This window comes from Dermacentor andersoni, chromosome 1 (assembly GCF_023375885.2).
Source record: "Dermacentor andersoni chromosome 1, qqDerAnde1_hic_scaffold, whole genome shotgun sequence".
NCBI classification, from domain to species: Eukaryota; Metazoa; Arthropoda; class Arachnida; order Ixodida; family Ixodidae; genus Dermacentor; species Dermacentor andersoni.
Window position 1 is genome coordinate 87,113,564 of NC_092814.1, and position 288,358 is coordinate 87,401,921.

General features: G+C 46.1%; 5 protein-coding genes, 2 long non-coding RNA genes and 1 pseudogene across 16 annotated transcripts in view; 4 read left to right on the forward strand and 4 right to left on the reverse strand.

Annotated features, from left to right (window-relative positions):
* Window positions 1-6,765, forward strand: part of LOC126544078 (uncharacterized) — a 7,812-nt gene extending 1,047 nt beyond the window's left edge. The window contains exons 2-3 of the long non-coding RNA XR_007602053.3: window positions 675-767; window positions 6,534-6,765. This is a non-coding gene — a long non-coding RNA (uncharacterized lncRNA). The remainder of the gene's footprint in view (window positions 1-674; window positions 768-6,533) is intronic.
* Window positions 6,766-24,932: 18,167 nt separating this feature from the next.
* Window positions 24,933-113,242, forward strand: LOC126544089 (uncharacterized). The gene is made up of 9 exons (XM_050191291.3): window positions 24,933-27,102; window positions 27,671-27,747; window positions 27,964-28,042; window positions 31,860-31,977; window positions 46,918-47,057; window positions 57,261-57,476; window positions 67,631-68,210; window positions 84,527-84,637; window positions 102,681-113,242. Exons 1-9 carry the CDS (start codon window positions 27,037-27,039, stop codon window positions 103,250-103,252), a joined length of 1,959 nt encoding a protein of 652 aa, XP_050047248.1. The 5' UTR covers window positions 24,933-27,036; the 3' UTR covers window positions 103,253-113,242.
* A 621-nt stretch (window positions 113,243-113,863) lies between these two features.
* On the reverse strand, window positions 113,864-119,504 carry LOC129380518 (uncharacterized). The gene is made up of 2 exons (XR_008608627.2): window positions 117,472-119,504; window positions 113,864-116,410 (listed from the first exon to the last, which is right to left on the reverse strand). It is a non-coding gene; the product is annotated as an uncharacterized lncRNA (long non-coding RNA).
* Window positions 119,505-122,838: 3,334 nt separating this feature from the next.
* Fitm (acyl-coenzyme A diphosphatase Fitm) lies at window positions 122,839-124,934 on the reverse strand. The gene has a single exon (XM_050191307.3). The coding sequence runs from the start codon at window positions 124,910-124,912 to the stop codon at window positions 123,938-123,940; it is 975 nt and encodes a 324-aa protein (XP_050047264.1). The 5' UTR covers window positions 124,913-124,934; the 3' UTR covers window positions 122,839-123,937.
* Window positions 124,935-125,505: 571 nt separating this feature from the next.
* LOC126544098 (uncharacterized) lies at window positions 125,506-143,162 on the forward strand. Of its 3 annotated transcripts, none has more exons than XM_055061696.2 (5): window positions 125,506-125,700; window positions 125,831-126,004; window positions 129,271-129,378; window positions 131,674-131,742; window positions 142,923-143,162. In XM_055061696.2, exons 1-5 carry the CDS (start codon window positions 125,668-125,670, stop codon window positions 143,118-143,120), a joined length of 582 nt encoding a protein of 193 aa, XP_054917671.1. In that variant the 5' UTR covers window positions 125,506-125,667; the 3' UTR covers window positions 143,121-143,162. The 3 variants fall into 3 exon arrangements, with proteins under 3 accessions (XP_054917671.1, XP_054917672.1, XP_054917673.1); XM_055061697.2 differs by lacking the exon at window positions 142,923-143,162 and adding an exon at window positions 136,511-136,607; XM_055061698.2 differs by lacking the exon at window positions 142,923-143,162 and adding an exon at window positions 133,284-133,445.
* Window positions 143,163-183,069: 39,907 nt separating this feature from the next.
* Window positions 183,070-183,251, forward strand: LOC126546367 (U2 spliceosomal RNA; annotated as a pseudogene).
* A 15,507-nt stretch (window positions 183,252-198,758) lies between these two features.
* On the reverse strand, window positions 198,759-213,337 carry LOC126544096 (uncharacterized). Its single transcript, XM_050191309.3, has 4 exons — window positions 212,634-213,337; window positions 204,906-205,097; window positions 204,225-204,458; window positions 198,759-199,705 (listed from the first exon to the last, which is right to left on the reverse strand). Exons 1-4 carry the CDS (start codon window positions 212,730-212,732, stop codon window positions 199,514-199,516), a joined length of 717 nt encoding a protein of 238 aa, XP_050047266.1. The 5' UTR covers window positions 212,733-213,337; the 3' UTR covers window positions 198,759-199,513.
* Window positions 213,338-247,784: 34,447 nt separating this feature from the next.
* The window catches only part of LOC126544093 (uncharacterized), a 263,161-nt gene continuing 222,587 nt past the window's right edge, over window positions 247,785-288,358 (reverse strand). For 2 of the 8 annotated variants that reach the window (XM_050191304.2, XM_055061699.2), the window contains exons 2-3: window positions 287,385-287,495; window positions 247,785-257,489 (exon numbers count right to left, since the gene is read on the reverse strand). In XM_050191304.2, the coding sequence (XP_050047261.1) occupies window positions 256,424-257,489; window positions 287,385-287,392 (1,074 nt within the window). In that variant the 5' untranslated portion in view covers window positions 287,393-287,495 and the 3' untranslated portion in view covers window positions 247,785-256,423. Of the gene's footprint in view, window positions 257,490-258,572; window positions 258,761-267,101; window positions 267,248-271,950; window positions 272,185-276,943; window positions 277,015-287,384; window positions 287,496-288,358 lie in introns of those variants that run through there. The other 6 variants (XM_050191303.2, XM_055061700.1, XM_055061701.2 and 3 more) reach the window with 5 other exon arrangements.

The following is a 288,358-nucleotide window of genomic DNA, read 5'->3' on the forward strand; positions in this document are numbered from 1 at the left end:
ATCGCGACCAAAAGTGTGCAGTGTGACAACCGTATTAAATGTCGCTTATGTACTTGTACTCAATTGTATTATTTTTTGTTTTTTGTCGGAGGTCACGTGATAGGTAATGGCGCAGGTAGCTTGCAATGCAATGCTTGTGCTTTCATGACTAGAACTAATGCAAAACAAAAGAACCACGACCATCCCGGCTATGTACTTATCCTTCGTTTTAAGTTGGGCTCGTTTGTTCTAGAAGCTCTCGTGCTGTTGCAGATGAACGCGTGGTTGCGCTATTTGTTTATAAATTTATCTTTTTGTATAAATAAGTGCTCTGAGGAAGCCAATTTTTTTCTCGTCCTTGAACTCTTGTCTTGGTTTCACGCAGGCATGCTTATTACTACTACTATTTATGTTTTCTTGTTGTGTGACTGAACCCTGCCTAAGGCGTCATGTCAGTGGTCAACAGTATTTTGAAATGAATTGCACTGAACGTCCCACGGTTATTGTACGTTTCACTACCTTATTTTAATGTTTAGTTATAAAGCGTATGGTTATTGTAACTATTCTTGGCCTTTATATATGTATGTATTAAGCTGGTAAATGCTTAATTGTATTTGCAGTTTTGATAGGTTCTTTTATTCAGTGGTCAATCTCGGGTGGCATTAATGGTGGTTTGTTTTCTTGTGCCCATGCAGTTACAGTCAGCATGAAGCAATTGCATGGGAACCGACTGGCTGTCTTGGGCCTACACGTTGCTGAAAAGACAGTGAAGACGTCTGAGCCGACAGGTATACTTTTTTCATCACAATTTTCCTACATATTTTTTCCCACCAGAGGACGAAGACCTCTCCCAGTGAGCTCCAATTACCTCTGTCTTGCGCTAGCTGATTCAAAGTGAAGCCTGGAAATTTTCTGACTTCATGATAGTCTACTTCTCTACCATCCTTGACTACCCTTCTCTTCCCTTGGCATCCATTCTGTAACTTGAATGTGCCACCGGTTATCTGCCCTATGCATTACATGGTTGAAGAAGGCACTTGGGCTAGTTGGTGCTCATTGCAGACTTGAGACATCAATAACTAGCGTGACAAAGACAACATCAAGAAGCGCATAAGACAGAACTCTAGACTTTAACTGAAATTTTTGCTACACAGAATTTCGACAGACAGAAACAACATAGGAGCTATCGGAACAAATTGATGAACAGGTTAATTTCACTTACGAACTTTCTTGGTAAGAGCCAGAGACGGGTGCTTACACACCTATTCCCCACTTTTTTGATGCAAAGTGGTTTGTATATTTCCCTATGTACCTGATTCTGGAGCTGCCTGAGCACACGATTGCTTTGAAACTGCTCGGTGCATGAGCACGTATGGCGATGATTGGCCATGTGGCCACCAGCCATTAAGGCTGCCCTGTGTTTCCTCAAGCCAAACAGGTCGGTGTTTAAACGACCACTTGGGGGAACAAAGATAAGGCAGTTGTCAGTGGCTGGTGGCCATCCGGCCAATCATTGCTGTAGGTGCTCATGCACTGAGAAGTTTCACAGCACTCATCTGCCCAGGCGGCTCTAGAGGCAGGTCGACATGAAAATATTCGAAGCACTTTGCATCAAAAAGCGGGTGATAGGTGTGTAAGCACCCCTTCCTTGGCTCTTGCCAAAAAAGAATGTTCGTATCTCAAAATGAACCTGTCCATCGATTTGCTCCGATACCTCCTGTGTCAGGCCGGGAAAAGGAAGGATGAATGTTGCTTCCATGCGTCATAGTCGCATCCCCTGAATCCTATGTTTCTGTGTAGCCAAAATTTCAGTTGAAGCCTAGAGTTCTGTCCTGTGTGCTTCTAGCTGTCGTCCGTTGTCTTTTTCGCGCTAGTTAATGATGTCTCAAGTCTGCACTACATGGCCTGACCAGCTAGCTCCCTTGTTTACTCTTTATGTCAGCTAGGATATCAGCTCCTTCGTCTACTTTCTGAACCACGCTGCTGTCTTCCTGTTTCTACTGCCATCAGGATAGGAGTGGACACGACAAATGAAACTGAATGTCATTTAGACAGAGGAGCAGTGAGACTACCTGTGCTTTACCTTTTGTTGTTGTACATAACAGTTGAAATTGCATCAACACATATTTTTCCATGTTGTGATTTTCCCATAACTGTGGCAAGTAAATATATAGGCTTTTAAGATACTAGAAATGCAGTTTGCTTAAGAAAAAGAATACTCTTGCACTTAAAGGTAATGTATATGATGCTCTGACTCCTTTGATGCATGTGCCTTGAGTGGTGTTGATGTTGTTCATTTCTTTCTCAGTAAGCTTTACTTGATGGGTCTGACTTTGTACAAACAAATAAGTTCTAAAGAAACCATAATACCTAACAGGCAGAATTGTCGAAGTCGAAAGCAAAGTTTTCTTTCATGACATATTTTTTTCAGGCTGTACTAGTTGATCCATGATGTTCGACAGTGCAGACTTGTACAAAGGACGTCAAAAGGGGCGAGAAATGGAACAAATGCTATCGCCTCTTTCTCCATCCTTTGTCGAGACCACATTGTCTAACGTCATCGACCAATACCAACTAGCCCGTTTGCGTACCTGTGCCAGTTGAGCCATTTATACTATGGTACTCTAAACCAAATGTGATAAATTCAAAATTGGCGCCTTTCCTATCTTTGTACAAATAACTGTTTCATAAAATAGTTTAAAGTCTTATGGTTGATGTCATGTTTCGAAACCACCATAACCATATAAAATATCTTCATGGATGCAAAATGCAAAAGGTGCTTCTTGTGCAAGTTCCGTACTAGCCTGACATGGAGAACAAACCTGGCAGAAGGTTGAGCACATGCTCTTTTGTAAACAAAACCCATGATCGCATTTTCTTGGCAGTTATCGCACTGTTTTCTAATGTTTATCTGCATGGGCATTAATTATCTCAGCTGCTAAAGACACATCACTAGACACTGAGCAGAAAAAGGTATGATTGTGCAGTACTGTTGAAGTCATGCAACATTATGTTTGAGCAAACTGGCAGGGATGCTAGCTGTTAAAAAGAAAAAGCTGATTTCAAGAAAAATTTGCACTCCTATATATGGAATTTAAAAACTATGCTTATAAGCTACAAAAGATTTCCAGGATGATCAGGCTAGTTACACTGGCCATTTGCTGATTCAATAAGGTTCACTGAAGCTTGTTTTTAAATTCACACTGTCTTTATATAGGGTGATGATTTTCAGTTTTGTGAAATTTTTAAATATAGCCCTGTTGCATATAGCATAATTCTAGTCCTTGAGCAGGAATATGCCAACAGGCAGATATATCTTGCCTGGGAAATCAAAACATTAAACTAATTAACAAAAATGTATTCATTATCTTTCGAATGAATTACTTTATGGCTCATATAAACGAAAATAAAGGGGCTTAACCGAGGAACCCGATGTTTATTAATCACATCCTAAGAAGCCAGCAAACACTGACACCAAGGACAAGTTAGGGTAAATTACTTCTGATTAATAAATGAAATAACGAAATGATAAATTGATGGAAAGGAAAGTGGATGAAAAAACAATGTGCCGCAGTTGGGGAACGAACCCACGTCTTCGCATTACGCATGCGACGCTTTACCAATTGAGCTACCGTGGGCGCCGTTTACCCATCCACTTTCTTAGGTATTTATGTTTCCTTGTAGAACCCTGGGAGTGTTTGCCAGTGCCACCACATATATGAGGCACATGTTGTAATTTACGAATCATAGCCAGTGAGATTACAAGGTGTATCCACTTGGAATTGATTTCCAGAATGACGGCAGTTTGGAGGTATGCACCATCAAACTTGCCGTAAAAATGCACTGATGCACAAAAGTAACTGGAACACCCTTGTGTATTGGTCTTTATCAGGAATATATTCCTAAACTGGTGTCAGCCTGGAAGTTCAACTGCATATGTCTTCCAAGCTCATTAGCTACAATTCATAAATTGCAATATGTGCAGTAAAATAATTAGTTACAAAGTTAGTGATTTTTTTTTTGTTTAGTTGAACATGTGTTTCGGTTTCTCATGCTAGTAATGTCCACCTCTTCAAATAATCTAGCTCAAGGACAAGAATTATGCCATCTGCCACAGGACATTTTGTAAAATTCCATAAAACTTAAAAATGATCACCCTGTACAATGCTACTACAGTGCTAAACAGCCAGCAGCCTAATCATCACATTTAAGAATGCCGTAACAACACTGACAAGTGCACTAATGTTTTCTGCGCTTCACAGATGAAAGATGTTGGCCATTAGAATGTTTGATCTCAGTGTAACTCATAACCAGCAAGATCAAGTGAAAGCAGATGACAAACTTGATACATGAAAGGCTTTCACTGTGCTTTGATTAAAATAGCTAAAGTTCTGTTAAGTTTGGATTCACTGTTGTTCCAGTTAAAAGCATCTAAATGATGAGATGCTAAAGTGTTCTTGCTTGGAAGATCATTAGTGAAAAACCTCTGCAATAAAAATACCAGCAGGATTATGTGCTTGCTTAGTGGAGATGGCTATGATGATGTCAGAAGGTGTAGGCAAGGCTTCTTTGTTGCAGAGATGCCGAATAGTTCTGACAGAGGGGCTGTTAGCAGCCACTGTGTAGGTCAGAGATTAAGAAAAAAATAAAGGTCAGCTTAGTGATGCTTAGTATAGTGATGCTTGCATTGTGTGCCTGGGAAATCTGAAGAACAGCATTGTTTGTGCCTCTTGTTGAAGGAGCAAGCTTCTGTGAAAATGCTGATTTCTACTCCTATTAACAATGTATATTCCTGAGGAGGCAGGCAAAACAACAATGCCTTGTGTTATATTAATCGATGAGTGTAAGGTCAGTGTTTTGGCACGTAAACTTTGCGAATTTGTTTTTGCCTTGTGGCCACCACCTCCTGTGAAATAATGGTTGGCATTTAAGCTATTGGTTTTGGGAACAAGGCATTAATGTCAAAGTACCTCTTGATGGTTACCCTGCAATGCATAGCGAAGCATATGGCTGCACCTTATTTTCAATATAACTTGCTTGTAGCGAAAAGTTGCAGTGAGATGATGTGGCTTCTCATTGTAAACTTATTGCATAAGAAAGGATTTATATATTTGTAAGCAATTTATTGGGCTGAACACGAGCACCTTTATTTGTGCACATTCTAAATGGTAGTTTTGGGTCAGATGTCACACACGAAAACAAACTGCTCAGTGTTATTTCTGTATCTTGAGGGCGGTTAAGGAAGTAATGCCTCCAAACACGCTACTGCAAACTGTAGTACTGCAAATATTTTGGCTCTTTATCATTAATGCACTGATGTTTAAGCTATACAATGTCACTTGCCCCATCTTCCTATCTATTCGCGTTCCAAAGTAATCGATCAGTGCATGACATCCAGTGGTGATGTCCGTTTGAAACAGCGGGCTGTAATTGAATTTCTCACTGCGGAAGGTTCTACGCCCTTCAACATTCATTGCCGTCTGAAAGCAGTTTACGGGGATGCCTGTGTTGAAGTCAGCATTGTGCGGAGGTGGGCAAGGACTGTGAAACATCAAAATCCAGCCGCATCAAACATCCAGGATCAGCACCGAACTGGACAGCCCACAACGGTTTCTGATGAGGATCATCATCAGGCAGACGAGTTGAATCGAGTCAATCGCAAGATCAAGCAACACCAGATTGCAACAACACTCGCCATTTCCATTGGTTCAGCGAACTACATAATTAAGAACCTCCTGGGTTACAAGAAGATTTGAACTTGTTGGCTGTGCTTAAACTTTTTCATTTCAGTCGTCAGTTGCCGTGGCACCCAACAAGCGCAAGCCTTCTTGTAACGCAGGTCTTTAATGATGTGGTTCACTGAGCCAATGGAAATGGCGAGTGTTGTTGCAATCTGGTGTTGCTTGATCCTGCGATTGCCCCGAGTCAACTTATCTGCCTGATGTTCATGACCCTCATCAGAAGCCATTGTGGGCCATCCATTTCGGTGCTGATTCTGGAGATTTGATGCGGCAGGATTTTGGTCTTTCACAGTCCTTGCCCACCTCTGCACAGTGCTGACGTCATCACAGGCATCCCCGTAAACTGCAGTCAGATGGCGATGAATGTTAATATGCGCACAACCTTCCACAGTCAGAAATTCAATTACAGCCTGCTGTTTCAACTGGACGTCACCACTCGATGCCATGAATTGCTCGATTACTCTGGAACGAGAAGGTGAGGCGACATTCGATAGCATAAACATAAGTGCATCAATGATAAAGAGTTCAAAATGTTTGCAGTAATATTGGCATAGTAGTGGGCTCGGAGGCAATAATTTCTGAATTGCCCTCATAATTGTGTAGCCTGTCTCTCCTACATTCATGATGTGGCAGAATAAATGCCTTATTCTTTCGAAATAACGATTTCTTGGAAGTAAGCACTATCTGTGCTTGTTTTCATTATCCTGGTTTTCATGTGATCTTGAAATATTAAAGTGAATGATGCAGGGAAGCGCTGCTTGTCATGTTTCGTGTACTTTTCCTGACATTAAATTGCAACAAATCATTTTGCAGGTAGAAAACAAGCAGATGGCTACAGCGATCACTGAAGAAATGGCTTCATCTATGATGGCTCGCCATAGGACATTGGAATGGAGCTACACAAAGGCATCACCAGCCTCGCCTGTGCCCTGGAACATTGGTTTGAATAAGACTGTTCTTCAGTGTAGAACGACCACAAGACTTGTCACCACATACAAGGCATAGTGCAAGCTATAAATATTGTACAGGTGGCTAAAATAAATGACCCTCCATGCAGTCACTCTTCCTGTATCTGTGGTAAATGGGAGCATTTCACGCAGAACACTCACACGTGATTATGTGTTTTCTCTCAAAGTTGCTATGCCATGCATTTGGAAACACATTACGTATTGTATGCACACCGTACATAACATTTTTGTGTGCTAGCGTGACTGTAGACTTACGAAACATACAATGAAGTGCATGTGTACCCGCTACAACATGCCATACTTCAACGCCCTTATAGCAAGGGCTATTATATTGCTTATTACACCCGATAGGTGAAGGGGTAATATATTCCTGATCACACCCTTACACCCCATGGGTCGAAGGGTAATATGTTCTTCAAAACACCCTCAAGGCATAGGGTGTTATTGGAATATAGAATAACCATCATAAGGGTGTAATTGCCTATAAAACCCAGCTTTTTCTAGGGTGCTAGGGGGTTAGTTATAGACACTCAAAAAAACCCTTAGGGGTGTAAATTATTTTACAGTGCGTAGCACTTCAGAAACAAGGCCTAGACATTTCAACTGCTGTAGACCTGCTGAGCTCTCTAGAAGGCTTTGTTAATTCTTTGCAACCTCTCTTTGATACCTTAGAAGAGAGAGAGCACGTACGCTAAGTACCAATCAATGTTATCAGCATGAGGGCAAACGCATTGTTTTGAGTAAGCACCCGGACGGAAAAAGCGATAGTGCGCTACAAGGTAGAAAAAAGTTTATCGTAGAGACCTACGATGTTGTACCTGACAGTCTAAGCTCTGCTTTGCGAGTGCGAAAGGCTGCCTACACTGAACTCTGCGAAAGGTTAGGATTCTTAAAATTGCTGACAGAAGTTGGGAGCGAGTCCTCTCTGGCACAGCAGGCTGAGAAGTGGGTGAAAATCTGCAAAAATGATTTGGAGCCAGCATTTTCCGCTGAAATCGTTCAGTTTGCGAACTTTCTGCACAACTCTATGTGCCAGGACACAAGTCCACTGGAAATAATGAAGTTGCTGCACGAAAGAAAGCTTATTGATGTGTTTCCGAACCTTTCTATTGCTTTGCGAATGTACTTAAGCATATCCGTGACAAACTGTGAGACCGAACGATCGTTTTCCAAGTTGTCGCTGATAAAAAATCGCCTTCGTTCGAGCCTCCTTGACGACAACGTGAACGCGCTTGCTATCATGTCCATTGAAAGTGACCTCCTCCGCGATCTATCCTTCGAACAGACTATATCTGATTTCGCCAAAGCGAAGGCGCGAAAGATGCCATTTTAAAAAAGGACTGTTTGCGCTATACATAAATAGTTCCAATAAGTTCGTTGTGTCGCCTCCCAGCCTCCACGTTGCCAATGAAACGCTGTGCAGTGTAATTCAACATATGCAAATCTTCGTTGTTCGTCTCTTGTTTGTCCTTCTTGTGATATTTAGCGTGCTTATAAAGAACTGTATTTTTGTTGTTTTTGATAGTGCCACGTTTATTTGGTGTAGTCCTTGATTGTCTTACCTTTAACGAAAATATTTTCAAATAATGTTTTTTAATTACAGTTGGTCATTTTCATCTGTATTCTAGTGCATTTTTATGGTGTTTATGTTGCCTTATGTATTGTATATATCTATTGCATATTTATAGAGTAACGTGTATAACGATCACTGCAGTCTGATGCTTCAATTTTTATAAAGAATGTTTTGGATACAATCATGCGTCTCCTCACGGGATTAAATTCGTGATGCAAACAAAGCCTAGCTTCAGAAGGATCGACATCTGAGATGTGTTGTCTTTTCTACGTTCTTGTTCGTCTTAAGTGCACTGAACTTTTCCTTAAAGCCTAGCTTTTGCTGAAAACAGAATGCAGATTAATCACAAAGTGAACATATGTGTTGGTGTTTACAACAGCACGCGTTTCAAGCAAGTTTTGTTGTTTTCCTTATAATAATAAAGATGATAATAATCGCGCTGATCGCACTTCGTTCTTTTTAATTAGGTGGAATTAAAATGAAACATGGCATACTTCCAGTAGCGTAGCAGGCGGCAGGGGGGGGGGGGGGTTCAGTATAGGGAAAGGCGCCCTGCATGCGCATTAGCCCAGGGCCCCCATTTTTCTTAATCCGGCCCTGCTCATATATCGCCAAGAGTTCATTCCCCAGGTGGATTCTCTTAAATACCTGGCAATCACGTATGATGTGACATTAAACTGGAAAACCCATATTGAAAAAGTCGCGTCTAAGGCAACTCGTGCCGTGGGATTATTGCGTAAGATCAGCAACCGACGATATGGGTTGCGAAGACGTACATTAATTATAATATATAAAATGTATGTCCGACCCATCATGGAATTTGGGTGTGTCTTGTTTTCCGGCACCCAGCTTTTAAAATGCAGCCTCTGGCTTTATTAGAAAGAGAAGCTCTGAGATTGTGCCTTAGACTCCCTAAGTTTGTTGCAAACACCGTCCTGTATATGGAAGCGCGAATACCATGTTTAAAAAGTAGATTCAGGATCCTCACAGTCCAAACGTACCTAAAAATTTACGATTCTGCTCAAAGAAAATCAATGTATGTTTTCATTAATGAACCTAGTTCATTTTTTTAATAATCAGTGGCCGCGACTACGCACACCTCAGATCGTATTTGCACAGGCACAGCTAAAACTATTGAATGTACAAATTGAATGTATTCAACCAACAAATTAATCCAACCAAGTCTCCAGATAGAATTTGACGATATTTTTCCCTGAAATACTAAACTATATCATGCCATACCAATATTTAAATGACCAATTACTAGATTACCTTTCTCACCTAGAAACAAGCAATGTAATAGCTACTGATGCTTCACTGTCTGAAGAGAAGGCCTGGCATAGGCATTTTCTCTCCTTCTCTCTGTTGGTCCTTTTCTATACGCCTTCCAGACTACACGCCTATTTTCATAGCAGAATTATTGGCTATTTTCTAGCGCTGCGCAAGCTTCCCGCTAATCAATCGTCAGCTGTTGTAGTTACAGATTCTCTGTCGGTATGTGTGTCGCTTTCGACGGGAACGAATACAGCTATCTTAAGTAGTTTCCAAAGTTTAGTCCCTACAACTTTACAAACAATATAATTTGCTGTGGGTTCCTGGCCACCGCGGTTTATACTTTAATTAAATGGCGGATGTATTAGCCAGAAAGTCTTAAGTGGACCTTTGATTCCTGTTTTACCGGATGCAGCTTACATCACTGCATCCAGATACAGAAAACTTTGTTTGCAAAATGATGTTAGTAAATTATCGCTGATACAATCTCCAGGCTTTCAGCATCTCGGTTTTTGCTGGAATAAACAGTGGTGTCCTTCTCGGAAAATGGAAGTTATATACACCAGACTATGCTGTCGCATCCCGTAATTGAATTTTTATTTACATAGAGCCGGTCTGACGATGCCCCCTCTACGCAACAATTGTAAGGAAATTGAATCAATAGACCACTTTTTATCATATAGACGATATTCATATCAGAGAAAATTATTACTCGAAGCTCCACCCTGCAAAACTGGATTAGGGTTAAGTGTACCAGTATTATTATCATTTGGGGCCTCTACACTAGGCTATAGTCACAGAAACGTTTGTTCTGCAGTATTTAATTATTTTACTGAAACAAAACTATTGTCCTGCTAATTATTGTGTCTTTATTCTAGATATCAAAGCTGCATTCGTTTCACCTAAATTGGTTTCTCAAAATTCTTCATTAACATTCATTTCTCCTTGATTGTACCCTCCTTTAACATTCACCTTTAAGTTAGTCTCACTACTCACTCGCATACTAGTCTAGTTATTGCATCATCTCCTTTTTTTTGTATTTATATTACTTTACGTTTATCGTCTTCAAATAACAATTTCCTTTAGCTACCTCCTGCCGCCCGATTCTTGGCCTATGCCCCTTAGTGGGTGCGAGCCATGACAGAGGTTCATCATCATCATCAGCAGCAGCAGCATCTTGCCGCGTTCGAACGTTCCTCTGATCCGTCTGTGGCTCCTGTTACTTGGCCAGGTTTTGGGAGGTATTAGGCTTTTCTCCTAATTATTCTTGCGCTGCTTCGTCCTATGCTGATGTCCAAAAACTCCCCCGGCAGGGTTTTTCCCCCTTGGAAAGCACCTATATCGACAGGTGAATTACCTTTGGATTTGTTTACCCACCGTGGCGTGAGCAGCATCCCGGTGGCTCTGGTTCTTTCCAATGGAGGCTCTATATGGCTGACCAACCCCCAGGCTATCCACAAACCTCTACGTGCTGTTACCTTTGCATACCAGACCATCACAGAAGTGAGACAGTTCGGCCGTGGAGGTATCGTGTGCAGATCACCAGAACAGACCCTTGTCACGAATTTGCTTAAGTGTTCATCATTCGCGTCACTGCCGGTGAGTGCCTTGATCCCTGCTCACCTCTCATGCACTAAGGGAATAGTTAGAGGTGTCGATGCTGATCTATATCCATCAGTAACATTAGAGAAATTGCCTGGGACTGGAGTAATTGCTTTCTATAGCTGCAATCGAGTGGTAGACAATAAGAGTGCCCCAACAGAATTGGTGATTGCAACATTCGCAGGAACTTCCTGTCCATCAGAACTAATAGTGTGGCCCCTTTTGTTCAGAGTTGAACCTCTGGCACCGCGCCCGCTACGATGTCCTAATTGCTGGCGATACGGCCATGGTAGTGCAGGGTGCAGGTCAAGTCAGCGTTGTTGCACATGGGGGAAGAGCACAATCAAAGTGATTGTAGTGGCCAAGATGAGCGATGCCGCCTCTGTGGTGGAAGTCACCCAGCCAATTATTCTGACTGCTCTGTTAGGGCTCAAGAATTGCAGGTGGTAGAAATGATACGACGTTGCTCTAGGAAGGAGGCGATAAGCATTGTGAAAGAAAGGGCGCTTGGCTATGCGGGTGTTAGAGGTAGATAAACTCTTACCTCGGACGCATCGCTAACAGCAACTATAGAGGCCGCTGTGGAAAAGGCAGTTACAAAAGCTATGGAACGACTGGAAATGAGCCTCGGGGAATGTATATCGCAGGCCATCTCAAGTCATTTATCTCATTTGATGCAAGCTAACTGTATAAGTCCTGCAACGACCCAAACAGCTGATCCTAAGCCACAAACTAGTGATAGAAGCTCAGGTACCCATCCTTCTAATGACGGTATCGAACCTTCGAACCTCCGTGGGACCTGCCAATGGTAATCTGGTTAACACAGATTTGGACATGACATGTGGAACAAAAAGCTCGAGTGTATAAAAGAACAATGTCATCAATCAATGATTCCTCATCCGGCCCTCACTCAAACGCCATGAAAAGTCAGCCCAGCGCTATACCAAAAGCAAGCATTCTACAGAAGGCAGTTTCGGCTGCGGCACTTTCTAAACAATAGGGTCGCTGAAAATGCTTCAGTGGAACTGTCGCTGTTTATATTCTGCTTTAGTAGATTTATCTTGTCTAACTACTCAACTTAACCCTGATTTAATTCTTTTACAAGAAACTTGGTTAAATTCTGCAAAATGTCTTAAAATAAAATTTTACAGATCATTTCGTCTAGACCATCCTACTAAAGGTGGTGAATTAATTACATTTATTTCGTGTCAAATTTGCCATAAAGCCAAAATTTTATTTCAGCTTTCCACTCCTGAGTGTGAAATCCTAGCGATATAGCTGAACCTGTCTGGATGTTGCTCCCTTTACACTTGCAAATGTATATTTTCCTTTTGACGTACAGGACACACGCACACTGGATATGGTTCTTACTTCTTGTGGATGGGGCATCCTACTGTCCGGTGACTTCAATTTTTACCGTATATGATAGGGATTAAAAACAGATTTGTGCGGCACCAGATTATGGAACTGGTCATTGGACAATGGGCTAACGTGTGTAAACTCCGAATCTATTACGTTTATGCGGGGTCAATCTTACTCTGCAATATATCTTAGATTCTGTGGCCAAAATCTCTCCGTCTTGGTTGACTGTTGAGCACGCGACAAGCAGTGATCACCTTCCACTGATTTTTGAAGTAGCACACCCTGTAACGCTTATGAGAGTGATCAGGTGCCAACTTTCATTAATTCATCATCATCATCATCATCATCATCAACATCATCATCAGCCTAGTTACGCCCACTGCAGGGCAAAGGCCTTTCCCATACTTCTCCAACTACCCCGGTCGTGTACTAATTGTGGCCATGTTGTCCCTGCAAACGTGTTAATGTCATCCGCCCACCTAACTTTCTGCCGCCTCCTGCTACACTTCCCTTTCCTTGGAATCCAGTCCGTAACCCTTAATGACCATCGGTTATCTTCCCTCCTCATTACATGTCCGGCCCATGCCCATTTCTTTTTCTTGATTTCAACTAAGATGTCATTTACCCGCGTTTGTTCCCTCACCCAATCTGCTCTTTTCTTATCCCTTAACGTTACATCCATCATTCTTCTTTCCATAGCTCGTTGCGTCGTCCTCAATTTCAACAGAACCCTTTTCATAAGCCTCCAGGTTTCTGCCCCGTAGGTGAGTACTGGTAAGACACAGCTGTTATACACTTTCCTCTTGAGGGATAGTGGCAACCTGCTGTTCATGATTTGAGAATGCCTGCCAAACTCACCCCAGCCCATTCTTATTCTTCTGGTTATTTCAGTCTCATGATCCGGATCCGTGGTCACTACCTGCCCTAAGTAGATGTATTCCCTTACCACTTCCAGTGCCTCGCTACCTATCGTAAACTGCTGTTCTCTTCCGAGACTGTTAAACATTACTTTAGTTTTCTGTAGATTAATTTTCAGACCCACCCTTCTGCTTTGCCTCTCCAGGTCAGTGAACATGCATTGCAATTGGTCTCCTGAGTTACTATAAGCAAGGCAATATCATCAGCGAATCGCAAGTTGCTAAGGTATTCTCCATCAACTTTTATCCCCAATTCTTCCCACTCCAGGTCTCTGAATACCTCCTGTAAACATGCTGTGAATAGCATTGGAGAGATCGTATCTCCCTCTCTGACGCCTTTCTTTATTGGGATTTTGTTGCTTTCTTTCTGGAGGACTACGGTGGCCGTGGAGCCGCTATAGATATCTTCCAGTATCTTTACATATGGCTCATCTACACCCTGATTCCGTAATGCCTTCATGACTGCTGAGGTTTCGACTGAATCAAACGCTTTTTCGTTATCAATGAAGGCTATATATAAGGGTTGGTTATATTCCGCACATTTCTCTATCACCTGATTGATAGTGTGAATATGGTCTATTGTTGAGTAGCCTTTACGGAATCCTGCCTGGTCCTTTGGTTGACAGAAGTCTAAGGTATTCCTGATTCTATTTGCGATTACCTTAGTAAATACTTTGTAGGCAACGGACGGTAAGCTTATCGGTCTATAATTTTTCAAGTCTTTGGCGTCCCCTTTCTTATGGATTAGGATTATGTTAGCGTTCTTCCAAGATTCTGGTACGTTCGAGGTCATGAGGCATTGTGTATATAGGGCGGCCAATCTTTCTTGGACAGTGTTCCCACCATCCTTCAACAAATCTGCTGTTACCTGATCTTCCCCAGCTGCCTTCCCCCTTTGCATAGCTCCCAAGGCGTTCTTTACCTCTTCCGGCGGTACTTGTGGGATTTCAAGTTCCCCTAGACTATTCTCTCTCACCTTATCGTCGTGGGTGTTACTGGTACTGTATAAATCTGTATAGAACTCCTCAGCCACTTGAACTATCTCATCCATATTAGTAACGATATTGCCGGCTTTGTCTCTTAACGCACACATCTGATTCTTGCCTATTCCTAGTTTCTTCTTCACTGCTTTTAGGCTTCCTCCGTTCCTGAGAGCCTATTCAATTCTATCCATATTATAGTTCCTTATGTCCGCTGTCTTACGCTTGTTGATTAACTTAGAAAGTTCTGCCAGTTCTATTCTAGCTGTAGGGTTGGAGGCTTTCATGCATTGGCGTTTCTTGATTAGATCTTTCGTCTCCTGCGAAAGCTTACTGGTTTCCTGTCTAACGGCGTTACCACCGACTTCTATTGCGCACTCCTTAATGATGCCCATAAGATTGTCGTTCATTGCTTCAACACTAAGGTCCTCTTTCTGAGTTAAAGCCGAATACCTCTTCTGTAGCTTGATCCGGAATTCCTCTAGTTTCCCTCTTACCGCTAACTCATTGATTGGCTTCTTATGTACCAGTTTCTTCCGTTCCCTCCTCAAGTCAAGGCTAATTCGAGTTCTTACCATCCTATGGTCACTGCAGCGCACCTTGCCGAGCACGTCTACATCTTGTATGATGCCAGGGTTCGCGGAGAGTATGAAGTCGATTTCATTTCTAGTCTCACCATTCGGGCTCCTCCACGTCCACTTTCGTCTAACCCGCTTGCGGAAAAAGGTATTCATTATCCGCATATTATTCTGTTCTGCAAACTCTACTAATAACTCTCCTCTGCTATTCCTAGAGCCTATGCCATATTCCCCCACTGACTTGTCTCCAGCCTGCTTCTTGCCTACCCTGGCATTGAAGTCGCCCATCAGTATAGTGTATTTTATTTTGACTTTACTCATCGCTGATTCCACGTCTTCATAAAAGCTTTCGACTTCCTGGTCATCATGACTGGATGTAGGGGCGTAGACTTGTACTACCTTCAATTTGTACCTCTTATTAAGTTTCACAACAAGACCTGCCACCCTCTCGTTAACGCTATAGAATTCCTGTATGTTACCAGCTATTTCCTTATTAATCAGGAATCCGACACCTAGTTCTCGTCTCTCCGCTAAGCCCCGGTAGCACAGTACGTGCCCGCTTTTTAGCACTCTATATACTTCTTTTGTCCTCCTAACCTCACTGAGCCCTATTATATCCCATTTACTACCCTCTAATTCCTCCAATAACACTGCTAGACTCGCCTCACTAGATAACGTTCTAACGTTAAACGTTGCCAGGTTCAGATTCCAATGGCGGCCTGTCCGGAGCCAGGTATTCTTAGCACCCTCTGCTGCGTCACAGATCTGACCGCCGCCGTGGTCAGTTGCTTCGCGGCTGCTGGAGACTGAGGGCCGGGGTTTGATTGTTGTATTACAATATTTAAAAAAAAATCCTCCTTCTGATGCGTACACTGAGCAAAAAAACCACGATTATCTGTTGCGCTATGGAAAGTTCTTGCAGAAAGTCTGAATTTGAGATTCATCTAAATAACAGAAATTCATACATCCCTTGGTGGAATAAAGAATGCGCTCGTGATAACAGAAAGAGAAAAGCCGTTTGGAAAAAAATAACACATAATCAGAGTCCCACAAATTGGAGCGATTATAAATTTTTGCGAGCAGTCTTTAAACATACAGTATCAAAAGGCAAAGACGAATACGACTGCAAGCATCTTGACTTCTCATCTAACAATAAAGATAAACGTGCGCTGTTTAGTTTTCTCTGCAGTAGGAAAGTTCTTCCGCTTCCAATTAATATTGACTCTATAGTCTTAAGTAGTAATGTAATGAACCAATCACTATAGAAGAAGTCGCGAAGGGATTAGAAATTAGATTTTCTTCAGCTTTGCCAAATTGTTCTAGCTTACGAAGGGCATCAGAAGATTTTGCAGAAATTACCATGTTAGAATTGGCTGAAATCGTGGAGCGAGTGCCAAATTCAGCTCCCGGGGCAGATGGGGTAACCTCTGCCATGATCAACATTTTAGTTAAAAAAGCTCCTGATGACCTTTTAGCTATTCTAAATCACTCAATGAGATTTTTATGGATTCCGTCTGCATGAAAAATTGCTAAAATATTTCCAGTTCTTAAAAATCACGGAGATAGAAATACAATAAATAACATTAGACCAATCACACTAACCTCAAATTTGGCGAAATTAATTTAAAGAATCATATGTGCCCGTATGATTAAATTTGTAGAGAACAATTAAAGGCTTGCTTAATCCCTGCCAAATTGGATTCCGACTATCATGTTCAATCTGGCATGCTCACGTGGACTTAGAAAGTAGAATAAAATTAGCACGGCGCCAAAGACAGATAGGGGTTATTGTGACACTAGACATCTCCATAGCCTACAATAGTGTAGAATATGTGAATATGAATTTTTAAATGGGAGGAAATTCTACTGCTCTCTAAGAGGCTTTTCTTCGAGCATACATAATCAATCACGAGGTGTTCCTCAAGGAGCTGTCACTTCTCCATTATTATTCGTACTCCGTTTTTCTACTCTCTTAATGGTTCGAAATTAGTTTCCGTCATTCCTACAAATATCTTGGTGTCCACATTTCTAATGACATAACACGGCATGAGCATATTCATTATGTAATTAACAGTGCAAACCGCATACTTGGTTTTTTGCGCCGCAACTTCTCTTCAGCCACCGTCTCACTGAAACTAACGCTCTACAAAACATTAGTTAAGTTCAAAGTAGAAGTGCTCATTTCCTACCTTGAGGCTATCCAGAACCGTTCAGCTCGTTTTTTTATCTATTACAATTATTCTCGTACTTCCAGCGTGTCTGCAATGAAGTCTTCTCTTAACCTTCCTGATCTATCTTGCAGAAGAGCAGTTGACCGCCTCTGTCTTTTTCATAGAATATTTTTCACTGACCATGATCTCGAAAACGCTCTCTTTACCGCGCCTTTCTACATCTCATCACGTGTTGACCATCGTTTTAAAGTTGAAGTGCCAAGCTGCCGCACCAACTTGTACTTTCATTCATTCGTGCCAAAGACGTCATCGGAATGAAATCACGTGCCTTCCGCTTCCATCGCTAGCAACACTGATCAATCTTCATTCAAGACGTACATCTGCAATAATGTACCACAACTGTAACACTCCTCTCTGTAACGCCGCAATGGCATTGAGAGTATATGATAAATAAATAGATAGATAAATAAACAAATAAATAAATAAATAAATAAATAAATAAATAAATAAATAAACGTTTTGCTGAGTTCCCTTCCTCGGCGTCCAAATGTACAAACATGAGTATACGTAGACGATATTGCTTTCTTTGCATCAGACAGTTATATTCACTCCCTATATTTTCGACTACAGAACTATCTCGACTCCATAGAAACCTTGTAAACAAGATTCGCCTTTCACTTAACGTGAGAAGGTGCTCGATATTGGTTTTCCCCCTTAATAATCCCGTTAACACATCGCTATCCTACCGTCTCGAGACTATACCTCAAGTGGAGTCGGTTAAGTACTTAGTTGTAGTCTATGACGGTTCCCTGAGATGGCTTGGCCATACTGACAATATAGTTTAAAAAAGGAGTGAGAGCAGTTGGCATGCTACGTAAACTACGCAACAGTCTGTCGGGAATTCGGAGAGACCCACTACTAATGGTACATAAAATGTATGTGCTGCCCATTTTAGAATTTGAATGTGTGCAATTTTCTAATGCGCAAGCTTATAAATTACGCCCCCTTGTTCTGCTTGAGTGGAAGCCCTGCGATTGAGCTGCGGATTACCGAAATTTGTGGCTAATAACGTATTACACCAAGAAGTCAGGTTGCCCTCAATATTGCGCAAATTTTGTTTGCTGACGGTACAAGCATTCTTCAATATGTACGAATCCCCTACTGGAAGATCAGAAAACATGTTCATCTCCCAGCCTGCATTATTCTTCGGAGTACACTGGCCCCGGTTTCGTCTACACAGCAGGTGGTCTTTGTACAAACAATGATTAACCCTTTAAATGTACGTAATTGGGAGGTGCCACCCGTTTGTGATGTGCGAGAGAGTCTACAATTCACCTATTATGACACCTACCTAAACAATGCAAAACTTCTCTCTCATAAAATATTAAATGGACTACTACAAGATCATTTATTGGGATTAGATATACATGCGGTCATTGCAACAGATGTCTCACAGTGTGGAGAAAAATCTGGAATTGGCATTTTCGCTCCTGCTCTAGACTGGTCATTCTCAATCAGGATTCCGGACTACTTATCCGTATTTCTGGCTGAATTTCTAGCTGTAGTGTTATCCTTACGTAAACTAAATTCATCAATATCGACGGTAGTCATAATAACGGATTCTTTATGTACATCGCTCACAACATATAGTGCTACTAGCCTTTTACGTACACTTCATTTTCTAGTGCCTGCCCACATAAATTTAATTAGATTACTTTAAGTGCCTGGTCATAAGGGATTATACATGAACGAAATGGCTGACAGTCTCGCGAGAGCGGCCCTCAATGGCCCTGTACTATCCTTACTTCCCGTATCAGCTTGCCTAACTACTATTAGGTTCAGGAGGTATGCAATTGCTCAAGACTTTTTGAACCAAGCGATAGCAAAATTTTCAGAATATCGACACCTCCTATTCCCTTGGCACAAAAATTATTTTCACACCAGAAAAACCGAAGTAATTTTTATCCGGTTACGCTGTCGAACACCAGTATTAAACTTTTATCGTCACAGGGCCGGTCTGGCACCCTACCTTCTGTGCCCAAGCTAAGCAGAAGATGAGACCATAGATATTTTTTTCTTACTCAGCCGCCGTTTTTCTTCTTTAAGCAAAAAGCATTTTAGAACCAGTGTTCAGGCAACTTGGTTTATTTTTTCCATTTTAAATGTCCTTTCTCTGGAAACCTCCTCTCTTGGAAACTGCCACAGTGATGTTTGCTCAGCGTGGAGGAATTTATACTTGTTTCAAGGCGATTCTGCAAAAAGAATTTCGAACTAAATTCCGAACCACGAATACGCAACCGCTCTTCTGCCACCAAAGTTGCTCATACCTTGTCATTCATTCTTTACAAAGTTATTCCTCGGAATATTGAGAACGGCAGCCCACAAACAAATGTAATGGGAAAAGAACACCGACAGCACATATCTTTTATGTTAGCTCTTCTCAGACAAAAGTGCGAAACAATAGCAATAGATCGAACCACGCAAGAGGCCACGTTTCTACCAGAAAGCTTGCCTTCGTGCATAGCGTTCGCACCCAGCGTTTCCCAGTAAACGTTATGGTTACATAAGCTGCAGTTGCCGAGAAGCATGAAAAGCAGTCAGGGGTCTTTGAATGCTATCGCGTTCCACTCTTAAAGGCGAAGCTTAAGCGTCCTACAAATTTTCATCCATTTCCACCTGATACTTTTACCATCTTTTGCAATACCAACATCTTCCTAGTACTATCCAAATCCAATCCCCAGCAGTTGGCACGCGCCATCGAAGAAGGATATCCTATATCATAGGCTATCATTCGGAGAGAAGCCGGCGATCAAACCAGATCGTGAAAGACGCGTCGGGAGAAGGAAGATGGCGTCCGGGGCGCTGGCGTAACGGCAACTGGAGCTCTCACCTGTGGTCGCAACAGGCTCCCACCAGGGCGCAAGCACCTCATCTAGTTCCTCCCGAAGCCTGCAGCTGGCGAACGCCGTAAGGGTGTCCAGCAGGTCCTGTCCGGCGTCTCCGATACTTGGTCAAGCTCCTGCCGGTGAACGTCAACAGGACGTCCGGCCACTGCCAACATACACAAGGATCGACACTGTGCCGAGCTCCATCCCCAGGACGTGCTCCAATCTGCTCTTCGCGCGCTCATCGCCTAGTCTGTACATCGTACCCACTTCACGAGTGAACGCTCTTCGTGTACCTTGAACACTTGCATGAACTTCAGCTCTCTTGTATGTGTTTTCTGTTTGCTTGCCCTGTGTGCTTTAAATATAGCTTGTTTGTTGTGCGCCTTTACAAGTGGCTTCGTCGTTTCCGATTATTTTTATCATCGTGTTTTACTCGAAATGAAAGAGCGAACGCGGTACTTAGTGGGGGATGAAAGACGCGAGGAGGAAAGCGGAGGAGAAGGGTGCAGCGGAACCATGAAGCGAAAGCGTGAGAAGCATAGTGCGGCGACGATGGCTGCGCGATGGCACCAGAGTAGCACGCGTCGTCTGGGAGGTCTGTCTGCGGCGGCTGCTGTGAATTGCACCCACGCGTCACCTACGCGTTGCCTCTCGCAAAGTCGCGCCGCACTTTTCGCTCCGTTTTCAATGTGCCGCACGAGACAGATTGTTCGCGCCAGCCAATATATCGCGAACTGAAAATTTCGCATTAGGAAGCATCGTAATCGTCGGTGAATTTTCTTTTATTTCTGTACATAAGCTTAACTCGAAGCTGCACAGCTTCGTCACAATACTGTAGGTGCAGGCTGCCATTGCTGCGCTTGGTGTGGCTGAGCACGACCGCGCGCCCGATCTTGGAGGTAATCTTTGGTGGGTATTATAAGCCCAGGCGAGCCGAGATGGCTTGTGGCTTCGTGCGCGCTTCGTTCTCGCGCGTCTAGTGGTGGAGGTTGCGTAAACTGAAGTTTCGGGGACGCGCTGCAGCTAGAGGCAGCACGAAGCATTCGCTCGCCGCTGCTAACGCTCTTCATCATGCCAGCGTTCTAACAGCGAGTGTGGCTAGCCTCTCTAGTGTGGCCAGTGTCCGCGGTATGAACTCCACGTCCGCGATCATGGTGCGAGGACTGTTCACGTTTGCCTGTGCGCACGTGACACCATGCTTGTGTGCAATTTATACGGCTATAAAAGTACTAACTTTACTTCGTATAGCTGTCTAATAATTTGCTATCGCACTCAATTATTTGCCTTTAGGGCGAAACTGCGAATTTTTTATAACGTAAATTAGCTTTCTTTTTTTTAATTCGAAAGCGTGCCCTTGGGCATAATACAAAGGATGCTAAAAATACACGAACAGATTCGACTCGTGCAAAAAATCTAGGAGTGAACGATGTGGTCCATGAATCCAATGTTCAAGGTCGGGTGGGCGGCCAGGCCGAAGGCCTGTTGCCCGGAGGTGGCGGAGACGGCTTAGACGAAGTCCTGGGCATGTCCATAATAGGTGTGTCACTGTCACATTTTGGATTTCTGTGTTGCAAAATGGGCACGATGAGCCGTAAGGACCATGGTACTGTTGTGGCCAGAGAGCGGTCACAGACGGGGTGAGCGCGACCCCGACACGTAGCCTCCTTAACGTAACCTCCTTTCGGCGGGTTAACCCACCAGGGAGGTCTGACCCACACGGAGGTATGAGAGCTCGTGTGGTACGTCGGAGGTTTTCCTTTTCCCGGATCAGTCGTCCACAGGCGTCTTCAGGAGAATGTGGAAGTGGGTATGTTATAATCTGTGGGTGGGTTGCCATATCTGCTCAAGGAGACCCGACAGGGCTGCTCGAGGCACCCACTGGACGCGTATGAGGATATTCCTAGTGGCAGCAAGACGGTGAATGCTATCTGAGAATAGAGTGGACCGAGATACCCTACGTATGTCGTGGATGGTTGGAGTAGAGCCTGTGCGAATGATGAGTTGAGAGTATCGAGCAGCTTGAACAGTAGGTAGCAACGCGTCCAAGCCGTCTCGTATGGCAGCAAGCTCGGCAAGGTAGGCCGGTGGTGCAGGATCGGCAACATACGAGCACGTCTGGCCTGCCTCTGGTATCAATGAACACACGAGAGCTGTATGAATCATGATGCCATTAACACTGGCATATGTGTATGCTACAAGAGTCGCATCGTCTTGATTATCATCGGCGCGACGAAGGCGGGAAACTTGGGCATTCGCCTGACGATTAACCGGGCTATACAGACGACCAAGAGGCTTATTTTATTTTTTTATTGTCACTTAATTATAACCTTTTCCACGGAGCTACATCGGGTCTCGTAGATGCTGGATTGCCTATTTCGTGTCCCATGTACCGGGCCAGTGAAGCAGCCGAGCAGAAATATGATGACTTTAGGGCGCGCACGCATCGACGTTGGTGTACGAGTTCGTCGATAGTGTTGAGTTGGGACTCGGCCTGTAGGGTTGGCAACGGTGTGAGACGTGGTAGTCCCGTTATGGCCCGCATGGCCTCGTTATTAATGGCCTCAAGGCGAGCCCATTGTGCCTTTGTGAGAGAAACTGGGCTCTGTAGACGAGTCGTGGTTGCAATACAGAACGGACAAGAAGGCGAGCCATGTTGGTGCTCGCTCCGCCAGATTTCTTCGCAATCCGACGTATCAACTGTATCGTTTCTGCGGCCTGTTGCTTTGCATTCTTGACCCATGGTCCCGCAGATCCGGAGGAATTCATTTCAAGGCCGAGTACACGGAGAGTTGAAGCCTCGTGTAATGGTTGCTGATCCAGAGTCAACTGAAGAGGCCGGAGTGCCAGTAGACGGCGCCCATACTTTTTCGCTACTGACATGTACGTCGTCTTGTCCTTGGAAATGTCAAGGCCTATCTGAGCACACCAGTTGTGCGTCAGGTTTAGGGCCTCTTGGAGCGCTTGTTCTTGGTGGCAGATTTCAGGATCAACTGACCAGACAGTGATGTCATCTGCGTACTTTATGTACTGTGCGTTATGTATCGTGGCTAGCTTCCAAGCTAGTGTAAGGAGAGCAATATTGAAAAGGACTGGTGCGAGCACAGATCCTTGTGGGACACCCCGATGTGCGACGAACTGACCTGCTGCTTGACCAGCCAGGCGAATGGAGAAGGAGCGAGCGCACAGGAAGTCTTCGACGAATGTGCAGACATGGCTAGGGAACTTAAGCCAATGGAGAATTCCGATAATTGCTTCGTGACTCCCATGGTCGTACGCTTTACGAATATCCATTGCCAGAATCGTGCGAATTTTTCGGGAGCGGCCTCCGATGAGAACCATAGAAGATAGGTACGCAAGGCCATCCTCTGCGCCTAGATGAGCACGGAAACCGATTTGGCCAGGATGATACCATGAGTACCGCTCGAGCCACCATGTAATACGTGTCGCGAGCATACGCTCCATCAGCTTGCCTAAGGTTGAGGTTAGTGCTATTGGGCGCATATGAGCGATATTATCTTGGGGTTTTCCGGGTTTGGGAATAGAGACCATTTCTGCATGCCGCCAAGAATCGGGAATGACTCCTGTAGCCCAAGCTTCGTTTATGGCCCCCAACAGCACTTCGAGAACCTTGCCTTCCGTGTTTTTATAAAGTTCATACGGTGTGCCATCCGGTCCTGGTGCCTTGCATGGCTTCGACAGGTCTATTGCTGCTAAAAACTCTGCCATAGTGAAGGCAGCTTGTATACCCTCGATGTCGGAGAGCGTATAGGCGGCGTGCCTGCGTCCGCGGGAAGGCAGTTTTGAACAACGAAGGGAGGCGGTGTTGTGTCCAAAGCCGGAAAGAAGGTGTGGGCGACAGTTTCTGCGAATACTGCTGGTGTCTGGCCTGATGCTAACAGGGCGCAGGCTGCGGGTTCTGGAGGGCGCCAACCACGTTCCATTACTCGGAAGGTGCGCCAAATAGAGGCATTGGAGGGCGAAGGTCCGAGAAAAGGGCACCAGCCCATCCAGCGGCCACGTTCTAAGCGGTGTTCATGGCGCCGAGCTACTGCTGTAAGGCGTTGGGCCTCTCAGAGAAGGGTATTTGATGCAGGGTCACGTTCTGATGCAAGTTCTGCTTGGCGGCGCGACGCCCAGAGACGCAGAAGTTGCAAATCAGGAGCGGTTCGCGATTCATCAACCCACGACGTACGTGTCGCCTCAACTAATGCCGCCTTAAGACAATGGGACGGGTCCAGCATGGAGTTAGATACATTGATTTCTGATACCTCCCCGTATCGATCCCAGTCCACCACTTGACATAGTCGGCGGAGGCGGCCTGTTCCGCCCGAAGATAAACCAAGGTGAATCGGATGATGGTCGCTACCCCAGCAGTCGGGTTCACATGACCAGGAGACGGTCGCCCTTCCTAGCCACCAAGATAAGTCCGGTGAGTGTGGCGGCGCACGAGGGTGGTCACGACGACGAGTAGGCACTGACACATTATTAAGCAAAGTGAATTGGGCGTCCATAAATGTGTCCAGCACACACGTGCCACGCGCACTGGAAAGAGCGTATCCCCATGTGATGTGGGGCGCATTAAAATCTCCTGCTACCATAATGGGGCAACCAGGATGTTTCTGTCGTAGGTGCGCCAACCAGCCGAGACACAACCGAGCCGCACGACCGCTGTAGGGGCGGGCATAGTACGAAACGATGATAACGTTCGTGCGTTGGAGACGAACCAATACGGCCACGACTTCTTGCCATAAAGTACTCCACCGTGAAAGGTCAACGCGAGTCTGATGAAGAGTGCATCTTACATACGCTGCAGCCTTTCCTGGAAGGACATCGGGCGTAGCACTCCTACGTTCCAACATTGAAGGCGATGAGTATGCCACAAATCCTGAAATGAGTGGCAGGCCAAACACGCAGCTTCCCATATCTGAGACGCTGACGCAGCTCTCCGACCTTACCCGCGATGCCGCGACAGTTCCACTGTAAGATGCCTTCTGGCACACTTGAAGAGGTAGCAGCCATCATAGATTAAGATTGGCCAGTAGAACCGAGGTGAGATGCTGGAGCTGTTTCTTGGGGTGCAAGAGTTCTTGGGGTGAAAGAGGTTTCGACACAGATGCCGGGTTAGCCATATGAGCAGGACTAGACGTCGACGACGAATGCGACGGCCGCGCTCCGTCATGACGACGTCGGAGCACTGTACGGCGTTCCTTGAGACGTTGGATTTCCTTTTCAAGGGTGGCCAGGCGAGCGTCGATCTCGAACTCTTCGTCTGCCAAAGGAAGCGGCGTGTCTTCCATCGATTGTGATGCCCGTTGCAGTCGTGAAGTGGACGACCTAACAGCTGCGCTATATACAGTAGTGGCCGCATCACTTGTCGCTGTACTTGCTATTGTCACCTGGCTAGCGTCCTCTTCCAGCGAGGCCAGAACGGCGTAACGGTTGTACACAGGGGCTTGTTTCATTGATGGATCTCGAGGGGTCCTTGCTGGCTGTCGAGAATGGCGTTGTCGAGCCTTCTTAGTGGCCTTCAACTTCGTAGGATCACGTCGTGGAAGTGATGTCATGATCGTTTGTTTGGCATAGGCCGCATCTAAACGATGCTGACGGTTCAGGCTCCATGGTGTCGTCCTTGGGTGGGTAGGGGCAGGATGATTTCATGTGTCCCTGTCTAAAGCAAGAATAGCAGTACACAACGGAAGGCTTGAACGGACGCGGGCGCAGTACGCAGCCGTAATTTAGGAGGGGAATTAGGCCCTTGAAGCGTGATTAGGCACGTACGACCGCTGCCTAGGTAGCGAGCAGCCACGACCTTGTGTGTGGGACACGATATAGTTCCTGCAGGAGCCTCTAGGGTTCTTCGTCAAGGTCAACGCCATTAACCACGTAGCGTCTTAAATCGGTACCACTGGCGAGGTACGCCTGGACTGGAAGGACACATTCTTCCGAGACTTGTATTTGTTGCAGTTCTTCGAGTTTATAAACTAGTGTCATAGCAGACGCCCATACTATGACCGTATTAGTGGGTTTGTGTAGAGCAAAACCTTGAAATCGGGAAGTCTCGAGGCAGGCGTTCAGGGCCGCTTGAATGATACGGTTGTGCAGAGTGGACATGAAATATCTAGCACGAGGCTTGATAACCGTTTTGTACCACGATGTCGTTGGCGACTGCGCAGACGTGCGTGTCGGTCGTGCGGGCAGGCCTTGTGATGAGCGAGGTCCTTTCGGGGCTGCTGGAGCTACATTTTCATCCGATGGAAGGCCAGTAGCTTCCTTCGTTCTCTTGGCCGAGGTGTGCGCCACGACAGCAGGGCTGTTCTGCTCCATGTTGGTGGTATCCATCCTCAGAGTACCGCCTTCGCACGTTGCACTTGTCACCAAGAAGGAGGCGCTCCTGACTTGGATGGCAGTTGCATCGGTAATGTTCCGCTCTTTCGACGCAGCGGACAACAGCTTTGATGCTCCGCGCCGACGCGGCAAGTGCCGCGGGGGCACTCGCACTCGCGAAGCCGAGAGTTGCCGAAGAACTCGAGTTGGACGACGCAGCAGGAGGGTGCAGATGACGACGGACCTTGTAGATAGGCGCCAGTAGTAATTACGAACCGCCAAAGCGGTCCATAAACAACAGAGTTCCAGTAGCGGGGGAAAAAAAAAACCAGCAAACGGGGCGAAACTCCGGAGCTACCGTAAAGTATTTCAAACCGGCTTGAATAGTTTTTGCTAAACGGGAATGGAAACCGGAAGGAAAAAACTTTAGTTCGACACTGTGCCAGCAGCATCTCTAAAATATATCGCGGCAACACTGGATTCCCGGTATTCGTGCACTTGGCGTCTAGGCACACTGTGTATCCGCGCTTCCTTTCGCGTAACCATTGTTTGGCTTCGCCGTACCGTCGATGTAGGCAAGTCATCGTTTTTGCATTTTCGCGCTCAGACCGTACACTAATTGGTACTGCTGAGCACAATACCCCACAGGCTCTGCCTCCAAGACACATCAAGCCAAGTGACATGTCGGTCGCCTTCGCACAACAACAGAAAGGGCGGCATAACCCAAGTCCAGCTCAGATACAAAAGGTTGGTATTTTCTTGCGGTATTCAGGTTGCTAAGACTTATAAAATATGTTAAGCAGTGCCTCAACTTCAACGTAAAGTGCTAGAATCATGCTAGCGGCTTGTATTTCTTGAAAGACAGTTAGTTGGCGTAGCATTTTGCAAGCGCATTCATTATGTGCATAGTGTTCTGACAGGCACGTTATGCGGTTCTTTTAAACGACCATAAAGTGCATAGTGTAATTGTTCGTTCTGTTTCTATTAAGTGCCGCTGTGTGCGTGTTTAGTAAAGAGTTTCGGTACTAGAAGGCATGTGCTGTCACGCCTTAAGTGCCTGAGGTTTGAAACCAATATGGCAACAACACATGGGGACAGATAATTCCTCAAACTTCAACACTTTTCGGTAACTGTGCAAGTATTGCTCTGTGCATGACCAGTAAAAAACTGCGGTACCAGAAGACATGCGTTGTCAACCCTGAAGTGCTTCTGATTTAAAACCAGTGTAGCAACAACACATCATGAGAAAATGCGCTCCGCTTCTGTGCTTTTCAATAATTCCCCCTCTTCCTTCTTTTTTTTTTTTTTGCTGTAGATGCTGGATGAAAATAGCCAGTTAATACAAGCCATTGTCGACTATCAAAACAAAGGGAAGGCTTCGGAATGTCTGCAGTGAGTATGCATTTTCACGCAATGCTTTCGTGTTGCAAATGTGTCGCATGTGTTCAAGGCGCACCACTGTTCTAATGTTGAACGCACTTGTTTTCTCTGTTCTGCAAATGTGCCGCGTGTGTACAAGGAACACCAATATTCTAATGTTTAACGCACTTCTCTGTTTTGCAGTTGGGTCTTTAAAAAAAAATATGTGGTTTGCTTTCTGCCTTGTAGGTATCAGCAAATATTGCACAGAAATCTAGTCTACTTGGCATCAGTGGCAGACGCTGGTCCTGTGGTGCAGGCATCTATTGTAAGTATCGTTTTTGGGCACTCTAGGGACCATATTTATTTATTTATTTATTTTGTGATACTGTCAATCCCATCCGGGATTTTTACTGGAGTGGGTTAGAAGGGTCTGTAGACATTGTAGTACAGGCATTTACATAAAGAATACAAAAGAGTACTTAGTGGGTGTAAAGGATAATGGACCTATGTTAACAGCAATAAGTATGACAAAAACATAACGCACAATCAACTTATTTCAATTACAGATGATGTTTTGTAAAAAGAGAAAAAATCGATGGCATCATCTGTAATTTCACATCACAGATTTCCAAAAACACTTGGTAATTAAAACAGCGATAAACACAATGTTAACATCACTTATTCGTGGCTGACAGTACTGTTCGTGGCCAGCAAACAACAAATTTTGTCAACAGTGGGCTGTGCGACTACTGTCTGGGCTAAAGCATACCAGTCGGAAACAGCTCGTGGGAAGAACGAAAAGCTAAATGTATCGTTAGTGCAAGAACATTCTTGGAGTGTAAGGTAATGCTTGTGACGGGTTTCTCTGGATGTGTTATAGGAAATATACGTGTTAGAATCCACATGAACCTTATTATGCAGGATGAGATACAAAAATTTGAGTACAGCATTGCACAACTGCTTAGTGTATGAAGGCTGATCTTGGATAGCATCTGAGTAGGCGAGTCGGTGCGCCTATATCGGTTACAGATAAAATGTGCGGCTTCTCGCTGGACAGCCTCAAGAGTAGCTATTTGATTATGGGCAAAGGGAAACCACGCCACGTTCGCATATTCTAAGACAGGACGTATGATTGTCACGTAGGCCAAGAGCTTAGCTTCCTTCGTAGAGTATCGCAGGGCCCGGTTTAAGAACATAAGCTTTCACATCGCTTTGCTTGCTACATGCTCTACATGAGCCAACCATCCTAAGTCTGATGGCATGATAACGCCCAAGTACTTATACTGAGTGACCGTGTTAAGTATAGTGTTATCACAGGCGTATGTAACAGTAAGCTTGGATTTCTTTTTTGTTACTGACATTGAAACTGTTTTATCGAAGTTGAAGGCCATTTGCCAATTTTCACACCATTAGGCTATCAAAGAAAAATCCTTATTAAGACTAGCTTGGTCTTGTCGGTTTAGTACTTCTCTATACAGTACGCAGTCGTCTGCAAAAAACCTAATCTTGAATTCAACCTGATTAGTTATGTCATTTATGAATAAAAGGAAAAGGATAGGGCGAAAACAGAACCCTGGGGTACACCAGAAAGTACTGGCACAGTTTCAGAAGTGTGGGAGCCTAACTGAACAAACTGGCGGCGGTCAAATAAGTAATTGCTAATCCAACGAAAAATTGGCCCATTTCCTAGTATATGTTTAAGCTTTAGAAGTAGTTTAGCATGGCAGACATGATCAAAGGCCTTTGAGAAGTCTAGGTAAATTACATCTATTTGTTTCTGGTCGTTAATTGCTTTGGCGAAATCGTGTAGGATCTCAACAAGTTGAGTAACGGTAGACAGACCAGTCCTGAAGCCATGTTGGCAGGGATGGAGGACATTGTTTGCCTCAATGAACTCTGTAACGGATTTTAAGATATGTTCCAAGATTCTACAGCATGTACATGTGAAAGAAATAGGCCTATAATTTGACTGACAAGAAATATCACCTGATTTGTAGACGGTCACTGTTTTAGCAACTTTCCATTCTGCTGGAATATAAATCTGTGCTTCTGCTGAGATGCCATGACAACACCAGATTGTATTTCATGTTAAGTTTGTTCTTGAGGCCTGCGTCATTAAGGTTATGCAATATTGTCCATTATGGAGCCTTGTATATGAATAAAAGGTGTTGCTGTATGTTTCATTTTAATACCAGCAATAAAGCTGCAGTGGACCGTAAAGTTAGTGTTCTTGTATGTTGTATTGGTGCAGTGCACTTGTGCTGGTTGCACTGAGCTGCTCTGATGTTCCCAGTCACAAGCATTTAAACTGTGGCAGCACCAAGGTACGCCCTATCACAAAAGCTTTTTACAGCACTTCACAGAATCTTGAGAAAATGCAACATTTGGTTGTAACTAATGCATTGATCCTCGAATCAAAAAATCCAGTGCATGATTTTTGTACCAGTACTACATTTCTAATCTATATTCCAGGTTGAGGGGTGAAGTCTCAAAGCAGTTTAACTTATCATGCGTGAAATAATATCTGAGTGTTCCGTTATTTACTGACCGCTGCAAGATAGCCAGACAGCCCATTTCACAAAATTTACCACCACAATCAACATCTTCATTCTCTCTTTATAGTTCCACCGGTGTTTGTACCACAGCAGCTTGACGATGCACACAAACCTCATATTCGCCTTTGTAAAACAGTGAAGCATTTTAATTCATCTTTACCAAAGATTTGCCATGTATAGAATGACCTTCCAAGTGACATCGTAAGCATCACTGATTTATCCAAGTTTAAGGAAACTAAAATATTTTTAGTTTTGCGTAGCAATAGTGTTATTGTGGTTTCCAGTGGTTGCTATTAACAATTCATGATTAAGCACTTTTGTTGATCTGTGCTTATTCTTTTGTTTCCTGTTTCAAACAGTTGCAACCTCCCATTATTTCTGATTATGCCTTTTGGTTTCCCTTGGTTTTGTAATTGTACTCTTTTCTTGAACTTTTGTTCTGTTCTTTCTTATTTCAAAAGTTTGTACCTGTTGTATGTACTGATTTGTATTTGTAGCTTGCCTGCCCCCCCCCTCTGTAATGCTGTAAGGCCCTGAGGGTATAATAAATGAAATGATATGAAATTAGACTTCTGAAATGTAGGACAGCTTGCTATGCATGAAATGCCCAGGTGGCTTTCCTGTACTAAGTGTTACAACCTGGATTCACCGATTTTCACTTACCTTCGTGAAGCTGGGGGATGGAACATATTTATCAAATTAAGCAAACCACAGTTGGTCAGAGGCAGGAATCCAAAATGTCCCTACAAACAGTCCGTAGCAGTTATCACTGAAACTGGCAAAGGCTATTGCTGGTGGTTGGTTCATACTTGTAGAAAATGCTGGGCCTATGCAGAATTTTCGAAGCAGCATAAAAACTTTCTGTGTCCATTCGGCAAGCTAAAATTTGTTATATACTTATACATACTCGGTTTTGTCTATTTTCTATGGCAGTTCTTGCCTGAACTTTTTTAGTTAACCTTGCTCAGTCTTTTTTTTTTTTTTTTACGTTTATGTAGTGGTCGTTTGCCGAGTTTTATTCATTTGAAACTTTTTTGTAATGTGTCAGCATTTGGAAATAATTTCACTATTTCGAGCAAGATGTCTAGTTCTTGTGCAGGCTTGCTTTTCCTGCTTCTGTCTGACCTCCTGTGAGAGCCATAGCCACTTACGAAGCCACTGCTACTTTTTGGTTACCCGTGCAGGCAAGACTTCATTGCTGAAAGCCAATAAACCTGAAAATGCACAGTATATTAGTTTAGTCTGGAAAGCTGGTAGCGCACCCGCCGCGGTGGCTTGGTGGCTATTGTGTTCTGCTGCTGAGCATGAGGTCGCAGGTTTGATCCTTGGCCACATATTGATGGAGGTGAAGTACAGAAGCACTTTTACACAGATTTATGTGCTCATTGAAAACTCCAGCTGGTCAAAATTAATCCGAAGCCGCCCACTACAGCATCTCTTGTAACCCTCTGTGCAGTTTTGGGACATTAAACCTCACAATTAGATTTTTTAAACTAGTAGGGCTCCTCAAGCTGAAAACTTTAGAGCTTCATGGTAGAGAGAAATTACGGCAAGATCAGGCTGCTTCTTGCTGTTTATCTGTCGCAGCCACCACCATGTGGACCAGGAGGTCCTGATCAAGGAGGCAGCCCTGCACCAGGTGGTCTCATGCCTGGCCAACAGTCATATGGCCCATCTATGCAGTCACAGCAGCAAACAGCTCCAGGTAGTTGTCGCATAAATTAAGCTTGCTATGTAGCCCTGTGTCCCCAACTGCTTTTCACTTTCTTGAGCAATGTATATGTCAAGCCTTTCGGCATGTTGTATGCATTGCTGGAAAGATTGTTAGAGGTCTATTGTCTAGAATGTGTGATGTGGGCTGTTTTATATTTAATGACTTTGTGTGACCAGAGGTAGTGTAGGCAGTATGCTTTAGTTCTTTTTTTTTTTTTTTTTTTTTGTCTGGCATAGCTTCTTTTTTGTAACTTCAGTGAAGCAGACAAATTTTTTATCTACCTCAAAATAGCACGAAGCTACAAAGGAAGCCCATACGGGTTTCTCAGAAAGCGTTGTTGAAGAAAAATTCGTCCTGGTCTGAAGATGGAGGGTAATTTTTTACTTCCATGAAACTTGCTCAACCTTGTGAATTTCCACAGAACTTGTTTGCAGTATTCTTTGTACCAACATTGGAATCGTTAATTCATCCTTACTCTGCGACCTGGTTAGCTGCCATAGTAGAGTGACTGCTCCCGAAAGGCATTGGTCTCGGGTTCAATTCCCTCCTTTCTTTCCGTGTAACCAATATAGATTTCTTTAAATTTGTGCTACTCTGAGCTGAATGACAAATTTTTTCTTATCGTGAAGCTTTCCCAAGATTTAGGATTTCCACAGAACTGATTTTCCACATTCAGTATCCTTGCGCTTTGAGTTGTCGATTTCAGCCTTACCTCCTAGTTAGCTCGGGTGGTAAAGCCACCGCAGTGGAAAAGCGTTGGTCTTAGGTTTGATCCCACAACCAGGATGAATTTTTTTAACATTTTACAGCATGGTGTATCATTGAAGTCCTCAGTTTTCTGGTTTTATAGCTTTTCAATTTCAGGAGGTAAAAAATTGGCAAGTTTTAAAAACAAGAACTGGGTAAAAATCTGAGGTTTTGCATTCTGGCACGAAAACTGGGGAGAAATCGGTGGTTTTGTTTTCTTGCAGACCAAAACTTGGAATTTGTCTGGTGACTTTTACTAATTACAAATTTTTCTGTCCATGCTTATTCCCATTGATAGTCCGCTATTGACGGTTGCAAATTTGTATTTTGCCACTTTCCTAGCACTCTGAGACAGCTAGTGCCATTTATTGGGTTATATTTAGGAAATATTTAGTCAGTATCAGTTTTCATTTTCCGCCATGCGCGGATTTTTAAAGCGCCTCTGAAAAAGGGGCATCGTCGGCGCTAGTGGCACTCTTAGTTTCCCAGATCGCGTAAGCACCATGCATCTGCGTGCAAGTTTTTGGGTTTTGAAAGCAGCACTGATGCAGAAGGCTACTTTGGTTTGTCGTATTTCACAGCAGAGTATCGCTTTTTCGCCGAACTGTTTCAAAGCTGTCGTGTGCTGATACAAAGATATCCTGCGTGTTCTAAAGGTCGCAGTTCTTATCTGCAGGGTCTTAACATACTTCCGTCGGGATAATTTGCTGGCCACCGTACAGGGAGATTGCACGAAAAGACAGCGGGCAGTCGACCTCGGTATCGCGCGTCACTAGAGTTAATGGTTTCTTTTATATCTCAAGAAATTTTTTACATAGAAAGATGATAATTGCTGGAGTATTGCACTGGTCCTTTGCATTTCAATTGCGTATTCTGAAATTTTTAAGGTCTTTCTGTGCAAAGCAACAATGATGTTACTGTATATTTTTTTCTACAAAATATTAATTTAGATATCTTGTTTTCTTTTTGAAGTTCTTTATAATAAAATTATTATTTAGGATTACTAGTGCCTTTTGGAAAGAGGATTTCTTCCTCTTCAATTTGATACCATACACTTTGGTATCAAGCTTGCTCTGTGATAGAAAGAAAAGTATTTACGAGGCTACCCAAAAACTGCTGCTTTTCCCATGGGCAGGAAAGTGTTAACACGAACAGTGGTCTACTTTTGGACACAATCGTTTTATTTAAACAAGCCAAATCGCTCGCAGGAACCTTTAATGGCAAAGAGCTGCTCGCAAATAACGTGACAAACTCATCTCCATAAGTCCTCGTCAGGTATTATTAATATATTCAAAAGAAACCACATAACTAATAACTGCAAATATAGAGAAGGGTTTGGCCATATGTTCCTTACTTTGTTCTCTGCACTTTTTGACTAAGAAAAGTGTAGTACAAAAGGTATTGCACATGGCCAGGCATGCTTCGCAGGAGATGTGATGCTTTTCCTTATCTTACAAGCCCTTGTTGACATACATGTGTTTTGGGAGTGTTCCTGTGTTGATCCTAGACTTGTCAGTCCTTTCTTCCTTGTCTGTTGTGATCTTTTGAAAATCAATGGAATACCAACAAGACAAATCAGCCACCCTTCTTTGAACGCAATATAGTTGGGCAAACATCCTTTCAATGCCATAGCTGCCATTCGCTATGCATTCGCTATTCTCTTGCGCATTACCACAGTTTACATGTGTGTGACATGTGGGAAATAGCACACTGCAATGTGCCATTGCTATATTTATAGAAATGCTGCTACTAAAAAAGCAACAAGCTTTTGTTCACTCAACGCCGGTAGGCACTGAATATATTAAGTTTCTATAACTGTCGGTATTTTGCTGGGCGTTAGCGCAAACGAGGGCATATACAATATTCATATTCTAAAGGCATTTATTAGTTACTGGCGTTTGAGACTGACCGTTAGAGCAAGGCATGGACTCCCAGCATGGACTCCCCACTAGAAAGTGCTGGAGAGGTTGGCCCACTGTAGCGTACTTCTTCTTTGCTACAGTTGCTCCTGGGAACGAAAATGGAGCCATCCGGTGACCTAATAGCTCCTCACTATGAGTGAATCATAGTACGGCTCGAGGCGCTCGATGTTCACGTCTCGTTCATGACAGCACGTGTCCAAAGACGATTCAATGGATTCGATCACGTAGTTGACGGGGGATGTGCATTTCACAACATGGTAGGGCACTTCATACTTGGGTAGTAGTTTTGAAGAGGGCCCAGATGCAGCAGAAGGAGCCAAGAGCCACACAAGCGCTCCAGGAAGGAAGGTGGGCGCAGAAGTGATGTCAAGTGCTCTTCTGGCGCTCTTGGTCATTGGAGGTAAAGGCCCGAGCGAGATCGCGGCACTCTTCAGCATGTCTTCCAGTGGCAGAAATGGGCGCACATTCAGATGTATCCGGCTGGTATGGTAGAATTGTATTGATGGTGTGTGACGGGTACCAATCGTAGAGTAAGAGAAAGGGTGAAAAGCCGGTGGTGCTCTGAGTAGCGGCGTTTTACACGTAGTTCATGAAGGGCAGAATGACGTTCCTATTTGTGTGGTTGGAGGCGACGTACATGGCAAGCATGTCACCGAGCTTACGGTTGAAGCGTTTCATAAGGCCATTGGTTTGAGGATGGTATGCCGTAATTGTACGATGAACAACATGGCCCTGTTTAAGAATGGCTTAAACTACTTTGGACAGGAAGACACCTCTGCGATCACTGAGCAGTTCCTGAGGGGGCCCATGACGCAGGATGAATCGACAAAGCAGGAAGGAGGCAACATCGCGTGCTGTAGCTGCTGGGAGGGCGACAGTTTCGGCGTATGGCGTGAGGTAGTCAACCGCCACAATGGCCCAGCGGTTTCCAAACAATGTCAGTGGAAGGGGCCCATACAAATCAATGCCAATGTGCCCAAACGGCCAGGTAGGGCAAGGTAAAGGTTGCAGACCGGCTGGCAAGAGGAGGGGTGGAGATTTCCAGCACTGACAATTGGGGCACGAGCAAACGAACTTCTGAACGCAGCTGTAGGTCCCTCGTCAGTAGTACCGCTGTAGAAGGCGCGGGTTTGTTTTGAAAACTACCGAGTGTGCACACTGTGGATCAGCGTGGATAGCTGCACATTTCTCGGAACGCAGACTGCGAGCTACTACCAACAACCACTGGCGTCCGTCGCGGTTATAATTGCATCGATGAGGCAGGTTGTCGTGAATGCAGAAATGGCAAGCTTGACAACGCAACGTGCGAGTGGTTGGTTGTGCTGATGAACCAGAAAGCAAGTCTATAAGGGAGGCAATCCAACTGCCCTTGCGCTGCTCAGAAGCGATGGTGGTAAGGTCGAGCGAAGAAACGGTAAACTGGGATAGTAAGCAGCAGGCATTGTCATCAGGTACGGGAGAGCACGAGAGGGCTTCGGCGTCAGAATGCTGGCGTCCGCTGCGGTACAGCACACGGATATCGCAGTCTTGCAGGCGAAGTGCCCATCGGGCAAGATGGCCCGAGGGATCTTTCAAGGACGACAGCCAACATAGTGCATGGTGGTCTATGACTACATCGAATTTTCGGCCATACAAATGAGGCCGGAACTTAGTAAGAGTCCAGATGATTGCCAGGCATTCTTTTTCTGTCACAGTGTAATTGATCCCAGGTTTCATAAGTGTACGACTTGCATAAGCCACGACAAACTCTGGAAACCCTAGTTTGCGCTGGGCAAGCACAGCGCCGAGGCCAACACCGCTGGCATCTGTGTGCACCTCAGTAGGGGCTGTCTGGTTGTAATCGCGCAAAATTGGCGGAGACATTGGCAAACAACGGAGCTTTGTGAAGGCCTCATCGCACTCGGATGACCATGAAGTGAGGGGTTCATTGCTTCCAAGTAGCTTCTTCCGGGACGATATGATGGCGGTGAAATTGCGAATGAAGCGTAGAAGTAAAAGCAGAGACCTATGAAACAGCACAATTCTTTGACGGACATTGGCTTAGGATATTCGGCGATGGCCCGCAGTTTGGCTGGATCGGGTAGTATTCCAGCCTTGGATACAACGTTGCCTAGAATTGTCAGCTGCTGAGTTGCGAATCGGCACTTCTTTAGGTTTAGTTGTGCCACTTCTTTAGGTTTAGTTGTAGGCCAGCGTTTGTTAAACACGTCAAAACACACCGGAGTCGTTGAAGGTGCGTGGTAAAGTCGGGAGCAAAAGCTACAACGTTGTCAAGATAGCACAAGCATGTGTGCCACTTCAAGCCGTGTAGAACTGGGTCCATCATGCGCTCGAATGTTGTCGGTGCATTACGAAGTCCAAAAGGCATTGCGTCAAATTCGTATACGCTGTCGGGTGTGACAAAAGCTGTCTTCAGCCAATCGGCATTTGCCATGGGTACTTGCCAATACCCTGAGTGCGAATCTAGAGAAAAAAGGAATTCTGCGCCTTGAAGACTGTCAGTTACTTCGTCTAGCGCGGAAGAGGGTAGGCGCACCTGCGAGTGATCATGTTGAGGCGCCGGTAGTCCGCACAGAACCATCTTTCTTCGTAACAAGGACGACGGGGGATGCCCATGGACTATTAGAAGGTCGTATCACCTTGCAGCGAAGCATGGCGTCGACTTGGGCCTGTATTCTGAAACGTTCGCCTTCCGCAAAACTATCGCCTTGGCCACGCTTCTGCCAATGGCGTGCGCTGATTGGCAGTTTTAGCAAAACCGAAAAATAAACAGCGCCATCTAGTAGTTCCGGCCTATGTTATTTTAACGTCATGGTGTTGATGGGTGCTCTTGACATACCTATATTGAATTAATGAACACGTCTTTTGGTGTTCGGTTGGTGGTGGAGTGTAGTAGAGATAAGGTAGGTGGTAGTTTATAGTAGCCTTATATGGGTGCCTTACACGCATTGTTTCGCGGCGATATTTGTTGATTCATTTAAAATAAAACATTTCACAGTTTATTCAATTTATTTTACCTAAAGCAGCTGCAACCAACCGTAGTCAGTCTGCAGAACCCGTACTATGGCCACTACACTCGAAAATAACACACCTGAGCTGCTCTGCACTCGCACGGTGCGCTCTCTCATGCGATGTGAAGCGTTCGACAGCGCGTATCGGTAGTGCACGCCGACGTCATGGGCAAACAGTCACTTTATTTATTGAATGTGACTATCGCGGAAGGCGAATGTTTGAGAATACAGCCCTTGTTCGTTGATTATATGATGTTCTACAGGAGATACACGATACAGACATTGCCACAATAACGGTTGCGAGCCAGTGTCAATCCAATGAGTAAAAGTTGACATCCTGCCTAGGGAAGATTGCCCTACATCGAAAGAACGAAATTCTTCTAAGAGACACAAAAGACACAAAAGACAGAACCGAACACATCGCTGGGTGATAGGTCACACGTAGAAACAGCACTCAGCGCACTGGAACTAGTACAGTAATGGTCATCAGGCATGTCCATAACTTGCATGTCCTCGATCGCTTCTACATTGCCAAGACATTCCCCTCGGAGCAGCATCACGGTGTATGGCAGTGGGTTGCAAGCGAAAATGGTGCTGGAGCCCTGTGTGATTTCCACTGTCGCAAAAGGTAGCAGCAGACCTTTCCGAGTGAGAAAACGGTCAGATGGAGACAGTAGTGCAACAGCATCTGAGATTCCGCTGCAGTACAGGAACACGACCATTGATGCGTTCGAAGGAACGTGGGAGTCAGCTTGTACAAGTAGTCTCCTGAAAAGCGAAGAAATGTCGGTGAGCGGCAAATATAACAGCAGCGAGAGTTCCATTTCAGCCCGTGTGCAATAGATAATGGCATTGTGGTGCAATCGTCGGTTTGCTGGAATGAGTCTTCAGGCATGGTCGAGCATACGGTACAGGATCAAAGTTCCAGGATGGACACTGTAGGCTGAAGTACCCTCCACCACTTGCAGAGGCGTTTATTAGTCGGTGGCATTTGGGACTGATCGTTAGAGCAGGGCACGAACTCTCAGCATGAGCAGCATTCCCAGAGCAAAAGCACTACAGATTGACCCACTAGAAAGTGCAGGAGAGGATGGCCCACTATAGCATCCCTCTTCGCTACAATACCGTATTTACACGATTGTAAGTCCACTCGAATGCAAGTTGACCCTCCCCTCATATCGTGCGACAGGGAAAAAGAGAGCGTACCCGAGGGAGCATTCAATAACGAAAATTTATTAATAGCTGACATGGTCACTGGACTACTCATCTTCACTAGTGCTGCCATCGTCATCGTTGCTACAGTCCCACAGCACGTCGTCGTTCCGTGAAATTTCACATTTGGCAAACGACCGCACCACGACATCTTGTGGAACCGCAGCCCACGCCGAATGCACCCAACCACACGCAGCCGTCAGGGAGGCTCTTTTGACAGGTCCGGTTGGCGTAATTTCGCGGTTTCTGCCGCCAGCCACTCGTACTCACGGCGGAGCAAGTCCTTAAAAGGCGAAGATCCGGGCTTGTTTCATGACCATGTCGCACTTCACTGGCAGGGACCGATTGCGCATTTCAGCGACGTATGCCGCAAGCTTAGCCTACAGCTCCGGAAAGCATCCAGACTTTGGCACGTCGGAAATTCCTCACTTGCCGTCACAGGTGAAAATTTCGCTTCGCTGCAGTCGCCACTCTCGCACCACCCGTTCAGAAACATAGAACTTGCGGCCCGCTGCGCAGCGATTTGTTTCTTCGGCGTAAAGGATGGCAGCCCTCTTGAACGCTGGTGTGAACGAGTGCCGAATGATTAGTGGGCCTGGAGCACTCATGACGACTGAGGAAGCATAGAAGTAGCACGTAGCCGGCAGTCAAGTGGAACGCGCCAAACCAATGCCTTTCGTCAAGAAAGCTAAGCGCATCAGGCAAAGAGAAACCCGCGAGCGGTGTCTGCTCTTCCATGAACTACCGATGCTCCCCGCAAGCGCCGCCATTCTGAGGGTGCCGCCGCAAATGGAACAGCGGCGCTTCCATCAACTATCGGCAACCTCTCATTAGTGTTGTGTGCACTGTAAAACTCTCAAAAATGTTGAAAAACTCTTCTGAAAAGCGAACAAACACACGGGATAGCAAAAAGCTATGGGTGGGGCCATAGAGCAAACATAAAATTGTAACTATGTTGTAGCTCCCGTTGGTCTTGCTTTTTTGGCGGTGCCATGTTTCGGTTTCGATTGCTCGTCGACCCCCCACTTCAGATTTTCAAATTTTAAAAAAGTGATCGACTTACAATCGTGTAAATATGGTATATCATTATTATTATAATTACGATTATCTTAACCAATTGCTCACAAGACGTAGCTAGCATTAATTCATTTTGTAACACTTGCATTTATTATCTTTTATGAAAGGGCAAACTTCGGGGAGCAATTCGGTTTAATCCGATTTTCATAAATTCTGTTCAGGGTGCAAACATCTGGAATTAACTAGTTTTAACCAAAAACAAAGGACACTGTGTATCATGTGTAATATGCACAGAACAAAACTTCTAGTATAACAGAATGGAGAAGTAAGAAAATTCTGCATATTTACTCGGAATTTCCCTTTCTAGCAATGAAAGACATAGTGAATTTAGAACTTGTAGAAATTCGAGTAATTTTTCTTTTAAGGGGGGAGGCTACCCTGGAGACCGAACTTTTTTATTTTTTAAGATATCCAGATGAAACTTTCAGGGTACATTCACACCACTGAACTATGAGGAACTGCAAAGTTTCATGAAGATATGTTTATTAGTTCCAGAGTTATTGAGGTCTAACTAGGTGATTCATGTGTATGCCTGAGGAAGAGCCTGGAGAAATGCCAGGACATCGTAGGAAGCTGAAATTCACTGTGATGATCCCTTGATGGATATCAAGGGATCATCACAGGATTACAGAACAGGTAGTTTGAGACATACAACCCAAAAATATGGTTTTTCAAAAATCTACTTTTTCGCTATTTTTCGGTTTTCAAGGGCTGCGTCCCCCCTTAAAATGTACGGTGGCAGCGTGAGAAAGGTTTGCTAATAAACAGGTTGTTTCCACAATTTATAGACTTCCGATAGGCATATAAAAATATTGGGGTGTTTATTTACTGTTTATTAGCCTACTTCGATGTTTTTATAAAGAAATACATTCTGGTGGATCTTAGAGACAATTATTAATTGCTGTATCATGCATGACACAGCATGCAGTAATGGGTTGTTTTGTGGATGAAAGTAGAGATTGGTTGCCTCATTTGGTGCCAAAATATGAAGTTCGTACAGGTTATACTCTTTCTTAGCATCATTATTGGTGTAGAATAAGTAAGAAAATGAAAATGCCAGCAGGGTTTATGATGAAGGTAGCGTGGGGCCTGTCACATTCCGAGAGCTAAAAACAGCAGCAGCAACAAATAATTCTTGGAAGAGAAGGAAGGTTTTCTTCTGGCTTGTATCTAACTCCTAAAGACTCTGCAAACCAAAAATTAACATAGAATCAAGGTCTATGAATGTTCGAATGGTGATATTGAAGCTATCGTTTAGTCATTCAAGGAAGACATAATCAAATTTAATGAAACCTGTGCAAGCTAGAGCTGTGCAATATGCACTCCATTTCTGAAGGAGACTCTAAAATGTTTTCAATGGTTCTGATGTTTTTTGCAAGTTTTCTTCAATTAAGATATCTTTCTGCACGGTCAGAAAATATACCCATAACTGCATGGTGTATTGTATATGATACGTGACAATTTTGGCTTATAACATTGCTATCAAGTGTGTGTTTTTTAAATTGAGGTTGGTTTAGGTGTATCTGGCCTGAAGAAAGGCTTGTTGAATCTTTTCACAAGAAAATAAAAGCTCATGATTCATGGTCCTTTGTAACTTTGTGTTACTATGAGGTAGATGACATATTCCCTTTCATAAAACTTGCTCCACCTTGACGATTTCTACGGAACTTGTTTGCTATATTCAGCAATTTCACTGAGCTTTGGATTTAAATAAGTGAGAGGCGTTGAATAGTTTTGGTGGCAGTTTTAGCCTGTTGTCATTGGCTTCTAAGACAAAAGCAAGAAGTAGAACTCTTGGAGGCTGCCCACAGTGGTAACTGCATCATTCCTCTTTCTTTACAGTTGTTGGAAGAGTTCTTTGCAATCATTTTTGAACTGTGCCAAATCAAGGGTTCTCAAATGGGGTTCTGCAGACGACATTCTGGGGTTCTTTGGGTGGCTAAATTGAGCTCAAATGATGCTTCTAATGCTTTTTCTTCTTTTTAATCTAGAGGGGCACTTTTGCACAGCAGATAACACAAATGAGTAGTGGGCCCGTGTTGACACCTCTGCCGTGCACATTTTGTTCATGCACAATGTTGGAGTCTGCAAAATATGTGTGACAATAGGCTCAAGGCTCTTCAAGCAAACAGCTACAGCTGAACTAAGTAGTCTCTGTCTGGTTGGCTGTTGTTGCTGATGGACAATTATCTAGGTTTAAACAAACGTGGGGCACATTTGCATATGATTTGCACTCTGTGGGCACTAGTGGCAATGCTGCTTAAATGGTACCAATCCGCACCAGTTTGTTGAAGCTACTACATTCATACTGCAAATGAGAAACTGCACCAAGAGGAGTTGGGGTCAACGCAGGTGATGGGGGCTACTACCTTATTTGCAAGGGATGTTGTCGTCATAGGTCGGCAAACTTGCTCGTGAGTCGACTCACTCACTCTTTCCGACCCTGAAGTCCGAGTACGAGTGAGCCCAGCTGAATAGAAATTTGGTGAATCTGAATCAGAGCTCTGTTTATTTTGCTGACCTTAAAAAACATGCTAAAGTAGCAGTGATGGCAGCAGTAAAATGCTGTGCACAGCTTATATCGTACGAGTTCACAAATATAGGAAAGATGAAGCACAGGAATGCGTTGTCATTTGGTTCTGCACTGCACCTGCATCCCCCACTCTCCTGTACACGCACTGCCAGTTTTACACCTGTCCTTAATGCAGCACCAGTAATACAAGTTGGCACTGCTAAGTGCACACTAATGGCACCACGCTTCTGCTCCCCCCCTCCCCGCCCTCCATTTATCTCCTTGCTTTGCATTTGCCTACTAGTTGCGCGTGCCTCCATGGCACACTCGAGGCAGCTTCAGAACGCAAGCAGGGGAAGACTTGCTCCAAAGCATAAAACATCCGGGCACATATGAGTTGTGTATGTTGTGTAAGCTTTCCCTTTTAGCCTTGCGGCCAAGGTCGAACAAAGTCTCACTATGGTGCTGTGGGCTGCATTGTTGCGAGAAGCGAGCAATATTGACGCCGTCCGAGATTCTCAAGCTTGATAGGTTTGGTCGGCGACCCCTCCGCTGTTGTGTCTGTACTGCTTCTGCATTCGTGAGGAAGCCGTGATGGCTGGCGTTCAGTGTGACTAATTACTGGCATCATGGCACTGCTCATTTGCTGGTCGTGCTGTAATCGGCGAGAACAACAAAGTGAACTGGACTTTCAGCAGTGCTCTCATGAATCGTAGTTCAATTGAAACTTGACGATGTAGCTTACGCGTGGACACTCGTAGCCAAACAGCTAGCCTAGGCTAGCCTCTGAGTCCGCCCTACCACTTTCTTTCCAGGGCCTGTCCGCATGATGACTCCATAGAATAAGGAGTGACTGTTGGGGAGTAAAGCCCTCCATGGTTGCAGAGCTTTTTCAAGATACTGTTTGGTACACAGTGGTGGCGGCCCTGTCATAATCAACCTTTGTCACGCGCCCTCAGTTAGATTAAGCGTTGATGAAATGAAGCTTTTGCCATCAACATCACCACTAATTTTTGTCACTCAAAGCAACCAGCACAGAAAGTTTCGCTTATATAGAATCGCACAGTGCATTGGATCTGCATAATTTTCTTTGATGTTTAATCCTTTCTTTGTTAGGAAAAAATGGCCCTTTTGAAGGCTTTAGTAAAGGTTTTTCTTTGAATACATCAACAGGGCAACGATAACAAGCTACATATCAAGATATAAAGCTAAAGAAATATATATCTTTAATATATAAATTTTGAAGACCCATGTTTGGGTCTAATATGTAACATAATTTGTGAAAAACTAACTATACAAGAAAGTACAAGAAATGTTTACAATGTTGTGCTGACAGCATAAAAAGAATAAACCAGAATATATTTCTAAATATACTGTAATGAAGAATGCTTGAACGTAGGCAGCAGGATTGCCAACAGCATCGCATGCCACAGAAGCTCGAGCTTAGAGACTGTGCTCGGTGAAGCGCTCTACCCGTCATTGGCTTGTCGTGTCATAAACCTCCTTTATAATTGGTGGAGGTGCTGGGTCCCTTTCAACTCTACCATCCTGGAACTCCGCACTCAGACCCTACCTTCCACCATGCCAGACACCGACCAGCAGACGCTCCCGTTGCCACCTGTTCTCTGCGCTGGCGCTATTCGCCAGTGGGATCCTACCATCTTCAGCAGGAAAGCGGCTATGACGTTGAAGATTAGCTTGCGTCCTACGAGCGGGTGAGCGCTCATAACAAATGGGATGACTCGACCAAGCTAACCGTCGTTTTCTATCTCGCGGACGTGGCCAACATCTGGTTCAAGAACCACGAGGCGGATTTCCAAACATGGGCTACGTTCAAGGTGGCTTTTGCAGCAGTATTTAATCGTCCCGCCGTCTGCAAACTCCAAGCCGGGCAGCGTTTGCGCGCACACGCACAGGACACGGGTGAAATATTCATCAGTTACATAGAGGACGTTTGTCGATTTATGTAAATGCGTCAATGCCACCATGTCTGAAGCGGACTGGATAAAGCACATAGTGAAAGGAATTGATGATGATGCCTTCCAAATGCTACTGGCCAAGAACCCGAACACTGTTGCCGACGTTATCACCCTCTGTCAGAGCAACGACGAGCTATGCAAACGGCGAGCTTTGACGCGGCCTCCTCCTACAACCGACGCGTCAATCTCCAGCCTGGCCATTGGTTCCGACCAAGCGTCGCTGATCACGCAGATCAAGGCCTTTGTCCGCAAAGAAGTCTCACGACAGTTGTCTCAGGTACCCTTCTCCCAGGTGCCTGCTTGTCCTTTGCCATCTGCTCTGTGCAACGTCATTCAAGGAGAAATTGCTGACACACCACCGGTTGCTCCCCAGCAGCCTCTTGTGGCCACTCCGCTAACTTATGCTGCGGTAGCTGCGGTAGCTGCCAGGCCATGCCAAGAGCCAGTACAACTCTTTCAGCAGCTTGTGCACTGCCCTTCTCATCCCATCTCCTGGGCCGGCCCTCCTATTGGCAACCCGTGGCGCACGCCACGCCTGTGCCAATCTGCCTGTGCTTTGCATGCAGGTATCCCGGAAACGTTGCAAGGTTCTGCCGCCGGGTGCAAACAATCGGCAGTGATCTCCGGGCACCTTGTTATCCGGTCGACTCCAATGTAAACTACACTCCATCCGACCCACCGCCATCTCGTACTCTGACTGATCGATGTAAAGGACGTTTATTACATGATGGGCCGATGACGGGTAGAGCGTCAGACAGTTATATGAGGATGCATCAGAATTAAGAGACCAATGTTGTCCACGCAAGGGCTCAGTGCTCAACTGCCAGAGTGCTTGCTGTCTTGGTAGTCACTGAGTGCACATCTCTGTACGCTTGCTGAAAATAGACTCCGAAGGGCGAGAAGTTAAACTACTCATAAAACTTAAGTCCACTCCTTATTGGGTGCAAGGACACATGTGGTGCCAACTTCTGGAAATGCGCTGATGACATGGTGTGCGGGATAACGCATGGCGGGCTCCTCATAGTTTGGTGCCGGCTCTCAAATGAGCCACCACATAGCCACCATCATGTACAAGTGCCTATGATATAAAGGAAGTTGGTAACTGTGAAATAACTTGTCCTGGGCAAACTGCAAACACAGAACATGCCGTATCTTTATAAAATACAATATGTAGCCACAGTGTGTGGTTGTTGCGAAGAAGTGTGCCACGCCAATTTTTCTTGCATGACAGAAGCAAAATATATTCGTACTGTACAACTTTCTGTAAAACAGCAGCCAATGCCATCTCAGTGCAGTGATTGTACAGATTTTCAATTAGTGTTCTCACATAGGCATCAATCCTATTGACGTATTTCCATACTCTGAATGGTACCGCTTGTGTGCTTAGTATTTTTCTTGTTTTCTTTAGTTGGAACACATTTTTTCTAGATCACCTGTGCAAGATAACACAACTGTTTGTTCAGGTGAAATATATAAAGAGGCAAACATCACTTGCACGATAAATTGAAATGGCCATGTAGCTAATTAAAATATGCACTAATAAGCATTTTGAATGATCCACTCGTTCAAATTTCAAAATTTAAACTGATATGCTGTGAGGTCATATTTGCCTAAGAGAGATCCTGAGAGTAGCATCACTTTCAAGACATTCGTCCCCAAAATGTGCTAAAATATGTGTCGATGTTGCAGCTAATACTGTCCTGAACTATTACCTATTAAAAGGAACACCAGTATATTTTGTACCATTTTTGAGATGCATGTCAAAATTGGTGCTAGTCTTGGGACCTTGTTAAGCAGGTATGACTTCCCAACTGTTCAATTTCACAATTTCAGCATGTAACATAAAATGAGCAATTAAAAAGTAAATTAATGAATATTTTAAATTATACCTACCTGGAATTCCAATTTGCCATGCAAATGTCTGCACCTTCCTATAACTTCTAAACAAGCTGAATTGAACTTTTGAGGTGATTAAAAATAATTGTCTCCAACAAAAAGATGAATGAGTGAATGAATAAATAAATAAATAAATAAATAAATAAACCCCATATATTGCGCCTAAATTTATATACTTGATATACGACTTCATGGCAGAAAAATGAGAGCGGACAGGACAAGGTGCGCAACGTACAGTTTTTGTGCTATTTTTCTTGCCCTTTTTTTTTCATGAATTCATTGCGATGTTCGGGGAGAAGCAGTGGATGAGCACGTCGCATGAGGAGATAGGGAGCGTTCCTCTGCACTATATGAAGGTTGGTTGGGTTCTCCATTAGCCAGAAAGATTGACCACCCTCGTTTTAGGTAAAAGTTGTGATTTATAGAATTTTGGCCTTGAAGCTATGTGGAATGTTGCACAGACTGGCTGCTGCAGTTTATTATGCAGTCTCCGGTGATGACTTGCTTGATTAGGCAGTTGTAGTGTTCACCCTGTGTAGTATGGTAGTTGGGCTGCAGTTGTCAGTCTTTTCAAGGCGGGCCTGGAGCTGGACAGCAGCCTCCCATGGGGGGCCATGGGATGTCGGGCTATGGGCGATCTGGGCCCCCTCCACCATCCTCCGGTATGGTCAGTCAGCAGCAGCCTATGCCAGCACAGCAGCCGCACCACCAATCGGTGAGGCTTTTATTTATTTGGACGCCAAGCATATTTTGCTTCATACCAGGCACTTTGTGTTATGGCTCTGTCTCACCTCATTTTGGGCTCTTCAACAACAAAACGCAGGAAATGCTGGGATAATGGTCTACCTTATTACTGCATTTCATGTGCATCATGTCGCATAACAACAGGTTTCATATAAAAGGCAAGATCATGCCAATTTTTTGAGATCGTGCCAGGGTGAGATGGCCACCATTGCTCACCCCCCTTGGGACCGCCACTGTTAATGCATGCCAAGAGGAAACATTGCCAAAGTATGTACAGACAGTGCTACAAACTAAGCATGGGATGAGTGGCATATAGTCTCTGCAAGCAATGCGATTGGTAGCGAGATGAGTGACCTGATTCAATACCTTGGCAGTGCAAGGCCTAGCAGCATGAGCAACTTGAAAATAAAGGATGCTTCTCAGGCTTACAAGAAATTGCTGAGGCTGGTATAATGAGTAGTGCGCATCTAATGAACCGATCCTCAATGTGCAAGCTTAAAGGGAAACAGAAAGTCGAGTTGTTTTGTAATTGGAAGATCTGACAGTATAATTTCACCTCGTGAAATTAGTATCTTGAATTCTCAATTGTGCATTTTGAAGCGCAGCAATCGCAGACTAAGTTTGTCGTAGCTCCAACCCCATTGTACACTGAGCATAGTGGAAAAAGATTATGCAAAAGGACGCCACCTTAAGTGGCATCAACATAAGGTTCAAGCCTTCTACCTAGTTCGCCATTTGAAAGCATCAAGGCAATAGGCTGTCCTGCACATTTTTTTAATCTTCCTCTAGCGATTTTCACAAAAAATGCGCTTAATAATCATGCATATTTTTCAGGTATTGAACACTGTTGCTTGCATAGAAAGATTATGCTGTCTGTTTTGCGCAGTGTACTTCTGTGCGATTACTGGTAATTACTGGATTACTGGTAAAGCTCCTTGAGCATGTCATACACAGCCAGATCATTAATCATCTCAAAGATCACAGCATCATATTTAAATATCAACACTGTTTTTGCAAGGGATTTTCTTGTGACACACAGCTTGCTGGATTTACTAACAACTTATTTACTTTAATAGACACTAGGATTCAAGTTGACACTTCGTTTCTTGATGTTTCCTAGGCATTTGATGGGGTTCCCCCACCATAGACTACTACCAAAGTTATCTCAATATTCGCCCTCAAGTTCTAGCACGGATTATAAAGGGACACTAAAGGCAAATACTAAGTCAACGGGGACTGTTTACATGCCATACCAGAAACCTTGCAATGCTTGTTTCGTGCCAAGAAAAGACGTGGTTTACGAGAAAATTGCATCTGAACAATCCGAATACCTTTTTCGAAATTCAAATCTCCTTCCACCCAACCGGGGTAGTGGTGACGTTGCATACGCTATCACTACCCTTTGCTGCCGTCGGTGAGTAAAACGCTGTCCGACAGATGGCGGTACCGAACCAAGACAGATAGTTGAATTCTCGGCTACTTGCAGTTTGTGCGATTTTCGCTAGCCCACAAAACCAGTGCAGTGTCATGCAAAAACGAAACCTTTAGACTGCCTGCGTCGTTTTCAAGGGTAATTTAATGGGTTCATTTTTCTAAAGATGAGATAGAACTGGACAAGTAGCATTTTATTTCACCTTATTATACAATACAAGGATGTTTTTTGCAACGAGTAGTTGAGTACTAATGACACAATTTAACTGAGGAATGTTTTCGTCATTGGGCAAGTGCTTGAAATGTCCCGGGGGAGTCTCTAATCATGTCCTGCATTTACCTCAATTGCATAATTATTAAGGCTCTGTTCGCGATAATGTTGACACCTTAGAGATTTTCGGGTATTAGGGAACCAATCTATCACTTTAGCTTGCCATAGTATTTGCCTTTAGTGTCCCTTTAAAGACTTCCTCTCATCCTGCATTCAGTTCGCATCTGTCAAAGTTCTAACTCTTCAATGGCTCAAGTCACATCTGGTGTACTGCAGGGAAGCGTGCTTGGTCCCGTGCTCTTTCTAATATTTATTAATGATTTACCCATTTGTGTATCTTCCCAAATTAGACAGTTTGCTGACAACTGTGTTGTGTACCGAGCCATTAAAAGTGACACTGACCACCAGTCGTTACGAAATGACCTTGATTCAATTAACACTCGGTGTTCATCATGGCTAATGACCCTAAACCACTCTAAGACAAATGTCTCCTTTACAAGGAATTCTTACCACATCCTAACCACATACACTCTTAATGACAAAACAGTTGAGACAGCTTCCACTTACAAATATTTAGTTCACCTTCAGTCTGACTTAACCTGGAACTATCACATTGATTTGGTTCTAGCAGCTGCTAACCGTTCTCTTGAACTCTTATATCGTAACCTCGACATGCTCCTGTGCAGGTGTGTAAACTTGCTTATATTACCTTAATCCAGCCTAAAATCGAGTACGCTTCAGCCATATGGGACCTGGATCAAGCCTACATCATCAACATTGAATCCCTGCAGAACTGTGCTGCTCGTTTCATTTCTTCAGATACATAACTCTCATTTCATTAGCGTTGCTGCGTTAAAAGCTTGTGCGCATCTTGATAACCTTTCCCATCGTCGCAGACTTGCTTGCTTAACTCTTTTTCACAAAATGTACCATCATACGTTGCTTCAGGACGATTTCTTTCACTCACCCTCAGCCGTTTTTCCGTGCCGCGACCATCCGTTCAAGATGCATCACATGTCACACTTCAAATTTTGCCAAATCGTTCATGCCCAAAACCATTATTGAGTGGAACTGGCTGCATCCTGCAATCGCAACTAAAATAAGTGAGACTAATTTTCATGAACTTTAATAAAAAAAAGTGATGCTTAGTTTTTCTTCTAGTTCTGCTCTGTTCACCACTATGTGTTTGTCTTTTTTTTGCTGTTTACCGTATTTACTCGCATAATGATCGCACTTTTTTGTCAGAAAAAATTGACGCAAATTCAGGGGTGCGATCATTACGCGGGTTAAATTTCCTGCGAAAAAAAAAATTTTTCGGCCCTCGTTTGCTGCGGGATGCAGGTGCGGGACACCCGCATCCGCATGGCGGATGCGGGTGTTGATGTTGATGTGACTTCACGCGCAAACGCAAAATGGCGGCCAGCTGAGCAAGCCGAAAGCGCCGAACGCGATTTTTTTTCTTCTCGTGAGTACATTACATGCATTGAAACAGTTTTTTCCGTATCAGTAATGAATAATATCGTTAATATCGGCAAGTTTGCGGCAATAACGTAGCCATGTCCACTTTGAGGGGGCAGAAACAGATGGGCGCGCTTAGCTGCCAGTGACATAGAAACACATGGCGGGCATGCTGCGAAAACTGCGGCATCTGTCTTCACTACTATCCTAATACCGCACGTTTGCGCTAAGGGTGGGTGAATATCTTAGCTGTGTTACAAGCGTTGGCGTATGAATAAGGTACACTTTTAACGTATCAGTGTGAACGTGGCTACTATCGTTGCCGCTTGCGATTTGTTGCTTGCCCACGAGTGCAGATGAGAAGAATCGAAAGGCGCCTTTTTTGTTGTTGACCACAACCATTATAAAGCCTACACATAACAAAGGAAAGTTTGGTTGTACCTCTTTTTGTCATGGAAGTGCAGAAAGTGATGAAAGTAATGAAATGAGGCATCTACTTAATCGTTAGCGTAGCATTCAACAGATGGTAAGCGCAATCATTATTAGCTAGACTTGGCACACGACATATCGCTGCGGCAAGTTCGGGGTGCGATCATTACGCGGGAAATAAAAAAAATTGAATTTTGACGACAAAATTCAGGGGTGCAATCATTATGCGAGTAAATACGGTATGTTGCGTTATTTCAATATGGTTGATTGAGTGTTGTACCGCGACATTCTGATTCTTGTTGACTGTTGATTTATCATGCTTCTGTAGTTTTTCAAGTAATTTTTCCACTTTCCTATGTAATACCCTCATTGTGAGAGTCTTTAGGTGTTTCTTGAAATGAATAAATTTGCAATGCTGCAGTTTCTAACAAGCATAACTTTCATAGTTGTCAGTGGGGTGATAATTAGAGAATTTATTTAAAACAATACACGTATTGGCTTGTTCGAAACACTTCCTCGGCTGCTATTACCATCAAACCCCATTGCTCATGCATATAAAATGAGCACCACTGAAACTTGACCGGTTAATACAGTGAAACCTCGTTAAACCGTAGTTGGCCGGAGCTCGGAAAAAGTACATACTAAACCGTAGTACTGTAACTGAAATAGCATGAGATAGCCCACTTACCTGTCGTAAACGGAACTCGGCGAGAGTGCGATGAAAGGGGAAAAAACATGCAGTATTTATTCACATCGCTCGACAAAAGTGTTATTTTTGTTTGATGCCGTGGCAGCCTAGCACGACAACAGCGGCCTCAAACTTACTGAAGCCGCGTGCCAGCTTTTCAACCAACCCCCTCGGCAAACACTCGCATGGCAGATTCCTCGTTGGCGTTACGTATTCTCCGTGCACGCGCGCGGCAATGCTGCAGAAGTACCGGGGCGCCTTTTTCGTTGCCGGGTGCCGAAGTTCGGAATACTTTTCGTTTCCAATAGAGTTACGTTATCGCGCCCCTGTTCTCGTCGCGACGATTGCATTCATGAGGCTGACGTAACACGCAGCATCTGCCACTGTCGGGCCTGAATCGCCTGTGCTGTCGCTTTCCGTGTCATCCTCGTCACTGTCGCTAGTCGATACTTCGGCAACAACAGCAGCAATGATGGCGAAAAGTCGAACCTCGTAGCCGACATGTCTTCGCAGTCGCAGCAGCGCTGCCGAGCAACTTCTTCGAATTCCAAATGCCACACACCGCAGTAAACAGCAGATCCCTATCGCGTGCCAGCGCCGACTTCTTCGTGTCACGTTCGATAGCACGGACGATGTATAATTTTTCTTCTATGCCGAGCACCTGGCGTCTTCTTTATCCGAGCATCGCCATGACGTGAGTGCTCGCTTGCATGACGCCATCACGCTCTCTGGCACGGCGTCGAAATGATGTTGATGTGACTTCACGCGCAAACGCACAGGGTGCTTGGAGGCCGTTGTTCCGATCTCTGAGGCTTGTTGTTCTGCCGGGCCGCCCGATGGAGATGACGCACCGCCGTGTTTGCGCGACGAAAAGTGGAAACGCTATGTTTTAACAGATGCGTACGCAATAAGCTGGTACGGTTTATGCGGATACAAAACACATTATGTTCAATGGCCGCTGAGTCGGGGATTTGACTTTACTACTTTTAAAACGAAACTACTGTTTAAGCGGGTACGGTTTAACGAGGTTTTACTGTATACAGTAGAACCCCGCTGTTACGTTCCTCACTGCTGTGTTTTTCCGGCTGCTACGTCGTTTTCATCCGGTCCTGGCATAGCTTCCATAGGATCCAATGTATAAGGAACCCCGCTGTTACGTAGTAGCTGCGAAAACGTTCCCGCATGATGCGTCGCAACCCGAACCCGCCTGGGCTAAAGGCAACGCACTCCAACCGCCATTTTGGCTTTTGACGAGTTTTGACCGGGCTTGGCCGGGCTTGGCTATGGAACTGGCTGCAAAAAGCCGCACGCCAGTTCGAGAGGCCGCCACTAGGTGGCCATTCGTGAAAAATGCTCTCACTATCATCACTGTGATTACAGTCACCGGATGGTTTGTTGGATGCACGGAGTCGACTCACGGAGGAAGGAAACTCGGGAGAGGCCCTGACGTCACTCTTTGTGAAGCTATAGTTAAAGGGAAGCCGGAAGTTGGCGTTGCTCACGGCGTTGCTCCGCCTATCGGGCCAGCTCTCCTCTCTTGTTTACATTTCTCGCGAAACCACGCCGCGCTGCGCTTGGCTGCGCGCAACCGGGCTGCTCGGACACGCGCGCTCCGTAGCAATACTAAACAATCGTTAGCACATTAGCATGATTACGCCAAAGAGGGCAACATTTCCCGCGGATATTCCTTCGTCTGTTGCCATTGCCGTGGCGCGGTGACCACGAGGAGCACGAGCCGCATGATGCCGGGGAGTTGCCAAATCCTAGCTTTGGAGAAGCCGTCGCGGCTCTGGACCTCCTCCGCAGGTACGTCACACCTCACAGCGACGCTGACAGCAATGCGGCCTTCCAGGCTATTGAGAAGCGTGTGGTGATTTCTAGCAAGCGAAAGAAACGGCAAGCCACCATTGTAGACTTTTTTGTGGAAATAGTCTATAGTGGAAGCTGCACTTTTTTCATTCATTTTCGGAGCTTTCCTCACTGTTGCGTTTTCCCGGCTGTTACGTTTTTTTTCCTCGGTCCAGTGAAAAACGTATGAACGGGGTTTCACTGTAAATGGAGCCAGTGGAAGCGGCCAAAAGAGCTCTATGTTCACCTTGCAGGTTTACATCAAATTTGATCGCAGTAACAAACCTTAGCACAGAGTTACCCTTTACCATTACTACAATGGTAACATGCAAACCATTGCTGCAACGGTAATACTTGGAACACACTAAATACATGTCAGGGTGTCTACCAACCGGGAAAACTGGGAATTCTCAGGGATTTTGAGTAGTCTGGAAAAACTTGGGGAAAACTCAGGGAATTTGTGCCTCTATCAGGGAAAATTAGCTGTAATTGTATTGAAAGGGTTGAAAGTCGCGGTAATGCTGGCTCGAGTAACAAAGAGGAATCGTAACGAATCTATTCTGACGCCCTGTCGTTGGCTGGAGGAGTTGCCAGTGTAGTCACCGACCGACTTTCCGGATTCCCGATGATTTGGACAGCTTCGCGGCACCACCGCGTACCCCATAGAGTCAATGTATCAGAACATCTGAAATTTCGGACGCAAGAACTCTTCGCCGTCCGATTTTCCGGACGTTTTGCTGTGACCGCAGGTCCGAAACGGCATTAATCAAAGCCACCACCGCTGCCATTTTGATTACTTCGCAGCCTCGAACCGGCGCTCTCGCACGCAGATCCGCTGGCAGCCGTAGCCACCACAGCGGCAACGCTAGGCCTAGCTGCTTTGACGTTCGCTATGACGCTTCTTGCCATTGGGTGCCATGCTTTTTATTGAAAGAATTCGCTGCTGTCAGCAATGGCATGGACTCTGCCTTTGTGGTCCTCGCGATTGGCTTAGAAGCTTGGAAAGCACGGTGCATTGCATAATGCCGGTTCCCGAAAGTCAGCTTCGCCTTTGCACAGAAATGCTACTTGGTGAATCATACGCAAAAGTATTGCAGTGAAGCATAACAAGCGTGCGAAGGGTCTATTGCCACGGGACACATTATGTATTCCTTAATTATGCACGCGTGCACCTGGCATTTTCTGTCACATTACGAGCACCGATATGCCTAATTAGTGTACCGACATGCCTTCAGAGCGCTTTCGAATGTGCCTGTGGCGGTTTGAGCCCTTAAGGGCAGTAAATGACATGCATTTATTTTTTCCAACTGGCCGATTTTTTGGACGTTTTCGTGGCCCCTTGGGAGTTCGAAATATTGGACGTGGACTGTGCGACTGACCAAGAAGATGCTTCAAATGATCCGTGGGGCGAACGAGTGGTAGAAGGAGGACAAGAACAGAAAGGACCTACGCATTGAGGAATGAACGGGAAAGGAAGCGTGCTGCTGCCGTTTTGAAGGAGCTTGAGCTCAAAAAACAGTGTTGGCTGATGCTGAGATCCAGGTGTCCCTCATCCAAACCAAAATAAACTCTTTAAAGCAGTGAAACACACCACTGAGGCGTCGTGCGCGGGCTGAGAGTATGTCAGGACAGTCGAGATTGAGGCTTACAAGCTGTTGAGAGAGAATCTCAATTGTGACAAAGTTCGGGCCTCAGACCACTGAGCTCGCTATCAGTTGATAGAAATAGCTCATATTTGAAAATATTTGCTTCTGTATGCATCTCCTTTTTATTCGTATTTGAGAATGTCCGACTTGATATGCAATTTTTTTCGAAGACATTTTATTTGCTGTGCATTTTACTAACCCCTCCCTTCTATTCTCTTTTTGAATTACATAAACACTACTCCTTAGTATTAAAATTAGGTTGTCTTTTTTTTTTTTTCATATGCATACTAGAGTGACAGCATCGGGCAATATGGTTTCAACCCTTCTTGACATAAAACATAGTTCTGCATCACTCAGGGAAAACCTGGAAAGCTCAGGGAATTTGGAAATGTCAACTTGGTAGACACCTTGCATGTACGTGTTGTTGATTACTGGACAAAACATATGTTTTGGCAAGCTTGGGTGCCAAGAACACGTGACTGAAAAATTTTTGTAGTCTCAAATATGCTGCTGCCACAGTGTGGATAAAAGGTTCATTAAGGTTTCTTTCATTGAGCCTTAAGTCACATTTGTTTGATTCAGTTCTCAATTTAAGAACAATTATAACTGCAATGAAAGCATGCGTACTTGGCAGTTTTGTCACAAGATTTTGCATGCAGTGAGCTGTTGAGCCGGCGCACAGTAACTCCAGTTACCTCTCCATGCAGACGTTTGTGACCTAGCTTCTCTCCACCAGTACACACATGGCCCACTTGAGGCTCAACAAAATAGTGGCAATCGGCATTCTTGGAATGCAAATTACTGTATTTACTCGCATAATGATCGCACTCGCGCAATGATCGCACTCGCGCAATGATCGCACTCGCGTAATGATCGCACCCTGCACTTGTCGCAGCGATATGTCGTGTGCCAAGTCTAGCTAATGATGATCGCGCTTACCATCTGTCGAATGCTACGCGAATGACTCTTGAAGACATACCAAGTGGTCTGCACGCACCCAACATTCTTAAGCAGATGTCCCGTTTCATTCCTTTCATCACTTTCCGCACTTCCATGAAAAAAAAATACGCTACAACGAAACTTGTCTCGACTTTATTTGTAGGCTTCATAATGGTTTTGGTCAACAACAACAACATAAAGGGTGCCTTTCGATTCTTCTCGCCTGCACTCGTGGGCGCACAATAAATCGCAATCGGCAACGATAGTGGCCACGTTTATACTGATACTTTAGAATTGTACCCTATTCATGCGCCAATGCTTGTAACGTAGCTAAGATATTCGTTCACCCTTAGCGGAAACGTGCCGCATTTTTCAGCAGCAACGTTCAGTACATCGCCAAACTGCGATCATAAATGTTTTCCGGCCGCTATATCCAATGTAAAGTACAAAATGCGAGTTACACACGATCGAGAATATCTGCTGCCCGGCGCGCACTCAGTTGCTCAGTTCAATACCAGAAAATCTTCTCTGGGGTCGTTGCACGCAGAATTCACAGCTATCACTATCAATCCTATTGCCGTAAGCATCTTCACATATGTTTCACGGTGCGCGGTGCCGCCGGAAGCGTAGCGCACACTTTTGGTAGGCGATAACAAACACTCCGCCTTTCCCTGCTGCAGACTGCAATCTTATACATTTTCCGGCTGCTAGATCCCACGTGAAAAAGAAAAGGTGCGAGGTGCGCGCAATCGAGAACAGCTTATAGCCGCCCATCTGGTTAAAACGACAGCGTGCAGTAGTTTCTTATTCCGGTACCAGCAAATCTCCGCCTGGGTCGTCGCATGCCGCATTCACAGCTATCGCTGCTAAACCTATTATGATAAGCATCTTCACCTATCTGTTTTGCAGCGCTTGGTTCGTAGTGCCATTGGTAGCTTACTGCACGCCTTTAGTAGGCGATAATCCAAATGTGCCGCCATACCCTGCTGCAGGCGGCACGATGTGGTCATCACATTTTGCTTTGGTGGCATCCAGCATCGCCTATTAGCTCGATTTCGTGTCGGTTTCCCCGTTGCCCTCTGAAAACACCATGCTGTAGGAAAACAACAAAACGCATCTCTGGCTGCCGGGGCACCACCATCTCGACACGCAACGCTTTGCATTACGTAGATGTCAACAATAGTTGAATGTCAAATTTTTTTATTACTTCAGATCGTACGTTTTCTCTGTTAGTATGTTTTCCCTCTTGTTTTCTTTTTTTTTTCCCCAAAATGTATGAACGAGGTTCTACTGTATTTGTTTTGAGTAAATTTAAGAGCTTCACGAATGATACAATCACCAAGTCTTCTTCATTCTCCTGATATAGGTTGTAGAAAAATTCAAATGTTGGCCTTGTGGCACTTTCATTCATTGTTCGGTCTGCTGATAGTGCTTGACTGTTGTGTATTCTGGGGGCCATTGCAGCCAATGCAACACCAGCCATCTTCACAGCAGCACCCTGCTATGAACCAGCATGGCCAACAACCACACATGGGCCAACAACCAGGTGGCCAGCACATGCCGCAGCCGCCCTCGCACCCATCAGCCATGCAGCCTGGCATGGGCTCAGCACACCAGCCCAGCCAAGGCCACCAAATGCCTCAGCATGCCGCCAGTCCGCAGGGACCTGTTCAGCAGCAGGTACTGCCATTTATTGGCTCTAAACATGCACTGGCAGTTACAAATGTTCTCGAGTGAACTTGCTCAAACTCAGTGTGGGCGTAAAGTCATGCAGTGGTGCTGCTATCGTAGGCGCTACTCTGTTTTGTGAGTGAGCAACTTCTGGAAGCCAGGGCTCATTTATTGAAATGCATTTACCCCAAGTAATGTTCCATTGGTGGGAATGAGTAAAGGAATGTGAACTGTAGTACCCATACCATGTGCATCTCTTGGTGTCTAGCTCACTGTCCTGTACTGCTGCTCACCATAATTGCGGCTGACATAGTTGATTTTCTCAAGCTAGAAACATTGCCATAGCACAAGCATTTCTTGTGTACAAACCCACATGAGAGCTATGATGACGAGCGTCTGCCTGCTTTGCACCTGTGTGCAGCTGCAGGCCATTGGGCATGTAGTTGCTTGTCATCATAGCTCAAGGGTGCGATAAGAACATCTTGTGCAGCAGTGTTGCTTCTGCCTTAAGAGAAATGGCCAGTCCAACAGGTTGCCACTGTTGCTGTCTCTTCTGAAGTGTAAATATGGTTGTGTGTTTTTGGTTGAAACCAAAAAAATGTCCACCAGTTAAATTCTTGCCAATTGGGATATACGGACACCGAACGATAATTCGTGCTCAACGGCGACCTCCAAAATGTCTGCATGATCGGGAGTCCGAAATACCAGACTCAGCAGAAAATAAGTTACTTTATTCCACAAGTGGTAAAAAAAAATGTGTGCCATATTCTTGTATTCTTACTTTGGCACCTTCAATAGACGATATGCAAAACCTACAAGTGCACTTCTCCACACACCTTTGACTCCCCCTCACGCTAGAATCTTTGAAGTATCAGAATGCGGGTCAGTGACGTTATTCCTGCCGCCATCCGTTCCCCACACCGTCCAAGGTTTCAAGACGTGTCTCAGCTTTAATTGCGGTAGGGAAAGTTACGTTAGGGAAAGTAGCTCTGTGGAAAACTCTTTCTGAATTTTGCATATTGTCTATTGCACATGACTAGTGCAAGACACATTGGCGCCTACAAGTGATGGCATTCTTGGTACAGAGTCAAGCATAGTAATATCACAGTACCAGAAACGTTGTCACCGGTTGATTCATTTGGTGCTAATCATGCAAAATACCGCAACAGTATCTTTGAAAGTGATCGCCCAAGAATATGGCCTAAGTGTGTCAACATGTTGCTGCATGCACATATGCTTGCTTCCGACCTATACAGCCTGTGACTGCAATTCTGTCGCAATGCCTTTTCATGGTTTTTTTTTTCCAAGTTTTTCATGTTTTTCAGTGAATGAGCTTATCACTGGGATTAGCCACGTGAACAATGGATGATGCCAGAAGGCATCGCTATGAAATCATGGCCAGTCTCTCCACCATTGTGGCGCTGTTGCTTATGAGGAGACGAAAGTCCAGTAAATGCATCTACCAAATCTTCAACCCCTGGCACATTAACAAAGGTCGACTGTACTGTGCTAGCTGAATGATCACATTCAGCTAGCACAGTACATTCATTGTAACATTCATTGTTCAGCACTTACCTCTCCGCCCTCGTCAGCACAAACATAAAGGGTGGAGCTTGAGCCTCTTGGAACTGCTCGAAAAAGTTCCCCAAGACTGTCTCGATTTAATAGCCATGTTTTACAAAAACATTTTAATGTGATTTGTATCTGAAGACCTTTGCATTTCATGTCATCACTCGGGTGCTGCACGGGCATTTCTGTGTCATTAGAGGAAAACGATTTCTGCAATACAACGAATTCGGCATTTCATTCGAATGTATTTCTCTGAATGAGTACTCTCACCAAAGAGTGGCCGCCAGCAAATAAAATAATAAAGAAGTAGGCAATACAATATAGGATGTAAAATGCCTCCATTTTTAGATGCTTTGTGATTTTCGGAAAGCTCTACTTATTTTTCCCCAAAAGTTTATGTACTACAGTCGACTCCCGTTAACCCTTTCGCTGTCACGGACGTACCGGTACATCATCGCGCTTCCCCCCCACGGTGTCACTGACGTACCGGTACGTTCTCTATCGTGCGTTCAAAATTTCGCGCCTGAGCGCGAAGCTGGCGCTCCTGAATTGGCCACGCCATCTGTTGACTCTTTCTACAAGTTCGTATATTCTCCCCGACCTGTGTTAACCCATGTATTGAAGAGTACGGTGCGACTGCCACTCCCCACTTTCTCTTTGCTGAGTGGCGCGGTGGCTCCGCGTTCGCTGGATCATGCGTCGTGCGCGTGTGGTTATGGGTTCAAGGGTTGTTCTGCCATCTCCGCTGGTTTGAAGGTTTTTATTTTTCTTCTGTTCGTGTGTCTGCTACGCCGCGTCAAGTTCAGGCGCACGTGCCGTTGCCTCTCCGAAAAGAGTGACTCGATTGCTGCTTTCGCTCTCTCGCCGAACCCTCGCTTCCGACTTGCAGCATTAAGAGGAATCTTTAGCTCGGGCCCAACTCCGACGCGGCCTATTCAAATACATGTCAAAACGCAAAAACGTTTTTCTGAGATAACCCCTGGACCGATTTTAATGAAATTTGTTGCATTTGAGAGAGAAAGTTAAATTCTAGTGACTGTTGGAAGCGGAATTTTGATTTAGGGCTTGAATTTTGTTAAAAGGATTTTCAAAAATCCAGACGTTTGAAAAAAATAGAAGCACGAAGTTTACAAGCTAATAGCTCTGCATCAAGAACAAATATCGCGATTCTGTAAATGGCATCCATTAGACCATTCAAAGCGGACAAATTTGATATGTCAGTTTACATCTTACGTGAATTTGTTACGTTGTTTACAAAGGTTCAGCAAAAGGTGTAATTACACAATACTCCAATTTTTGAGGTTCATGTGTAACATATCAATTTTGTCCGCTTTAGATGTGCTATCAGGTACAATTCACAGAATTGCGATATCATTTTTCCTTGCTGAGATACAGAGTTGTAAACTTGATAGTTTCGTTTTCTGAAAATTTGCGATTTTCGCTAAATTTTTATAAAAATTTGACGACCTAAATCGAAAATTCAAAACCAACAGTCACTAGATTTTAAGCTTTTCTTTTAAATGCAGCAAACCCCGTCAAATTTGGTGCAGTGGTTGCCGAGGAAAACGAATTCTCCTTTTACATGTATTTAGATAGGAGCACCCGAGCTAAAGCTTCCTCTTAAGCGTAAAGCCCTTCGAACTTTGTTTAGCCTTTTTCCATCTCCCTCTGTCTTCTTGATCACGCAACGTCCCATTTCTCTCCGTTGTGCGGGCGACTGAAAGCGCATCCTCCCAGCGCGCGGTTACTTTCGGATGGCTGAGCGCGCGGGACCTTTGTCTGCTCATTGGTGCGGTGGCTCAATTCCGATTTAGAATACGAGCCGAGCTCGGATTCGGACTCGGACAGAGTCGCATTCGAGGAAGAGGGTTCCGCATCGTCAGATTCGCATGTTGAACGGATTTTATAGTCAGGCTGATGATGATGATGATGTTTACTAACAGCAGCTGCAGAACACTGAAATGTGCATATAGCATTGACTACGTTATTTGTATACCAATCATAATCAAAAATAAATTGCGATGTTCATTCCCTGTTATGCTCGTTCCCTGAAACCAAGCCGACACTGGGAGTGCGTCACGGCCAGAAAGGTCCGACAGCGAAAGGGTTAATACGAAGTTCACGGGGACCGCAAAAACTTCGAATTAAACGAACTTCCAATTAAGCACAGAGCACAAAAACAGCACTTTGTTGCTAGCGAAATCGAGTATTTTCCCTAAGAAAAACAGTCGGTCATCTTGCTCTGTTTCTTCTTGCCCAATCGCGCTGCTGAAAGCAAGTTCTGCAGGCTGTAGATGTGGCGGAACGCTTCTTCCGCGTTACCTTCAGCGGCAAGGAAGCGCTCCGCGAGAGCAAGGCCCGCAGCTGCATCGGCAGCCTTAGGTGGCACTTCAACGTCATAGTCGCTTTCCTGGGGACAAATAATCTCCACAATCTCTTTATCCGTTAGTGCACCGCACGTTTCAACCGCCTTGTCTACGGCGACGTAATCTTCAAAATTGACGTCCCCGAGAGCATCACCAAAATCAGTGCTGTCAAGCTCGCTTGTTGATGCTTCCTCCGATGAAATTGCAGAGGCATCCTCCGAAGAAGCTGTCACAAAACTGCAAGCCCTGAAGCAGTTTGCGATTGTTTCTTGCTTCACACGATCCCATGCTCGCGCTAACATGTGAATGGCACTGAGCAGGCTCACCTCGTATTTTGCGGAATTATTCATGCACAAAATCATGCGCTCGAAGCGGTGCCGCCTGTACAGTACCTTAACATTCTTGATGATGCCTTGGTCCATTGGCTGCAAAACAGCTGTTGTGTTTGCAGGCACAAATGCGAGGTGTATTGCACTTAAGGCTGGCACATTCACGTGAGCACTGCAGTGATCCACAGGGAACAACACCTTGCGGTTCGAAGAAGCAAACTTGCGGTCCAATTTCGTTATTCAGCTCTTTAAGGTTTCGGCCGTCATCCACGCTTTCTTGTTCGACTCATAGTCCACAGGCAGCGTCTTTATGCCTTTAAAACACCTCGGCTTGGCAGCTTTCCCGATCACAAGTAAGTGACATCGTTCCGTGCCAGTCATGTTTGCTGGATCAGCACCAACACCCTCTACTTGCTGCGTTTGCCCCCAGCACAGTCGTCGTCCTTGAATGTCAGGGTATTCTCTGGTAGAAGCCGATAGAAGAGTGCAGTCTCATCTGCATTGAAGATGTCTTCCGGTCTGTATTCGCCGAGATATTCACGCAGCTTTCCGTCCTTCCACATGGCGCATGTTTCCTGGTTAACGGACGCTTTTTCACCACAGACGCTCTTAAAGACCAGGTCATGGCATCTTTAAAGTGCGTCAGCCATCCATCTGACGAAACGAAGTCATCGATCCCCAATATTGTTCCAAGCGTTCGGGCTTTCATCGCAACGATGTCTCCGCTGAGAGGAAGTTTGTTGCTCCGGGCCTCCCTAATCCAAACCAGCAGAGCCTTCTCCAACTCTGGGTAACCGCCGGTGCGTATTCGCTTCCGATACATCTTGAACTTGCCGTTCTCAAATGCATTCATTATTGTGCGCTTGTTCTTGATGTAGTTTGAGAGTGTGTTCGGCTTGATCCCGTACTTCCGCGCTATGTCTTGTTTAGCGGCACCTCCCTTCTCAACTTCCTTCAAAACCTCGACTTTTGTTGCCAGGTCAAGCGTGCGATAAGAGCCACGGTTTGCCATGGCTATCAACTGTGCGACTATGTACAGTCAATTCCGAAGCGTAGGATCACCCACGGAACAACCTAGCCAACGAGCGACATGCACAAAGGCCCTTGACCAACACACGCCACAGCACACGCCTCAACATACGCTGCGCGCGCCGCACGCTGCAAGCCTAATCTCGCACAATCTTGCCACTGCCAGTATGCAGCGCTGCGTGCACCTATGGCATCCGCGTGGCCTCCGCGATCAGCTCCGGCGACACGCAGCAGCCGCTTCACCGCTGGAGCTGATCGCAGAGGCTACGGCAGCCGTAGCAATGAATAATCGCGCCGCTCCAAGAAGGGCGGCCTTGCGGACGGCTGCGGTGGCGATGACACCAACGCGGAACATGGAGCTGTTGCAGCACTTGAAAAAAATGCACATTCTACCAAGGAATGACGGTCACCTCGAGGATCCCGGCTGAAAATTAACTTCCAATTAAACAATATTACTGGATGAGGACTTCGAATTATCGAGCGATTCCTTCCATAGGATTACGTGCAAAACTGACGGGACCAGTACTTCACTTCTAATTAACCAAAAATTCCAATTAAGCGGCTTCGAATTATCGGGAGTAGACTGTATCTTCGTTCCCAGAGAAGTTGTTGAGAGCCTTGTCGGCCATGTTTAGGCTCAGTACAGAAACTGTAGCGAAGCGCCATAGCAAAAGTGCAGTGAAGGTGAGCACGACTGATTGTTGCAATGGCCTTAGCTCGGCCTGCACCCAAGCTCTCAACAAAAAGGAACAGGATACAGTTATGCTTAGCATCTAATGCAAATCAATGAGTTGTGGAATTCACATGTATGTTCAAGGACAGAACGCCACACAACGCTGAGAAGTGTCTCATCTGCTGTGAGCAGCACCACAACAAAGAGGTAGCATTGTTCACTGAACAAGCAAGGCTGGGTGATCTCTGAACGTGTTGCATCATGCTGTTTTGTGGCTATAAGTAAAATGCATTGTTCGAAGCAGCACTCATTTCGCTGGAAACTCCGTTCCCAATAAACATGGATGTTGCTACAGTTGTGAAAGCATTGGCTTGCGGCTGCTCTTTAATATCCCTCAGCTCACTTGCCTGGGTGTTTGTTTTAATATCTAGCAGTCTGTCTCCATTGGTGCATCTTGCATACTTGCAGATATAGGCAACAACGATGCTTCATATCTGGTCGGTGAGAAAGTGCATTTCAATAGCTTCGTCCTGCTCTGCCATGTTGGCTATGGTGCCTGTTGACCAATTACTAGATTCCTAGTGGGAAAGTCCCTCTTGGCTATTCACATAACCGTAGTGTAGGATATTCAGATAAATACCATCAGGCTCAAAAATAATTCTAATAAAAAATGGATATGTTAAGGCATATTTTCGACATACACTGTCATTATTCCCATGCCTTGTAGTCTTCCAACACATCGCAATGGCTTCCATCTGCAAATGACATTACAGTAAAAGCTCATTAAACCGCACCCACTTAAACAGTAGTTTCCTTTTAAGCGGCGAACCGCGTGGTGGTTCAGTACGTTACCTCACTGATATAACACAGACTCGACTGCTTCACACACTTGAATTCCTTCACTCAACCACGGTGTGCGTTTTCCACACCAACTATGTGCGCATATTCCAAAACCCCTGCAACAGACTCAAAGTGAGTTGACTAAAGCTACCGCTTGCCTATCATGTGAGGGCCTATATCCCATCATCCTATTCCTCAATTTTTTATGACTAGGCTTCAAAATTGTCACGTGACCCGCCCTCTTTGTATTTTCCTTGCTTCAAGCATATCCACCACTTCGGCAACGCTAGGCCTAGCTGCTTCGACGTTTGCTATTAAACTTCTTGCTTTTCGGTGCCATGTTTTTCAGTAAATCAATTCGCTGCAGTCACCAATGGCACCGACTCCACCTTCGTAATCTTCGCGGTTGGCTTCGAAGCTCTGAAAGCACGACATATTGCATAATGCCGGTTCCCGAAAGTCAACTTCGCCTCAATACAAAGATGTTACGTAATGAAGCATACATGAAGTATTGCAGTGAAGCTTAAGCGTGTGAAGGGGCAATTGTCACCGGATACAGTATGTATTCCCTAATTATACATGCGTGCATACGAATCTCCTGTCGCAGTACGAGCACCGATATGCCTAATAAGTGTACTGGCAGGCCTTCAGAGCTTTTTCGGATGTGACTGTGGCGATTTGAGCCATTAAGGGCAGTAAAAGACATGCATTGATTTTTTTCTGACATTTTCGTGGCCCCTAGGGAGTCTGGAAAATTGTACGTTGACGGTACAACAGACCAAGAGGATGCTTCAAATGGTCTGCAGAGCGAACGCATGGCGGAAGGAGGGCGAGGACACAAAGGACGAATTGAGGAATTAATGGAAAAGGAGGTCTGCCACCACTTCCTTGAAGGAACTTGAGCTCAAAAAACAAAGTATTGGCTGACAGCAAGATGCAGGTGTCGCTCATCCAAACCAAAATAAACTCTTTAAAGCAGTGAAATGCAACAGTGAGGCGTTGTGGGCGGGCTGAGAGTATGTCGGGACAGTTGAGATTGACTTTTCAACTGCGGAGAGAGCATCTCACATGTGATTACTCCTTGGTATTCAAACTGGATTAAGTCTTTTTTTTTTTTTAATTTTTTAACATGCTTGTCAGCCCGCTGTCTTGACATAAAACAAAGTTCTATGTCACTCGTGAATTTTGCAAAGGCATTCAGGGAAAACCTGGAAAACTCGGGGAATTTGGAAATTCAACTTGGTAGACACCCTGAAATCACATATGCAGCCTTTGTGATTAGTGGCTCAGCTTGCTCAGCAGTTTGGGCACAGTGGTGACCACTATAGATGACTAGGCTTCGCTATAAGTTTCAAAGAAACTGTGCAGAGACATAGCCAACAATCATGCTGACCATACATCCATACATCAAAACCCCCCATAAATATTGCTCATGGTCATGCAGTTGGAGTCCAAATTAATGCATGGCGCACTGTTAGTTGTTCGAAATTTCGTTGGTCCTTAAACGTTAGGGCCATGTGGTCCATGGTGGGGCCAAGGAGCTGTCCAAATAATCAAACATTTCCAAATTATCAGTCGGCAACTCTATACAAAAATCTTGGCAAAAAGTTGGCACATGGCACCACTAGGGCAAACTTCTTAACCCTTTGGGTGCAGGGTGTTTTTGTTTAGTGCAACAAATTCAATTTCTGTCTAAGTACTCATCAGCAAGCTTTAAATTAAATGTCATTTGTTGGCGATATGTCGCTGAACTTTTTACGAATATGAAAATCTGAAAATTCAAACAGAAATTGGCTTTTGCTAAGTAATGATTTAATTGGGATAATCAGTATCCCTCGGGCAGCATGGCCTCTTTGTCACTGTCATTGTTCCTTGACAACTTGGAATTAGCATCAAGATCCTCTGAATCAGGGTTCACAAGTTTTTACATTTCTTCATTGTTCAGAGTTGAATTTCTGGATGTTTCACATTCGTGAATTATCTTGGGCATGGTCAGAAGTGTGCTTCGCAGCCAGACGAGTATATTCAGGCAGGGCACTTAAGGGTTAAGGCATATATAGACTGGTCATTTAACATCAAGCTGCACATTTATTAATGGCTATAGAAAACCCTCATGAGGTCGCTAGCACAAAATCTTGCATGGTGGACTGTTGCTGCAATTACAGTGGAATCTCGATAAACGGAAATCACTTAAAGGGGCTCTCAAGCACTTTTTATCGAAGTGGAGAAAGGCATTTGAGGTGAAAATAGGCTATTTCAGAAATACTTTGCTGCAAGAAGTACTTCAATGCGTTCAGCAGAAGCGGAGTTATTGAGACAAACACGGCCTTCACTGTGCTCCCATTCCTTCTTCAATGCCTTGCACTGCGAAGGCTACGACGAAGTGGGGTGTGCCCACAATGCTCTGCCTTCTAAATGTCACCGTGGTGAACAGTTCAAATTTAATTTTTGATGTTAACATAGGTGCCACGGTTCCGCTTTTGGTGCCTACGATGTGCTAAACATCAGCCAAACGCGGTTGTCCTCTGCAAGCAGCAGTGCACTTAGCCAGTGGACTCGTGGCGGCACCCCGCAGCGGCCGCGGTATTTATGTAAACGACCGCAGCTTGATCTCGGCTGTCGGCCAGTAGCAGCCATCTAAGAGAATGATAAAATAGTGCGTCTACAAGAGAGTGAAGATGGGAACTTCCGTTGAGAAAAGGGCATTTGAGCGAAAGGTGACTTTGCGATCCACTTGCGAGCTCCACTCACCGCGTACAACAGCAAAACTTGGCTGAACTGTTCACCGCAGTGTGTGCTACCCCACGGACCATGTTATTTCACCAAGCCCAAGGGATGGTTCAGGGCCCCTTTAAACGGAACACCATTCTCATGGTTGGTTGGTTTTGTATTCATGCAAATGTATTCAACTCTGTCTTTCAGTAAATGGAACTCCTGTTAAACAGAACCAATTTCCCTGGTCCCTTCAGTTTCACTTTAAAGAGAGTCCACTGTAATTGCAGTACAATTTATGTGATGAATTATTTTGGTTTAGTGCAATAGTAGAAATTTTGCAAACCTGTTCTTGCTTTGCTTTATGCAATAAGAATTTAATTCTGCAATTGAGACATGGCAATGAAACTTGAAATTTTGTTCAAAACTGCCACATGAAGCATTATGTTAGGCCCTTGAATACCGTCAACTGGGCCTTAAAATTTTTCCTAAAATGCATTTTTGTTCTTTGAAAGCTGTATAAAGCCAGACTAACAAACAAGTTGGTCAATAACTGCCCACAAATTGCTTAAGTAGCTACCTCCCATTAGAGTGTTCCCAGTCTACCAGGGTTTGCAAAAGAATTGGGATGTTGCTATTCCTTAGATGCAGGCTGCACAACAGCATCCATCACAACACGGTGGGCAACACCAGGGTCAGCATCCAGGGCAGCACCCTGGTCAGCACCCTGGTCAGCACCCGGGTCAGCATCCTGGCCAGCATCCTGGCCAGCATCCCAGTCAGCAGCATCCTGGCCAACACCCTGTCCAGCATCCAGTTCAGCACCCCAGTCAGCATCCTGTCCAGCATCCCGGCCAACACCCCAGCCAACACCCAGGACAGCACCCGGGTCCACATCCCAGCCAACACCCTGGTCAGCAGCAGCCACATCCTGGCCAGCCACACCCAGGACAGCACCCAAGCCAGCCACACGCCTCTCAGGCCCAAAGTCAGCATCTTGGCCAGCACCCATCGCAACACCCAGTACCCCACCCAGCGCCACACGCAGCACAACACCAGGCGCAGCATTCCAACCAGGCACAGCAGCCACAGCAGCAACCCCAACAGCAGCAGCAACAGCATTCCTCGCCACCTCCAGTGTCTTCGCCACCCAGTGGCCCAGGCACACCACAGCAGCAGGGGCCTTCACCTCCTTCCCAGCATCACCCGCCATATGGCAGCCAGGGTGAGATACTGCTGGCTTACCTACTTGCAGCATGTACTCAGTTCTGCCTTTTTGGTTCTGATAAAACTCGGGACACTACAGTAAAACCTCAATAAACCATATCCGCTTAAACAGTAGTTTCGTTTTACAAGTAGTAAAGTCAAATCCCTGACTCAGCGGCCATTGAACATAATGCGTTTTGTATCAGCATAAACCGTAATAGCACATTGCATACGTATCGGTTAACAGGTAGTGTTTGCTCACGTTTCCACTCTTCGTCGCGCAATCACGGCAGTGCGTCATCCCCGTCGGACGGCTTGGCAGAACAACAAGCCATAGAGATCAGAACAACTGCCTCCAAGCACCCTGTGTGTTTATGCATGAAGCCACATCAACATCATTTCATCGCCGTGCCAGAGAGCGTTGTGGCGTCGTGCTAGCTAGGACTCGCATCATGCCAAAGCTCATATAAAAAAAGGCCAGGTGCTCAGCATAGAAGAAAAATTGGACGTCGTTTGTGCTATTGAATGTGACACAAAGAAGTCGGCGCTGGCACTCGACAGGGATCTATCGTTGACTGTGGTGTGTGACATTTGGAATGTGAAGTGTCTCGGCAGCGCTGCTGCAACCACGAAGAAATGTCTGCTATGAGGTTAGACTTATCGCCATCATTGCCTCTGTTGTTGCCGAACTGTCACCTAATGACAGTGATGAGGGCAACACGGAAAGTGACAGCACGGGTGATTCAGGCCCGACAGTGGCAGAAGCTGTGCCTTAAGTCAGCCTGATGAATGCAATCGTCGCGACGAGAACAGCACCCGGCAATGAAAAAGGCGCCCCGCGACTTCTGCAGCGTTACCGCGCGTGTGCACGGAGAATATGCAACGCAATGAGGAATCTGCCATGCGAGTGTTTGCCAAGACGGTGCTGGCTGAAGAGCTGGCTCACAGCTTTGAGTTTGAGGCCGTTGTCACTGCTAGGCCACTGCGGCATCGCGACACTTGAATAAATAGTGAATAAATACTACATGTTATTGCCCTTTCATCACACTCTCTCCGAGTTCAGTTTTTGACAGATAAGTTGGCAATCTCTTGCTATTTCGGTTACGCAGTACTACTGTTTAGTACGTACTCTTTCCGAGCTTCGACCAACTACGGTTTAACGAGGTTTCACTGTATTTGTAGTTTGTAGGAGCAGATGTAGTGGCATGTTTAATGACTCTCATTCGCCTTATGTTAGAACTCAAAGTAGTGTGCGTATAGCTTATAGTGCAGCTGTGTGAGATGAAATACCGTTTGCAATGCCGCTGCTAGAAAATCCGACAGACAAGTGAGGCAGCAGGCGTGCTTCTCAACAGGTTACACTGGTCGTAGAGGTGAGAATTAGTGAAGGAGGGCATGTTGCGCAAACGAACTAGGACTAGAAAAAAAGAAACAGCTCATATGCTGCATTGAGGTATGATTTGTATGGTATAAGATGCTTTGCGGAAGCATGGCAGAAGCTGCAGATGCACAGGGGCTGCCTATAAGACTGAGAAGCCTGTGCATCTTGGCTCATGGTCTCTGAGCTGTGCACGCCACCCAATTTTTGGAGGCCATATTCATTTCTAGCCGCTTGTCAGCAGTGTGCACTCCACATCATACTTTGCATCGAACCCATGTGTGATGGTGTTCTTCAGCTTTTCAGTCTGTGTGTGCAAAGTAAATACAGTATAGTAGAACCGCTATACGTCTTGGAAAAGAATCCGAGAAAAAACCTACCAATCGAGAAAATGTTCAATTGAAAGTCTGAAAATTTTGACAGACTCAACTTTAGTTGGCATTCATGTAATGTGAAGCATTGCCCATATCATTGCAGCACGAGATGCCAATGCGCACTGTGTCGGTGGGGCCTGAGCAGTACCGAAATGCTTGTCATTTTTGCAGCTTCGGCACGCTTACGTTTGTGCTCCTTGAATTTAGCTTGGGTCAGCAGTGTATTTGAGCAAGGTGTTTTGGAAGTTTTGACGTGCCAACTTGGCGATAATTGTTGCGGCAAAAGACTCACCTTTAGAGCACAGCTCTTAGGCGCCCGTTCCTGCGGTAAGCGGCGGCGGCGTAACGAAGCAAAAAAGCAGACTAAAAATGAGAGCTAACGCAGAGCGGGAGATGAAAGACTCGAGCCACAACAGTGGCGAACAGTGAGAGTAGCCCCATCAGTAACGTGCGCATGGGAAACTGGTATCGTGCGGACCCGCCTGACCGCTCGTATTCGTACTATCATCTTGCTCGTGTCAGCTCTCACTCGCGCTTGTTTGGTTTTGCTTGGTTTGGCATTGCACGCTTGTTTCGATTGTCATGGTTTGCGATTTTTGTAATCCGATTGTATGTATGACGGGAATTGTTTAATACTTTCTGGAAGCCACGCGGGCACCAGCAATTGCACTTGAACTTTCGGCGACTCATTAATAAAATGCAACGCGCTTCGCCCGCAGATCAGATTTTCGCCAATCGCCAACTCTGTTTGCTGCTATCGTTGTGCTTGAGTGTTGCTGTATTTACACGATTGTAAGTTGACTCGAATGTAAGTTGACCCCGCATGTCGCATGACAGGGGAAAAAAGGAGAGCATACCCGAGGGCGCATTCGATAATGAAAATTTATTAGTAGCTGACATGGTCACTGGACTACCCGTCTTCACTAGTGCTGCCATCGTCATCGTTGCTACGGTTCCAAAGCACATCGTCGTCCAGCGAAATTTCACATTTGGCAAATGACCGCACCACGACATTTTGTGGAACAGCAGCCCACGCCGAATGCACCCAACCACACGCAGCCGTCAGGGAGGCTCTTTTGACAGGTCCAGTTTTTCATAATTGCGCGGTCTTGTGCCACCAGCCACTCATACTCACGGCGGAGCAGGTCCTTCAAAGGCAAAGATCCGGGCTTGTTTCATGACCATGTCGCACTTCACGGACACAGACCGATCACACATTTCGGCGACGTACACCGCAAGCTTAGCGTACAGGTCCGGATAGCGTCCAGACTTCGGCACGTGGAAATTTCTCACTTTCTGTCACGGCGAAAATTTCTCTTCGCTGCAGTCGCCACTCTCGCACCACCCGTTCAGAAACATCGAACTTGCGGCCCGCTGTGCAGTGATGTTTCTTCGGCGTAAAGGATGGCAGCCCTCTTGAACGCTACTGTGAACGAGTGCCGAATGATTAGTGGGCCTGGTGCACTCATGACGACTGAGGAAGCATAGAAGTAGCACGCAGCAGGCAGTCGATTGGAACACGTCAAACCAATGCCTTTCGTCAAACTATAGAGAAAGTTAAGCTCAACAGGGAAAGAGAAACCCGTGAGCGGTGTCTGCTCTTCCATTAACCACCGATACTCCCCGTAAGCGCTGCCATTCTGAGGGTGCTGCCGTGAATGGAACAGCAGCGCTTCCATCAACTATCGACCCCCCCCCCCCCCCCCATGAGTGTTGCGTGCACTCTAAAACACTCAAAAATATTGAAAAACCCTTCCGAAACGCGAGCAAAAAGCTACAAGTAGGGCCATAGTGCTAATATAAAATTGTAACTACGTTGTAGCTCCCGTTGGTCGCGCTGTTTTGGCAGTGCCATGTTTTGGTTTCGATTGTAAGTCGACCCCCCCCTTCAGATTTTCACATTTAAAAAAAGTGGTCGACTTACAATCGTGTAAATACTGTACTTGTTTTTCTGGGCACAAGTTCGCCCAATAACGAGTTAACTTTGTAACTCAGTTTTGCCACTGTCATTCTTCACTGTCACTATCACGGGACAGTATAATCATAATACAGCCGAATCTTGGTAATTTGAACTCGAAGGGGCCCAAAAATTTGTTCAAATTAAAAGAAAGACTTGTTCTTGAAGTACTCGTGCACCATAGCACGATGCACAAACAGTGCGAGTCGTGAAATATCGTGGTGCGCAAGCACATAGCGGGAGAGGACCACAAAACGGCCCACGCTGGCCAACACTTGCTTCCCGATAACAGCAGAAAACGAAACTTCAAGGAGTAAGCTGGCGCTGGGCCAGCGGGGTTGGCGGCACTGGTGCGGAGGTGAGTGCACGGGGAGACCGTTAAAGCTGAGGGCACTGAGAAGGAGGGTGAGGGGAGCTTAGTTGCGAGGAAGGATGGGAAAGAAGCGAATTTGCTTTCCTGCCACCTAAGATTGCCACCTAAGCAATGGAGTTGCCGAGGCCAGACTGGGCCTTTGCTGCTGCTTCACTCTGCATGATGGCATGCTTTTGTAGCGTAAAGTTACACTTACGCGGGCTGGACCCGAGGTTCGCATGCTTCTGCACCTGCCATACTGCGCATGCGCGAGAGCCGCGTGATGTCGCGAGAGGTGCAGCTGCGTCACCCTCGCTGCCGCCATGGCCGCAGCCAGCGCGTGCTTCTCGCTGCCACCGACTGCGGCGCGTTCCAGAGGTGTGACGTTGCAGTCTCCACAGACGCGCCGGCACCGCTCGGCACTGCGCAAGGAGGGCGCACTGTGCATATAAATGCACAGGAGAGACAGTTGGTGCAGCGCACTCGACATGGAGGTTAAGGAGAGTCGAGCTGCTGCCAGTGGCGCAAAAGACTGGAAAACCTAAATTCTTCAGACCCCAAGGTTGTCGCTTGGCAGTTGGCTGTCGAGCGTCGAAAGAACGAGCATACCAAGGCAAAACTTGCGGTCGAGACACCGGAGCAACGTGAAGAACGCCTAGCAAAAAGACCTCGCCAAGAAGCTCAACGACGTGCTATGGCCTCCCAACAACAGCGGCAGGATCAAGAGAGTCACAGATGATCCCAAGACTCGTCGGTGCACTGAACATGCTATGAAACTCGGTGAAAGTGCTAGTGCGTCTACACTCTTCCTCTCGGACTTTGTGAACAATCCGTTTGGACACATTTGTGACGTATGTGAAAGGCTGTGGCATTTGAATTACAAGGCCATAGCCGGATAAGCTAAGGTTAGCAAGCAAGGCAAGAGATTAACCAAGCATAACCGTACCTTTACGCTACGTGTATCCTGGCATAGCTGAGCTAAGCCACTGCAAATTTTTTTTCCTTCGTCTGCTGATACTAGATCAGCGCTGTATTTATGTTCTTTTTCCTGCATTCTTAATGCGAGTAATGTCTTATCAAAATGACGAAGTCGTTTCCACTGATCATAATCATGTTGGTGTGCTCCCTTCTGTTGTGGTGTCAGTGCATTCGGAAAACAAAGAAAATGAGGTACTGGGTGTCACCTTCGTGTCCTTGTATTCAGGGTCTGTGTTGTCATTCAGAATTGGATATGGCACACAGTCTCCAACAACCTTTTCATCGGGATGTCTCAGTTTAGACTTACCATTGTGGGAAAAATGGGCGCGAATGAGACCAAACCAAGTCAACCAAAACAAGTGCGAGCAAGAGCTGACATAAGCCGACAATAGAGCAAAACAAGTGGCCCAGCTGAACCAGACGCGAGCACAAATAAAGCTGTCGGGTGCTTCTGCATGACACCAGTTTCCTGCACATACGTCACTTTAGGGGCCACTCTTATTGGTTTCCTTCGCTCGCGGCTCGCTTGCCGCCGCGGCAAACAATAAAAAATCGGCTCAGGACCAATCTCTCCTGCAGCGTGCGCTTTGCTGCTAGTGTGACTGGGGCATTATGGCACGACGCAGAAATGGCGATCTTGCCATTTGAGAGGATAAAATTTCCACTGTTTTTTTACTTCACGCGCGGCGTTGAGGGGTCTCTCCTAAGCTTTTCCTCTATGGCGAGGTAAGAGCAATGCTGGTCAGAGGCGCCACCGCGTGATTTGGCATGCTGCTGAGAACATTGTCGTGTACTTAGATTTAGGTGCAAGTTAAAGAATACCAGGTGGCCCAAATTTACAGCTGTGCCTCATAATCGAACTGTAGCTTTTGGCACATAAAACTCCATAATTATTTTTTTTAAGAATTAAATTGCCTGAGGGCACTACATCAACAGTGTTCATTGTACCTTGATGGGTGTTGTTTGTGGTGGCTACTGTGAATATTTCTCATTTATTGTGCATGAATAGGTTTATTAGCTAAATTTATTAATTTGTGTAATCTATGAGATGTCAATGAAAAAGTTGTGAATGATGTTGAGAAATGACCTGATAACAGCATTTAAAACAACCTCGGATTCGTGAAGACTTTTCTTAACGGGAAAAAAAGCCTGTGAAACAAATTAAAGAATAAGAACAAGAAAAACCCCACTGTGGCCGTGACAACGCTTCTGCGCATCAGAGATTGCATCAATCTTTACACAAACCTCATCAAATAGGGGCACTGGGATTGAGCGGCCGCGCTTCTTTCTTGTCGCATCAGCAGTTTTTGGCGCGCATCTTCGGTCCCTATCAAAAGCAAAGTAGCGCATCTTCTAGCGGTTTGCTTTCCGAACTGTTACAAGACTGTAGCCCAGGTTTGCATATTTGTAATAATTCACAATGCACCAGTGACAACATTTATGGCTGAGACCACTTATATTACTAGTGCGGGGACTCACCACGTGGATTTTTAAAAAAATGTCGCAGGCTTTTTTTCTTGTTTATTTTAGGCCGGTATATACACTGTTATCGGTCATTTCTCAATGTATTCCAGAACCTTTGCATTGACCCCTTATTGAATAAAAGAAAGGTAATAAATGTTAGTTCATTAAAATTTAATATTACTTGCGTGTTCACCATGCAAAAAAAAAGCTCAACTAGCAGTAACTCAAGCCTATCAACATAGAGTGGGCACTGTTCACGGAAAGCCATTGGTTATTTTTTTCTTGATCACATTTAGTTGGCACATACAATATGTAATTTAATGCTGGTTTCTGAGAAACCTGTTTGGGATTCCTTTGGAGCTTCATGCTACAGTCAAGTGGATGACAATTTTTCCCTGTCATGAATTTACTTGCCTTGCGGGCTTCTGCAGAACTGACCTGCTGTAACATAATAGTGTTCTACAAAGTCAAATAAGGAATACCTTTTCTTCATATGCCTGCATTTCACTCATATTGATGTTGACCAAGCTGCTTCAAAATGCATATTTACTGCTCCAAAACGGACAATTCAAGCTTCAAACCTGCTCCAAAGTGCCAAATTTGCTGCTCCCAGAGCTGCTCCAAAACTTCCTTGGCCACTTTTATCCCTGTATTGGGCACCACAGTTTTACGTCATAGGAGGGTGAAGCATAGCATCCAGAGCCGTGAAATTTCTAATCTAGGGTAACTCTCATTTTTCTTGGTATTCTGAATTTTCTGCACTTGATAGCATGGGTTTGTGCGCTTTGTCATAATTTCTCTGGCTTCTTTGATATTTTATGAAAAGGTCTAGAACAAAAATGGCGGCCTTAAGGAAAGTTTTAGGGCCCATTTAAGTTCCATTACATCACAGCTCTATGGTTGAGCCATCCAGTTGTCTCATCGAATCAAGAAACTTCATCTGGACAATTTTAATTTTGCATCTGCACCTGATCATGTACCATGAGCAAAAACACTTGGATTAGAGTGGGCATTCCTCCCTAAAACTGAGAGGGTATTCACAAATTGGGCAACATGGTGCTGCTTAGCTTGCATTGCTGCACCTCGGAGTAAAATACCGTATAGACTCGCGTAGGGGCCGCACCCATTTTAGGGCTGCACCTCTAACTTGGCAGCCAAAACTTCGGAAAAAGAAATGGCTATCAGAGAAGCAGTCGTGTCCAGTACCCCGACGCGTCGCAGGTGCATCAGCGAATTTTTATGTGCTGCATGCACACTTCCGCTTGCCCTCACTAGATGGTGAGAGCTGCGCATTGTCCTTTGATGGAATGGTACATTCGGGGATCAGAAATGTGCAGTAGTCCCCGGCTGCACTGGCACCATTTTGACCAAAGGTTCAGTCCCGTGTGAGGGCTGCATCTCGTCAAGATTATAAAAAAAGAAGTCTGGCCCTTACAGGAGTCTATATGGTAGTCAAACTTCGGTATGACGAAGTTGCACTTGCAGTGAAAAACATCGTTAAATCGTGAATTTTGTTCAGTCAAGGTTTTAAAGTTTCAGCAGTAAAAATAGGGAAAAAACAGGGAAGGCAGGAGATGGAAATTCAAGACGATGAGCAAAACGAGAAAATAAAAGCAGGAGCCAGGCCCAGTTTCGACAAGTGGACTTGTCGAAACGTTGGCTCCTGCTTTCACCTTGTTCTTGTTTTGCTCAGCAGTAAAAATAATGTGACAGGTTCCCAGAACATTCCTTGCTCTTGTTGACAAGTGCTTATTGTTCTCACTTCCTTTATTCTCTGGTCTGGTCAACATCTGGTCAGTAAGCACTCATAAACAAATTCTCACAGAAAGGTCGGGCCGTAATTACGCAGCTACGAATGGCAGTGCATGCAAGGCAGATCACGCCAAGAGCAACTAACTATGTTTAATGCCCACATTCGTCATCAAATGGTCCCACTAATTAAAAACAAGTGTAAAAAAATTGTTCTCCCTGAAAAAATTTAAAGAAAATCTGTTTCGCTCCGAAAGGCAAAGCATTGATTGCAATTGATAGACAACTACACAAAGTTCATAGTTTTACCGGCCGTACATAAGCAGCATTGCAGTAAGCATTCGCTAGCTAAATAAATTAGCAAGCATGGTGTCACATGCTCACAGGTTAACATGAATAGCTCTCACTCAATACAAACTGCAAACACTCTGTCACAATACTGGCATCACGAAGAGTGCCGGGAACAGAGAGCGAATGCTTCTGGCTACCCCTTGCTTCACTGCATCTTGGAAACGAGATTGCATGACCTAAAACACTAGGTGCACGAAAACACAACGCGCCCTGCAGGGGCGTCTGCGTAAGCAGGCGTTTGGTGTGTTGAGACACCACGCACACGAGGGTTGGACCCTCCCGCATGTAGCCGTGCGCAGCTTAGCCGTGTCCGGGGAAAGGGGGATCCTGGAGGTTGAGCCGATGCCGGGTGTTCGGACCTTTAAGGCCCCCCGGCTGAGGCAACACACCTCTTTGGCCTCTGCTTCACGTAGACGGCACCCCCGGACTGACCCACCAGGGGGTAATCGGTAGTTGCCTTTTCCTGTCTCTCTCTCCCTACAACCTTCGTCTTTCCCTTACTGTCCACCTTTCCTGTCTTCTTCTGGCTTCCCCTTTACTTCCAATTTTTCCAGGCAGCAAGGGTTAACCATGTGTGAATAGCTAACCTAGGTTATTTCATATTTGGTTATAGTGGTAACGTACAACTGGTGTTTGCAGGCTGTGTTTCACGGGTCCTGCAGCGTCCCCTTGTAGGAGTGGCTGGCGTTACTGCCGAAATCTCACATATCTTTATGGATAGCTCCTTTTCCACTCCCTGATCGCCCTCAGAAAAAAGGGCGCACCGATGAAGTTTTCCAGTTTTTCAGACGCCAAGTCCACAACTTCCCACGTTTCCGTAGTTCACTTGGAAAAACCCGGCAAACCAGTGCGCACTATTTCACCGTTCCTTGTATCAAAGACTTTGAATGATGTTTTTGGAGCCGGTTATAAAGCCACCAGGATGGCAAGCGGTGATCTCCTCCTGGAGCTCCGCAATAAGAAGCAATACGAGAAACTGCCTAAGCTAGTGTCATTTGGGGATAACCAACTAACAGTAACCCCGCACCGTACTATGAACACCACCCGTGGCGTTGTGTCGGACGATGACTTGCTGGAGCTTACTGAGGCTGAACTCTTGGAGGGCTTCAGTGAACAGAATGTAATCAATGTCAAAAGAATTAAGATGAGGCGAGATGGCAAAGAAATCCAAACGAAGCACTTGATAATTACCTTCGGTTCAAGTATCCTGCCCGAGTCAATCGATGCAGGGTATATTAAGCTCCGCATTAGGCCATACGTGCCAAACCCCCTGAGATGTTTCAAATGCCAATGTTTCGGCCACAGCTCGCAGAGCTGCCAAGGCCGCCAAACCTTTGCGAAATGCAGTTCCCACGAACACACCTCTGAAGCTTGTGAGAACTCTCTCCACTGCGTGAACTGTGATGGGGAACACGCCGCGTACTCGCAGTCCTGTACATCATGGAAAAAAAGAAAAAGAAATAGTCACAATCAAACTTAAGGAAAACATATCGTTCAAAGAGGCACGCAGGCGGGTAGCATACCTGCCAAAGAAAAGCTTTGCCGAAGTGGTGCGTCAGGGGGCAGCGTCACAACGGCCTCCGGCGGCTGTCCGACCCACAAGCAGTGAGTCGGCAGTTACGCCATCTGCCCCCGTGGTGGTTGCAGCTAGCGCTGCTCTGCCAACCGAGCAGAAGGGACCATCGACCCCAAACGTGGGCGCAGCCGAGGCTGCCCCAACCTCCCCGGCCCCTTCCAGCGCTGGCAACAGTTGGCACAGCCAAATCCCTCAGGGAGCCTCATCGACCTCCGGGCTGGTGGGCGCAGGGGTCTTGCCCTCCAAGGCGGGACTCTCTCTGAAAACTTCTCGCTCGCAAGAGCACGTGTCCGGAGCCTCACTAGAGGCAATGGACACTACACCTGTCCTCAAGGCGCACCAAACGCCTAAGGAGCGGCGAGACTCCCTCGAACGCTCCAGAAAAAGCAAAACCCCCATTACAGGGCCTCGAAAGAGCTCTGTAAACTAAGGCATCACTTCCATTTCCGTAAACACAGCACCAATTTACTTTTAATATGGATACACAAATTATTCAATGGAACGTCAGAGGTCTTCTTGGAAACCTTGATGACGTACAAGAACTCATCCGCAAACACAATCCGCAAGTGCTGTGTTTACAGGAAACACACCTAAAACCAAAATACACAAACTTTCTTCGACAGTATGTTACTTTTCTGAAAGATCGCGATGATGCTCTCGCATCATCGGGCGGTATTGTCATTGTTATTCAGAAAGGCATAGCGTGTCAACGTTTGCAGCTACAAACGCCCCTTGAAGCAGCGGCGGTTCGTGCTGTTCTCCTAAACAAACTTATCACTGTCTGCTCGCTCTACATACCCCCACATTACAAATTAACTAAACATGAATTTCAGTCCTTCATAGATGAATTGCCAGAACCTTACGTTGTCCTTGGGGATTTGAATGTGCACAACTGCCTGTGGGGCGACTCTCGTATAGATGCGCGAGGTCGTCTTGTTGAACAGTTCCTTTTATCTTCTGGTGCGTGTCTGCTGAATAAGAAGGCACCCACATATTCTCTCGCAAACAGAACATTTTCTTCAATTGACCTCAGCCTAGTTTCCCCGTGTATACTGCCTGAACTCGAATGGGAAGTTATCAACAATCCTTACGGAAGTGGCCACTTTCCCATACTGCCAAGAACACCTAAAGAAAACGAATATCCACCACAGGCTCATAGGTGGAAGATTGATACAGCTGACTGGGAGAAATTCCGAGCTCTCACTAGTATCTCATGGGCTGACATGTCTTCGTTAGAAATTGATGCTGCTGTGGAGTATTTTACAGCCTTCATAATAGATGCCGCATCTAAATGCATATCGGAAGTACAGTGAAACCTCGTTAAACCGTAGTTGGCCGGAGCTCGGGAAAGGTACGTACTAAACGGTAGTACTGTTTAACCGAATAGCATGAGATCGCCCACTTACCTGTTGAAAATGGAACTCTGAGAGAGTGCGATGAAAGGGGAAAAAACATGCAGTATTTATTCACTTCGCGCGACAAAAGCGTTATTTTCGTTTGATGCCGCCGCGGCCTAACACGACGACGACAGCGGCCTCAAACTTACTGAAGCTGCGTGCCAGCTTTTCAGCCAGCCCCCTCTTCTCGGCAAACACTCGCATGGCAGATTCCTCGTTGGCGTTACATATTCACTGTGCACGTGCGCAGTACTGCTGCAGAAGTCCCGGGGGCGCCTTTTTCATTGCCGGGTGCCGGAGTTTGGAATAATTTTCATTTGGAATAGTTAGGTTATCGCGCCCCTATGGTCGTCGCGACGATTGTATTCATGAGGCTGACGTAACGCGCAGCTTATGCCACTGTCGGGCCTGAATCGCCCGTGCTATCGCTTTCCGTGTCGTCCTCGTCACTGTCGCTAGTCGACACTTCGGCAATAACACAGGCAATGATGGCAAAAAGTCGAACCTCGTAGCCGACATATCTTCGCAGTCGCAGCAGCGCTGCCGAGCAACTTCTTCGCATTCCAAATGCCACACACTGTAGTAAACAGCAGATCCCTGTTGCGTGTCAGCGCCGACTTCTTCGTGTCACGTTCGATAGCACGGACGATGTCTAATTTTTCTTCTATGCCGAGCACCTGGCGTCTTTTTTATCCAAGCTTCGGAACGACGCGAGTCCTCGCTTGCACGACGCCATAACGCTCTCTGGCACGGCGTCGAAATGATGTTGATGTTGATGTGGCTTCACGCGCAAACGCACAGGGCACTTGGAGGCCGTTGTTCCGATCTCTGAGGCGTGTTGTTCTGCCGGGCCGCCCGATGAAGACGGCGCAGCGCTGTGTTTGCGCGACGAAAAGTTGAAACACTACGTTTTAACCGATGCGTACGCAATAAGCTGGTACGGTTTATGCAGATACGAAACACATTATGTTCAATGGCCGCTGAGTCGGGGATTAGACTTTACTACTTGCAAAACGAAACTACTGTTTAAGCGGGTACGGTTTAACGAGGTTCTACTGTAAATGGTTTGTCGTGTAAACGGCATGTCCCCTGGTGTAACGTCGAATGTAGCATCGCTCGAAAGAAACAGAACAAAGCGTGGGCGTTGCTACGCGCTTCTCCCACTGCAGAGAATCTAGTCAACTTCAAAAAAGTAAAGTCCCAAGGCAGGAGAACCCGCCGTCAGGCCAGAAGAGAAAGCTGGCAGAAGTTTTTATCGAGTATTAACTCGTTTACAGATGAGGCCAAAGTCTGGAACAGGGTAAATAGAATTAGAGGGCGACAAACATATTCACTCCCTCTGGTAAATACACAGGACGATACACTGCAAGATCAGGCAGACTCACTTGCGGAGCACTTTCAGAGCGTGTCAAGTTCAAACCATTATTCGCAATCTTTTCTCAAATATAAACAAATAGAAGAACGTACGCCATTAACAAGAAAAAGTCGAGAGAATGAGCCCCACAACCGTCCTTTTAGTATTGCCGAATTGAGAGCTGCCTTGAGCGCATGCAAGAGCTCCGCACCAGGATCTGATAGAATCATGTATGAAATGCTTAAAAACTTACACAATGATACGCAAGTTACACTACTCACACTTTTCAACACCATCTGGGATGCAGGGTACCTTCCAACCGTATGGAAGGAAGCCATTGTGGTCCCTGTCTTGAAACCAGGCAAAGACCTTCCCTCAGTGGCAAGTTACCGCCCGATAGCCCTCACAAGTTGCATGTGTAAGGTGTTTGAAAAAATTATAAATCGGTGATTCATTCATTTCCTTGAACAGAGCAAAATGCTTGATCCCTATCAGTGTGGCTTCAGAGAAGGGCGCTCCACAACTGATCATTTTGTACATATTAAAGGAAATATCCGGGACGCATTTGTACATAAAGAGTTCTTCTTATCGATATTTCTCGATATGGAAAAGGCGTATGACACAACGTGGCGATACGGGATCTTGCGAGACTTATTGGAAATGGGCATTCGTGGAAATATGTTAAATACACTAGAAAGCTATTTGTCCAAATGTACCTTCCGCGTTAAAATCGGCAATGTATTGTCGAGACCTTTTCTACAGGAAACTGGTGTACCTCAAGGAGGTGTGCTTAGCTGCACGCTCTTCATCGTTAAAATGAACACCCTTCGTGCTTCATTATCGCCAGCCATTTTTTAATCTGTTTACGTAGACGACCTATCCTGCAACCTTGTAGTATGTGAGAGGCAAGTACAACAGGGCTTGAACAAAGTGTCTAAAGGGGCAGAAGAAAACGGATTTAAAGTGAACCCCAACAAGAGTTCTTGTGTGCTTTTCACGAGAAACAAAGGGCTCGTTGCGGATCCCAGTATCGAAATGTATGGTCAGCGAATTCCCGTGAACAAAGAACACAAGTTCTTAGGCATCATACTTTATTCTAAATTAACTTTTATTCCACACATAAAATATCTCAAGGTCAAATGCTTAAAAACAGTGAACTTACTGAAAGTGTTATCCCACACAACATGGGGCAGCGACAGGAAATGTTTAATGAACCTTTACAAGAGCCTCATTCGATCACGGTTGGACTACGGTGCCGTGATCTATCATTCTGCAGCCTCGAGCACGCTAAAGATGCTAGATCCGGTCCACCATCTAGGAATCCGACTGGCCACTGGAGCTTTCAGAACAAGTCCCATTGAAAGTTTATATGCAGAATCAAATGAGTGGTCACTTCATCTGCAGAGAACATACATCAGCCAAACATATTTTTTGAAAGTCCACTCTAATCCTCAACATCCGTGTTGTATTAACCATTAACGATATGACATATGCTACACTCTTTCATAATCGTCCCTCCGTAAGACGGCCTTTCTCGCTGCGTGTGAGGGAGCTTGGTGATGAAATGCATGTCCCACTCCTCAAGCTCCACCTAATGCATCCAGCCAAGCTGATACCTCTCTTGGGAGTGGCAGCTGATACAATGCGATATATCTTTTGTGCAAGTCACAAAGCACGGTTCAGAGATTGAAATCCAAATGCATTTCCGGGAACTCCAGTACAAATACTCCTGCACGGAGTTCTACACAGATGCATCGAAGTCACGAGACGGGGTGTCCTATGCAGCCGTCGGTCCATCCTTCTCGGAATCCGATTTACTACATCCGGAAACTAGTATCTTTACGGCTGAGGCCTACGCACTATTGTCGGCTGATAAATAAATCAAAACTCCAGAAATCAGTTACATATACGGACTCCCTTGGTGTTGTGAAGGCCTTGATGTCATTCTGTAACCACAAAAATCCGGTAATTAATGAACTCTATTCGGTCCTGTGCAAAGCATATATATCTAACCAACATGTGATTATATGCTGGGTGCCTCGACATAGGGGCATCAAGGGTAACATTCTAGCGGACCAGGTGGCCACATCAATTTCAATGCATGCAGTTAATCCTACTGCTTCGGTCTCTGTCACAGACCTGAAGCCTTTCTTAAGAAGAAAACTGCGAAACTACTGGCAACGCTTGTGGGACCTGGAAACAAATTATAAGCTGCATGTAATAAAGCCACAATTAAGTTTCTGGCCTCCTGTAACGAAATCACGCCGGACAGATGTCCTATTCTGTCGTCTAAGAATAGGACACACATTTGGCACACATAACTTTTTACTCACGGGAAACGAACCTCCAACCTGTGGTAGATGCGGGGAGAGGCTGACCATCCTCCACGTCCTACTGGAGTGTCTGGAAGCTGAATTTGAAAGAAAGAAACATTTTCCCTTAGCATACCGGCAGCACATTCCCATTCATCCTGTTATGTTACTTGGTCCAGAACCACTTTTTGACACCAACGCAGTCCTAGGTTTTTTGAAAGATGTTGTGTTGCATGTTATTAGCCCCACACGTTCGTAGCGCCCCCTCTCTTCAGAGGATGCCGCTGTGATAATTATTTTGAATAGCACAAGCCTCTAGGCCCTTGTGTTTCAAGGGCTTTGGCGAGGCAGTAGTGCTCTAAGCAATTTAACATCTCGCATATTTTATATAATGCATCATTCTTTCTTAATGCATTTTAGTGATCATAGTACACGTCATTAATCATTGCCATAATTTTATTACGTGTACATTTTATGCAATTTACACCAACTCTTTTAGGCCTCTCTACAGCCACGTCGCTATAAACTCGCAGAACCCATCAGACCACTGCATATTCATTACCACTAGCATGGCGCTCTTTGGCCATACCTGGCCCTTGCGCCATTAAACCTCAAACATCATCAAAACACACCGCGCATCAAGGCACCAGACACCTCAGCTCACCCTTAGTCTTGGCACCTCCCATAAATTATACCCACAAGGGTATAATTTATACCCACAGCGTCGACGACCTAGTCCCTCTTGTTTTACTAGAGGAATACACAATTGCACCTTCGATTATTTTCAAGCAAGTTATGGGCATTTATAGCCCATCTGTTAGATGTGGCTGACATAATTTAGTATGTTGACCACTGAGAGCATGCAATGAAAAATTTGAATTGATCATTTTGTCTGGGAATGTTGCCCCAACATCTTGGTGCTGGGGTCTGTCTTCAGTAAACTAAGCTTCTCATCCTTGGTTTTGGTTTTTCATCTAATGTTGTCGATTTCCTCGTCAGAAGTTAGTGCACTAGCTTACTCTGCTGGAATATAGCTTTCATGTAGGGAAATTTGTCAAATTTTTTCTCTGTCGCTCTTCAATGCTTCATTCAGGTTCACTGAATCCGCCAAACCGATCCAGTCCAACGCCTAACCAAAGCCCTGCTCCACCGTCAACCCTCTCTACTCAGAACTATGCTCAGCATGCAGCGCATGGACAACAGGGTAAGCAATTCTTGTTTATGCAGACTGTATAACTAATGCATGTGTGGCATTATTCCAGCAAAGATAAAAAACGCTAATGGTTGTACTGGCTGCCGAAATAACCCCTTCATGAGCTGTGTGCACAATCGTGCACATCAATATAGTGCATCAAAGCTAAAGCACCAATAAAAATTATATTTAAAGTGTCTCACATACAGTAAAACCTCGATAATTCAATCTGTTTGTTCAAAATTTGCAGATGTGTAATTTACAATGCACGTTCAGCAATGGCGCTTTTGCTTTTCCATTTCTGGTTTCTCCCATATGTATACCAGCTGTGTAGCATGTCATCACATTTTCTTCATGGTTTTTGCCGCTGCTGTGTGTTGTGTGTGCAAGATTCCAGACTGCATGAAAAGTCTCAGCCACATGCACGTTCCTGTTAGTGTGCTAAGACTGACTGACTAGGCCGACTGGACTTTTACCGACTACTTGAATATAGAAGTAAATGTTCAGACACCGTACACTAACGTGGAAGATGTAGTCACCGACAGGGTGCCAGTAGGTGATGGCAGGGACAAATGAGTTCACTCATGTGCCTGCATTACAGTCGAACCCGACTATATCGAACCCGTTTAGATCGAATTCCATATATCAAACAATTTCTGGACAAGGTATAGTTAAAATGAGTATATATAGCGAAAATTCCGCTTACATCGAACAAAAATAGCAGCGACTCCCGATATATCGAACGTCAAGCTGCGGAAAAATGCCCCCAGAAGTTTGCTTTCCCTCGTGGTGGTGGCGAAACCCGGCGGTGCGGCTCCATCCAACCGCTCTCCCTACCATGACAGCGCTGCGTTGAGCTAGCCTTTGACACCCCCCTGCAAAAAATGATCCTGGCCCACCCGCAGCGCTTGCTCAGACAGCCAATCAGAGGCTCTTGTGCCCTCGTTGTGCAAGATGGCGAAAGTGCGAGTTGTCTCGCTGCTTTTCTGGTTCATTGTGTGTGTGTCTTGTGGGCCTTCTCCCGCACTGTTGCCGTGATGAAGCGCCAGAATTCGCCTTTCGTCGTGAAGCTCAAAATCATAAATCAGGACGAACGCGGTGACAAGTCTGATGTCCCCGCAGCGTGCAAGATTCCGAGGAGCACTCTCAGCACGATCTTGAAGAATAAGGGGAGATTAGGGCTAAAGCAGCCAAACTCGCGACCTGGTGCTCGACGCGTACGCACGGCCATGTACGAGTGGTTCATCCGAAATTGCTTCAGCCATGCCGGCTTCCGCATGCTCTGTGATGGCTGATGAATGCAACGAAGCCGTTGCCGGTGTTGTCGAAGTTTGGAGCGAGCTGTCAGAATTTCCGGAAGCTGTTGACAAATTAATGGTGGACGAGTTCGTGAGTGCAAATGATGCTGTCGCGACCATGGGAGAGCCCGAAAACGAAGACTACATTGCCGACATCGTACCGAGCACAAGTGAAATTGGGCACAATGAGGAAAGCAACGCAACGACTGTCCTTTGCCCACGTCCTCCGAAGGGATTGGTGCACTCGCACTAGTCCGGTGCTTTTGCGCGAATGCGGAAGGTTGCGGCCTCAGCTGCTCCGACTCCTTAGACAATGTGGAGAAGTGCATGCATCAATGGCAGCGAAATTGCCCAAGCAGAAGAAAATGCAGGACTATTTCATGCGAAACTAAGCTAATTCCATCAATAAAGTGATTTTATAAATGGCATGTGCTTTTATGACATCCAATTATTTAGCAGGCTTGTATCGAGTTATGCTCTATATCTAACTGATAGGCGTTTTTTTGCGAGTTCGATATAGCCAGGTTCGACTGTATCAATGGTTAAAGAGTCCATGAACGCCGTCCGCACCTTTATTGAGTGTAGTGGTCGTGACTGAGATGCTGTGCACAGGGTGTCTACCAACCGGGAAAACTGGCATTCTCAGGGATTTTCAATAGTCTGGAAATACTAAGGGAAACTCAGGGAATTTGTGCTTCTACCAGGGAAAAATAGCTGTAATTTTATGGAAAGCGCACGAAAGTCACAATAGTGCTGGCTCGAGTAACAGAGGGATCGTAACGAATCGTATTTTGATGCCATGTCGTCGGCTGGAGAAGTTTCCAGTGTACAATCAAAGACGCGACTTGCCAGACACTCGATAATTCGGACAACTTCGCAGAACCACCACGTACCCCATAGAGTCTTTATGTATAAGAACCTCTGAAATTTCTGACGTATAGATGCTTCGCTGTCCGGCATTCCGGACTTTTTGCCGTGACCGCAGGTTTGAAACAGCATTAAGGGGAGACGCGGGTCGAAAAACGGTGATTTTCATTAAAAAAAGTCAGTTTTATGTTTTCAACTGTTTCAACAAGATTGATCCCTCCTCTTTCATATATAAAGAAATCAGAGCCGTAAATGATCGGTAAATTATAAATAAACTCGGTGACAGCACTCGAGCTGGCAAGAAAAGGTGCAAATCTGGCCCATTTTCCAGCGCGTGATGCGTCAAATCGCGGCGTCGCAAGCCATTGGGCTTGTGCAAGGCAGTAGGCCTACACTTTTTCTCTCCGAGGTCGGCTTTGCCGCGTCACAATCTCCCCGGGAAGTAATAAAAACTTCTCATTTCTCCGCCGAAACCTAAAGCCCCTCCATACACGTTTCCGCCGACCAGGTTAAGTACCGCCAACCTGCCCTCCTCCTCCACGCTCCTCTCCCACTCACCCCCTCAGCTTCCGGCGACAAGCGGAACTTACGTAGCTGCAGCTTCCTGTTTCGAGTGGAAGCGACGCTTTGTTTTTTAGCGTTGTTTACTTTCGCGTCGCTGGAGAGGCTTTAATTGCACGAGCTGCGGTTGAAACTGTGAATGCGATTTTATCCAAGAACCACCGCCTGTTGTAATCAGCGATCTGATCGTGTTCGCTGCTTCGCGTCAACCTGCGACGGGTTGTGGTACGAGCGACAACATACAGTGGAATGTAGTGCCTGGGCGCTTGGAGACCACTGCCGTTTTTCACGCATTTGGAAAACAGCGACCGCGAACTACCATTTCAGCGGAATACAACAGCTTGTCCCCTTTGCATTCTGCTTATGGTTACTGCCACAGCTCTGCTATGCACGCGCGGGCGTCTCACCCACCGTTTATAGATCCTTTTCAGTTCCGCATCTCCTCGCCACGCATGCAGCGAGTATGCGGCCCGCCTCTGCACCCGCCACTGCGGCGCTGCTGTCGAAGCTTGCGCCAAGGAAGCGCATCGTCTGCTATAGGCGCCTAGTGCTCCGTTGTGCTTTCGTACGGCGCTTAACTTCACGCTTCACGGCGTCATTATCTGCGCTGTACAAGCTATAGGAGTTAGCGCACGTATGCGTACAAACGATTAGTGATTTAGAAAAAGGTGGGCATTGGCGATTACATTTCGTTTTCGGCAGAATCGTCGCTTTCGTGAGTGTACATTTCGCGCTTTTGGTTTTTAATCCGTTCAAACGCTTTAAAACTGCTGTAGAAAACTACGTTCTCGAATATATGGCGTATGAATCAGTTTATTGATCAAAACATCTATAAACAATGTTATAAATTGTGTGAATCTAATTGAGCGTCTGTGTATCTCGGCGCTGGCGTTCCATACCTTCCGCATTTGTATGGCGAAATGAGAAGTTCACTTCGCCCTATCTCTTGAAAGGTGATGCTACCTCTCCGCATCAATCACACTGATCGCGAATAATTTTTATTCCTGTTTTCCGAACGCGAAATCGTGCAAGTCAGGATTTACAAAAATTGAAACAACAAAGCTTGAACATTTCCCCCGATTTTATTAAGGACGAGATACACCCTCCAGGGTCGTCTAGAGAAGTTCCATAAAGCGACTCCTTAGTTTTCAAAGCACATATAGAGGGCTACCTGATAAATGGATATCATGCTGACATTGCTCTGCTACCTCTGGTAAATAGTTATAAAATAAAAACATTACAGAGATGTATTTAGTGGACTTGTATTAGCATATTATAGTTTATTAAAACTTTTCACAGACTTTCAGAGACCTTCCTTTTCACTCCATTTACCATTCACACGAGCTTTGCTTTTTTACGTTACCTACGAGCTCTATTGGCACTGTCGTCCTCCTGGCTCTTCTTTCGGGAAAAAAGTGCATTCGTGTGACCAAATAGAAGTGTACAATCTGTGCTGTAAAATCACAGATATGCTCTGGGCAACCGATACAGTTTGTCCCTGTCTTGGCAAGGGCATAAGCTGCCCGTGTAACTAGGGTAAAAGGTCCCAAAGACTTATTTTTGTCATGCTTGCACAATAGTCTCTTCTGTGCTTTTCATGAAGCTAAACAGTTCCCTTGAAGGACAAACAAGGCTGCCAGTCACAAACTCGGGTTCAATCACAAGCATTGCTTCAGGAGGTAGAAAGTCTTGTGAAGCCACTGTATTCCTTTTGCACTTAATGCAGGAGGTCAAGATCGTCATTTTATGTGATTTTAAGTGATAGCCATATCCATGGGGAACGTCGGCACCAGTTTTCCGCGGGCAGATACTACGTAGCTCATGTCCTTGAGAACTACGACATTGTTCAATATTGGGTATACCTCTCCCTCCATTCCTGCCTCATAAAAAACAATCTGTGATCGCTGTCCATTTAGTCTTCAAGAGCTGCCGATCTCCACTGTCGAGGCAACCGCTAAGACGCGCTCTTTTCCACCAACTCATTAACCCTCAAACAGCTGATTTGCACGGGCTCCGGTTGCTCTTGTGTGGTGTCCTCTGCAGCGTCGCTCTGAGTTGCACCTGCGTTTGTTGCGACACCTGCTCTCTTTTTCAGAGATTTTCTCCGTTTACGATTTGAGGATAAGTACTGCGGGAGATTGGGAAATATGGTAGGAACTGCATCATTCCTGAGAGACCATATTCCGCGCTCGATTTTAATCACTTTTCCATTCAACATATGTTTATATGACTTCACAATGTCCCCTGCTTGGAAGTGGGTGTCGCACACTTTGGATGTTTTCCCCAACACTTTGTCTGCGTGGGGTATCGCTCTCTACCACTTTGCAAGAAGAAGCGGATCGGTCGGCGGAGAGAAGTGCCTCTTCTGTGTTGCGCCGGTACCCGCTGGTATATCCCGGTACGAAACACATTGGCATTTGGTTGCCCAGTCCTAACACAATGTGACGAAAATAAATCACATGCACCACCTACCTTCTGACAGCTAAAAATAAAAATCTGGCATTCAAGAACGGCAGCCCACGTTACTTGCATACTTGCAGGTCCCAATTAAGGGCAACATGAGCGCCCACACCGACCACACCATACCATACACCGAAAGCTGCTGAAGCTCATCTTGTGGACTACTCACGATAATGGGCACACACTTACAGGGAAAAAATCAGAACCACTCGACAAGAAAACGCGATGCATATGCTCACGTCTACTGCAGCGTCGGCAGCAACGTTGCTTGCACGGCAGCGTGGCTAGCGTAGCGCAAACTTCGACCGCAGCGCCATCTCAGTGCCTAGGCGCAAAACGCGCCCGCTTTGGGAGGAGCAGTTCCGAAACTAAAAAAGCTTTATAAACGGTGGTCTCACCATCTTCTAACAGCAGTCAAAGCGGAAATTCCCGCAGCGCAACTCCAGGAAGCGGAAACGCCGGAACCGGAAATTTTTAAACCGGAAATGCCGGAACCGGAAATACCGGAACCGGATTTGGTGTGAGGGGAAAAGGCGGCGCACAACAAAGGTTGTCGCTACTTAAAGGGGTTGGGGCACCAAATTTTGAGGCTATAGAAAGCATGTTGTAGGGTGCTTCCATATGCAAGGACACCCAGAACGAGGTATTGGACGCTGCAAACATTTCAAAATTTTAATTCAGCTCCAAAAAGTCATTAAAAACTCCTTCTCGTGGTCGAGACCCATGGCTAGTGCGGCAGTTATGGCGTCACAGAGGAGGAACGAAAATATTGACGTCATAGCACGCTAGCACAAATACGTGACGTATGATGAGTAGCGATGAAATGCCGATTACGGAGCCTGCTGAGCCGAACGCCCGAGCATAGCCTCCAACTATGACCGAGCTACACGCATATAGAAATCCTTTCTTAAAGGGACACTAAAGGTTACTATTAAGTCAACGTGGACTGTTGAAATACCATCACAGAAACCTCGAAACGCTTGTTTCGTGCCAAGGAGAGACTTATTTTAAGAGAAAATGCGTTCTGAAGCGTCCGCGTACCGCTAGCGCAGTTCAAATCGCCCGCCCTCCGATCGAGGAGTACTGACATCATGGTCTCATAGTGACGTTGCGCCAACGCTGAGTAGAACGGCGTCCGCAGACGGCGCTACGGCTTTTCTGCGCAAAACGCAAACGCGCGGCCAGAAACAGAGCCAAGACAGAGCCGACAGCAGAGCGAAAGCGGGAGTATAGTGGCTAGCGGAAGGAGAAACGAATTACGTCCCACATTACGTCCCACGGCACACGGAGAGTCCGTTTTCGTTAAACTATAGGCTGCGGCGAGCTCGCAGCGTGGTCGGCGTGATCTGTGAGAAGTGACGAGCCTTTTCGCACTCGCAACAGGGCATAAAAAAGTGCGAATCGACGCAAAACTCGGCCTAGAAACGTGCTTCGCCACAGCTAAGGCTCAATACGACCCAAGCTGGCGCGACCCAGATGTCGTTTCCCGCACCGCCACCAGGCGCCGCTACTATACCTCAAACTCCAGCGCAAGACTCCCATAAGCTGGTACTTCATTCTATGGCGCAAACTTCGACGCTCGTCGCAATGGACCCTGACACCGACAGATTGGCTCGCGATGGTGGGCTCAACTTCAGCGATTTGAGCACCGACGAGCGCGACCTGCTGCTGAGGGCTCGCACTGCCGGCGTCGTTGCGTACTACGACGGCGGCCTCGACACCGGCTCTCCGGAGCGGGAAAGCAACGAGGGCTTCCCACGACATCACATGGACGTGGCATTCTCGCTGCTTGTTCCAAATGAAAGTGTCGCAAGCCAGCAGAACCCTCGCAGCACGAAGCGATAACGAAAGTACTGAAACTCCAAAGCGTGCGCGGCGCAGAGTCGAGCGCGCAGAGTCGAGCGAAAACGAAACCTTTCGAACACCCATATTACTGAAGGGTAACGTCAAAATGTTATTTTTTCTTAGAGTCGAATAGACGTAGACAAGTAGCATTTTTTTCCGTCTTATAATCGAATGAAATGATATTTTTAATACGAGTAGTTGAGTATTAGTAACACAAATTATGAGGAGTCCTTTCGTCATCGGGCTAGTACCGGAATGTCGCTGGGGGGTCTCAAATCGTGTCATGCATTTACCTCAATTTCTCGGTTACTAAAGCTCTGTTCGCGATTAAATTGACGCCTTAGACGTTCTAGAACATTGCTCTACCACTTTAACTTGAGTTTCTGGTAACCTTTAGTGTCCCTTTAATGCAAAGAAGGGGTAAGGCGTGCAGACACGGACACAAGAGAAGTGGACAACACAAACGCCGCACGGCGGCCCGCGAACGGCAAACTGCGTGTAACACTAGCCGGCCGACTCGTGATGCGGCGTTCGTGATGTCCGCTTCTCTCCTCGCATAGTCGCATAGCTCGGCAGCTCAGAGCGGTCTCTCGTTCGCTTGGCCTTTCTCAATGTGAGGGCCCGTCCACGTTACCGGCACGGAGACTCACCGTACGCCGTTTGCCGTTTGCGGGCCCCCGTGCGACGGCGGTTTTGCTCGCGATCGAACGGCGAGATTTCCTTGCCGTAGAGAGGATGGGCCCAGGACCCATTTGTGCGGCAGCCGTACGGCGAAGCGGCCAATCAACGACCGAGGAGCGGTCACTTACCGAGGAGCGGCAGCCTCTCACCGCCTCTGATCGTTCGGCGCCGCCGATATCGTCGCTAGGCCTTTTCCGGTTCACTTCAAAGCTAAAGCTTACGGCGCATCGGAATGAATCACCGACTCTCACAAGCCGCAATATTTTCTTACCGTTGTTGTCGCTCTTCGCAATAATTATAATAATCGCGACATGTACTTCGAATCGCCAGTTGTTTACCTGTGCTGGGAGAGCACGCGTACGCGTGAGCAGACGACGCAGCATCGTTTTACGTCACTATTTTTTGTGGCCCACGTGACCAAGCCATGTTGCGTTTCCTCCTCTGTGACGTCATAGCATCCCCCCGGAGCCCAGAAACCGAAACCGAAATCGCTCGGTATAATAATGCTATTAAATTATTTATCGGATATATATGAATCCCGCTCTGTGTATCGTGCTCCCTGAAGCATGACTCAACGCTTGAATCAACAAACGCATGAACGAAAATTTCGATGTTTCCACCCCTTCAAGAAAGCGGCGGCGGCGCGTGTATGGAGGGGCTTTACCGAAACCAAGCGCTTTCGCTGGATTTCTAACTCACGTGGTGCGATTCCAGCCACGCCATTGGCTGCTAGCGCGCGGCGCGGCCGCAGGTTGTCTGCTCTTTCTGCGACGCGCCGCTCTCTCGACGTGTTCCCAGGCTTTCAGGCATTTTTCTGCTCCTTGTTTCGATGGATTCCGTGAAGAAATGCAATTTTCGATCTCGAAAGTATCGGTCGAAGCACAAGTTCAAGGGGACTCGCCGCAAAGTCAAGCGGCGTGCAATAAAGACGTCCGCGGCAGCTAAGCCTAACCTAGGTGACGGCGACGCTTTCGACAGTTCAGAGCCGGCCGGCCGCTCAAGTTTCGTTGACAGCACAGACGAATTCGTCAGCGCATCGGAGAAAAAGTAATCTTTGACAATCAAGATAAGAGCGGCGAGGAGACGGCAAGCACCTTTATCTGCGAGATCGGCGTCGGGAACGTGAGCGCCGCGGCATGTCCGGCGTGCGGACGGCGCGACCTTTTTATCCGTGAGTTGGCCAAAAAACGGAAACGACTGGCGTCGTTTTTGGGGTTGTGTTGCAACAATGCAGCGTGTACCACGTCCGTTATCTCGTCAACGTATTCGTCGCGGCGTGCATCTCCGGTAGACGATGCTAACGGTGGAGCGCGCCCTTCGGCCAGCCCAAGAGAGTTTAGCCGTGAATATCAAGGCAGTGGTTGCGGCGCGCGCATTTAGAGCTGGACACAATCAACTCGTCCGATTTTGTGCAGTTCTTGGTTTATCAAAACCGATGCACCATAAATCGTTCACCGCCATAACAAAGAAAGTGCACCTCGCTGCTACAAAAGCAGTGGCTGAACTTGGAGTTGGCTCGGAAAGTAACAGCACAGGAAGTGGGTCAGCATGGTGCTCACGAAGACTCTATGAGAGAACAACATATGGCGCAGGTGAATTCTAAAGTAGTGCACTGGATCTCGATACCCTGGCCTGCATTATGTGCAATTTTTATATAGATTTCAGCGCTACGACACAAATAAAGAACTTTTATAACTTTCAATCGTGTTTTTCTCAGCTTCATATTTTTGGCCAAACATGGGTTTTGTGCACGACATTTGATGTACTTATTGTGGTTCAATCAAGACCAAATTTGGTGTGCATCATCTTTAAGATGTGTAGAACGCACTGATCTAGGTTTTAGTGCAACCATTTTATTTTTAAGAATGGAAATGTTCAATACCCTTGGGTACCAGTCACTGAAAACGAAGCATCAGGTATGAAATTCTTTCAAAATGTTGCCTGTCAAGGGAATTGCATTATCTTGGTTATTAGCACTCACTGGAGTGTTAGGGACAAGAAACGCCATCTTGCACTGCTATATCATGCCAACTGCTAGGTCCAGTAGCTGCACAAACATGCACTGTTTCTCACTTAGGCATGGCACTTAGGACATGAAAGCATCGAGCTATCCTAAAACTAAAAACAGATTTGTAATGAAGATATCAAGCTATATAAGTGGTACAATTTTCATTTGCCTAGCAATAATATTTAAAAAGAAAGGTTTCTGAGGAGCGTCTCCCCTTAAAGCCACCTCTGCCGCCGTTTTGATTACCTTGCCGCATTGAACCGACGTTCTCGCACGCAGATCCACTGGCAGCTGTAGCCACTACTGCGGCAAATGCTAGGCCGGTGCTTCGACGTTCGCGTTTAAGCTTCTTGCCATTCAGCGCCGCCGTGTTTTTCATTGAAAGAATTCACCGCTGTCAGCAATGGCACCGAACTCCGCCTTTGTGGTCCTCGCGATTGGCTTCGAAGCTCAGAAAACATGGCGCGTTGCATAATGCTGGGTCCCGAAAGTCAGCTTCGCCTTAACGCAGCAATGTTACGCGCTGAAGCATACGTGAAAATATTGGGGTGAAGCATAACAAGTGTGGGAAGGGGCAATTGTCACGGGACACAGTATGTATTCCTTAATTATACACGCGTCTACCCGGCATCTCACATCATAGTACGAGCACTGATATGCCTAATAAGTGTACTGGCGGGCCTTTTTGGATGTGCCTGTGGCGTTTTGAGCCCTTAAGGGCAGTAAACGACTCATTCATTTTTTCGAACTGCCCTATTTTTCGCATGTTTTTGCGGCCCATAGGGAGTTAGAAAAATCTGACATTGACTGTATAACTGACCAAGAGGATGCTTCAAATGATCCATGGGGTGAACGCGTGGCAGAAGGAAGATGAAAACAGAAAGGACCTATGCATTGAGGAATGAACAGGAAAGGAAGCGTGTTGCCGCTTCTTTCAAGGAGCTTGAGCTCAAGAAAACAGTGTTGGCTGATGCCAAGATGCAGATGTCCCTCATGCAAACCAAAATAAACTCTTTAAAGCAGTGAAACGCAACACTGAGGCGTTGTGTGGGCTGAGAGTATCTCAGGACAGTTGAGGTTGACCCACCAGCTGTTGGGAGAGAATCTCGCTTGTGACAATGTTTGGGCCTCATACCAATGAGCTTGCTATCAGTTGATAGAAATAGCTCATATTCAAAAATATTTGCTTGTGTATGCATCTCCTTTTCATTCGTATTTGAAAATGTTCGACTCAATTTGGAATGGGTTTTACCATTTTTTTCACCTTGCATTTTATAACACCTTCCTTGTGTTTTCTTTTTAAATAAAATATATTACTCCTTACTGTTCAAACTGGATTAAGTTAATTTTTTGGTTCAACATGCTTACTATAAAGTGACAGGGAATTCAGGGAATTTTGCAAAGGTGCTCAGGGAAAACCTAGAAAACTCAAGGAATTTGGAAATGTCAACTTGGTAGACACCCTGTTGATTGCATTACCACAAGCTCCCTCCTCTCCCCTTCTTTCCCTTTGTTTGCACGGGAAAGCGGCACTCATGATGCCACCATATTTTTTTCTTACCCGCGCACACTTTCACTCGCACCTAAAGCACACAGTGCGCGGAGTGTGGTAGGATCTTATTGCCCTTGGATTTTATACGGAACATGATGCAACTCCACTTCGGCGGTTGCTCTTGCTGCGCGGCACATGATTTTAAAGTTGCGTTTGCAAGCAATCACTTGTAATTAACCATTTGACCATCTGCGTCCGCGGAAGTCTCCATTTATTGTCTCGGCATTCCTTCGCTGTGGTAGTGAAATTTCGTTATATGAAATCGTACACAAACACACTTTGTTATAGTGAGGTTATAAGTACATGGACAAGATGTTATGAAAAGTTAAATGTTTCGTTATATCGAGAATTTCATTATAAATAAGTTCGTTATATCGAGGTTTAACTGTACATTAAAACGTGAGATTTTCAGAGTACATGAGGGACGCAAGTCATGCCGAGCGGGCCTCTCTTGGCATGGTGCCCATGGCAAGGACCGACTGTATGCTTGATTACACCTTTTTCTGCTGAAACGGACACTTTAGACGTCGCACGTATACATCGTACTTCTCTATCCATTGCCCTCTGCTCGTCGCCATCAGTGGCAGACGAGAAGATGATGCACTGCTGTCTACTAGCGCTGCCGAACCATTGGTCATTTAGCTTAAACTGTACATGTGTGCAAGGGTGAATCAGAAAGTCTTTGCCCCGATTTTTTTAGCCAAATTATGGCTGTAAATGCGAAGTCAACATATCCATTCCCAGCAGTGGACCTTTCTTGGACCGGGTTAGGCTTGTCTGCCGGTAGCTTCGCAGCGCTGCTGTCAGTTGTTGAAGATGGCAGCTGGGCTTCACACGTTCGCGACATAAGAGCAACGAAGTGGGATTCATTTTCTATGGAGCAAGGGATGAACGCCTATCAAAATTCACAAAAAAATGCAGTCCACGTGTGCAGAAAGATGTCTCGCTTTGAAAAGTGTGAGGTGATGGACAGCAATTCATGTACAACTATGAAGCCAAGGCAGCACTCCGACGGTGGTTCCATAGTCGCCCGGACAAATTCTGCCGCAGGGGCATCTCGAATTTAGTGCTGAGATGGGACAAATGTCTTAACCGGTGCGGGGACCATGTGGAAAAATAGTGTAAGGTATGTAGAATAGTATGTATATTCGTAATTACCTCTATGTACCTTATTTTGGCTCATAGAAAATAGGCGCAAGGCTTTCTGATTCGCCCTCGTACATATAGAACATACTACATATCGTCTGTATGTACAGTTAAACCTCATTATAACGGGAGTTGGTGCAATCAGTAATTTGCTTCAGTACATTGAAATTCGACCTTCTATGTAAATAAGTACAGTCGCTGATGATTTTTCTTACATGGAAGGGGCCGCAAGGCTTTCCTAATTATCGGATAATTGGAAAACACAAATTTGAATGAGAAAAATTTCATTTTCTTGAATTTGAGAGTCGGTGACGCAATGTACAATTTCATGCCATGTCGACAATATCTTCACACCGGTGGTACGATGCAAAGCCAGCCATGATTTTGCGTCCACTGTACCCCCACGGCTGATACAGTAAACTCAAAGTTGTATGAACGTCGGTTTAACGAATATTTCAGAATAAGAAACTTTTAGAAAATCCCCTGCAGTTTTCCTATGCATTCAATGCAAGAATCTTTCAGTTAAACAATTTCTGAATGCCAAGTATTTCAGTTGAGCAAACTTGATCTGTGGACCTGGGCTCATTTTTTAAATCAGTTCAATGAAATTTTGCACTCTGCAACGCTGGCGTAGTTGATACCCGCCGCCCAAAAATCGCCCCTTCAGCGTCGGCTACGTGCAGTGTGACAGTGAGCTGATTACCTGTGCTGAACCATCAGGTCTGGAACTTGTTTCCAGTGTTCGTCCCAAAGAAGAGTGCGACAAGGAAGATGCAATAGCAGAGGCAAATTCACATCCTTAATTCTAGCCGAGGCTGTATGGAAAGTTGCGACACTTCGTGTCTTGGCAAGAAGCTGTGCTAGAGGAAGTGCACAAAAAAACATTCTCTCTGGAGATTGTTCCTTCTTGTGCTTTAAGGGCACCACTGAAAATTAAAATTGAGATAGCAGCAACATAACTGTTATGCACTTCGTATGTGTTGATCTACATAACTCTATAAATTGCATTTCACACTTTTGACTTGATGTTTGCTGAGCCTTATGCTGTTCCATATTCTGGTGAATATTCAGTTTAGTGAACTTTCAGTTAAATGAAATATTTCCTTGTGTCATCGAAGTTCACTCAAGTGAAAGTTCACTGTAATGTCACCCACAGTGGGACAACGCTATCGTGAAAAGACTCATTCATAGACACCCGCCTATGAATGCGAAATATCCTACGGAGTGTCAAATTTGATTATGACTATCTCGAACGGAAGTGTTCTTGGAGAACCAAACAAAATGAAGTTGTCTTTGAATTGATCTCTCAAGTTTTTAATATAAACATTGGTGCTAATAAATCGTGAAATAACAAAATTTATTTGCCGGCTCTACTTGTTCACAAAGACGGCCTCTGCCAAAAGCACATAAACCACCTATGCAAGCAACAATTTGCGTAGATAACATAAGTTTTGTCAAAATTATTGATACTTCAAGATTAGAGAACTTGTATACAGTCAACTCTCGTTACAACAGACCCTGATAATTTGACAGAAGATGTCCATTTTATCCGAGGTCCATAATATCCGAAACACCCGACTTGTGAAATTTTGGTCGAAATGTGTAATGATGTTATTGGAAAAAGTGAGCGACAAACGCCCAAAGTAAAAAAACAAAAAAAAATCTAAATTTCACCTGAAAGGCAAAGCATCGATTGCGATAGCAATTCACATCTCACTTGAACCGCAGAAAGTCGCTGTCAAAACGTTACGAGTGAGGAAGCACGGTAGCAGTAGCAAGTGAACTGACCTTCGTCCTGTCTCTCGCTCCGACGCAAACTAAACATTGATAGCAAAGCGCATACAAAGCTACCAGCACTGGGTACACTTTGTCCACATTGAAGATTGCTTTGAAGATGAGGGCTGCGCGGGCGCGTACTTTCTCCACATCAGATATACGGCGCCCACGCAGCTGTGCCGTAAGCAGCAATCGCCAGAGTAGAAGGCGCACGCGATATTAAGCCTGTGACGACACAGCAAAAGTACATTTTATGCACCAGATTTTGAAAAACATTGCTGATAATTTTGTCCGCTGTAGCCGATAGTCCATTGTAGCATGGTCCGTTCAAAGCAAACTAAGGTTGAAATATGGTCTGTTATATCCGAAAGTCTGTTGTACGCAGAACCGTTTTAATGATTGTAGACTGTGCTAATCTGGAGATAATGGTGTTGCGTCAGCAACGCAAAGATAAGAAATGATAGGTAAAGGAGGGGAGTGCTTTAGGCTTCACTGTATTATGCAATACATGTCTTTTTTTTTTATTCTGTTTCCCTGATTGCTCCGTTCTAAAGCACACATTTAGAGCTGAAAGGTCACAGCGACGGTTCTCAAAATACCTCCGCGCAACTGCACGTAGCTGGTCCAAATGCTTCCTTCCTTTCCTAAGCCACTGAAGCGCTTTTTTTAAGCACATCTTAGGGCACCACTGCTTTGTTGTGGTATATAGTGAGAACTGCAATGAAGGGGGTGTCATTTTTAGTGTTTGTATTGAGCTTATCAACCAGCGACCACGTACTGCTTTCACGTGGCTTGCCTACTCTAAAAGCTCCATATAGTTCAGATTTGTTTCATTAACGTGCTCCGAAAGAACACTTTACTGCTCCAAAATACATTTTTGTTTGCTTCCTGGGCTGCTCTGAAATGGCACAGGCCAGTAGCATCACTGGGTGGCTGTAAACAGATTTGCCGTCATGTCGACTCCAAACCACAACTTTCGTTGCCAGCTCCTGACAAAGCAGCAGTGGCCTAAAGGCGCGCACACACCTGCAGAAAAATGTGCACAGCGTGCCGCAGGCGGCAAGATGCTCGTAGCAAAAGCTGCCTCATGGCAGCTTTTTCGCGCAGTGGGAGGGATCGGTCCTGGACCAATTTCTCGCGGCTTTCCGCGGCGGCAAGCCAGCCGCAAACGTTGGAGACCAGTGAGATTGATTCCTTGAGTGACTTGTGTGACGCACACTAGTTTCGTGAGGACTCGCCCGACCACTCGATTCGTACTCGCATGTAATGTGAGCCGCAGCATTCGTTTTGTACTATCATCTTGTCGCGTCAGCTCAAACTCATTTTGTGTTCTTGGCTTGGTCTTGTTCGCGCTTGTTTTGATTGTCATGGTTTGCGAGTGTTTTGTACAATGGTGAGTCTAAATCGGGACATCCTGATGGAAAGGTTTTTGGAAACAGTGTGTCATATCCAATTCTGTACAAGATGAACCCTGAATACAAGGGCGCGGAGGCAACACCCTGTACCTCGTTCTCCCTGTGTCTTATAATTACAGCCACAGAGTTCGTCGTGTGAACTAAGTGGGTATAATTTGCATATTGAAATATGTGGTGTAAAATAATTAGAAAATTAATTAGCATAATCATATTCAATTAAGTATTTTTATTTCTCGTAGTAGTAATAGCCACCTCATCGAGTAATATAGATCAAGGGTTAGAATTCAGCTATCTACCATAGGCAATCTTGAACTACATCAACCTTTTGACACAACGTGAGATTACCGAACTCACTGCGAAGCTTAGTCACTTGATAATCTTGGTTTGCTTTCAGATAAAATGCAGGTACTGGCCCCACTGTTTATGTTATGCTTTCTTTTCACTTTCTTAAAATTTGGCTGTGCATTAGCCAGCTAGGTTGTACTACATAAACAACATGCATCCCATGCCCAACTCACTCAAATAACCTGAGTAGAGCTTACAATAGTTCACTGATCATGTACATACTGTGCGAGCTTATATTTTATATAGGTAAAAATAATAAAAATAAACATGCATGTATGATGCTGACAGCATCAAATGGTCTCACGTCGATCATTCTTTTTTGCTGTCGTGGCTGAGAGATGGAGCATGCCTCTAATGGTACTGCTTAATTTTTGTGCACTTTGGTAATGTGTCTTACATTGTTTAAATGCTGAATTAGGTATGTCTAATTAGTAAAGGTGCAACAGATTGGTCACCCAGGCCGACAAGAAAGAATTTATTTGATTTCACTCGAAATAAGTTGTCTTATCAGCAATATAAATTATTTTCTTTCATATAAATATACTCCTTGAAAACATCTGATGATTATATATCTGCATAAGGTCACCGTTATACATACATATTGCTTCTATGCCAGTCATAATCAATTGTACACTCACTGCTTAACCTTCACTTCCTTGATGCATCAAGTTAATCGTCTATGCACAACATTTTTACTCACGGTAAGAACTTCATTCATGGCTAAGCACGTATTTTATTTTTCTGCTTCAGTTCAGGTATTATATTGTTAGGAAAATTTGCAAGCAGCAATCATTCAAATTCTAAAAGGCGTGTTTTATGTCACGCTTCATTTTTAGTGTATTTAAATATGTAAGAAAGGAAAAGGCATTTCGTGCATCTAAGTGTGTTAAGCACACTCTTAAAATTGTCAGAGTAAAAAAAACTACATGAACAAGCAAATGCAAGCAAATCAGCAAGCCGTACTCGAAGCCTCACACACGTGCTCAGTGGTAAAGAGGGGTGACTTGTCGACCTGTGCAGCTGTATTCCAAGACAGTTTTGTGTGTTTCTGCAAGCTGTCGCTAGCACAACTACACAAACTGTGTTATCGTGCCGAACACAACCAAGTATAGATAGCGACATATGGGGATTTGAAGACTAGTCACTTTCAGCTATACTATCACTTTCGTGTGACAGAAGGCGGCATATTGGATGATTCAAGAGGTTTTGCTCAACCAGCCAATGCAGTGTGCACTGAAAGTGATAATCTGAGAAGACTTCCCATGATGCAATTGCAATACATTTTGAAAGCTGGCCTAGGTAAGGTGACTGTGCATTGTTTCGAACAAGGACGACTGTGCCAATGCAACACATGCGACTGCACAACAGAACTTGACAGCCTAGAGTTGCGTTTTCACCGTGACGTGGAAACTTGAACTTGCACCTACAAAAATCTGCCATGTCGTCTGCTGTTAGATATTTGCCAACCTTGAACACCTTGCTCGACCGAATGGTTGCCAGCTGTCAACTAATCACGTCATCTAATCGGAGTGCACGTGCAAGCCGCTCATGCATTCAGCGTGCAGCAAATTTTGTGACATGATCAGCCTTGCGGGTGTCTGTACCGGTCCACATGCAGGTGGTCGTGCGTGTGGATGTGGGCGGGACGGACGGGCAGATTGAGTGAGTTTTGGCCCTAAATGCAGCCAGTGTTCTCCATAAATACCGTACACTGTCAACATGATTAAGCTTCAAGCATGGTTGCCCCTCTCATGCCTGTTGGCACTGATTGACATGACCTGCTGGTAGAGAGGGAGCTCAGGCTTTTTCTTGAGCTTCCTAGCTCCTTACCTTGAGATATTCATATGCAAAAACATTTGGTCTGTATGATACAGTGTAGCTAGTGCGCACATTGCACTTGTCTCCTCAAAATATCCAACCTTCTTTTTGGGGACAAGAGAGTGAAGTGGAGAATGTGTATGTTACTTTCTTGGCACTTTGTATTGCGGTCCTGGTGTGTGAGCAGGTTTGTTAAGCAGGTAGGTTCTTTTACACATTTAGGTTCCATATTATGTATGGCAACTTAAAAGCAAAACTTCAAAAGTTGCCAACAACTTTTTAGGTGCTGCCATGGGATCGCAGCAGCATCAACCTAGTGGAGGGCCTGCCACCAGCCCGTACGGAGGCTACTCGCCACAGGTTGGCCCTTCCCAGACACCACCGCAACAGCGGCCACCTTCTCAGCCTTCCCCTGCCAGCACCCCACACCCGAGCAGCCCGTATCCAGGCCACAAGATGGCAGCCCAGAGTGGCTATCCTGCAACTCCCTACCAGGCAGCTGGGTCACCTGGCTTTCCAGGTGCCCCACCTGCAGGAGCAGCAGGTGCTGCTCCCCCTGCAGCTGCCTACCCAGCTACAACATCCGCTTCTACTGGCTATGCACAATATAGCCAAGGCTACCCACAAGGCTATGGCGTGGCTTACGGCTATGGGCCAAGTGGAGGCTACCCACAGGGAGGTGCTTACATCGGTGCCTACCCACAGGGTGGCACAGCAGCACCGCTGCGCTACTCTGCAGGGTACCCTGGCTATGGTCACTACCGGGCTCCTCAGCCAGCTGGTCAACAGGCTGCTGCTTATGGTGCCTATGAGCAACAGGGTTATCCTCCTGGTGCCTACTCTCAGGCTCAGTGAGCTTGCAGAAGGAGCCATAGTGACATAAAAAAATGGGAAAACCCTCTCTACTCATTGGAATTCTGAGCTCCAATGAGCAGTGTAAGAGCCCCAGTGCTCATTCCAAGAATTACCATGAGACGGGCTGCCACAAACACTTGTCTGTGCATGTAACTCCCAGCAGACATCTAGGTTTTTTTTTTTTTTTTTTCTATCTCCCATTGAACATCGTTTCTTTACATAGCTCATCTGAGTTCGCTGTGTATAGTAGTTTGTTTTACCTGGCTGTTGCATTGTGGCCGTCCATGCACAATCTGTCCTGACTGTGCGACGCATATAAGTGACACACACAGGACTAGAATTCAGCTAAAGAGAGTTCATGTCCATTCTTCAGCGTGTGAAGATGGCAGCTTAGCTATCGTAGAATGTAAAAAAAAAAAATTTGTGCTGAATGTTGGTGCATGTATGACAGTTGTAGCTTTTCCACACAACTTGCAGTCACGCATCACTTATTACGTATGTTGAGAGGTGTGCTTTTGAGCTTAGTGCTCCAACGTAAGTGGACTTTCATTTTTATAATTTTTCATATACAAGGACTGTATTTACCTCACAGTTCGAAAAAGTGGACATTTTATTTAGACTCCTGCTGTTTTTTGGTTGGCGTTTACATTTCTAAATAGTGGACATTTTGAGACGATTGTGACATTCTTGTGGCCTGAAGTATGTGGTCACCTCTTAGTGTATGCAATTCATTTACAACATATTTGCGACTTTTGTTTTGTTCTTGTATGAATAGTGTGATCGACTACATTATGTACACTTGTGCATGTAATATTCTTGTGTATGGGAGCATGTAGGAAGGTTTTTATTGCTTTTATCTAGGAATATTGAAGCAGTGGTGAGCTTAATATTGCTCGTACTATATTGTGTTGCATAGTGGTAAGCAAAGTTTTGGCCACCTGTGTTGATATGTAGGGGTGTGCGAATACGGTGCAGTCCACTTATAACGATATCAAGAACAACAAATCTGGTCGTTATAACCAATCATCGCTATATCTGGACTGCCGTTTAAAAAAAAATGGCTGCTGAACATAACTTCGTAGCTTTGAAACCAAATTTGCCACTTACGATAAAGAATTGACAGAGAAAGAAGCATGTCAAACGTTAGGCGCGCTGAAATAGGCAGAAACCTGCACTTGCTTTCGCAGAAGTTTCAGGTTCACAACTGCGGTGTGCATCGTGTCCAGAGGCTGCATGAACAGTGGCAGCTATAATTTAGCATGCATGAAATCAGTGAGCGACTCTATCGACAACAGTGCACTTTGCGTGAACATTTGGGTCGGTTTCAAAGACGGGCCACCCCCAACCTCGTCGCCTCGTCGGAGATTCTTCGCAGATGAGGCAGCGCCACCTATTTTATCAGCACCTATCGAAGCGTCACCTATTTTATAGCCAGTTGCGACGCGCTCCCACAGTTTAGCAATGTCAGCGGCTGCCACCGTGTTGTTTTCACACATGGGGGTTTCGCCCTAGCGCACAAAGCTCACAGTTTCCGTTCGACACGGTCACTGGTTCTAGCCTTCATGATCGTGGCGCTTGCGGTTTTCATAATCGTCGATATCATCGACTGCGTGAGTCTTGGAAAATTTGCAGCTTCGTCCCGAGCGGCACAGCTTTGCACTTGTCGGCACACCGGCCGCTGCTACTGTGGCGCATTTCCATGCTCCCTGAGGAAGAGACAGAGTGTAGAAAGGAAGTGCAGGCGTGATTTGCTTCTCGGTTTTTTTTTCTCCCTCTCTCTGGACGCTCACCGCAACACGGACGTGAAGCAGCTGGCACCATATTGTGGCACGCCACGCCAACTTGCGATGCTCTGAATCGGCGCGCTCATAGAGTTTCATATTAGTATACCTAGAGGGAAATCTGGTGCTGCGATCATTCAACCATCATGGGAATAATGGGAAGTACAGGCTTCGGATTGGTATTCTATTGACTGGCGAACTAGTCTACAAGTATTTATTTTTGGCAGTTTTGGTTTTGCTCCTAGCGCAATTGCTATAACCTGCAGTGCAACAGTGCAACGCAAAGCTCTCTGCCTTTATGTTGCTCCAAGTGGTGATAGCGCACTGGGCCAGCGACTGGGACGATGTTTGTGTCGCGGTGTGGCATCGAAGCCCCGACGAGAAAGCGACGGCATCGTAAACGTTGAAAGAACATGTTTTGAACATTTGGACCTTGGTTTATTAAATGTGTTAGGTTGGCACTGTAGCGTTACGTGCTTTATGAAACTTCAGAATAAGAAAAAGATGGCACTACTGATACAAGACAGTTGTACTTCTAGTGGCTTGACATTCAAATTTTATTGAGAGCTTCATTATGCATTGCTCGTTTATGTGCTCATTGAAATGCTTTAGGACTTTAATAACACAAACTTACTTGTCGTAGGAAAGGTTGCTGCTTCGTGGCTGTAGTCTAGTGTCGCCAAATGGGTAAGTGCAAAGCTACGGCATAACGCTTCGTAAGCGGTACGTCAATATAAAATATGACGGAATACTCGTAGGAGGCCACTAGCGTCCTAGCTAGCACTGCAGCAGATGTGCTTAAAAGTACTTGAAGACGTTCAGCAATCGTGACAGCCGACGCAGCCTTTCGAAAGAGCGAGAGAGTTCGCAAGTGCCTGTCGTCTGCGAGAAAAGTCACGTGCTTGCAGCGAGCAGGCGTCGTAGCACACAACACTTGTAGCATTCCGCTCAAGGGCGCAACACTTTCTCACAATACAACATTTTTATTTCCAGAAATGCTTGATCAGTATTTTTATATAAGTTCATGCACGGTTGTTATTGCTGTTGCAAAAGTAAATAAATAGTTATTCCTTGGCATTAAATCGGGAACAGAATCGCACAAGTATGTATACCCTGGTGTGTCCTGGTGACAAAACATAGTAAACCATGCTTCCATCTCAAAGTCATACAAAGTTCATGTAATGTGTTGTACGTTATATAACATACTGCAGAAATAAAATTAGATTTTACGCGATAATATTTGAGTACAGCTTCGTTTACTGCGCTGCAAGCAAACGCCACTAGTCTAAAGATCGAAGTCAATCCGAAGCCTGTACTTCCCATCATTCCCATGTAGGTTGAGGCAACGCTCAGGAGAGCCGCCGTAGACACTAGCGCCACATTTCCCTCTAGGGTATTTATTTAGAAACTCTATAGGCGCGCTGCGGGACGCCCTGCACGGTAATGGTGGCAGATACAAATTCGTGTAGGCACTTTTCGCCCCGTCTTGATTAAGGAAAACTTAGCAAAGCAAATTTCGCAATTATTCTGCATGGAAAATGCCACCCAGAAGGCAGAATTTCGATCGTTATATCTGATATGCGGTGAATAACATATCATTTTTTTTATTTTCTTTCTCGTAGCCCTAATGCATTAATTGACTCTGAAGTCAACTCATCGTTATGACCAATACATCATTATATCTGGTATCGTTATAAGTGGACTGCTCTGTAGCAAGTTTTGACAGTCGAAGACTGTTCGAATGAGCAGCCATTTGAATATTCGATTTAAAACTGTGTTCACATCCTAGGATTTTTTCATGTTAGCAAGTTTGTAATTAAACTGCACTTAATGAACTATTGCTTATTTTAAAAAGCACAAGTGTAGCATTAGGAGCAATTAAACAGTGCTTTCACATACACAGGACTCTTCGAAGAGTGTTAATAATCGCTGTAAGGCTGGTCAAGTCTGCCACCCTAAGTGATGTAACCTGCTTCACTATGTAAGTTCTCAAGTTTTATGCCTATACTATTGTAAGAAGCTGCATGGAGATTGTATGAACTGTTCCTCCATATTATTAAACTCCCTCCTCCTCTTTGACCCCCCCGGGCTGGTCTTCGCTCGTTGTTGTCTCGATGCTTTACAACTATCTACATGGGAATTAAAATTGTCATACTTTTGCTCCAATTTTGTTCGATTGCGCACAGTTGAATTATTAAAACATTTTAAAACAATTTGCAAAATATTCCTATTTAGAAATTATTCTACTTGTTATTCAAAAGCTTTGAATATTCGCACACCCCTATTCATATGTCATGATGGTGAGCTTATGAGACACTAGATCTTTAGTAGTAGGACTTTTTTGCATATCCTTGGGCCTTTATCCGGTTCCTATGTTATGATGGTGCTTGTCAGATCTCTGCCATGGTAGGAAGTTTGTTAGTATGATACAATACTCGCACAGTTATATGAGTCGTAAAGCCTTTGTGACATTTCCATTCATGCAGTTATTCAGTGCTGTTGTTCATTCTCCATTGCTTGTTGTTTTAATTTCTCAAAAGAATCCATCGAAATATGCTGCAGCAGTAAGGTAGTGCATTTTGACTGCTGTGGGGAACTGTGTGCCTGTTTCAATCCCCCAACCTCGGGAAAGCATAAAGTATTTAGCAAGTCTTTTTTTCTTGCATTTGCTAAATGGAAACTGCTTGCCACGAGATCTGCCTAAAGGTGGTAGTACCGTTGCCACACTAGTGTGGATGGGTAGTTGATGGCATGCATTTTAACCCTTTCGCTGTCGGACCTTTCTGGCCGTGACGCACCCCCAGTGTCGGCTAGGTTTCAGGGAACGAGCATAACAGGGAATGAACATAGCAATTCATTTTTGAGTATGATTGGTATACAAATAACATAGTCAATGCAATATGCACATTTCAGTGTTCTGCAGCTGTTGTTAGTAAACATCATCATCATCATCAGCCTGACTATAAAATCCGTTCAACATATGAATCTGACAGTGCGGAACCCTCTTCCTCGCATGCGACTCTGTCCGAGTCCAAATCCGAGCTCGGCTAGTATTCTGAATCGGAATTGAGCCACCGCTCCAATGAGCAGACGAAGCTCCCGCGCGCTCAGCCATCCGAAAGTAACCGCGTGCAGGGAGGATGCGCTTTCAGTCGCCCGCACAACGGAGAGAAATGGGACGTTGCGTGATCAAGAAGACAGAGGGAGGTGGAAAAAGGCTAAACAAAGTTCGAAGGGCTTTACGTTTACTGCTGCAAGTCGGAAGCGAGGGTACGGCGAGAGAGTGAAAGCAGCAATCGAGTCACTCTTTTCGGAGAGGCAATGGCACGTGCGCCTGAACTTGACGTGCCGTAGCAGACACGCCAACAGAAGAAAAATAAAAACCTTCAAACCAGCAGAGATGGCAGAACAACCCTTGATCCTATAACCACACGCGCGCGACGCATGATCCAGCGAACGCGGAGCCACCGCGCCACTCATCAAAGAGAAGGTGGGGAGTGGCAGTCGCACCGTACTCTTCAATAGATGGATTAACACAGATCGGGGCGAATATACGAACTTGTAGAAAGAGTCAACAGATGGCGTGGCTAATCCAGGAGCGCCAGCTTTGCGCTCAGGCGCGAAATTTTGAACGCACGATAGAGAACGTACCGGTACGTCTGTGACAGCGAAAGGGTTAATGTACACTAACCTACTTTGCTGTTGTGTTTAAATGTGCTGACTGCAATGAAGTGCTAACATACTGTCCACCAACGTCACGTTTCTGCACAAAATCTTATTATACGTGAAAGTAGTGTGACCTGTCGGGCAACAGGGCACCCGCACTCAATCCCACAGTCTTTATTTTGGCACTTCCTTGGTGCTTCTTGTGTATGCTCAGCTTGTGTTCCGCCTAATCATGTTGCTTAACCAAACTAACGCCGCATTTTCTGTTAATCTTGCATTAGTATACATGACTTTGTATTACTGCACAACAATGTTAAAGGGACACCAAAGAGAAATATATCAGTGTAGACTGACGAAGTATTCTTCCAGAACTCTATTTTTATGTTAATTTTGGGGTAATAAGTTGATTATTAGAAGAGAAAATTCATGCATAAGTTTCGTTTTCTGAATTCAGCACGGAAATTAAAGTGCCAGTGTGTCACGGACGTCACAGATTTAAAGGTGTTACATTTGAGCCGTTGTGGCACAGTAAAGGTTCTTGAAACTTGCCAACTTCAGTCTTTAGCTTCTTTAGAATACGATCTAGTCAATCTTTACTGATAAAAAAATTCGCTAAGCCCAAGTAGATGCCATCAAGATCCATGAAGTCATGGCAAGCTGGTGTGGGAACTTCAAGTTGGTATCACCACCTGTCTTTCGTTTTGGTATTGTAGAAGGAAAACTTAGTAATGCTACTCAAATTTTTTCTCTTTTGTGTCCCATTAAATAGTTAACTTGGGCTCTACTTCACTGCTTACACACATGCATCCACTTTTTTTTTTTTTTTTTTTTCATTTTTCTGTGAAATGCGAACTACAATTGTCAAGTTCAGTTAACCCTTTCATGGACACATGAAGGAAACATCAATTTGTCATCTAAGCATTACGAGGATGTTGTTCATGAAAATTCAAATCCAAAAAGTGGCAAGCATTTTGTATGGGCGGAATAAATGGGGTTTGCGAGTCCCACTAGCCACCTAGGTCATTTTCATCAAGGAGGGCATTGCATGGCCTCGTTTCCTGCTACCTCCTCGTGGCTGCATGTAAAATGATCAGAAGCAGCTTGTGTTCACTGGTTCACTATAATAGCAGTGTGTATGTTTTGCATGTTTTCATTGTTTATTGAGCACCCTTTGTGCGAGCATCCTGTTTGAGCTGCCCAATATCGCAGCAGTTCTTGGAAAACAGATGCTTTTTTGGAAAGCATCAAAGGCCATGTATTTCTCTATAAAGCTGTGATGTGTGCATGAGTCTAATAAATGGATAATCTATATTGGTAATGGGCACGGAAAATTGATGCACCTAACCTGAGCAGGTCCAACGAGTTGGGCTCTATGTATAGCGTAGCTTTGTCTGAATGCGTAAAGAGTCGAAACACAAGTTGGTGTTTATTAAATGTGTTCACAAAGTGACATGGAAGGCTTTATTCGGGCATTTTAGAGAGGCTAATGCAATGCCGTCGCCACTGCCACAAATGCGCGAAGGCTAGCTTTCTGATTACCCCCCCCCATCACGGTCAGCGCCGCAGATGCGAGTGCCATCTGGTGGTGGTGCAAAGAAACCAGCAGTGATTGTTTCCCACTTTGTTTGGTTGGCCTATTTGGTTAGAGAACAGCCAGGCCACAGCACCCACGGTCATGAAACCAGGCAAGGTTCGCAAAAAAGCTTCATTTTAAAACATGTTTAAGTATTTTCTACGAACGAATTGCAGTAAAATGGGCTAAGTACTCCTCTTCTGTTTTTGCTCGAGCGCAAGGAAAAAAATTTTCTCAAGTCTTCATTTAACGTCACTTGAAGAAAGGCGAGCGAAATAACGGCATGAAAAAGGGAGGTAAATAGCCGTTCAACCATTTTGCCTTTATGTATATAAAATTAAACTGAAAATGTCCTGACAAGGTCTTAAGAGATAGACGTACAGGAAAGTTCAGTTTTAGTTATTTTATTTCCCAATATGGCACAGAGAAGTTTCCATGAGAAGTGGGAGGGATAGGTCTCGCTGTCCATTAGAGAAATAAACATGTTAGGTCACTGCGCTCCAGTGAGCTAACAGGATTGCCATGTTGCTTCGCACAGTTATATTTATTTTGCATTAACAGTTAAAAACTTCACTTTTAAGGAAATACAGCTGTCCTTGAGTGCACATAATGGTGTTGAAAAGGCTATCTTAAGGACCATAATGAGTAGGTTGCCTGAGTTTATGAAACTGACGATGCCCACTAACATCCATCAATCTAATAATGCTGCACTCAACAAGAAAAGGAAATTAATAATTACAGGCAACCCAGTGCTGCATGCTACATGGGCTGCTCTGTCACACAAATTGTTCGTGCAGTTGTATTTTTAGACTCCCCTTCGCCCCCCGCCCCCCCCCTTTTTTTGTCTATTCCAGGTATAGTGCTGAAAACTTTTACATATATGTAAATGAGGTCTTGTGAATATTAGGTCCATTTTTGTTTCTATAATTTTCTTCTAATTTTATGCAAGCTTCCATTAATTCATTTTCTGCAGATTTGCAAAATATCACTTCCTCAAGATTTCACCAAACAGGGTATCAGTGGCTTCTGTATGATTCAAGGAATGCTAAAAGACCAACCTTATTGCTGTGCCTACCCTAGAACAAGAGTTGCAAAACTTTGAAGTTGAAACTCAAGGGTCGGTTCTTCTGGAGCTTAACTTGGAAGTCTTGCAATCCTTAAATCATACAGAAGCCATTGATACCCTGTTTAGCTAAAGCTGAGGAACTGATATTTTGCATCTTTGCAGAAAATAATTAACAGCAGCTTGTGTAAAGTTACAACAACAGGAGATAATCAGAAATAGACCTCATATTTGAATTAAGCACATACCATTACATATATTCAAAGTTTTTAGCGTCGTACCTCGAAGACTAAAGATATTTCAGAACTTTTTCTCTAAGGCCCAGCTCTCCCCTTAAGGTTTTTTTATGGCAGAGAGAGATAATACAGAGGTGCCACAAGTTATTTACAAGACAAATTTAACTTTTCATAATGACAACAAAATTGTTTTTCTCGAATTTGACCAAGGAATGCTTCACGCACACCTTAAGGCTGGTCATGTAAAAAATAACCTGTAGTTGTGCAATTATATGCATAAAATCGGACATGTTAGGTAACAAGGTATGAGTGCTTAAGCTTTTATTTCTCATGAGTGATCTTCATGCCACCTGATTCATGTTTTGTGGAATAACAAAGGTTGGAGAATATTGAACATGTCACAAAGAGAGTCTCGTTTCCTGCAGTAACCATTTCATTAATCAAGCACCTTCTATGGTGTGCTTAAAACACAAAGCAGCAGTGGAATTGAATTGGTTGCGGTCAGCGGAGTGAGATCGCGCAGCACACTCATCACATGCCGTAAGTTATCGCAGTGCAAGGCCCAATGCTTCTGTTCATCATCAAAAAATGCACAATTGTGCAATATTTGCTACAAAAAAAAGAGTTCTAGATGATATGCACACCATAACTCGTATGTATGCACCAGGCACAAGCAGATGACATGAGGAGGTAGCCAAACTAGGCTTCGTTCTGCCAGTCAGCGGCACCACTAGTTTTCGCAGCAAATATTCAGAATCGCATCCGTTGTTTTAGGTTTACAGTGAGAAAGTAGAAAAAAAAGTAAAAAGGAGCTTTTATTATTGTTTCTATACTTGCAAGTTTTGTGGAAAACGGGCCAGCTGTATCAGCTGTTCAAAGTAGCTGTCCTTTGCTCACTTCAATGTTCCCATTGTTAGGATGTTTTAGACGTAGAAGTCTACGTCTTTTTTGGAGTAATACTACATCAGGGACTTCTTACTTAATACCTAATGCTGGGTTGTGCTTGCAAGTGTGATTCAAGTGCAGTGCAACTTCATCTAGGTTGGCGGAGCAAATGCTGTGAGAGTATCCCCTCATCCTGCACCCTTCTTCCCTTCTGTCTCTTGCCAGGAATGAAATGAAGTGTTTATTACATGCATAACGTATGAAACCCGGTCGCACACATCCCTCAGTTGTCTCATTTAGGAATGTCTATTGTTGCGGTTTAGTTTATTAGATATTGTAGTTGTGCAACTACATGATGTAAATATTATATACTGACCATAATTCTGTGACTGGTGTTGTGCTTAGCTAGTACTTCGTAATTGTGAGGCTTGCGTTGATGTTTTTATCGCTGTCCTTTGTTGTAGGATAGTGTATTGTGCCGCTGTTCACTAGTATTAGGTCTGTGTAGTGGAAATGCTCCATATTTTCTTTCATAAACAGGATGCAAAGCAATAAATAAATTTTTTTTTTCCTTTTTGTAAATTTAAAGTACTTCTTTTTGGAAGGTCAAATAGGGCTCGTTAGTTACCTGTATTTTGCTAGGGACCTTTTTGGCCATGTATATTTGTTAGCCAAGATATTGGGGGGGCACATTTTTGTTTTTCTTTTCTGTTATTAATATTGTGCTCAATTGTAAACTGTACAAGGTGCATTTTGTTTATTAATAAACCCTGCATTTGAAAAAACCTTTTCTGTTCCTATCCACTGGCTCTTCACAAGTTCCAAAGCATCGCAAGGCATTACTATGCAGTCTCGCTACACGAGGTATTGCATGAATAAACAATACTGGTAGTACAGACGCACATACAAGGTACTTTAGCTATTTTTGCTGTTGGACCTTCTTACAACAAATACAGCTAAAACGAGATTTGTATTTCATTTTCAGGTAATGAAATCCAGATAAATGAATTTCACAACCAAGACAAATTGCGCATTGAAAACTAAATGTGGTTTATAGTCGGGCATTTCTTTAAGGCATTTCTTTCAGGCACCAACTCACTGCAGGAATTTGAAGCTTTATGTTGGTAACGAAATGTACCTTACAGCTTGGATGACACAGAATGGCATCATAAGTGGCAAATGTTTGATGTAATCAAGAGGCCTAATATGCTTGAAGATAGTGGAAAGCAAGCCTTGCATGCACAGGGAGTCGAATGCTGAGGGATAGCAATGACATAGTGCGCTGCTACATGCTGTTACGACTTTGCACCGGTGCCACCACTATTACGACTTTGAGGTGGTCCCGTAGCGCTCGTCACCCGTTTCGTGACCGAGCGTTGGTAGCGAAGACTCCGAGTCAGGCGTCGGTGAGAATAACAAAAGGGACTTTATACACTATATACAGGACATGATCGGATCGGCACTGGGGCCGAGAGCTCACAGCAAACGCGACTGTTCCCGCACGGCGACGTCCGGCGAAAACGCGTGACACATCTCACTCCAGTCGAGAGCGGCACTCGGCTCCCGGTGGGTCGGCGGATCCGGTTTTCCAGGCGGTCGCGTCGCGGCTTATAATGGCCCGAGAAACCATTGTCACTCAAACGGCCCAATACAAAGCCAGCACTCGACGGTCGTCCGAGAGGTCCAACCAGCGACCGCGCTGGCCACCCCGTTCAAAGTTGGCGGGCGCGGTGACCTCCAGGCAAAGGGAGGTACGGCGCCAGGCTGTCTGGCACTTGGTGGCACGTTTGGACATGTCGCTCGCCGACACTTCTCCGCAGGACACCGCTGCCTGACGGCTCAGCATCTTGACTTGTCAAGGGAGAATTAGGGCGCTGTGCCTTTCGGCGCAGCCCCGGGTTTGTCCAAAGGGCGCTCGCAGGATGAATTCTGCATCTTGTAGATTCGGAATCCGGGCTGGTGGTAATGGCACAACAATGCATAGTCATTTCAAAAGCAGATGAGATGTTGCTGTTACTTATGCATCAAATAATATTTTCATCATCATCATTGATTGACCCTTAAAGGCTCCTGTTTAGGTATTACATAAGGGGGTAGCATACATAAGAAAAAAAACGTAGAAACAGTCATGACTGAAGTAAGAAACAATAACATTGAGAAGGGTAAAGAAGGTGTACTGAAATGACTCAAAGTGGTGCCATTTTCCTGGCCAGTCTAGGTCTGAAACCATCTTTCACAGAGTTGCTTTTGCTGCTTAAAGCAGTAATGTCCTAAGTAGCCAAATGTGATTTTGATGCATTAGTAATCGTTTTAAATTGTTCTCATGGGCAGGTTAAAACATATACGAAGGTAAGATTTCACATAGTCAAAGAACTGAGGATGAAATGGGGGAAATTTCAATATCCTGCAGCAATTAGCCCAGACGTTATTGTTAAAAATTGGCCTCTGTAATGTTGCACTGTAGTTGCACTGTAGTGAAGTGCACACACTAAATTGTTCTATTTGATAACTTAAAACAGAGAAGGCAAACGTTTGGCATATACTGTGTCAACAAGAGGGAAACACTAGTCGCAAAATTCCAATCTTGAGATATTTGGCATACTTGCAACTGCTAAAAAGTATAAGATGCCTTTGGCCAAGTGAAGTGTGTTTGTTCAGAGCACTTGAGCACAGCAGTCATTCTCCGTGTTCACCTGCCACTGTAGCTTAGTGGCTACGGCATTGCACTGCCGAGCTCAAGGTCACAGGTTTCATTCCGGGTGTGCCTGCCACATTTCAATGGGAGCGAAATGCAGAAAACGCTCGTGTGCTTATTTAGGTGCATGTGAAGTAACCTCTGGGGGTCAAAATTAATCCACACTGCTTGCTTCATAATTAAATCTTGTTTTGTTTTATTCTCCTTGTTCCTGTTGCAAAGACGGCTCTCCACTGTCTTAGATGTCGAACAACAAAGTGTCGCCATCTTCATCATTGTCATTCAGCAGTCCTTGTAATATATATAATATCTGACTAGTGCCCCCCCTCTGTCAAACTTCTAGCTTACTGCTCCCTAGTTGGGCCTAAACTCTGATATGCATGTGCACTTTGGGATCATTACCACCATAACCACTTTAACATGCTTGAATCCCTGCAGAGCTGCGCAGTACGATTTATTGTTTCTGACTATTGTTTCTTCCGCTTCTGGGCAAATGCGAAAACGTCGCACTTGGAAGCTGCGTCGATTCAGCGTCTGTTCCGAGCAACCAAAAGCACTGTCAAACGCTGGCTGACTACTTGGCGCGGTAACACATGCAGAAGCTCCACCGCCGTAGCTTTCCCTTCGTTGCCACAGAAAGTTGTAAGCAAGTGTAGAAATAAATTGCTTCGTGCAGTAAACGTCTTACAGATGCCAAAGGTGACTGTCTCTTGTTTCTCTCCCTTTTTTTGCAGGTTTAAGATTGCCAGAAAAACCTCTTGCAAAGTTGTATCCTGCTGAATATTATTGTCATGGAACTGTACTGTAGCGTGATTGTTCTGGTCCAGATAGTAGTTTGTTTCCGCCGACTGATACAAATAAACGCCAATTGCGACGAAATTTTAGGCTGTGCAATAAGCCTAGTTTCAGATCAGAGCCATACAGCCCTTGCGCGAAATTTTATATCTGAAATACAATGGATGCGTCACAAATAGCATGCAAAAGTAGAACGTGCAGCTGCTTGGCATGACCTCCAAGATAACATGGCTGTGGATACCCGTAGCATGCTGCAAAACCTCAGAGTTGACATGCTGGGACTTGCATCATATCCTGTAACTACAACGTGCATGCGTCATCTGCTTAGGTGATATTTAAAGGCTGCTAATAAGAAAACTAGACAACCACACTCACCTACACTGCTTTTCCATCATCGTACAAGTTGGTCACTGATGCCCCAAAGTGCAATTCAATGGCTTGCCTGTCAATATCTGTTGAGGTGGCTGTGTGGAGGTCGATTATTTTCATAGCATCAAATGTCCACAGAGGTGCACATTCGTGCTACAGTGCACCAGCTGTGCCAACCATACATTCTTAATGTGTTCAGTGTATCAAGAAATTTCACCAGCATACATGAATACCATGCCATGCAGTCACTCTTGGGATGCAAAAACTTAGCCATGGTGCTACTGCCCAGAATGAGCTTCAGCCAAACTGATTTCCAGAAAAAAGTATTTCCTGTTTGCAACATACTTCCACTGCAATGTACATATATATTGTATCCTATTGAGTATTGTTGTCATGGAATTAAACTTTACTGCAGCATGATTATTCTGGTCCAAACAGTGCTTCGTTTTCACAGATTGATACCATTATATAGGATAACCCTCCCATACTGTGTTGGCATGCTCGCTTGGAAGTAAGGTGTACACAAAAGTGACATTACAATGATTTTGTTCTACTTCTAAAATACAGAGAAGTATTTCAAAACACAACTTTCCTTCATTGTTGTTTGACATCAGTGCAACCTTGTTGGTGTTAGTGGTATTGCAGTCTGCAGCCTTTGAATGAGAGCCGATGTTTGTGAATCGGAACTGAAGATAACATACTGTGGTCATTATATGTAATCTAATAAACTGGAACAAACAAGAAGGGGAATAGAGAGAGGTGGCATGTACCGAGCTTATGCTTTGTTTGTTCGGGCATTCAAAATGTGGGCAAACTTGTTTAAAATAGGAGCATGCGCCAGGAGAAATCAATAGGGAAGTATAGGACACCATGGGCCTATCCTGATTGCAGGTTGTAAGTGTAATAAAGCTAAAGATTAAGTGATAATTCTCACTATGGCACAGTCTGAAATACTAATTGTTGACACATGAAGAGCTCGACGAGCTAAAGAAAGTTGCAGTTTCGCCCGAAAGGCGAAGCATAGATTGCGATAGCAAATTGTTAGATAGCTATATGGTAAGGCTAGGAGTTCTATAAGTTGTAATACTGCTGTAAGTATTCGCTTACTAACCAAATAAGCATGGTGTCACGCGTACACATACAAATATGAACACACCTCGCTCGATGACCGTGGACACTCGCTGTCTGAACGCTTGCGTGGTGAAGAGCGGCAGCAGCGCCAACCGAATTCCCCTTCATACAGCCTCTCGCTTCAACACGAACTAGGCATAGGAGAACACAGCGATCGGCTATATTGGGTCGATTAGCCTTGAAACCTACCGCAGATTACCTTCAAACCCACCGCAGATTACTTCCAAGAGAGGACACGTGCAGCTGCGCTTAGCCACACCATGCGCAACCATGGCTAGAATAGATGCAGTGAACCGTGCCCCCTCTGTACTCCCCCCCCCCACGCATGTAAAAAGTTGCCTCGCACCCTCCCCACCTTCCTCTGTTGCGTGCGTGAGAATACGCTGCCGCACCAAGTCGCCATCCTTAGCTTGCCCTCGTAAGCTTTCCCTCGTATCTACAACATGCGGTGCATGGCTGCGATGTTACTGCATTTGTACTTTATACGGAACATCACTGTGATTCTGACAGCAGAAATTTGACTGTAGTGTGCATATAATTGCTTATCAGAATAAAAATCAGGAAGGATGCAGCCTGTCTCTGTTTATCATAAATTGTCAACAGAATCTTGACTTGCAACAAAGCATGGTTGCATTGCTGAAGGTTTGAGGTGCTTCAACCTCATGTGGATCAAATGTGAGATTAACTCCTGTGGCTGCAAGGCAACGCAAGACAAGGGTGAACCAAGAAGCTAAATATGAAATCCATTGGAGTGAGGAAAGGAAAAAAAGAGGAAACAGATGGAAAAGAAGTGTAGTGACTGGTTGCCGTGTGATTGGGCCATGTGTATGCGTGACATGGACAATTCAGCAGTGACCCCATTTAAAGGCATTCTAACAACTTTGTTTTCTCCACATCAAAGTTATGTTTTGTTTAGCACGACTGAGCATTGTATGAGGGCGAGTTCAACATGTCTTTAAGGTATGTGGAGGAGGAACTTAACTTTTTTGTACGGATGAGCCGAGCTTTTACTTGCTGAAAATACACTTGATGAGCTCTGCTTGCCTAAAGCTTCAGCTTAAAGACAGCTCAAACTTGCTAATCAATCCCTGAGCACTTTTCCATAACACCACTTGGTGGCATAAAGATCCTGTTGAAGGGAAACTTTTTAACATTTAGTTGATGTATATACCATGCCTTGCTTCAGAACAGCACCTTGACTGCAGCATAACCTTATATACAACACTGCTTCTGTATGTTCCAAACACTTCTAAGGACAGAGCAGCTGCAATTGTCATGCTTCTGTCTCAAAAGCCTTCAAAGTTTTTGAGAGACTTAATTATACACGTTTCTTTGTAGTTAGAAGTGTTGAAATTGTTATACCATAAAAAAATGCCAGGTGTTTCACACAACCAAGCAATAAAAAAAAAGTATTATAGATTTGGTGAACTCATCCGAGTAATTTGCACAAATAAAAAGATCCTGTATATTTACAAATTTTTGCCCATCCTTAAAGAATTATATAGATAGTGTGTATTGGAAATGAACTCAGTATTTTGGAGGCAATGCTGTTGTTCTGAACAGTACTAGAGGATGCAAATGCTGTGTACATGTGCAATATATGAAAATTCTAACTGGCAAGGATATATTTTCTGGAAATATTAAGGAACACTAAGCAAAACTAAATTTTTAAAATATTGTTTCTCTCACAATACAGACCAGACCTGGCTGTTGCTCAAGAAAATTGTATGTGTTAGTGTATTACTTCTACAGTTTACTGTTCGTGGCCCAACAGAAATATATTTCCTGCTGTTTTGCAAAATTTTGACATGGTATTAGGAGGCGATTATTGTGATCTCTTACAGCATATATTACTGGTCACTTCAAAATTGCCTTATAGTGTTTCAAAGGTAGTAAAAGACAGCAACTATGCTTTAGGTTTCTTTAAAAAATTACAAGGGCGCACTCTGCTGCTAGTGTCTATGGCAGCTTCAAGTATGTAGGCTCAGCCAGGGTGAGAATGGTGGGCAGCATAGAGGTGGGCACAGTGGCGTAGCTAGCTCGTCTGGCACCCGGGGCCCATAGGTCTTCTGTCACCCCCCCCCCCCCCCGGGTGTAGTTGGCGGAAAGAGGGGTGTCTGCAGACGTATATGACACCCCCCCCTATGGGCCCTTGCACCTGGCGCCCACGGCCCCCCGGCCCCCCCTGTTGCTACGCCACTGGGTGGGCAGTACATGAATTTGCCTAAACTTTGCACTTCTGGTTTCGAAAGGCTTTGTGACTTTGCAAATGAACCATTTTCAACAAAATATTGCATTATAATTGCAACAATCCGTAATAATTACGCATGTGTGGGAGACTAATTGCCTTGCTGTGTTTAGACAACAAGTTCTTGGAAATTTAGAAAAACAAGAATAAGGAATATCACAAGGACATTTAAAGCCACAAGCATGAAGATTATAGACAAATTCATGCGTTATTAACCATCACCCCCATGGTAGTTGAATCACAACAGCGCCAGAGTTGCCTCTAGTAATTTTTGCAGAAAACTCAACGATACTTTACTGCACGCCTTTTAGGCTCTAATGGCAATACTGAAGCCCGATTACCAATACTTGATAGCTTGCTCCCATAATACAGCCTTAAAACTACCTTGTGGTTGTGGAAGCACTATACTGGTGGTGCTTCCAGAGTTTTCTGAAATGACTAGTCAAATATGCCACAACTACAGTAGCAGCAGCATACTTCAGTACTTTTCTTTTGGTTGGGAAACTTCCCCCAGATTTTCATATAGGGACAGAACTGGTGCCGCCAGACACGCCGCCGTCAGTAGGAGTCAGCCGCACTTGGTTGACCAAGGCCGTGCGTTCATGCGAATCTTTCACCAGCAAAAGTGCCTGACACAGTTTCTCACCATGTTTGCATAGTGAACATACAATGGCGAATCTAGACAAACTAATTTGTGTCAACACTAATTTGTGTCAACTGAGAGCCACAACCGCACCTGCACCATGGAAGGCAGCAAAGATGCAGAACATTGAGAATTCCCAATGCAGGGACAGGGAGGAAGGAGAGAGGCAAAGAAGAGAAGCATGGAATGGTGACCTTATATCACTTCTACATGCTTGAAGGCAAGCTGCTTTCATGGATCTTTACAAAATTTAGCAGACAATTTGTTTAATAGGCCAATTCACTGAGTGGTAGCAGTGGCAGCATTTGTGTGATTTTACAACATTCAGTTTATACTTGGCACTGTGTCCATATTCCTTTCTTGCATCAAGTTTTTTTCATGCTGTTTTTGTCTCTAGAAAGGTATATCAATTCACCCAGCAAACCATCCTTCTGAAGTTAATACTATGTCTGCCATCATGATTGACTGGCATCTGCTCTTATGAATAATTTTAGTGCAAGAACTTTTTTTTCAAGTTCAAGCCCTGACATGTACTAGTCAAGCAATACTTTGCAGGATAGTCTGTTCATTTAATAAAAGGGCAAGTTAGTTATCATAAAGCAATTGTCTGATGGCAACTGTAGACTACCATAATGTATATGAACAATATACCATTTCACTGGACAGGACTGTTGCTTCGGCTTGGCATTCAGAAATCCTTAGGATGGAGTCTGCTTTGAACTCAGATCACACACGTAAAAACAATCTATCGCACCAGCGAAAGTGTTTATACGAGTCATGTGAAACCGAGAATTTCTCACCACTGATTTGCTCACTTCTACTTGCCTCTTAGGTGCACGTTGGTAGGGAAGCAAAACAGTTATTTTTGTTGACGCCCTCATAACCGGACAAACATGTAGGCGCACAACAAATGTTAGGCATTGTCGCTGTTGCAAAGAATTGCTGTCACCGCACTGGGCGAGATGTACAGAAATGGAGCACCAAATTGCTATTTGCGCTAACATTGTTCACACACTACAAATGGCAGTCGACCTTTGCACAGTAGTTGGAGTATGTACACATTTATGGCATCCATCCGGTGTCTGCTCCAACACCCTTCTGTCTGCACCAGCGTCATGGCATAACATTACATAACGTAAAAAAAAAAGGCATTGAAGGCCTTTGGTAGCGGCTTAGATTCCTGGTACCCACTTTCTTTTATCAACATAAAGGCAATGGCAGTGCAATATCTGTTGGACACCTCAACTATAGCGTTACATTCTCATTAGAAATAAAGGTCTTCACATTCCTAAACCCATGTTCTGGCTGTGTGAAATTATTAAGGGAAAGTTATAGGCATTCTCTGTTTAGGCAAACAGGATTCACATAGCATTCATTGCAAAGTATCTTGTACTGTTGAATGTTGATGCAACAAGACTGCTACCAAAAGTGTTTATCTTGGGCAGATTTGTCTTTTCATTACACCATGTTTTGTTTCTTCAACCTTACAGCACAGTGCTGCTCTCTGCTTTGTTGTCACCGTCCAATGATCTGCAGCTACTCATGACAGTAAATTTTTTTTTTAAAGTAGCAACTGCACTAAGGCCCTGCTGACAGTTTGTATATGGAATTGTGTGGCTGTGTTTGTACTGAAACCAAATGGTGTACCTGAAAAGGGCGCTTGGATGTGGCTGCACTTGCTGCACCAGTGCTTAACAGCACCAAAAGGTTATGTCATGCAAGGTGCCTTGTTGCACGAGTAAATCAAGAAAAGTGCAACAACAGATGAGCAGTGTCGTCTGCCACAGAGATCTGGATAACCCTTCAGAATGAATATGCACAAAGAAATGCAGTCCGTTTTGATTCCCGCTGTGAACTCCCATCGCAGTAGTGCATGGTGCAACAAAATGGTGATCACTCATGCAACTTGTTTGCCCAAGAAAACAGCATACAAGAAAGTAATCCAGCTGAATAGAACTTAGTGCAATGTAAGCCTTACAAACATGTCCTGATAATCAATCATACAGGCACTATACATACTTGCCCCATTCTGTGCTTTAACTAAGGAGTATTGTGAAACACTCGGGCCTCAATGCAATAAGTCGACAAGCACAGAGTCACGTTGTCTCCCAAAAACAGCTTGCACAAATGCTGGCTTGCACTTCTTAACTAGTGCAGCAAGTGAAGGGAGATGAAAGATACCTATATGCTTCTAAACCCAGAACATAAGGGTTCAAATCTCATGGCTACCACTAAACACTTTTGTACTGATCAGCATCCCATAGCACTTGCTTCAACCCAGTGCAGGCCAGCAATGTAACAACTACAACAGGGAGCACCCAGTTGACAGTCTGGATAAAGGGGCCTTATCGGGGAAAGACAGTGCAAGAGCTCTATATAGTAGGCTTAAAAATGCAGCAAAACTACTGCACTGGGCTACAATGAACATCATTCTCTCTTGTTTTTTTCAGACACTGTTTAATATTGCAAACTACTGATCATCACCTAACAACCAGACCATGTAAAGGGTTTGTCATTCTATATTTCGAAGTGCGCTGATGGGTACATCACATTGAGAACCATATGAGCACCTGTTTCACAGAATGAGATGGCTTTATCGTGGAGAAAATCACAATTGAAAGCATTGCTTACCTTTTCAATCTGTCTCCTGCTTGAGCCACAGCACTAACAACATTGAATGACACCACAGACGTTAGTTTTTAATGGATGTGCATTTTTTTCTTAAATTACACGTCAAACTTTTCTGCCTCCAAATGAAATGCAATTTATGTAAAAACAAATGCTCAATTACTAATGCTCGCTCTGAGTTACGAGAAAGCTGCATACATTTTTTATACTAAGCACAAGTTTGCAAAGACAGCATTAAATTATGATCCAGTAATGACACCACTGCTCCAAGTATGATGTAGTTAACATGACAGCATTAAGTTCAGTTCAGAGAACCAGGACTTCCACATAAAATCCACTGTTCTATACATCTCTATCACTGCCTATTCTCATAGCGAGAATTTGTGCCCGGAATTTTTTAAGGCAGCAGATAGGTGCCCTGAGTGATGGAAGCAGAATTCTCCAAGGCAAGGCACTATGGCCAAGGATCTGCCAATGAATGAAAAGAAGCACACACATCTTCTGTAAACTTCAGCTGTTAAAGCACCAACTTCTGTCATTGTTAAACTACAGCGCACACAAAAAGTACACGGGCAAGTTAACAAACAGGTACTGTAATGGGTGCCTGTTTGTCAATAGGTGTGTATACAAACAGCATATTCTTTTTAAAACATCAAAAGCAAGTTCAACAACACTGAGAAAGTTGACCAGCTGTTGAACTGAATTTTGTTTTGTTTTTTTCCGTTGTTGCAAGATATGTGTGCACAAATACAAGCACTTCCACGTAGCAATGCAACACGCTTCCAATTATCACAGTAACACCTACGGCCGCTTCAGGCTTCCGCGTGTTGTGCATTTCACTGTCTTTCTTGCACAAGCCTACTCGTACTTCCAGATGGTTTGATACTAAATACCGGTCACCAATGATGTCGGTTGATGGAGGCACACCTGATGTAACGAGGGTAAGTCAACGCGTAAACACTAGACAACTGCTCAGTTCCGAGACCCTTGCGTTTTCTTCCTTTGGACGTCACGATACTTGAAAAGTCCTTTTCCAGGAAGGCCCGGAGACCAAGTCATAGTGTACCAGACGCGATACAGCATGTACCACTCCACAATGCCTATTACGCCACCAAGTATTTTCTGGGCCATGCTGTGAAAATATAGCACTGTGCACACAAGCATCAAATCCCAGAGAAGCGAAAGGTACGTCAAAGCCACGAACAGCAGGCGCACAAATGGCGTCAGCCGTGGGTACGCGTCATGCAGCAGGCGCAGCTGCTCGGCTGGCAGCTCCTTCAGAGGGCTGTCATCATCGTACTTCGCATTTCTAAGCAAGTCTCCGATCCTCTCCCAGCCACAGAAACTTCGTGCTTCTTCGGCAATCATTAGGTTGCAGAAAATGAGCAGAAACGCATGGCCCGAAATGTCAAATCCAAACCAACGCTGGCCAGCCCTGAAGCATGCTTCCCTCGTTCCGTGTTTATCAACAGTACAGCGGCCCGTGTACGTTTCAAACACTACAAAAAAATTCGTCGTCAAGAACCACGCAGCCGTGCCGACGGCGAGACGACTCAAATGCCGCCTGACAAGCGCGCGATCACCGCAACAGTATACCCAACTTGAGACGGCTACGAACAGTCCCACCGTGATGAGTGTCCATCCCCAGGCGACCTTGACGAAATACGTATTAAACACGTTGTCCTTGCGCGACAGGTAAGTACGCGGAATGGGGAAGAAGTCGCACATCACGGACCCGATCAGCAATACACCAAGGTACAGGGGCACTTTAACACGCGGTTCAACCACCACCACACGACGGCACAGGTGCAGTCCTACCATTACAAGAACTTGTGGGACAGACATAGGTTCTCCAAGAGGTTTCCGGCCTGTAGATGTTTGTTTTGCAGTAGCAGCATCCCATTTCATAGCACCCGACACTTTCGTGCGCCTTTGATTGCCTGCCATTTTGCACGTTGATTTGGATTGGCTCTGCCAGAGGAGGCGTTGGCTCTGCTAATGATCTATGAGGGATCTAAATGTCTGGATTAATCTAAACGGTAGCTTCCGATCTAGGAGGCTATGTCTAAATTATACCTGTCTAAAATATGGCGGCCATGACGTACTGTGCCGCGCGCCATGCCACGATCAAAAGCATAGCCTTTGGGAATCGTCGTTGGGCGTGAAGGACGGATGAATTTGGACATAAAAAATTGAATTGGACTTACAAGAGTTACAATTTAGTAAAATTTTGAGCTTTTTTGAATAAATACCTACAAAAATTGTTTAGCAAAAATTTTACATAAAGAAAGATAAACGTACATTCCCAGCGCACTAATTTTATGACGCCTTTTGTGATTTGTCACTCCGGAGTGCTTTTAACGCAGTTTTAACGTTACTGTTAGGGTAATGTATGCAATCTATGCGTTCTTGGATCATGGGGAAAAACCATAGAGAAGCTGAAGCTGTATGGAGGAAAGAAATAAACTTTGGCCGTTGGCCCACAGAACACCTATGGTTGGCCTTGACAACCGAGGGCAACCGCGTGTGACGCTAACGATGCTGGCGACTACTAGCGACGATAGAGGCTAAACGGATGAACGGATGTACGCTGTGGTTTGTGGTTGTTACAAGAAATCGTTTGTTTGAGTTCCGATTTTGCGCAGCAGCGTCAACTGTGTTTACTCGGCAGAAGTACAAAGCAGTTTGCAGTGTATTGTACGATGTCCGGTTCTGACGAAGCAGATGTTTATGAGGTAGTACGCTGTCAAATTCGGCGCGCCATTATGTGCGTTCCGTTTGAATTCCCTGTTACAGTGTACATAGCAGACAGCTGTTTTCGCCTGTTATATTGAAATGCCACTTTCTTTTATAAATCTTAAATAGGTGGAGAAGATATTAAAGCACCGGATCCGTGGCCAGGGCAAAAAGAAAATTGAAGAGTATCTTATAAGGTGGAAAAACTTCGGTCCGAGTGAAGATACTTGGGAACCTAGGAAGAACCTGTTGGATTGTGAGGAACTGTTAATAGAATTTGAAAAAAACTTGACCAAGGCAGAGGTAAGTTTCTCTCCTCTGCTAGAGCAGTGTTTCTGATTTGCCCTTATATGAAAAGTTATCACAATGGGCGTCGTACGTGTGCAAGTTATGACCGTCCAGGGATGCATTTTTTTGGAAACGTCTCGTCCACATTAGTTACCAGGCTAGCTATTCGCTGTCCCTGCTGGTTGCTGCATGTTTGCACGGGGCATTACGGCAAGTACACTAGCAAGGGCAGTTCTTGCCGTAATGCCCCGTGCAGCAACCAGCAGGGACAGCGAATGTGCCATGTCATTCTGAATTTGAGATTTGGGAATGCATGAAGTGTTCTGGTTTCAGCGACGTACACGCAACCCTTTAAAATGCTTCGAAACGAGATATTTGTCCTCCTGTCCTTTTTTCTGACAGCCACATTTAGGTTGTTGTGCTGTTCCTTATGAATGAGCATTATGAACGATGTCTTGTCAAACGCCGAGTCTTTCGCCCATTACTACGCGGTCGTATCAGCGTGCGTAGGGAATTCGAGGAGCAACTGCATTGACGACTCCGTATCCAATGGTGGTGCTCTGTAGCCAGTGTTCAGTGTGCTTGAACCTGTCTCAACACCCCAGAGGCAGTCGGACAGCCATAACCATATCGCTGCATCGACACATGGCATGTTGCATGTCATCGGCAACTGAGCTGAGTTCATTTGTTGAAGTGAGTCAGTGGGCACACGGGAAGAAATATAAGAAATATGAGCATTATAATGTTTCCTAGTAGACCATGAAAAGGAACTTACACTTCGTTAACCTACAGTAACCGGACGATTCATGTTATGTAAGACTCATCTTTTTATGAATAATTACGACCTGGCACTTGCATTCTTTTGGAACAGCAAATTTTTTCAGCATGCTTGAGTGCTCTGTTGCCTTTACATGCATCACGCAGTGCCTGAAACCTCCATTTTATGCTTCGTACTCGTTGCATATCGAACAAGTTACAGGAGTGACGAGGTCATTTCCTTTGTCTATTGCGGCAGAAATAGCTCACATACAAAACTTACTGTGAGACAGCAGTCTCAGCAGATTGTGCACAGCCATCTAAATTCCTAGTAGTATCTTTGCATATCCCCGTGGTTTGATCCTATTTGTAAACGTATCTTCAGAACTCCATAATTGTGCTGGATTAAAGCCTACTAGTTATTAGCTTATTTTTGCTCAAACCTTTGTGATATGGATGCTTGATGACTTCACAAACTAAGCATTGTGCCTGTTTCTCTTTTTACACAATATTGATACTACCATGTTTTCCTCTGATAAAAACATGTCACTTCTTATTAACAAGTTAAATACTGATCTAGAAAATATTTTAAGTTGGTGCATTGCTAACCTATTATCTATTAATGCCACCAAGACTAAATTTTCCTCGCATCAACAACATTCGCCATCCTTCCCTTTAACTTTTGGCTCACACTCTATCTCTCCCTGTCCATGCTCATCTTTCCTTGGGATTTCTCTAGACTGCAGCTTGAAATATAAAGATCACATTTCTCAAATAAAAAAGAAAATAGCATACGGTATTCGTGTTCTAATTAAAACTCGTCCCTACTTTACACATAATACATTAATCTCGCTATACCACTCATTCATTCACTCTCATATTAACTACGGCATAATATGCTGGGGTAACACTTATAACACTCACTTGGCATCCCTCCAGGTAATCCAGAACCAATCCATAAGAATTATTACAAGTAGTTCATGCTTTGCAAATGGAAAATGACTACTACATGAAAACAGCATCCTAACCATTTCAGAACTCACCAAATATAATCTAGGGATTTGATTCTACAAATGTGACTAAGGAACTGCCATCGATCTGCTTCTCACGTTGTGACCTGATAGCTCATAGTCACACTAGATTTGCACTCAATAGTAATTTCAGTCTCCTAAGTTCGAACTATGGTAAACAGACTGCGGAATTTTCTTTGATATCGCTTTGGAATACTCTACCACCTAAATCAAAAATGCAAAAATTTATACCAATTTAAAAGAACTAAAAGCATACATAATAAATACTTACTGATATTGTCCATTCTATTTCTAATTTTATTCTGTTTTTTTATATTGTCGTGCTGTAACAAGTGTTCTTATTACTCATATGCCATAAACATGTTTTGATATTACTCTTAGCTCTCATCTGTACTACTGTTGCTTTAAACATTGTATACCATCATAAGTGCCTTTAACAGGAGGTCCTGATACAGTCTTTGACTATGGGACCTCCTTATGTATACTACGCACATGTAATTTTTCTGTATTCTTACAAATAAATTAATTGAAAATTGAAATATAAAATTAAAAGCTTACTGCATTCTGGATTGCAAGGACAGATGCAATACATATTTTTTAAAGGCATTTAATGTGTTGATTTGCTTTCAAAATGCATGTGCATTGCTGAGAACCAACCACAGCCATTCAATAGATAAAAAAAATGTTTTTCTGAAATCGTAAAATTAATTAAATGCATGTTAATCTTTTCCATCTTGTCTCATAAGCTGCTTATTGCAATTAATACACAAAATGTGGTTGGGAAGAAAACTACAAAGCAAACTCTTATTTGATGGGAGAGTGTCATCATTGCAGGAACAGGTTGAGGTTTGAAGGAAACTAATGTGTTCACAAAATAAGGTGTATTCGGGAAGGTTGGTAGGTAGGTAGGTGTGTTCATTCCGCAGAGAAATGCTGGCTTGACTCGTGTAATGTGCTCAGCATTGCACCCCATGCTGGCCGAGGCCGGCAGTCGAAGTGGCAGAAGGCTAGTTTGTGTTTTCACATTGCCATCTTCCCAGAGAAATTTCCTGTGTACATACACTGTGTTCCTCATTGCTCCATTCACCAAACATGATAGGTGTGGCAGGCAGTGTGGAAAGGTGCTCAGGTAAGTGCTTCCTTATTCTAGTTTTGTGTGTAGCATGCCACAAGAATGCCGACAGCTGCATAAGAAAAAGTATTGGCAAGGTTTTCACAGACTACCAAGATTTGGCACATCATGGCCATAAAGACCTAGAATAGTGCAATCACTGCTGCATCATCCATGTAGCTTCAGTGGTGAGTGCAGCACACTCTGCCAGAAGTAGGCAGGCCAACAAGAGATGTGACTAGTTTTATGCACCTGGTGACACAGTTAAAACAGGCCAGGGCTTCATGAAACAGCGCAGCCAATGATGTCAAAAGGCAGTTTCATTTCTTTTTAAAATGATATTGCTGCTGTTGTGCAACATAATTTGTACATTATATTTGCAGAACCTGCCGAAGAATGAAGGGACTGAAGGGACAGAACTGATGCCTACACCACCACCACAAAAGTCGCCAAGACACTTTGACAGTGTTTTGGAGGTGTCCGCTAGCAAGGTATTGTTGCACTTCCATTTTAGCCATGAAATGCATTTTGCAACTGAAAAATTTTTTGCAGAACGCTTTTAAATGACTGATGGAATTGCTGGGTTGCAGTCGCATTGATAAAACCCCGTTAACTCGATGCTGTAAAAACTGCTAGAAATGTTGTGATAAGCAGAGTTTTGAGATAAGCGAAATCATGAACATAGAAGCCCACTGGCTGCCCATAGACCGCATGGAGCCTTTCCGAAATGCCGCCAGTAATATTCTCTGTCACTTTCGCATGCATCAGCATCAGAAAAGTCGGCGTCTACGGGCAATGGTATTACTTGTACTGTGCCGCAATATTTGAAGCCAGTCATCCGAGCATAACCGGTTTCAGGCATCCAAAGAACTTTGTATGGGTAACATCTATTGCTTCAATATTACCTTACTGTATTTTTAGAACAAGCCAAGCAGTAGATGCTTGTGATCAAGTTAATATATGTTGTCAGTTTTATGTGCCTCACTCCTAGCATAGCCTTGGAACACTAAAGTGTGACGAGCACAAAGCTGTGCTAGTGCAAACTGCCGCAGCATTGAAGCAGACTAGCAAAAGCAAGTGTGCAATGCAATGCTTGTGGCAAGCACAATATGTAGTGTCAATGCGACGACAGGCATGGCTCCGAAAGTAAAAGTCATGCACATTTTACACTGCCAGCAAAGTTTTGCCCCGCTGTCCTTGCTTATTTCGCGTCATTTACTGGCTGCAGGGACTGCATTATATATTAATCAAGTGAATATCAGTGTGCCTCTGTTGAGCAGACTTTCGTAGCTGCGCTTTTTCTATAGTATATGTATTCAAAATAGCTGGCATTTCATCTGCATGCAGACATATTGCAATGATATATGATAGCCAAGTTAGTCATGGAAATCTGTTTGATATAGCTGTAGCAAGCAACAAGCAAGCGTAACACCTGCATACTTTGTGTGAAATCTTGTAATCATAAACTTTTACTGAGAGTCTATTTGCCTTAACCAATAGCACTGCACTACCCTAGCTCTCTGGCAGCTGTAGTAGATAATATAAACTTAAAGGAGGTTATAAATGCTAAGCTCATTTCTTCAACTTTTGCAGTATGTCATTTTTGAAAGGGCTGGATAGCAGTTCTCTAAACAAAAAACTGCAATTTTAAATTTCCACATATTTAGCATGCACATGGCAAACCATGTAATGCCAGACAGTTTTTGTTTGCACACATAGTTTAGCTCAGGGTCATCATAAATCAACACGTATAGTAGAGAAAGCAGAAAGCCCAGGTCATTAGCCTAGAGCAATTCTCTGTCATTACCCATCCCTAATCATTTTAAGGTTGAGTTGTAAATAACAGAATACTGATAAGCAGGGTCCCGTTACAAATAAAGTGCAGTGCCAAAACTCTCAGTCCTTATTGAGTCACCACAGTACTAACAAGAACTGTATTGTACTTTTTAGGATGCAGCTATTTTCTTATTTTATTAGAGAAGTCACAAATAGCATGTGTGCTGTCCCATTTGCTGTCTCTACAGCTATTAAGCAAGACAACCTTTCAGTGCGCCACCAGGGCTGTGCCACCATCTCATTGCACACTCCCTGTATAGCCAGAATAGTTAAATTTGTCACTGAGAGGTGGCGCTGTTGTGGTCCTTAGCCAGTCCACTTGTACAATAAGTGTCGGAAGCTTGCTGCTTTTCGAGGCGAGAGCAGGAGCTCTGCATACACTAGTACGACAGAGAGCATTTGATGAAGGGGTGTGTAGTATGTTTTGCCGAGCGTGTCGGAACGCAGAGGAAACAATTGAGCGCATTGTGCTACAATATGATCACGTCAGCACGAACCGTCCTAGGGCATCCCTGCCGGAACACTCGCATTTGATGAAGCCTCAGGCCCTTTGCAGTCGGTGACAATTGCAGTGAAAAAGCGATGCCTTGAACACTGGAAAATGGGGAGACAAGACGTCAAGAACCAGCCACCAGTCAGCAGCCACCACAGGCGTCGTATTCTTTGCTACTGTGACAGTGCTCTCTCTCTCTCCCCCCCCCCCCCCCCCCCCCCGCACACAGTATTGGCTCCACCAGTAAAAACGCAATCAAGGTTTAATTCTCAACTGGATCATAGCCTCTTAAATTCTAACTCCCTTGAGCTTCGCCTTTCAGCGTATGTGCTCAAATGCTTTGTAGATACTGATGTTCAGGTTAAAAAGTATGTTGAATGAAATAGGGCTGGCAGCATTTTTTTAAGCCTTTTGGTAAGTGTGCTGTGCAGGCTTCATTGTGTTTTGTTAATTGCAGACATTGGAGGCAGCTGAAATCATTACTCGGCGACGTCTGCAAATTGGCCAGTGGCAGCAAGAGAAAAATGTAAGTTTCATTTTGCAAAAAAAGAAACAATCGAAGATGCTCATCAGTGTCGGCAGCAGCTTTCTTGTGTGACCTGTTGTATATCTCCATGACATCCACAAAAAACGAAACCTTATGGGCACATAAGCAGACGGACAAAGTGGCAATCTCGCCGCCAAACACAAGGCCAAATAATATGACATAGTACCGTATACAGTGAAACCTCGTTAAACCGTAGTTGGCCGGAGCTCGGAAAAAGTATGTACTAGACGGTAGTACTGCTTAACCGAAATAGCATGAGATCGCCCACTTACCTGTCAAAAACGGAACTCGGAGACAGTGCGATGAAAGGGGAAAAAACATGCAGTATTTATTTACTTCGTGCGACAAAGGTGTTATTTTCGTTTGATGCCGTGGCGGCCTAGCAGCGAAGACAGCGGCCTCAAACTTACTGAAGCTGTAAGCCAGCTTTTCAACCAGCCCCCTCTTCTCGGCGAACACTCGCATTGAAGATTCCTCGTTAGTGTTGCATATTCTCCGTGCGCGGGCGCGGTAGCGTTGCAGAAGTCGTGGGGCACCTTTTCATTGCGTGGTGCTGTTCTCGTCGCGACGATTGCATTCGTGAGGCTGACGTAGCGCGCAGCTTCTGTCACTGTCGGGCCTGAATCGTCCGTGCTGTCGCTTTCCGTGTCGTCCTTATCACTGTCGCTAGGCAACACTTCGGCAACAACAAAGGCAACGATGGTGAGAAGTCGAACCTCGTAGCCGACATCTCTTTGCAGTCGCAGCAGCACTGCCGGATACAAAACACATTATGTTCAATGGCCACTGAGTCGGGGATTTGACTTTACTACTTTTAAAACGAAACTACTGTTTAAGCGGGTACGGTTTAACGAGGTTTTACTGTGTACTTGTATAATGGCCGCAGGTTGTTTCTTTTTCCGTAATTTAGGGTGAAAATCGAGGGTGCGGCCATTACACGAAGAATAGGACACATTTTTTTAAATATATTTTCGGTGGTAGTTGCCTTTACTGAACTACAGTACTGGCTTGTACTGGCTCTGACTATGCTTGGTTATTCCTGGAATAAATAGTGACGCCCCGCAGACCAGCGACGGCAGCATTTCAGAGGCAGCTACTAAATCTCGGAGGCTGTGCTTTAGCTACCTGGAGGTGCTAAAAACTCGGCACAGCTGCCTTGTTTTGCTACCGATTAAAAAAAAAGCTTCCAAATTCTCGCGCCACATAACAGATAACACTGCCAACCTTCTAGAATATCAAGGGTGCGGCTTATACACAGGTAATCTTAAAATATATTTTTGGGGGGATTTTTTTGTCCATTACACGAGTATATATGGTATATCTCATTGCAGTTTAAGCAAACCAGTTGAAACCCTGTAGCAACCCCCTTATTCATAGTATCCTGGCTGCAACTAAGTTGCAATGACCATTCATCAAGCAACTGTGCTCAATGCAAAGATGTCTGTTCTGAATGGAGTGCTATCGATTTAATACATTAATGGCCACATATTCCTCGTGTCTCCTTGGCACATCCATTACAGGGGCTTGACCAAGAATGGGTACATAACAGCGTCATATATACGCGATGCTGAAGTTTCCTGTTTGGGCACATACCAAGTGACCCAAGTTGTCTATTTGGGCACATACCCAGTGGCCCATTTTGTCTGCTCAGTAAGACAGCAGCGAGCCCTAGAGGCCTGAGGCCCAAGTAACTCTCCTCCCATAAAGAGCCAGAAGCATAAAAACTACAAAGTCTCTCTCTCTCTCTCTCTCTCTCTCTGTGTGTGTGTGTGTGTGTGTGTGTGTGTGTGTGTGTGTGTGTGTGTGTGTGTGTGTGTGTGTGTGTGTGTGTGTGTGTGTGTGTGTGTGTGTGTGTGTGTGTGTGTGTGTGTGTGTGTGAGGGAGAAAGTTGCGCTGAGTGCCCAATCCCAATAGATATGGCAGTGTGAATTCGTCTGAGTCAATGATGAAGGGAAGAAAGAATGGAAAATTAAGTGGCTCATTCTGAAATACAGTCCCAGAATGCAAAAAAAAATGTGTTGACTGTGCTTGCAGCTGTTTATCGTGGCTGCTATTAGATGGTGCAGTGTGTACTGAAGTATCCTTCCTTCACGTAGCACAAGCCAGGCGTTCAGCTGTTCTCGTTTCATTTCATGACATTCAAACAAGGTGCAATGTACTGAGTGCACAGAGCACAAGAGAGGTGTGGGGAGTCGGGAGTGTGAGCCAGCTGTGGTGTAGTGTGCATGCACGTGTCACATGGCCACTGACAGTAGTGATCAATAAATCGTCAATCTGAACAAAAAATTTTGTTATATCCATTTAACTGGAATTTTCACATAATAAGAATATTGAAATGGGTTCCTATAGGAATTTCTAGGGCCCAAACAATGAAACATTCCTTTCCTTCGACTGCTTCCTAACGTTACGTGAGGCCTCCTTACAGTGAAGGACTGATGTAGGAAGCAAGCGTACTCTGAAAGCTCCCTTCACCTGTCCTCACGTAAGGAACGGTTGCCGCATGCCTGGGTTCGAGAGGATCTCTTAAAAGCTTTACGCTAACACAATTATTCAATAAATAGATGTTGTATAGTTGCGTAATCTTTAAATGGAAGTGCTAATATAGATCCGCATGCACGCTTTCTTCTCGTTTTGTATACCAAACGTAAAAAAGTACCACATTATAGCGTGACATTCTGAGGGGGCGCCGAGTAGTGCGGACGCGCAAACATCGGATCCTGCTTCTTCAAATGATTTTGGTGAATTTTTTCGCCAAATCCTGGAAAGTTGTGCATCATTCGGCACAGTATGTAGCAAGGGACCAGCCCATACCGAACTCTTGTCGATAGGTGAGCTTTTAGACAATTTGAGAGACTTTGAACTACCGACCACGATGTTTGTCGGCTCACCTTACCGGACTCAGCCTAGCATCCGCGCGGCGTCCGTGGTAAGCCACGGCCTACTCGGCGTTGTGGGGCGAAATGCCTGAAGTTAAGATGGTGGAAGGGGTCGAGATCGACCCTGACGAAGCGAATTGCCCGGGCTGGACCACGGCAGTGGGCAGAAACAAGAAGGCTCGACTGGAGACTCCGAAGTCGACGGCTAGCACGGAGACACGCAATGGCGGGAAAGGTGGCCGCCGCACTGCCACCCGACAGAGCGTGATGAAGCAGCTCATGAACGCCTCAAGACTCTCGAAATTGCCTCCGGACCATATACACATCATCGTCGGACCAAGAGGAGGCCTCAACGTTAAGAAAGTCAGTACGATTCGACTAGCCCAAGCTTTGGCCATGGCGGCGGCCTTAGCTCTGGACGAAGTATGTGAAGACATCATCTGCCCTAATGCTGCTCAGAACATTCTCGTCGTTTCTACACTGGTGAGGAAGAACGCGTGTGCCTATGCGTCCATTCAACAGATACACCTCAGGAAAGGCAAGTACGATGTGGCAGCTTATTTAGCCGCCTCGGACAACACATGCAAGGGAGTCATTCGCGGGGTCAACGCCGACTTCATCGATGCTCAGCTGCGGACAATGATTGTCAACCAACGGAACCCGAAAGCACCCGAGGTGAGACGCATCAAGACTACTACGACGGTGGTGGTGCTCTTCGAAGGTATTAGAGTGCCGAACTACGTCATGTGTGGCGCGGGCATGCTGCCCTGCACGCTAGGCAAAAGACAAGTGGAAGTGTGTTACAAGTGTGGCGATTTGGGACATTGAGCTGATGTGTTCCCGAACCCAACTGGAATAAATGCAGGGAATGCGATGTAGCCTCCCCTGCCGAAGATCATCAGTGCACGCCAAAGTGTTCCATCTGCGGGCGTCCTCACCTCACTGCGGACTGCAAGTGCAAGCAGCGATTCCAGCTGCCCTACATAGTACAACAAAGACGACACCGGCGCAGGCGCGCTAAGAAGTCACAGGCGGCCCAGGAAGTTCATTCACGTGACTCCAGCCTGACAAGCGCGCCTGGACGTACTCGTTCGCTGGCACCAGCGGCTCGTCAATGCAGCCTCTCCAGAGGGCGCCCCCGGTCTCGCTTCAGGGGCCGCTCCCACTCCAGAGGACCTTCCCGCTCCAAGGGGCGTTCCCAATCCCGGGCGCCCATCCAGGAAGGACCCTCATGGGCGGACCGAGTCAACCCCAAGACGGACAAGGCGCCAATAAAGGTAACGCAAATAACATTGCCAGAGCATAGGGAAGACCCCCAAGTAACACAGCCCTTGCAAGAAAACGCTAGCCTAAAGGCAGAAATCCAAAAGATGAAGGCCGATTTCGAGGCCTTTCGGCAAGCAAACCTCCAACAAAGGCAAGAGTCCTCTTCGGCAAACGGAGTAGCGCAGGCGCATACTGCTAAACGTAGGGCCACGTCCTCGCAGGAGGCAGCCGAAGAAACTGCCATGACGGAGCAGCGATGCAACGCTCGCTGGACCGTTTAAAAATTCCGTGAATGAATTGATCAAGGGCAATCAAATGCTGCTCTTTAGAGTCCAAGTTCTAGAAAACGTGCAAACTAAGCGCGCTGAACCATTGAGTATGGAAGTCTCTCCAGCGGCAGCTAGCGAAGCTACAGGTAGCGTCCTAGAGGCCTTCTCAAGCCTAAACAATGGCGGGCCACACTAAAGAATTTATCATATGGCAGTGGAACTGCACCAGTTTTCAGAGGCGAAAGGCCCCACTGCAGCAATTTATTGCGAAACAGTCGAACAAACCACATGTTATCTTACTACAGGAAACTAGAACTGAAATTTCGTCATTTCCAGGTTATCGAGCTATCTCTGCAACCGAAGAGGGCAAACTCGGCCTGGCGGTCCTAGTTGCGAAGAAGTGCTCCTTTCAAGAGCACAAATTGCAGCTGGGCAACACGAGGGCGGAGGTAATGCTTATCGAAATCATTCCCAGCAGCTGCCTTAAAAACAGCGTTTTCATTTTAAACATTTGCAGTTCCCCGAGAGGCCGTCGCCAGGCATTCTTGTCGATTATAGCCAAGGCGGCGGCAAAAGCAAGGGATGCTGCACTTGTGGTAGCTGGATACTTTAACACGGCGCATCAGGCGTGGGGTTATGTGAGACACTCCCTTAAAGGAATAAATCTACTTCAAGCGGTTACAAAATGCTCATTAGAGCTAGTTACGGACCCACAGTTTCCCACGTGCATCGGTAATTCAGTCTCGCGGGACACCATGCCGGATCTGGCCTTCGTTAAGAATGCCATCTCTGTTAGTTGGCACAATAAGCAAGAAAACCTGGGAAGTGACCATTTTATTGTGGAGATTTCTCTGGAAGTGGCAGCAGCCCCCCTTAGGGCGTTTACCGTAGTAGACTGGGACGCCTCCCGTAAACGCTGGGGAGAGGACTTGGAGGAGTACGAGTCCTTCGAAGACCTCATAAAAAGACTCAAAGAGGACGTCAAGGCTGTTACTAAAACAGTCGTAACTGACTTAAAGTCAACAGGATGGATGCGCACCTGGTAGAGGCCAAAAACTCCTTACTCGCCAGATGGCAAACGCAGAGGCTCAATCGGAGGCTGCGTAAGAAAGTAGCGATGTTAAATCGTGAAATCGAAGCGTATTGCCAAGAGTTGAACGAGCAGCAATGGAACGAGGTTTGCTCGGCAGTTGACGGACAGATGCGTACGGGAAGCAAATGGAACCTCTTGAAGCAACTGTTAGCTGACTCACAATCCAAAAGCAATCAGTGCCTAGCTATTGATAGAATAATTCACGATCTTAAAGGAAAGGGGCTAACAGATGTAGACATATTTCAGAGCCTAGCAGACAGGTATCTCCCCGTAGGCCCCACGGGGCACGAGGACTACCCAGAGTATACAGGTGAATCCATAGAGGAGCTTGATGCCCCGGTGACTAAAGCGGAAGTCTGAAAGGTGCTACACGAGCTAAACGGCTGCTCGGCACCCGGGCCGGATGGCATCTCCAACAGACTCCTGCGTAACCTCGATGAGAAATCAATAGAGAAGCTGATATGGAAAACTGGCTGCGTCCCAGAGGACTGGAAAACGGCCTCTGTGGTCCTTATTCTAAAATCAGGTAAAACACTCACACCCGAGAACCTTAGACCAATGTCGCTCACTTCCTGCGTGGGCAAGGTGGCTGAGCACGTCTTCCATGAGAGAGTAACGAGATACATCAAGGAACGAGAACTGTTCCTGTATAACATGGTAGGCTTCAGGCCCTCTCTATCCGCGCAAGATGTCATGCTTCTCATCAAAAGGCAGATAATCGGCGTGAGCACCAGGGATGTCAGAGGCATTTTGGCATTAGATCTCGCCAAAGCCTTTGACACCATCACACACAGATTCATTCTGGAATCCATCTCGCACCTAAACTTAGGGAAACGCTTTCACGCTTTCGTCAGCTCTTTCTTAAGGGACCGTAAAGCCACTATTAAAATTGGTCAACTAAGATCCGACGAGTTCAAGTTAGGGGCTAAGGGCACTCCGCAGCATGCAGTAATCTCACCCCTCCTTTTCAATATAGCGATGAAAGGCCTATCGGAAAGGCTGGCTAGGGCCGAGGGCGTGAATCATGCACTCTATGCAGACAACATCACCGTTTGGAGCGGTGGGGGGTCCGAGGGGGCCGTGGAGCGTGCCCTTCAGGAGGCCTTGGATATTACGGAAGAGTACTTAAAAGGGACGGTACTCTGTCTATCACCATCAAAGTCAGAACTACTGCTTTATAGACTGGATCGCAGGGGCAAGGGACACTCTACCCTCTCGAGCAGATTCCTATTAACCTATACGCAGAATCTGGCCAGATGATCCCTAGAGTCGGATCGGTCAGGATTCTAGGTCTGATCCTAAATGCAAAGGGAAGGAACAATCAAACTGTTGTCTGCATCAAGGCAAACAAGAAACATGCTCCGATTAATCACAAGCATCTTGAACCGCAGAGGCGGCTTCAGTGAGACCAATCTCCTTAGGCTGTATCATGCGTTCCTTATGAGTCATATAAACTACGTAGCATCGGTGCTTAACTGGTCCCGCTCGGAGGAGGCCAAAATTGATGCGCTGATGAGAAAAAGCATCAAACGCATACTGGGAATTCCCACTAGCACCAGCACGCAGAAGCTCCTACAATTAGGGGTTCATAATACCCTGACGGAGGCAATCGAAGCACAAAGAACGGCACAAATCGTCCGCCTCTCATCTTCGAAGTCAGGCAGAAGCATATAATATGTCTGCAGGTCTGGCCCCCTTGGCCGTCGACGAGAATGCCATCATGCTCTAACACCGTTAGGGCAACCTTTCAAGTTAGCCCTTTCCCTCGGAATGTACACCCCCAATATAATGCAGCTAGACGCAAGGCACGAGCCCGCTTTCTCATTGACTTTACGCACAAAAGCCTGCAATTAACTACCTATGTAGATGCTGCCCAGTATGGGCACACAGATTCATTTGTAGCTGTTGTAGCTGATCCTCACGGGAAAATTCTTAATGCAGCCTCGGTAAGACACACCACGGTAGCAGCGGCTGAACAGGCTACCATCATGCTAGCTATGAATGACCCCTCGCGGCCTTACATCTACAGGCTCGAGATCAGCCATACGAGCCTTTCTATCTGGCCTAATCTCGAAAGAGGCGGTGGCTATAATCAAGCAAAGACCGCCTGATGCTGTTCACACTATCGCATGGTTCCCGGTACACATATGGGAACCAATGTACATCCCAGCAAACCCAACCCGAATGAGCTAGTTCATGACCAGGCACGAGAGCTAACATTCCGCAATGGTCCTGATACTCTAAGCAGTCGGGATTGTGAGCATAGCTCTGACCCTCTGCTCTCTTGTAATGAAATAGTTAAACACTATCAGCTTGGGTGCAGGCAATTCCCGCTCCCAAACCCACAGCTAACTAGACCTCAATCTTTCACATTGAGAATGTTACAAATGGGATCTTTCCATTTGAGAGGAAAGTTTAGCCGCTTTGCTCCGGACATCGACCCACACTGCCCTGAGTGCAATGAAGAGTATTACTCGTTAGCACACATGCTCTGGCAATGCTCTGCGTTACAAAACGCATCTCTTAATAAACAAGCGGACTGGGAAGAGGCCCTTAAAGCGGCGATCCCCAGGACCAACTAAGGGCTGTCCAAAGGGCCCACGAACGGACGGAGGACCATGTTCTTCCGGCCGGCCCAACGTGGGAGCGGCCCACAACTACGACTTAGTAGTTCCTTAGCACCTTAATAAAATTTGTTGACTGACTGACATTATAGCGCGAAACTTGATGGGCTCCAGCAGCGCTGGCACTCCGGCGTCATGCAACACCTAGGAACGCTACTCATGCCGAACTTGTGACTGAAATGAACATGCCTGGCAAGACGTACCGTGCTCGCGCCTCTCTGCAGGCAAGCGACAGCGCACATGCGCAAGCAAATGTCACGTGGCTAAGCAGTCGGGTGAAGCGATCTTTCAGAGTCAGGAGGTGGCGTAAGGACGCATGAAGGTAGCTTCGGAGCTACCTTACACTGAGGAAGCAGCAAGGAAACCTTCACTGAGGGCCCCTCAGTAAGGAAGCTTTGAGTGGCATAAGGTGGCCTCACCACAATGAAGGCCTCCTTACTGAGGTAAGGAAGATTTCATTGTTTGGCTCTAGGGGAATTAAAATTACCTCGTCATATGCATTAGTTAATCATAACCCATTTTTGTTATATCAAAGAGTGACTATGCTACTAATAGAATTCGTGACTGATTTCAGGCATGTTTAGCTGTGCTTTTATTGATACCACTGACCAGCATGAGATCCGTGAAGTAATTTTATGGCTGAGATGATGTCCAGCGCATATGTTTTCAAAGCAAAATCTTTGTATGTTATAAGTGTGGCTCTGGACATTTAATGAAATTATATCTATAATCCTCCATACAAATGTTTTCTGGTCAGTTGTAACTTGCATATGTGGCATTAGGCACTGGTAAAAACTTGATATCACACGGACATGAAATATCATAGTAGTACTTTGTTCGTTCAAAGTAGCTGAACATCTTATATCTAAAAAGAAACTTTTTTTTCCTTTTCTTTTTATAGCACCTGAAACGAAAACAGTATTCATGCTTTTTTGCAGAACATGCACTTCTTGGAATAACAGTGTAGATTCCTGACACATATGCCTTACAGTGTCCTAAATTTTTTTCGAGTGTTTTAGTTAGGATCTTCTCTGAGGGAACATTAAGATGCGTAACTTCAAGGTCCCTCTATATAGTAATTTATTGTAAAAACTTGATCAAAGTTGAAGATTGTGTTCTTAAAGGATTCATCCTCAAAAACATTATTTACCTCACAGGCACAGGAAATATTACGGGCTGCTTAAATATGTACAGCTAATGATTTTCTTGCTGGTTCAGAAATGTAAAATTTTGAAAAAACAACTTGACAAATGGAATCAGAGAAATTGAGCAGAACACAAATATTTAGTTTGACACACATGCACACGTATGAAGCATACTGTTTAAATTGGAAGGAATGATAGTACATAGAGAATAAAGGTTCAAGGTTTGAAAAAGGCCTCAATTATAAATTGTCAGTTGTCCAAGTATTGGTAGTCATGATTCTCAAAACTGTCATGTGTTTAAAACAGAATCTTTTGTTTAGTGATGACCTAGTTGATCTGTTTGCATCATAAATGGTTCAAAACATTACTTGCCTTGAAATATTGTACATACTATTTATTATGCATTTCTGCGTTCTATTCAGTGGGGTCTAGGACAATAAAAAAAATTGTGCAAGCAAGTGGCATTAAACATGGGATATTTGTAGCTGTCTCAAGGCACTACTCATATTTCATGTGTATGATACAATGGACATAAAGAAATTACATGTCTAGGTCAGTCTACCACTTTATGTTAATGTTAATCAGCGAGCCTGCTCTTTTTAATTAAAAAGAATTACTTGAAACAGCATTCTTAAAGTCTCGTACTTGAAGAATTGTTAAGCAGTTGTGAATATGGTATAAAGAACCTTCATTTTCAAGCCCCGATGTAAGCGCCCTCTCAGACAAGTCCCCTTCCCAAAACGTTGGCTCCATCTGACGCTTTCCTTGTTTGCCCACTGTTGATCACTGAAGTCGCCATGTCGATGTGAACTGTTTGTCTTTGGATTGCGTTTGCTATGCATTTTCCATGACTGGTGGTGTCAATTTATGGTTAACTTCATTCGACTGGTATGTTTTCCCCTTTCTAATGTAGTGTCATCGCACAGATTTACATTTGCACATGCACAATAAACCTTTAGTTGGGAGTTAGTGCTGTGTCTTGTCTGCATTATGTTGTAATGTTACGCAGCGTTTACATGTTTAACTATACCTCAGCTCAGTAGTTGCTTGGAGCACTGTGGAGGCTGCTTTAGGTTTTATGGGGGCTGTTTTATAGTATGCTCAATTATACTCCAAAGAATAATTTTTTCCCATGTACATTAATAATATTCAGTGTATGCATAGTTGTCTGAGAATAATTTGCGGAGACCATATTGTGATCGATTCGTGTTAAAGATTGCTTTCTTTCACGTGCTGAAATACAAGAACACTGAGAAAATAGTTATGTTTTCTTCATAATTTTAGACAGAACAGCTGGAAAAGCATTTGCCACCTAGCATAGTTCTGTTATGCAGACAGAAAGATTATAATGTGTGACCCTTGTGACATCAAACAGTCAGTAACTTTTATGGAAAAACCTGCAGTAAACAACGAAGGTAGGAGGCTGGGTAGTCCAAACCACCTCGTGCAATATGGCAGCCACAGGGTGTATTGTCGGTGCGAGTGCACACTTTCTCGATGATGTTCGCCTTTTCTGTTGGCCAGCAGCATAACCTCTACAGTGCTGTGGGGAACTGGTGTGAAGAAGTATAATCTCGAGAGCGTGACTGAATGCCTTGAGCATTGCCCAGCTTTTCGCCATTGCAACATAAGTCTTACAATAATTCATTTAAAGTTTAGCAGTGGATTTGTTGGCAAAGCACATATTGTGCTCTGTCACGCAAGTAATCACCACCTCTTCATGTAGTCCAACTGAACTACTATGTTACATCGTTTTTTTTTTTTTTTTTACTCACTATGGTTGAATAAAAAGCATGTTGTATAGCAAAACTTGTATTGATATTTTCAGCCATGCAAGGAGCATATAAGTAATATTCTTTTATGTCTCTTATTGATGTGCTTTGTAGGGAAGCAAAAATACAGCCAAGGTTGCACAAGTGACTCAAGGCAAACCTTCAACAAGGCACTCTAAATGGCTGTATGGGACTGCCTGTCTGGGTCTTTTCATGCTTGTTGGCATGCTCCTTGTATTCTGTAAAGGAGGTGATGTTTCTGCCTTGAAAGAGATGTGGAAACAGTGGCCGTCTCTTGGCATCCTGCAATAACAGTAAAAAAAAATCACAGGAGCTGCCATGCATCTTTACAGAGTTAAGAGCATTGTTATACAACACTGCCTTAAAGGGACCCTCAACGATTTTGACGATTTTGTACAAACGTACTGAGTCGTTAGAGTAAGTTCTTCTGAGCATTAATTGACGCATCTATGTGTTTCGCGTAAAGCGTGTAATTTATTATAAGGTTTTAAAGATGTACATCGCTGCCGATCGCAGCACACTGCTCAGCGGAATTTTCAGCCGCCCATACCCATCTGACATAAATCACCCAATTGACGTCAGTAGGGCGAGCTATCCGATTAGCTACCCAGGGCGCGTCATCGATAATTTTTCCACCTTTATGGTGAACAGATGATCCTCGTAATAGTTGGAATGTTAGGTAATTTGTTTCTATAAAAAGAATGTAACAGGAAGAGAATGCACAAGAAAAATTTCTCACTGCGCTTACGCACTTCCGGCACACAGCAAGCATTGTCTGCTTGTGTTAACGTGCTGCATTTTGACGAGAGCTCCGCGGTCAGAGTCCATCTCAGTCTTTTCGCGAGCACTATGATTCGGCTTTGTTGCGTTGTGGACTGCAAACGTAGCAACTGGCAATATGTCGAGCTGCGACATCGTGTCTCTCTGCACGGCAGCAGACGAGCTGACTGCCTACGTCGCATCGGACCCCCGCTATCTGATCAACACCAGGATTTGCGTATTTGCAGCCATCGCTTTACACCGGAAGATTACTAATGCAAGCGCAAGGGACAGGGCCTGGCCATTTGACCGTGTCGTTTCACGGGATGAGCAGAAGCACAAATGTGAATGGTCTGCATGGTGCAGCCACCTGGTGGCACAGGCCTCAACCACGCACAGTAGCAGCAACGAAATGCTCTCAACGCACGCTGCTTCGGTAGCTCTCGCTTGGTGTCGACTGCCAAGCAGCTGGCGGAGAGTTTGGAGAGGCTTCGTGCGCTCGCTCCTAGAGAACCAGAAGGAGACGACACGACATGTCATCATGACGCAGAGCCAGTGAAGGCGGAGCTTAGCCCCGATCACTCGGCGAACGAGTTGAGAAAATGCATGACTATGGAGGAGGGTAACTTGTGATTGTCCGTAGCTCTCTTACTATGAGACGTTTCACACAAGTTTTGGTGCGAATGATTAAATTTAGCTGTACCCTACACGTCTACAAAATTTGTCCGAACCGTTTCAGGGGCCCTTTAATGACATTAAATAATCATGACTTGCAAAGGTAAAAAGGCAATGTCCCAAGACCAAGATGCAATGTCAAATGGTGATGGTGAAGTATGGTGATGGCGCACATGTTCGTTCATGTAAGGGTCATCCACTATTTGGGGAACAGTTAATTGAGGCAGGTGAGGGGCCATGCCATTTCTGCAGAATCTTTCACAAACTGCCAAAAACAGGGGTCAAAAATGAAATGGACATCCTGAGTAGAACGAGTTGTTGGTAATGGCGCTAACTTTGGTAAGGTCAGGCAGGACCTGTAGCATCGACTAGATGACCAAGTACAGTGATCTCTTAGCTGCCGACACGCCATTAGGCAGAGTTAAGTTGCAGACCTGCATTGCAAAAGACGCGCAGAATAGCCGAGAGTCTCTGTAGATGACTTGAAACGTAGGTGAGAAAATCATAGAGATAGCACAGGCAAGTAGACCACTTGAAGCTGTGAAGAAGGAAGTTTATCATTTGTTCAAATGTTGCTAGGGCATTGCACTAGCCAAATCAATGACTTTGAACTGGTTAAATACTGTTATCCAGAATATATTTACCCTTGTTTTTACCGCATTTTTACTTCTGTTTATCTCAACAATACTTTAAGGAGTAATTTGTGCTCCTTAATGATTTCTCAAAATTTTGCAATGTATGTTATTTTTGGATGGCTTGAGTACGTTTGTTTTGGTTATACAAATTGTGAAACGCCCTTCACATTTGTATTTTTGCATTGTACTTGCACAGGCCTATGAAAGTAGGGCTGTTATCAGTATCACCCAGTAGTTTTCATGTTGCCAGAACATTAAACAGCAGATCAGGGATTTCGGTAACTCGCGTAACAGAGGGAGTGACACGGCTGTTGCCAATAGTAATTGTGTTGCATATCTCACATTTGATCAAAGTGTGTGCCGAAAACATTTTATATACTTAATACCTTGTTTCTGTGTACTCGCAGCCTGGTGACGTTCAACAATTGAACAATGCCTTTAAATTTTTGTTCCATTTGTTCAAATACATGGACTCTTCTAAAATACAGGCCATGTTTGTTTTTTAGTTTGTGTTGTTTTGTAGCTGCACCAAGATTTCAGAATTGTGATGACCTTATTATGATTGGGGTATAAACCTTGTTGATGTTAGTGTCTGTACATTCACATACTAAAGTTACTTTATGTTACTTAGCGACTTTGGAAGGCTGATGCATTTTTGAAGCCTATCCTCGACATTATTTAGGCGTACACTGAAATTTTAATAAAATGATTCACCGTGGGAGCTGCGAAAACAATTATTTCGTATTGGTAGACTCACCGAGACCAAAACTGATGGAGGAAGACTTATTCCCCAGTGTGTTTTAGTCTTGGCAAGTGTGCCTAGATGAAATAACTGTACGGACTGTTCCTGGTGATCAAACTTACTTTAAATTTTTAGAATTTCAACATCCTTCAGTTCTCAAATGCATTGGAATCCAGAATCTATAGGTTATTCTAGTGTAGCATTAGCATTCTGCCTGATACTGCTTCAATGTGCCTATTATGCATGTAACTGCACAAGGTGCCCTTTTGTGAGAAGTATTTCCTATGTATAAAGCCAACTGCAATGTAGTTTTGCCCCATGTAAGAAATCCTGTTTTTGTAGTATGGATACAAAACAGGTTTGGTGAAAAATTTTATGTTCGAAATGCAAATGGTTGCATCAGAAGTGGCCTACATAAATTAAGAGCTTTGGGTGCTGCCAAAAGAATATATACAGGGACTGCCTTGAAACACCCTTTTTCCCATGGGCAGGAAGGAGATAACTTAGTTGTGCTCAGTAGGCCCAAAGGGCATGCATGCTAAACAGCTCATTTATTTCATATACAGTCGACATTCGTTATAACGAGCACTGATATAATCAATTTTCGGATATAAAGAACTAAATGTAAAATTTGGTTGGTCACTGTTTTATTCAGTTGAGTATTCTCCTGCTATAGCAAAATCGAAAATGCGGGATCCAGCATGCATTGGCTATAGCGAAGGAAATTTTTATTGGCACATATTCTGGTAGAAAAAACATTGAACACAGTCACCAACCGATTCTTTGACATCCGATTTTTCAGACTAGCATGATTATTTGTACTTCCCTGCAACATCACTACCTACCCCTCGCACCAATGTATAACGGCGAAAACCTAAATTTCGGACGCTGCTAGGTGTTTTGGGCATGAACTGGGCACACAATTTCGCAAACTAGGCAGCCATCAACAATGTTGCCGCCGTGTCAACTAGGCACGAAACTGCAACTTAGGTTGCCGACTCCCGACGAGGCACTGGTTAGGCCTAGCGACCTAAACAGTGCTGCCAGCGCAGTGGCTGGTCATAAGCCGTAGTAGGATTCCCGCTGTTAATATGTTAGCATTCGTAGATGACAAAGCAGACAGCTAAGTGGACAGTGGCCATCTTAAATCTCGTTCCACTTCTCATGAAAACATCAAAGTAGACAGCTTTGTGAAGACAGCATAGAAACCAAAGACTATGCAGGCTACTTTCCTGTCGAAACAAGATGGCGGCTGAGCAAGACGCTTGGAAACTCGATGGGAAGGTCATCTGCGCACGGAAGTATGTATACACGCTCTCCTTGCCCTTAATGTAAGTCACATAGTGTTTTTCATAGGTTTGCAGGCACAAATACTTAAATATACAGAAATAATGTATATCTTGCTCAGCTATTTTTTGTTGCCGCAAGGTGGCATCATGTTGCTGGAGCATCTCCCATCGTCTTTCAGACCAGTTCGAAATGCGTTCCATTACTTGTCCTCAAAACTGTCTTGGCTGTCTCCTTAACTGTCTTCCTATATGTCTCTGATGCTGGCCAAAATTGGAACACACCCATGATATCCAACGCACTGGCTAGGCTGGCTGTTTTAGTAGTGAAGGACGGGTCCACATGCGGTTTCCTCAGTGTCCGAAAAGTGGCGGCAGCCGCTTGGCTTGGTCAGACCATAGTCAACACACCGACGTGCCAATCTGGCTTGATAACACCGGTCGTGCGGTTGTATCTTCGCGGTGGTGCAGAGCACGTGTTTGTAACTTAGTGTTGTTCCTGTGCCTTGTATCGGCACGGCAAGATGCCACTGGGCCACCAAAATCCAGAGGAGAGCCTTTGCTGTCCCTTTCAGAGATACTCCGCTAGCGTTTCTTAGGCATAGACCTTATCGTATCTTTTTTTCGCTGATATCTGCGTGTATGTTTATAACGAACATCTGATATACTAGAAGTATTTCTGTGGCCAATGCGATTTCATTATAACGAGGTTCGACTGTATTAGATGAAATAATTTTGCACAGCTGTGGATTCAAATTAATGAAAGTGACCATACAAGGAGCTTCATGGAGTACCGGCAGTGATGGGGGTAAAACAGAATTACATAAAGCTAAACTTCCCACCGACATCTTCCACTGGCACTATCTGTTGACCAGGTTTTACATTTTCCGAGTAGCTCAAACACATTCTTGCAACGCAGGTTTTTGGCAGTGAAGGAGCTTGTGCTGCATCAAATGTTGCAACAATTACACTAAGCTACATAATTTGATTAAGGCTGCTAAAATGCTGCACCAAAGTACTATTGAAGAATGACAGCTGCTGCAACCAATGCCTAGTAGGATGAAATAAAAAATAAAATAAATATCAAATTGTGGAGTTTAACATCCCAAAGCAACACATGGGCTATGAGAGAGCTATTAGTGAGGGGCTTAAGATTAATTTTGGCTATCTGGGGTTCTTTAACATGCACTCAAGCGCAGTACGGAATATGAACCCCCACAGTGGAGCATGAACTACAAATGGTTTCGTACGTGTAGAGCATCACTAAAGACTCAGTAGCAATGACTCCCAACAGGACAGCAGCATCACATGCATTAACTCAGAATTCACACTGCATTACCTAGAGTGATTGCGCCACATTGTTCACATTCCTGGTTCTTAATTCCATAGCCATGAATGCATTGGTTATGATTCCTTCAGTTCTCTCACGGCCCATGTGACAGTGCCATAAGTACTACAGTGGAAGTTTTCCGAGCACAAGTGGAGATAAAGATATGTAAAGGAGCCAACATTGGACAATGCTTCAGTGTGGTTTCAAGCTGAGGAGCTTAGCCATAATTGTAGTCAAGTAGTATCAGTGCAAGCTGGAGTGAAAATTGCTGCATGAAGCCTATAGTTGGCTGTTCATTTTGGCACTTCTAAAATTGTAGAGCTACTGTTCGTTGAACTTGAGTTGTATGTAGCATGATGTTTTCTCTCTCAGTGTTATTTTGTTTTGTGTTTTGTGACCTCAACGTATTGTATGATAATTGTTATATAATTTGCGAGTTCTTACAATCGTAATTTCTGTATATACCCCCTTACGTAATGCCCTTCGGCACCTGTAAGATATTTTGAAATATAATTGTTTTAAAATATGTGCATGTAAACACCAATTATAACAGTAGTTTTCGTCACACCTAACAGCTCTTCCTCCTGTTTCTCGAATAGGAACAAAGCAATAAACTCCAAGATAATATCTATTTTTATAATGCAGGCTTCTTTACTTAATTGTGTCATTCATGGTAGCCTGCTCTTTGTCCTGCGTTTTCCTTTATGTGCTAAGTATTTTCTCATTTTTCTGCACTGCTATTCAAACATCTGTATTTTAAAAGCAATAAATCTATTTGCCTGATCTGAGATGAGTACCTGGTACGAATCTGAAGGTATTTGCTGTAAATGGTATTTTGCAATTGCTAAACATGACTACTTGCAACGCTCGGTGGTGAAACTGCTGCGCTAATTGCGCCAAACTGCGCCGAAAGCGGACCTTTGCGTCATCCTGCGCCAAAACGGCATATTACCGGAAAATGGCGCCGAGCCTGCGCCAAAGCTTGCATAAGAGCGAAACCCTCCGTCCGTCGAAGCTTCGCAGCTAGCAAAACTGAAATCAGAACCAGCAGCACGCTATCATCATCATTGTAGAAGGAAGCAGAGGCCCGTCGGAGTCGTCCAGTTCGTCATTTGTGCATTTTTTCTCTGATGGACGTATTATCACCGTCAAATGAAGCGTGAACAGCGGAACGCGTGGCCTAAGCAAGTAATAGTGCGCGCCGTCCAGTCATCACCATTGGCAGGCGCGAACATCCGATTTGGCCGCATGGCGCTCGTTTGGGAGTCAAACTGAAGGGTAAACGGCCAAATGTGCTCGGCACGCCCACGCTGCCAGCGATACCGCGCTGCGCAAGTTTGCCGATTGAAAGAATGAATGTTGCGCACTAGCGGCAAACCACATGAGTGAATCTATCTCTAATGATATCTCTAATAGAGCCGCTGCGATCAGAATTGCACGTGGTGCATCTAGTTCAGAATGGTATTAGCGAACGAGGTACATGGCGAGAGCCGCCACTTCGATGGGTGCCGCCGTGTTCGTTGACGCAAAACTTTAGTGTAGAGTTTGGGTCGCTGCGCTGTTTAGGTGAAAGTGTCGCCGACACAAACGGAAAACCCTACATGCGCAGGGGCGCTGAATTTTTTTTAACGCAATAGCGTTAAGGAGCTCGTGTCGCAGAAAAGTCGGCGTCGTTGGCCATGAGCGAAAAATGGCGGAAGGAAATTCATAAATCAAAACTAGCAAGATGGGCTGGGTGGGAATCGAACCAGGGTCTCCGGAGTGTGAGACGGAGGCGCTACCACTCAGCCATGAGTTCTTTTTTTATTATTATTACCGGCTTGGCAAAAGAAAGTACAATGTGAATATTACATGGCCATAAAAAACAGTCAATGCCGGACCAGTGTGTTGTAATAACGATGTAGGCTAGTAACTTTGTCCAAAGCACTTAGCCAATCAGGAGGATCACTCTGTGCACAGAAAAATTCGCGTAATATATAGCACACTTTCAATGAAGTATTCATGTGCTGGGGCCTGAACAATGCGCTCATGTCTAATATACATGCGCGTTCGCCACGCGCTATGCTTGCACAAGCATTAACAGATCGACAGGCACTCCCTCTGGTTTCGCGCATGGCAGGTAGCGTATCCCGAAAGCGCTTAACGGCAATTCCTTTTTAAAGCTGCGTTTTAGAATATCCCACAAAACACCGAGTCCATCGAGGCGTCAGCCCCATGATCGCGTCCGCCTTCATGGCGCGTCGCGGCCCGGCTGTCCGTGCCGATAACGACGTTTGGCTAGCGTAGATAGTTTCTCCCTCCGAGACACCGAGTTCTTTGGTTCGTTCCGCTTGCTTAGGCGCACGTTTCGTCTTTGTGTGACTCAAGAGCATGCCGAGCGAATGAGTGGGCGGTGCGAACAGGGTGCGATAACGCTGTCGCGTTCCACTCTTGAAGGCGAAGCTTAAGCGTACTCCATTTTTTTTTTTTTTTTTTTTTTGCGGCCCCTATTTGACAATTCCCTAATGTGCATGACATGAGTATATTGCATGATGTCATGTTCAGTGCAGGCACGTGTACTTGATCGGTCTTGCGGGAGCCTTTGCCCACAAGCCGTGACCGTCGCACTCTGTTGAATTCTGGCGTAATAAACACGCGTTAATGATATGCCTGTGGTGTCTGCAACGTATCGACGAGCCCGGCCGTAGCGTCCTTTGTGCATCACGGTGTGGAGGAGTGCCGTGTCCTTTCCTGACCGCACTTGCAGGGTAAGCCTCTCGCAAACCACCCCTGCTCCACAACATATTAGCTATGTCAGTTAAAATTTGCCTGGTATGTGGTATAAGCATGCGTACGTTGGACGCTGCACCAAAAGTGCTTGCTACTGCCAGGACCTGCGCCGAAAGGTGATATGGTTGTACCACTGAACACTGCTGCTGCACTCTCCCTATACTCCCTATCCGCGTGCGTGTGTCATGTTTGTGAGGCACAGCAGTGGGAGTCTGGGCTGTCGCAGCTGTGTTTCAGAAACGGGGGCACTTCAAGCATGCTTTGCAAATATGTGCTCATAGCAGGTTTCGATGAGAGGGTGTTAAAGAACGGCCAGCTGCAGTGCAAGTTTTGCCAACCAGTTGCGACCGCGGGCGTCATCTTTTCCTGGAGCGCCGCCGCAAACCTCTAGCCACGGCGTCACTAAATCGCCATTGTAACTGAATGCGTTCGGCGGGCCAACTATTGTTACCCACGGAGGAAGGAAACTCGGGAGAGGCCCTGACGTCACTCTTTGTGAAGCTAAAGTGAAGCCGGAAGTTGGCGTTGCTCATGGCGTTGCTCCGCCTATCGAGCCAGCTCTCCTCTCTTGTTTAGATTTCTCGCGAAACCACGCCGCGCTGCGCGCAACCGTGGTGCTCGGACGCGCGCGCTCCGCAGCAATACTAAACAATCGTTAGCACGTTAGCATGATTCCGCCAAAGAGGGCAATGTTTCCCGCGGATATTCCCTCGTCCGTTGCCATTGCCGTGGTGCGGTACATTGCGTACAGCGTTGCATGCGCGTTCATTTCACGAACTTTAGTTACTCGTGTCCCACCTGACCACAGCAACATCCGGGAGAGCACGGTCCAGCTAACGCAGCGCAACAAAACACTGAGACCAACGCGAACCTGCCCGCACAGCGCCTTTGCCACGGTACGAAACCTACGGAGCAACACGTGTGAGCGCACAGAACCAAAACAAAGCCGCCATTGTGGCCCGAAAGGCCTAAGGCAGATTTAAATCGGGTGTTATCATTGATGGAAACAATGTCGGAAGGAAGGTGATTCCAGTCTTGTGTAGTTCGAGGTAAAAAAAAGAGTAAAGAAAGGTTTAGTATGACACGGCTCGGTACCAACCTTAAAGCAATGGTCAACACGGTCAGATATATAATGTGGATGAAGAATGAATTCGTCACGGAGGGTCGGGTGATAGTAAAGCCGATGGAAAAAGTTCAAGCGAAAATTTTTTCGGCGGCATGCTAGTGATGGAAGAGAGATATTAAATTTCATAGAAGTTATACTGGCAGTGCGGTTATAACAGGAACAGATGAAGCGAGTAGAGAGATTCTGCACCACCTCTAGTGACGCAACCAAATTGTTAGTGCTTGCATCCCAGACTGGAGTGGCGTATTGTAATTTAGATCGAATGAGTGTTTTATATAACAAGAGCTTTAAGGATGAAAGGGCTGCTGAAAAGTTACGGCGTAAGTAACGTAACATGCGATTAACGTTGTTAATTATCTTCTCAATATGCAAAGACCAACTTAGATAAGATGTGATATGAAGGCCTAAATATAGGATGAAACTGCGGCTAAGGGAGAGTTGTTTAGGTAATATGAAAAAGGACTACTAGATGCACGAGAGACACGCATCACTTAGATATAGAATTTGATCTGACTGGAGAATGTTAGCATCATTATCAGCAGCACCCGCCGTGGTTGCTCAGTGGCTATGGTGTTAGGCTGCTGAGCACGAGGTCGCGGGATTGAATCCCGGCCACGGCGGCCGCATTTCGATGGGGGCGAAATGCGAAAACACCCGTGTACTTAGATTTAGGTGCACGTTAAAGAACCCCAGGTGGTCGAAATTTCCGGAGTCCTCCACTACGGCGTGCCTCATTATCAGAAAGTGGTTTTGGCACGTAAAACACCATAATTAAAAATAATTATCATTATCAGTAACTATTTCACGGAAAATTACGCAGTCGTCATCGAAAAGATGAATATTAGAAGAAACTAAAGAAGGAAGGTCGTTAATAAAAATGACAAGACCTTGACCTACTTAGTGTAGGTCAAGATAAGCCCCCAAAGGGTATAAATATTTTTAAAAGTATATTGACCGTCACTGGGGCCTGCAGTTCAAATTTTATTTCGTATGTTCACATAAACGCCACTACCGATTTTGGCGCCTACGGTACGCCAAGCGTAAAGCTCCCTTATTCTGGAAAGTTTGCCGCCGACCTTCACCCGCGCCGCTGTCCTCGCGCCGGCGCTGATTGGCTACGGCGCGCGAGATCGCCCTATCACTGTTCTTCTTTTAAAGCGAAGCTTTCTTTGCCTCTTCCTTCGACTGCTGCTGCTGCTGCTGTCTGGCACACTGCGTCGGGGATGGTACAGAGCGTGGGTACGTATAGACCTTTTCATCGGTCGAGGAGGAAACGGAGCGCGGCGAGCCTTTGCTCCTCTCTGCCTTAGGCGATCCGGCGCGGCGCTGCTTGAACGTATTGCTGTCACGTGCTGCGAAACGATTTCAAGATGTTTTAGATCGTACTTTGTGAAATTTACGCAATGTCCGTCCATATGAGGTCGTCAGGGAAGCCTTTCGGTGCATCGGTAACTAGAGTACACGGAAATATCTCATGGGGGCGCAAACATGTGACGCACATTACCAGCCACGGTGTGCATATGTGTTTTGAACTATTTTGCGTATATCGGTTTTAATTCAACGAAGGGAAGTGGTGTTTCAGCATGACCAACATGAAATGGTAAATATGCTCACTATCTGATCGCTTGGCATAGGGACTAAAACATAAGGGCGCATGCTCGTGTACGGCCAACCTAAGGCAACCACGAAACATCTGAGCCGTAGGCGCTATCAAGTATTTGTGATACACCGGCATCGTTCTCACGCATTTCAAGTCTAGTAGGCTTGAAACCACTGTGTACGCTAGCCTCCTGCATGAGGCCAATGGCGCTGCTCAACACAGCTGCTCAAGGGCGCGAGAATGCCAGACCTCCCGCGCGAAGACGTGAAGATTGTAATGCGGCCGCGCGGCGGGCTTCAAGTGAGCGATGTGGCCCGGGTCGAAATCAGCCGAGCCATTACTGGGGCAGCCCAAGTCGATGCAATTGCAGCAAGAGAAGATATTATTTGTCCAAACCATCAACAGAACATAATCGTCGTGAGTACCTCGAAGAGGGAGCACGCCGACAAGTACGCCATGGTGAAACGCATCGACATTCGAGGAACGGCCCACGAGGTGAGCACTTACGAATCGGCGCCTCACGGAACAGTTAAAGGAGTGATACGGGGCATCCCGCTAGAGGACACCGCCCAAGAAATTCAAGACCTAGTGGTGCACAAGCACAACCCGACGGCGTTGCAGGCGAAACGGATTGGCAAGACCAGATCCGTGGTGATCGCCTTCGAGGGACCCAAGGTACCCAATTACGTGCGTTACGGGAACCTGCTCGTTGAATGTTCACTGCACCGCAAGCAGATCGACGTCTGCTACCAGTGCGGCCGCGTCGGACACCGAATGGACGTGTGCCCCAATCCCCAAAATCGCATCTGCCGGGGGTGCGGCATCGCCAACCCGGACAAAGAGCATGCGTGCGTGCCTAAGTGCGGCCTGTGCGGCGGCAAGCATCTCACCGCCGACCGGGCCTGTAAGGCAAAATTTAAGACGCCGTACGTGGTGCGGCGCCGGCGCTGGGAGCGGCGCCGGGCCATCGACGACAGCAGCCAAGAAAGAGCTCCTGCAGGCCGACCCCAACGCAGCACCTCTTCGCGGAGCCGTTCGAGAACGCCGGCCCGCAAGGGCAGCCACCAAAGCCGCCAACGATCGAGATCCCGTTCCCGGGATGGCCCGAACAGGGCCGACCAGGCGCCATCAGCCGGCTCCAAGGACGGCCGCCGCTGGGAGACGATGGGGAAAGGAGGCAGTCGTAGCTCGAGCGCAAGACGCCGGGGGTCCCGTTCGAGGTCCCGGACCAGATCAAGAACTCGGGTCGAGTCCAACCAACGAGGGATACTCGCCGAGAAAAAGGTGGGCTGGACCAACAGGTCTTCCGTCGCTCTAGGGAACGACAGAGAGTTCCCACCCCTCAACCCTACCCCACCTCCCCCCTCTAACCAAAACGCCGCAACACGCCAAGAGTGCGGCGAATGTACAGAACTTAAAAGACTAATCGAAAGGCAAAACATCCAGATTCAGGAACAGAATGTGCAGATCAGAGCACTCATGAGTAAAATAGATGCGCTAGTTAGCGGCAACTCAGCAACTAAAATAACCAAAACGAGCACGGTGCCCGAGGACGCCAACGAGAAACGCAAGGTGCCGCGGAGGGACTCCCTCTCACCCCGTGAAGAGCGGAGAGTAGATGCGCAGCCCATGCAACAAGCATTGAATGTTCAAGAAGAGATGGACGCTGAAACCACCGCTGACTGCAAGACGGCAGCAGCGGCACCGCAGACGTCACATCAACAACAGCAACCGCCGCAAGAGGGCAAACTGGCAGCGATACTCGCAGCCATCAATCAAATTAACGAGAATCTCGGCAATATGAATGCCAGGTTAGAGGCCTTCGAGGGTCAAATAAAGATCCTGTCAGTCAAGCACGAACGACTGGCGGCGAAGACAGCGACAATAACCGTGAAGAACAAGTTCGCAGCGCTAAGGAATGAACGCGCCAATAAAGTCAAAGAATCGATCGCGCACAGGCGCGGTCGCATCAAAACGTTAAAGGAAAATGGCGCAGACGCCGAACAGTAGAAAGCAAATCCGCGGGGGGGAAACAACGATCATTTACCAATGGAATTGCAGGGGCATCCGCACCAAGGAAGCCGAGTTACAACTTCACATAGATGGGCTCGACCAGAAACCGGATCTGATCGCGTTACAAGAGACACACGGCAGACCCAGACTCCCGGGTTACGTGACCTACACGGATCCGACGGAAGGCGGGACGGCGTTACTGGTGCGCACCAACATAGCAGCCACCCAGCACCTCACGGCGCAAAAGGGCTGCGAACACACGCTGGTCGAGGTTCACACAAGGACTATTGGCAGTGCCGGAAACCTGTTTGTAATGAGCGCATACTGCAGACCGTCACAAAGGCAGTACGACTTCGAAACAACAGTAAGCCAGGCGAAGAGGTTGGCGGGGAACAGGCCGCTCCTGGTCCTAGGCGACTTCAACGCCCCTCACACTACATGGGGTTACAAATACCAATCTAAACGAGGCAAGGCTCTAGCACAGGCAATGGAGGACCAAGGAATGGCGCTCCTTAATGAACCGGGCGTCGTCACCCGAAAGGGAAACAGCGTCAACAGGGACACCACCCCGGACCTGTCGTGGATGGCGGGCTCCCTAGAAGTGGCCTGGCGGAACGAAGACGTAGACCTGGGCTCCGACCACAGCATCATAAGTGTAACGATCAAGGGACCAAGGTACCGGGCAGCCCTCGGCAAAGCCCGGATCACCGACTGGTACCGAATGCGCAAGCACACGGACGAAGAAAACGAGACCTCCGGAGAAAACGAGAATGAGGACAGACATCAAACGTACGCAGAATGGGCGCGAGAACAAAAGATCGTGCTCGACAGATTTACTCAAGAAGTTGTAACAACGATGCAGACGCCCTTCGTCGACGCCAAACTAGCACACATGTGGGAGGCGCGGCACTCGCTCACGCGAAGATGGAAGCGTCAACGACGAAACAAGAAGCTCGTCAAACGCATCGCGCTCCTCAACAAACAGATCGCTGAATACGCAACCAAGCTGTGCCGAGAGAACTGGATGAGTACGTGCGACGGGCTGCAGGGAAAGCTCTCGGCGCGCAAGACCTGGTGCCTGCTCAGACACCTGATCGACCCGTTGAGCAGCAAGACCGCAACCAACCGCAACCTCGCCAAAGTTCTGAACGCTTACGATGGCAACGGCCAAAGGCTCATTGAAAACCTCAAGGCGATCTATCTCAAGACGGAGAGAGGGCGGTTTCCGATACCGGACGAGTACGGGGGACCGGAAAATCCGGCATTGGATGAACCGTTCACCATCACGGAATTATTAACAGCCATAGACGAGAGTAATAAGAGGAGCGCACCCGGAACGGACGCCATTACATACAAGCTGCTCAATAACATGAGTGATGCGGCGGCACACGGGCTCCTGGGTCACATCAACAGAACCTGGGAAAGCTCGAGGCTGCCCGTAGAATGGAAAGAGGCCGAGGTAAGGTTCATACCTAAACCCGGCAAACCTCTGACGATCGAGAACATGCGCCCTATCTCGCTCACGTCCTGTGTGGGCAAGGTCATGGAACGCATGGTTCTCAGAAGACTTCAAGCACACCTGGACGAGACAAATCAGATGCCAGCGACCATGTATGGATTCCGCCAGCACCTGAGCACCCAAGACGTCCTGATCCAATTACACGAATTAGTGATTAAAAGAGCAACGAGGCACGCGCCCCGGGGTATACTGGCTTTGGACCTGAAAGGGGCCTTCGACAACGTGTCCCACGCCAGCATGCTCGAGAACCTGCGCAAGACGGGTTGTGGCCGCAAGACCTACGGCTATATTAAAGATTTCCTGACCAATAGAACAGCAACTATCCGGATAGGAAATGAACGGTCAGAGCCTGTGGAGCTCGGAGACAGGGGTACCCCACAGGGGTCTGTCCTGTCGCCTCTGCTTTTCAACCTAGCACTCCTGCCCCTGCCCGAACTACTGAATCAGATCGAGGGCGTGGACCACGCGTTCTATGCCGACGATATAACGGTGTGGACGAACCGCGCGGGGTCCGACGCCTGGGTGGAGGAAGCCCTGCAGAGAGCGGCAACGACCGTCCACGAGTATGCCACGACCTGCGGCCTGAGCTGCGCTCCACAGAAATCGGAGCTGCTCATGGTACAGCCCGGAAGACCGAAGAAAGAGCCGCCGCCAAACATAATCATCACCATCGACGGCACAGTGATCAAACCAACGCAGCAGATCCGGATACTGGGCCTTCTGTTGCGCAGCGACGGCAAGGCGCACGCAGCCGTCAACAAAATCAAGACCACATCGGAGCAAGTCCTGAGCATGATCCGGAGAGTCACCAACCGGAACAGAGGAATCAAAGAAGAAGACGCACTGCGCCTGGTGCAGGCATTCGTCGTGTCACGCGTAACGTACTCCGCCCCGTACCTCCAGCTTGCGAAGGTGAACCGCGAGACGCTGAACACGACGATAAGGAAAGCAGTGAAACTCGCGATGGGCATCCCAGTCTACTCGTCAACGCAGAAGCTGCTGGAAATGGGTGCCCACAACACGGTGGAAGAGCTGGTGGAAGCACACCTATCCCACCAGAGTAAGGCTGAGCCGGACAGAGCACGGTCGGGCCGTCCTACGCAAGATAGGATGGCAAATTGAACAGCAACCGACAACGGAGCCACTCCCCACAACGTGGAGAGACATTATTAAGACCAAGCTTCTCCCCCGGAACATGCAGCCGGGGAGGAACGACGAGAGACGCTCTGCGCGGGCCAAGGCAATGGCTCGACAGCTGGAAAAGGACCCAGAGGTTCTCTACGCGGACGCCTCGCTTCCCAAGCACGGAACCAGAGCAACGGCGGTCGTCACCACCATCGATAAACTGGTCACAGGCGCGTCGATACGGACGACAAATATAGCCGAAGCAGAAGAAGTGGCCGTGGCCCTCGCACTCGCACAACCGGGAGTGAGGACCGTGGTCACAGACTCCCAGACCGCCTACGCAAGCTACCGCAAGGCGAACATCTCTCCCGCGGCACTAGCGATCCTCACCAAATGCAAATCACCGGGACGGGCCGTTGAGCTCGTGTGGGTCCCGGCTCACTCGCAAGTGGAAGGCAACGCACTCGCCGACCACTATGCCCGAGAACTGTCAATCCGGGCCGAGGACGAGCCAGAGCTACCGCACCCCGTGACAAGCTACAAAGAAATCACGCAAATGTACAGAAGCGGCAGATGTAGGCTTCCCCGTCCGTATCCGCAACTCAGCCGACAGCAGCAAACGATCCTGCGACGCACGCAAGCGGGGTCGCTAGCGCATCCCGTGCTCTTGCACAAGATGTTCCCAACAGAGCATGACACTTCATGCCCTTTTTGCAGACGGTCAAAAGGCACTCTAGCACACATCATTGCAGAGTGCACTAAGCTCAAGAACCCCCCACCCTCCCCAGCCCCAACCCCCCCGAGCGATGGGAGACCTTGTTGTCCAGCCCCGACCTACCGACCCAGCTCGCGCTGGCGGCTAGGGGCCAGGAACTGCTGGACGCATATGGGACCTGCGAATAAGGTTCCACCCCATCTGGTGCCAGCGCGCACCAACCGCCACTAAGCGCTCAGTTCAAAAGTTGATTCTCTCTCTCTCTCTTCGGTATTGCCTTTTTGCCCTGTAAAGCCATAATATATGAGAGGGATCGCATAAAAAGAATGCGATGGCTATTTTTGAGGACAAAATTTCCATAATTCGTGTGAGTGCGTCGTGAAAAACGGAACGAACACAACCGAAAAAAAATTTAGTTATCTTTATCGAAAAAGCAAGAGAAAACGGGCTAACGCCGCAATACGACCTTGCATAGTCACGCCGCAAAACGTTTGTACATATATAGCCGCTGATGCCGTATGCTTGGACCATGAGCTATATAGAACAGATATCTGTAATCGAGCACCTACCACTGCTTAGGACGTTCGCGCAGTTTGTAAACAGTCCCTTTGCTGGACAATCTTGATTCACACTGTAAGGTGTGCTGTTATTACTAACCAAAACTATCTTATTGATGGGTGGCAACCTCATGCACCGAACCAAGTAGTCACGCAATGTAATCTGCGGCTAACGTTTGAACGCTTGTCAAAGTATAACAGCACAGCTCCTATCGTAGCAAAATGGTACCCACGCTGTTACGACGTCGTTACTATCGTCGTGTATGTTTCATTGCTCCTAAACCACAGCTTAGAACTAGAGGATAATACTGTAATAAGGTCACATTAGTGTATGGGACATTCAGAAATACACAATTGATCTCCGAGGCTGATGGTATATAGGCTCAAATATGCGCGCGCACATCGCGCTGCGTGCTCCGTCCGCCTCAACGCCAGCAGAAAGTCCGGGCATACCGACTTAAACCACTCAGTATGTCTCACAGAAGCGTTTACCACGTACAAGACGCACGTCATACTAAATAGACCGCACGAGCGCGAAAACACGCCAGAAACTACCGCCGAGCGTATACCTGTCATGCAAAACGTAACACTCGCCCAAGCCAGCATGACGACTGCCCATAGATGGCGCCACTGCGTAGCAATATGGTGGCGCCCATGAAAAAAAAAGGTTATACAGACAGGAGCGAGGCGGAGAAGAAAGGCGACGCATGAAACTCGTTTTGACACCACCGCTGGATGGATGGATGGATATTAGCGTCCCCTTTGGAACGGGGCGGTGGGTTGCGCCACCAAGCTCTTGCTACTATACTGCCTAATATCCTACCTTGGTTAAACAATGAAAAAAGAAAAACACTATAAACTACCACGCCCAAATTTTCTGATCCCCTGTTGCGAACTGTGCTTTTGTACGTCTCCGTCTTCTGTCGTTTCCCTACTTTTCTTCCACCAGTCCTCCAGTCGCCTCTTACTAATGTCTATTGCGGACATGTTTGCTTTACCACTGCTCCCTCTGAACCCAAGGGCTTCAAGGAGGCCAGTGGTGCCTAAATCGACCGCTGGGTAGACGTCTTCACATTCTAATAAAACATGCTCCGTAGTTTCCCTACCTTTACCACAGCAAGCACATGCTTTTTCTTCCTGCTTATATCTCGCTTTATAGGTGCGTGTTCTAAGGCATCCCGATCTCGCTTCGAAAAGTAATGAGCTTCCCTTTGAGTTATCATAAATGGTTTCGTTCCTGATTTCGTTTTTTCCTCTTAAGTAGTTACTCATGGCACGTTTCTTTTCCATTGCCGCTACCCATGAGATTAATTCAGCCTCTCTGACTTTCCGCTTGACCTTCTTTGATGCTGTGTTGTCCACGCTACAGGCCGCATACTTGCTGGTAAGCTTCCTAGTTCTTTTCCTCCACTGCGAATCAATGTTTTTCCTGTACATATACCTGAACACTCTCCCAGCCCATTTACTTACTTCCATATTCCTCAGCCGTTCTTCATACTCAATTTTACTGCGAGCTTCCCTCACTTCAAAACTAGTCCAGCCCATATCACCCTGCACAGCTTCATTTGTAGTCTTCCTGTGAGCGCCCAATGCGAGGCGACCCACTGACCTTTGGTTCCCGTCGAGTCCTGATTGTACCCCTGATTTAAGCAAACAACCGCATTTCCAAAAGTAAGTCCTGGAACCATTACACCTTTCCACATACCTCGGAGGACCTCGTACCTATTGTATCCCCATAGCGCTCTGTGCTTCATTATGGCTGCATTTCTCTTCCCCTTTACTGTTATGGTTTTTTCCTGTGTTTCCATATATCCATTGCCTTCGTTTATCCATATACCAAGGTATTTATATTCTGTTACCCGAGGTATTTCTTGGCCCTGTATCTCCACTGTCTGTTCACTGTTTTCATTGAATATCATAACACCTGATTTTCTAACACTAAATTTCAAACCTAAATTGTTGCCTTCCTGTCCACAGATATTAGCCAGACGTTGCAAATCACTTTGCTTGTTAGCTAGCAACACAATGTCGTCCGCATAAAATAAACCTGGGAGTTGCTGCTCTATTACTGTACCCGCCTGTTTGTATGAGAGATTAAACCCGATATTACTTCCTTCTAGCGCCCTCTCCATCCTCGCCATGTACATCATAAACAGCAGCGGGGATAAAGGGCACCCCTGCCTCAGTCCCTTGTTGATATGAACTTTCTCCTCGCTCCTCATCCCTTCCCATTCAACGCAAACGGTATTTTCTAGGTAAATCTCTCTCAAAAGCTGTAGACAATCGTTACCTAAGCCTTCCCCTTCCAGAATATCCCACAAAATGTTGCGGTCTACGTTGTCGTAGGCTCCTGTAATGTCTAAAAAGGCCACATACAACGGTCTGCTTTCTGCTTTTGATATTTCAATACACTGAGTAAGAACAAACAAGTTATCATCCAAACGCCTACCTATTCTGAAGCCATTCTGAAGCTCTCCCAAAATGCCATTATTCTCTGCCCATGCTTGAAGCTTTAATTTGATTGCCTTCATTGCTAGCCTGTAAATTACCGATGTAATGGTCAACGGTCTATACGAGTGAATTCTGTCTTTCTCCCCCTTACCTTTACAAATTAAATTCATTCTACTTTGTCGCCAACTGTCTGGTATTCGTCTATCTTTTACAGTTTTTTCCACTGCTTTCACCAGAGCTTCCCGACTTTTTGGTCCTAGTTCATTTATCAGCCTAACGGGAACCTCGTCTAGCCCTGTGGCTGTGCGCTTAGGAATTTTCTCTTCCGCTTTCTTCCAGTTTAAATCTGTCAGCACCAGCTCCTTTTCCACTTGGGTCTCTTTCATGCTCTTTTTTTCATCAAGTACAACCTCGTCATTGCCTTGGAAAGATTCGGCTGTTACTTTTCGGATGTAATTTATTGCTGCTTCTCCTTCCAGTCTGTTTTCATCTTCGTCTAGGATATGTTGTTGTATTGTTGTTGACTTCCTGCCTAATAATTTTATGTGGTTCCAATATATTCTAGGTGCAGCCTTCTTTTTTTCACGTATTTCTGACAACCAACGTTCACTTTCACCTTTTAATTTTGCTTGCACCAGTATTTGAACCATAGACTTTTTCTTCCGGTACATTTCCCATTTACAGGTTACTTCATCCTGTGGCAACTGCGCCTTCTTTGCGTGCCTGTGCTCTCGATATGCTTTCTGTCGTTCGGCGATCGCTTCTCGTATCTCCTTGTTCCACCAGCTTTTCGGTTTCTTTTTTCCTTTCCAACGAACATGTTGTTTCTCTTTCCGTATTTCTGTCGCTATTACACTTAGAAGCTCACCATATTCCCACTCTTTACTTGGCCATTTGCCAAGTTCTTCCTCAACTCTAGTGACTGTATTTGCTATTTGTTCAGCGTTCAAATTTGGACTGGCCATTTCGCTCTCCTTGCTCTCTTTCCCAACTACATATCCTATTTTCAAAATGATGTGTTTATGGTCACTCCCTATGCTGTTAAACCCTTCCTCATCGATGACCATTTCTCTCAACTTATCATGAATTCCTCCTGTCATCAGACAGTAATCAATGGTCGATTGCCGGTTTCCCACTTCCCACGTGATCTGTCCTTCACACTTAGGCCCTGTATTCACGATCACGAGGTTATGTTGCTCACAAAGGTCCAGCATTGACTTCCCGTTATTGTCGGTATAGCCATCTAAATCCTGCATGGGGGCATTCATGTCACCTAATAGGACAATTTCAGCACCACTCCCGAAACCCTACCGTGTCGAATGTTTACAATGCCCTCTGGAGTTCCCTGGGCGTCGCCACGTTAGCATCTTGACAGCTGTAATTATACGTGACCCCCCCCAAAAGCATTGCAGAAACTGCAGCGCTTCCTTTTCAACATGCGAGTCCAGAGGGGACGTAGATAGAACTGTAAAGAAGAGGGAAGCGAAGAGGCTGTGTAAGATTTGGAGTCGGGCTTGTAGGACGATCGGAGGAACTTGGGGCGACAGGACTAGGCGAGCAGGATTTATTTACATTATTTACAGTTGAACATGGGATACATTTACACAGTCTAGCGTGACTCCCAAATGGAGCCCGCAAGACAAAGCATACAGCAAACGAGCACACAGCTCACGAGTACATTTCCAGCACGACAATGAGCACGACGACGAGCACACTCTAGCAGCCGACAATCGCTGCTTATAAGCAGTCCGTTCGACGTCATCGTTCGACGTCATCGCAGACTACACGCCTTTTTGGAGGAGGAGGGCTCACACACACGTGCCGCACAGGTTGCAGTGCCGCACATGTTTCAGTGCTCTCTCGAGGGCCGACGACCTTTGCAGCGCAGTCATCGTGGTATTCATTGTCCTGCGTCCCCGTAGTCAGAGGGTCACGCCTGAACCCAGACGGCGCCTCTAAATTCCAGAGCGGACGTAGTCCGCAGTTCTCCAAAGGAAGTTCACGGTTGGTTAGCGCTGTCCTCGCTGGTTCTCTGAAGGGCGCCCCCACCCCGGATCGATCGACGCACCTGCAGCGGGCTGAAATAGCTTTGAGGGCAGTGCCCCTGCAGGCCGATCCTAACAGCTGTTCCTATACAAGGGGTGGGGGGAGGTGACGTGAGAAGGCAAGGAAGGGAAACTCGATAAGCTTAAGTTGAGATACCGTACAGTGCGTTCCTGCTATTTCTGAAAAATAAACACCATGCAAGTATGTCAAAAGGACAAATTCCGCAGGGCACGCAGAAGCAGAGCCGCATTAATTAAAGCGCACCGCAGGATCCAGGTGACACTACCGAAGCGGTCGCCCGTCAAATCAACTATTCTTTGCCCGCCGCGCGCTTTGCGGCTTGCGGCTAAGCCATTGCTAAAGGCCGTGGATTTGATCCCAACCACGACAGCCGCTCTTCGACGGTGACGAAATAGAAAACGCACGTGCACTTAGATTTTGGGATATATTACAGAACATCACGGTGTCAGAATTAATCCGGAGTCTGCCACTACGGCGTGCTTCGTAATCCGATTGTGGTATTGGCACGTACAGCCCCATAATCCAAGTTTAATACTTCTGCGACGATGCGATGTGCCATATGAAATAATGACAATGCTCGACCCTCTCAGAGGTTATGAGATATGGCACACAACAACGCCTCAAGCAAACACCTCTCCCTATGTATTATGTGTACTACGCAGACAACCAGCAGTGGTGCACGCAAGGTGACGTTTGACATTAACTCACCACTTTCGTGCTTAAACGTCGAAAAAATTAAACATTCACCGTCATCACCGCTAATTATTGTCAATCAAACCAAACAGCACAGAAAGCTTCACTTACATCAATTCCCACAGTGCACGGGACCTGCATAATTTGTTGTTTTTAATTTCGATTTATAAATTTTTTTACACTCAGTCCTTCCCCTTATGTTTCGCTATTCTTCGCCAGCGTCAGCAGGCAAACCGATCGCACGACAGGTGAGTGCTTCGATCTTCAATGACGCTGGGCTCGCGATGGCAGACTATCCAGTATATCTGGTCATCATCATCATCATCAGCCTATTTTATGTCCACTGCAGGACGAAGGCGTCTCCCTGCGTTGTCCAATTACCCCTCTCCTGCGCCAACCGATTCCAACTAGTGCCCACGAATTTCCTAATTTCATCACCCCACCTAGTCTTCTGCCGTCGTCGACTGCGCTTTCCTTGGCACCCATTCTGTAACCCTAATCGTCCACCGGTTATCTAACCTGCGCATTACATGACCTGCCCAGCTCCATTTTTTCTCGCAATGCCAATTTGAATATCGCTGTACCCGTTTGCTCTTCGATCCGAACCGCTCTCTTTCTGTCTCTTAACGTGATGCCTAGCATTCTTCGTTCCACCGGTCATTGCGCGGTCCTTGACTTGTTATCAAGCTTCTTTGTCAGTCTCACCCGCCGTGGTTGCTCAGTGGCTATGGTGTTGGGCTGCTGAGCATGAGGTCGCGGGATCGAATCCCGGCCACGGCGGCCGCATTTGGTTGGGGGCGAAATGCGAAAACACCCGTATACTTCCATTAATGTGCACGTTAAAGAACCCCAGGTGGTCGAAATTTCCTAAGTCCTCCACTACGGCATGCCTCATAATCAGAAAGTGGTTTTGGTACGTAAAACCCCATAATTAAATTAATTATTTCTTTGTCAGGCTCAAGTTTCTGCCTCATATGTCAGCACCGGTAAAATGCACTGATTGTACACCTTCCTTTTCAATGATAATGGTAATCTTCCAATCAGGAGCTGACAATTTCTGCCGTATGCGCTCCAACCCATTTTTATTCTTCTGTGAATTTCCTTCTCATGGCCAGGGTTCCCTGTGATTAATTGACCTAGGTAAACGTATTCCTTCACAGACTCTAGAGGCTGACTGGCGATCTTGAACTCTTGTTGCCTTGCCCAGCTGTTCGTCATTATCTTTGTCTTCTGCATATTAATCTTCAACTCCACTCTTACACATTCTTTGTTAAGGTCCTCAATCATTTGTTTTAACTCGTCTCCAGTGTTGCTCAACAGAACAATGTCATCTGCAAACCGAAGGTTGCTGAGATATTCGCCGTCGATCCTTACTCCTAAGCCTTCCCAGTTTAAGAGCTTGAATACTTTTTCCAAGGACGCAGTAAATAAATAAATAAATAAATAAATATATATATATATATATATATATAATACTGGAAGTAAGCTAATGGGCCTATAATTGTTCAATTCTTTAACGTCTCCTTTTTTGTAGATTAGTATAATGTTCGCATTCTTCCAGTTTTCTGGTGAGCTCGACTTTCACTTCCTCCAGTGCGCTACATCTCCAGGCTTAGAGTGGCGCCTGACACGGGCAAAAGATGCCGAGAGCGAGTGGGGCTATACTAATCCAGGTACAACCAAATTAGGAAGGCCCACTAAGCTTCAACAAAGACACTCCCGATCACCAGAACAAGAATTGGCCTCCCTGGTGCAGTATTCGGCTACTACCTCCCTCATGATTCCTACAATTAACCCATGGCCCTCAGTCCCCAGCAGCTGCGGAGCATCTGACCAAGGCGGCAGTCAGACCTGTAACGCAGCAGAGGGTGCTAAGAATCTCTAGGTACGGACAGGCCGCCAATGGAAACTGACTCTGTCAACCTTTAACACCCGAACTCTGTCGAGTAAGGCTAGCTTAGCAGTAGTCTGAGGAACTATCATACATTGTTTGGGCTATCATCGACCTTAGTGAGATTAGAACTGGAGAAGCTTATACAGTGCTGACTAACGGCCATATCCTCTGCAATAGAGGTCTCCCAGATAAGCAGTAATGGGCGGTAGGATTGCAAATCCTTAAGGACATAGCGTGCAACATTGACGAATTCTACAGCATTAGTGAGAGGGTAGCAGTAGTCGTAATAAAGCTTAATAAGAGGTATAGGTTAAAAGTAGTACAGGCCTACGCTCCAACATCCACTCACGATGATGATGAAGTAGATCAGTTTTATGAAGATGTTGAATTAGCGATGAGAAAAGTGCAAACTCAGTATACTGTAGTAATGGGCTTTTTCAGTGCAAAAGTGGGGGAAAAGCAGGCTGGTGAACAAGCAATTGGCAACTACGGCGTCGATTCTAGAAACGCTAGAGGAGAGGTTGCTGGTAGAACTCGCAGAAAGCAATAAGCTCCGAATAATGAACACCTTCTTCAGGAAGCGTAGCAACAGAAAGGGGACCTAGAAAAGCTCTAATTGTGAAACAAAAAATGAAATTGATTTCATACTTTTTACCGATCCCAGCGTAGTGCAAGATCTAGAAATGTTATGTAGGGTACAGTGCAGTGATCATAGGTTAGTGAGGGCTAGGGTTCATCTCAATTTGAATAGAGAAATAGTAAAATTGGTCAAGAAGAAACAGGCGAAATTAGATACAGTAAAGGTAAAAGCAGACAAATTCAGGCTAGTACGTGCTTGCAAACAAATATGCCGCCTTAGAACAGAGATGAAGATGACATAGAGATAATGAATGAAACCGTAACTAGGCTAGCTTCATAGGCAGCAATTGAAGTGGGAAACAAGGTACCAAGGCAACCAGTGGGCAAGCTCTCCCAAGTAACAAATGACCTAATAAAGAAGCGACAAATGATGAAAGTGACCAACTCAAGAGATACGATAGAATTCGCGGAACTGTCAAAACTTATCAACAAGTCGAAAATAAGGGGATATTCGAAATTATAACGTGAGAAAGACTGACGAAGCCGTAAAAAAGGGACGCAGCCTGAAATCAGTGAGAAGGAAACTTGGCATAGGACAAACCGAGATGTATGCACTGAAAGATAAGCATGGTATTATCATCAGCAATCTCAAAGGTATAGTAAAAGCAGCGAAAGAATTCTATACTGACCTGTAGAGTACCCAGAGGAGCCACGATACCTCCATTCGAAGCAGCAATGAACAGGTTGCAGATACTCCTATAACTATAGTGATTAGGTCAGAAGGGCCTTGCAGGACATGAAACTGGGAAAAGCGGCAGGAGAAGGTGGAATAACAGTCGGTTTAATCAAAGACTGAGGAGACATGATGATTGAAAAACTGGCGGTTATATCCAGTATATCCAGCATTATGACAGTTCGCACGCACGCTGTTATTTGCGCGCCGGGCCGCTTAAATGCGCTGATGGAGATTGTACAACGAAGTCACGCACTCCCGTGTTCCTGCTAACCGTGAGCAGGACAGTGCTGAAGGACTTGGTTCGCCATTTGACGATCACATGTTCTGTATAGTGTACCGCCAACTCTTACCTTGGGAATAAGGACTTGCTGCCCACGTGACAGTCCCTTGAGCAGTGGGTGGGGATTAACTGCAACTGAAGCGTATACAAGGCCCTTCTGCATTCTCGATCTTCGGTTCTTCAAGAGAGTTCCTCAGGATGCCAGCATTGCATTCTGAAGCGCGGTATCGAGGCGCAGGCAGACTTGGACGCATGCGCGTGCTGCGAGAAGTCGAGTATAGCGTGCACTCGGGAGCGCCCAGTCCACCAGCACACAATTGGCAATCGGATCGGTAACTCTGTGACTGGTTTATTTCGGAACTATATCAGCTACATCTGAGGTAAGTCGCTTGTGGCGAATGCGACAAATCGCACCGGGACGTCCTGCTGCGATGATGATTGGATAAAACGGCTCACGGGCCCGATCGTAGCCCTCTTCACGCGTGACGAGTTTGTCGTCAAAAAAGAGCTTGCAATGAAGGCATGATGATGAAAAACCTTGTAATGATATGACAAATTCTTACTGTGGCTAAAAGCACATTACTGCGCGTGCTCTACTGATGGCAGCGCCAACCCGGACGTGTGCACTCTCATATATAAGGTAACAGTGCAAGCATGATAATTCCTTTTTTTTTTGTGGAGCATAAGGGAACGCTGTCATACATGCTACGACAGGCCTCGACCATAAGGCGCCCTTTATTTCGTGTGTCGATATTCTTGAAACTATCTTCAAGTGTGAATACATTTGTGCTTGCGAAACTGAAATGAAAGATTAAACAGAATTCTCGAGATCTCGTTTACCTACCATTTCCTGTCTTAAAGGAATTATGGGGTTTTACGTGCCAAAACCACGATCTGATTATGAGGCCTGCCGTAGTGGGGTACTCCGGATTAATTTTGACCACCTGGGGTTCTTTAACTTGTACCTAAAATCTAAGTACACGGGTATTTTTGCATTTCACCCCCATCGAAATGCGGCCGCCGTGGCCGGGATTTGATCCCGCGACGTCGTGCTTAGCAGCGCTACACCAAAGCCACTAAGCAACCACGGCGGCTTGGTTTCCTGTCTTATACTACATAACATAAGAGAAAAAAAGAATGGAAGGTGATTCAGCCTCTAGTTGTATTCTAGAGTAAGAGTTGATGTTGAGAATGGGGCTTCGTCACTGCGCACGGCACTCTATCGCGTCACCCCTCCCATGATGGAAGTGGGCGGAGCGTCGGACTGCTTAATTATTTATTTTCTAATGGACTGCCTTTGGGATCGGCCCACATTTTTGGACTGCACTGTCTCCAGGATAGAGCCACGAAAAAGGCTAGAAACCCTCCCGATAGAGAAAGGGGGGAGGGGGGGAAGTGGAGTAACAAAAATTTTACGAAGTATTCCGATATAGCATATCTATAACTTTAGTTACAGTTGGCTGGTTGAACGTTCTTTAGCGCGATCGCGCAACAAATTCTGGAAGACAGCTATTAGAAGAGAGAGAGAGAGATTCTTGATTGGGGGTGAAAGGTGGGGCTAAGTGCAGCGCGGTAACTGTCTCTCAATAGAGGACACCTCAACCGCACTGCACAAGGGGGAAGGGAGCGAGAAGAGAAGCGCAAATTAACCAGTATAGAACAAAGAGAGAGAGAGATAAGACGCTCGTCTGGTCTGTCCTCCACTGCATATGTATGTCAATTAGCGCTTCTCTTCTAATGCTGCCTTTTATAACTTATCATTAACTTATTAACCGATATCGTTGGTGGCCGTCCCACTCGTAAGCTCGTAAGAGGCATAGCAAATGCCTCTTTGCTATGCTTTCTCCCGCTTCTCCGAATGATAGTCATAGCCGCCGCTGTGCTAGCGGCGCTTTTGAGTGACAGCTTTGCGAATGGCCGCATACGTGATCGCTGCCTTCCTGGGCTTCTCTAAATTATACCATTTTCCGGATTAAATATATGTAGTATCGGTTGAACGAGATTGTACTGTATTAATTTTCCTGCTTGTGCATGTTGTAAATGCGCATATGGGGTCGGCGAAGGCTTCTTTTAAAGAATAGAAAGAAAACGCAGTTAGAGATTGCTTTGCCAAATCCAGGAACATGTATAGTATTGAAATAAATAGAGAGAAAGAGAGAAAAAAAAGGATACTCGGAATGGTTACAGGCTTCATTAAACACAAGTTTGACTCGAGGTGGAACATATTACGCCTAGAGTGAGCAGTGGTGCTGTATATATATGTGCTCAAATTTACCGTTTATTTAAACAGAACAGAAAAAGAAATGCATGCAGCTTTTCAAAATGGCACTAAAAATAGCGCACATGCTGCAGATTGACTTAAATGCTTATACATAGGACCAGCCTTCAGGATTATACCCGCACTAATGTGATCAGTACGTGCGGAATTTTGCGGGTGATCATGAGGACACAGTATAGAATATCAGCCGCAGATGCCGCATCATGCAACGAAGCTGGTTTTCTTGGACCTCATAATGTGCGTTGAAGAACTGTGGTCAATATTAATTTGAAGCAGCGCCCGGCATGGGTGTTGAACCGCTGTGACCTCTGGAATACGTATTTGAATGTTCTTTTCTCTCGTGTTGCTTACAAGAGTACATGCGCCTGTGGGCGTTCGTATTGCGCACATTCCTTTTCATTCCCATGTCTCTATCTTTATATTTTTGCGCGCCGTTCTCGTTAACAAAGGATGGACCACTTCTATTGTCCGCTGTCGCATGCTCAAATATGTGCGATCCATTATTAGATTCGTCGGACGATCCTACCGCTGTCAACCAGATATTGGAGTCGTCGGACTATCTCGCCGCTGCCACCATTTGAAGGAGATGAAGGTCGTAGACAGGAACTCGGTGAACAGGATTTATTTACATATTAACAGTTTAAGCAAGATGCATTGGCAGTCTAGCGCGACTCCCATATGGAGCCCGCAACACTAACATACAGCAAACAGCTTACGAGCACACAGCTCACTACTACATTTCGAGCATGACAAAGAGCACTCAGCTCCCGACAACGAGCACGACACGAGCACACTCTAGCAGCCGGCAAACGCTGCTTATAAGCTCTCCGCTTGACGTCATAGTTCGACGTCATCGTTCGGCGTGGACGGAGCACGAATGGTCGGGAATGTTCGTCCAATCATTGTAAACTTGCCGCCGCCCCGCAGTATGGCTCACACACACAAAGGCACACACGTTCGAGCCTACACATACAAAGGCTGACACGTTCGAGGGCCCCGTGGACGGAAATGTTCGTGTTGCACTCACACACAGGTGAAAAGGCCGGACAGTTCTCGGTACCGCCCAGCTTTCAGTGCCGACGTCAGAGGGCTTCGTAGAACTCTGCTTTGTCCCGGATGGCTCGGCCAAGTACCAATTTCCTGAGTTGATCGCGCGCCACGTGGCTGCCGGCTCTTCGCAGTTCTCCGAAGGGCGCCCCGTCTGGTGGCCATGGAACACGTGCAGCGGGCTGAAAGCTGGCACGTTGCCACCCCGTACGGCCATTCTTAACACCATCAAAGGCGAAGTACAACACGGCCCAAGGGTACGGTAGTTCTGGGAACCATTTCATAGACGAGCTTTGCTTTCATGTGAGGCTCAGCGAAATAAATGAGAGAGATGGGTCGCTTCTTAATCAAAATTTTATCAGAAACGCTGTATAAAGAGGTTAATTGGATGGAATGAGAAGGATGATGTCAACACACATACTATCTATCTATCTATCTATCTATCTATCTATCTATCTATCTATCTATCTATATATATATATATATATCTATATATATATATATATATATATATATATATATATATATATATATATATATATATATATGTATGTATGTATATATATAAAGCACGCGTACTCCACTATAGGCCCCATCAGTCTCAGTGGGCCAAGCGGTGTCATTGTGTAATGGTTTGTCTGCTCACTGCATTGCTTTCTTTTGAGCCTCTGTCACCGTCTGCGTTATTTTGCGATGGCGAACGTCAAACAACAACGTCTATGCATCAAGTTTTGTTCTCTAGGGCATTTATCTTTATACTAGAGAACTTAGTAATCTTAACTTTGTACCTCAAGGCTAGATAGTCAACCAACACTTTTACGTTGAAGTGCACAGTCGGTTGCGTGATGCAGCCTATTGATGCAGCTGTGACCTGTGAAACTCGGGCGGCCAGCTTTTGCTCCGCGACAGCGTTCGCTCCCACACAGCACTGAGCGTGTAGCACTTCCCGACAGAAATGAGATGGCAACGCTACCCTGTGTACGAATCCCTGTATCTTGCCCCGTTTTGTTTTAATGCGTTCACATTCTGAGGGTACTTAACGGACTTTCCGGGGGCTATCTATCTATCTATCTATCTATCTATCTATCTATCTATCTATCTATCTATCTATCTATCTATCTATCTATCTATCTATCTATCTATCTATCTATCTATCTATCTATCTATCTATCTATCTATCTATCTATCTTTCTATCTATCTATCTATCTATCTATCTATCTATCTATCTATCTATCTATCTATCTATCTATCTATCTATCTATCTATCTATCTATCTATCTATCTATCTATCTATCTATCTATCTATCTATCTATCTATCTATCTATCTATCTATCTATCTATCTATCTATCTATCTATCTATCTATCTATCTATCTATCTATCTATCTATCTATCTATCTATCTATCTATCTATCTATCTATCTATCTATCTATCTATCTATCTATCTATCTATCTATCTATCTATCTATCTATCTATCTATCTATCTATCTATCTATCTATCTATCTATCTATCTATCTATCTATCTATCTATCTATCTATCTATCTATCTATCTATCTATCTATCTATCTATCTATCTATCTATCTATCTATCTATCTATCTATCTATCTATCTATCTATCTATCTATCTATCTATCTATCTATCTATCTATCTATCTATCTATCTATCTATCTATCTATCTATCTATCTATCTATCTATCTATCTATCTATCTATCTATCTATCTATCTATCTATCTATCTATCTATCTATCTATCTATCTATCTATCTATCTATCTATCTATCTATCTATCTATCTATCTATCTATCTATCTATCTATCTATCTATCTATCTATCTATCTATCTATCTATCTATCTATCTATCTATCTATCTATCTATCTATCTATCTATCTATCTATCTATCTATCTATCTATCTATCTATCTATCTATCTATCTATCTATCTATCTATCTATCTATCTATCTATCTATCTATCTATCTATCTATCTATCTATCTATCTATCTATCTATCTATCTATCTATCTATCTATCTATCTATCTATCTATCTATCTATCTATCTATCTATCTATCTATCTATCTATCTATCTATCTATCTATCTATCTATCTATCTATCTATCTATCTATCTATCTATCTATCTATCTATCTATCTATCTATCTATCTATCTATCTATCTATCTATCTATCTATCTATCTATCTATCTATCTATCTATCTATCTATCTATCTATCTATCTATCTATCTATCTATCTATCTATCTATCTATCTATCTATCTATCTATCTATCTATCTATCTATCTATCTATCTATCTATCTATCTATCTATCTATCTATCTATCTATCTATCTATCTATCTATCTATCTATCTATCTATCTATCTATCTATCTATCTATCTATCTATCTATCTATCTATCTATCTATCTATCTATCTATCTATCTATCTAACCGTTTTCCCGCCAACGGGAATCGCTGTGTAATCCATGGTCGATCGGTGAGAGCACCGGGTGGGCTGTGCTGAGGGAACACTCTTCGAAACCAACCGTCGGACCTACTTATTTAACTCGTTGAGTATGTGGCAATGCGTACGTATACGTGCTGCTCCCCAACAAACCTCTTTCCCGCCGATATGGGTGACTGTAGGTGCGGAACTGGGTATGCACCGCTCTTCAATGAAACTCTGACACTACTTGGAGCACTGGGTGTGTGCCAACCGGCCTGTGCTGTGCAGGCCTGTGCAGTGGATATGTACCAGCATTTATTTATTTATTTACGTTACTCTCAGGGCCCAGAAAGGTGTTACAGAGTTGGTACAATTAAATATACATACGTTCAAACAATTATTTTAGTGCGTTATAGAGTGGTGGGGGGTACAATAAAAAGACGAAAACAGAAAAAGAACACGTTCAAACAATTAGTTTTAGTATTTAAAACGATAAACTAAAATGCAATCAATTATTGCAGTCTTGAAAGATGATGCGTCCTCCATGCAGGCGACAAAGGGGGAGGAGGCGGTTCCACTCGGTATTGGTCTTTGGAAGAAAAGAATCTAACATTTGTGCGACAGAAAGGAATAAAAATGTTAAACCGATTATCAAGACACGACGACGTGTGCGAAGGTTCTGAAATGAATTATTGTTTAAGTGAGGTATTTTGGTAAACCATTTTTTAAAAAGTCAGAGACAAGAAGTCCTTCTTTGAAGCTCTAAATTTATAAGGCCAGGTTCTTATTTCATTAAATAAATGCTAGCTGTGCGGGAATGATTTGAAAGGATGAAACGAGCTGACCTGTTCTGAACTGGCTCAATGGTTTCTGCTAATGTTATTTGACCAGGGTCCCGAACGGATAGCGCATACTCTAGCTTGAGTCTAATTAGTGTTTTGTAGAGTAGTAATTTTAAATGAGGTGAGTATTCAGGGAAATGTTTGCGTATGAAGCCAAGGGATCTGTTTGTATTGTTAGTGATGTGTTCAATGTGCGCATGCCACGAAAGGTTATTGTTTAGTTGGACTCCGATATACTTATAGGAAGTCACGTGCTCAAGGTTGGTTCCGTGGATAATATAGCCAAAAGGAGTAGGTGAGAATGAGCGACGCGAGACAGACGTAATATTGCATATAGTGCGATTTAAAAACAAATGTCATTGTGAGCACCACCAAGACTTGTTATCTAGAGCTGACTGAAGAATAAAGTTATGCTGATTAGTTATGGCACGGTATGGAACGCAGTCGTTCGCAAGTAGTTTAACAGAACTATTAGTAGTAGTCTAACAGAAACTAGGCAAGTCGTTAAAGTAAGAGTAATAACGGGCCCAAAACAGCGCCTTGAGGAACACCTGACTTTACGGCATACTGTGGGGATGCAGAATCGTCAGCTGTTACAAACTGCATACAGTTTGTTGGGAAACATATTCTAACCAGTTAACAATATTAAAGTCAGTATTAAGAGTACTAGGTTTAAGGAGCAGTAAGTGATGAGACACCTTGCTAAATCATTTTGCAAAATCTAGAAATATACAGTCAATGACTTTGCCTTTGTCTAAAGAGGAAGAAATGTTGAGTATAAACGATATTAGTTGCGTTTCTCAGGAGTGAGTCTTGGGAAACCCATGCTCAGATGAAGTGAAGGAAGAATTGCATTCCAGAAATGAGACCAGATGATACGATCTCGACCGGGTGAAGTGGGTCTTCACCACAAGAATCAGGAAACGACAACGAAACCGGGCATCGTGATGATGAAAAAAAAGTAGAAAAGATTGTATTCACTTCATTGGTACATGGTTGTTACTCTTATCTGAGTCTCGAGTGGTTGTAATTAACATGCATATGGGGGCCGGGACGGCCTTGAATAACCCTTTGCGGTCTTGTGGTTGTCGACGTCTTCTTGGAGAGCCTGTGGAAGTATTAGTGCTTTCGTCGGGTTCTGCCGTCGAGCTCCTAGCCTTCGGATTTTCTTCCCTTCGTCCTTCCCTTTGTGTCAACTCGGGGTATAAAAGGGATGACGCTGTTTCAGAAAAAAGGGCAGTTATGTCGTCATGGGGACGCCCGTTGGACGCTTCTCACACTTGACAGGTGGATCATATGGGGGTCAAGACGGCCTTAATTACCCCTTACGGTCTTGTGGTCGTCGACGTCATCTTTGGAAGCCCGTGGAAGTATTATTGCTTTCGTCAGGCTCTGCCATCGACGAGCTCCTGCCCTTCGCATTTTCTTCCCTTCGTCCTTCCCTTTGTGTCAACTCGGGGAATAAAAGGGGTGACGCTGTTTCGGAGAAGAGGGCAATTGTGTCGACATGGGGACGCCCGCTTGAACGCTTCTCACACTTGACAGGTCAATGTTGAGGCTTATCGTAACAGCCTTTTCTGGAGCGAGACAAATCACCTTGTCATGGGAACGTACGCATGAATGTCTCTCACACTTGACAGGTCGATCATAACAGCCCGTCCGCCGCCACAGGAGGTCTCGAAGGGGTTGCAGTATCCAAGGACCTCGAAGAGACCGGTAGACCTCGTACCTCTGCTTCGTTTCGCCGATCGTTCCAAGGCCTGCCTAGCGACACCTTCTGGAAATAAACCACGCCAAGCCCAAAGCACAACAAACAGAGGGCATCCAACTCAGCACGAGAACTGCCAAGCTCACACGGTCTTCACCTAAAACCCTATCAGAATCGTACCCGAAGCCTCGTTCGAGATTCCTGAAAAATAACAAAGGAGAAAACCAGACTTCAGTGCGTATTTCAACCAGCCTAATGCCTAACGTTATTGTGTTTCCTTTTTCCGAGAAAGCCACGGTTGTGGAGAGACCGAGAACGTATTGAAACCCAGCAATGCCGTTAATCAGAAATTCACAACGGACAAACAAAACGCCTTCGAATAAAAGAAAAGAACGAAAAGGGGCCCTATACAACAAGCAAACTTATAGATGCGCCTAATTCGACAATTACTACCTCTTAATGCGCACTCGATTGGATCGCTGTCTGAAGGCCGTCGCGCCTCGCCGAAGGCTACAAAGGGTGCCAGGCGTACGCTGCCCTCGGTCGTCGTCTGCCACTATGTGTGCCTGCGGCTTGCTTTTTCGTCCCTCAAAAGGAGCCCGTAAACGCGCGAAGAATTGCCAGCCTCCCTTTTCCCTCACTCTCTCGGCGCATTCTACTGCAGTGACAGTCTGACTGGTCCTGTTCCTACACGCATATCTCCGCCCGGTTGAACCTTTCAGCCAGACCCCTACTTGCAGAGACGCGTTCAGAGTTGTTAGGGGACGTCTTCGTTTTCTCACCCGCCACAACGAGCCCCTTGAAGTTCTGCGTGATGGCCTGTTCCCTTGTCTTACGGGCTGTCGTGTGGCGACTTTCTCTGTTCTTCGCTGAGCCGAATACTTGGCTCGCTTGATCTTGTGCTGTTTAAACAATTTTTGCCATGTCAGGCAGTCGCCTAATGCAGCTCTGAAGTTCCCGGGCGTTGGGTTCCTGCCCTGCTGGACAGACCTGGCATTCTCCTCTCCTTTTGACGATTCCGGAAAGTCGCCCAAGTGCGGATGCACGAGTTAGTTTTTCAGCGCCTCCTTGAACCTTTTGGGGCTGTTTAAACTGGTCTCATCTCCGCAAGGAACGTCCTCCGCAATAGTCCTTGTTTCTACTTTCGCGACGTAATTTCTCTCTTCTTCCGTCGTGATTCCTTCTTTAACAACCTTCAGTAGGTCTAAAGAGCTTTCCGAATGTGTTAGTACCAAAATAGTCTCTAATTTCTCTTCTAGCCCTTGCTGCGGTATTCTCACTAACCCGGATGCCTCCTCGCTAGCGCTTTTTTCACTGATTTCACTAGCTATGTGCTGTGCTTCTTGAGTGTCTCTGTCATGAGGCATATTTTTGGCTTCTTTGCCGTGATTTATCTCCGCCGCGATCTCTTAATCCTTGGAACGCGTGAGAGCTTGGACTGTATGGTCGCCAAAACTCAGGCCCTTCTTCTTCAACATCATTTCCGAGTGATGTGAAAATAAGTAGGGACAGTGTTTCGACAGATTTGGCGATACTGCTGCTTCAGTCAGCAATAGTCCAAACGGCCTTTCAATCTTTACACCGGCTATGGGCAAGCAAACGCTATTCTTCTCGACTACCTGCCGGATCCACGCATATTCCACGGTGAAATCCTCAGGTTTCACAAACGCAGGGTGGACAATGCTCATTGTCGCAGCTGAGTCCCTAAGTATTTTACACGGCATTCCATTCACTACTAGGTCGCGTAGGTAGGATTCTAAGAGGGTCAAGTTGTCATCGCCGTCTTTCAAGAAAGAAAAAAACAATTCTAGGCTTCCGACAGCCGATCGCAAGGTGCGCAGGCTCCTGGCAACGGAAACAGACTACCGGTTTTCTATCCTCAAACGCTTTTTCTGTTTTTCTTTCGTCTTTTACTGCGGTGTTATTCTCTCCTGAATTATCGGGCTGCACGTCACTTGTCCCTTCTCCAGCCTTTTCGTGGTGAATGGGGCGCCTGTTTTCCTCTTCGCTGAATTTAGTGAATGGCCTGACACGCGTTTTTGCGTATTCGCGCCGTGCTGCGAGTTCATTTGCTAGCACTGCAGCGCGTTCCAAGTCCTTTTCGCCTGACCTATCTTGAATCCACAGGCGCATCTCTTCGCTCAAGGACCCATAGAACTGCTGCAAGCAGATTAACTCAACAACCTTGTCGTGACAACCAAACGCATCTTCCACTTTTAGCCACTCAATTAAATTGGCATTCAGTTTATAAGTGAAATCTTGAAAAGACTCGCCCGGCCTTCTAGCTGTCTCCCAAAAACGACGACGGAAAGCCTCCGCTGAGAGTCGATATTTTCTTAGCAACGCATCTTTTACTTTCTGATAGTCATCTGCGTCGTCTCTCGTTAGCCTTGCAATTATTTCCGTTGCTTCGCCAGGAAGAACGGTCAGAATCTGTTGAGGCCAGCTTTCTAGTGCCAACCCGTTTTTCTCGCAGGTTCGTTCAAAAGTAACGAGAAACGATCCCGTGTCATCGTTTACCTTGTACGACGGCATGAGATGGTATGGTATGGCATGGTAAAATCTTATTGAAGTCCTGCAGATCGCGAGTCATCACGAAGCGGACCGCTCCCACGTGGGAACCGGAAGGGCAAGCCTCTCGGTCGCATCGTGGGCTCTGGTGGACAGCCCAGAGTTGGTAAGCCAGAAGAGGGCTGTGGAGAACCGCTTCCCATCTGGCCGAGCTGTTATCGATGATAGAGCGTGACCGGGCACACCGCCAGAGCATGTGTTCTAACGTGGTTATTTCTACATAATCGCGGCAAGTACCATCGGTGTAAGTATCTGGATAGATTGCATGTAAGAGCGACGGATTGTGATACGTATTCGTTTGTAGTAGACGGAGCTTTAGTGCTTGAGCTCTATTGAGCCGCGGATGAGGAACGAAGCAGGTTCTCCGGCTGAGATAGTAGTGTTTAGTAATCTCGTTGTAGGCGGAGGGCGTGTCCCTGTTCTCTGGGTAATCTGCTTCCGATTGGTCGTGGGTAGCGCGGTGGGCAAGTTCGCGCGCAGTCCCGTGAGCCGATTCGCTGAGGTTGGGAGGAGCACCCTCTATCTGACCCTGATGTGCGGGAAACCAATAAATGAAGTGGTGCGGGATTGCCTTGCCCCCAAGAAGTCTCGGGGCCTGTTTGGAAACGGTGCCTTTTTCAAATGCTCTAACTGCAGACTTTGAATCGCTATAGATGACATCCCGTGAGCTATCCAGCAGGGCTAGTGCAATAGCCATTTGTTCAGCAATTTTCGAGACCCTGGTCCAAACCGAAGCAGCATTGGTGATTCCTTGGCGACCATCGACAGTGACGATGGTGAACGCCCGACGTCCCTTACAAAAAGCGGCATCCACAAAGCTGACCTGTCGCTGATCACTGTGTATTTACCTAAGGAGGTTGGCCGCCCTTGCCCTCGTTCTACCTCGATTATGATCAGGGTGCATGTTCCTAGGTATGGGCGCGACTGTAATGTTCTCACGAATCGACGGAGGAACGTCAGAGAGCTCCTCCGCTACCTTATCGGGGTGACATCCGAGTTCCTGCAAGATGGATCTCCCTGCCTTCGTTGTAGTGAGGCGAGTTAGCTGTGCGCGCTCCTGCGCCTCTGCAATCTCTTCCAGAGTATTGTCAATGCCAAGCTGCATTAAGCGCTCTGTACAAGTGTATACGGGTAACCTGAGAACCTGCTTAGTAACCTTCCTAAGCTGTGCATTCAATTCGTCCCGCTCTTCCCGTTTCCATCGATGCGTGGCTGCCACGTATGTAAGGTGGCACAGAACGAAAGCATGCATTAGTCGAATGAGATTATCCTCCTTCAGACCATGAGGCCGATTTGATACCATCCGAACTAAATGAACGGCACATTCAGTTTTAGCAATTAGCTTGCCTATAGGCTTGCCATTTGTACCCCCTGACTCAACGATCATGCCCAAAATCTTGATTGAATCGACTCCGTGTATGCAGCAACCGTTTCTAGTGTATAGGTTGATGTCTCTGTCTTCTAACGATGTACAGCCCTTGGGCCTTGGACCGCGTTTCTTGGGACTATATAGTAAGAATTCCGACTTCAAAGGGGAGCATCTGAGACCGGTGGGTTCGCAATAGGTTTCGATAGTGTCTATGGCCTTCTGTAAGGCTCCCTCAACCTGACCATCATTGCCTTCTGTCCACCGTATAGTTATGTCATCAGCATACATGATTTGTTTGATGCCTTCAATCTCAAAAGCTTTCTGCTAAGGCCGACCATGGCTATATTGAAAAAAGAGGGGAAAATGACCGCCCCCTGTGACGTGCCCCTTTCGCCAAGTTCCAGCATTTGTGATTCGAGATCGACCACCCGGAAGGTAGCCTTCCTTTCCGGGAGGAACGATCTGACGTAGTTGTAAAATCTTTCACCCAGATTGAGCCGAGATATTGAGGCTAGGATATGTGAATGTAGAACGCTGTCGAAGGCCTTTTCAAGATCAAGCCCCAAAACGGCCCGAGTGTCGCTAGAGTCGTCTATGATTTGATGCTTAATCAGTTTCATAGTATCCTGTGTGGATAGGCCTGCTCTGAATCCTATCATACTATGGGGGTAAATGTCGTTATTCTCCGAGAACTAGGAGAGTCGATTGAGGACCGCGTGCTTCGCCACCTTACCCACACAGGATGTAAGCGAGATGGCCCTCAAGTTGTCAGCACTAGGTGTTTTGCCAGGTTTGGGGATGAATACTGCGAGAGCAGTTTTCCAAGGCAATGGGACGGTTCCATTCCTCCAAATTTCATTAATTTCCTCTGTGAGATCCCTTATTTTTACTCCTGCTTCACCTGAACGTCTTTCATTTATTGAGATGTTATTTGCCGATTGCATGGCAAGATCTCGCTGCACGTCTACTTCTTTTAGATTTAGTTCGTGAGCTCTCTGTCTTTCTTCTGCAGCTTTCTGCTCTTCTCGTTTCTTTATTTCTGCAGCTTCCATTTGATCAGCTCTCTGTCTTTTCTCTGCAGCGTTCTGTTCAGCTTTCTCAGCTCGTTTCTCTATCTATTCCCATGCTTCTGAAATTTAGTCCTCTAGAGCCCCACACTTATCAATCGCCTCAATAAGCTTCGGCCTTCTCTGACTTCTCCCGACCCCAATTCCCAGCTCTTCACAAATTAATAACTGTGGTTTTCTCCATTTGCTTAAATCTATGGTCAATGCCGAACGAGTACTTTCTTACTCTGCTGTGACGTGAGGAAGCTTTCAACAGGAGCCTGCACGTACAGAAAATAATTTGCAGTTTTAGAAAACACACGACGTAAAACTTCGCAAATTTTCAAAGAAAGTCAAGCGCTCACCTTTCTGCTGAAGCCAGGACGAAGAGTGGAGTACGCCATTGCTGCCAACCAGTTGATACGATCTTGACCGAGGGAGGTGGGTCTTCACCGCAAGAATGAGGAAACTATGTCGAAGCCGGGTATCGTGATGATGAAAACAAAAAAAGAAAATTTTGTGTTCAGTTCATTGGTACATGGTTGTGACTCTCATCCGAGTCTCGAGCGGTTCTGATTAACACGGGGGCCAGGACGGCCTTAAATAACCCCTTGCGGTCTTGTAGTCGTCGACGTCTTCTTGGGGAGCCTGTGGAAGTATTAGGGCTTTCGTCAGGTTCTGCCGTCGAGCTCCTGACCTTCGGATTTCTTTCTCTTCGTCCATCCCGTTGTGTCAACTCAGGGAATAAAAGGGGTGGCGCTGTTGCGGAGAAGATGGCAATTATGTCGACATGGGCACGCCTGCTTGAACGCATTTCACACTTGACAGGTCGATGTCCAGGCTTACCGTAACAGCCCTTTTCTAGGACTAGGCAAATCATATTGTCATGAGAACGTTCGCCTGAATGTCTCTCACACTTGAAAGGTCGATCATAAGACAGGTTTGAAAATATGACGTGTTCGAGGATTTTGCAAGGCCAGCTGTTATGTGAAATGGATCTGTAATTGAGAGGAGAATGCGGGTTACATGAGGGCGTATTCTGTATGCGTCCACCTAGTCACGCACCTCACCGCACTCCGAAAGCGCACACTGCTTCACCGTAGCCAAGGCAATCGTGCGTTGGTCGACGTCCCGCAGTGCAGTAATGGTCTTAAGATCACTCGAAAACCACAAGCGGTCACACACAACACAGGCCACGCAAAACTGGTTCCCCACAAACTCCCTCTGAAACCTGGCCGTTGCTCCGGTGACACGTTCAAAGTTTGCGGCTCGCATTTCTTTCTGCCTCGCGTTACTGGCGGGCAGCACGCTTACGGGAGAGCGGAAGGAAAGGAGGTACGCAAGCGCTTGGAATGCCGATAGAGAGAGGGCGATGCGAAAGTACACATGGACAACGCGGCTCAAAGTGTAGTATCCGTTCTTATCAGCTTAATATCGGATACGGGTTGTATTTGGACCTAGGACAAACTTATTTTTTGCAAGTTGGCGGAGTGTTTAAAGCCTGCTTCACCTCCGCCGCCGGTCGGCCCGGTATTGCACTATCTTCGGTATCGACTCACGTATGGGGATAAATTCTCTATCTACACGGCTCGATAGACGCACGCAACTTTTTCCAGAACATACATATAGCCATATGCAGCTTCGCTGTAAAGTAAAAAAAAAAAAAAAGAAGAAGAAAGATTTAAGCACGGTGCAAGGTACATTTATAAAACCTACGGTGTTCTGTTTGCATTTTGGTAGCCGAACACCGTATCTGTTAATATCGTATCTTGCACCGTGCTTTATAAATAACTTTTTTTTTTTCGTTGAACAGCTTAAGCTGGGCTAACGTTAGCTTGGGCACCCTATTGAAGCTTTATGGAAGTGAAAAAGGATATCTAAAGATGTATACAAAATACTAGAATGAAAAACATGTATAGTATACCTGATTAACTCGAGCAGGCTAGGTGACTGTCTGTCACGGCTACGTTTCAAATGGGATGTCAATGAATCATCATCATCATGTAGAAGCGGTGGATACGGCGGCTATATACGCTAGTGCTTGCGGTGCGAAGCGGCTTCGTCATTTGCAAAAAAGACGGGGCTTTTTCGATGTCTGTATTTGAGCAAAACGCGAGACGCAGTCACTGGGCTGATTGCAAAACTACTATTTGAGAAAAATATGTTGTTTTTTTTTTATTTCGTAACAGCAGTATTACTTACCAAACCCGTTTTTCTAAACCGACCTTCCATTCTCCCAACATTCGGTGTACTTTTAGGTTTTATTTCAACCTTAAATTCTTTTATCTTCGGCGAGCTCTCGGGCTGTCACCAAGTTTCTTTTTCAATTATCTTTCTTTCTTCTGTTTTTCTTGCGTCGCGCCTGTATGTTTAGATTTTGTCGGTGAATATTTGTGTCCCTAATTTTGCCGGTGCTGAAACGTGCTGTGTGTATCACGCTATTCGACACTTGATCAAATACACAGAATGACAAATGTCTTCGAGAAACAGACTAGGGGCGCTATAACGTAAAACTATGTTTTTATTCCAATCTCCTGACGTCAAATTTGCATAACCGCCGACGCAAGCATCGGGCGGTGATCCGCAACGTTGCCTGAACAGCCTAATCAAACGCTCTCCTAGTTTATAGGAGATCACTTTGCTTTCAAAATGAATAACATTGCCTACATTGAGCGGTTTTTCGTTTGTAATTGGCTGCCAGGAGGCGAGGAGTACGCTCAAGTGGAGAGGGTTTCGATGGGGCCGAGCCAGCATACTGAAAATCGATAACCGGATGAAGAGGGTGGTGCCGGCGTCTGCCATTGGTCCGCTTTCCCTTATCTTGCGGTGGCTGGTCGAAAATCGCAGCGGCGTACGAGGGAAGGTTAAGAATGCCGCTAAAACGGATCCTCAGCAAATAACAGTTGGCAGAGCGAGGTCGTAAGCGGGCCGAAAGTGTTCGAAAACGTTACACGGCCACGCAAAAAGTTATACGCAAATAAACCTATGCTCTGTGGCATGTGCGAGTAGCCAGTGCCTGAGCAATTGGGGGCAGCCATCTTTTGTTCCTTTCAGAACGGGGCAGCTTGCGGCTATTCAGAAGAAAATTCAGTTTTGTTCGGCATATGAATGTATCTTTAACGCGTACACGTCACTTTGATGCTGTGAGTTTTAGCGGTTTTGTGACGTCGCGTGACAGGCATGTGAAGTGGGTCCAGCCTTAAACTTCTGGCCAATAGCGGAGGACTAACGGCGAAAAGGCGTCGAATCAGAAATAACTATTTTTCTTTTGTTCGGTCCAATCATAGATAATCAGTGTGTACACGTGATATCAGATGGGGAGCTATCGCGGTTTTCGTGACGTTGCGTGACAGGCATGCGAAGCGGGGGTGGTCCAAAAGAAAATTGGCCGATCGCCGAGGGCTGATTGCAGAATTGGAATAGAAAAGTTTGGAAAAGCTTTACGTTATAGCGCCCTCGCAAAGGGACAGTGAGCAATGCAGGGATGTGACGTTGCAGGAATTATAAGTGCATTTTATATTCGAACAGGAATAGATTAATTCTTTATTCGTAACAGTACGCGGGTATAGTGCACCCAAGTATATTGCAGAAAGGACAAGTGGGTACATCAATGACCGGAGCTAGTTGGTGGACGTTCATGATTGTATTGCGCATAGTGTTACACTGACGGAAGAACTGATAGACGAACATAAAGGAACAAGACGTGGACGTATGCCCATCCGTCAGTGTAACACTAGGCGTAATGCAATCATGGACTGGGTAGATACAACACCGCGTAAACATCAGTACATTTGCTCAGTCATTCGGCCATTCACCGCAGTGGGCACAGCCCGATGTCTGTAAGATCCTCTGCGTACTCCCCGTTTCTTGTTTTTTGTCGCGTTGGCTAATAACAGAGACGCAAATAATAATAAAAGGAAGGCTGGCGGGTCCATAGGGATAATCCGTTGCGTTACTTTGATCTCGCCAGGCTCCTTTCAGCGAAGCGCATGTATGTTCGCAGGTGCCAGCCGATCTTGCATGGTTCTCTGCTCAAGTTCAATTCACTGTCCTTTTTACGTGAGAACCGAAACAATAAAAATATTTAAAATGCCGCATAAATTTTTTGGCTTATCTTCCCTGTTTAAATTGAAAATGACCGCGATAGTTTCGACCGCCTTGTATACTATGCCGTAGCAGGAAGAAACGCTTCCAGGAAAGATAAGTTCCTAGGCTTTTGATCAGCATCTTCCGACATGACATCTCCTGCATCTTTGCAGGTGACGCTATTTTAATTCGTTGTCGGCTGCAGAGTCACCTGCGTCTGTAGCCGTATCGTAAGAAGCCAACAAACACTGACACCAAGGACAACATTGGGGAAATCACTTGTGCTTAATAAATGAAATAAAGAAACGATAAATTAATGTAAATGAAAGTGGATGAAAAAACAACTTGCCGCAGGTGGGGAACGATCCCACAACCTTCGAATTTCGCGTGCGATGCTCTACCAAGTGAGCTACCGCGGCGCCGGTTCCCCATCCACTTTCTAGGGTATTTATGTTTCCTAGTAGAACCCTGGGAGTGTTAGCCAGCGCCACCACTCGCAGACCTTGGCGGCGGATGTGGAACATCCTTTCTGCCGCAGGCGTCATGAGAGCGTGATATTGCTACGGAACAGTATTTGCGATGACAAAGAGGCGAGCAGGGTGAAGACGGCGACGACGATTAGAGGCTAGCGCGGGCTGTTGCCTCTTGGCCAAGTGCGGCGTATTGCCTGGTAAATATACTTGTATATAGCTTTTCGTCGGCGTCTTCCTACGTAACAATATTTTTGGGTGAAGGAAACCGGTCAATAAACCCACACATGCTACCTGAAGGCATCAATGTTGCCGGATTGGAGACCCTCGTTATGTAATAAACGAGGAAAAAGGGGGTTGACCGAGGGGCCCTATTTTTATTAGTCATATCATAAGAAGCCAACAAACACGTCTGTAGTGGTAACCTTAACTGGGGCCTTGCGTAGTGGGCAGTTGCGGAATAGCTTTGACCACCTGGTGTTCTTAAACGCGCAACCAAAGAACAGGACATCGAATGTTTTTTGCATTCTGTCCTCATCAGAATGCAGCTGCCGCAGTCGTGGTTCTAACGCGCGACATCGTGCTCAGCTGCGAACGCCGTGGAGACTGAGCCAGCGTGGCTGGCCCCTTCCACTTCCAGTTACAGCTAGGAGCAATGCAGAGCCACTGCCGTCGACGATTTGGCGTTGCTTCTCACTAAATGACTATATGTATACGTTGCAGATAACTGCAAGAATAAAAAAAAGTCGCAGTTTCGCTCGAAAGGCGAAGCATCGATTCTGATAACAAATTAGTGGATAGCTATACGCAGTAAGGATAGTAGTTTTGTCGGCCGTATAAACTTGTAAACATTCGCTTATTAAGCTAACAAACATGGTGTCACGCGTGCAAAAGCAAACATGAACGCGTCTCACGCGATTACCGTGGAAACTTGCTGTCAAAACACTGGAGGGAGGAAGCCCGGCAGCAGCAGCGAGTAAATTGACCTTTGTGGCTGCCTTTCCTGTGAACGCGAGCTAAGCGACGAAAACAAAGCGCACACGAAGCTACCAGCACTCGGAGCGCGCTCTGTCCCATCGCAGATCGCTTTCGAGATAGGGCCCGCGCGGCTGCGCCATACGCAGCAGCTGCTGGAGTATCCCCCTCCCCCCCCCCCCTGGTGTCTCGCGCGCGACGAAAGACGGCGCGCTTCTACCCTTGCGCGCGCGAGATTCAGCCGCTATCGTCGGCTCACCCTTGCACGTTTTGACTAGCACATACGGCGCGCGGCGGCTATGTTATCGCCCTTGGACTTTATACGGAACATCGAGGCGGCGGCATAAAGGCGCCTGGAGCGTCCTAACTGCTATCGCAATAAGAAATCATTGATTAACCCAAAATGATTCGAAACGGAGAAACGCGCTTTCGCGTTGCTTCGCCGGCCGCGCCGTACAGGCCACGCGACTTAACGTAAATGCACGGCGCTCGCTCGCGCCACTACCTTTATGTAGCTCACTGTAATGCTGCAAAATGTGGAGCGGAAGAGAGAAGACGCATACAGTGGTTGGCTGCAAAAGTAGTGACTGGCATTCAAGGAGTGGAATGAATCTGTGTGACTAAGTCCACGGATCGCTGCTACATAAGGACTACCTGTTACCGGCCACCCTTCACGTTGCACGGCTTTCCTCGAGCATAATAAAATTCACTCGATCATCCGCCAGCGTTCTATCACTAAACTTTAATTAAAGTCTACAACCCCAGAACGTCGGCAAGAGGGAGTACCGGTCGTTACACTGTAACAAAGGGACTAGTGCCGCTTCCTGGCGTAGCAAGCTTCTCACATGTTATTAGAGCGCAGCATGACCCGTTCCTGCGGCGAGCGTCCGCATCGGCGGCGGCGGCGTAACCGAGCGAACGAGCACAACAGGGCCGGTATTTTGTAGCGATGCCTTTTCCGATTCTATTCTTTTTCAGACTTTTCGCGCTTGGCCAGTGGTCAGAGCGACGGTCTGCCCACATTATCAACGGGATCAGGCGGCCGTGTGTGGTGGATGATAATAATAGCATAGAATAAGGCATAAGGCATCGCTACAAAATAGCGGCCCAGCAAAAGATGAAAGAACGAACGCGGAGCGGCAGATGAAAGACGCGAGCTGCGAGCACCAATGAGAGCGGCTCGTGACATGCGCACCGGCAACTGGTTTCCTTTTGACCCGCCCGACCGCTCGATGCGTGCTCGTATCTGGTCTCAGTCCGACCGCTAGTTTCTTATTATCGTCTGATCGCGTCAGCTCTCGCTCGTGCTTGTTCGGTTTGCTTGGTTTGGTCTCGTTCGCGCCTGTTTCGATTGTCATGGTTTGCGATTGTTTTGTAACCTGATTGTATGCGCGACGCGAATGGTGTAGTACTTTCTTGAAGCCGAGCGGCACCATTACACTGGAACCTTCGACGAGTCATGTATAAAAGCCGACGCGCTTGACCCGCGGATAAAATTTTCGACGATTGCTGACCCTACTACATGTCTCAAATTCCTTGCCTGAATATAATTGAAAACACGTATGGAGCTGCGATCAAATGTGGCATTAGGGAATATCGTAACCGTCGGTGAATTTTTGCACGCATTTACAGCCAGCCGGACTCTTGACTGGTTAACATTCCTGCGTTCTCTTTATCTCTCACTCACACGCCAAGTTATGCCCACTCTATCGCGAAGGTATCAAGAATAAGCGAATTGGCGCACACTTTATTCAGTGTGCGAAACATATGGATGGCGGCGACTACACCGACAGCACAATAATGTTTGAATTTGAACGTTTCGTGTCGGTCCACAGAGTAAGCGAGGGACTAGCAATAATAGGTGTTTGCTACAAGCTATTGCAAGGAACAGTACATCAACATCCCAATTAATTGGGAGCCTAGATCATCACTGCAACGGATCGGGCATCCCTATGTACTAATACACTCTGTCTTAAGTTCACAGTTATCGTTCACGGTTTCGACATAACATTTACTATTCTTTAATGGCTCGTGCAAGAGAACTTGCCTGACCTGGAGGAGTTATATTCTTGGCCCCGTTATGGTCGCGGAAATATACACAGTATGTGTACTGGCTGGTGCTATTTAGTATTTTGTACGCAGTTCCTGGCGGCGAGCGGCGGCAGCGTAACCGAGTGAACAAGCACAGCGAAAGATGAAAGCGAACGCGGACCGCAGCTGGAGATGAAAGACGCGAAGAGGAAAGTGGCGAGGAGGGTGCTGCGGAACCATGAAGCGGAAAGCGGAGGAGGGTATGGCGAAGGCGTGAGAAGAAAAACGTAGTTTGGCGACGATGGCTACGAGATGGCGCCTGAAGAGCGTGCGTCGTAGGGTGCCTCGATCCGCGCTACTCCGTACAGGGTGGTGACACGTCCGGCAGCACCGCCATATTTTGTCGGAGCACATAGCGGCGCGCTATGGCAGACACCACAAATTTAGGATCTGGGTTTGCTGATTCTAATAAAGTTAGTTTGTTTTGCGGTTTCACGCGTTTGTGTATCATTATATTTACATCTCACCTCAAAAGCAGAGGTGAATTGAACGTTTGTAATAAAGCAAGTGCTAGAGTAAGCTTCGAGCCTCGAAGACCGCGAATTGTTTTCGGTGCATCTTCGCTTATTTTACGAAATGTTTCGAAATAAAGTTCGCGCTTGTGGCCCAAACCGAACGTTTATGGAGCTACCATTCAAAATACGGGCGCAGAAGGACGTAATCACCGAAAGACGTTTTCAACTACGTTGTAGATCAGATAAGTTGTGAATTGCAAGATCAGCAAACAAGGCAAAAAATAGTCATGGCAGCGTTATCGATAACTGATTTCTTTTCCTCTTTTTTTGTGGAGGGAGCCAGCGCGCGTGCGAAATGTACCAACGCAAAATAGCATGTGCGCTATAAATGCAAGGTGTGGTGTACTTTCTTACACACTGACAAATTAATATCAATGCAGCCATCTAGGATAATTCTTGGGTCTCTTAAACAGACTCAGGCGCTCGGCTTGTGATTACTTCCTGCGCGAACGCTAAGCAGTGCAGAATATTTTGCTAGAAAGCACACTTAAATTCTGTTATGACACTCCAAAATGAACCAAGAGCAACGCTGACATATATTTAAAAAAGAAAGGAAAGGTTTATTACCAATGCATAACTGCACAAGACCACAGGAAGACAGCCAGAAAATATATGAAATGACATCCTATATACAGCTCACCAAAGCTTTCATCTGCCTGAAGCCTCATCAGCCACATGCATACAAACGTTGGGTGCATAGACTCAACAGGAGTAAGTTTGTGTGTTTCTAAAGAGATGAAATAATTTCAGTTCAAGTTAACACCTGCAACTGTCTTGCTGCCATTCCCATCCTCCTCATTGCTATTTGGTTGGCTCAGCCAGTGCAAATAAATGCGGAGCCGCAACGTCACAAAACTCTCCAGGAGCTTTTTCATGACATTTGGATGTTCAGCGCATACAACCGATGGTGATAATACATTGTGCTCAAGCAGGCTTCTTAGTGTCTTGATTGGCTGTGTTAGACGGCAAATGTTTTTTTCTTCAGACAATTTTTTGAACACAGCTTCACATGAAGACACAAAGTTTAACACAACATGGCTTATGTATACAAGGTTCTTGCTATCTTTCACGTATTCTTTCATGCTAACAAGAGCATGCTCCTCGGAAATGTCATCAGTTGTGAGGATTTCCACACACGAACGGCAAGCCTTTGGCGTCCTTACAAAATGACGAACCAAAAAGCCTGCCAAGTGGGCCACGATGTCGCTTTCAGCTTCTCTCAAATGTTCTATTTCACCACTGTCATGGCTCGCTACTGAGTCTGCTATTTCGCTTTGTACCTCCTTGATTTCTTTAGCAAAGTCTACCAAGTAGCTGCTATCGTCAATTTCATAGCTTGAATTATGTGAAACCTTCAGAAACTGGCTGACCGACACTATTTTTAGAGCATTTTTCAAGTCGTATGCACTTGGTAGAGGTGAAACCATTCTTACGACTGAAAATAAGTTTTCTAGGCAGTCCTGTGTCAACCTTCTTGTCAAAAAAAAAAAAAAAAAAAAACTTGTAGCCACATTCAAGCAGTAGGACAGAGTGTAGTTTCAGCACCACTGTTGTTGCCATTATTAAGCCTGCTTGACATGGCTTCCACACTTTCTTGACCCCAATTCCCACACTTTCCATTACTCTTACTGTGAGTCGAAGTGTTTCAATGGCTTCTTCATATTTACTCTTATTGGTAAAACTCAAACCGACAACTGGGTGGCGAGATGTCATCAGAGTGTACCATTTAAATATGATCTCGAAAAACCAGGCACTAGTTTCTGCTTCCAATGGTAGCTTTCCAGTCTTGATAAAATATATTATGGCTGATGGGGCTTCTCGGAAAAACTGCACTGCGATTCCTACTTTCATTTTTGTGAAATGTCCATTCGACAGATGCGCACTATTCAGATTTGGAACCACTCGCAGCTGTTCTGTGTCCAACTTCAAAACAGTTTCTAAATGATCTATGGTGACCTCGCTACTGGGCAAACAGAATTCTGAAATGATTTGTTCACTCAGGTGCATAACATCTTTGCGCACAAGGTGGCCTCTGATGTTCTTAAGAATACGGGATGGGTCTGGCATAAAAAACAGTGACTTGCTGCTGTTCTGCGGATGAGGCATACTGCATACTCTGACAGAATGACGAGAAGATGACAAGTTCAGACTCCTCCACATTGCACGATTAGAGCTGCCCATATCACAAGTAACACAAAGCACACGCAAGGAAATGTCCACACAAAGCTTCAGTAAATGAAGAACAAAGTCTTTAAGCTTGTCTCCATTGACAAATGAGCCAGTATAATGGTATGCAATCACCTGCTTCAAACGCGAATTGATGCCACCAACCATAAAAACGAGTGCATGGTTGGCAGGCTGATCACACTCAGGGAGGGTTATCTTGCCAAGGAAGGAGTCACAGCCGCGGTAAAGCTCCACACCTTTTCTAATTTCCATCTCATCCATGAAAAGAACACCTTTTCAATGTCGGTCATTGCTGACAGTTTGGTCTCCATGACACTAAGGTTTTCAGTGAGGACGCCAGGCTTGAAAGAAAAATGCTGTAGTGTCTGCACAGCGTTCGTCGTGAAGGTAATGGGTTGCCTTGTTCCAACAGCAAGTCACCCAGTTGAACCACATGCAAACTTTAGTTGCAGTGCCTTCTTTATGGTCTCACTGTTCCAGATACAACCTTTCCTGTTAGTTTTTTGCAAAGCGGCTTTCTGATCATCATTAAGAAATTTAAGGTTCGCGGTCAATGAAGAAAGGTTCCTCCAGCTTCCTCGCTTTTTTCGAACTCGCCTTCAACTTCCTACTCGCCTGCGTCAGGCTTTCTTTCAGTTCGTTGTTTTTTCTTTCAGCGTCTTGAAGTGCTTTACGCAGTTCACTTGCGGACATAAAGGAGATATTTTTTCCAAAGCTGTAGAGCTTGTGCATATTTTCTTGGGAGGACCACTCTTCTTCGCTGCTCTCTGTAAAACATCTGAGCATCTGGTTCTCCTGTTGAGTGAAGTGGTGATGTGATTTCATTCCCTTGAATTTTAACACCAGCCAAGGGAAGTCGAGGTGCTGGCTTCTTTCTCTGCGTGGGTGCCGCTGTGCAAGACCAAAAAACAGACTGTCAGATGCTAGACGCGGCACTTTAAACTTCATACAAAAAAAGATGGCCTCTGGCGCTATCGCGCTTACGCCTGAAGTCGAAGAGTGTAGGCAGAGCGCTTGATTTAAGAAGCCGACGGCCATCTTGCCGCCTCCCCTCGAACTGGTCGTCATCAATGTGACGCTAAAAGAAAAAAGAAGTGTCTTGAGTAAGAGACTGTAGGTGCGGAAGGATTGCACTGAGGATACGAGAGTCAAACTGCAACCCATTTTTATCCCGCTTATGTTGCCAAGTTGCCTAACTTCACGATAAAATTAAATGTAAGCATGAAGGCCGCTTAAAGCGCGGATCCAATACGTAAATAGAAAGCAAGACACTTACCTCGCAAATTCTTGAATTGTCCGTGGCTTTCCAACAGTCGCGTTTCACTTGAGTTTCCCACTTTTTTCTGCGTTCCGAGTCACGGGGAAACCGAAGGCACCTATGACCCTTCTCTGTTGCGCTGGTGCACAAAGGTACGCAGCAGCCTGGCATGGTAGAGTTTGCTGGCTATTAAACTGTGACACACGCTTCACTGCACATACCGAACCGTACAAGTTACCCCAGCAAATATGACCGCGGCCTTGTGGAAACTGCAAACGCTACACAACGCGACAACACAAGGTGCGCACACGTGCGTCCATGTCAACCGCTCCGACACAATATGGCGGCGGCGCGGCGCGGGGCTGGTCAAAAGGTGTCACCACCCTGTACGGCGGGAGGCGGCGCTGACATCGAGGCACCCTAGCGCGTCGTAAAGTCCCTTGATAATTTGAAAGTAACGCCACTCTTTGAACTCTGGCGCCGCCGCGCGACCTCCTCGCCTCCACCTCGCCGTTGCGAGGAGGTTGTGTTTTACTTGTGTTTTTCTTTTCCGTTTGCGCCATTTTTCTCCTCAGCTGGTCTGGCTCGGCGCTTTAGGTCGACGTAGCCAACGTTGTACGCAGTGTTTCCTGCTCTGTGTGCTAGCGCTATGCCGTGCTGTCGCGCATAAAACTGCAGAAAGAAGCCTGAAGATGGTTATGCCGTTTTTATGATACCACAAGGAAAGCGTGACGCGGCTTGCGCAGGAAGCAGTGGCTGCATAACATTGACCAAAAGAACTTTGTTCCTACAAGGAACAGCGTTGTTTGCGAGCTGAGGCATCTTTCTTATTGCTCGTAGCAAAGTATCCCGTAATGCTGCATTTTTTTTTTATTCTTCCGGCCTGCTCAGCAGCGTTTTTGCTGTGGCAATTTGTACGTTGCATAAAAATGCGGTTGTGCCCAGTATGCTTAATATTCTGCGGCGGCTCCACCTCGCATGTCGCCAACTGTTATTCAGTCGGAAACGCAGCACTATAGATTATTATTTCCGCTGTGAACAAATATGTGCGAAGATACAGCCTCTCGATCGCACTTCTCGCGATTGTTAGCTTCCGCTGCCTGTTTTACTGAAAACTTATATAGCGGCTTGTAGAGGAGCTATTATTTCTAGCTTACGTCGATCTGTGCGACAGTAAGATACAATTAATGCAAGCCCTGAAAAACGTAGTGACAAGTATACCTGTGGTATTGCAGGTGATGAGCGCTAGCTAGTCCACATTGCGTTTTTTTTTTTAAGTTTTAAGGCGAAAGCCTTTAGATCTCTATGCTTCAAGGTGGCGTTGTAAAAAATATCACCTGACCTAAGGAAGGCCAGAGGCGACCCAAAGCGTGTCCACTCCAGCATAAGAGAATGATTAGCCAAATTAACTAATGATTCATTAGTGATTGAATTAAGGTGGATTAGAGCGTATTAAGGAGAATTAAAGTACATGAATAAGGATTAAGGTGTATGAAAGAGGATTAAGGTGGATGAAGTAGGAATACGGCGGATTAGGGTGGATTAAGGTGAATTAGGGTTGATGGAGTATTAAGGCCGATTAGGGTGTTAGGGTACGTGGACAAGGATTAGGGAGGATTAAGGTGGGTGCAGGAGGATTAAGGTCGATTAGGGTACATTAAGGTAAGCTATGGTTGATAAAGGAGGATTAAGACGGATTAAGATGGATAAGGGTAGACTAAGGTGGATTAGGGTGCATTAAGGTGGATAAAGATGTAATATGCAGGCTTAAGATGCATTAATAAGGATTAAGGTGGATGAAGGAGCATTAGGGAGGAATAAGGGGAATTAGGCTTGATGAAGGAGTATTAAGACCGATTAGGGTGGATTAAGAAGGATTAAGGTTGGTGATAGAGGATTAAGGTTGTAAAGCCTACTGTTATAAAATTTATTCCAGCTAATCCGTTATCCACCTTAATCGACATTAATCATCCTTAATGTACCTTAAATCCATCTTCATTCACCGTAATCAACCATTCATCCTCTCATCGACCTTAATCCTCCTTAATTTACCCTAATTCACAATAATTCTCCTTAATGCACTCTAATCCACCTTCATTGACTTTAATCCACCCCGATCCTCCTTATCGCACTTTAATCCTCCTTAATCCACCCTAATACTCCTTCATTCACCTTACCCGCGATAATTCTTAATGCACCGTAATGCACCTTCATCGACTTTAATCCTCCTTTATCGACCCTAATCCTACTTCATTCACTTTAATCCCCCTAGTCCACCATAATCCTCTCTAATGCACCTTTATCCACCTTCATTCACTCTAATTCACCTTCATCGACTTTAATCCACCCTAATAACCTTAATTCATCTTAATCTAATCACTAATCATTACTTGGTTAATCAGTAATCATCTCTTATACAAGGCTGCACATGTTCTGGTTCGCTTCCGGCCTTCCTTCGGTCACGTGATATTTTCTGTAGCTCACAACGCGACCTTGAAACATATCTAAGGCTTTCGCTTAATAAGCCAAACACAAAAGGATGTACCACAAGCAATACTAGATCAGGCGCACAAAGTAAAGCATATCATCATGTGGCAGAAAAGTTGCCTGGAATATAGAACTCGCCTCAAAGCTCCTTTTACATCAGTATAGCCTGTTCATACGACTTTAAGAAAATACCAACCTCCTCATAAACGTGGCGTTCAGCATTGTCGATGCTGTTATGAGCATTTCTCAAAATTTTCAGCACCACTGGGGCCCGCAACTGGCCCAAAATAACACGCCTCCATAGAATGCTGCGGCCCGTCCGCGGGAGCCCAGGAGAAAAAGCGTGCCGTGCGGAGCCGGCGGGTGAGGCGAATTGAGGAGGAAAGCGTCGCGAGGATGAGTGTGTCGCTACTTTCAAATTATCAAGGGGTTTTAGCGCGTCGTCCGGAAGGTGTGTCGGCGGCGGCTGCTGTGAGTCACGCCCACGCGTCACCCACGCGCTGGCTTTCGCGATCTCTCTGTTAGCGACGCAGTCGTGTCACTCTTCGCTCCGTTTGCGACGTGCCGCACGGGACAGATTGTCCGCGCCAGCCAATATATCGCGAAATGAAAACACGTATAGAGCGGCGCTCAAATTTCTCATTAGGGAGCATCGTAATCATTGGTGAATTTTTCATGCGCTATATGCTTTCGGCAAGCGCACCTGTAACGTCCTCGTGTAATTTTTTGTACCTACACTGTCCAGTTCCTCCATATTTGCGTTTTGAGCCAATTAGAGAGGGCGTAGCTAGTCAGTGCACCAACCAGAGCTGACGATATGGCGAGTTCGACAATATGGCGGAATTTGACCGCGTAGCAGTGCGCAAGTTTCTTAGGGCCTCGGGCTCTCTTCGTGCACCACTGCCGCGGAGCGTTTTCCCGCCAAAAATGCGTTGCAGGGTCCTGCGAAAATACCTCGTGCACCGTCTTTGCCACCTCTGCGTGCTACTCCGAGCATTGGCCAAGCCACAGCTGTCACGCTGGCAGTCTTAAAGGCACGGCCGCTGACAATTAGGGCTCGCAAATGGAGATTACGGTTACAAGCGATACGTTAAAAGGTTGATTCGAAGTGTAGCGGGTCTTAAGTGCAAGTGCACAAAGTTTGATGCAGAACTGTTGAGCCGTTCGCTTACAGTAATAATTCTAAAATTTAAATCGCTGCTCGAAGTAACATTTTAAGGCTCCGACGGTAATTTGGAGATTTAATGCTGTACGTCAACGTACATACAACTTCGTTATTTCTCCAGAATATTCCTGTTAATGCACGCTTTATACTCCAACGAAGTTTCCCCTAAGTACGCCCATAGTATAGTTCTAAACAGCAAGCGTTTTAGTCCACGGAAATGAAACGATACATAACTGAAAATTTGTCATTTCTTGCGGCGCCACTAACGAAAGCTGTGACATTTAAATATCTCCAGCTTTTTCTTCAAAATAGCACCTTATTTCTACTCATTTTCAGCTCAATATGTCCTACAGTTCTGAACCAATGCCCTATTAAGGGAGACTGAAGTGAAACGGTAAATCAGTTTACACTGGTAAAGTGTTTTCTCAAACTCTATTTTCACTTGGGCGGGAAAAAGGTTCATTGCTCTCGCACAACAATGGAGATGATTTTTGCCTTTGTTGAATGTCTCGCCAAAACTTTAGCGCTACCCCACAAGTGTCATCTCAAGGATTTCAGTGTATTTTATCTTATTTTGGCACCTATAGCGCGCTAAATGTCCCCAAAACTTGGTAGGCTGAGTCTTCTATTCCTCTAGATAGCAGTGATCCTTCTTCATCGGTAAGAAATAACCAAATCCGAGAAGACACCGTAAAAATCCGTGGCGTCGCGCAGTGCTAGAGCGGCAATCTCAGAGTGGGGTCGCCCCCTGTATTTTGTGTATTGCGTCTTTTCTGGCTTATCAATCTTGCTCTCACGCTACGGGTGGTCGTTTTGCCTATTGTGGGATTTACCAAAAACAACTTGATATTCATATTTAGTGTCCCTTTTTAATCTTTGTAGACCCCCAAATCACTTCAATGAAAATGAAACGTGTATTCTACGAAGCAATGGCAGTTTCGTTACACATTCGCAAATACGAGTCTATAGGTGTACAGTCTTTTATGAATCATAGTTTCAAATCGAAGCAGTGACTGCAATAGAAAGCAGGCGACGCTTGTGCCGCTGCGCCGCATAAACAAAACCCCGGAGGCTGCCAGGCGTGACAGGTTTATCCAGAGTCCTTAAATACTTTTACTTGAAAAAAGTATTAAAAGACTGGTATAGCCGACGCGACAGCGAGAGCGTATCTGGCGAAACTGCTTCGTTTGAACTGCGGTAGCATCACGCACTACCACATTTACTGTATATTCTTATGGGTGTCCAGACTACCGGCTATCTTTTCTACACACTTATTCCGTGATAAAACAAATACGCAAATATTCTCATTTCAACAAATATACGTCATCAACAGCACAACGCCTTTAATAAAGCAAATATTGCTAACCTTTCTATGCCTACTTTCCTAACCAAGAAGTAGGCCCAAAACGGCAAGGCATCGCCATTTCGCGGATTTGCGTGATGATGATTGCGTTACGTACGTACATGGGAAAGATTTTTGGTGGAGCCCGGCATAAAACACTTTCGTGTTAAAAATGCAAACTGCTTGGTTTCTTTTCCTATCATATGCTGTCATAACGCCTTGGCCTGAAAAATCTTGCAACGTACTCCTGATCTCGGAGGTCACATGAGTGGGATAACACGCTGCATGATCCTATTGCATCGGCGTTCAATGTATTCCCACTTCCTCCTACACTCGAAGGAAGTGCGAATATGCACAACGTGTCTGAAACGTGCGAGACACAAGGCTGTCCGCAAGCACACCATTGATACCACTCCGCGCATGGGAAACAATACCGGTCACACTATATTCACTTTCGACAAGGCAAACAGAATGAGAGAGAGAGAAAGAGAGCAATCAATCAAATTTTATTTACAAACGGTTTGCTGTCCGACCTGTCGGCGATGGTGCGCCGCCCCCATCACTTCCTCACTAGTGAGTGAGCTGGACCACTCCACACGAACGCGTCCGCTCCATGCTGTGGCGACTCCTCGCGCGGCACATTCAGCATGCACATCTAGGGAATTTCCCAATCTCAAAGCAACGCATGAAAACAAAATAGATGTTTTCCGTTTTGTAGGATGGAATCGCTGAGTTTCTTGCGCAATGAAGATGGACCGGGCCTTTGACCTCCAAACTAATCATTCATGACAACACGAGCAATAAGGGACACCTTAAGGGGCTCTCTCACCTTGCTCTAATGGTTAAGGATTTTGGAACAACTTATTGTGCCCTATAAGAAACCTTACAAATGAAGTGAGATTGGGGGAAATGTACACTGAAGCGATTAATCCTTGGTGGCTTTCGATAAACCCTAACGATCTCGCTCGCTCATGCGCCCCAGAGTCTGTTCACCGCCAGAGATCACAGACATGAATCACTGCGTTGGGGCGCAGTACGTGCGACGCGGCGTGTTCCTTTCGCCACAGCGCATAGTATGGAAATCACCGTGTATTCTTTTGCTTGCTGTGCATCTCGCAGCGGGTAATGTCGTTAACTCCGGTGGCTGTCAGGATACGTCGGCGCACGGTCGCAGACCGTTAATAGCGTTGAGATGCGTAAAAGAAATGGTCGAAAGCCTCTGCGACTGAGATCCTTGGCTTCTTTTGTTTTTACTTCGGCAGGCACAGCGCCAGATAAGCACTCCCTTCGTACAACGCTTCCTTCACGTTCACAACCTTGCGGTCGTTGAAGTTCAGAGGCACTGTGCACAAGTGGTGGGCCGGGCAGTTACACGTCTTGTACGTGGCGTAGTAGTCCCGCGCGACGTGTCCGCACGGCTCTCCAGGCTTGCACTCACTCAGCTGCGCAGATGGTGCGAAGCCAGTTGCGACATGTGAAAACGGACGACGACGTCCGGTGGCGTGCACCAAGCGTTTTTAAAATACAGAAAAGCACACGGCAAGGAGGGTGCCACCGTTGCAATCGTGCTGTTATAGCTGCGAGAGCCTTAAGAAGATGGCTACTAAAGAACCAGAACTCCCAAAATCTTAGCAAAGCAGCAACACTGTAAACTATGAGGGAAAAAATAGGGGTGAGGAAAATGATGAAGCGCAAACAAGGCAATTCTGTACACTGTAATAATAAACAACGAAACGAGAAAAATGCACGCAAGGACATAGGCGATCCAAGTACATACATGCATACACAATCTGCGTAAAATGTGAATTGATTTAGTCGCGTGGCTTTTGCTTTAGTGAAATCGAACGAAGATAAAGTGGCGATGTAAAGTTAATGGTTCTCTGCCGAAGTCGAGCGATGCTGTTCCAGGCCCGTCGCTGCGACGAACTACACTTCGTCGTTAAGAGGAATCTTCGGGTCGGTCTCGGCTCACCCAATAGAAATGCGCTGGAAACGCAAGAACGTTAGCATTAATGAGCCAATCAACGGAGAGGATTCGAAGTTGTTACACTTGAACAAAAAAAAAAGTGAAATTCTATTGGCAGTGTGGTCGTCGAACTTTGATTTGGTCGTCGAATTTTTCAGATCGGCTCATTAATAGCCGAGATAAAAATATTTCAGTGCCGCGAACCCATTATTTCAGGAGGCGAGCTCCACCGCCAAGCAAGACACTCTCTCGACTTGCCCCGTCTAGCCTCCGCAAGCGAAATTCATTCCCTGTGTTCTCCCATACCGGATTCCGAGGATCGCGCGACGCATACGTCACGGGCCCTAGCTTCATTTTTTGTTCTCCTCACTTTTTTTTTCGGCGCTGCGCACTTCTGCTGACGGCGTCGCGCGCGAGCTGTTGTTAATGTCTCTTTTCGCGCAGGGCACGATTTTGCGCGCTGTGCACGAAGACACCTGACTAGCGCTATAAGTCAGTGTTACACGAATACTGAGGCAGAACAAGCGGATCACAGAGCATGATCCCGTGCTGGAACACGGTAGAAAATTACATAGTTTCGATGTCTGCGTGCGTAACTGCACGACGTGGGAACAAGCAGACGAAACGGAAGTACATCCTTCTTGCTGCGGTGAGAAGAAAAACAAAAACGTGCAGACATTCGGTTCGTGTGTTTTGTTATTTCTCTAAGCTTTAATTCGTCTTTTCAAGTAACGTATTACACAAATAACAGATGTTGCCTTGAGTAATTCTCCAAGTCACGTGTCACCACGAGCGACGTCACAGTGCAAACATGTGTACGTAGGCGCACTAGCACGTGTACGTCATCCCCCAGCTTAAAGCGTTGCGGCAGCGAGGAGGAGGGAAAACGGCGTTCGATTTGAAATTTCAGGTCTTTCCGTGGGGCGTAGCGATGTAATGCTTTGCAGACACGATCGTTATCGCGAAATGTGTGCTCCGCGCTTGTCAGCTCAAAATGGCCAGACTTGGTGAGGGGCCCTTCTATGTAGTACGCATAACTTGGGACTGTCACGGGAATAAGAAGGCATTTAGAAAAACCACAAGCCGCTACAGATAACGGGCGCTATAACGTAAAGCTATTCCAAACTTTTCTATTCCACTTCTGCAATCAGCCCTCCGCGATTGGTCAAAAACTCTTTTGGACCACCCCCTCTTCGCCCGTCTGTCACGCGACGTTACGAAAACCGCGATAGCTCCCCATCCGATGTTATAACGTGTACACACTGATTATGCATGATTGGACCGAACAAAAGAAAAATGGTCATTTCTGATTCGACGCCGTTTCGCCATTAGACCTCGGCTATTGGTCAAAAGCTTTAGGGCTGCACCCACTTCACCTGCCTGTCACGCGACGTCACAAAACCGCGAAAACTCACCGCGTCAAAGTGACGTGTACGCGTTAAAGAAGCGTTAATATGCCGAACAAAACAGTCTTTTTTTTTTCTGAATAGCCGCAGGCTGCCCCGTTCCGAAAGGAATAAAAGATGGTTGCCGCCGATCGCTCCGGCACTGGCTACTCGCACCTGCCGGAGAGCATGGGTTTATTTGCGTATAAAACTTTTTGCGTGGCCGTGTAACGTTTTCGAGCGCTTTCAGCACGTTTACGACCTCGTTCTACCTAATATTTTTGGCTGAGGATTCGTTTTAGCATTATTCTTAACCTTCCGTTGCATGCCACCGCGATTTTCGACTAGCCACCGCAAGCTAAGTAAGGGAAAGCGGACCAATCGCAGACGCCCCGCGGCACCACCCTCATCGTCCTGTTGTCGATTTTCAGTGCACTGTCTCGGCCCCATCTAATCCCTCTCCAATTGAGCGTGCTCCTCGCCTCTTGTCAGCGAATTAGGTATGACAAGCCGCTCACTGTAGGTAATGTTATTCGTTTTTAAATCAAACGGAAGTGACCTCCTATAAATGAGGAGTGCGTTTGATTGGTCTCTTCAAACAACCCTGCTGGTCACCGCCCGAGGCTTGCGTTGGCAGTTGCGCAAATTTGACGTCAGCAGATTAGAATAAAAATCTATTGGAATAGTTTTACGTTATAGGGCCCGTCATGGTTGATAATCTTGATTGGTGGGCTTAGGATCACAAAACCCCACCTGAGCTGCGATGCAAACCGCAGTGAAAAAGCTCCGGATTAATTTGACCACCTCCTAGAGTCCTATAACGCGCACCGAAAGGCTCAAGCGTTTCTGAATCCCGCCCTTATCGAAATGCGAAAACCGCGCCGAGATTACCTAAGCACCGACCTCTTACTCGGCCGCAGATTGCCGGAAACACTCTGCAAGGGCAAGCTCTTAACCGCACCAGCAAAATTACGTGGTGCATACGAGGCGGCTGCATGAGCGGCATAGACTCGACGAGCACGGCTGCATTGTACGGTGAGGAGCGAAAGCCTGGAAATAGCAGCCATCGTCAAAGGGGTGAAAATTTCTCGCGCATTGCGCGGGTGTAGCGACAATGGGAAGGTGCGGTTCATCAGACGCACACAGATGTGCGCGCACTGCCATTCCGTTTCAGATTGTAAGCGTTGACGCAAATAAATCGGGCAGCTAACTCTAACGTACGCTAGACCGGTTCAGTTAAATGCCTGACACTTGCGATGCGTAATGCGGTGTGGTTCGTTGACGTCAATTGGTTCGCGTCTTTTGGTTGCTTTTTAACGTCCTGTATCAGCTTGTGCTGATAAGCTGGTAAAATTACGTAATATTTGTTCACATGCAAAATAAATAGGTTGAAAATTTAAGCATTTGCGCTTGTATATCTCACGTTTCCGTCATATGTATGGGGGAGCTAAGCACACTAATGGATCCGTACTACTTTAGGCAAATTTACGCACTGCTTCGAAGATAGTCCTATCGCCGCAATAATTAGCAATATCGGCCAATTTGGATACTTCGTAATGTTGTATGACTACAGTACGGGAGAAAATGCGACACCTGCAGTAAGTGGCAGTCACTGCTATATAAAATATGTGACAAATTAGCTTCAGAAAAGTTAATACAAGAAGCTACAAGAACGTTCGATGTCATCACACATGGAGGCCAGAAAAGCTCACCTGTCATTCTGAAGGTTGTTGGGTCACCGTGTAGTTGGTTGCCGCGGACACGAGTGCAAGGCCTCGCCCTAACACTGCTATAATACCCCGTGGTCTGCTCAACAGGCAGCGAACATGGGAAGCATCAGTTATGCTGAGGCTTCCCTTCTTCGCCCACTGCTGATCAACTGTCAATCTTCGTGTAGTCCCCTTTGTCTTGTTTGGAGCCGCAATCTGCTGTTGTTTCAGCCATTCTAGCTTAGAGTTGTGCCATCTAAGCTAAACAAGAGCGTCCTTTCTTACACGGGGAACGAAGAAAGGATTTTAGTGCGTCAGATTCGACTTGACCGTCAGTGATGGATAGCTCTAGTAGGCCTTGCTGTGTACAACCTCCACAGCAAAAGATTGTATTTGGGATGCATGTTCGAGTACGCCTCGTCTGTATTTCTCCTTCATTCGCCTTGCTATTCAGGTCCGCGCCTTGACCTTGCTCTGCGCAACCGTGTCGTTAACCTTAGAGTGGAGATGGTGTTTGCGACATACAAACGCTACACCTGTATCTAAGAAAGATTAGTTTCTGGTGTACCTACTAAGCTGTGCTTGCGGAGTTCCCTGACGGCTAAGCAAATCCAAATAGCCTGCTTCTTGTCCCTTTTCAGTGTTGCCCAAATACTGCGCGTGTGTTTGTGCTGTGAGCTGTCTTCGTTTCTGTAATGTTGCCGATTTTCGTTGCTCGTTCGTGTGATGCGTAACTGGGGCGTTTTCGTTGTTCCTCTTCGTGTCTGTGTGTCCTGTGTTTTCAGGGAGCGCTGAGACAAGAACAGCAGGCGCAGCGCGCTTCTGTGGGAGGAGCTTCCCCTGCATTCTTAACCTGCCAAACATTTTGCCTGAAATTTTGGACGTGCATCGCTAAACCTACCGATTCACAGGTGAAGTACTGGCGCTGTTCGTAGTAGGTCAAATCCGCCGTGTTGTTTCCGTGGGCCCGACGGTAATATACGTCCGAGTTCTGCCCAGAGCAGCGGCACATCACCTCTGCGTGCGTTTGCTTGCCGTTTTGACCATGGGCAACACGTGATATCTTTCTGATGGTCTTTGCTACCAGTGATACCTGACTGGCGTTACAAGGGGGAGCTTGCCAGCCGGAGCACATCTGCAAGGCAAATGGAGAGAGCAAGAGGAAGAGACGAATTTATTAAAAGTGGAGAGAAGGAGAAAGAAATTCTTGCCTGCATTGTGTTGCTGCCAGTGTGACGCCGGACGCAACTTCAGCGGAACTTAACAAGATGTAACTCAAAAGTTGCCGAACAAAGCAAGCTTTAGACCTAAATGTTCCCAGCGACCGCACAACCGTAAAAACGCATTCAAAGTACGGCGAAGGATGACATAGAGAAATAATATTCATGCGTTCATTGTAATAGAAGAACTTCATTTTTTGTGAACAATAAGAAGGACCCCAGGACCCTGCTTGAAAAGCGGTTAATTATTGCTTTTATCAACTGAAGCAGGGTGAAAAGATATATACTGCAGAGAAGCCGATTAGCTGTTCTGCGATCAATTGAGAAGGCGGTGACAACTTCGGGAAGAGTTGGAGGCGCACCTTAAGTTGAGTCCTGGCGGTGACGTTGAACGCCAATCCATCGGTCGCTCTGTCGAAACCCTCGGGACAGGGCTCCTTGCGCGGGCAGCGGCACAGCCGGATCTCGAGCGGGCTCTGCCAGTAACGCCGATGAACCAGACTGCAGGCCGAGCGCTCCGAGGTGCACAGCGGCAGCTCGCGTTCCCACGTGGCCTGTGTGCGCGCGAGTGTCGAACAAAGCGTGTCTATACGAACCCTGCATGGTGGCGCAGCTTAGTCAGCTGAAATATTTGAAGATCGCGGCGCCAAATTTAGCGAGCGTCTGCAACTTTTCTGCAGCCATTGCGCATGCTGAGAACTCAAAGAGGGCGAGACGAGTGTTTGGTCATGTAATGTCATATAATGTTACGAGGCAAACACGGTTCCTGAAGCCGTATTTGCAACCAGAGATGTCTCAATGTGGGAGAGAGAGAGAGAGAGAAAATCCGCTGTTTGACAGTTTAGCTGCAGCAGGAAACGTGAGAAATAATGCGTCGTTAAAGCGAGCGTGTGTTAGCAAATCCTATGTCATGCTGCGCGCTGCGTTCATTTCAAATTTATAGAGAAATACCACTCAGTCGCCTTTTCCTTAATATTCCCCAGTTCTGTGAAAGAGTGTGAAAGTGGAACCGTGCCCTGTAGGGGATTTTATTAACGCTACTACTGCTCCGTAGTGGCTAATGGCCAAATCGCTTTGTCGTTTTTTCTGTACTTTTATCGCGGACTGTCGCAGCCCAACACTTAAGTAAGCTAGCGCACCGTATGACATTGGAGAAGTGGCACACACCTGAATTCACCAAACATCGATTGCATTCCCTCGATCCATCGATGCAACTGCGGCTGCTACCAGGGCTTCCGCGTAATGAGGAAACAATGCTGTGCCGCTTACGCTTGGGCGTCGCACTCACCAATGCATATACCTTTTTTGATTGGAATGGCTGATAGCGCCGAGTGCAATGCCTGCCGTGTCGAGGAAACTATAGAACATCTACTGTGCTACTGCCCATCTTTAGAAAATGAAACACGTGTCCTCTGCACAGCTCTCAATCTGTTAGAAAGAAATCCGTTCACCTTGAACAAGATCTTGGGACCATGGTCTCGCATATCGCAGCTACAAAAGGCCACAAAAGCTCTGCTGCGATATTTGAAAGCTACTAGATTTAGCCAGCATCTGTGATACGGACTGAGGGGCTGAACGATATCCTCAGTGAACTTTCTCTTCTTCTTTTAAACTTTCCGTCCCCATTTCCCTTTCCCCAGTGTAGAGTAGCCAACCACGCTCAGTCATGGTTAACCTCCCTACCTTTCATTTATCATTTGCTCTCTCTCTCTCTCTCTCTCTTCGTCGTTTCGGCTGCCAAAGGAAATATCGCAACGAAGAGTGCGTCATCCTCTTTACAGCTTCTGGAAACCATTGTATAAAGTCGTGCTGTTTGCCGGGATCGGTGACCAGTAAACACAAAGGCGTATATGCACCGCAGTCCGCACTTTTGCGTAAAAACCACGAAGTGAACAAACAGCGAGCCTTCGAGACTTCGAAAGCTCGCTGTTAGCAGTGCCGTGAAATGCTAAAGAGGAGCGGGGGTGTCTGTAGTTAGCGGTGCCTTCAAGATTTAGCAAGAAAGGGCTCGTAGTTTGTGCAAGGCATGAAAGGCAAAGCATGAATGTATCCAGCATGTCTAACGCTTTGGTTCTCGCAGACATTACGGCGTTACTGTGCTGCGATTGATGCACGTGATTCTAAGAGACTCTCCGCTAGAATATGCGAAAACGCGTGCTGTTAGACTCACTGAACATTGAAGTCTACACGGACGCGTGTATCTACAGTAATACGGCTGCATGGCCAAATTTCTTTTTGGTCAGCGCTCTCAGCCGTATCCGCGAACCGCTGTCAAGCAGTTCAGGCGATAATTTCTAGCTAGGATGCACCATAACATTTTCTTTTGAGCGATTTACAGCCGGCAGGGAGGCTAACTCCCTCCGTTTATCCAACTGGAAGAGGGCTAACCGAATAAGTAAAAATGAAAGCGCAATTTTTTTTTCAGTGCATTTAAGTGAAGACTCGTGTCACTGCAGCATAGCATACTCCTGATAAGCAAAGTGACATTCGAAAAAAAAGAAAAACTAGGCCTAGTATTAGCACCGCTTACTACTCTAAGTAAGATTGTAATAGTTTCGACAGCTGCGCGCGCGCGGGTGACCTTGCACACTCTCACTGATCAAAGCGACGTTTCTATACCTCGTACTCCTTACACACTTCCGAGATTGTGCACACTGTGACGCTCTCGTGTACGCTCAACACACCTCGCGTTTTCTGTTAAAGATCTCCAAAGTGACTAGAGTCCGCCTATGGTGCTAAACAAAGAAATGCGTGAGCGATGGTGGGATAGAACCCCTGTCTTCCAGCACAGCAGCCCAGTGCTCAAACCATTTAGCCACGATCGCACGCATGCTTTTCTCGTGCCAGAGATCGCTCTTTGAAACGTCTGGCGCGTACATCACGTGCCAGTTTCTCGCGTCCTTTCCTCATGACAACTAGCGCTTTGAGACGCTGTGCTAAACTGATCTGTCATCGGGATACTGTACAGCATTCCAGATCGGCCCATATTTTCTGTTAGGTACTTGTATAAAGTAAGTGAAGTTCGCCTATAATGCTATCGCATTAAAACAGCAGAAAATGTACAGGAATCGTGCAGACTACTCATCATATATATGGGTATATTCCATAGCGCAATCTTCCGTAAAAGAAGTCGCAGTTTGGCCCTAAACGTGAATCATCGATTGCGATAGCAAATTAGTGGATAGCTATAGCTATACGAAGTAAGGATAGTAGATTTATCGGCCGTATAAACTTGTAAACATAGGCATACTAACTAAATTAACAAGCATTGTTAATTAACAAGCACGGAAGACGGCGCGCTTCCACCCTGCTTTCCTCGCTTGCGTGCGCGAGATTGAGCCTTGATTGCCTGCTCACCTCGCACGCTTTCACTCGCACATACAGCATACGGCGCGCGACGACGATTTTATCACCCTTGGACTTTTTAGGAAACCTCACGGCGACGGTAGACATGCGCCTGGAGTGTCCATACAAGTGCTATTGCAATAAAACTGCACAACAGCGAAGCGAAACATGTATGCAGTAGTCGTTGGGGTCCTGGAAAGCAAAACAAATTAATTCAACTTTACCAAAGGAACTGCAAATGCATCGTTATCTTGCTCACCGAGTAATGAAATTTTGCTCCTATATAGCGCGCATACCGCCTCCCTTCGCTCATGTCACTGAAGTGCGTAACAATGCCGTCAGATCTGCAGTGCGATGCGCCGGTGTCGTGCGGGCATATATCCAAAGCAAGTTCTGTAACCAATTTTATATCCGCTGCGCACTTGCGTTGTACTGCCTCGTACAACAATGGTGTGAGTTAATTATAGGTGTCAGTCGAGAAATATGGGCTGTTAATTGAAATGCCAGAAGTCTTCACCGCTGTGTTCTGCTGAAATTAGTTTGTCGAGCCACGCACACATGAGGAGCTTGAACTGTTCGGCGTGCCGTGCCAGTCACTGCCAAGTATAGCCGTCATTATCGCTAACAATAAAACAAAAAGGACTTATTATCTACTTGAGCTTATCCAGCTTTCACTTGGTGCGCATGAGCGTGACTAGAACAGAAATTTAACCACTGGGATTTCCTGCAGCACCCATAGTCTAGCAGGCGCTTCCAAGCAAAACGTATATAGTATGAGTGTTCACCTGATCATCAGGGTATTTCACTGCGACTACACGCTCAAAGTACATGGTTAACATAACCTGCTTTCTGACATCTGGTCGCGGGACTAATCATCGACTGCGGCAGCAGCATTCCGATGGGGGCGTAATGTAAAAGCTCTCGTGCAGCGATCTTTGGTGTTCCAGTTAAAGAACCTGAGGCAAATTAAAATGAAATTCTGGGGTTTATGTACCAAAATCGCGATATGCTTTTGAGGCACGCCATAGTTGGGGGACTTCGGATTAATTTTGACCACTTTAAGGTGCACCTAAATCTAAGTACACCAGCGCTTTTGCATTTCGCCCCCATCGAAATGCGGCCGGGAATCGATCCCGTGACTTATACTTAGCAGCGCAACGCCACAGCTCCTTAGCCACCGTGGTGGGTGACCCTGAGGCAGTCAAAATGAATCTGGAACGCTCCACCACGCTGTCTCATAGCCCATATGTAATTTTGTGATGTTCAATCAATCAATCAATCAATCAATCAATCAATCAATCAATCAATCAATCAATCAATCAATCAATCAATCAATCAATCAATCAATCAAATGGCCTAATATGACACACGAAATATTATAAGCAAATAAATGAAAGTGCACGTATGCGTTATTGTGCTGTCATAACCGGGAGAACTACACAGTGCCGCCTGACACCATGTTGGACTTGAGTGCAAGTCTTGCATCCTCCTTCTGTCCTTGTTTATCGCGCTTAGCTTGCACCGTGTTGAACTTCGGACACCACATTGGACAGAATTCCCTAAGGGCGCAGAGGCCCGTGAGCTTTGTTAAACTTCAACTTTTTTCAAGAGTTAACGACTCTGCCGTCGAAGAAGACCACGTATACGTCGCACAAATCAGTAAAGGAAAACGAAACGAAACGAAATGATGGGTGCTATAACGTAAAACTATTCCAAACTTTTCTATTCCAATTCTGCTATCAGCTCTCCACGATTGGTCAAAAACTTTTTTCGACCACCCCCACTTCACCTGTCTGTCACGCGACGTCACGAACACCACGATACCTCCCCATCTGATATGATGTGTACACATTGATTATGCATGATTTGACAGAAAAAATAAAAACGGTTATTTCTGATTCGACCCCTTTTCGCCATTAGCCCTCGGCTATTGGTAAAACGTTTTCGGGCTGCACCCACTTCACCTGCCTGTCACGCGACGTCACAAAACCGCAAGAACTCACCGCGTCAAAGTGACGTGTACGCGATAAAGATGCATTAATATGCCGAACAAAACGGAATTTTCTTCGGAATAGCCGTAGGCTGCCCCGTTCCGAAAGGAATACAAGATAGCTGCCGCCGATAGCTCAGGCGCTGGCTACTCGCACCTGCCGGAGAGCATGGGTGTATTTGCGTATAATAAAACTTCTTGCGTGGCCGTGCAACGTTTTCGAGCACTTTCGGCACGTTTACCCCCTCATTCTGCCAACTCTTCTTTGCTGAGGGTCCGTTTTAGCGTTATTCTTGAGCTTCCGTTGCATGCCGCCGCGATTTTCGACCAGCCACCGCGAGCTAAGTAAGGGAAAGCCGACCAATCGTAGACGCCGGCACCACCCTCTTCATCCGGTTATCGACTTTCAGCGCAGTGGCTCGGCCCCATCGAATCCCTCTCCACTTGAGCGCTCTCCTCGCCTCTTGTCAGCCAATTAGATACGACAAGCCGCTCAGTGTAGGCAATGTTATTCGTTTTCCAAGCAAACAAGTTACCTCCCATGAACGAGGAGAGCGTTTGATTAGTCTGTTCAGACAACCCGGCGGGTGACCGCCCGGTGCTTGCGTTGGTGGTTACGCAAATTTGACGTCAGCAGATTGGAATAGAAACATATTGGAATAGTTTTACGTTATAGGGCCCGATATTGGTTGTGCAGAAACGCGCTCAGTCAACACAGCCGAGGCTAGCTTGTTGGCTTAGCGGTTTGTGCTACTCAAAAACGGAATCCTCAGCGCAATACCTACCTTCGCGGCCTCTTACGAAGACCAATAATGTGTCCTCATATTTAAGAATGGATAGAATGACAATTTCTTTATTGATCGGTCTGTGCATGATCGTGGCTGACCGAGCTTTGGAACTAAAAAAAAGCGGTTTCGTCGTAAATGCTAGATACTGCCCACTGCCTTTCTCTAGTGAGACTTCCTGTGAACCTTCTTAGTAGCCACCCCACGTCAGTCACCTTAACTCGACGATGCAAGACTGGCGCTGACCGTCTGGTGCGCTGACGACGGCTGACTCAGCAGCTGCAAATATCACTGTTACAAACAAGTTGAGAAGCGTTTGGTGAAATCACGCGCGTTCGAGTTGTTTAGCGACCCTGAAAGCCAGCCGACAGTAAAGCTGACTCTGTTCTTGCCTCATTTGCTGTCTGTGTCTAGTGCATATTTCTGCTAAATGGACAATTCCATGGCGAGTTTTAATCTTTGCCGTACTAGGGGACAGTGCCACCTTCGAACTTTTGCGAGCACAGCATTTCAGTAAATATCATGATTCGTAAATGCCTTCAAATGAGAGCGAGATGCTGTTTAATGACGCCAGGTGCTGTATTTTGGAATTTCTTTTCATTTTTCATTGTTTTTTGCCCTTCCTCATTGGCTCGCATGAAGCCGCGTCCTTGATATCGCCGTGATGACCCGTTTGGCGATTCAGATGGCACCACACAATTATTATAATCTGAGGAAAAGAATCCTTACAAAATATGGCTCCAGGAGATGTTTGCCTGAAGACAAACCAATCGTGATGTAGATGAAAAACGGTGGCCTATAAAATGACGCACACACACAAACAAAGCACACCGCACACTCGCAACACGCACAAATACCCAGTCCCTAAGCTCATAATAACGCGTTTAGCCATCATATTCCGTTTTCAATTATTTGGTAACGTCTTACCTATCGAACAGTGCAGGCCCACTTTTCAGTACATATGGCCGGCAGTGGTGAACATGAACATAATTAGTACCTATTCAACGTACAACATGATTTTGGTCATGTTGTACGTTCAATAATTCAATAATTAGAAGCGCTTGAAGCTCAGACAACGGATTCTAAAATATCCGTGCTGCCATAAAGACGTGCGCTCGTGTTCGCAAAACATATCTTACGTAAAGCATTTCCTCGTTAACGGCAGCTCGGGCACCCAACACCCAGGATAGCGATTGGCGTGAGAACGAGGCCGTCGCAATGGCGACAGCCAAACGCAGACGGCACTTACGCGGGATAATTCTGGCGAGTACGAGTACTGAGCCTTCGAACGGCTTAGTCAACGTAACCGTGCACTGGTGCCATAAGTGAATTATGTGACGTTACTTAAGTCCAAAACATGGCCTGCCATTCAACTTTTTCTGCAGCTTAAAAACGTTCTCCGCTATACATCGTCAGTCGAAGCCGACCTTTGCGAAGGCGTGTGAAAGTGCACTCATTCAGAATGCTGGCAAATAAGTATAACAAGAATGGAGTAGCACCTACAGTCGCACCGTAATGCGGCTAAACGTATACGCTTGGCGAGCGCCTGGATCTGGGCTATAATCGCGAAAGCATTAAGTGGGTAATATTCACTCCGAAAAGACTTCTGGCGAGAAAGTCCGTGCTTGACGGCAACGCACCTCCATCGCACAGCGCCTTCGGGCAGGAGGAAACACGTCACAGGAGGCGAGCACGTGCGTCTTTCCTGTAGGCCAAAAATGCCGCTCTTTTACTCAGCCTCGTTCAACGCGCGGGCTCCGTCAACTCCAATCAACTCCAATCAAGGGCTCATCGCGACGGCACGTGCGCGAGGCGTCGTTGGCCCATCTGCGGCATTTGCATCCGGGTGCCTGCAACACGCGCCCGATGCGCGGTGACAAAACACACCCGGAGGGGGCGCACAAGCGACACTCTCTGGTGACAAGAGGGCAAGCGTGTCGCCCGCGACTGCACACACGGCTGCTGCTCACCCCGTTCCCGAACACGACGAGCGCTAAGGCGGCGCCCAGGCTGCAGCAGGACACAGCCGCGAGCACAAGGCAACGTCGCGCGACGCCGCCGGACGCCATGCTCGTCGCACCGCTCCGATGCCTCGCTCCGCGCGCAGCTCGCTCGACTGATGCCCCCCACCTCCCCACGGTGCGCGCGTAGCAGCGCGAGCCAAGGAGCGAGAAGGAAAAGTTCTACAATGAAAGGGAGACCTGACAACGCCAGCTCGTCACCTGACTTCCCAGAATATCTCGCTGGCCGTTTCGCTTTCCGTTTTGCTGGGTGTAACTTTGGCGCTTTCTAAGTTTAAGACGAGCCTTTTTTTTTTTTCAAAATAGACGCCCAGTTTTACTGCAGAAGCGTGTGCCCCAACAGCCCGTCGGAGACCTCTGGCCTTCGGAGGCCGCGCTATGCCGAAGTGACCTGGATTGTACCTAATTCACGTCACACTGGACTAGGTTTCGTAGGGCTTTATCTTGTTTTACTTTTTAAGAGAGCAACAAAAGAAAATGTAGTTGCATTTTTTTTTCTATAACGCCGTTGTGTCAATTCTTGCATGCATTTGCGTGCTGTAGTGCTCGCGTATAGAAGCTCATTTCCGCTTCAAGAAAAGAAAATGTTCGTATTGTAGTTGTAGCTAGGCACAGAGACGCACAGAATCTTTCTGCTCTGCTTCACAGTGAAAGAAGGCAAACATAGAACCGTTTTCTCGTCCTCCTCAATAGTGCTCATTAAAAAAAAAGAAAATTTTTAGTTCTTATTTTGTTAAAATTAGGTGGTTCAGTGTGGGGGTGTTTACAGGGGTGTTTATGTGAAAATTGGCTTCATCTGTGCACATGATGTTGCTAAAAAAAGTCCAGTGGCTAATCTGCTTTTGTGAGGACCCAATTCGAGAAATCTAGATTCTACAGGGCTCTATCTTCCAAGCATTGGTTCTGGTTAAAGTGGTACGGGTGAAAGGCCGTCGTTTAAATTCCTCCAAACTGATCACTTGGAAATTGGTACCTGGGCGGCCATGTCCCCGCACGCTAGCATGAGGGTTTGAGGCCATAAATGCTCGAACGTAGGCTAGGACTCAAAAATAGAGTCCTATGCCGCTGTTTTTTGAAGCTGCCAGTTTGTTTCAGGTCTTCATCATTTCTCATGATAGTCGGCGTGTTTGATCTACCGCCACACTTCCATGACTGTTGTATATTTTCGGCCTTCCCCTTATTGTCATTTTCAGCTCCCAAGGCAAGGATCATTTTTACCTTCTGCTCATTAGAGAAAGACATGGCGACTGGGACGAAACGAAACGCACCTTTAGACATTTGCACTGACGTTGTCAATTCGCTTTTGTGGTGATAGGTCTTGTGGCAAAAAGAAAGAACCATCAGTGCACTTTATCTACGCTAAGGCAACAGCTATCACAGCTTGTTTCGAGCTAACACCAAATGTGACGCGTTACTTCGGCCGAGGCGCGGCAGGTAAGGCACTAGCTTGATCACGATGTCTTACAGCGAAGCTGTATATGGCTAGCCGATTCGTCCGTCCGTACGTCTGTCGCCTGTACACCGAGAATTCCTCCGGCGCAACCCCGTGCGAATGCACGAAAAAAAGCGGAAGAAACGCGGGCGATTGGCTGCGCCAGTAGTGACGTTGCTCTCCGTCGCAGCCGAGCGGGTGCGCAGCAGTTTCGCTCCGACTCCGAAATGGGTAGGCCACGCGTCATACGTACTCCCGAGGAGCAGGCAGCTTTCGATCAGCAACGCCGCGAGCGGAACCGGGAACGAGCTCGTCTACGCCGTCCCTGTGCTGCAGTCTGGGCATAAGAACAGGCTAATGCGGCCGAGCGCAAGCAGCAACTGCGTACCGAGGATTCGGCAGCCTACCAAGCTGTCGTTTAATGAACCGTCCGGATTAACCCAGTGCTAGACACCGGGGCCGCGCGTTTCAGCTTCGCTGGTTAACCATCTGCACGGAGTGCTTGGGCGGTTATTTTTTTCTTTATTTCCTTCATTTCGTTCTTGTTAACTCAAAAGGAGCCTGTGCGAGGGCGTTGCTTTATGATGCGGAAGGGAGCGCAGTCACGTGGTATTCGCCATATTTCGCAGGCTTTATCACTCGGAAAAAAATAGTACGCATTTAGTACGTCACTGAAAATATCGCAATTAGATGTCCCTTGGCTGTGCCTACAAAGGCCTCATCGATACTTTGATAATTACGATAGTACGCCTCGAGTTAGATAATTAATCTAACTCTGGAGTGGGCTCGGGCCCCGGAGACCCCTCCCACCTCGTAGTCGGCGCCTATGGATACCTTAATCTACGAATTATAGCCGCTGAGTTCGCACGCCGTATCCACTTGGAACGAGATCTCTGGACAGCACCGGTTCCGAGATATTAATTTTCAAAGTGTCCGACGAAATGCATTGGCGTTCCAGTTACTTTCTTAAGAAACCGAGGTTTTATGCATTGAAGCACAAAAGTAATTGGAACACCAATGCGTTTGGATGGACACATTGAAAATTAATATCTCGGAATTAGTGCTGTCCAGAGATTTCGTTCCAAGTAGATACTCCGTGCGAACTCAGCGGCTGTAATTCGTAGATTCAAATATGTGGCGTAAAGTAATTTAAAATTAATTAGCGTAATTACATTATTTATTCAATTGAACATTTTGATTTCTCGTAGAAGTAATGACCGCCTCAACGAGTAATTTAGATCAAGGGTTAGAATCGTGCTATCTGCCGTAGGCAATGTTTCAAAAATTTGGCGCCGCTAAAAGAAAAAAGAACACACTCTGTTTAATGCGGAATTTGTAGATTCTCACGGCTTCGTAGCGCCCTGTGAGGCTATCAAATGCGTTTTTGCAATGTGATTTTCGTGACGTTAGAGGAGCCCGTGTAAACAAACCCTGCGGCAAGAAGCCACGCCCTATTTATTGAGAGTTTTTTTGCAGATCAGTTTAAAATAGGATATAGTTAGTGATTTGTTGCGTGTTCGAGGAATTCTGGCACCATAGTGTCGTTGCGGGGTCGGCAGCTTTCTAATAGAGTAAAATAAGCATGTCTCAAAAATTTTTTGTATCGGAACTCCGCTGAAGTTGCTCGTTTTCGACACGTAAGTCTCTGTAACAAATGCATATGCCTCATTTAAACCTCAACTGAGCATGCATTACGCGTTTATTTTTGTAAAGGAAATGAAAGAATGCGCCGAGTTCTAAGGGAACACGTACTATAATTTCGCAAAAGGGAGCAGTCGCAACTAACACACATTTACAGATACTTCCTGATGCCATAAGAGAGATAGAAAGGATGCATAGAAAGGTAGGAAGGTTAACCAAAAAGTAGTTCTTATTAGCTACCCTGCACGGGAGGGGTGGAGAGAGAGATCGTAGGATAAAAAAGAGAGAGCGCAATATAGAAGTAGAGAGAGAGAGAGAGAGAGACACGAGTACACAATTGACATCTAATATATATATATATATATATATATATATATATATATATATATATATATATATATATATCGGGGATCCAAATAAGTAACGTAGTGAGAGCACTCAACAAATGTATGATATTTGAACTAAGGTGCGTAGCCATCGCAAAAATGCAAAGAATAAAAAATTAATTTTAACAAAGAGTAAGTCAAAGTTGTTGATGCCGCAAAAAAAAAAAAAAACAGAAAAAGAAAAGAAAACCAAGCTTGTGCGACTTTCCAGAATCGCAGCTAGAGTTCCGACGAAACTGTTTCTTTGGATCAGTTGCATTACCAACTTCAGTGGCCCGCATAATTCAACGACACACTTTAAACCATTGCTCGCATATGACGTTTTCAAGCTTCGGCAATATATTTAGCGAAGGCCGTACTTCACTTACGCATCTTTACCTTCGCATGCGCATAATCCCCGTATTGTTCGTCCATTTTCATCAAATTTGATCTCGCTGACATCTTGTTGTTTTTGCAGTACAGTAAGCTAAATTGTACGTCAATTCTTAAAACGAACTTACATTGTTATAGAGCGCTTGCATAAGGTAATTTGCTGTATACGCTGTAATAAGCCCACCCACGTTCAATTTTGGCAGATCGCTCATGATCTTCCCCCTATTTCCACGTAATTTAAACAAGGTGGCTCGTTGCGTTCACTAAAGAAACCGCGGGCGCCTCTTATAACACTTGAAAATTGAAAAAAAGATACGAGGGTTCAGTATTATATACAGTGCTCAAAATTAATCCAGAAACGTCAAAATTTCATCACAGATTACACTTAACATGTTCCCCATTTTCAACACATTAACTCATTGTGACGTGCACTTCTCTCACTGCACTGCGAAGCATCGCGTTTCATGGCCGTATAACGCTTTTGAGCACTTTCTCAAGGAATCTTTTGCAAAAGCCTGACTTTATTCACAGATATTTAACTTCGCATGCTCGTAGGCCATGATGTTCCCCGCATGTTGACCAAACTTGATTTCAGTGGCAGTGATAGGTCTTCGAGGACAGCAGGCTAAATTCTGCGCAGATTCTTAAAAGGCACTTATGTTCCAGAGCTCTTCCATACGCAGCGTACTGCAAAGGGCGTAATTAACCCACACAATTTGAACTTCGCCTGCACACCACGCATACCATATGCCCCTTATTTTCAGCAAATGCGAACAAGGTGGATTGTTTAGTACACAGAGGACACAGAGGAAACTTACTATCAACCTCGTGTGACGCATCAAAATACGGAAAAATAAAAGAGGCTTCAGTAATTATTTACAAAACTCATAACTAAGCCAAAAAAGTAAAACTTTCCACCACCAATTCCCGCTAACACGGCTGCTACTTTCTCTGAATGAGAACTCGGTGTCATGTGCAGTTCTCCCTAGAGATTGAGAAACAGTGCACATCACGCATTGAATGCCTCCTATTTCCTTGAAATATATGGTGTCTTTGTGGCAGGTCGACTTGCTTCGGGCTAGTAGGTAACCTTCCTGCGTGGCCCATAAAAAACGCTTGTAAAGCTCTGACACGCTTGCAAGTAATTTACTGCAGAGGCAGTAAATAACCTACACAGTTCAAACTTTTCGTAATGGTCATCCATAGCATGGCACTCCTATTTTCTCTGAATATACGTAGAGTCGCTGCGATTTTTGGTTCTCCCAGGGCAGCGCAGAAAGTTTGTAAGCGTTTCGAATACTGCCTCTATAAACAAGTAGGAAACAAGAATTTATCAAGTTTTATTTTTCCCTTAATGTTCTTAACGCCCTAAAGCCCCATTTCCTCTACATGTAAACTTAGTGAATGATGTTGTTCTTTCAGGACACCCTAAAAACATGTATATAACGTTTCCGAGTGCATAAAAAGAAGATAAGTCTGTATGGCGGACAGTGAGCGGAACTCGGTAAACATCGTGTGACATTTTTAGTGAAATGGACTGCTGGGCTAGCTGTGTATACATGCTCATAGCTACAACTGAGAACCAAAACAAGACGGGATGAGAGAGACAACTGGACAGACACATTTTCTTGCGCGAGAACAAACTTGGACTCTGAAATGGCAAACAGTGTTTATAGATGCATGAAACAGCGCAATGCATTGTTATTGATACGTGGTGTAAGAAATACCCTGCGGGATTTTTTCATGAAACTTTCATCGACGAAGTTTTTCGATGAAGGAGTGAAAAAGATCAATATCGTGCATCGTACATGAGTTTCTACTTAACGGAATTTTGCAACAAAATGTAGAAACTTTTTCGTCGACTACGCTGGGCACTGCATTTGACTACACGATTCACATTTCATGTAAAGCTGATTGCACGGGCTCCTCGTCTAGGATGTGTGATGAGCCAACTGGAAGCAGGTACCTCTCGCGTAATGTCAAGCTGCTCGCCCTATTCTCAGCACAGGCGAATCGTGTTACAGACTGCAGCGTGGAGAAGTTGTGGAGAACTATTTTGGAGCCGAGACCTGCCAATGGCCTCGAGAGGGCCTTGTTATACATCTGGATCTGAGTTTTTTAGCGCGAACAAGACTGGATACAAGAAGACACACAGGACACACACGGCCCTAACTTCCAATAACTTCCAGTCTTACTCGCGCTAAAAAACTCAGATAAAGATCCCACTCCAACAAGCCCACATTGCTACTCTGGTCAATCTTGTTATGCAGCCCGAGATCCTGCATTCTCTGTGGATTCTCTGTGTCTACCCATTCGTAGCGAATAAGTCTCGACATTTCTTAGCGCTAGCGCGTTGAGGGAGAGGGATAAACGTGCTAGGAAAAGCAAGGAGGTTACCCGGAGAGGATTCGGGTTTGCTATCCTGCATTGGGGGAAGGGTAAGGGGAAATGAAAGACGGAAGGAATAGCGGAGAGAAAATGCATAGACATGAAAAATAAAGGAGGTTGGGAACGTCTATGAGAACTAGAGTCTCTCTAATAGGCCACTCGAACGCAACTGCCTTGGCTGTCTTGTGGTATGACGACTGTATAGTTGAATTTGTACTTGCAGCAACGACATGAGAAATGGTGTCGTCAGACGAAGGCTAGCTCCTGCCTCTTTACCCGAACTCCTATGTAATCTTATCTACCGTCTGTCGCGAACAAGTGCAACCCACTGCGACCTACCGGAGCGGGTGTCAGGTTTTGCGGCGGCGCTAAAGTCGCCAGCACCGACCTGATCTGGTAAGTAGAGAAACCAGGTGGTGGTGGTCACGGCAGTGAAGGGAGGGAGTGATGGAAAAAAAGTGAGGGAAAGGCTGGGAGGTCAACCAGACGCACGTCCGGATTTCTACCCTACGCAGTGGAGAGGGGGTTACGGGATGAAAAGAAAGAAAAGAGAAAACACTGAGAGTGTCTCCTTGTCCGGAGGTGCACATCGAAACTGCAGTCGCTCACTGAGCGACTGTAGTTGGAGGGCTGGAAGTGGCGTTGGTAGTGGCAGCTACAGGGGCGATTAGCCTGGCGATCGAGACCAGCTGCTGCTCCGCCGCCTCTTGCAATGGCCGCTATATGGCATGCAAAGGCACCCAAAAGTGGAACGTACACTGGTGACTGCTACTCTGCCACAAGGCATTACGCCCAGCCGTGCCGCGGTCTTCGTGGGCTACCGGCGGCACCGGTATTTGGTACAGACGGTATCTTCTCCTGCGTAGTGATTGCGCGGTATGATATTGCGGTTTCTGACACACGAAGCGAGGAACATACACTTTAAGAAGAGCACTCTTTCAATTGACGCTACTACAATATAATTTAAAGCACTTCGATAGGACATTAGTAAGAGTGTTCTGACTAATTTTAGCGGTTGCAGTCGGAAAAACATAAACACATCAGTGAAAAATATGGAGCACACTCACAAAAGCAGCATGGAAGACGTTCATTGACATATTGCTCTCAAAACAGTTGAGTTACAGCATCCCATCATTCTTCCCAAGAGAACACGTTGCATTTCACGGATGTAGTTTTTTTCAAGACGCCAGCCAACAACGTTTTTTACTCCTCACAGTGGCCCAGTAGATGGGGCTCTGCTGCTGGACACAAGGTCACGCGTTCGATACCCAGCCGCAGCGGCCATAGTTCGATTGTGACAAGTGCAAAAATGCTCGTGTTCTAACAAATTTAGGTGCACGTTAAAGAAAGCCCCGGTGGTGTGGGCAGACGCAATGTCTTGTGAAATCTCCCTCGCAGCATCATTATCTTTATTATTATGATTACATTCATGTTATTTATTTATTTATTTGCTGTAGAACACAGAGAAACAATGTAGCCAAGGTCTCTCCACCTCCCTATATCCACAGTTCCTTCAGTGCTAAATAAACCGCTGTCTGGCTTCTGTCGTTTACTTCCTAGCAAGGGCCCCGGGTAACGTGCGTTTGATTTGGATTGCAACGCAATATTTGGAAGAATCTATAACGATGAGGCTGTGAGTTCTTTGATGGACTATGTTTCAGCTTCGAAAGCGAGACTCGGCAACCTCGCTGACTGTTGCACTCATCGAGCGACGTGAGGCACTTGCTGCCGGGCGCCGAAAGCGCGCGCCTACGCAGCTGCTTATTCCAGGTGTACCGAAAATTTCGGTAGTGCTTTTCCATATAGGAGCCCCCACGCTGCATTTTCTCGCTGCGCTGGCTTGTAAAGTGATAAAGGCACAACTGCTCACGTTCGGTAAAACTCTTACCCCCGTATTCAGAAATGCGCCTTAACTTGAAGCCCTTGCTTCACTTGATCAAAATAACGTCTGACGTGAACGCGCCGAAGGAAATGCAATGAGCGTCTTGAGTACGTTTACGCCACGCGCCATCTAGATCAAGTCAAGCGTGGGCTTCAAGTGCTTCAAGGGGAAGTTCAAGCTATATATATATATATATATATATATATATATATATATATATATATTGTCACGTGGTGATGACGCTGAAGAACACAGTAGCAATACTGTGAAAGACAAAACTAACTTTTATTGGGCGAACCTGTGCCCACAAAAACAGGCTACACTTACAGCACAACGATAGTGGCGAACACGGTCGGCGATCGTCGAAAATCTGATGAGCGGGTCAAGCGCGTCGGCTTTTATACATCAGTCGTCGAATGTTCCGGAGCAATCGCTGGGACCTGGGTGCCTTCCACAAAGTTCTACATTATTCGCGTCGCGCACACATGCAATCAGAATACACAAGGTTCGGTCACAGACAGCGGATGGAACCATCGATAACATTCCAGAAACTTCCGATACATGCAGGCGCGTCCTGCGCTGTGCGACAACATTTGTTAGGCGGTGAAACGTGGTCGCCTGATAAAGACAAGTACACGTGTCAATACCCCCCTCTTAAAAAGCATCGACCCGATGCTGCACACAAACGAATGTAATAAAGAAGCACTCGTAGCAAAGAAAACAAAATAAGGAAAGTTCATCAGCGTCCGTAAAAGGGTTTAAGAAGCACCACGTGGACCACTTCAGATCGTGCGCGGCGCCGCTGTGAATGCGAAATGCCGTCTGGCACGACCTCATAGTCCAGTGCGCCAATACGTCGGATGACCTTGTAGGGTCCGAAATAGCGTCGCAATAGTTTCTCACTCAGTCCTCGTCGGCTTATCGGGGTCGATACCCAAATACGGTCGCCGGGTTGGTACTCGATGAAGCGTCGTCGGAGGTTGTAGTGTCAGCTGTCGGTACGCTGCTGGTTCTTGATCCGTAGGCGGGTGAGCTGTCGGGCTTCTTCGGCGCGCTGGAGATAGGTAGCGAGGTCAAGATTCTCCTCGTCAGTGACGTGCGGCAGCATGGCGTCGAGCGTCGTCGTCGGGTTCCTGCCGTAAACCAACTTAAACGGCGTGATCTATGTTGTTTCTTGTACTGCGGTGTTGTAAGAGAAGGTTACATACGGCAGGACCGCGTCTCACGTCTTGTGCTCGACGTCGACGTACATTGCTACCATGTCGGCGAGGGTCTTGTTCAGGCGCTCCGTGAGACCATTCGTTTGCGGATGGTAGGCAGTTGTCCTCCTGTGGCTTGTCTGGCGGCTGTATTGGAGAATGGCTTGGGTGAGCTCTGCTGTAAAAGCCGTTCCTCTGTCGGTGATGAGGACTTATGGGGCACCGTGTCGCAGCAGGGTGTTCTCGACGAAAAATTTGCCACTTCGACTGCGCTGCCTTTTGGTAAAGCTTTAGTTTCAGCGAAGCGGGTGAGATAGTCCGTCGCCACGACGATCCCCTTATTCTCGGATGTTGACGTCGGAAACGGCCCCAACAAATCCATCCCAATCTGCTGGAATGGTCGGCGAGGAGGTTCGATCAGCTGTAGTAATCCTGCCGGCCTTGTCGGTGGTGTCTTGCGTCGCTGACAGTCTCGGCATGTCTTGACGTAACGGGCGACGTCGGCGGTCAGACGCGGCCAGTAATGCCTTTCCTGTATCCTCGACAGCGTCCGGGAGAATCCGAGGTGCCCAACGGTTGGATCGTCGTGTAGGACGTGCAGTACTTCTGGACGCAGCGCTGACGGTACAACAAGAAGGTAGCTGGCGCGGACTGGTGAGACGTTCTTCACGAGCTGGTTGTTTTGTAGCGTGAACGAAGACAACCCGCGCTTAAATGCCCTAGGGACAACGTCGGTGTTCCCTTCCAAATACTCGACGAGGCCTTTTAGCTCCGGGTCTGCTCGCTGCTGTTTAATGAAGTCTTCCGCGCTTATTATTCCAAGGAAGGCGTCGTCGTCCTCGTCGTCTTGCGGCGGGGGATCGATGGGGGCGCGTGATAAGCAGTCGGCGTGAGATTGTTTTCTTCCGGACTTGTATATTACCGTGACGTCATATTCTTGTAGTCTGAGGCTCCACCGCGCCAGCCGTCCTGAAGGGTCCTTTAATTTAGCTAGCCAACACAACGCGTGATGGTCGCTGAGGACTTTGAATGGCCTGCCATAGAGGTAAGGGCGGAATTTTGCTGTAGCCTAAATGATGGCGAGGCATTCCTTTTCAGTCGTAGAATAATTGCCTTCCGTTTTTGACAGCGACCGGCCAGCATAAGATATCACTCGTTCAAGTCCGTCTTTCCTCTGGACTAGGACGGCACCGAGGCATATAGGCTACTGGCGTCAGTGTGGATATCGGTACCGGCGTCCTCGTCGAAGTGTGCAAGTACCGGCGGCGACTGCATGCGTCGTTTGACTTCTTGAAATGCGTCGGCCTGCGGCGCTTCCCACTTGAACTCGACATGACATTGCGTTAGATGTGTTAGCGGCTCCGCGATGCGTGAAAAGTCATTTACAAAGCGCCTATAGTAGGCACACATTCCAAGGAATCTGCGCACTGCCTTCTTGTCGATTGGCTGCGGGAACTTTGCTATGGCAGCTGTCTTCTGCGGGTCGGGGGGTACTCCAGATTTGCTGATGACGTGGCCTAGGAATAGAAGCTCATCGTAAGCGAAGCGGCACTTTTCCGGCTTCAGAGTGAGTCCTGATGACTTGATGGCCTCTAATACTGTCGCAAGCCGCCTAAGGTGATCGTCGAAATTTCCGGCGAGGACAACGACGTCATCCAAATAAACAAGACACGTCTGCCACTTCAATCCTGCTAACACCGTGTCCATGGCCCGCTGAAACGTTGCAGGCGCCGAGCGCAGTCCGAATGGCATGATTTTGAACTCGTAGAGGCCGTCTGGCCTGATGAAGGCGGTCTTTTCGCGATCTCTCTCGTCGACTTCTATTTGCCAGTAACCAGACTTGAGGTCCATCGACGAGAAGTATTTAGCGTTGCAGAGCCGATCCAATGCGTCGTCTATCCGTGGAAGGGGGCAGACGTCCTTCTTCGTGATCTTGTTCAGTCGACGATAATCGACGCAGAAGCATAGGGTTCCGTCCTTTTTCTTCACCAGGACTACAGGAGATGCCCACGGGCTTTTCGACGGCTGGATGATGTCGTCGCGCAGAATTTCGTCGACTTGTTGCCTAATAGCTTCACGTTCTCGTGTCGAAACTCGGTAAGAGCTCTGGCGGAGTGGTCGAGCGCACTCTTCCGTTATTATGTAATGCTTTGCAACTGGTGTTTGTCGAATCCTCGATGACGTCGTAAAGCAGTCTTTGTATCGTCGGAGAAGACTTCTGATCTGTTGCTGCTTACTCATAAGAAGACTTGGATTTACGTCGAAGTCTGGTTCGGGGACTATGCTCGTCGGGGTAGATGCGGCAGAATCCGAGAGGACAAAGACATTGCTCGTTTCCGCAATTTACTCGATGTACGCGATTGTCGTGCCCTTGTTGATGTGCTTGAACTCTTGGGTGAAGTTGGTTAGCATAACTTCCTCTTTCCCTCCGTGGAGTCGATCGATCCCTCTTGCGACGCAAATTTCATGGTTGAGCAGTAGGTGTTGGTCGCCCTCAATGACGCCTTCTACGTCAGCGAGTGTTTCGGTGCCAACGGAAATAATAATGCTGGAGCGCGGCGGGACGGTCACTTGATCTTCGAGCACACTCAAGGCGTGGTGACTACGAGAGCTCTCCGGTGGTATCGCTTGACCTTCCGACAGCGTTATCGATTTTGACTTCAGGTCGATGATTGCGCCGTGTTGGTTCAGGAAGTCCATGCCGAGAATGACGTCTCGTGAACACTGTTGGAGGATAACGAAGGTGGCAGGGTAAGTCCGGCCATAAACGGTAATTCTTGCCGTGTAGATTCCAGTCGGCGTAATGAGGTGTCCTCCAGCGGTTCGAATTTGAGGGCCTTCCCATGCAGTTTTAACTTTCTTCAACAGGGCGGTGATGTGTCCACTCATTACAGAGTAATCGGCCCCTGTGTCCACTAAGGCGGTAACTGCGTGGCCGTCGAGAAGCACGTCGAGCTCGGTGGTTCTTTGTCTGGCGTTGCAGTTAGGTCTTGGCGTCGGATTATGGCTGCGTCGTGTTGAACTGAAGCTGGAACGTCGCGTCGTCAAGTCGTCTTTCGTCGGTGTAGTCTTGGCTTCCTGACTTCGTCGCGACGGCGGCGTGTCGTTATTATGTCGTCGATATGGTCTCTTCGTCGTCTTCGTCGGCGGCGGAGGATCTTCGTCAGTTCGACGAACAGCAACCGCACCTCCATCGGTTGCTGCTTTTAGTTTTCCGGATATGGACTCGCAGAACGGCCCCCGGCTGGGCCGGTGTATGGTCGGCGCTGCGGCGACAGGTAGCGGCCTGGTGACGGCTAACGGGACGGTCGTCGAGGGCTCCACTGAGTGGCGGAGAGGTAGTCGGCGATATCACGAGGTCGTTCGCCAATCTGTGGTCGCGGCGTGTTAACGGCAAACCCTCGGAGTCCCATCTCCCGGTATGGGCATCGACGGTAGATGTGCCCGGCTTCTCCGCAGTGATAGCAAAGCGGAGGGTGGTCGGGGGCGCGTCAAACATCAGTCTTCCTTGGAATGCTGCGTGGGTCGATAGGTTGGCGTGCTGGCGGCGGGGATGGTGGCGGACGACGGAACTGTGTCGTCACTGGGCCCTGCCGTGGGCGCGGAGGGGGTACGTCACGGCGGGTTACAGCGGCGTATATCATCGCTTGCGGCTGAGGCTGCGGCGATTCAGGGGTGTTAAGAATGGCCATACGGGGTGGCAACGTGCCAGCTTTCAGCCCGCTGCACGTGTTCCAAGCCCACCAGTCGGGGCGCCCTTCCGAGAGCTGCGGTCGGCAGGCAGCCACGTGGCGCGCGATCAACTCCGGAAATTGGTACTTGGCCGAGCCACCCTGGACAAAGCAGTTCTACGAAGCCCTCTGACGTCGGCACTGAAAGCTGGGCGGTACCGAGAACTGCGGATGACCGGCAGCCACGTGGCGCGTGATCAACTCAGGAAATTGGTACTTGGCCGCACCACCCGAGACGGAGCACAGTTCTACGAAGCCCTCGGTCGTCGACTCCGGAGCCTTTGTGTGTATGGGTTCGCACCTGTGTGTTTGCGTGTGTGTGGGCGTAAACGATAGTGCGGGGCGGCGGCAAGTTTACAATGCTTGGACGAACCTTCCCGACCATTCGTGCTCCGTCCACGACCGAACGATGACGTCGAACTATGACGTCGAACATTGACGTCAAGCGGAGAGCTTATAAGCAGCGTTTGCCGGCTGCTAGGGTGTGCTCGTGTTGTGATCGTTGTCGGGAGCTGAGTGCTCTGTCATGCTCGAAATGTAGTAGTGAGCTGTGTGCTCGTAAACTGTTTGCTGTATGTTAGTTTTGCGGGCTCCATATGGGAGTCGCGCTAGTCTGCCAATGTATGTCCTGTTTCTAAATGTAAATCCTGCAATTAAATCCTGCTCGCCTAGCCCTGTCGTCCCAAGTTCATCTCTACAGCTACGTCTGCCAAATCCTACAGGGGCTACTCCGAGTTGTTGTTGGAGCTCCTCACGCACGGCGCCGGCAATCGAAGCCACTTGAGTCTGTGATGAAGGGAACAGCTTTTGTAGCTCCTCCCACATGACCGCTCGGATAGTCTCGCGCAGGTCGTCGGTGGCCAGTGACTGAACTCCGGCGTAGTTTGTCGAGTTAGTGCGTTGGTTGAATTGCCGGTTCCACATTTCCAGTGTCTTCTCGATGCTGGTGGCATCGCGAAGAAACTCGTCGACAGTCTTCGGTGGGCTCCGTACCATTCCGGCGAAAAGTTCCTCCTTTACACCACGCATCAGTAGGCGGACTTTCTTTTCCTCGGACATTTCCGGGTCGGCGTGGCGGAATAGGCGGCACCTTTCTTCTGTAAAAATCGCGGTGGTCTCATTAGGCAGCTTCACTCGGGTTTCTAGTAGTGCTTGGGCTCGCTCTTTTCGCACGACGCTTGTAAATGTTTGCAGGAAGCCGCTTCGGAAAAGGTCCCAGGTCGTTAAGGTAGCTTCTCGGTTCTCGAACCCCTTCCTGGCAGCGTCTTCCAATGCGAAGAAGACATGTCGCAGTTTGTCGTCGCTGTTCCAGCTGTTAAATGCAGCGACCCTCTCATACGTCTCAAGGAAGGTTTCCGGGTCCTCGAATGTTGAACCGCGGAACGTCGGAGGCTCCCTGGGCTGCTGCAGGACGATGGGGGACGCTGGGGCTGCCATTGGGGTTGCCTTGGCCACAATCTTCTTGGTCTTCTCAGGTAGAAGTCCGTGCTCCGGGGACAGCTGTTGAAGACGGCGTCTTGCTCGATGGTCCGGAACTACATTGGTGTTCTCTTTGCGGTCCGGGCTTGGATCACGGCTTGTCGGGGGCGTTCGGTACATGAACGAAAATCACCTCCACCAGATGTCACGTGGTGGTGACGTTGAAGAACACAGTAGCAATACTGTGAAAGACAAAATTAACTTTGATTGGGCGAACCTGTGCCCACAAAAACAGGCTACACTTATAGCAGAACGATAGCGGCGAACATGGTCGGCGATCGTCGAAAACCTGATGAGCGGGTCAAGCGCGTCGGCTTTTATACATCAGTCGTCGAATGTTCCAGAGTAATCGCTGGGACCCGCGTGCCTTCCACAAAGTTCTTCATTATTTGCTTCGCGCACACATGCAATCAGAATACACAATTACAAAAGAAAAAAATTACAGGGTCTCTTCAGATCTCTCTCAAGAGGCGAACGGCGAAAACCTACTCATCCTCCTCTTATTATTCGCCTCTTCCTCTTTGCCTCTTCTCTTTCTCTTCTGTCTTTTAGTCATTACTGCTCACTACTAAGCATTTTTAGTCATTTGTAATCAATTGTGGTCATTACAGGCCGTCGTTAGACATGTTGGTCATATAGTAGTTATTAGCAGTCATTACAAGTCGTTTCAGTCATTATTAGTCATTAAGGGTCATTAAGCATTTTTAGTAATTTCTAATCATTTGTAGACGTTACAGTTCGTCGTTAGGCGTATTTATCATTTCGTAGTCATTAGTAGTCATTACAAGTCATTTCAGTCATTACTGGTCATTACTTAAGCACTTTGAGTAATTTCTAACTAATTCTAGTTACAAGTTGTCGTTAGACATATTGGTCATTTCATAGTCATTACTAGTCATTGCAAGTCATTTCAGCCATGATTCTTCATTACTGCTCACTCACTAGTAAGCATTTTTAGTCATTTGTAATCAATTGTGGTCATTACAAGCCGTCGTTAGACATATTGGTCATTTCGGAGTCATTAGTAGTCATTACAAGGCATGAGCAGTCATTAGTCATTACTAGTCATTTTGACCTCTACCAATCTCTATTACAACGTTATCATTCACTAACTGTCACTACAAACCATTTTTCATTCTTTAATCTGGCTTTAATCTGGCTTCACATGGCGTGATGACGCTTCGGCGGACACTCCGGTGGTCAATTCTGCTGACACAAACTTCACCATCAGCCTAGAAAGGATTTCGCCTTATAAAAGGCGTTCCGCTACGGCGTCCAGAGTATGTCGACACCTTCGTTGTGCAGTTCGAAAATCGAAATTCGCTGTATATTCCTATAAATTACCAGTGCTGACCACAGATGCTAGCACACTTGCCGGCTTTCGACAAGCATCCAAGCTTGGTTGTTTTGAACCACGACTGAGAGCTCTTTTATCCAGACGACACAATAACACAGTGACGTCAATTTAATATATATATATATATATATATATACAGCAAGCTTTCTTCAGAGCCCCGGAAAAAAGAAACATGCAAGAAATATCATCATGAACACAAATTAAATGGTTGTTTCTGAGCACACACTCTACAACTTTTCCAAGTAGTACTCATCGCCTGAAACGAATAATTAAATTTCTGCATAATTGAACCTAGGTAACTAGCTAACTGATCGCATTATAAAAAATTAGTCTGAGTAACCCAAGACGACTGCGAGAAATATAGCGTCACTTTCACTGGCCTGTAGGGTGTACCACTATATTCTTTAAGCTTGGTTCAAGTTACGCGAAACAGCCGGCATACAGCCGCACCAAGCCAACAGGCAATGAAGTCGGAAATGCACAGGAAAAGTTAGCTGGTTTTCATTGAAAAGGTATTAATGATAAGGTCAGAGGAAATGAAAATGGATGAAAAAAGAAAAGCTATTTGCCGATGTGGCCCTGGGAGTGTTAGCGAGCGCTACTCATGGCCATGGCGGCGGTGTTCACACGACCGACGAAAATCCGCGGACGGGCGCTACGTAACTCACGAAAGCGCACACTATACGCGAAAACTGGCAATAGGAAATACGTCACGCTAGTATTGATGCCAGCCGTTATCTGACGCGAGCATGATAAAAAAAAATTTGAAATGAAGTTAACAGACGTTTTATATATTTTTATTCTTTCCCGCTAAAACTAAAGAAAGTGCTGCGTATAAATGAACTTATATTTTGCATCTTATTTTTTCACCTAGCGACAACCCAACGACACGCCAGATGCGCGCGTCCCGCCAGACCAGCGGCCAACGACACGCCACCGAAGCGAGTGAGGCCGGCTTCGCATGTGAGCGTTCGCCTGTTCGGCTACCTGTCTGTTTTCTTCTTTTCGTTTTTTTCTATGTAGCCTGGTTTCTTGCGCTCTCGGCGTATTCTTGTGTTCATGCTGCACTTCGACACGGCACCACTGCGCTTATTAGACTACAGCAAGTTTGCTTCAAGCAATTTAGGCTTACGGCATGGTACCGAGCGTTGTGACGCAGTTAGCGAAAAGCAGCTCGACCATTGTGGCGCAGTTAGTTTCGCGTAAACTGAATCTTACTGCATGGGACAAGTTTGTGATGCTTTCTCTGACCCCCCACATTATTGTAGCTAATTTATTTACTTTTGACCGTCGATAGAGATATCGTATGATCTCATTGGCTTTCGACTAAACGCGACCAATGCGCATTTTTCTGGCGTGATCTTGAGGCCTTGTTCATTTAGGTACGTCGACGTTGACGTCGCAGCTTTTTGAAGCCTTGCGCGTACTTGTGGCCGTGTCACACCAGATGCCCAGACGCAGATGTCGTCGGCATACATTGATATTTAAACTATGTTCGGAAGTCGTTCCACGAGACCAATGAGTACAAGGTTGAAAAGCGTGGGACTCAAGACACCGCCTTGTGGGCCAGCTTCAGTGCTAACAAATAGAGTCCGCCTATGTAAATAACTGTGTGTCCAACGATATAATTGATCGCCTAGGCCCACCGATTCCAATGCTTCAAGTATGGCGTCATGAAGAACGTTGTCATAGGCTCCCTTTATATCTAAGAACATTGGGACAGATAACCTCTTCAGAGGAACTTCAGTTTGGCCTAGTTGGTGTTTACTGCATATCATCTTGACCGCAAATAAAGACGGGGACAGGCGGAAGAGAACGCATAAACGAACACATACCGTCCGTGTTGTTTATGTGTTCTCTTCCGCCTGTCCCCGTCTTTATTTGCGGTCAATATGATATGCAGATAACCTCTTACACGTCTTTTGGTGTTGAACATAGGTTACTAGATCAATAACGTTATCGATAGAACATCGGTGACGTCTGAAGCCAGCCATGGCGTCTGGGTAGATTTCGTAATGTTCAAGGTATCACTCAAGTCTGGTGAGGATCATTCGCTCCATTACCTTCCCAACGCAACTTGCCAGCGCATTTGGTCGGTATGAAGTAATATCTAAGGGAGACTTGCCAGGCTTAAGAAGCGGTACCAGGCGGCTGATCTTCCAATCTTGAGGAACTTTGCCGTCCTGCCAGGACTTGTTATAGATATTGAGGGGCGCACTTCGTGCCCGTTCACAAAGGTGACATAGCATACGGTAAGATATGTCATCCGGACCAGGCGACGACAACCGATTACAAAGAGAGAGCGCCGCGTCAAGCTCTATCGACGGTCAAAGCATACCTTATGTCAGGACGCGCCGATTCTTAGGCGTAATAATTGATTGTGACCTCTACTGGAGTCCTCATGTGGCCTACCTAAAGAGGTACCTGACGGATGTTTCTAATGTGTTCAAGTTTCTTGGAGGAAAAGCTTGGGGTACGTCAGTACATGCAATGATGCAGTTATGGAGGACGCTCTTTCTTGGGAATTCGCCTGTGCTGACCAGCAGCGGCAAAAGTAATATCCGTACACTCGAAAGCGTCCAGGCCCAGGCACCCAGAGTGTGTCTTGGATTGCCGCGGTGCTCGTCAACGGCTGAAACAATTGCGATTGCACACGATTTCCCAGCCAAGACCCATATAGTCATGGAAGCGCTCAGAGTACACGTAAGACACCTTGATCAAGCCCCTGCCCATCTTCTAGCCTCAATGCCAGTGGATCGACCACGTGCCTCCTTTTGTGAAACAGTCCTGCTCTATAGTGCATACCTTCCAACAGGTTATACAGCTCCAGCGGGAGTTCCGTTTCCCCAATGGTGCTTGGCTCAGTCAAAAGTTCGATTAATGGTACCACGAATACGAACAAAAGCCAAACTCTCGTCTCCAGCACTCAAGCAGCTTTCACTGCTCCTGATGTACGAGACATACAACGAGCATCATCATCTATGTATTATACCGACGCTTCAACCACGGTGAATGGGTCTGCAGGATCGGTGATCTTTCCTGCAACAAGCTCCACCATAAGGATTCGACTATCTCACCAGACTACATCTACTGCCGCGGAGCTCGCTGCCGACTGGGCAAGCGTGACCACGTGGCTACGAGGCCCGCTCAACTCAGGTTCTGGGAATCCAAAGTGCGTATGTGAGTGTGTGAGCCATCCCCCTCAAAAGGCGGGTCGACTACGCCCCTACGACTGTGGACGGTCCGATTGGACTGAGGTTGGACAGCAGTTTTCCCTCCCCTAGGGACCTAGGGAGGACAGAGGCTTTTTAAGCAGCAGTTTGTCGGCTGCTAGAGTGCGCTCGTGCTCGTGAGCTGTGTGCTCGTGCTCGAGAAGCAGTGTGCTTGGAGCTGTGTGCTGTATGCTTCGTCTTGCGTGCTCCATTTGGGAGTCACGCTAGACTGTCGAATGTATCTCTTGTTTTAATGTAAATATGTAAATAAATCCTGTACTCCTAGTCCCGACGAAGAGTCAAGTTCCTCCCTACAACCACGTCCCAAGCGTGAGTGAGTTGGACGACGGCATGGGCCCGCTAACACAGTTCATGCCCGACTAGAAACCTTACAACCGGATGCCAGCGGTGAGATCGTCCTACAGCTCTTACAACTGGATGGCAGCGGTGAGATCGGCCTACGACTCGTAGTCAGCAAGGAGACCTCACGGACTCTGGGACATGATGACCGACCGGTATCCCGATCAAGTTGGAGGCGACTTGGGATTGACCACCTCTTGCAACTGACTGGATGCGGTGGAGAAGGACTGGTGATATGGTGCTGCTTGAGTGGGTAAGCGTTTGGTTTTGGCTGTAAACCAGGCTTCAATTTCTCTGTGTTTGTAGATTTGAATCGCTGGGGATCTTTTACTTGTATTCTGATTTGCGTGGGTATCGCAGCAAGTATTGTGTGACAGCAGAGCCAAAGCTTAAAGTAGCGACCATGGTCCTATTGTGTTTGACGAGAGCTGACCTGTTGTGGTTGTGTGAAGAGCTCGAGGTAGACGTAGAGGAGGACTTAACGGAATCAGAAATTTGTAAAACCATTCTCCAAAGTAACAATGGTTTGAAACTCATCGGACAACTAGGTAAACGGATTCTAAGCAAAAAACGGGAACAGGAAGCGATTAGGCAAGAACAGGAAGAAATGAGGCAAAAACAGGAAGAAGCTAGGCAGAAACTGAAAAGGATTTCGCAGGAAGAGGGCCTAAGAGAAGTAACGAGGCAGTACGCTGCTGCATTGAACAAGGAGATTCAAGGTTTGGAGCACAAAATCGAACGAAGTCAACAGCGGCTTGAGAAATCTGTAGGCTGGACGCAGCGAAAGTGGGAGGAAGTAAATAGCAGATTTTGGTCGAAAGCCCAGCGGAGTAGCACCTGCGAGATTAGCAGCACCTTCATAAGTGAACTCAAAGTGCTTGCAGCTACTGATGCCTTAGTGGCAGCACAGGCCGTTAAAGGCCGTAGTGAGAGCGACGAGGTGCTGTGCCAACAGAGCACTGCAGAGACAGCTAGGCCAGCTGTGAATGAATTGGCACAGTCACCGCGTGTGTGCGTCGCATGTAATGTTAACGAGGTCGTTAACGAAGTACAGAGTACTGCTGACCCGACAGACGCGAGCACCCATGTCGAGTCAGATCTGTGTGCCGAAGGGAAGTGCCAGCTGGACGATGCAGTTGAGGGCAGCACGCAGGATTGCGAGCTGCGTAGCTCAAGGGAAGACAACTGCATGGTTCAGGGATCGGTGCAGCTGTGCGCCAGTCTAGGTAGCCAAGAGAGGGATAATTTAGCTATAAATCATTCGGACTGTGCTCGAGCGATCGAGACCGACGAGCTGTGTGCCGATGCACAGCGTGAGCTGGGCCATGCAGTAGAGGGCAGTTCGCAAGAGTGCGAGTTGCATAGCTCGAGCAAAGACTGCTGCATTGTTCCAGAGTCTGTTGAGCTGTCCGCCAGTCGAGGCAAAGAGAGAGTTGATTTAAATGAAAATCACTCAGACTGTGCGGGTAGGAGAGCGATCCGGGCAGACGAAATGTGTACCGGCCAGCGCGAGGCGCGAGAAGGCGGCATGAAAAGGAATTCCAAGAGAAAGCGCCGCAGAAAGAAGCGCGGTAAAGACCGAAAGGCGATGAATAATGTAGCTCAGCCAAAGACGGCGACAGTCGCAAAAAGCCAGGGCGCGAGGAAAAGAAAGGTGCGGTCGTCGTTGACGACGTGTGCGCGTCAAGCACGTTCGAGCCACCGTTCAAAAAGAGACCGAGAAGCATGTTCTGCACGGACGCGGACAAAGGGCACGGGGCAGTTACGTACCTTGTCGTTCCGTCGTTCCGTCGTTCTTTTAGGAGTGCAGCATGTAGTGTGAAGGAGCGCAAGGAGGCAAGACACGAGGTGGTAGGGAGTCGCGACGCGGTCAGCCGAGTTCGTGATGAAAGCGTGGCGCCAGGGCGCAAATCGGCAGGGGACTGTAACGTCGTGAAGGAGCTGATAGTGTGTCGGCCCTTTTGTTGTTCCTGGATCGCCAGAAAAGCGTTCGAGCCGCGACCACCTCGAGTACGGCTCAAAAGTATGAGTCAGTCGTAAACGTTTGGAACGGGAGGCCAAGACAGCTTCCGTAGAAGTAAAACGTGTTGTTTTATTTTTGAGCTTTTGAGAATTTTCGCGATTGGAGACGAATTTCTTTCAATATATAAGGTATGAGCTTTGTTTATGGTTTGATTTGAGAAGCTCCGAGATTTGAAAGATGCGTTTTATATAACCATGTAGTTTCGCGAGGTGTTAATTAATTAAAGAGTAGATAGGGTTGCTTTTTTTTTTTTGTGAGTAACCCGAAGGTCAAGGTTATCGGTGAGAGGCCTATGGTAATGCGCCCGTGTGTATTAGTTAACCTTCTTTATTTTTTGAAGAGTTTTAGAATTTTCTAAGGTTAAGCGCGCAGGTTTTCAGTTAGTGCACAATTTGCACTGAGAAGCGTTCGTAGTTCCATTAGCGCGTGTCCTGTGCGGACGGAAGGAAGCAGAAGGTTTATGACTGGGTTGCTCGTGTGTGTTGAGGGCGGCCGCGTTCTGACTTCTCTAGTACGCATGCGTGGAACTAGTAATTAGAAGACGCATTTGCTTAAGGGTTCTGCGAAGTGCGTAAGTTACGCAAGTTTAGTTGTTCGTTTAAGGTACTTGTCCTGTATGGACTAGAGGGAGGAACGTGGGTAAGCGTGATGAAACGTTTGCGTACGACGCAAGTACGCGTTCGGAATAGGGACTACAAAGCTAGCGCGATTGTGATTACGTACCTGTGGAGTTGACCAGACTGTTCAGTGGCACCAGTACGTGCGATAAGTACTCCACTGCGGTAGGGTAAGAACAGGCTGTTCGTGAAGTTAGGCTGCTTAAGTTATGTTCGGGTATTGGTGGTTGAGAGCCTTCGGTTTAGTTCTGCGTAAACCTTTGCTCTTGTGCAGCACGACAGTCAGATCTGGTTAAACTCAGGGGGAACGTGAACGCTCGCTTTGGCGGCACAAAATTTTGGGGTCAAAATTTGGGGTTCCCAGTTGAGCGGCTTGCATTGAAATTTTGATAGGAAGCCTGGTGGGTTAACAGCTAATTCCGGGCGTTTGCACGCTGAGTGGTATTGTGTTACCGGGATGGACTCTTCTGTGCCGGTTGTTGTGAGATGGTCTGAGACATTCCAAGGGCGCAATTGTTGCAGAGAGCAAAGCCGTATTCTTTCTCGCCAGCCATTCTCTTCATGCCCAGTGGTTGTCAGCACTGGCCAGCCGAGATTTTCCGGGCCATGGAGAAGCTATAATGATCGGCCTGCAGGGGTACTGCTCTGCAAAGCTATCTCAGCCCGCTGCAGGTGCTCCGATCGACCCGCGGTGGTGGCGCCCTGCAGAAAACCGGCGAAAACGACAGCGCTTACCGACCATGAACTTCCTTCGAAGAATTGGAGATCATGGCAGGGTTAATCCACCATGCGCCTTCTTCGCAGAATCGGTGACGGCAGCAGGGCTGGCCACGTTTGGCGGACCGTGTATTGTTGGTTGATCTGCCGTGGCCTTCATGGTCTCTTTGCAGCAAGAAGAGCTCCTCTAACCAAAGGGTGCTTTGCGGTACGTTTTTCCTCGTGCCCCAGGATTCGTCACAGTCTGCTGACACTCGTGACGACTACCGGAGAAAGCCAGCTCTGGAATTAAGAGGCGCCGGCTGATGCAAGCGTGACCACGTGGCTACGAGGACCCGCTCAACTCGGTTTCTGGGAATCCAAAGTGCGTATGTAAGTGTGTGAGCCCTCCCCCTCAAAAGGCGGGTCGACTACGCACCAACGACTGTGGACGGTCCGATTGGACTAAGGTTGGACCGCAGTTTTCCCTCCCCTAGGGACCTAGGGAGGACAGAGGCTTTTTAAGCAGCAGTTTGTCGGCTGCTAGAGTGTGCTCGTGCTCGTGAGCTGTGTGCTCGTGCTCGAGAAGCAGTGTGCTTGGAGCTGCGTGCTGGTGTGCTGTATGCTTCGTCTTGCGTGCTCCATTTGGGAGTCACGCTAGACTGTCGAATGTATCTCTTGTTTTAATGTAAATATGTAAATTCCTGTACCCCTAGTTCCTCCCAAGTCCCTCCCTACGACCACCAACTCTTACAACATTTGGAGGGCTTGCAAGACTCTACTCCATTCTCAAGAACAGACGCTGCAATGAAAATTCGTGTGTTTGCAAATGAAGCTATGAGAACTTTATGGAACACACCAAGCTTGAAGCACACGTCTACACCGACTGGACCCGTCCCTTCGACTTCGACCCCCATCTGGACTTTCTCGACTCGAGACAGCAGTACTTTGCCTACTGTGGCTTGGTGTCGCTTACACAAGATATTTCGCCTTTCGAGTCGGTATGGACGAGAGCGCGGCTTGCATTCACTGCGGCGGCGAGGAGACCATAGAACATGTACTTTGCCACTGTCCTCGATACAGCGCGCACTGGCTGTCTCTAGCGACCGCGTTGGCACGCTTTGACGACAGGCCACTTTCAGAACAGTCAGTCTTGGAATGCTGACATGAACTGTCGTCGCACCGAAAGTCGGTCAAGGCTTTGTTGACCTTTCTACGTGGCAGTATTCAAGTATTCAAGCTCTTAAACTGGGAAGGCTTAGGAGTAAGGATCGACGGCGAATATCTCAGCAACCTTCGGTTTGCAGATGACATTGTTCTGTTGAGCAACACTGGCGACGAGTTAAAACATATGATCGAGGACCTTAACGGAGAGTGTGTAAGAGTGGAGTTGAAGATTAATATGCAAAAGACAAAGATAATGATCAATAGCTGGGCAATGGAACAAGAGTTCAGGATCGCCAGTCAGTCTCTAGAGTCTGAAGGAGTACGTTTATGTAGGCCAATTACTCACAGGGGACGCTGGTCATGAGAACGAAATTTACAGAAGAATAAAAATGGGTTGGAGCGCATACGGCAGACATTGTCAGTTCCTGACTGGAAGCTTGCCATTATCATTGAAAAGAAAGGTGTATAATCAGTGCATTTTAGCGGTGCTCACATATGGGGCAGAATCTTGGAGACTGACAAAGAAGCTTGAGAACAAGTTAGTGACCGCGCAAAGAGCGATGGGACGAATAATGCTAGGCATAACGTTAAGAGACAAAAAAGAGCGGTTTGGATAAGAGAACAAACGGGTATAGTCGATATTTTAATTGACATTAAGAGGGAAAAAAATGGATCTGGGCAAGCCGCGTAATGCGTAGTTTAGGTAACCGGTGGACCATTTGGGTTACAGAATTGGTGCCAAGAGAAAGGAAGCGCAGTCCAGGACGACAGAAGACTATAGGTGGCGCGATGACATTAGGAAATTCGCGAGCGCTTGTTGGAATCGGTTGGCCCAGGAAAGGGGTAATTTGAGATCGCAGGGAGAGGCCTTCGTCCTGCAGTGGACATAAAATAGGCTGATGATGATGGTGGTGATGATGATGATGACGATGATGGATGGGTATGGGCTGCCTCGTGGCAAACGTCTAATTAACGCCTTTGGCCATGTTGAGACGTAACAAACACCTCCGCCGCCAAGAGATTCGACCTAAGGGTGGCCAGATGTCAGGTTGCCCGAAGCGGTGATTGGTCGCTGCCTCGGGGTTACACAGGCACACCCTCACACACTGATCGTCGTTCCCGAGCGACAAGCCTACTTGACGCATCGCTTTACAATGTTCTACCCCTCCCTCTGTCTCTTTCCTTTCTTGTCGTGGTCAGCTCTCGGCAAGCCAGAAATAGGTTGTCTATCTCAATAACATCGCTAGCGATACGCAGGAAACACGTTCCTAAAAAAAATTACTCTGAGCTCGTTGCTCAATATCCCCGGCTCAGACCCTCTGCATTCTTATTCTGGCTCCCTTTCTTACCCTTGACCCTGAAGTGGTATTCCGGTCAAATGTGACTATCTCAGCAGTCCTTCCGTTTCTTTCAGACATTTGCTTCAGCCATGCAAGAGGGCAGTGATCGCTCTCGACCATGAATTTAGTGCCTTGAATGCTGCATCCTAGCTTTTGAATGGTCCATACTATGCACAAACACTCTTTATCCGAGGTGCTAAACGCCTCCTCTCGCGGTGCCAGTTTTCGACGGAGGTACAGCACGGGATGCGCGTCACCGCTTTCGTTTAATTTGGGCAAGTACGACACCTAGGCCACGGTTGCTGGCGTCACACCAGAGAGCGCATTCTTTGCAGACGTCTGGCGAGATAAGTACAGGCCCTGAAGACAAATCCTTCCTTTCAGGACAATCGACATATTCCCAATAAGCTCCGCAAATCTGCAACTTCCGTGCCACTCACGCGCTAACATTTTCTCTTATCCACAAAGGACCCGAACTAACGAAAAAAAAATGTTGCGCAAAGTACGCGCTTGAAGTTACACGAAGATTATAGCTAATCTAGAAATACTTCCACGCACGCTCTAAGCGATACTAAAACGCTGCTGTCTGATGAATACACGTGCGAAACACGCACCAACGCTTTGCTTCTTTGTGTCTGTGCGAGACACACCTTAAGGTAACAGTGCTAACACTTTCTAAATTGTGTGGTTAAACAAGCGTCTCTGTTAAAATACGCATCTTTCTTCCAAAGAAAAAAAAATCTCGCGACCACTTCCGGAAACTGAACTCAAGCGCGCCACTACAGGTTTCTAAGAAATAACCTAGACTTGGCGGTGCAAGCGTATATAAAAAAAATGAAGTCTGTCTGCTCAAAAAAGAACTACATACCGCAAAACAAAGTTTAAAAAAAATTACGGGTGCGAAACCTGTCTCCATAAGCCGTATACTGAAGGCGGGCGCTGTCTGCAAGTTCCTGTCAAACTTGTCAACCCGGGAGTACAAAGGGTGCGTAGTCCGTTCCTCTCGCTGCAGAGCCCCGATTCCTTACGTACTGTCCACCTGCCTTTTTGGCATTGCACTTCTAATGCACGGCCTGGTGTGACCACTTCGCGTCGCGTGACCGCCGCTCTCTCCCTTATCATGCAGGCTACACCTCGAAAAGAACTCAACGAGGGGATAACGTAATTGCTCCCTGGCTTTTGTCCTCCGCGCGGAACGTCGCTTTCTTTTCACCCTCGTCCGGAGACTTGGACGTGCTCTGACTCGAGACTTCCAAACTACACACTCGCCTTTGTAACTGTTTCTCTGCGCTCTCCACAGGGTTTAGCTGCTTTCGATTGATTCGGCCGAGTTGCCTTCCCTGCCGCATTTCTGACTGCGACGTCTGTTTCTCTTCGCACTGTTTGTGGTGCTCATTTGGGAGTTGATTTTCTTTCCTCCCCTTGGTGCTTACTCAGCCTGACCAACTTCCTGAATTTCTGTCGGCAAAATCGGAAAGGTGACGATTCCCTCCTCCGGCTTAACTTCTTCTTCCTTCAAATTTTGGCACGTACCCACGAGGGGGGGTTTCACCATGGTTCTCAGTGGAAACATAATATGAGCTCCTTGCTTCCTGTTAATTTATTGATCTGTACTATTCATATTTAATTAATACTAAATGTAAATTATTTTCGGTTTCCGTTTCTTGACTAGAGGTCATGTCAATTATGACGAAGATGCTATATTATGAAAATAACGCAATTCAGTGTTAATAATGAGGAAAATGTGCTTAACACGAGAGTCTTCCAGTCGCAATGGCGTACTCATGTACTATCTGGCACACTTCCTTTCGGGCTCGCCCAAGGGTATGTGTCCCAAAAGATAAAATGTTAATCACCGAGAGAGGAAGGCCCATATTCAATGGGGGCTGCTCTAAGTAGGTATTTCTTTCGGAATTATATTTCCGGCAAAATAGGAGGAAATGGTCCAGTGATTCTGTATCCCAACATGATGCACAAAGGTTCTATGTTGCGAACCCACACCTACTCATGTACAGATTTATTTGAGGTATTCAACATTGTAATAGTGTAGTGGAAACTTCGCATTGACGAGAGGGACAAGGCCGGACATTCCAAGGGAACGCCAAATGTTCGTAATTCGGTGCAGCAGGGAGGGGCTCATTTGTTTCTACCTAGTACTTGTTGTTGCCTTCTAAATCTTGTTACCGCTAGCAGAGTAACGCTGGGCATAAAGAAACTCACTGGCCCACCAAGCACTGTCTTTGCCAAGCGGTCTGCCATCTCATTAAGTGCTAGTCCACAATGTCCAGGTACCCACAAACACCGAATTTCTTTAACATGATGTGGAATAAAAAAGTGTAGCGATCGGTGCAATAGTGAATTATTTGTTCTTTTTAGCGACACAAGAACCTAAAGGCAGTCTGCGAGCAATATTATGCGTGACACATTTTTCGGAATTTCGTATACGGCCAAGCATATGGCCATGAATTCGGCCACATAAATTGGAGTGTTATAAGGAAGACGGATAGCAATGTTCCATGATAGTGTTTGAGAGCAAATGCCTATTGCTGATTTCTCATCTTTTAGTGAGGCGTCTGTGGATACAACATTGTACGAGGGAAAATCTTCCAGATACTCATTCAAGAGTCCGACTATAGTGTCTGTTTGGCTATGAATTTAGCATTCTTTGGAGGGACGTTATTAAATTTGCAAGTATTGTATGTTTTTATTGAAGCGACACATTGAACTGATCGTAAGTTAACGTTTATACTTGCTAAAAGACCCTGCGTATACACAACTTCGGGGAGCTTGTATCTTGGACACAGAATAAAAAAGATAGTGCCAATTGTGCGACAAACACCGGGTAACTTGTCCCGGGAACGTGTTCGTATTCTCTAAGAAAGTTTTTACCGTTAGCAGCTGAAATCTTGACCCTAAATCTGGCATGTTCGCTTCTAAATACAGCACAGAGTTCGCAACATACTTAGGAACTTCAAGACACTGACGTAGGGCCCGTCTCTCTATCATAAATAAGGGAACTGATTAGTACGCATTAGTACGTCGCTTAAAATACCGCAGTTAGATGTCATTTTGGGGTGCCTTCAAATTCCTCGTTGACACTTTGATAATTAGGAAAGTGCGTCTCCAGTTACATAATTAATTACACTTACCTAATTAAATCTCAGTAACGAAAAATTTGTGGGGGTTACTGCACTCTAATGGAAACAATACGCACTAGGCTTTTTTTCGAGTAACACAATTGCTCTTTTTTTAAAATCTTGGTGCATGATAGTTGGGACACCCTGTATACATTTAGGACTTCTGCATGCAAGTAGCGATGTAAATAAATGTTGTAAATTATTAGAACAGCTTTTTTTCATAGGTCGGTAGGGCTGCTTACTGGAAAAAGAAGCATTAGTGAGGCGCATACCATTGACGTGCATTTCACACGCAGTTGATAAAATAGTCTGCCGAAGAGGTCACTGAAGTCGGCAGGTTTTCTTTCAGGGTCAAAAAAGCACGCAAAGCAATTTGAAGCGAGGTGAACATACAGCAACGTATGCTTTCTCTAGGCATAGGCTAGCCATATCGTTAGAAATAATTGTTAATCGGCTACCTCCTTCTCTTTCAAAAATATAACAAGCTCCCCCCCTCCCCCGCTATGTATATACTTAAATATATACTGCATGTACATAGTGCTTACAGTGGACATTTAAAACAATGTTGAAGTAAGAAAATACGTATAAGGCAGCCGCCGCTAGTGCTTCTAATGCGCTTTTCCTCCTATTGTCAGGATTGGCAGAAATAAAGCAAAAGAATGAATTAAAATCCGCGCACGTCCGCGTCAACAATGATGCAGTAAGCTATTAGCCACAATAAAATTTTATGTGAAAAGGTAGAGGCGACTCAAAAGAAATTTCAAAGGATGTGGGTGACAAAACTCTGGTAATGACACTTTAGGTTTGGGATGGTAGCCTTCGGCATCGCCGGGTGCTCGAGCCCCGGAGCACCCCCCCCCCCCCTTCCCGTAGTTGGCGCCTACGGCTTCGCGTGACCTATCGTACACCGTAGCGGCCAGCTGCCTTCGCTGTACAGGAGGCAGCTTGACAAGCAGACATGACTAGACGGGCCAAACGCACGCTTCCGCACGTATCGTTCCCGCGTTCTAGACGAGTGTGTTGGGGCTCTACGCAACGTCCAGGGCGTTTCTGACGCACGCCTCTGACTGCACGTGGTGCAAGTACCATTTAAGAAGCACTGCCTGGAGTAGGCACGTGGATCGTTGATTATTTGCCACCACTTAACGCACGCTGAGTAGTGGAGAATTAAAAGGCCAGCGTGTATTCTCCCGGCAGCCTGGACAGCCTGGCGCTCGGAAATCACGGGACAAACTGCCGGGACAAACTGCCTGCAGGTGTGCCCGAGAGCCTGCAGGTGTGCCCTAACCTGATCTAACCTAACCTTCCGAGAGCAAAGAGGAGGCGAGTGCCGGGAGAAATTCGTTTCAGAAGTACTCCCGGCCGCCTGGAGAATACACACTGCCCAAAAGAAAAAAAAAGTGACAGGGACGTTCGCCAGGCATATACGTGCGGCTGGAGCCCTACAGATAAAGCTTTTCAGATTCTCGCAATACGCCGCTGCGTACCACCAAAACAGTTCGTCTGCATGCAAGTGATACTCGAAATATAAATTCGGCTTTCTCAACACATGCTCGGAATTCGTTGGCCCCTTTCATTATCTGAGACGTAAATTTGTTGGCAGTCTTTGGTAAATAAATATTCGTCAGCTCAGAGACTGAATCTACGCATGCAAGATTATCTTTGTACTTGTTCAGACTTTCACATTAGCTCTATAATCTGTGAAGGTATAAAAGGCAGAATACAAAGCTCATTGGGTGCTTTGCGAACACGAATCTTCCTGAAACCTGGCCTCATGTAAAGAAAGAACAAAAAATCGGAAGCAATATGGGATAGGCAACCGGCCATGCATGCATTTGCACTGGCCGTCTATAGAGACGTGAACGGTGATGACGGCAGCGCCTACGAAGGCGTTGTCCCGGTCACGACAAGGCTGTCGAAGAAGTTTCCGTGCCTCATGCTTGGCATATCAGCCTTTCCCTTTTCTTGACGTGAAGGGCGGTACGTGCGGTCAAGGTTGGCCAAGCAGTGGACTTCGTTTTCTATTTTTGTCCCATAGTTTTGCTTCTTTTCGGAGACTTATGCCATTCTTAAACTTCTTTGGGATCATAGAAAAAGAAAGGTTTGAGAGAGGGCAGGATAAAATGAAGGACGAGGTGGCCAAACAGAATGAATGGCGGCTGCTTCTCGGTGCTCATATCTCCTCGTGGTCCTCCTTATTCTTGCGGTGCTCCACACCCCAGTGTACGCACGCACACGCACATACACAGACACGCTTTTCTTTCGATAATGGTGGTAGTGGTGCTTGAAGAAATGGTGTAGTCGCCTCCTTGTCAACCTTTTCCTTTCTGATCAGCATTTCCTTGCCTTTCTGCCTGGTAAGCCCCAAGCGTGGGGAAAAATAGAGAAAATATGGAGGTGCAACAGTGAACGATCCAGCAATATATTTGGCAAATGCCAATTACAGCTTGCACCGCCTGTTGTGTAGCTGATTTGATCTGATTTTATGTTCTTCTCTGCGCCTTCACTTCATGTGCCTTCATGTGCCTTCCTGTGACCTGACTTAGTGTTCTTAAGTAATGAAAGACGCTAGTTGGTGCATGTTCATGATTACGTTGCGCTGAGTTTTACACTGTGTCCGTCCAGTATCCGCCAGCGATGGCTCAACCTAACTAGCCTCTTGTCCTTGCTATGCAGATCTTCAGCATGGCGAACTTACCGTTGCTGTGCACCGGCGAACTTGCTGCCTCCGGTTGCATGTACGCGACGACGGTGCTGCCAGAATCGCCTACAGGTACGACGGACCCTAAAGCGAGGCCTCCTTTGATCCAGCGTCATTAAAACTGCTCTACCTTTGCCTTGCGTGGCGTATGCACGTTATGGCCAAAGCCGGGCGCTGTCGACCCACCCCCGAATCTGCTCCTGCATTGGTCTTCGCAACGTCATCACGCAAGAACTGTGACATCACCACTGATGTTAAGAAACCAGTATAAGATGCCCCTGCATCGCGCCTCACCGTGTAATCGGCTTGGCGGCACGACAGCGATGGTTCAACCTAAATGGCCTCTCGTCTTTGATATGTAAGTGACCAGCTATCACTGTCTGTTTGCTAAAAAAACGAGTCATCATGCGCTTTTTCTGCTGTCAGGCCACGTTGCATGGCAAAGTGTTTCTACGAATGTAGCTGTATAATGTTGAAGTTATTATTATTAGCCGGTGATATCGAGGCCAATCATGGCCCTCTTTCTGAAGCTGCTTCTCGCGAACTCATCAGTGCATGAAATATTTACAATTTGGGCAGACGACGATACTTGAAGAACTGAAATCAATCCGACTAGCACTTTCTGATCATGAAAAATCATTCAATGATTTTAATACAAGATTAGCAAAATTTAATCAGAGTACCAGCCGATCGCACTATAATATATGATGGGAAAAACTTTCAGTTGGCTTCTACTGAATGTAGAACTCAAGCTTCGTCCCTGTCTGCTCGGATGGATGATGCCGAAAATAGATCATGTAGCAATAGTCTTATATTTGTTGGCGTAAATGACACTCAGGAGGAACCTTGGCAGGACAGCGAGAAGCTAAGCCTTGACCGATGCGAGCGTTGCCTCGGTATAACAATCCACTCCAACTCTATTATGTAATAGTAATGACTGCACAATACCTAAAGACGAAATCGCTAATATTCTAAATACTACGTTTTGATCTGTCTTCACCCGCGAATCCTCTTAGAAGCTTCTTTCATTCCCGTCATCTGCGCATCCCCTCATGAGCCGTATCACATGTTGTCCATTTGGTATTGCTGACGTCACTGATAAACTAAAAAAAATTCTAATCAGCTGAAACTGACGGTATGAACGCTAAAGTACTCAGGAACACCAAACAAGTAGCAAGTTTTATTTTATCACTCATATTTCACTAATCATTCAATACAGGAGCAGTTCCAGCACACTGACGGATTGGGAAGGTCGTTACTGTATTCAAGAAAGGTAACTGGTCTTCAATAAACAATATTGGACCCATAATCATCACCTGTGTGTGCTGGAAAATAATGGAGCATATATTATATTTTGAAGTAGCGCGTTTCCTGTCCTCTAACAACTTTGTTCACCCCAATCAGCTTCGATTTCGTCCCGGTCACTCTTCTGAAACCCAACTCCTCTCTTCCTTCATGAAATTCACTCGTATCTTGGTCATAGTATTCCCGTTGATGCTCTGTTTCTTGGTTTCGAAAAGGCCTTTTGAAAAGTTCATCACCGCCACTCATTACTCAAGCTATCATGCCGTAACTAGATCCGTCTGTGTTCAACTGGGTTCGTGAGTTTCTACCTGATCGCCGGCAGTTTGTTGGTGCTAACTCTTGCAGGCCTCCCCTCTCTCGTGTACACTCTGGCGTTCCCCAATGTACCGTGCTATTCCCCCTCCTCTTCTCAATTTCTATTAACGATTGCCACTCAACATCGATTCTAACGTCAAACTTGTTGCATGAGACTGTGTTCTATACCACCCCGTAGCTAACCCCTGTCACTCTTCCGTTTTGCAGAGGAATCTTATAATACAGGACTGATGTGCCAACTGGCTAATGTCTATCAATATTAACAAGACCTTTGTGATGTCTTTTCACCGAAGTAATGTTTACATAACCTACATTTAAACACTACACAGGGTGTCCCAGCTAACATTACCAAGATTTTAAAAATATGCAAATGCCACGCAGTTGGACCGAACCAAGGTAATGTTGTTTCCCGTCTCTTCGAGATACTCAAACTATTATTTTAATTCCACTTAATTACATAATCAGTCTTCATTGATTAATCAACTCCTCAAATATTATAACCACATGACAAGTGTCAATGAGAAAATTGTAGAGCCAGATGAAAAACTCCCGATACAGCTTTCTATTGCTCAATACGTGCTACATAAAAGTGTTTTTCCGAGCGTGAAAGAAGCCCGCGAATACACGCAAAGTGCCTCGAGCGGTCAGTCGCGCGGCAATACGCGTATATGCTTGAATTCAGATTCAACATCTTTAATTTGAACATCAGTATAAACTCTGTAAAACCTCAGCTTAGGCTTCCTCCTCTTGCCTATCGTCGTAAAATTTCACGTTTCTGTCTTTTTAATAAATTTTTCTACTCCTTGCCACCAGGCAATGCATTCATCACACCAACCCATCGGACATCTCGCCATTTCCATCCGAAAGCCGTATATCGCGTGCGCACCCCTACAAAGGCCTTCCAGAAGTATTTTTTTCTACCTACGGCACAAGACTTCAACGACCTTCCCGCCCACATCACCATGTTAACAGAGTGCACCAAGTTTATAAACAGCCACTGGGAGTCATTACTTAACATGTTAACTGAGAACCGGTGCCTTCTTCTTTTTTTTTTTTTCGCCCACTCCTCATGTAATGCCCCTCCGGGATCCTTGAGGTATGAATAATAATAATAATAATAATAATAATAATAATAATAATAATAATAATAATAATAAAAATAATAATAATAATAATAACTTTGGTATCAGCAACGGAAAAAACATTGGTAGGCAGCAGTCAAGTCATCGCGATGAAATAAGGTCATTATTTGTCTCCACGCACTGCGGCGTAGACGGGGCATAGACAAACGCTGCATAGACAGCGTTCGCATGGCAGGTGTATGTGGGTTTCACGTGATTCCAAAACGGCCTTTCACAGGCAGCAGCAAGCTTTAATACAGAGTTGCTCCTGTAGGGCTCTAAAATTAGTCGGCTAACGGGCGAATTACTCTATGAACTGCATTATCGGCGATTAAGTATTTAACCGATTTCTGTACTATGACCTAATGATTTCTAAACTGTGACCTTTAATGTGGGCCTGCTATTGCGCCTATTACTTTCCCGCCGTATGCAGAGGCGGTTGTCAGGGGCAAGTGAAAGGTCAATAGCGGAGCTCGTGGCTGACGGAACATCCTGCACCCGCTGTACATCGAATACCAGTGAAACGTGGCAACAACACATTACATGGCGCAGTACCACCATATAAGAAGAATGTTTCATTAAATTTCTGCTGTAATTTTTTTTTCTTTCGTCACTTATCTTGACGCCCCGGCACCTGAGTGCAAGTTTGACCCTGTTATGGTCTCTCCTCTTGAACTCCGGATGAGCAGCAAGAAGTACTTTTTTGTTCCACGAAAGATTGATGTTCTAATTGTCGTTGCGGACAATATCGTAATGGCCCGTTTGGCAGATTAAGAATAAACATTGACCTTCTCGGTTTCGCTGTTATAGGATAATTTTATGCAGGAGCCCAATTGTTTTGGAAGTCCGCTTTCATTGGAGATTGTGGGCTGCTACCATCTTATTGCGAAGCTATCAATTATCATCGGGCTCAGCACCGACTGAGCCCGATGGGTGGCAACGAATTCGGAGAAGCCGTGCAGTGCTCACGTAGTCATGCACGGTACAATTCGTACACAGAATGCCAAACTCAGCTGGTTACGAGGGGACAACGACTCATCTGCACGTATTAGGCAGCTTCGAACAGGACACTAGCTGCACTACGAAATTTTGTCTGTATTAATGCGTGCAAGGCGAAGCGTTCTCGGAGATGCAGTGCATACTTACTACAGATAATAAAAGGGGTTCGTCTGGAATAGCAGGCTCTCGCTTGCCATTCTTTCAGTGTTTATTTTAACTAAAGAAGCAACAACAACACCCTTTACAAAGATACTGGCAACATTTTTATTATCATGTACACACAAGCAGTGCACAATTTCGTAAAAGGCTTGTAAAACGTACCGATGTAACAACACACTGACAAAAGCACGTTGACCGCCGAATGGGTGGGCACCACCTCCTGTTGAAAAATATCCTGTCGCTCTGCAGTCCGTCCGGTCGGCCACGTGAAATGCACATGTAGGTAGAGTATAGAGTACAACAGACGGTGCGCGGGCGCGCTGACAGCAGCACGTCTCTGCCGGAGCCGCTTCGCGCGTTCGCTTTTTTTTTTTTCCCCAAGGACAATCCTTTCCACACCCGGCACCCAGATGCTCGTGGCAGTCAATCGGACGCTCGCGCCCGCACCTCCACGTCGGCTGCCGGGAGGCGTGACGGCGTGCCCCGTTTCGCCTGCGCCGCAGGGTGGCTGTGCCTCAAGCCACGGCAGGCCAAACCCACGACACTGTTCCGTGTTCGCGACGCAGTTACCAAAAGAAGTGTTTTCACATTTCCGCAGTGAAAGCGCGCGAAGCTAGCAAGGTATGACAGGAGAGCGGAAGCTGCGATCTTCGGTGGCGGACGCGCAAACGCGGTCACGCTCTGCCGTAGTGAGTTTCGCAAGTGCCCGCGCCGTCCCTGCTAGCCTGGCGACCCCCCTGGGCACCACGTCCAGGGCGTGCGCCGCGTAACCAGGGAGCCCTGCGGCGTCGGAAGCATGGGGCTGTGGCGAGGCGTCTGAAACGAAGCGTCGGGGGCGAGTCGTTCGAGCCTGCGCGGAATTTGCGGCCAGCTGTGCAGGCACATGCCCGGACGGGCAGAGCGATGCGTTTGTGAAAGACCGTTCGCGCTCACCGGCGGCACTTTTTTTTTTCTTTTCTCCCGGCAATAAGACACCTTGCCGCATGCTCTGATGTACATGACCTTCTTGCTACGAACACATATGCACGAACATACACGCAACGAAATCAACCCGAAGTCCACGGAGAAGGCAATTGAAGCGAAGCGGTACATACAGTGCAGAACAAATTGCAATCTGTAAGAGCAGCATGTATATGCGAAACGTCCACAAACATGAGCACATGCGTACTTGTATAAGTCGACAAAAAATATGGACAACATGCTACAGAGTATACAAACAACAACCGTTTCTGGGCATCATACTGGCGACACTGTTTGTACAATGTTTCACTCGCAGTCTGCAAAACTTTCGCTCTTTGCCGAGCGCTGGGGAACATTCGCTGGGGTGGGTAAACGGGAACTCCGCGAATGTCGTACTTCGGCAATACTACAACATCTATAGTAAGTTCTTTAACCGCTCATTTCAATTTATACCACTGCGATAAGCCTAGGGAGCCTAAGTTTTTTTTTTTTTTTTTTATCTTCCTTTCTGCAGAAGGTCCCCTTTCACCGTTCGCTTCTTGTCTTGGAAAAAGTAAATTCACCGCATACATTACTACTCCAAGTAGTCTGCTGTTAACGGCGTAAAACAAGCTAGCACACAAGAGGTCGTCATAGTGTTTCTCCTTATTCTCCCCCCTCTTGAATTGGCCCATTTGTTTCATGCTAGTTTATACTTTCACGCCAAATGTAAAGGGTTCATATATGCAGACTGAAATGTCGGCCATTTTAGTGTCAGGTTTTATTCCTTCAGTGCGCTTTACAAGCACGTTAATTGGCTGCACAAAATATACTACCAAAAAAAATAAAATCCCCTGCAGTGCCTTCATTCTCGTCTTCGATTAGACATAGGGTTAATCTATGGTCTCTAAGATAGGTTTGTCGATACATAACACGGCTAATGCAGTATCATCGACGCAGCGATACTTCGGAAAGCCTTGGCGAAGGTGTTGTTTTTTTCTTATTCGACATATGGTAATACTGTGTATTATCTGTTTTGTGTGGCAAAAGTTATATGGCGTTTGAACACCGCAGAGTTACCTTCGCGATCGATCTGCGTGAAATTGTGTCAAGAACTTTCAGTGAATGTTTATCGTGCACTTGATCAAGTAATGTATATCGTGTAGGGTGCGTGTGCCGAGTAAAAAATATATAACAAGGAAAAAGAAAAGAGCGTGTGCGCGCAGAGATGCTTTTCGTTTTCTTTGCCACATTAGCAGCGAACCTACGCGGGATTTTAAAGCACAGTTTAATACTTTAATGGTTGCGGCAGCTGCAGCAACACTTTACAACGCCGTGCCCGTCGACTCAACCACACGAATAAAGCGAAGGCTAAATCTATTCCCTACGCGCTTTCTAAACGCTAGTCATGGTGGAAGGAATCGTAAATCTTCTAACCGGGGCGCTGTAAAAGCGCGCATTGCTTTCGTTTAGAACGCTGCCCATACTTAGGAAAGCAAGTAATCCACAACCTATGTGAGCTTTCCTTCCCTCTTTCTTCGAAAGGCGCACTGGTGGACGGCGATAAATCACGGCGTTTGTGTGTCCGTGTACGGCGTGTGTGTGTGTGTGTGTGTGTGTGTGTGTGTGTGTGTGTGTGTGACACTAAGCTTGGATAGTGTGTGATGAGGCTTCAACTCGTGCATGTGCGCGTAAGTTTGTGTGCGAAGCGCATTAGCGGCTCCGCCCCGCCCCCCTCCGCATTCCCCTGGAGCGTGCGTGCGTGTGACGTAGCTGATGCCTGGACTCAATGGCAAGATGTACTGGGGCCTCGCTTCTCATCCAGTGGCGACGCGTGCGAGTCTCAAGGACGGTCTCTCGGTGTTTGCGAGCGTGAGAGGAAATGGTCTCGCGACCCAGCGGCGAAGCTGCGGTGGCAAGCCCGGCGACAAACGGCCCCTGCCACACATTGCGCTCCTGCTCACGCGCCTTTTGTGTAAGCTCGTCGTGCTAAGAGGACCGAACTGGCAAAGAACCGACAGGTTTAACTGAACCGTGATTTTCTCCTGAATCGGAATTGCACAATACGCGGATGTTTGAGTCGTCATTAAGGTGAACTATATGCGCGGACCGAGGATCCGGCCGAATCCAAAACGAAAGCAGCCATTTCGAGTTCGGTCCACCACCGTTTGCGACTATCCTGCCTCTCTAAAAAGGAAAAAAATAAATGAATTACTCAGTGCACCAAACTTGTACGTAGGTGTCTATGGAAGAACCACAGTGCAGATAAGCGGGGGAAAAAAAAGGGGGGGGGGAAGCTACTGCTAAATGACCGTCCTCAGCATAAACATACAAACTTCAGCAACAACGTGTTGCACTATATTTTATTACGTGATATGTATAACGCTAGGAAAAAGCGCTTTCATAGCAACCGTCTTTGCACAGCGCATCTGCGTAGATGAACGCGCATTTCTTGGGTTTTACACAAATCTCCTTCCTTGTGCACACTGACGTTGCTGCAAACTACACGGAATCTTTAACAAGACATAATACGCGCATATGCAGGGTGTCTCAACTATCATGCACCAATATTTAAAAATATTCAGATGCCACGTAGCTGGACCGAACCAAGGTAAGGTTGTTTGCCGTCGCTTGGCGATACCCAGATTATTTCTTTTGCATACCGCCTAATTACATAATTAGTGTTAATTAATTAATCAACTTCGCAAATACTACAATTAGATGGAGAGTATCAATCTGAAAATTGCAGAGCAACATGAAAAACTCTCGATACAGCTTTCTGTTGCTCAATACGTGCAACATAAAAGTGTTTTACCGAGCGCGAAAGAAGACCGCGAATACACGCGAAGTGCCTCGAGCGGCCAGTCTCGCGGTAATGTTGCGTGTGTTCGCGGGCTTATTTCACGCTCAGAAAAACACATTTATGTTAAAATAAATTATTGGGCTTTACGTGCCAAAACCACTTTCTGATTATGAGGCACGCAGTAGTGGAGGACTCCGGAAATTTTTACCACCTGGGGTTCTTTAACGTGCACCTAAATCTAAGTACACGGGTGTTTTCGCATTTCGCCCCCATTGAAATGCGGCCGCCGTGACCGGGATTCGATCCCGCGACTTCGTGCTCAGCAGCCCAACACCACAGCCACTGAGCAACCACGGCGGGTAACACTTTTATGTTGCACGTATTGAGCAACAGAAAGCTGTATCGAGAGTTCTTCATGTTGCTCTGCAATTTTCGCATTGATGCTCTCCATCTAATTATAGTATTTGAGAAGTTGATTATTTAATTAACATTAATTATGTAATTAGGTGGAATGCAAAAGAAATAATCTGGGTATCTCCAAGCGACGGCAAGGAACATTTGGCTCTATCCAGCTACGTGGCATTTAAATATTTTTAAATCTTGCCGCATAACAGTTGAGACACCCTGTATATATATGCTTTCAAATTAATGTTATGTCCGCCGTATATGATTATCCGCGAAATTACCGCGAGGACAGACAAAGCGAACAGCAAGCCAATAAGCCGCATCTGTTGTATGTCGGCGAAAAAAGTTTGGAGCACAGTGTTGCCCGCAACTTGTCAGGAAGCGCTAGACACCAAATCCTCCAGATCCACCAGGTCGGAAATCATTTCTGCATTGTAACGTACAACATACCTATAAGTAATCATGAATATTAAATCAGCATCTAATTCTTACGTCTCGATTTCGAAGAATCAGTAACGTAGAAGTGTTTTTGTCGCAGAATGTGCCTTTTATTTAGTTAGTTTTTTAAAGTATAATCTTGCCGTGAATCAAAATCCATCTGTCCATGGTCCCGAAGCTTAGAAGCGTGTAGAAACAAACTCTGAACCATTAACGAAGCTGCTATAATTTTACCTGCGACCTTCCGGACGACGCCATCCCTGAACACTGCCCGGGCATGAAGGAATTAATTTTACAGATATGCAAACACAACTTGGGCCATTTAGTCGTTTACTCCATGCTGTCAATTCGTAAATGACAACTTAGGTAACTGCAAAGCAAGCAGTATAGATATACCGCACACCCCTATAGAGACACACAAGCAAACGGCTGCAGGCATCGTGGCCGAACAGTGACACTGTTTTTCGGTGAGCTGTTCGGCGCTTTCAAGCACAAGTGCCGGACTTTGGCTGCCGTTCGAACTCGCCTGTCAGGATTATTAGGACGAGCATGTCGCTTGCGACGTAACAACGCGTGCGCGAAGCACTTTCGGTTTGATATGCGTGGCGAAGGCTCTAGAGAAACTTCATGCGCGCGCGGGGATGTACCCGTAGCGCACGTTAAGCCAATATACTAGGTATTCTTGCAAAATGCCTGATCAAACGTGCAAATGGGGGCATTGACGACCGTACAGTGAAGCATAAAACTCACAAATCAACGTACGCCATGCACGCCTGGAACCGCATTGTCTTAATTGCGTTTCGAAATTTGAATAATTCGTTACAAGTGCACAAATGCTTGCAGCTCATGGACGTAAGTATGCTTTGTGCGGCTTTTCTCCGCTGTGTGGCCGATGATTGCAGCCTTCTTTGGGATTTGGTTGCACGATTGCTGTTGAAAAGAGATACATGGAAAAGAAAGAAACAAGAAACTAAACTAGCAATGTCAACTGCGCTGCATCGCGTTAGATCACTAGGTAATATTGATCTTGATTAGCGTCACATCATTAATTTCGTGCCTGTTGCGGAGCGTAAGTACATCCCTAAAAGGACCTTCTTTGTGGAAATTATTGGCAGCGTTTAAAGACGAATACTCTTTTGTTTTCTGGGTCACCCAATGTATAGCGGTTTATGAGTAAAAACAGTCATTGTGACGCACAAATACATTCTAAAAGATAAACGAACTGCAGCGAGATTCATTCCTTGCGGGATAAATTAAGATATTGCCAAGCAAAATAACTTACTTAAGTAGCGTGGCAGCGAACCACTTAAAGCAGCTCAGCGGTACCGAAAATTGTGAGGCTTAATTTTAATCAGCGCTCAAAAAAAAAAAAAAAAAAAAAATAGGTAGTGTGCCCCGCATGTACAGCGATGCGGTGTTCACACGTCCTGATGGCTTTAAGCCTTCCGAGCAAGTCCCGTGCAATGTCCCCGATAGACAGCAATGGTATTCTTTCCCGGAGACTCGAAACGACATCGCGTGTTGAATCATGCCAAAAGCATTCGATTTTCGAGAACGGCTATCGTTCCTGTGTTAATCACAGTATACTAACTATAAACGCGAAAACTTCCTTATTTACGCCTACTATGAGGTCCTTCCAGAATGGTCCTCACCATAAAGTGACACAGCGCGCAATTTCCTTGGTCGTTTTTGTAGGAGAGAAACAGAGCGTTTACTTTCATTCTCACCGATTTATTTTCAATATTCAATGCATAAACCTCAAAGATTTGGTATTCCTTTCTTTTTGGTTCGGGATAAATTTTACTGGTTGCAGTTTTGGTGTACGGTTCCATATCTGTTCGGTAGCGTGCTTGATTGAAAGCGAAAATGAAAAGAAAATGAAACCACAGGAGCACAGACATATCCGAAGAATCGGTTGATAAGAATTGGCTCGTGTACACGTAATCTCCAAATTTAATCGATAAACCAATAACTCGTCGTTCAGCGTGAGAAGAATAATTCGCTTATTTCCTTTGGAACGACAACGATGCCCTGATTCGTAGCAAGAATGCACTTGTTGTCAAAAATATATTAAGAAGGGAAAAGGGTTTTGACAACAAAAGTAATCTGCAATTGCGTCTTCCCGGTATGTCTGCTCTGAAAGCAAAGTTATCGCGACAGGATGGCGCAAGTTTGGGCCGGAAGGTGTAACATTTCACGTAACGTTTGGGGAAAACAAAAGCAGCGCTGTTGTTTGCGTGTCTGTCCTTTGCTCCTCAGGCTCGTCTAAGCGCTGTTATTTTACACTTTTAGCTATTGAATTCGCCGGCTGTTGGCTAAGTGATCGAGTGGTGTCGATGCGAAGCTTGTTTAACCATCTATCGAACCGTCATATAGTGATAGCAGGCACTTCATTGGCTTTTTTTTTTTTTTTGGTACGTTTTGAAGCTTACTGTAGTTATTTATGTCAGTGTTCACTTTGAAATTTCGGGCTCTTTAAGATTCATTTTTCTAAGCCTAAGCACTACTCAGTTGGTGAAATAGTTTGGCACTGTGGTTGAGGCTTCTCATCGATAACCCATCGTGGTCAACAAAGGGACCGCTTCGATGTCGGCGGACATTTCAGTCGAAGCTTGTTGCACGTACACCCTACGCAACAATACTGTGTTACGGCCACGGGAAAGAGGGAACGCTTTGTTCAAAAATAGAGCCCGTATCGCGGCTCTTGGGCAATGCTTTTAAGTGTCGTGAATTGTTTAAATGCAACAGACTGCAAAATTTTGCAATAAGGTAGACATCTACGAGCCTCAGCCATTTGTACCTGAAGGCCATTTGTCTGGTAGTCGCCACGGAAAGCACTATAGAATATTAGTAAGCCCGACGCCTGCTTTGGCAATAGTATGCAACAACTACAAAAATGATTTCTTTCAATAGCAAAAATCTGAGTATGGGCTCCGACGCGTCCCTCCGAACAAAAATAGTGTAGCTTGAGCATGGCAATGCTTCTTCATGGTTGCTGTCACACACACATCTTAAAAAATAAAGCCATCTACGAAACCGAGATGCATAAATATTTGATTCTGTTCCTTCGTCGCAAATTTTTCGTTCAGATATTAACAGACTTCTATAAGGCGCAACTTTAGCGTGCCTGAAATGCTTTGTCGCAGTTCAGAAAGGTTACCAATGCTGGCGCTTTAATGTTGTGTCCCTAGAGTTACACAAACAGTACATGGGGATATATCCATGCTTCAAGGAGTAACAACGCTTCCCCATAACTGGAGTAACGAACGCATTAACAATGTTTTTAATCTGACAATGGCAGATATAAGCGAGCTCACGCGTTATGTGGGAATGTATGCGTAATCATATTTCAATATTTTTCATTAGTAAGTGCAATACAAGACAACATGGCACACTTTTTTGTTGTCCAAGCGTTATTTTCCTAGTTTCTTGCATCACAAATACTAGATTGGGTTCATGCATTATTCAAATTTCAGACTTCTCTGTTCTGCTTTCAACAGCTGGCCATGAAAGCGGCAGCTGACTTTACTCTGTTTTGACAGTCAGTGTGTCTTCTGTACAAGCAACGATATATATAGTGCTGCTGGAGATGTCTTTGTCTAATTAGGGCATTGCGATCATTAGAAAACAATATTAAGTCTACGCGCCCGTATTCATCATTTTTTCCACCGCATCCTCGAGTTTTCTTCTCCTGCATCTACGGACAAAACAGAATTGATAACTGGGCTAGTTGGTTTACTTGCGCCTCGTCCTGTCCACTCTCTTCGTTCTCGTCTTTGTGCGCTTTTACAGTTTCAATATGTAAGGACAAAAGCACACATAACTCGATTCGCGGAACACAGAATTTTTGCAACATCCGATAGGACGGGGATGGAAAGAAGACTCGCGAAGAACGTAAGTACACTTCTCCACTGACACATAAGTCTGGACCGTTAGATATATGCTTACACGACAGATGCTTCCGCGGCGCTCGCTGACCGATGACACGAATATATGAATACTGAAAACACTTATATAGCACAGACAGACAATGTCCCCGTTTGCGCCCCGACATCCGAGAAGCAGCGCTTTGAAAAGACCTGCGGCGGTCAGCGCCGTAGCACCACACTGTGAGGGGCGGGAGGAGGGCCCGCAGCTAGAGGTCGTAGCTGCAGTGCAGCCCTTTTCCCTGGACGCAGTGCTTGACGGCCGCCTGGCTAGAGTCCTTTTTGGCCGAGTAAATGTTCATGGCGGGAATAATGTGAACCCGGAGGCCGACGCCGGAGCCCTGCGGCCCGATGCGCTGCTCACGCGAGGGCCTCGAGAAGGTCACGTGGCTCTTGCAGCAACAGTAGAAGAAGAGCTTGTTGAAGGCCACACGGAACGTCCGGTGCGTGGCGGCGTACACGTAGCTGTAGAGGCAGGAGTGCGACAGCGCCAGCCACCACGCCACGTCGACCAGGTGCGGCGGGACCTGGCGGCTGAGCGACACGGCGGCCAGCGCCACGCCGGGCACCCACATGGCCAGCGTGAGCAGGTACACGGCCACGTGGCTCTTGAGCAGCTCGAGCGCCGCCCCGTCGGGCTCGTGGCGCCGCGCGCGGGCCAGCGCCACGCCGAAGCCTAGCACGGTGAGCAGCACGGGCACCAAGATGCAGAGCGCCGCCACGGTCGCCTGCAGCGGCACGTTGCTGGCCACGGGCGTGCCGCCGCAGAACGTCGGTCCCAGTCCGAGGCCGCGCTGACCCAGCGCCACGGTGGCGGCCACGGCCCAGCTGGCGAGCGCCGCGGCGAGCACGGCGCCGCGCGAGCAGCGCAGCGCCAGCCCCTGGCTGGCAGCCAGGCAGGCGAACGAGAGCAGGCTGGCCACCAGGCACACGACGAGCAGGGCCCACTGGAAGTGGCACAGGCCCGGGTCGCGCGTCACGCCCGCCAGAATGGCCACACACGTGGACGGCAGCAGCAGCGCCGACACCAGCAGGTGCGCCAGCGCCGACGACACGAGGAAGGCGTTGCCGCGAGTGCGCAGGGGCTCCATCACGATCACCGCGCTGATGACGAACACGCCGCCCAGCGAGCCCGCCGCCGACACGCACGAGAGCAGCGTGAGCCGCACGGCCGCGTTCTGGCCCGAGCCGGGGTCCTCGTCGCGCGTCCAGCTGGCCACCGAGCCGTTGGGTGCGGTCGACATCGGGTCCGGCAGGCCACCCGCTCCGTCGCGCCTGCGTGCGACGAACGCATCCGTCTGTTGGAAGCAGCCCTTTAACGCTTCGTACCCGCGACATTTGCAAACGATATTATGGTATAGCGCCGATGGGGCAAAGACACTGTTCATAACTTGCAGAAAGGAGAAACGCCTTGGGGAGGAGGGAGGGGGGCAAGGGGCCTGGGGGGGAGGCTGTTCTCGCGGTGGACAAATAACATGCCTACACTTTCGGCAAAAAAAAAAATATTCCAATTAAAAGTGTGAGTAACCTTCTCATTGAACGTCCCTGGAGTACCATGAGAGCGCGGTGGAGGTGAGAAATTTCGCGCTGCATCGAAGGAGCGTCATTTAACGACGCATCGTTCTACCACAGTGCTCATGGTGGCGTGCTGGGAGTGACAAGGAACGCATTTGTCCAGTTTGTGTTTCATTTCTTCCCCTGTGTTGCTGGCGAGTGCCAGCCCGCATCACTGCGTCACTTGGAACAGAGAGTCGCTTATTTTGTTCGCTCGCAACCGACACGCTTCGGCCACTTCGCGTCCAGCGTGCCTGCATTAACACATCTCAGCTTCTGTCTCCAGAGAGTTCCTGGTGTTCTTGTTCCATTAGGGGCGCAGCGGGAGAGCGCTTCCCTTAATGGGCGGCGATAGCAGCGCTGGAAATACGCGCAATTGAGGCCGAAAGATTTGGGCCAGCGGTCGTCCGTTGGCCACCAGTGCGGACGGAACGCCCGGAGAGACGACGCGCCTGCAGCGCTAGCTCAGAATCACGCAGCTCGCCCCCTGAATATTACTCGTCACAAGTTGCGCGGCTGTTTACAGCGAAACATTTTTATTGCGACTGGATGCGATGGAGAATATCAGCTCCAAAGGTCTGCTCCAAATGTCGGCGAGTATTGAGAGAACGATTAGATCTAGTGAAACTAAATTTAGATGGGATCTTGGGCATGCGAACGGTTACGTATGAGTAATTAGGCGCGTTGTGGGAAGTTACCCAAGTCACGATGTGGTACTCAGCGCAGTGCGTCGTTTGAAGACTACCAGGCGCATAAAATTACACTTGGTAGAATTAAATCCTGTCTTGAAAGGAACGTGCAGGATGAGGATGTAAACGTCTTTATTCGAATAATGGTATCGAGCTTGCCTTCTGCTCTACATATGAATGAACTCCTTTATCCTTCATAAAGTTCAAAGGAATTCTGTGGCGGGTATCTGGGAAAAAGTTTCTCGCAGGCAACTTGACTGTCCCAAAATCCCATCTGAGGCAACCGAAGACAGCGGGCGCACACTTGAAGAAAAAGATAAAGAAATAGACATCAGTTTACAAACACGTATGCACACAGATCAGAAAGAAATAGCGCGTTTGATTAAAAAGAAGACATGCAATCAGTGTACACTAGGAATTATCGCAAACATTTGTACAGGATCAGCATTAATTATACATGTTTTATATGTAGTATAACAGGCTGCAAAAAATATAGTGAGAGTACAGCGCAAGCTGCGCGAGCGTTCATACACCCGAAAGGACAAGCATAAAGGCAATAGAAAAAACCAAAACGAATTATTATGACTGGTAGCAGTTTTGTCGGCACACTAAGAACAGTAGATCTATGTTTTGTAAGGAAAGGTTATTAAGTAAAGTCGGAAGCGTATGTCGAAGAATTTGGTGAGCGTAATTAGTTCTTGAATGCGGAGTTAACTTTACATTGTTCAGGTGATCTCGTGTCGTAAGCTGCAGCGCGTGTCTGTGTGGGCCGGCTATTCTACGAATAACGTTTACCGCGTGATTGAATTGCATGCGATATGTTAGTGCCAAACGGTGTTGAAACAAATCTTAAGATCTAAGTTGGATACGTGCTTTAAACAGTGGCCGAGTTGGAGTGACGTACGGCTTTTTTATACAGGGTGTTCTTTTTTTTTTTTTTTTTAGCTGCACCAAGTTTTTTCAAGATTGCCTATGGCAGGTAGCGCAATTCTAACCCTTGATCTAAAATTACACGATGAGGTGGCCACAACTTCTGCGAGAAATCAAAATGCTTAATTAAATAATTAACGTAGCTACGCCAATTGACTTTTAATTAATCATCTTACGGCACATATTTTAATCTAAGCGTTGTAGCTAGTAAGTTCGCAAGGAACGAATTGTTGGAGCGAATTCTCAGGACTGCCCCAGTTTCGAGGTATTAATTTTCAACGTGTCCGACGAAATGCATTGGCGTTACATTTACCTTTTCTTTCTTTCTTTTTTTTTTTTTTTGAAAAGACTGTTCTTTGCATTGAAGCTCAAAAGTAACTGGAACGCCAATGGATTTCGTCGGACACTGAAAATTAATGTTTCGAAACTGGGGCAGTCCTGAGAATTCGTTCCAAGTGGGAATTCGTTCCAAGTGCCTTGGGAACTCACTAGCGACACGTCTTAGATTAAAATATGTGCCGTAAAATCATTAATTAAAAATCAATTGGCGGAATCATGTTAATTATTCAATTAAGTATTGTAATTTCTCGTAGAAGTTTTGGCCGCCTGACCAAGTAATTTAGATCGATGGTTAGAATTGTGCTATCTGCCACAGGCATTCTTTAAATATCTGGTGCAGCTAAAAAAAAAAAAAAGACACCCTGTATATTAAGCAGTCTTTCTTTTTCGTGCAGGATAGAGGCACAGTGTATATTGGATTTCGATGCCGTGCCGCAAACAAGGCGGCAGTAATTTAAGCGGCATTAAAAATAAGGCATTGTAAGTTGGTAATAGTCTGTCGAAGGCATCGAAGGCAGTACACTGCGCACACGACTTTTGGGAGTTTTCCGGCGAAGAAGTCGTAATATGCGGTACACAACTTATGTTCATAAAAAAAAAAAGCCTAACGTTTTGATTGTTTTTTTACAATTTCTATTGTTGAGCGCCCTAAACAGTAGATCTGTTTCTAACGTATTCGTCTTATTTTCAGTTTGAAACAGTACTGCTTTAGTTTCATTTGCGTTAATCCTAAGGCTGTTTTCAATGTACCAGTCGTGGACTTTACTTGGAACAATTTGTGGCTGGTGTTAAAAGGTTATGTGCGTCGTTTTATTTAAATGGCAAGTTAGTGTGATCAGCATAGATAACATATTTTGTGTTAGGATCCACATTAACTAATTTGTTTACGTAGAAATTAAAAAGAAGGGGACCTAAGATGCTTCCTCGCGGAGCGCCAACCTACAGTGATACAGTGTCGAGTTGCGCTATCTGCATTCTAATTTTTTCGAAGCCTTTGGAAAAAGAAGGTAATATTGAAATGGGTCTGAATTACGCATCTCTGTCTTGTCTCTTTTCTTAAAGATAGCAAGTACTTTGGCAGTCTGCATTTCACGTGGAAAAAATACCAGAAGAAAGACAGAGATTGTAGATGTGCATTAACACTAGAGCTCGAATATCAACAGTATACTTCACAGGCCTGATTTGTAGATTGTTTGTATCACCAGTACTATACTATTCCTCAATTTGCAAAAAAAAAAAGAACTACAACAACAAAACCACAAGGGTGACTATTCGAGACGTAGTCGTAGGGCTCGAAAAGATGGCGTCCGGACACCTTGACAGGCGTCAACAGGCGTTCGCCTTCAGTGATAGGTTGTCAATCAAAGTAAAATGTTTATTGAACGCTTCCGCTAGGCACTGTCCTCGTATTTCTTTTCCGTCGAGTACGATACATTCTTGTTTTTTTATTGAAATGAAAATAAAAGAAAGAGACGTAGTCGCCTTATAATGGTGACAGCTACTCCTTTTCGCATAACGGAAACAACAATATAAAAAATATATGTAAGAAAATTAATAGAAACCATGTCATAGGGTCAGAAATTCACAGAACACAGTCCTATACATCCATGAACATATCAATATAAAAGGCAAATGCAAGTTGTACCACAGCGAGTTTGAAACAAAGTCACAAACACACACAAGCGGCCGTGATGTAGACTGCGATGAGCGTATAAACAGAAGGGGAATTATACAGAGTTAAAATAATGCACGCACAGAATAAAAAAAAATCGTATGACACGTAATATACAGGCGCTAATAATTACGAACAGAAGCAATTTATAGCAACATCGTGTGACTATTCAGTGCGACATCTAGTACTTGTTAAGGATGCCTGCCTCTTGGTAAAAAAATTTTCAAGTGCGTTCAATGTTCTTCACTGGGGTATTTTTGATGGCCATGATCTCCCGAGCATTTTCCTGCATCATATAAATTCAGGCAACACTCCATCGTGTAATAGAGGGGTGAGTTACGATGAGTACCATACGACGTCCTTTGCTCCCAAGCCGTCGGGATCATTGGGCGTTCTCTGCGGTAGAAAGTTGGAAACTGTCCAGGCGTTGGGAGAACCGTAGAAAAATATGAAACCGTAAATTCTGGTTCCTCGAAGCTCTCCGGGAGACTAAACGTTTGCGCTTGCAAGCTACTATGTGCGCACCAAGATGAAACTTGGTAAGAGTAAAGTGTGCGTCGGGAGAAAATGTCTGAAGAAACTGCAAGGTTTATTAGGATTTAGTGTGCAGTACAATATTTTCAAATTGTTGTCAAATCCTTGAACGGCACTTTTAGCAGTTAAATGTTACAACTGGTTGCTTTAAGCAAACGGCTCGACATTTCTGTTTTAAACTTATAGCACACGCGCCAAAGGGGGTCTCTGCGCTTAGAATCTGCTGTCGCATGTATCTTTCCAAGGTCAGAAGATATATTCATTTGAGATGGCTTATTGTGAGCGGTCGCGCATTCAACGCCACCAACGTCGGCGCAGCAGTTATGTCTCGGCGCGGAAGTGGTAAGGAGCCTCACTAGTGATGTGGAAAAAGTTCTACCGGAACCGAAAGCTTCGTTTTTGCCTCGCAGAGTCTCGAACTCCGCTGAAATTTAGACTGTGCTTCTGCAAGGTCGCAAAAGTCTAGCGTTTCTTTCTTTCCTTTCGGTTCTGCAGACACATTTTCGCACGTGTACATCTACGTTTAAACGGCTTCCTGCTTCGCCTTTGTCAATTTTGCCTTCCACGAAACTTTCACCACCTTGAGGATTTCCGCAGAACAAATTCCTGACGGTTAGGGTTAACGCTCCGGAGACGACAGTCGACGAAACGCGAGCGTGAAAGCGCGCGTGCGAACGCGCAACCGCGCGCGCAAAAATAAAGCGCCCGTCTTTTCACCGTCGGCGCTAACCAGCCGCGTTTCCCGGAAGGGTTTAAAGCACGCGCTTAGCGGAGCCGCCACGGCAGGCGTCTTGCATCGCCGCCGTCCCGCGCTCGGGTTGCCTCGCGCGTGCGTAGCCCGCCAGCGATGGAGAATCGATTTCACTTTTGTCGGGCGCCCGGTCGCCGCCGCTCCTGGGCGGCGTTGCCCGCGCGCACGGCTGCCGACCATAGCGGCCTTGACTTTTTCGACAGGGCGCGCTGGGGCTCCGCGCGGCGAGGTTGCATATCTAAGTGCAACCCTTTGCCTCCGCGGCCCCCTCGGTGACAGCCGATCCCAATCGGCCCTGGAAGTCCACCGTCCATGGGCACTCAACGCGCGCGCGCGCTGTCACGTCCGCAGCTCTTTGAGCATCTCGCGCATCACCTCATTAATTACGGGCCAAGACGCACTCGCTGGACGCTCTTCGGGCTCCCCTCTCCCGTCCATTTCCGCAAGTGTAATCCACTACGCGTTTTGCGCGTGTGTGTGTGTTTCATGGGCCTTAGCTGCTCGTTTCCATGCAGAGTGATGTAAACCTAGAAAGGTGGAGGAAATTGCCGATACCGCAAAGATAAACTTGAAGTACGAAACGCCGCTTTTCCTTTCCTTCAAGTAATTAATGTCTCACCACGCAGTGTCATCTTTTCTTTTTGTCGCTCTCTATGTCTCTCTCTCTCTCGTCTTCTGCACACCACATGCTACTCTGATTACCCTACAAACGCTGTCGCATAACCTTTCGATTTGTATAAACAGCATGTATACGTAAACGCGTTATGTACGTATATGTAATATATTTGACACGTTGTACTTTATTCTTCCATATATGCGTGAATTTCTGCTCCGAAAGTGAGCACACCGCTCATATGTTACTCCGCCATGCGCACGTCACTCACTGCAGTGAACCTGTTCGGCTAACTTCCCGTTGATCACACGAAAGGGAGTGGGGTGGGGGGGTGGGGGGGGGCGCAGAGGAATGTTTTAGCAGCGTACACACATAACCGGGCGTTCCCCACGTTTCGTTCTATCTGTACCTCAACTCAATCAGATATAAAAATATTGTGCCTTTCGAGAAACGCAGTTAGGCACAATGCATGTCATCTACACGAATACCTGCTAAGCTGCTTCTGAAAAGCGCACACTGCAATCAGCAGCGGTGTATCTGTAAAAACCCTTCAGATATGACACGTATGAAGGAGTTTTAGAACTCTATTTTCCTTGAGGCTGAATGATACATTAGAGACCAAACGTGCTGAATTCGAAAGGGTTGCCGAAATAGTTCGATATACTATTTGAAAATTATTGAAGAAAATGCCGATATAGAGCCGAATTAGCGCCTATGCCCATCTTTACATTTCTTATCCCAAACCACCCCGTTTTGATTCGCTGAGATGAGCGCCTGTAGAAGGAGGAGGAAAAACTTTATTTGCTCTAATTGGTTAGAAATTAGCGGTGGCAGATGTGGTCGGCCGTCTTCACGGTCTTCTTCCGCCTCACAGAAAGCTCAGCACTGAAGATGCCGTAGCTTTCCGACTTATTCAGACCAACACATTTCCAAACCTACACAGATGCAGTAAAATGTTCGCACATACATATCGCGGCATCTGCCCCTGGTGCGGCGACACACGCCTTACACTCTTTCACATCTCGCGGGGGTGCAGGGGCGAACCTCAACACTTAAAGACGCCTAGCACGTCATTTGAGCGGTGGGAGGTACAGCTGACCGGCGATACCCTGGCGGGGCAAGAAGCTCTCGTCCAGCAAGTACGTCGAGCAGCCATGGCCAGTGGAGTCCTGGAATGAGGACACCACCCACTCGACCTCAAGAGCAACCACCTCGATGGTTCGAATAAATGTTTTTTTTTCTCTCTCTCTTCCCCATCTGCGCAGGGTCGACGCCCCTATTCCAGGGCACCACTGAGGGTGGCTACTCGGTGAGCGTGCCTTACTAGTCCATGCTGGACTTTCGGGTCGCTGCTGGAGAGCACCCTCTCCCACTGCTCCGCACTCGGGTCTTTTATTTAAAGGAATTGTTGATTGTGAACGCATCCCCATGTAATGTGATATAAGGTGGCCTTGGCGCCGCGCCAGGGGCAAATGTCTCTATACTGGGTGGGAAACATCTTGCTTAGTGTGTTTAGATTTGGGTATGTTCCTGTTTGCGGCCTCCTCCAAGAGGTTGTTTCATGCTGATTTAGGCTGTTGTGGGGTGGAGGGTATTTGATTGGGACCCCCTTATAGTAATTCAGAATGTCAGAGTAGCTTGGGTTGACTGGTATGGGTTCCTCAGGGTTGGTGCTTGTGGCCGCTCGGTTTGTGTGCTCTCGAGCTGCCTGTAGCGTTCCGGTAACGACATATGTATACGCACTGCACTTAGCATGCGATCCGCGTAGGCGTGCAAGGTGCAGCTGCTGCACGCGTCACATCTATGCACAGGCACAGGTCGCTCGAAGCCTGCTTTCGGCACATCGTGCTAACCGCGTACACCCTCATTCACTCGTGCGACACGTACACCGACTAAGACTCTCTAGATGTCTGACGTCCAACGAAGGGCCGCTTTGGATATATGCGTAGGTATAACATGAAAACGCATCAAAAGTTAGTCAGTGTACAATAACTTTATCATAGATAATATTGTACATACTACCCAGCGCTGTTTACGCTGCTGTGGATTACAAGGCATCATTTCTCGTTGCTTTCTTTATTTCCATTATATATCTCCATGTCCACCCGTAAGGGGTAGACTATGCTAACCTGTGGAATGGAAGTGCAAATGATCGAAGCACACACATTATATATATATATATATATATATATATATATATATATATATATATATATCCATGTCCACCCGTAAGGGGTAGACTATGCTAACATGTGGAATGGAAGTGAAAATGATCGAAGCACACACATTATATATATATATATATATCCATGTCCACCCGTAAGGGGTAGACTATGCTAACCTGTGGAATGGAAGCGCAAATGATCGAAACACACACATTGCTATACGTTGCTGTGGGGCTTAATATTCAAAGCGACGTGAAGCAAGCAGCCATGAAAGAAATGAGAATGAAATGTTTACACACGAGTGTGAAAGTTAACAATGCAAGCGTTCGCTTTGATAATACTGGCATCCACAAACGTTGGAATACTAGGTGTTTCAGCGACGACTACTTCTGAGAATTATATTTTTTTTGTCGACCAAGATTCAAAGCAGTGGCAAACATCAGAATTTCCTCGATAATAGCCAATATGATCATTATTTAACTAAATAGCGTTAGATAACCTTTAGTCAGTAACTTTAAAAGCTATGTTGGGATTACAGAATGGAAGTCGAACAGCACGTAAAGTCTTTATCAAAAAATTTTTTCGCGCGTTTTTCCGTAGTTAGGGGAACCTTTTAATTGGTACAGAGCAACACGTTTCGCTGTGTGTCTTAATTTCGTATTTCTCGAACTAGTACAAGACACTAGGGTTATAGCATAGGTAATGGTTATATTTTGCGTACCGGCTCACTCCACTCTTGCAATTACAGAACGCCTCCAGAATTTTTAATGAAGATGTAATTGTAATTAGTTAAACCTAGGTCGCGATCCTATCGACGATTATAAAACAAATTTTGACATCTACCACTTCAGCAAAAATTTATCATTTACATCGCATTCCGATCACAGAGAGTCGTCCCTGAAAAAGCCAGTATGTCTAGCACCACAGCTTCTGAGGCTCCTGCAGCATGATAATTTTTTGATGACATTGCTCCTAAAACAGATAACTGTTCAGGTGTGTTCAGTGGTCTCCTAGAACAACTGAACACAAGGAGGCTCCAATGCGGGCAAATAAAGCAACGTTTAGCCTGCCTGGCTTGCAAACACACCACAAGCATCACCACGGCCACATGTAACGTCCCGCGCCAAATGAGTCACCACTCCGTGCAACAAACAGAGTTTCTTTTGGCCTGGAAAGCTTTCGAAATGTGAAAGCCAAGAAAAACTCAATCATCAAACGGTTCCGTTGCGCAGGACCCGATCAGACGCGGTCCGATTGATCGGACAAACACGGTTCGACGACCGCGTGGCACAAACTGAAGACTCGTCTCCGGAAGCTGGATTTCTCATGCGGTGGCCTCGATGGCGAAATAATGGTAGGATATGTATTGCCTCTCTGGCGTGCAGCAGTTCTACGCCACAGACCGTTCTGCGGCGCGCCGGAGGGGGAACACGCCGACGTTCTCTTTACGAAGCAGCTTGGTCAGCACATACCGCGTGAAGCGTCTCGCAACTCTCTTGCGCTAAGTGCTTTATCTTCCCTCGTCTTAAGCCTTTCCGAAGAGGCGGGCGAACGACCTGGCATGGAAGGGCGTCGTGCGCCAACTCGTGTAAACTTCACCAGAGCACTAGTGTATAAAATGCCCTGCAATGGATGCTCACCATCTGCTGTGACTGTTTCCTGCAGAGACAACTTCTACCCGACAGAAAATACTTCAAACCGCCATGCTTCGGTCACGTCAACCGCGTAACTATATATGCGTCGCCTCAAGGATAAGTTCCACCACTTTCATTCCGTAATTTTGGTATGCTGAGCGCGATCTAAAAAGAAAAAGAGAAGCAAGACTCGTTGATTACAAAGCAACATGGTGTCTCAACAGTGAAAAGCGAGTTCACCGAGTGCGATCATGCTTCTCTAGAAAAAGCCACTGTTACTGCATGGGTCTGGGTCTAGCCTTTGAGCAGCATGGCATCGCCTCACAATATTAGCGACTGCCTAAGTTATACGAGTAATAGCAAAACCATATAACAAATACAAGTTCTCCAGTTTGTTACGTTAAGAAGATACATGTATTTCACTGATGCCCTTCAAATGTCACTATATAGGGAATCTCGGCTTGACACGGGTAGGACACTGTGCCCCAAGAAATCAAAAGCCGAATTCTACGCCACCTTCTCTATCTAGTGTGACACACGCTCAAATTCTTCATTCAGTGTGACGTGATGAAGCTGCAAATGAAGCGCCAAACAACGAGCGAATTGTAGCTGTGCAACGACCGCGGCTTATAAGCAAGAATAAATTTACCGTGTCCAGCGTGCTGGCAACGTGTGACCATATATATCAGGTGTACCAAAATATTCCTTTTGGATGGAGTCAGCTGTGTTATGTTCACTTGGCGCAGGCTTTTCGACGTGCTCTCACTCCGCTGGAACTGCCAAACTCCAGCCCACTCGATTCACGGTGCAAGGTACGTCAGGCAGCTGCAGGAGGGATCACCTGTCGAGTGGGCGCTTGGCGCAATGGAAATCCTCTCTCGGCGCACTTTCGAAAAAAAAAAAAGTAGCAGTGATGCGGCTTTCCGATGTCGCTCCTCCACCAGCGGCCACCTCAGGATCGCAAGCAGCAAGCAAGCGCGTGTGGCGGTCTTCAGGGGTCGCGGCACCGACTCGAGTGCTCCATCAAACCGACGGCGCGCGGTGGCCTTGTCCAACGTGTCGCCACGCGGACGCAGTTCGCCGGCATAGCTGTGGTTCGTTATTTGACCGTAGGCTGAGATGCCCCCGAAGTTCACAAACCCTTTGTACTCGGAGGTCGGCATCCATGCCTAATGGTCATTTTTGCTCTTTTCGATTTTTTTTTTTCGTGATGTTCACGAACACTTTAGCTGTGTCTCTGTTGCGCACTTTTGTCTTCGCCGAGACGCTGAACTGGATTCTGGGAGGTTGTTGTTATCCCGTAGCACAAGCACAGCTCATACCGACGATTGAAAACAGAGAGAGTGAACCTACATGTATAGTGCCGCGTTGTAGGGACGGCGAAAAAACGCAGTAGACGAAACTGTGAATGACGAAACTATAACGCTTTATTAGGCGAGCCTGTGCTCGGAAAACAGGTTACACTCAAAGCACAACGACTGCGGCGAGTAGCACTATCGAAGAGTAGAGCTCGTCTTTCCTTTGCTCTCGCCCCTCTTCGAGTTTATGAGCTACAAAGATCATGTGAAGCGAACAGCAACTCGCCCAAGAAGTTATTCTGGTTGAGCGGGTCGAGCGCATCGGCTTTTATACATGACTCGTCGTCGAAGGTTCCAGCGTATTCGCTGGGGCCCGCATGTTTTCAGAAAGTACTACGCAATTCGCGTCGCGCATACAGTCAGATTACGCAAGGTTCCGTGACAACAGTCAATGGATATAGAACCAACGACAACGTTCCAGAGACTTCCGATATATGCAGGCGCGTCCTGCGCTGAGCGATAACGTTTAACATTTGTTAGCTGGTCAAAGGCGGTCACCCGAGAAAGATAAACAAGTGGATGTGTCAATAGTATGTCCCACCATACACCGATGCTACATAAAACGTCACCTCTGCTGTGTGTTCAAATGCGACAGCGCTTTCGACGAATGCGATGAAAATGCAAATGTACCAGGTGGGAAGAGCCAAATTTTTAAAGGCAGCGCAGTTTTTTTTTATCTGGAACGTATTCAGTTCAGGTAATTCAGTTTCAGTTTCAGTTTATTATTCTTTAAATACAATGAATGGGTAAGAGACAATATACAGACGAGGGTACCAAAGTCAAAGACTGCAACGGGAACCTCGGTTAATAATAACAATTGAGAGATGTATTATGGAAGAGCACGCTAATTAAAAGAAACAAACACAATCGCAATTAACTTAATTATCTGGATTCCTGAGTTATATTCAATTAGTTATCTGGGGCAATTGTGAAATTCTAGCCAGCCTGCGTTCGAAGCTTATTCTCTTTGTAGCAGTCATGAGATTAGCGCGAGGTCCGAGATATTTGTCCTCAGACTCTAAAAAATACAGAGATGCTCCATGTCGTTTTTTCCCGCATTAAAATATTGGTAAAATAATAAATGAAACACCAGGTTCATTTATATATCGAAACTGTTGCCGTTCTTAGCATTTTTACTGAGCATAGAATGTCTTGAACACACTGACAGGCTTCAATTCCGCAATTTCAATATGTACGCTCAGGCGATTAATTAGGAAGGTAATCCTCAAACCTGTTTAGATATTGAGGTATTAAACGAATATCACGAATTCATTGTTGTGATGCGCCACCAGAAACTCATTTTCGCAAAAAAATACATTATCAACTCCACTGCAATGTCTGTTAAAAAGAAATTGGCTCTCCTCCTTTAAACCGCATGGTCAAAATTGCGGGGGGGGGTGTAGGGGAGAGGGGGACCGAGAAACGTAGTTCGAATGCTGCAAAGAAATGGCAAGCAATATTACAGTCTGGTACACTGTATTGTGCCCTCAACAAGTAGCCCTCGGAGGCCGCAGCTGCCTCCTCCCAAGAATTACTGAGAGCAATGTTACAAGCTGCCTCTTCTAAGGCACGGGTTACCAAGACGACACAGCCTGCAACTGGGATTGCCGCACACAACAATGGACAGTGCTGCCCCGACTCCGCAGCCGTTGTACCGCGCAGATTTCTTCTTTAGTTCCGTTTTTCAGTTTTCCGCTGCTCCGCCGCCCTTCTCAGCTTCTTCGCCGTCCCTTTCGATAGGTCGGCTGCATTTCCTCCTGATAATGTTTTGACCTTTCCGTGACCGTTTGACTAAAGTCATTCTTGATTTTAGGATAAAACAACCTTTTTCATCGACGCACATAATAAGCTGGCTATACGTGCGTCGTCGGAGGAAAGTGGTGAGGTGCTCGAGCCGGTTAAGAAACCGACTCACGAAATTAAGGAGTGCGATGGTGCCATATGATGTCATCTTCTGGCGTTCAATTTTACCGGTAAACTGTTACCGTTCTTCGTTAGCAGGTTGTAGATTCGAGCCCAACTGCGGCATAGCGACACAAGCAAACGCTGGTTTTAAGGAATAAAACGCTAAATATGGGTTCGTGCTCGGAGCATATATGTGGCGGGAATACGTGCCGCTAAATTTCAGTTGCATGCCAGTTAATTTATTTTCTCATAATTTTGTGCCAGTGTATGGATGGACAGAAATTAACTTCGTATATAAAGAATATCATCTATAGAAGGAGATATCATCATGAAAACTAAAATGAATCAGCTCGCATGTGCAACACTATTCTCTAAGCAAGCGTAAAAAAAAATTAATATCAGAAAGGCGCTGAAAATGGGACATGAAACTGGGCGAACCTGTGGGTTAGAGTGGCCGTGAAACACTTGCACAAATGAATAAGGCCTTGCGTTCAGAAGTTGTTGTGCCTTGCTTCGCACAAGTAACACATGTGGGAGATTAATTGTGTATATTGCGCACGGGTCTATAACGGCTGTTTCTGCAGCGTCGTGGCACGGCAGTGCAATTATGCTCATTTGCGTCGCGCTGTTCTTTCAAGATTAGCATAGATTTGTTCAATTTACTGCATGAGGCCTCCCTTTGTATCGGTACCCCGCATTCAAATTGAAAAGCTCGGTAGAGCATGGCGATCAACACGGCAACCGACAACTTCTGCGACCAACAGTTTCTGCTCCTCGCAACGGCGCGTATACAAAACAGTGGCGTTTCCGAGGTTTCTTTTTTCTCCATTTAATGCATTTCTTTATGGTGACGACGACGCACTCTCCTGTCTTTTCCGTCCACACGTGCATCACTGCGGTAACTGAGGCTTCTCGTGGCAGATTTGGCTGTTAAGGCCCTTGATTTTGGACTTCATTTCCTTCTCTCGCTGTCAGTTCTATCTACGCCTTGTCGCACCTTTCTTATTTATATATAAAAAAAGAAAAAAATAAAGCAAACGAGATGTGTTCTCGCACTGTACGTGTATACTGCGTCTGTGAGGAGTGTGCGGCTCAATATCTCGCTATCAACAGCTTTAGCAACGTTTAGGACTCGCCTCTTGCATATACGTAAGCATAGCTTCACCCTTTCAACGGTTCTTGGTCATGCTTCTGTGGCGCTATACCGGAAAATTTCTTGGACGGATAGTTCTGAGACGCTTCTACAGAGCTGCACGTGAGCCTGCGCGTCCTTCTAAAAATATACCTATTTTTTCGAAAGTTGCCCTGCATCGGAAATCGAACAGACTGCCGAATTCGAGCGGAATTCGGTAGCGTGTTTGAATTCTGCTGACCACTGCAGCGCTGACCACTGCTGAGATGGAGGCATCGCTCACATACCATATAATCGCCAGTTTTTTCTGCATAACTTGAAGTGCGCGCGAATTCTATTGCTAATAAACGGCCCACTTATTCCCGAGGCGCAATCAACAAATATGCGTTAGCGGGTAATTAACGACAGAAGCACATTGTTTTTCGTTGATTGAAAACGCCCCACGAAAAAGAAGTGTTACCTGCAGAGATCTGCGACTTGGCAGGGGGCGACAACGCGGTTTGAAATCCGCAACCCGATGAGAACTTGACAGACTTTTAAGGGCGTCTGATAGGCAAATTTCTCCAGACGCACTCAAGGTGTCGTGGGCTCTGCACGAAATCACTGGCGCCGAGCAAGCGAGGAGGCGAGCTACGCACCAAGTCAGCGCAGTCGTATAGAAAATCGCAGTCGAGCGTCAAAGGCCGCTTGCTGACGCCGCACTTCTCCCGCACGATATGCGGAGTGTCTCGAATTTTCCCTTCTTTTCGTTCTTTTTTCCACAACTCCGCGCGACAATGCACTACCGAGTTCGGCGATATTCACGCTTGTGACCTTGCTTAACAATGCACGAAAGCGCGCTTATAGAGCGCATATTTGAAGACAATAGAGAAAGGCAGTCAACGTTCAGGAATTGTCCGTTTCGCTTGTGTATCTAAGGGGCTGCTGCTATATATACCACGGATATTTATACGCCGGTCAACGTTTTTTGCTAGTATCATTAACTACACCGCTGTCAGTTTTGCCTTCGTCCTGGCCAACTTTCTCGTGCCACCGTCTTCTGTTGCACGTTCCTGTCGCGCAGGGAAATTCATGTGGAAGGCTCCGAGAACCTCATGAGAACAATTAATACAACGGCGGAAGCACAAAGTTACAAGATATGGCCAACGATAACAGCTAAGTGTCTCAAGCTAAGAAGCCTCTAGAGAGATGTACATAAACGGAAAGGCAGGGAGGTGAACCGGAGAAGATTCTGGTTTGCCACCCTGCACGGGGGGAAGGGTAAGGGGAATGAAAGATGGAACGAGTAGCGGAGACAAGCAAAGACAAGAAAAATAGAGGAAGTTGGGAACGCCCGTGAGATAGTCTCTCTAATAGGCCACTCGAAGGCAGGAATTTGAAGAGTGCTTTGACTGTCTTGTGGTGTGAAGACTGTATAGTTCGGCGTTCCAGGACTGTCTGCTATACGAAAGCGGCCGGTCGTCAAGACGGGCCAGCGCGGTCGCGTGAGGCTGCCTGTGTGTGCGGTATCGGGGACAATGGCAAAGAACGTGCTCGATAGTTTCCTCGTTGCCGCAGTGGTCACACGCAGCACTATCATCCCTTTTGATGAGGATTTTGTAAAAGCGATACCAAGCCACAGTCGGTAAAGAATCGTTGTCTCGGGTCGGGATAGTCCAGGTGGAGGACGAAGTCGAAGACAGGGGTCCAGTCGATGAAGACGAGTGTGCTGCAAACTAGGTGTGTTCCATAACGTGTGTATGATGTCGTTTGCAAGCACTTGAAGTTTTTTCTACTGCATCTGTCCTTAACAGCGGGACTGGTTCCTGCACGCCGTCTTCATGAGCAGATCGAGCAGCTTCATCGGCATGTTCGTTGCTCGTTACGTCACAGTGGTTAGGGAGCCACTGAAATGTAATGGTGTGTCCTTGTTCGACGAGGCGGGGAAAGAGCTCTCGGAGTTCTAGAACAAGTTGTTCGTATAGGCTCCACGGCGTAAGGCAGAAATCAAGCAATCTAGAGCTGCCTTGGAGTCACGGAAGACACTCAATTTTTTGACGTGGTTCCTCTCGAATTATGCGAAGTGCACTGCGAAGAGCAGCAAGCTCCGCGGCTATCGATGTCGTCTGGTGCGATTTTTTGAACTTCAAGGTGGTAACTTTCGCAGGAAAAATAACTGATCCTGCAGAACCGTCCACGGTGGTTGAATCGTCAGTGTAAAGATGGGTATGACTGTTGTATTTTTTTGTACATCAAGAGCAGCGAAAGTTGCTTGAGAGCTGGTGATGAGAGTTGCGTCTTCGTTCGAATTCCTGGTACTGTCAGTTTAACTTGTGGCTGTACCAAGCACCGAAGAGAAAACAGAACTCTCGCTACAGCTGTGTAATCTGATGGAAGGTGTACGCGATACGGCAGTCAACGTTACTAGACTAACCTAGTCTAGTAACGTTGACGACAGCATCGTCTGACAAAAAGAGGCGCGTAGTCATTCTTATGGCAGCGAGGCGAGATAGTGGAGAGGGGCGCGAGCAAGATGCCTGACGTGTGCTCTGAGCGTTTCCATAACAATGTGAATCTTGGCTGGGCAGTCATAAGCAATTGCAATAGTTTCTTATGTTGATGTACATCGTGGCAACCATAGACAAATCATAAGGGCCTGTGCCTGAGCACTTTCGAGTGTACGGATGTTAGTTCTGCAGGTATTGGTCAGCACTGCCAAGCTGTACCTCAGATATCCGAGAAACAGCGTCCTATACAGTTGCATCATCACGTGTACTGAAATACCCGAAGTAAGTTTTTCTTCCAAGAAACTTGAAAAGACGAGATATGTCCGTCAGGCGCTTTTTTAGGTAGGCCACATAAGGACTCCGGCAGAGGTCACGGTGGATGATTACTCCCCAAAACCTGTGCGTCCTGACATAAGAGATATTCTGTCTATAGATGGAGAGATAGAGAGAGAGAAGAGAGAGAAAAGAGAGAGAGAAACGAAGAGGGAAAGGTAGGGAGGTTAACCAAGGACGTACTCGGTTGGCTATCCTACACTTTTGTTGCATACATTCAACATCAAAAGGCGTGTAATCGATTATCTGTCGCCATGTTCCTTGATATCAAAGGAGCATATGACGATGTTCTTCATGAGGCGATATTTGAGGCTCTGGATATGATTGGTCTCGGCGGTCAACTCTGTCGTTGGACACGCAGTTATTTGCATATGCGGTCTCTCTTAGTGAATACCGAAGACGGCCCAAGTTCTCCGCACTACACCCACCGTGGAGTTCCGCAGGGTGGTGTCTTGAACCCCACACTCTTCAACATTGTATTCATTGGTCTTGTAGAATGCCTGCCAAATACGGTGAAGTTGTCGAACTATGCCGATGACATCTGCGTCTCTGGCGTGACGCGGCCTGAAGTGCATGCAAGGCTCCAAAATCTGCGACGTTAATAACGACGTACCTTAGCGAACAAGGCCTCAAGATTACCCCAGGAACGAGTGCATTAGTCGCGTTTAGCCGGAAGCCAATGACTTCCTACTCCGTATCCATTGATGGATAATAATAATCGGAATAATAAAACTAATCGAGTGCCTGAAACTAACATCGTCAGCTGGGATCGACTGCATCAATGCGGATATCCTAAAAAATACAAAACTTATTTCCGGCGCTCTTTTATTGCACGTTTTCCAGCAATCCCTCGTGACCGGCATTGTACCTCATGACTGGAATTCCTATGCACAGAAGCGGCCCCAAAGCACCGCGAAGAAACTATCGCCCTAATCAATTACAAGTGTCCCTTAAAAAATAATGCAGCACACAATTGATTCACACATGAAATTTCTGATATATGAAAATTTTTTTCACCCCTGCCAACACGGATTCCTAAAAGATCGCTCACGCTCTACCCAACTATCCCTGTTCATTAACGATATCAGCTCCAGCCTAGACGTTAATGTACCCGTCGACGCACTCTTTTTACATTTTGAGAAAGCTTTTGACAATGTTGCTCATCAATGCCTTCTACTTCAACTCTCGCATTTAAACTAGCCCCCTTGTCCCAAACTGGGTGCGTGACTTCCTTACTAATCGCCAACAGTTTGTGTGGGCTAAAAATCGTGCATCTTGTAATGCACCGGTGTTCTTAGGCGTGCCACAAGGCACGGTTCTGGGTCGCTTACTTTTCTTAATTTAGATAAATGATTTTCCCGCTAATATCTGCCCTAACATTCGGTTATTCGCCGACGACTGTGTTATCTACCGCAGCATCAACAACAACTTTGACTCTAGCAAACTCTAAAAGGATCTGCATCACGTCGAAAAATGGTGTGACTTGTGGTTGACGTCCCTCAATACAAAGAAAACTGCACTCATTAACTTCCACCGTCGGCCCTCGTATTCCACAACATATTACACAATTTAGGGTTTCCAAATATCTTCCTTACACTCATATAAACATACGATCTTACATGGTCGTCTCACATAACATCACAAATGATGCAACTGCACCCTCGCTTATTTACGTCGGAACTTGCATCATACTCCGTCCTCTGTGAAAATACTTGCTTACCAAACACTGATAGGATCTAAACTGGAGTCCGCCGGCGCAATCTGGGATCCCCACCAGATTAACCTTTCGGACATGTTGCAATCAGTCCAAAATCGCGCTGCAAAGTTCATTTATTCAGAATACTCTTATCTAACTAGCGTCACAGCACCAAAATCTCCGGCCACTCTGCTCAGTCTTGAATGCCGCCGTAAGATTTCGAGGCTTTCTACTTTCCACAAATTTTATCACCTGTCGATTAACCCCGCTGTCATCACTCCCGCTCATCGACTATCGCATCGCATAAGTCACCAAAAAGCCGTTCATCCCTCACATGCCCATACTTCTGCGCATATGACTTCATTTTTCGTCCAGACGGCAAAAGATTGGAACAAGTTTCCCGTAGATGCTTACCCGTAGGTGGAACTTCGTGCGTAAGTATCTTCGTTCGTCGCGACGACGAATCGCGCAAATCCGCTCCAATTCCAAGTCAAATTGCGAGTACTTAAGTGAGCACATAACGTGCGCATAGCGGTCTGTCCCGCTTCTTTAATAGCTTCTTGCAGTCCAGAGGGGAGGCCTTCCCGACGAACGTGCTCCAGTAGATTTTTAAACACAGTCCAATCTATTCTACGTAGTGTGTTAAGCGAATGAGTCTTAGATATCCCGTTGATCTTAGGGTAAGTGGGGATGTGATCGCCCCCATGCGTCTCAATGTCCAAAAACCACTGAACGCGCGTGGCAAAGGGGCGCGATACAAAGGTCAAGTGCAGGCAGCTGCTGTGCACTGTGCCCCCTAGAAATGTAGGACTATGATCATTCAGCAGCAAGAGGTTATGATTGGCGACAAAGGAAGCGAGTTTTCGTCCCGCTGCGGTGACTTTTGAGCTTCTCCAAATGGTGCGACGGGCGTTAAAGTCCCCAGTGATAATCCAAGAACCAGGATATGCTTTTATTATGTCTTCTAGTCTTTTGATATCAAACGGGCTTGATGGAGGTAGGTGCGCACCTGCGAGTGTAAAGGCGAGCTTTCTATTTTTGACGGTTAGGCAGTCATACCGATTGTCATCATGAGGTTGCACAGGCTGGACTACGTAAATAAGCTCACGGCAAATGAAGACTACGCCACTTTCGTTATTGCACGAAGACGTGATTGACTCGTAGCCGGATAACCAAACTGAGTGTGATAATTTGGGTTAGCAGATAACGATAATTGGAAAGCGGTCAACATGTACGAACTGGCGAAAATCAGCATTAATTGCTGGGGCATTTCGTTCGCGCATTGGCATTAGGACCAGCGAATTTCGCAGACAGCACGTGTAGCGCAATACGGACGCCGGTGAAGCGAAGAGAGAGAGTGCAGCAGGCACGTGTGCCGGCGTATTTTTGAGCCCCTCGTATTGCAAAAATAACCTAAATAAAAATGAGGAAAACCCGCACCACCAAGGTATAGCAGTTTTAAGCCAATGTGTGCCGGCCTGTAGGCTGCGCGCCTCGATTAACGCTGTGCTGGGCGCTGTGTATGCGCGAGGTGAGCCTGCCGGAAAACCCTAACGTTTTTCAGCGACAAATCCTGTAAGCTTCCTCAAGACGACCGTGGTGTTGGGGTTAGAATGCTCGGCTTGTAAGCATGCGTTCATTGGTTCGATCCCAGGTTTGATATCCAATTGCTTTACGCCATGTAGCGCCGTCCGGAGCCGTAGAGTAGCGAACGAATAAGATCGCCTCTATGTTCGCAATAAGCAAAACAGTATAACGAATACAAAGCGAACCACAGCGGGCGGGCCTAAGACGGCCCGTTTTAGCACAGCGTGATGCGCGATCCGCTGCGGTGACGCGTGCTCGCGCAGGACCTCCAGCGCTCGCGCCAACACGTTTCGACTGAACGACGGTGCGTAGCTCCCAGGGATCAAATACGAACTTACCGAGACAGCTGCGTTTGCATTTTGAACATATGAACCCGCGCGAATGGCGCATCGCTGCAATGCGCACTGGGCGGGCATTGATGCTTCCTGTCGTGTCCTTTCCGCTCTGTTCAGTTCTCTCGTCCTTGCAGACGCCCTCCTTCACGTGCATGCGCGTCTGTATTCTCCTCTACGTCGCAGAGAAGCTGGCTTTTTTGCAAGCTCAATCGCCTAGTGGTTGATCTCGCCGCGTGAGGACGAAAAGGAAAAGAGAGAGAGAGAGATGAAGAGGAAAGGCAGGGAGGTTAACCAGATATTAGTCTCCGGTTTGCTACCCTACACTGGGGGATGAGAGATAGGGGTTAGAAAAATGACAGAGAGGAAAACGCTAAAAAAAAATATCCTCCTGTTCGTGCACATAGGTATAGGCAGACCGCGGCCTTGGAAGCGGCTAGATTGTAGTATGGATAATCAAGACGTCACCAGATCCATGTAGAACTTGAGTTCAGACCAGAATAAAACAAATGTATACGCTGCAATATTTTTGCGACCATGTTTCTGCAGGCGTAGAGATATATAGTACGCAGAACGGTCGCGGGGGCATGTTCAGGCACTCGCAGCGTTTACGCGCGTGAAGTGGAAGCATTGCTATAGTCAGCAGTGCTTGCACAATAGGAATTAGGTTGTGTGTCTGTAAATAAATAAAATCTCCGCAACACATTGTTGTCTGTTGAGGCAATGAACTTGCCGCACTTATGCGTGCAGCTTCTGTCCAGATTAACAGTAAGCCGTATCAAGCGTCCCAAATGACGGTTCGAATTAGCGTGCTTCCAAGCAGGTTTTGCGAGGCCTGTTGAACTCAGGCCTGGAATTTGCGCCTGCGTATTTCTACTTCCAAGCGTGGAGCGGTCGAACTAAAATAAGAAAAATTAAAGATGGAAGTGATTATAAAAAGCGTTAATCAATTGCTCATCACTGCAATTCGCGATAGACAATATCACACGGCTGCTCTCACTCACTTCTCTTTCTCTCTCTGGGTGAGATATATTGTTATCTGCAAAGGGGAATAGCTCCATCCACCGAGAACACACTGCATCGCTGCTGCATTATGTCGCGGAAAGTGTCGATATTTCTGTAGTACAATGCTTGTCTTCGATCGACCCGTCGGTCCGTCAATTTTCGCCACTCTCGAGCTGTCGGAGGCGTGCCGCGTTCCTGTATCGACCGCGCCAATCGATCACTTTGAGAAACGTGTGCTCGAATGCATGCGCGCTTGTCGCATGCGCCGCACAAATTGAGGCGCCGCATGAAAGGGATGGAACTGGTGAAGGAGCGCTTTTCGTCGCATCATCTGAGAAGGCGCGTCGTCAAAGGCGGCGAATGTCGCGCACCAAAGCTTTCTTACGCGGCAGCGACTCAAACAAAAGCGCCCTGGCGAGGGTCAGCGGGGGCACAGTCACGCGCAAAAATATAAAGAAGCATCGCCCTTTAACACGCCTTCGAGCGCGAATGTGCCCTGCTGCCTGTCGTTGCGCGAGAGACTCGCTGGGGGTTCAGCTGCCACGAACAAGCGACAACGTTCCCCGCATTCGCGGTGGGCACATCGTCGACGCGGGCAAGACACGAATCACCGGAAGCCATGAAGCGCGGTCAAGACAGCTATAGAGCTGAAGTTCCGAATGCGAAGTTTGTGGGTGCAGAGACGCGATGGCGCTCCTTCTCCGTGACTGTCCACATTCCAGCACCAAAAAAAAAAAAACGCTTGGTGCCACGCTCGACAAGCTTGACAACGGTTCTCTTAAGAAAAACACAATTCTTAAACCCTGGTCCTACCCGACTCCGGCCCGAGTTTCTGCAAAAGAACTATCGTGTCTTTTTTGTTGTTATTTTTAAAGCATGAAATGCTTTTAGCTCCTGTTTCCGGCAACCTTCAAGTGACCTTGAGCCAAAAGCTGGAGCCATTATCCGGGCTAGTTGACAAGGAAATTTATTCACTCGTAGGCACGCTAACAACTGTGCTTTGAACGTAAAGTACAATATAAGGTATAGCACATGTAATACATCATACTTGATGTAAACAAAACAGGTCACGAAATGAAATAATAAATGGTGTCTACTTGACACTGGCTTTGCAACACAACAACAACAACAACAAAACTCATTACAGCGTGTACGCGAAAGCATTATTGTCAGCCTCGAATTTATGAAAGATACCCGGGGCACATACAAATACAGTCTCAAGTCACGCAACAGAATTGAGCATTATTCTGGCTGTAGAAAGGCTTTGCCTCGGGAGACGGTTATGTACCACGTAGACCAGCGGCGAAGAAACTCGGCTTCACCGAGTTTGAACAACTGTTCTTCAATATGACCCCATAGTTCTCCAAGATAACCCGTAGTTTTCGCATTCTGGGGTACATTGCTCTATTTGACTGCCGAGATCGTTCTGCGATGTTACGGAAGCACCACAAAACGTAGCTAGCGCTGTAGTAGATGAGACTCGCAAACCGATCTCGGCGCTGTGGTGGCCGTACGATGGATATTCCAAACATTCTTACAACTAGCTTCCAGAAGGTGCGTGCTACAACGCAGTGCTTTACTACATGTGCGTTGGTCTCTGTTTGTCCGCAATATATGCATTTATAATTCTCTACCATTTGCCAGCGTTCAAGCCTGTCTCTTGTAGGTAGAATGCCCCACTCATATTGCCAATGAAGATCCTTCACTTGAGAGGGCAAATCAGGTGAAAGCACGGCTGTCAATGTTTGTGTAGCTGTCCGTGTAGGTACAGCTGTCTCACACAACATTTCACAAAGCCTGGAAACTGGTGTCGCACGCCACTTTGTAATTCTTAGTTGTACAAGCTGGCTTTGCAAGCGCGCAGCCGCCGCATACGGTGGTGCTGGCGTTACCGCCGTCGGAAGCAAGTTGCCTGTACTCTGCGGCATAAGCGTTCGACGGTAATGGCCCAGCCAATAAAGGAGCAGTGGCCTACCAGGGTACTCATCATCATCAAGTAGATCACATGTACTCTTAGTGCACAACAGTCTACCGAATGTAACTATGCACGGCAAGCTCCATCCTCCGCTGGATTTCGGCCGACGCAAAAATTGCTGCGCTACGTATTGCGACTTGTTTAGCCAGAACCATGAGAAAGTAAGTGAGTTTACTACTCGTACTGTTGGTGACGGCGGGAGAGCTACCCTTGGAGCAAACCACAGTTTACTGCACAATACGTTCTTAATGAAGAAAGCCCTTTCTGCCAGCGGCAGTGGCGACGCAGTCACTGCTTCCGACTGTTCTTTAATGGAGCTGACAATGTCTCGCCACGTGTGAGGTGAAACACCACTTGTACAAAATTTGATACCTAGTATTTGCATATGCTCGGTCTGTTTAATGTCCCCTGGTAGCGTTATTTCAGCGTGACCGAAATTTAATACTTCACATTTTCTTATATTTATTTTGCCCCCTGACATTGAAGCATATTGATTATAAATACGAAATACCTCTACAAGACTGTCCCCATCTCGTAAAAACAAAGTGATGTCATCTGCATACGCTGATACTTTTATGCACCCTGTTCCCGGCATAGGAAGACCTCTTACGAATGGGCTCTCGCTAATACTCCTTAAAAACGGGTCAATCGCAAGCACAAACAATATGCGTCACAAAGGACAGCCCTGCCGCACTCCCCTTGTCACATCAAGTCGAGGTGTTAAAATGCCGTTAAGCAGCAGCTCAGCTGTTGTTCGGGAATACAACATCCGCAGGATGTCTACAACCTCCTCAGGGAAGTTATAGCATCGTAAAACCTCAAATACGAAACGAACGAACGAAATACGAACGAAACGAAATCAACCGGGCAACCAGTCAAAATATTAAAAAATGCGGTCTCTGGCCCCCAACCCTTTGTACAGGACTGTATTACATGCGCTAGTTACTACCCGCACAAGTTAAAAAAAAAATATTGCTTCCGAGTTATTCCTAATGTCTGTGCACAATTTCACTCAAGCTGTAACTTCTAGTACGCTGAAATTTTATTTTTCATTTCCAATAGCGATGTTCAAAAGGCAGATACCAATCTGCAACCTATCTGCTTTGCCGGTTGCCATTTCATGCTTACACTTACTCTCGATTACGGGAGAGCTTTCTTTTTTTTAGGTATCGAGACTATGAAATACTGTAGTCGTTGTCAGTTAACCCCCCCCCCCCCCCCCCTTCCTCGTGCTTGTGCAAACTTCTTTTTCATCGTGTCTACCATTCCCCCAGTGCAGAGTAGGCAACCGTACGGCTAATCAAAAGAACCTTTCTGCCTTTCATTATATATATATATATATATAAACTACCTTTCCGGTCGTTCCCAGTATGTTGTTATTAATAATGCTACGTCTAATTCTGAGCTAATAAAATTTGGGGTTCCTCAGGGGTCAATCCTAGGACCTGCTCTGTTTCCTTTATACATAAATGACATGGTATCTATCCCACAAACCCCTTCTATTATCCTTTACGCTGACGACACAAGTGTATTTTTTTCTGGTGAAAATCTAGGTTCCTTAATTCCGCGTGTAAACTTATAGCTTAAGAATCTATCTGACTGGCTTGTTACAAATGAACTCTCATTAAATGTTGACAAAACTAAGTACATTGTTTTTACCCCTGTTAACAGACCTGTTTATATTAATAATGATGTGGCATTCGAGTCGCGACCGCTAAAGAAGGTAGCACAAATTAAATTTTTAGGTGTTCAGTTTCATGAAAACCTTCGTTGGTCTTGCCATATTCACTATATTAAGCGTAATGTTGCACACTGTATTGGTATGCTTAATAAGTTTCGCTTATTGTTGCCTCGTTATATACGACGTCAACTGTATTTTAATACCGTTCATTCGCGACTGCATTACTGCCTGCTTGTCTGGGGCACCACTACTAGGTCTAACATGGAAAGCCTCCATCGATTACAGAAAAAAAGTGTGCGCTTTATTGCAAATTTACCACAACGTGAATCAACATCTGTATATTTTTCGCAGAATCGCATCCTGGACATTGAATCACTATACAACCTGCGACTATCAGAGCTTGCATATTCAGATTTCAAAATTGATCCACAACTCTTCTCTTTGAGGTATACCAAACATGAATCCCACTACGAGTTTAGGAGAACCAACTTCATCAAGTTTAAATGCAGGAAGAATTACGGGACACAACTGTTAAATTGGCAAATTCCTAATCTGGTAAACCTTTATCCTGCTCTGATAGACTTCATGGAAAACTGTTCCTCTTTGCCTGCTTTCCGAAACCAGGCAAATAGATTTTTCTGAAATCGTGTATAAACCAGTTAGAAATTTGTTTCCTTTGTTCTTTTTTGTCAAGTGAACATATTGTCATGTGAACATTTTTTTTTTATTGCCGTATGGGAGATCCAGTTAGGATTCCTTGCTTTGTTTTTTCTTTTCTTGGTCAAGTGAACATGTTTGTAGGTATTATACATAATTAATTAGATTGATTTGAATGTACAGTGTATGTATATTGCTGTATGTGAATTGTTATAATCTTCCTGTAAAAAAAAATCCTGTAAAAAATTGTACTTCGCAACTTACCATGTCGAAACTGTGCCTGCGTGAATTCAGGGTGTCTAGGGCCTAGTCAGGTGACCACGTGTGTCACCTTTAGCCCTCTTCACCCGGACAACTGTATATTGTCTAAATTTCAATAAAGTCAAAGTCAATATATATATATATATATATATATATATATATATATATAATGTGTGTGTGTGTGTGTGTGGGTGTGTGTGTGTTGCATGATATTTGCAAGACACCTGAAGTTGCAAAACTGCGGAGAGCGAGTTATGCTTAATCTCTGGAACCGCGGCCTTAGAGAAACTGTTTCAAAAGGGCGTAAAACGCGGCCGACGACAGGCTCGGTCATATTATGTACACAGGCTTTGAAATTTTTGACAAAAAACTGCACATCGGTTGTGTGCCGGTGTTATTCGTAACTGGGCTGAGAGTCAATGTCGTTGATGTTTTCCAACGCTTTCTTCATCTTTTCTTTTTTGGTGGGGGGGGGGGGAGCTTATTTAGTGAAACCTTTTTTTTTGTGTGTGTGTGTGTGTGTTGTTATTGCCTGTGGTTTTGCAACCCGTGGCCAACGATACACACATGCCAAGAAAAGCAAGTTAGCTGAGAAAGCGAGAGCGGCACAACAAAAACAAACTGTGACAGAAATGGCGTTTTCGCAAGCACAGTGCTTGGCGAGAGAGAGATACAGAGAAGGAAGGGCAGACTGTTGTGATTTCTGCTGTCGGCAAACGATATCAAAAGACCGGAACACGATACACATCGCGGCAGCCGCGTTTGTGGTAACGTATTTACATCGCGACTCTAACCACGCGTTGCACATGTCTGCGAACTAGCGTAATTAGAAAAGTGAATCTAGCATACAGCTGTCAGCTTGGTTGAACAAACACCCTTCCTGACGGTTCTTAGTTCATAGTCAGGAATTTATGTTTTTTTTTTAAGTTTTTCTTAAAGAAGAGGAAGGGGTGGCGAGAGGGTGACTAAGTCTGAAAGTGCGTAATAGCAAATGAAGAAACAAGAACGATATGATAAACAAACCTGGCTTTTTGCACTTTTTTTTTCAGAAAGGTAAATGTCGACGTAAAGAAAAAGAAAAGAGCAATGAAAGTAGATAACATAAAGATGCCTGCCAGTGTGAAAAGAATGGACAGACTTCGCATGGGTGTGCAGGTATAGTTATATCACGCCGATTTTCGCAACGGCTATGAGTTAATGCTTAGAACATCGAACCAACCTCCATTGTTATCGCACGTCGCGCTCAAAAACCCGCATAAGTGCTAAGAAGTAAAATTAAGGCTGCAATTCAGACCAGACAAAAGCTGCTGTCTCCTCTGTTCAACGATTGAACAGCAAATTCAAATCAGTGATACTGCGATATATCGTGGCCCGCCTCAGAAACCCTTCAGAATAGACACTCCGGCGTTTCCATGCCTACGTTTAGCGTTTTAAACCACCTTGGTCTCATTGTTCGTTGCCGTTGTCCGTTGCGGCATACATACAGTTTGTATTTTGACTAAGAGCAGCTTCGCTATGTAACGTATACGTATATCTTTTGAAGTCCGCGTGTGTTTCCAAAAATTTCTAAAAGAAAACTGGGAAGGATATCGATATAGTATTAATCGGGGAATTAGTTTTGCGGAAGCCAGCAATGTGGAGGAAAGTTCACGAAATAGAAAAAAATGACATCCACCTGACTGTAACATGAAGGAAAAAAAGAAAAAGAGAAGATTCTAACGCTTTCTCAGATAGGGAGATTCGCAGCTGAGGAAACATTCCTCCTAGTCCGGGGATCGAACCCGGGATCAACGCCTTTCCGGGGCGTTTCCTTTGTTGACTCCTGCTGCATTCGGCGGGCGGATGACAATTTTCCCCCTTTCACGATAGTCTTATTTGGGAAACGGCGTACAAAGAGCGTGACCTTCGTCACAACTCCCTTTTCCCCGTGCCAGTAGTGCCTGCGCCCCAATTATTCCGGGTGCCCGCTCGGCCTATTAGCGTTCGGCACTTGTATGGCCTGGCCGTTGCGCTTCTTCCGCGTACTGGGCGCACTTGACAGAGGAAGTCATATATACTAATGGGGTTTAATTATGCGGGCTGGAGCAGTAATTTACCTGAACTAAGCTAATGAAGTTTTCATTACCCGTTTCGAGCAGCACCCGCAAGCGCGGCGATCGTACGCGTTCCTCGCCGCCCCGGCCTCCTCCCCGCACTTAGCCGAGAAAAACAGGCTAGGCTGGACAAACTGCGCAAGCAAGTTTCGCAATAGCACCGGACGTCCGAGAAGATGTGATTCGGAGGTTAATTAGCGGCCAACCGTTAAAGCACGTCTAGACGCCTTAGACGCAAGTCCAGACGCCTGACAGCGCTTCGCCGCTAGATTATATGCAAGCGATGTCAAACATGGCCCTCGAAGGGGTCTTATGTGTAAGCGTGCGCGCGCGCGCGCGCGCGCGTGTGTGTGTGTGTGTGTGTGTGTGTGTGTGTGTGTGTGTGTGTGTGTGTGTGTGTGTGTGTGTGTGTGTGTGTGTGTGTGTGTGTGTGTGTGTGTGTGTGTGTGTGTGTGTGTGTGTGTGTGTGTGTGTGTGTGTGTGTGTTTGTGTGTGTCTGTGTGTGTGTGTGTTCCGCGAATGCGTACTTCTTTTTTGCACACCAATGGACAACTCTTCAGTGCCCGCTATTCCTTTATTTCACTTTCGCGCTTAGTTATACAAACATGTGAGAAGCCCAGCGCAATGCAATCTACCTCCTGCACCGATGGAAATGATGAAATAGCGCTTTTGTCACTAAGTATACAATGTCTTCATTTGCGTATAAGCCACACGTGCGCACGCTTTCCTTTCCTTTCTACCACAGCTGAAGCAACTATTCTTCCCGCTGGATGTTTCGCCCACGCTGTGGCTCCTGCCTCGCAGTCTCGCTCGTCCTGTGAGCACCTTTATGGCGCTTTTGCAGCGGGAGATGGCGGGTCCATGCAGCTTATAATTATTTTGCTGTGCGAGGAAAATTTAATAAAGGAGAGGAAGAAAAAGCGGCAGCTTTTGTCAAGTTCAAAGGAAATGTAATCTCGCTCGCGAGAATGGAATGAGAAACTAGTGACTTTTTATCACTTGCGCGCTGAGTTTTAGCCGCTAAATCTTTTGTTGCCACTCTGAACGGCGAAAGTAAGATATTAGTTCCGGAGATAAATGTTAGGAGAAGAAAAAAAGAAAAGAAAGAAAATTTCATGCCCCAGAGATTCAGTAAATGCATTTTCATGTGGGTGATTTCTCCCTGGAAACGTTATGAAGCTTCCCTGCCGACGGACAGGGAAGCAACGGAGAAACTTTAGGACGATTACAAAAGTAAGGATTAGAGGGAGTCACATTTGAGGTCCTGAACTTTGTTTTATAATAGCTAATTAATTAGTTCGCTTGCTTATTATCTATTCATTTTGCTTAGTAGATGTCTAGTGGAAGGCGAAGTCACTCTGAAAAGTAACTCTATAAAGTTATTGTACTGCTCGTTCACGATGACACGTCACCGGAACTCGGTGCAGCAAAAGATGAACAATTCCCACCGATAAACGCCTGTCACAAATTTCCGTGCGGTGTTAGACTTTCAAGACATGAAACTCCTTAATCACTTTCCTCTTTCTTTCACCATCTATTCCGTGCGCAGCTGTAAGACCCGTGCCACCTAAAATCGGGTACAACCTGCAGACATCACCACCTTTACTACACAGTCCCGGACGAGCATGCGTGTCTCGTAGAGGGAAGAGGGCGAGCGGAGGCGGGCGTGCCTCTACGGTGCGTCGGAGTGAACAGGACGATTTGGCCGGCAGCCAAGCCGGCAACAAGGGTTCAAGGGGAGCGCCTCCCCTCTCGTTCAGACCGCGCAACAACTGCTCTACGACTTACAGAATCATGTTATCCTTTCCGCGCTTGCCGCGTCCATCGCCAGGCGGCGAAGCGGGCAGCTCCGCTGTGCGAGACTGTGCTGTCAACTGCAATCATGCTTTCGGTTACTACCTGCGTAGAGAGAAGAAGAAGAAGAAAAAAAAAAAGAGGCGCCCGTTGGTTCTCTCGGCCCCGCGCTGGTACCATCCTGAGCGTAATATAGTGCCTCATTCTTAACAACAGCCCCCATGCCCCCGTCGCGCTGTGCTCTTTTCGACACCCTCTGTGGGACACGCTAAACAGGTCACAAAGTCCTCGTGGTCTGAGATGACCGTTTGCTCGTGCCACGAGATTATGCACCCAAATTGGTAGGATGAGATGGAAAACAAACAGCGATACAAGATCATACTGCGCATGAAATTATTTCACCTATCGATTCGGGCGTCCCGTGTGCGTCGACATCTTCTTGAAAGTGGACAAGCTGCTGTCGATGCAATCTGTTTTGCTGCTCTACGCAAGTTACAGTGGATGCGTGAGCAGGACGCACGGTAGCCATCGCCTTGTATTTGGATGCATCAAAACACAAATATCCTCTTCCAATAGTATACGTGAAACGCCTGAGTTGGAAGCAAGGTGTAGCACGGCGTTTGCTCAGTCTGTTAAGGACGAGCACGCTAAAGCGCTTCAGTCCAGTAGCGATAGTCGATCCACTCGACGCAGTAACCAAGAAGGGGTGACGAAGGGTGCGAGCAGAGTACCGCTGGGGATATCGTTTTCGTGTCGCGTGATGTCTAGAAAGTGTGCTAGACAACGGGTATGACAACGGTCGTGAGCGGAGTGACCACGGCACTATGAACGTATACACGATGAGTACACTGTACAGCAAGATGCTGCTTGAGAGTCTGCCGTCATGTCGGCGTTAACGATATCTGCATGGCATGTTCGATGAATCACTTAGCGGTAGACGCACTAATGTAATATGCAGCACAGTTTCG

Coding starts and splice junctions, on each gene's coding strand:
- LOC126544089 (XM_050191291.3), top strand. CDS start 27,037: ATGTCGGTCGCCTTCGCACAACAACAGAAAGGGCGGCATAACCCAAGT. Junction 27,103..27,670: donor GTCCAGCTCAGATACAAAAG/GTTGGTATTTTC, acceptor TTTTTGCTGTAG/ATGCTGGATGAAAATAGCCA. Junction 27,748..27,963: donor AAGGCTTCGGAATGTCTGCA/GTGAGTATGCAT, acceptor TCTGCCTTGTAG/GTATCAGCAAATATTGCACA.
- Fitm (XM_050191307.3), bottom strand. CDS start 124,912: ATGGCAGGCAATCAAAGGCGCACGAAAGTGTCGGGTGCTATGAAATGG.
- LOC126544098 (XM_055061696.2), top strand. CDS start 125,668: ATGTCCGGTTCTGACGAAGCAGATGTTTATGAG. Junction 125,701..125,830: donor ACGAAGCAGATGTTTATGAG/GTAGTACGCTGT, acceptor AATCTTAAATAG/GTGGAGAAGATATTAAAGCA. Junction 129,379..131,673: donor TGGAGGTGTCCGCTAGCAAG/GTATTGTTGCAC, acceptor TGTTAATTGCAG/ACATTGGAGGCAGCTGAAAT.
- LOC126544096 (XM_050191309.3), bottom strand. CDS start 212,732: ATGGCGTCCGGCGGCGTCGCGCGACGTTGCCTTGTGCTCGCGGCTGTG. Junction 205,098..212,633: donor TCGTCGTGTTCGGGAACGGG/GTGAGCAGCAGC, acceptor GCGCGCACACAG/GCCACGTGGGAACGCGAGCT. Junction 204,459..204,905: donor CCGCCAGGACTCAACTTAAG/GTGCGCCTCCAA, acceptor TTTGCCTTGCAG/ATGTGCTCCGGCTGGCAAGC.